At 40.6% G+C, this 288358-nt stretch overlaps 5 protein-coding genes across 17 annotated transcripts in view; 4 read left to right on the top strand and 1 right to left on the bottom strand.

Moving 5' to 3' along the window:
- The window catches only part of LOC137164225 (transport and Golgi organization protein 1 homolog), a 19551-nt gene extending 8793 nt beyond the window's left edge, over positions 1–10758 (top strand). The window contains exons 9-23 of the mRNA XM_067564912.1: positions 987–1109; positions 1222–1339; positions 2707–2762; positions 2851–2941; positions 3050–3188; positions 5420–5521; positions 5602–5662; positions 5792–5827; positions 6027–6094; positions 6390–6487; positions 6622–6753; positions 7911–7979; positions 8114–8190; positions 9101–9254; positions 9841–10758. Of these exons, the coding sequence (XP_067421013.1) occupies positions 987–1109; positions 1222–1339; positions 2707–2762; positions 2851–2941; positions 3050–3188; positions 5420–5521; positions 5602–5662; positions 5792–5827; positions 6027–6094; positions 6390–6487; positions 6622–6753; positions 7911–7979; positions 8114–8190; positions 9101–9254; positions 9841–10175 (1659 nt within the window). The 3' untranslated portion in view covers positions 10176–10758. The remainder of the gene's footprint in view (positions 1–986; positions 1110–1221; positions 1340–2706; positions 2763–2850; positions 2942–3049; positions 3189–5419; positions 5522–5601; positions 5663–5791; positions 5828–6026; positions 6095–6389; positions 6488–6621; positions 6754–7910; positions 7980–8113; positions 8191–9100; positions 9255–9840) is intronic.
- A 1183-nt stretch (positions 10759–11941) lies between these two features.
- On the bottom strand, positions 11942–68178 carry AIDA (axin interactor, dorsalization associated). 2 transcript variants are annotated; one of them, XM_067564913.1, is made up of 11 exons: positions 67734–68178; positions 54093–54162; positions 44215–44268; positions 39653–39707; positions 24244–24307; positions 23620–23726; positions 21050–21061; positions 19618–19740; positions 17081–17203; positions 16075–16192; positions 11942–14853 (listed from the first exon to the last, which is right to left on the bottom strand). In XM_067564913.1, the coding sequence occupies exons 1-11, from the start codon at positions 67841–67843 to the stop codon at positions 14757–14759; spliced, it is 933 nt and encodes a 310-aa protein (XP_067421014.1). In that variant the 5' UTR covers positions 67844–68178; the 3' UTR covers positions 11942–14756. The 2 variants fall into 2 exon arrangements, with proteins under 2 accessions (XP_067421014.1, XP_067421015.1); XM_067564914.1 differs by lacking the exon at positions 21050–21061 and having other exon boundaries at positions 67734–68175.
- A 1526-nt stretch (positions 68179–69704) lies between these two features.
- On the top strand, positions 69705–97671 carry BROX (BRO1 domain and CAAX motif containing). 2 transcript variants are annotated; one of them, XM_067564909.1, is made up of 13 exons: positions 69705–69869; positions 72849–72988; positions 76071–76177; positions 78240–78336; positions 82612–82707; positions 83784–83856; positions 84285–84390; positions 84892–84981; positions 85915–86000; positions 87222–87303; positions 91371–91521; positions 91762–91921; positions 93455–97671. In XM_067564909.1, the coding sequence occupies exons 2-13, from the start codon at positions 72888–72890 to the stop codon at positions 93539–93541; spliced, it is 1236 nt and encodes a 411-aa protein (XP_067421010.1). In that variant the 5' UTR covers positions 69705–69869; positions 72849–72887; the 3' UTR covers positions 93542–97671. The 2 variants fall into 2 exon arrangements, with proteins under 2 accessions (XP_067421010.1, XP_067421011.1); XM_067564910.1 differs by lacking the exons at positions 69705–69869; positions 72849–72988; positions 76071–76177; positions 78240–78336 and adding an exon at positions 81203–81403.
- A 2224-nt stretch (positions 97672–99895) lies between these two features.
- On the top strand, positions 99896–110467 carry FAM177B (family with sequence similarity 177 member B). The gene is made up of 6 exons (XM_067565396.1): positions 99896–99922; positions 101159–101314; positions 102815–102881; positions 103081–103110; positions 106097–106194; positions 109275–110467. Exons 1-6 carry the CDS (start codon positions 99896–99898, stop codon positions 109491–109493), a joined length of 597 nt encoding a protein of 198 aa, XP_067421497.1. The 3' UTR covers positions 109494–110467.
- A 12215-nt stretch (positions 110468–122682) lies between these two features.
- On the top strand, positions 122683–272248 carry DISP1 (dispatched RND transporter family member 1). Of its 11 annotated transcripts, none has more exons than XM_067564900.1 (10): positions 122683–122855; positions 123967–124199; positions 144042–144165; positions 223721–224260; positions 250152–250181; positions 255638–255761; positions 258529–258656; positions 259116–259213; positions 263341–263438; positions 268585–272248. In XM_067564900.1, the coding sequence occupies exons 4-10, from the start codon at positions 223752–223754 to the stop codon at positions 272227–272229; spliced, it is 4632 nt and encodes a 1543-aa protein (XP_067421001.1). In that variant the 5' UTR covers positions 122683–122855; positions 123967–124199; positions 144042–144165; positions 223721–223751; the 3' UTR covers positions 272230–272248. The 11 variants fall into 11 exon arrangements, with proteins under 11 accessions (XP_067421001.1, XP_067421000.1, XP_067420998.1 ...); XM_067564899.1 differs by having other exon boundaries at positions 122683–122919; XM_067564897.1 differs by having other exon boundaries at positions 122683–122923.
- Positions 272249–288358: the final 16110 nt, after the last annotated feature.

Raw genomic sequence — 288358 nt, 5'->3', positions numbered from 1 at the left:
GAGTATTTTGTTTAAAAAAAAACCTCAGCTATTTTTCCTGGAATTGCAGGACTTCTTGTTGTAAATATTAGAATAAATAAACCTATGGGATTTTAAAATAGATTTCCCCAGCACATGCAGCTCTTAAACTGTTGCTTTTCAGGTATTATTTATACACTGATGCATCAAACCTTTCCACACTTTGTGGTCTTCTAGCATATTCCTTGATATCATCCTAATACTAGTATCTTATGTTAATTAGATCATCCTGGTATGATCCAGAGATATGATTAAAAACTCAAACCACTAGTTCAGAATTAGCCCTGATTGATAGATGTCTTATAAAGCTTTGCAGGCAGGTTGATTCCCATTTGTATTTTGTAAAAACTTCACCAGTTCCAGTGAGCTAGCTGCGAACCCTTCTGTGAAGTTGTTGCTATGTTGATGTGATGATCAGTAGGGACATTTCAGACACTAATGTTACCACTTAGGGGCAGGGCTGGGTGAAGCCATTGTGAAGAATAGCTACTTTTGCTAGATATTAGAACACGAAGCCATTCTGAAGCTATATTTTTTTTTGGCCCTGAAACATGACCTGTCTTCTGCAGACTGATGGCAAAAGCTACCTTTTGTGTTGTGTGTCTTTCTTCTGCCCCTGCTTGGATTGATTACTATGTTGTTTGCAGTGTGGCTGGGATGCTGATAACCTTCAATTAATTTCTAATATTTAGAAGCAAATTGGCATCTTGACCCTAGTGTTGAATATTAGATGGGTGAAGAGAACTAAAATTCATAGAACTATGTAACAATATAAGTTGCAAAAAATTTTCTAGTATACAGATTTTCAAGTAGACCGGGGATGACCTATCACATGTTAAATGTCAAGTTAAACGTACACTCTTCATAATCACTGGTGACCTGTTACCATTTCAAAGTTGGAAATACACTCTGCATACATTGTACTAAAAAATAAAGCCAAAAATCATGTTGACTTGTTGCCTTTTCAGCTGCTACAAGAAGCGGAAGGCTGGAGTGAGAGACATACTGAGCTCAGTGAACAGATCAAACTGTATCAGAAATCTCAGAAGGACATAGAAGAAGCACTCGCCTACAAGGAAAATGAAATCGAAGTATGTTCTTGCTAAAGAGCACCCATCTTAAATATTCCGTATGTTAAATGGCTGAACTACTCCGCAAAACTGCAGTAGCTTCTATTTATTGTTCCTTTGATTTCTTCATTAGGTTTTGACTAACTGTATTATGCAGCTGAAGCAGTTTGATGCAGATTCTGAGGGCAAGAAGGATGGAGAAGGAAATGGATGGGACACAGGAGATGATCTGGCCAATGGAGAACTGCCAGGTAGAGAGATCTTAAATGACTGCTGGCCTCTGCATACAGTAATTAAACATATATAGATTATGAGGTAGTGCTTTCAAATAATTTCACGGGAGATGCACAGAATACATGTAGGTAATAGACAATGAGTTATGAGCACGTTTTATGTTCTGTTCTGAGGAGTAAATCTGTCTTCTAATTTCAGGAATAAAATGGTCATTCATCAAAGTATAGAACTTGTTATAATCACTTCTAGACAAGTTGCTTGAGTGAGGGGCCTGTTTAAAGTCTAGTTATCAGGTTTAGCAATTAATAATAATCAGAAAGCTAATATTCTCAATTTTGCAGCAGTATACTGCATAATGTAGGTGCTTCAAGATAGCAGACCTTTTAAAAAAAATCAAGATGTTAATCCAAATTCACTTCCAACAGTTTAGCAGCTAAGATCTTGCAGCTTCAAGTCAAAGATTTAGACTGAGATTGTTCAAAGCTGCATTGGATTTGGATGTCCCACTGGTTTCCAAATCCTCAGTAGGCCATTGAAATCTTAAACTTGGCATCCTGTGTCAGTTGGAGCCTGGAATTCCAGGCTTTCAGGTACTAGAAAAAAGATAGTCCACAACAGCAGCTACCAAATTCATGTTAGAACTAAAGGGTGTTTGGGGTGGGGAGAGAGAAACAAAACAGTAATCAGAACTTAGACATTCTTGTGATCAGTAAAATGCCTTTAAGGACTAATAAACTTGGCCCAAGTGATGGTCCTGGAACAGTGAAACGAGAGATTTAAAGTCTTGACTCTGTTCTTGTTTCAGCATTAAAATATTTGTCAGATAATTTTAAAAAAATTAATTTAAAATTTAAATTTAATTATAATTAAAAAAAAGTTTTTACCTGTATTTTCTGAAACCAGTGGCTCTCAACCTTTCTAGACTACTGTGCCCCTTTCAGAAGTCTGATTTGTCTTGTGTACCCCCAAGTTTCACCTCACTTAAGAATTACTTGCTTACAAAATCTTACATAAAAATACGAAAGTGTCATATAGCACACTATTACTGAAAAATTGCTTACTTTCTCATTTTTACCAAATAATTATAAAATAGATTGGAATATAAATATTGTACTTACATATCAGAGCATAGTATATAGAGCAGTATAAACAAGTAATTGTATGAAATCTTCGTTTTTATTGACTTTGCTATTATTTGTACTGACTTCGCTGCTTTTTATGTAGCCTGTTGTAAAACTAGGCAAATATCGAGATGAGTTGATGTACCCCCTGGAAGACCTCTGCATACCCCCAGGGGTATGTGTACCCTGGTTGAGAACCACTGTTCTAAACTATATTAGATAGAAGAGAATACAAACAAAAACAACTACTTTTTCCCTTCTAGATAACCGGAGTGAGAAGATGAAGAATCAGATTAAGCAGATGATGGATGTCTCAAGGGTATATCCAACTATGTTGTTCAATAAATACTTCCCACATAACTTTTAATTCTATCTAGGTTTATAAATACTCGTTTTCCTCTTCACAGGTAAAAACAACATTATCTATAGTCGAAGAAGATAGAGATCTTTTGCAATCCAAGCTGAGTGATGAAATAGCAGCAAGGCATGAGCTAGAAGGTGGGCTTTGGAAAAAGAGCCACTTAATGTGAAATGCTGTTTGTGATTTATAAATCTGCCTGGTAGCAATTCCGGTCACTTCCTCATGTGTTTTTTTTTCTCCTACAGAGCAAATCAAAAAGCTGGAACATGATTCCTGTTCACTACAGACAACCAAAGATAGATTTGAAAACGAATCTAAAACTCTGCGTCAGAAAGTGGAGATTCTCAATGAGCTCTATCAGCAGAAGGAGATGGCACTTCAGAAGTAAGCTTTAAGTTTCTTTTCCTAAAAGTGGAGGAGTTACTCTTACCCATTCTGCCTATATTAGATGCAACATCTAACTGTTTCTTCTCTGTTCTTCCTTCACTTTAGGTTGCTTGGTTAATTTTTTTTATACAAAATTCTTAGAGTGGTGATACCTGCTTAGATACAACCAGAAGCTAGCTTCTAAGTTTAAGCCCAGTATATGACCACTACCCCAGAGCTTTCTCAGAAACTTGACTTTCCTGAAATTTTCACATCTGCTCCTAGAGTAGACACTTTTGGGGGGAAGTTTGTTAAATGCTTTTGGTTTATCTTATCTAAACAGCTTAGCCTACAAACTTCTTATTTGTGATGCTGAGAGAAGTGCCTTTTAGTATCTTGTAGAGAGAATAGTAAATACATTCCTTCAAGGGATCAGTTTCCAATAATCTTCCAGCATTGTATTTTGCCTCTTGCATCTATTTTTGTATTTCTAGGAGGAAAGTTAAGATGGATACGCAATTTTAGGTGGAGTGAAAAGTGTGAATGGTGAAGGATAGGTCAAGTCTACACTATGAACTTAAATCAATATAACTACATCGTTCAGGAGTGTAAAAAAAATCCACATCCCTGAGCAAGGCAGTTATAGTTCTGTCTGCACCGAGGATTAGTTGGTATGTCGATGGGAGCGCTCCTCCTGTTGACATATCCACCTCTGTAAAAGGCAGTAGATTAACTACACCGACAGGAGAAGCTCTCGTTAGTGAAGTAACATCTTCACTGAAATGCTACAGCACAGCAGCTGCAGCTTTTTAAGTCTAGACCTGCCCTTAAGCACTACTGGGGAACTAGTTAGATCCCTTAACTGTTCACTTCCTATTCGTTAATGTTTGGATTTTTGTGAAGTTGCAGAAGTGTTGTTAAAGTACTAACCTGCTGCTTTGGTAGGGGGACATGAGCTGGACTCTGAGCCACACTTCCAGCTAAAGGGAAAATGTAACTAAGAATAATAAAGTTCTGGAAGACACACATCTTTAAAACTCTGTTTAGGTGTAAGAAAACCAGTAAGAGATGGAAACTTAAGATACTAGGCGGCCATCACAAATAGTACATAGTAACAAAGAAATTGTCTTACCTGATTAGACCACAGTCCACTCTAATGTCCTGTTACTAGCAGTGGCCAACTCCATTTCTTTCAGAGGAGGGCATAGGTAACTTTGCAGGAGGCAGTTATGGGATAACTTGTCCTCAGGGAAAGTTTCCTTCTAACCTCCAGTTGTTAAAGGTTGGCTTATACCCTGAAGCATAAGGATTCATAACCTTTCCAAAACTTTTTTTTTTTTTTTTTAACTTTACTGTTAACGCTGAATAATCCTCTCATCCATCTAATAATCTCTGTTTATAAAACAGTTCTGAATGAAATACTTCTAGTGGACAGCCCTCATCCTCTGGAAAGTCTTTCCAAATATAGCTAATAAGGAAATCATCCACTTGAAAGCAGCTGCTAGTAGTAATTAGGTTTAGAATTACTACCAGTTTAAATGCTAATATATCAGTTTTGGGAGATAGATACTTTGAGTTGCCTGTAATTTGGATACTTCAGACTGATTGCAGAGGAGTGAGAAAGAATGAGAGTGGGAACAGAACACAAGGTGAATGAGGGTGCTGGTAACTGGTCACATAATATTAGTACTTGGCATAGAGACTGTTTATTAGAGCCTTCACTTCCCTTAAATAACTGTTGCAGAGAAGGACTGTTGTCTTTTCTCTACTCTGTCCCCAAATCCCTCTTTACTTGTACTTACACACACTTTTGCACTTCTTGAGCTATTTGGATGTCAAATATAGAATCTGTCCATCTCCTTAACAGTTTCTATCTATGGAGCTGAATTAACATCTGTAGTCTGTACAGCTCTAAATAGGGAAAACTCTCCCAGAAACTGAGAAATTGGGAGTTGTAGAGCTGAGCTGCGTACTAGTGGCAGACCTCTGAGTCCCCCACCACTCCTGGTCAGCTTTGCATCCTGAGGTTTTGGCTTCACAGGATATAGATTTGGTTTGCTTGTCTGGCTCAGAAGGCTGGGAATATTCCTAAATATTTTTCTCATCTTTTGTACTCATGTTTCTCTAGCGTCTCCTTCCTTCTTGTAGCTAGAGGGCATGTGATCCAGCCAGCTGCGTTTCTAGTTTTCATCTGTAAGCTCTTAGATATGTAGTATAGTGAAGTAACTTTCTATCTCTCTTCTGTCCAGGAAGCTGACCCAGGAGGAGTACGAGCGTCAAGAGAGAGAACAGAAATTGTCTGCTGCAGATGAAAAAGCAGTGTTGGCTGTAGAGGAAGTGAAAGTTTACAAGTAATTTCAGTTACTGGAGGTTCATAGTGTCCTTAACTTTAGATATTGGGAGAATTATTTTAACCTTTCATATTTTACAGGCAAAGAATTCTGGAAATGGAGGAAGAACTGAAAAAAACAGAGAGATCTTATAAAAACCAGGTAGGAGACATTTCCTGTTTATTAGCTTGTTTTATATTATATAATTATATTAATTATATAGTGATGAGTGTGGGATAGAGTAGATATTGGACAAACCAAGCTAAAAACACTTTTTTCCTTACATCTAAGATTGCTGGTCATGAGAAGAAGGCCCATGACAACTGGGTAAGCATGTGTTCCTTTTTCTGACCCTAGTTCCTAAATTGTCTACAATGTTAGATTTATTTAATTTGTATTTTGCTTTCTGAGTGGAGCAGTTCATGCATTTAGTTGGCAAAACAGATTTAACTTTGGTTGATATTTATTTTTTGATCCCGAGTGCATTCAGTTTCCACTGTACGTGTTTTGCTCTTTCCCTGAACAGCTCATTGCCCGCTCTGCAGAGAGAGCTTTGGCTGAAGAAAAGAGAGAAGCTGCTAACCTGAGGCAAAAGTAAGCACATGACAAGCTATTTGTGGCACTCAGTGTGCTCAGCACTGTTTGGGAACAAAGGAAAGGCAGTCGCAGTCCTGCCCCAAGGAGCTGATGCTTTCTAGACTAAACAAACAGATCAGCAATACAATACATCTGAGAGTCAGTGATGCACCTTTTTAAACCTCACTTGATATTAAATATATCTTCATGCTAAAAGACATTAGTAAGCTCTTACAATACAGGTGGCCTTAATAGCATATTGTAACAAAGTGTACTCAAGTAATTATTTTGTAACTTGCGCTTTATTTTTTAGATTAATAGAAGTGAACCAAAAAATTGCAATGCTTGAAAGACCATTAATTGTAAAACCGACTGCAGGCAGACCTGACCATCAAGTCCCAGCACGGAGAGGTAAATACTGGTCTTCCATCCCTCACCCCCACTCTTCTTTTAAAGGTTGTAAAGTCCTGGGTGTATTTGCTCTAAATATTTAGAGAGAAATAACTGTGCTGGACTAACAAAATATTGTTCCACCCTCGATATAGGTCCATTGAGCCGAGATGGCTCTTTTGGGCCATCACCTGTGAGTGGAGGAGGTCCTTCCCCACCACTAATGATGGAAGCGCCTGGTCAGCCTATCTCTGCCATGCGAAGGGAAGGTCCAAGAGGTGAATTTGGTAAGAGTGAAACTTCTTCTACATCCATAGTCATTTATGAGAGGAAGCCATGAACACAGAATGCTGAGGTCTAATCTCAGCTCCCCCTGTGGCCTTGGTATCTGTGCCTGTCTATCCCTAACTGTAAAATAGGGGAAGAATACCTATTTCAGAGAGGGATTGAAAATGGATTGTTTGTGAAGCTCTTTGGAGAAATACTCAACTGCTAAATACTACCTTTTACTAGTGCTTATTGATCAGTGTTACCAGTGAACTGCAAGAGAGAACTTGAGTTAAACTGGTGTATAAATTGAATGTCCCCGGTAAACAGGTATATAAATTGAACTATGTTGAGGGGGTCATTTAGCACAAGAAGGCATTGTGTGACTCACATTCTTGAAATTATTTTTTTTCATCTTGTGAAATTCTCTGGATAGAGTTAATGTATCTGTGGTGTTGCAGAATAGTGCATTCCGGGATGTCCCTGGCAACCGGAAAGTGCCAGTAAAACTCATTAAGCACAAGTTTATGGGCTCATGTCAATTTTCATTTAAGTTGCAAACCTATCTTTTGCATTAGAATTAACCCATACATTAAATTTGTTGGGGGAAAAAAATCCCTGCAGTCTGAAAGCCTCAGAACTACTGAGATCAAGGGGGGTCCTGGTAGCAGCATTTGACTTTTTTTAATCAGCTAGGATTCCATCAGTTAGGCTTATACAGAGATGCATCTACACCTGTGAGATTTTCACATGAAACAAAATGTTTGGAGTGACTGCATCTCTCCACATTAGATTAGGTGATCTTCAGTCTTTAAAAAGTAAACCAGTTCTTAATCAAGTAATCCAAAATGCTGCACATAGTGAAAATTCTTAGAAATCTACTGCTGTTTCATTTCTGGCGGCTCTGCAGTTAACCTAATTAGGGGTTTCCTGCACTTCTGCTGGTTCATAGGGGGATAGTGTTGGGAAATCCTGTCTCTTATCAAAGGGTTCAAAAGGAAACTGTCCCATGCTGTTTAGTTTTCTCTCTCTACCCCTAGTGGTGACATGGGATGCAACTGAACTTGTATGCAATTAGTGTTGTGTAGGTGCCAGCGTACAGAAGACGTGGATTTGTTACGGAAGTAGCTAGCCAAATTAATAAGTATGGGCCTGAGCTCTCTGTGTTGCTTTTAAGGTACTGTGGTGGATGGCCCCCCACCTCCAAGGAGGCCACCTGAGCTCTCTGGAAGAACATCTGTCCCAGGTTAGTAACGGGCTGCAGTCTCTAAGTCCTTCAGTTAGCTAGCTATTTATTGACTGGAGAAGTGTAATTCGAAGGCCCATGTTCCTCTTCCAAGAGCAGAGGAAAGTCATCTGGAATTTCTGCTTTTCTTGCAGATCTTGGGCCTGCTGTAGCAGCCCTGGTCAATAGTGGACCAAGAACTTCCTCACCTTCCACAGCTATGGATGGAGTGGTAAGTTGAAAACTTTTCCTCGGGCCAGAGAACACTTTAGACAGCATTTCTTGTGACTCACTGTACCTACCACTTCTCAGCTGTGTATCATGTTGTTCTGTCTTGTCTGTATTCCCTCTCTCTGTTTACTGCAAACACCCCCTCCTCCCCCAAACAGCAAAACCCTCCCACAGAGTTTGAAGCCCCCCACGTATCTACTGTTCTGCCTTCATCTACTGAAGCAGCAGCAGTGAGTATTTGGAGGCTGGATGTGGTGCTGGTTTCACTCCCTGCTTTGAAGAGGAATAAAGGGCATGGTGTTTAAACTGCTGAATAGCTAAATGCTCTGCAAAACTAACCCTGGACTGTACCTCTGTTTTTAAACGTTTCTTTACTCATGTGGTTACTCAGAATGACTTTGATTTTTCTTGCAATATGTCAAAAGCCCTATTGCTTTTGTCAAGGACTGCATGCAAACATTTATCTTGAAAGAGGATCTGCAAGAATAATTCAATTAAATGTAGTATGTGTGATGTCTAAATACTTGTAGTGCAAAAAGATCTACATTATCGCTAACTCTGTACTACTGGCAGGAAGGAGTGTCTTTTTAGCATTTAACATCCAGCAATATTGTATTGGCCTACTGGCATTTTAAAGGGGAAGCACGTGGAAGTTGGAGTTAGTCTTGACTGTGCTGTACCGTAGGAGCTGTTGTCCTAATTTGAGTGGCCTAAACCACATCCTTCAAAAGAAGGCAAACTCCATGTTGTGCAAAGGGAGAGGGGAGATTTGACAACTTACTGGTCCTGGGCTGTTTGTGTTTTCCTACCTGGTGGTGGCACTAGGGTTAGTTCTGGTGTTTTAGCATCAGCATATTTATCTACTGTCTCACATCATATTCTTTTAAATTTCAAACCAACATCTTGAACAGGTTAACCCAGGTCCTAAAGGTCCTCCATCTTTTCCTGGGACACCCATAATGACCTCTCCAGTGCTCGGACCTCCGCCACCTCCAGTTCGATTTGGAACACTGCCACCTCCACTACGTGGGCACTATGGGCCACGACCCCTTCCTCTACCCTTAAGTATGATTACCTTATTATTGTTTCATTTTTTCCACCCATGCCTCTCTAGTTCCAGTAGCTTTTCCCAGCAATGAGTCTCTCCTTTAACCACCTTTTGGGTATGTCTATAGAGCAATTAAACAGAAGGGGGGGTCCCACAACCCAGGCCTGAATGTCTACCCTGCAATTTCACAGCCCAAACCTGCTGCGAGTGGTTACCATACCATTTGAGTTGCTCTCACTTTCCAGGCACCTAGCTGAGCAGGATTGAACCGTGGCTCCTTTGGGAGCCTGTTGATAGTCTCAAAGCATCCATTTCTATTTTAGTCTAATGTACAATAGTAATGTTGTGAGAAAGGAAACTAGTTGCCCAAAATCCCATCAGCCTAGCATTTGTGGCCTCAAATGTTTCAGTATGTTTATGGTTGCAGTTTCTATTACTGCCTCTCTGGCAGGTGCATATCTCTATCTTTAGCTGAAATGCTTTGGGCCAAGATGTAAACAGGCTCCAACTGGGAAATATCCATCTCATTTATCTTAAATGGGTGTATTAACTGTTTTAATGTAGGGAGTTTCCATCACTCACTCTTCCCCTTTTTCCTTTCAGTGCGTGGTCCTCCCCCACCACCTCCAGCTGCAAGAGACTATTTACCTGGCCCACCATTAGGAATGAGAGACCTGCCTCCTGGTCCATTGGCACCTCCTGATCCAAGAGGATACGTACGTGCCCCCCCTCCTTTTCGACCTGGAGGCCCTCTTGGCCCAAGAGATCATCCTCCTGGCCCACGGCTACCCCCACAAGGTTTAAGGGACTATCCCCCTCCTCCTCCAACTAGAGACTTACCTCCACCAGGACCTAAAGACTATCCACCAGCCCCTCCTTGTCCACCATCACCAGCAGGCCCAAGGGACTACATACATCCTCCGGAACAAAAACCGTAACTTATATGGACGGCAGCTCTGTGGAATGGATTCTAGCACATTTCATGCAATTAGGACTTTAAATGGCTTCAAAAGACAACCATCTTTTAATTTTATTCTTAGATTTGGTTTCAGTAAAATATTATAACTTTTGCAGGATTAATTTTCCCTCAAACCCTCCTAGCGATGTGCATTTATGAGATCAAACAATACTGACCCTCTTGGGATGCAAAAATCATTTGCTCTGATGAACTTGAAGCCTGCTTCTTACAGCTGTGGGCCACCTGCAGCTCTTTAAATGTGCAATACAAAAGTACCTGTGTGGTTAGTTTTAATTAATGTAGCCTATGTAACCAGTTGTTGAATGACTTAAAATTTCATGAAAAATGTAATCAGAACATTTCCTGTGGAAATAATTTTTAAGTAAAATGCTACCCAACCTGTCTTCTCCCTCACATTAACCTGCAGTTATTGTAGACCAATGGTTTACAGAAAGACTGTAAAAATATTTACCTTTTTAAGATGTCTGGTCAAAAAAGATCAGAAACAAACTACACTGTATTTGAAGGAAAATTGTAATAAAAGCAAAATGCATTTTTGCTAGGTTGAGTATGAAGTTGAATCTGTCATGAAAGCCACTTAAGCCATATACAGATACTTAGCTCCAATCACAATGAATAAATTGTTACTAATACAAGCCACTTATGAGAAGTTAATGGTAACCTTAAATGCACTAGACTTCTCTCATATAAGACTTGAGCCACTGCTGAAAGTTAAATTACACAACCATTTTAAATCCAAGGTCACTCTGGCAAACCCCTGATTTAGTTATTTTAAGACATTTAAGTCACTTTGTTTTTATGGAACTGTAATCATATCTTACATCACCTTGTCCCATATAGGCAGCCTTGAACTGACACATATTGCAGTGAAAGTCAGGTGACCCCTTGACCCATTTGCTTAACTGCAGCACAGAAAAGTTTGGGATCCAGTGGCAGTTTAAAAAGCATTTAAAAAAATTCTATTCCTCTCCCAGAAGCACAACTTTGTACTTCAAAAGTTTTGTGCATAGTTTGAGCTCTTCAAGGTTGCATTATGTGTCTACCTTGTAGTTTCAAAAATATAATGGATACCACTAGTGGGCTAAGATCATGTTATAAATAGTAAGTACTGCATGATTTACAAAGCACTTACATTTACACTGAAGTTGTGTGTAATCATGTAGCAAATTGTTTAAACAAATGTAACTATACAGAACAAACTAACTTCAAGGTAAATTAAGATTTCCCATGGCAAATGGAGGGCGTGAGAAGGAAGAAGAATTTCTGTAGGGCTGAAATGCTGATGTACAAGCAAGGGGGGCTTCAGATCAGTGGAGGTAGAAAAATGAGTGAGATTGTTAAACAGCTACAAGAGAAAAAGGGATTTCATTTAAGCTATTTCTTCATACTTGTAAAATATAGATGAGTAGAATTAGAATCCTAGATCCCTTCAGGGAAGCAAAGCTTTGAGTCGTTTCTCTTTTGTGGAGAAGGCTAGCAAAAATCTAGTACAGGGCTCTGAGAAATTAAAGCTTTATCTGTGGAGTACAAGCAGCAATTAATTTGATTTGTAGGTATGTTATTCAAATACTATAACAAATGACCTTTTAGCCAAACTCAAATTCTGACTGATATAGGAGCGTAAATCAGCACTGTGCATAGCTATACAAGCAGCATCCTGTTTCACGTGTGGGAAAATCTTCAGGGATAGCTATATCATGAAGAATAAAATCAAATGCACAGAAGTGACTTTAAAAAACATTCATTTACAATTAGTTAAATACAAAGCTCTACTTGTGTATTTAACAAACAAGGTTTCAAACTTTACTGCACTTGACATTCCATACAATTGCAGTTTATAGGGACTTCAAGAGCTGGAGAGAGATGCAAAGTTGATAGTTTAAAAGAACTGGCTCTCACATGAAAATGTGTTTAATTTGTAGGCACTAGTGTACACATTGGCTCATTAACCATTCAACATGTAATTGGTTAATTATATACATCTGTTACACATGTAGTTTATGAACACCTAATCTTTGAGAATTAGATCCTTCAAGTTGACCTATTATGTTCTTCCCTAAGCAACTTTATTCCATTTCATTTAACCCCTAAATTGACATCTTAAATGGTTCTTAACTTTGACTGCTGAGGATAATCCTTTCCCTATAACAGACGATGAGTACATTTTGTTAGGCAGAGACCAGGCTTAAACACAATTTCATTACTTTCTATCTTTCCCCAATTACTGAGTGATTGTAGTTTAACAGGACATTTTATATGGAGATGTATTTGAGTGCTCAAAGTGTAGGCAAGTACATAGCCACAATATTTACTTGTTTAGTATGACAAATGTACACATCAGAAAAATGAAAGCCTCTTAGAATGGACTTTAGAAAGGCTACATTGGGTATAGAGTAGACCCTTATTCAGCAAAGCACTGGTGCAGGTAGTGAGATCCCTTGACTTAACTTTATAAGCATGCAAATCTAAATTAAGCAAGTGCTTTGGCTGATCAGGGCCATGTGCTACACCTCTTGCATTGGTGAAAGTTTGCATTTTTGCTCCTATAAAATAGTCAGTTTATTTAATGAATATTTCATTCATTTGTACAACAGCAACTGACACAATGGAGAACACTATGTCAGATTATATTTACATTTATTTTAACAAAACTAATCAATAGTGTTTCAGGTGAAGTCTATTGGAAAAGGTTAAGATGTAATTTGGTCCCTTTAAGAACTGTTAAAATACACAGTTCTTCAGCCATTAGCCAAATAATTGCTCACTGAGGTGAACTCATCCACAATTAAGCCAGCATGGAGGAAAGAAGGGGAGAAGACCAGATTAAATTCAGCTTCAGCCTCCTAAAAGGCCTCATTTTATCCCTCAGTTGTTACAGTTCCCTTCAAAATCACTGTTCTAGAGGCAGAAAGGATCACCTCGACACACTCCACAAACAGATTGCCATGAAAAGTGCAAAAATCCTTTTCACTCACTTTTAAAAAAAAAAAAAAAAAAAAAAGTGTTCTGGAGTTAGTATTACACATGGTGCAGAAAGAAAGGCGTTAATGGTACATTCACATCCAAGCTATTAGAACAGCTAACATTTGACACTTCATTTTCCTGGTGCTGGTCCTTTGTTAGCATAACAGAGTGTATGAGTGTATGTAGGCACTATTAAAGATACACAGGAAGCACATCAGACCTTGAAGAACTGTATTAAATATTCCACTCATTGAATATATGAAAAGTTTGAATGGGTTCTACTTCGGTCCCTTTATTAAGTCAAAAGGTGGATGCAATTATTCATGTTATAATAAGCCAATGCCCTGCAGCTTATTACACATTCTGCATCTCAATAATACAGAAAATAAATGATAATCCTATCTACCTACATAAAAACCAGGTTACTTTAGACTAAGTTTCCAGACTTGCATACAAATAGAGGTATGCAAAGATCCACAATCAGGTTTTATGAAAACAGCTTCTCCTGGAGTGTGTGTCTGTCTTTAGCTGACAGCCTGAGATAGCCAGACCACTTTTAAGCTGTTAATCTTTTTGGTGAGGCTTTCTGCTGAGCATTAAGGGCCCAATCCTACTGCCTGGGAAACCAGTGGTAAAAGTCCCACTGACAGTTGAGGGAAGAGGATGGGCCCCCAGAGTTCTACCGCGCATGCCCCTTTGTACACCACTGTCTGGGAAAGGGGGTGGGAAGTAAAAGTATAGGAGAAAAGGCATAAGCAGATTATTCCCTTAAGTAAGTATTCATGATTAAGAGATTCCAACACTTAGAACTTGTCTATTATATCTGAAATCACATGATACACTGGATGCTGTAAGTCTGGGAACTATCTGAATGGGATGGAGATAACAGTGGACAGGTTGGTTGTCTCATCAGCACCTTCCCTTTCACCGTCAAAACATTCCTCCCTTCTCCATTTAGCCATATAAGACAAAACAGCAGGCTGACAAGATGTTGTAGCAGCATTTCAACTTTGGGTTGAGTCTCTCCCTCTAACCAGCATCCTATTGCTTCTTAAACCACTCAGACTCTTTCTTTCTGTAAAATCCCTTTTCTATAACCTTTCCCTTACCCTCCCAACAAGACAGAGTGAAGGATTCTCAGATGTGAAGGACTGCAAGAGCAAGCACAGCAAGAGCAAACAAGCTAGCAAACCTGCTACATCATTTTGCCATATCAGATGTGGTGAATGGGGCACTTCCCACCCTCTAGTAAGGGTTTTGAAGTGAGGGTAAAACCAGGGGTAAGTTACAAAACTGAAATTTTACAAACAGCTCAATTATGAAGAGAAACTGTCACAAAATACTTCAGTACGCTGGTGATAAAACTAGTATCCAAAAGGTACTGGAAGAAACTTGCACCTGAATGATAGGCTTAACCTCTGACCCTGTGGTATTGCTGTGCAGTGTGTGATGGTCTCATCTGACCTACTGGCATGAGTACAGCCATTTTCCTGCCTGTTGACGGATGGGGGTGCTACACACGCAGCTACCATGATTTGTGACAAGTGGTTTAGTTCACAGAAGTTTCACAAAAGGGTCATTCCTTGTGCAATGCTTGATGGAGGTGAAGATAAAGTGGTTTCTTGGTCAACAATTGCAGTTTCTTCCTTTTAAAGTCAGTGGGTTTTTTGTATCTGTAACCGCAAGAAATAAAATTGAAGGCAAATGCTAATGATGACTAAATATATCAGAGTAAACCCATGCTCCGACAGTACCCAGACCCCATTGTCACTATCTGTTAAGTGCCTCAGGTTTGTATGAATCCTAAATACATAACAATAATGAAAAATAGGTTACATATGAAAAACTGAACTGAGTTTCTTCCTTTTGTTTTCTTCTTTGGATTATTATTTTAGAACAAGGCATAGCAAGTTAAACTTTCAAATGAATGCAAGACCGAGTAGAAGAGAATTCAGCTGCAAGGTATTCTGGTTATCTTGCTTTGCTTCACACACACTTCCAACATGTTACTGCAGGTTTAATTCTATTAGAAAAAGTATCTGATAATTCAGACTTAACATTTTGGTTTGTAAAGAAAATGGATCTTACAAAATTGCTATTATCAGGAGTATTTTTCATTAGATGTTTCCCACTAGAGTTACTTTGGATTAAAACAATTCCCCATGTGACACACTAGTGGGGAACCATCAAAGCAGGCCCTTCTCCAATGACTTCTTGGTTTCCACCCGCTCCATCCCTAACTGCATGACTGCTCTTAACTGAATTACTTTGACCAGCATGCCTTTCTGGACTGGCCCTTTAAATTTGGGAGAGCCAAATAGCTGCAGCCCTAAAATGGCTCCTCTGCAACTGACTGCTTGGGACTCTGCCCCTCTCTTCCAGCTGGTAAATAACTTTATTTTCTCTCTTTCTTATTACTAAGGAGATGAGGCAAATTCTCATACCCCTCAATGTTTGCCACTTATATTACAGCACTACAGTAGTAGCACCAAGAGAGTCAGAAATCAAAATAGAGTAAGAAAAAGACAAACCTGCCAGTCTACTTTCATTTTCCAATCAGAGGACAGTACAAGGTGGGGGGGTGTGAGAGAGAGAGAGAGGGGGGGGGGGGATTTCATTCAAAAGAAGGCCTGTGCTCTAGTCAGGAAGATGTTTGTTTTCTTAGTTACAGATCTTATTACTTTAGCTAAGGATCAAAATGTAGAATACATATATAACCTGACATCTCCATGCTGGTTTGTTCAAAGTTCCTTCCAAACCAAATGCTGGTGTTTGTAACTGTATTTTCAAGAAGATAGGAATAAAGTGGCAAGAAACCCAGAAGGAGACAAAGTGATAACAGTGTATGTGTATATATATATATATATTCTCAGATTGTATGCTAGGTCACTTACAGTTCTATAACAATTGTCCCAGGTTTAATTTCATCCATCTCCATGAAAGCAAAGCACTTGGTGCTGGTAAACCTTTTCTTGGGCTTATAGTGTTTGAATTCAAAGAAAATAGCTGCACCTAAAGGGAGAAAAAAGTCAGAGAAAAAAAACTAGTCGAAAGTTGCCTATAATAGATTGCTTGGCATGAAAACATGGCTGCCTTCATAACCAGTTCTACATATATCAAACAATAGCTTCTTTTATTTCTTCAGATCAAATCATGTTTCTTGAAATGTTAGAATTACTCTCCTAAGCTTGTACCTCCATTCTATTACTCATGAATGACAGAACCACAGCATGGCTGGTCCAAGCAAGTGTAATAGAGTGTACTACTTGAAAACAAAATATACTAAGCCACTACTCTAGGACAGTGGTTCTGAACCAGGGGTACACGTACCCCTGGGGGTATGCAGAGGTCTTCCAGGGGTGCATCAACTCATCTAGATATTTGCCTAGTTTTACAACAGGCTACATAAAAAGCACTAGTGAAGTCAATACAAACTAAAATTTCATACAGACAATGACTCTATATACTATACACTGAAATGTAAGTGCAATATTTATACTCCAATTGATTTATTTTATATGGTAAAAATGAGTAAATAAGCCATTTTTCAGTAGTAGTGTGCTGTGACATTTTTGTATTATTATGTTTGATTTTGTAAGCAAGTAGTTTTTAAGTGAGGTAAACTTGGGGGGTACACAAGACAAATCAGACTCCTGAAAATGGTACAGTGGTCTGGAAGGTTGAGAGCCACTGCTCTAGGACTTTTACTGAGCTGTAGTAGTGCCCACATAAGTTGCTAGTGTGCTGTAGATTCACACCCTGGCTTGTCATGCAGACAAGCCCTGGGTCTTAGGCCCTAGTATAGCAGCTTGGTCCTGGCTCCTCCTCAAAGTAGGAGCAGCATCAAGACTATGTCTTGAAGACTCATGGACCCCGATTCAGAAGTCTAAAATTACCCACCTTTTGTTAGTTTTTCAACATGTTTCTGGATCTCAATGTCCACATTAAAATGAACATATGTGTCCTCTTTCCTTGAAGCCACAGGAGTATCCTGAACAGGGGTTAGGTCTATGCCATTCACATCTGGAAGAAATAAATTAGCGCCTTTTAAGGCCAAAGTATCCAAAACATCTTTTAAAAAGTCATTTTGTCATTAACATCCATGCACTTTCCATCCAAGTATTAACAAATCTTATTCATAACCCGTATTTGTTAGCTCCTATTATCAGTTCATTGGTTCAAATTCCAAAATCAGCACTGTATCTAAAATCTGAAACCTCTGTCTTGTGCTCCAAATATAATCCCCTAAATGTCAGTCACTGTTCTGTTACCTTCCCATTACTGAGTTCAGAACTATTCAATTTTAGTTTTAAAAAGGGCAATTTTTATGCTTGCCACTGAAGTATCAAATTCCCTTTTAAAAACAATTTTCACATAGAACTTAAAGGAGTAATCTGAAAAAAGTCCATGGAAAAATAGAGTCATAATCCATTACCTCTGAATATCCAGAGGCAGATCTGCTTGCTTTCCTGGCTAGAAACAGTGCTCACTACTTTTCACTCCTATTGGCACTCCAGAGCCAACACAGGCCTGGGGAAGGAGCTGGATTCCGTTATGTGAGCACAGATTAACAATTGTGTTGCTCAGAAATAAGCCAGAACAAGTGAGACTGCTACTTATTCTGCTTCTGATTGTTTCACTGTTACTTTGTCCTCCCACACTTCAGCCCTCCCCTCACCGGTTTGCTCTAGCTATCTGTTGTGCCTCAGCATATGGTAAAATCATGAGCTCTTTGTCTTTTTTATTGTGTGGGCACGTGAGAGACGATGGCTAGCACACAGGCCCTGATGAAGGCATCCAGGTGCTGCTGAAATACAGTTAAAATAGTCAATGGCAGAACTATTATTGTTGAAGAGTTAGCCACCGACTTTCAGATTCCAGACTGAGATTTTAAAGATGGTAATTTATTTTTTTTTTTGGTTCCTTTTAAAAAAAAAAATCACACGCTGGTTTGGTATGGAGTCACTGAGACAATGAATAGGGCCTCAATGCTTTTTTAAATTAAATAAGCAATCACTTTTCTGAGTATACTCACTTTAAAAACTTGGGAGGGATTGAAAGTACACCTCCTTCTCACTTCAAATCAGGAGTGCAGTGTCTCACTGGGGAGGTGTGTGTTTGATAGGTAAGTGGAAAGCGGAGTCAGACTATGATACCATTGAATAACAGCACTGCTTGGTAATTTCTGCTCGTGCAAAGAACACAGTAGGTCAGGACCGAGGGTCGGGGTTGTATGGGGAAAGCTTGCATAGCACTTGCAGTTGCTACCCTACCTCCTGCCTGCAGCGATTAGCATTTGTATTTTTACATTATATAACTAGCTATGGGGAAATGTAACACATTTCAAGAAACAGAAAAGAGGCGGTTTATGGGATATTTGCTTTTGAACACTGAAATTTCAATACCCAATATTAGGATGGTGTTAAAAATTGGTACTTTATTATTAGTCAAAAAATCAAATGCATTCTTTCATGCTTAATTTGACCCAGATTGGATGCTGGCCTCCAACAGTAACTGTAACCACTGGTCCCACCAATCTAGGTCTCTAAACAAGCTTGGGGGGCCAAAAGAACATAACAAAAACAAATTATTGACAAGGAATAATTGGGAGGGCTGAGGCTGAGAGGAATGAAGTGTAAGTAGAGTCTAAAAATAATGCTGAAGAACCATAGCAACATTATTAAAAATAAACATTTTGCAACTTCAGGGTCTCATTGAGAGACATGCAGGGTGAATGTGTATGCAGGGAGAGCAGGATTCAGGCTCCACAGCTTTTCATCGGAAGGAAGAGGCTTCAGACTGAGGGCTTGTCTACACCAACAATTAGTTTGCTGCACACCGGGCTGTGAATCTACCCCACGCGAGACTGATGTGGAGCTACTGTTCGCTTTGAAACAAGACTAGATCAAAGCACTCTTAACGAACTGTTAGTACAGGTCAGTCACTGGATGTAGTCGTTCGAGCTCAGGCTAGGGCCCAAGCTCTGGGACCCTCCTGACTCACAGGGTCCTAGAGCCTGGATCCGAGCCCAAGCTTGAATGTCTACATCACAATTAAACTGCCCCTTAGCCTAAGTCAGCTGACAAGGGCCAGCCATAGGTGTCTAATTGTACCCACAGAAACAAGGGATCTGAATGTTGAATCACAGGAATCGAAAGGGCAGAGAAAGCTTTATGTCCACTTGTTCTGGCTGATGGATGTTTGAGGAGATGCAGGACACCAACCAAAAGCACACTCACAATCGTCTCACCATTGACTAAAGCAGCAGCCACGTAAAGCCACAAATTTATTGTGCAGAGAGAGAGAGAGAGAGAGAGAGAGAGAGGCTTTTCTGAGTGCAGACAAGAGTGCTTCAAATGTATGGGGAAGAGGGATCCTATTTCCATAAAACACACAGAGAACAGAATTATGAACACGGCAGAAACAGCAATACTTACCCTTTACACTAACTGTGATATAAGGATCAATGCACTGCCCAGCATCTTTCAGACCAATTTTCTCTATTTTGATAGTGAGTAACGTCATCCCGGGTTCAGATGGCAACCTGGGTAATAAAGTACCTAGCAACAGAGAGCAAACCAAAACATTAACCCTTTAGCCCCCAGCATTTAATGTTGGCAGAACAAAGACTGCTAACTGTAGAGTTGGGAACAGATTAATAAAAACTAAAGACTGAATTGGATAGTCCACAATACCAAGGAAAACAGAGGTGCTTTTCATGTTGGGGAAAATTTCTGACATCCTGCTTCAACACACAGCCATTTCCCCAGCACTGTAGTGTGCCATGGGTTTTCCTGCTTTGTTTATTGGACATGTGCTTAAAGTGAGGGGTTATACCTCAACCAGCTCTTTCCTGTGCTCTCTACAGGCTTGCAGATGTGCCCCACCTATCCTGCATCAACACAAAGATGAAAATGGCATTCCAACGCCATCTCCAAAGAGCAGGGAATCCAGCCAGGGGCATAATATAAAACCAGTGATTTCAATTTTTTCCCCATGTTAACTAACTGCTCCTGGAGGGTGCTGTATTGACTGTGTGAAGTCCCGTTTACCCATTGTGTAGATGGGTAGCGATTCAAGCTTCTACTGAATAGCCCTGTCATTCTCTCCCCTTCCTGGATCTCTAGGGCAGCCCAATCTCCTTGCTATTTTAATCCCTAGCACATCTGAGACCACTTAAGAATGTGGCTGTTACATATGTCTGTGTCATACAAACTACCATGTCTGTCAGTCAGGATTTGGATTGAGACTATTGGATCCATCTCACACAGGCACCATCATTTGGTAGCAACCTTTGAGAAGAATTAGAACTGGTGGTCTAGTGGAGAAACGTAGGCATCAGAATGCCAGTCCTTCCCTCCATCCCCCCTTGGGCCTGTCAGTTTTAACAGTCTTGAGTGAAACTACCCACGTGACAAACTTCAGTCACATTAGCCCATATGACAGGGAGCCTTAATTTAGTTCCATGCAGGCCAAAGAACACACAGGGATAACATGCAAGAATGAAATCGTGTATTTGCTAGGTCATTCTGTCACCCAGCTTCTGGCACAAAGCATTTCCAGTTAGCAATGCAAAGCCAATCAGGCATGCACCCCATTGAAGGAAACCCAGCTATACATGCAACTGGCAATGCTGCAAGACAGTGAGCAAGAGAAATCAAGCCAAGCAAGTTTCTAGAAAACCATCTAAGGTGCTTCACTAAAACATGATCCTTCTTTTCTTCATAGCTGCAAGTCAGCTCACCGGTTACTTATATGCAGAGAAGCCCCCGGTTCTTTCATTACAAAAACAATTATACTTTGACATTTGGAATTAAGATATAAATGAAAGATGCCACAGTAATGACGTTACACAAAATGTTATCATACCTTCAATGGCTCCTGAGTTAGATATATGGTGTAGCATGTGATAACATGGGGAAGCCATGCATGTAGAAGACAAGACCATGGACAATTAGACAATACAGTAATGCAATATGAATTAAAAGCACACAGAAGCAGTCTTTAAGTAAGGAAAGTACAATGTAGCCTAAGTCAACTGGGACAGTCGGTTGGCTGAAATTTATATACCTCAGGTCAGAAGGTTCTGTGAATAGTTTGTTTTAGTTTGAGCCTTGCTGTCCATAGAAAAATGAGCAGCCAACATCTAAAGTTAAGCAGTTAGGTCACCGAAGCATCAAACCTCACACCACACACATATTTCTGCTTGAAGGGGAAAAGAAACCCAAGTAGCACAAAGTGGAAAGACAATTCAAGGCAGATTGTTTGCATTGTGGCTGACTTCCTTTTGGAAGGCAACATCAAATCCAGTGAAAGGCAGGGTGTGCAAGTCGGGCAACAAACTGAAGTGTGGTCCTATCCTGAAAAGTGAGTCTGTAAGAATGGCACTGTGGAGCCCAACATGTATTATCTTGCTCTGATTTTTATATCCCGTGTGCTAGGTTCACTAGTCAACATGTGTTTTTTCTAACAGCCAACCCTGCAAACCCAGCTTGGCTTCAGTGTCAATCTGGGTTCTTTCCTTCTTGCACATCACCTGTACTAAAGGTTCTAGATGTTCCAAATTAGTGACACCTGCACAGCTCCATTGCAGTCAGTGGGGTTGCAAAGGTGTATCTGATTGCAGCTTAGTAACAATGCTGTTTATAATGCACAAGGAGAAACAGAATCCTGCTCATTCTCATCCCTGCAGAGCCAAGACACCTAAAAAAGGGACTAAAAGCAGTAAACACATTTTTGTTGCAACAATTAGCAGCTCTGTGAATACACCCAGGAAGCACATCTGCTAAGTAAGAAGGTGCCATTTGTACTTCATTACTTTCCAGAGCAAAGCTGTGCTCTGTTCCTGTGAACTGAATGCTTCTTTATGAGATGATGGCTTCAGAGCTCTGGAGCCTCAGAACAGATGCATCAGTGGGAGGCCAGTGCAAGCTTCTCCACACTGCTCTGCCAATGTACCTTGATCAACTCTGAAATGAAGACACTGCCTCTTGGGATGACATGTTAGTTCATTCTCTGTGGTTCCCTCTTGGTGTCTCTAACATTGGTGTTGGTGCATTTTCAAGTGTGGCAGTTTTCATAGTTAACACTTTTGAATTGAACTGGAGGCTCCAGCCCAATTCTTAGTGAGCATCACCCATTAAATGCTGGTATCTTTCAATTGCTGTCAATACGGGCTAGGTTCAAGACTAGTGACCTAAATGCAATATATTTGCACATTTCATTATGAATCACACTGAGTTGCCCAGGGTCCCTCCAGCTCTTTACCCACTTTCAAAGTTATAAGTAGCCCATGTGTTGAATGTTAGACACCCTGTTTTCTTTAAGCATCTCTCTCCGCCCCAAACTTTTGTGGCCATTTTGCTTCTTAGTAAGGTCAGAACATTTGGCTACAAAAATGTTGGCCTACTATATGTAGGATTTAATCTTAGATTCACTCAGGATATCTTCAACTACAATTTTCATGTTACTTCTCAATATAACTTCAGAGGGGACTTAAACAACGAACACAGACATACAGCTACATAGAGTGGAAGACAAAAGCAATACGCTGGGAAATGCTTATTTGAAACTAAAACAGAACTCAAATTTACACACAGTTTCTCATGATAACAGATGCCCAGCAAGACAACAGCATTCAGATATTGCAGTCATATATTGTGCCACAAAGCTAGTCAGTGTAGTCTGCACATTGGCATTAAGCTTTCATACTTATGCTTAAATCAGCAGTTGCATGTAGCAATCATTTATATTATGGTGGCACCCAGAGGCAAAAAAAACAACAACCCCAAAACAACCCCAAGATCAGGGCCCCATCATGCTTCGCACTGTATATGCACAGATGGAGAGTCCCCAATTATGCTGCTTACAATTCTAGTACCAAAACATTTTCCCCTTCCCAGAACATAAATTTGGTAATTTGCTCTAAAGAAAGGAAGAGAAACAATTAAGCGATCAAAATCCCTCTGATTCTCCTTTTCCACTCTTATCCCTATGAATCTTCAGCAGACAAAAATGTAATTAATGAGCTGTGTTTTCACTAGGACCTATAGGTGTATCAACAGCTACACATGCGTTCATATGGAGAGTGTTTTATCAGATTAGCAAAACCAAAGCAGCACTCCCAAAATGGTTTAATCCAAACTATTGTGTCTCACACAAATGATGCACCGTGAAAGCAAGACAGAAACTAATAAATTATTTTCATCTCCTCACTGAAGGGACAAATATTGCTTTCACTGATTAACTCCACCTGGTTCAGCCGCTAGTCTAAGATTCCTGAGATATTTATTGCTTTGGTGTCTAACCATTTGAGATGTTCTGTTGAAGGTGATTCAGGACTGACTGGAAATGGCTTACCCTTATAGCAGCTTTTAAACAAGTCTCATGTCCCTTCCTGGGTCTATGAAATATCTCAGATGATGAAGATGGTTACCTACCTGGAACCCTAGCAGGAAAAGAATCTGGAGACCCTGCTCCAGCTCCACCTTCCTCATCATCTTCTTCAAATTCCAAGTTCTCCTCTTCTCCAGGTGCTAAAATCTTCCTGTAAGATAAAGAGAAAACCTAGTGACTTGTCTTAAAATAAAAATTTACCGTTAGAAAAAGAGCCACTGTCCCCAGGTTTAGAGCAGAAGCAACGCATTGTCACAAAATACACACAGCACTTTTGGGCTAGTGCTAGATGTACTAACAAATTAAGCCTGTGTAACTAGCACATATATATTACAGTCAGATGCAGACAAAGATTATGAGCCAAATTTCAGTGATATCTAATTCTGGATACCTAGGGCTTGATTTTTTCCATTAATTTCAAGTGAAGTTGTGAGTGTTTAGCAAATCTGGGAGGGGAGAGAGGGAGGGAGGGAGGGAGGAAGGCTATGGTATTTAAAGTTTAGGTATCCCAAAATGAGAGACTCCTTTTAAAAAAAAAAAAAAAAGAGTCTTACCCAAAGCAACATGGCAAGTATGTGATCCAAGGAACCCGCTCTCTCTAACCACTAGACATACTGCCTTTAATATCAATTCAGTTTTTACATGTACAAATCCACAATTTTCCTTACCTGAGCGGGACAGGCTGAACATCAAAGGGGAATTCTTTATTATAGGTGTGGATATTCTTCAAGACTATAAAGAAAAAGTAGACTTAATTTGCTTAAAAAAAACCAAACCCCAACCCAAAACACCCTGCACAACTTAATGGCGCTATGTCCATTCTCATGGTGCCCTCATGACAGATACATCAAAATGCATTAACAAGCCAGTGACAGTACAACTAGGATTATATCACCACAATAATGGTCACTTCCACATAATAACTTAGTTCAAGCTGATACAGCTACCCAGAAAGGCAAGAGTTTAGCCACATTACATTGTCAGTAAAGCCATGTTCCTAACAAAAGGGGTATGAAAAGAAACAGTGGGCGTTAGTGTAGTGAGAGTAATCCAGGGACAGCAACTTTGGTATCCGAATACTTGGCAGGAATTCTCAAAAGGAATGTTGGCATTACAGGCATCAGCTCCAATCAGATTGACAATTCTCCAGAACTGACCTTCAATACATACCTAGGGTACATTTATAGCAAATACTAATTACGTACATCTAGAACAGGTACTACAGAAGTCTGACTGTGCTGCTGTTGAAGTGTAATTTAGGTTGAGATTTGCTAACCCACGTAAGCATATGAGGAAGTTTAACATGAAGAGCCAGGAGAATTCAGAGCACAGCAAATATGAGAACCTAATGAGACCAGTGGATATTGAAGGCTGTAGCTGCTCCCAGGAAAATAGCAGCAAATCTTCAGTTCTGCGCTTAGTACAGGAAACATACCCATTTCCATATTGGGGTCTCACACACTCTCACCTGCATTTTTATTTTTAAACCAGTAGATTCCAATACTCAAGGTGGGATTTTCAGAAGCCCTTCAGTACGGGACCTAACTCCTTTCAGCACTTTTAAAAACCACATCCCCCAGATATTAACAACAGAAACTCCACAGATGAAACTCCACATTTAAATCTGTCTGTTTATATAGCAGGATGCAGTTCAAAAGAGTCAGCCACATCAGTTTCAAAAGACACAAATGGCAGCTAGGTGCCATGATTCCATGGGTCTTGGGTGCAAAATTGTCCTTTGTGCTTCTGAAATTCTCCCTCTAAATCTACATTCCATTCAAAAAAGCTATGTTAAGGTTGTAAAATCAAGCACTCAAAAATTAGGAAGTGCCAGAGTTCTAGTTGCATATGCAACTTTAATTTGATCCCCTTGACTGTATGTATTACAGGTAGAGCCTTGCAAATTCACAGACATCCGTGCACCATTTTTGGGATTGGATGCAGATACAAATTTTGTATCTGTGCAGAGCTCTAGTCACAGAGTAACTGGCCCCTGTAACTCAAGTAGGTTCACCTCCCATGTGTCAGAGCAGTTGCTTTCATTTGGTCAATTAAGAGGGCAGGGCAAAAACCTGGGGCTAAAAGGATTAGAAGGAGGGAGGAAGAGGCAGTGAGAACAGAACTGGCTGAGTTAGGAAGCAGGAGCAGCAGGACTGCCAGAGTCCCCTGGAAGAGAAGACAGTGAAAGCCAGAGATGTGAAGGCTGAACTGAGGTACTGTTTTTTGTCTGGTTGTTAAACTTGGGACAGAAAAACCCGCTTAAAAGGGACTGTGGGAGTGGCAGCAGATCCTTGAGAAGCTGGGGAGAAACCCTGCCTTGTGACATATGGTAGAGAACACAGACACTGCAACCAGCCTCTGATAAAAGGGGAGAGAGGAGGATTGATTGGGGGGGGGAGGAGAAGGGAAATTGAAGCCCAAAACATTGAGCCTCTGTCTACATGGCAATTAAAACCTGCAGCTGGCCCAGGCCAGCTGACTTGGGCTCAGGCTAAAGGGCTGTTTAATTGCAGTGTAGATATTTGGGCTTAGGCTGGAGCCCAGGTTCCAGGGCCCTCTGAGGTGGGAGGGTCCCAGAGCCTGGGCTGCAGCCCGAGCATCTACATTGTAATTAAATAACCCTGTAGCTGGAGCCCACAAACCCAGGCCAGCCACAGGTTTTTAATTGCAATGTAGATATACCCCCAACTAGCTGGGTAAGGCAGTTTCAGCCTGCCTCAGTGGGGGAGGCAGTTGAACAGGCAGAACCTTCTTTGAGGCCAAAGGAGATGAGTGCCCTGAACGGTGTGGCAAACAGAGTGGCCCAACAGGGAAGTTCTTAATTGAGGAAGACCCCAAACAGTCCCAACAGAGGAGGATAACACAGGATCTATCAGGGCCCAATCAGTCCTACAATCCAGTGGAGGCACTTCTGGTGACGGGCTTTGGCTACAGTAATCCAGGGCATATTGTAACTGGAGATTTTTGTTTCAAACTAGTTGAATCTGCTAGGCAGAATAGTCAGGTAATAGGGGTTGCAGAAAAGCCTCAGGGGGGGGTTTAAAATTTAACAAAAACAGTAATCAATTGGATAGATAAAGTGTGGTGTCAGTGTCTGGACATTGTGTGGTATTTAAAATATTAAGTTTTAGGAAAAGGATCTTTAGGATAAAAATTAGGAAGTGAATCTGGCGTTGGCAATTAGAAAATAGCTCTCCTCTCTGTTTGTGCCTAACTCCTAGCCCCTCCCCTATCCATTTTGACATATTCTCACTCCCCCTGGCACCTTAACTCCCTGCCCCATCCTTCTCATTAGCATGGAAGGCAAGGCTACTTATAGGAGGTGAGGCTAATTATCATATTAAGTATTGATTGGCTTAGAGCCTTTTTACATTAGAACCTGATTAACATAGCCACTACAGCTTAATTAGCATATTAGGTAGCCTTCAAGCTGACTGGCTGAGCTTGGGTGACCTTTGGATGAACTCCCTCCCAACATCACCCCTCCCCTACCCATTCTGACAGCTATATATAGCCAACTGTGAGCAGGCTAAGCTTTGTAGAGAGCTGAGATCCTGTAGAACGCTGAGATCACCCGAAGAGAAGAGGAGGTAGAGCGCTGAAATCACCTGGGGGGAGAGACCACCTGAGAAGAGGAAAAGAGCAGAAGGAAGACTAATCAAGAGAACCGAAGAAAGGAAAGAGCTTCACATCAGGACCAACCTAAACAGCGGTGCGCATCATTGAAGCAGAGGTGTGCCTTAGGCTTTGGACAACCGGGCTAACTGAGTCCCCGCTTTATGTCCAAGCCAAGGTAATCCTGTTATTAAGAAACCATACAGGTGATCCTGGTCTTAAAGGCAACTGGGCTAATTGAGTCCCTGCTCTGTGTCTAAGGTGATCCTTGTGTCGGAGAGCTGGGCAGGTGCTTCTGGGCTTAAAGGCAAATGGGCTAACTAAATCCCCACTCTGTATGTAGGCCTAAGGTAATCCTGCACAGATGCCTCTAGGGTTACAGACAACAGAGCTAACTGAGTCCACCCAGCTGTGTGTCTGAGCCTCAGGTAGCTCTGTCATTTTTGTACAGAACAGAAGGACTTTCCCTGACAAACTGAGGGATGCTTTAAAGGTTGTGTAAGTAAAGACCACCTGAGTTTTGAATGTCAATAAAGTTGGATGCTTTTGGTCTGGAGTGAAATTCTCCCCCTCGACCCATCATCTACCCTCCTGATCCACGCTTGCTGGATGATAGATGTTCAAGTATAGATGTTTAATGATAAGTATGTTGTATTATAGCATTAAATTAGTCTTTAGTGTACTGTATGTTCTGTAGTCTAAGTACTATTTTGTGTACTGTATATCTTCTAATAGTTGTATTCTGATTTTATATATATAGTGTTATGGTTACATGTCATGCTTAATTTCTAATCTTTCTCCTTCACGTAACAATTCACTTCAAATAAAACTTGGTATCTGTTTTCAAAGTATCACAGTTTGTGTTTTATCTTGATCAGAGGGCTGTATCTGTGTCCTTTCAAGGGAGGATTGTCTCCCTGGAAATTCCAATAGAACGAATTACGTACCAGTAGTTTTTAGGAGTAATCCTGTACTCTAAAGTTCTCTCAGTAATATCAAATTGGCTTCCCTAAATTCTTGCTGACAACAATATTAGGCAAGAATACCCAGTAATGGAATGTGACTACCTGGGCTGATCCAAGGCCAGAGAACTCAGCTCTGCATGGGGGTAGATAAGTGTATGCCATGACCAATAATCCTGGGGGAAAGACTGGCTGGGTTTTCCATTGCTGCTGCAGGGGCAAATGGAATGACAGCCTAAGCAGGGAGGACCAAGAATCAACTGGGAAAGGAGTGCTGTGAGCTAGAAGCTGGAGTACAAATGGTGGAGTGGGACTGAGAGGAAGCCTTCAACTATCTCCAGAGCTTGCAGGGTCAGCTAAAAACATCAATAAGGGCTAAAGGATGTAAGCACCTCCTGGCAGAAAATCATCCGTCAAGAGAACTGGAACAGGGATTAGCCCCAATGAGGGTGGAGGCAGGGAGTGTGGAAACAGCAGTGCTTACTGACAGAGCAGGAGTTGGCCAAGCTCTAGATAAAGAAGGCAGCCAGGGAATGGAGGTTGAAGGCAGAGCCTCAAGCTCAGCAGGTACAGGGAGGACCTAGACAGCCTCATCAGCAGGCCAGGACCCAGCTAAGACACCAAGGGCAGAAACAGCGGTCTTTTACAGAAAGGGGAAGAGGGGACACCTGTTTTACAGTTCCCATTCTGAGGATGGAAGGTCTTCTAGAATGACTAGAGGCTGCAGTATGTGAGCCACAGATGGTCCAGGAGAGAGAAAGCAGCTGGCTGCAGGACACCAGGCCACCTATGAAGAGAGAGGTTGCCTGATCGTTATGGTCATTGAGCTTAAAGGAGAATTAAAGACCCTACGTGCAGATAACCTCATCTTCTTCTCCAGGCCTTGAAGGTATGTGGATGGTGCACGGGTGGCAAGAGTTTGGATTGTAAGGCTGGCTTTAAGGACTGTGGGGAACTTATGGAATATGGATATATACAAATATATAGGGAGTCTTGTTTTGGGTTATAGAGGTGACAGCAGTCCAGAAGGGTTCCCACTGCTCAGGGGACAAGACAGCCTAAGAAAGAGACAGGCTATTCTAAAAAGGCAGGGAGATATGTTATAGGGTGGCTGGCTCCTGGTAAGTCCAGCTGCCTTGTGTCAGAGCTGGTGCTCCCAGTGGGCCAATTAAGGGAGTGGAGTTGTACCTGGGGCTATAAGGGTATGGCTACACTGGGAGTAAGCCCCCCCCAGTCCAGGTAAACAAAGCAGTACATTAAAACACCAGTGTGGACATTGTGGCACCGGCAGAAGCACAGGCTAGCTACCTGGGCTCAGTCTCACCCAACCCCATGGATCTGAGCTCAGATGGCTAGCTCAAACCTCTGCCAGCGCTGCTGCAAAGTGCTAAAAACAATGGTGTGGACATTAGGTTGAACCCTATTAATGCAAGTCGGTCTACTCAGGGCAGGAGACTCACTCCCCGCTGCAGTGCAGACATACCCTAAAGGGAGTTCCAATGAGAGAGGATTGGCTGGGAGAACAGAACTGGCTGAGAGCGAACTAGGAAGCAGGAGCAGCAGGGAGAGGCCCTCCCCACCCAGCACGGAAGGCAGTGAAACCAGAGATGTGAAGGATGAGCTGAGCCAGGAATTCCTGGTCAGCTGCTCAAAGACTGTGGGAATAGCAGTGAACCTTTCAGAAACTGGGGAAAAGCCCTACTTTGTGACTGTATATATTAAGATACAGTCTTATATGGCTACATATCATTCTACAGAATGGATGGTGGTGCTCACGGAATTTTTAGCCTCTTCAGGAAATTATCTCCAATTTATATCAATTTTACACTTAGGCAACTGAGGCACAGAACTTTAAGCCAATATGAGAAGCCTGCCTCATTCTGCGCACAGAATGGATGGTGGTGCTCATGGAATTTTTTAGCCTCCTCCATCAGTGTGTGAGCCAAGGTATTTACTGCACACCATCCAAACCCTACAGTAAATAAAGAATAATTAAATTACTAATATTGATTAACAGGAAATTATCTCCATAACACCCGTGAGGTGGTATTTATATCAATTTTACACTTAGGCAACTGAGGCACAGAACTTTAAGCCAATATGAGAAGCCTAGGGCTTGATTTTTAACAGTATTTAGCATTTTATAGCACTTTTTATATCCAGAGCACAGCTCCACTGACTTTACTTGCAGCTGTGAATGCTCAGCTCCTGCTACGTCAATGTCCCAACTTTGAGCTGTGAACCCCAATGACTGACAGCTGTCTGAGCTTTCATGGACAATTCAGATCACAAAGCCCAGAATGAAGCTCATGAAAGCTCAGATAAGCACACTGTGTCAAGGGGACCCAGCTACGGGACAAACCTCCCAAGAAGACCAGGTGAATCCAGAGTTTGACCCTCTTTAGAAAATGGTGCAAAGCCTCTCTCTTTGAGAAAGCCTTTCCAGACATGCTACTCAATTTGAATACTCCTTTTTATTCCCAAACCCCTACAAACTCCCCTCTAAGTTCTATCCAATGACTCCATGAAGACCACTAGAGAGTTTGTTCTTGCTATTGATTCTATGTGGGAAGGTCTCAGATACTATGGTAATGAGTGGCAGTAAAAAACCCTATGGCAGAACAAGTTTGATGTGGTCCGAGTAGCCCATGTTGCTAATATTCTTATTCCCAGAAACAGCTTAACTGTTTTAGCTGAAATTGCTTTAAAAAGTTCAACCAGTGACAGAAACCTAGCCTGGAAAATTTCAGCTCTAATGGTTTAAATTTGACAAAGTTATAAAGCAACAGAAAACAAAGCCTAATAATGGAAAACATTAGGCTTCTTTATAGACATCACCGCCTAAGCTGCTTATTATCCATTAACTTTTGTTGATTAGGATCATCATTAAAGCACTGTGTGGAAACTTTCTCTATCACCCAGAATGCATCTAAATTAGCAGTGAATGGGTTATCCTTCCTTTTCAAACACAAAAGCCTGATCCTGGCTTACCATAGAATCAGGCTCCGAGTCCATTGCAAGTACATCTTTTAGTCATTATCAGTGCCATATGACATTCAAAAGCATCTAACGGTACATACTCAAATACATGTATGTTACAAACCACAGCATATAAAAATCTTTCCTTACAATTTCTGCAACACAAAAGAACCTCGCTAATCTATATGATTTATAATATAGAAAGACACTAAGATGTACATAATAGAGGATTGTAGGAAGGGCTTGTATTACAAAGACTTCATTATTTTTACTGAATGGACTACAGAACACTTTATTATTAAGTATACTATAAAATATCCAATGAAAACTAGACACTCTTATTGTTAAGTGACCAAAAGTACTTTCTAGGATGGATTAGCCTTTCTTTTTGGAGTCTGCTGACTTATTCATCAATTTGAAAATTTAACCAACGATTTACAACCAACTTCCGCTGATGTAAATTAGTGAGGTTCTACTATAATGTCATAGTTGCTAATTCTGAATGTGTTTGAAAAGCTCACGGTTGGGTTTTAATGAGGGTTTCCCTTTAAATATAAATATGGTTGATCAGAATTGGCTCCCGAGTCCAAGTCCAGTAAAACCCTTATTCAAAGTTCCCTTAATGGTAAAGCCAGCCATCTGCAGAAGGAGCATGAGCCTCTATGGCTTCTGTTTTCTGTGCAGAAATAGTGTTCACCTGCTTAGACACCTTGAGGTACCATGGGCTAGATTCTCAGCTAATGTAAACCAGTATAGCTCAAGTCAATGGAGCAACTCCAGGTAAAAATGTCACCTGAAATGTATAACAGAAATCATTCACACCCAGATCCATAAAGGTATATGGAAGTTAGGAATATTTTAGGATCTGGGCTTTAGTAATTTAAGTGAAAAGTTACTCTGTTCTTGAGTTCTTCTCTCCTGGAGGAACTTTTCTTTGTGGTAATAACATACAGGCATCATGTGGGTAAGCCCCAGTGTTACTACATTGGAATTCCAAGTTGTGATTTAAGAACAGATCCTGGAGAACGTGTCTTAGGACATTTCTCCTGGATTTGATTTTCTGTGAAAGAGGGACAGCACAGATAATTAATACACTGAACAGGTTTATGTGCAGAAACTGCCTCTCCAACAGTAATAGATATTTCATTTTTTGAGATGCTTTATTATTCTATCAACAGTAATGTATTTTAGCTACAGCCTACTGTATATGATGTGTATTAAATGCAAGAAGTTACAGTTTGAAGTCACAGAAATCAAATGCAGACTTAATAGTTCCCATTGCAGCTTTCACTCAAGCCTCACCCAACACACTAGTCACTTTTGACATTTTAGGCAAACTCACCTATTAAAATGGGACACTTAAGCCTTAAGGTGATGCCTACATTACAGCTGCTACAGAGGCAACACTATGGTGCAGCAGCTGTACCACTTCCTACATCAACATAAGGGTTTTTCCTATCAATGTAGTTACTGCATCTTGGAGAGATGGGTTTACTAGGTCAATGGAAGAGCTCTCGCTGCTTCTACACTGGGAGTTAGGTAAGCCTAACTAATGCACTCAGAACAGGCAGTTGTTCCACAGTCCTAAGGGACGCAGCTAGGTCAATCTAATTTTTAAGTGTAGATCAGGCTGGAGTCTAGGTAGTTACACCCAAAGTTTAGGTATGTATAAGAAAAAGGGTTTGCAAGATTTATTACCCGAAAGGATTTCATGAAATCCTAACTCAAAATGGTTTGTGTGGATCTTCTTGAGGCATTTGCAACATTATTCTAATGCATGAGACTCAAGAGTGTGAAAAGGACTACTAACTGAACAGGCTAATTCCATTGGTCACATAGAATGAAATGTAAACTCCAAAGTTACCAGAATAAATAGTGAAGGGTTTTAAAAAACCCTTTTAAAAATGTAGTTTTACTGTTGTGTTATAAAAGTTGAAGACATTGGTATTCTATAGATACTATTAACCTGAATTTCCTTTCAACAGCCGCCTTTAGTTTAGAGTCAGCATAGTAAGGCAAGCCCACTTTCAAGACAGTTTTAATATTTCAGAGACATGAAGGCTCAAAGTTCTTGCACAGCAAGTGTTAGAGTGCACCATGACCCTACATATCCTGCAGCTTTGGAGTCAACTTTTCCAAGAGATCTAGGTGAAAGTACAGCGTTCCAATGCCAATATACTTCCATTACACTTTGAGGGGAGTTCAGAAATTCTGTAGAAAATAATTGACTGCGCTGATTGCCCTTTGTATGTTCTGATCAGGAGCTGGTTGTAACACTTGCTTTCTCAAAAAGAGAAATTTTCCTTCAGACGTTTTTAAGTTTTAGGAGGAAAATCTTCCAGACACAAAAGCAATTGAGACTAGAACATGTGAATAGGTCTTTTCATTCCATGCTAATTGAGGATGACCTATCCCATCAATACAACCCATGTACACAAAAAATTACCATTACACTACAAATATTAGTTATTTCTGGTACCAGCAAGTTGAAATTTTTTTGGCTCATTCAAGTGGGATGCAGGAGGCATTGACAAAATATACTCAAAACTCATTCTAGTATATTTTATAAATGGCTGAAACTGGCCTGATTGAAATATAAGCCATTTAACAAGAGATGTTTTAGAAAAGCCACAAAACTAAAGGCTACAATTCAAAATGAAATCAACCATTTTGGTGTCAGAACTACACTCTAGAAATCAGATGGATCAAGGAGTTTAAACAAAGATTTTGGTCAACTATATAAAGGATTTTTTTTTTTTTTTTTTTTTTTAAAGCCAGAGAGACTATTTTTGACCCTCACTATAGGAGAGTATTTTCCTGAAGAAAGTAACAACTCCTTGGAAGATACTACAGCTCTACTTCAATAGGATTTGGTGCACGAGAAGGCCATGCATGGCTCGGGCTGTGTAACAGTTTCTTAACAGAAAAGATTAACTCTAAAAGAATGTGAAGATCAATGATTGGATAATTTGGTTGATAGCATTTGGAACTTTAGTAAGTACTACCATATGAAAAAAAAAGACACCGTCAGGGATGCAATATGTTTGGTAAGCCAGAGTCCAATCTTTAACAACTGTTTCCTTTGGTTTATAGAATATGCTGAGCAGAAAGCTAAACAAGATATTGATACACTAACTTTGCAAATTATCACATTGCCAACAAAAGACTAAGGGGGAATACTTGCCCTTTAAGGCCAGAGAGAGGCCAGGCTACCCTGTTCCAGGAATTCTGGAGCAGAGGAGGGCTTAAGAAATGGCAGAGAGAAGATGTCATCACCCCAGGACCACATCTGGGAAAAACACCAGGCTATTGTTTCTTTATGGGCTAGGGATAAGAAGCCTTGTAGTGTAGGGTGGGATGAAGCTCCCCTCTCTCAGCCACCCAGGATAAATTCGGGGGGAAGGCAGCATATAACCTGCCTCTTTCCTTACAATGAGATGCTCACAGGGAAGGACTGCCTGCCCACCGACCCTCCCACCCAGAGAAGTAAGGACTCAGATGGTGTGATCTGGCCTCCAAGTGGTAGAGGAAGGCTGGAAGACTGCACCCAGCAAAGATGCCTGGAAGGAAAAAACTTTTGTTATGAAGGTTTGTGTGTGTTCAGTTTGGTTTTTTGAAAGACTTTGTGGCCAACCCGGGTGGAACCAGCTGAAGGCAGCTAAAGGGGCCAGCTCAGAGAAGCTGCTTGAAGAGCTGCAGCCTCAAACACTGAAAGCATAATGGAGGTTAAAATCTGTAGTCAAATATTTAATATTTTTGCAAATAGCTCGGAGAAATATATATTTCAGGTCACAGTCTAATCCCAAACCTACTGTTATGGATGCCAGATGTGAGGTGGATCAAAAAAATGGCTTTCCATTTTTAAGAATGGCATTTTGGCCCCAGTTCAGGAAACCTCTTTAAAGTACAACTTTAAGAACATGCTTAAGTACTTCCCTCAACAGGGATGCTTTCCTCAATTAAGGTCTTAATAGCCTATCTCCACTGAGGCACGGGGTTGTCAAATGCATTGTAACTGCTGCAAGGTGGGCCCATACAGATGGAGGCAGAATGGCCCAGTGGTTAGAGCTTTCATCCAGTACTTGAGACCTGGGTTCAGTTCCCTGGTCTGCAACAGACTCTATATGTAGCCTTGGGCAAGTCACAGACTTAGGCACCTATGTCACTTTTAAAAGTGAGATTTTGGTACTACAACATTGAGAACAGTACCTAAATACATTTCGCTACTTCATAAGAGGCATTGCAAGGACAGATACATTAAAGATCGTGAGGTGCTCACGTACCACAGGAATGGGGGCATATAAAGAAAAACTGCTGTTTCTCCTCAGCAAGAAAACATTGTGCTCTTCTACTCTTCTTGATCCAAAGGAAAAACCTTGAAATATCCAGACTCCCTATTTTCATCAGTTAAATATTAAAAAGTTCTCTGGCTGCCCAAAGCAGCAATTCAAGTGATGCACAGTGATATCTGTGCAGAACACCAGGCAGCTGCATGACAATGTACCACTGCTTAGCCTCACACCAATGACATCACATGACAATGATGAAATCTCAGATTAGGGCAGTAAGAGATGTGGTGTAAGGCATGTTAGAGTACGTCATCTGGTCTTGCTTGTTTGGACTTTTTTGGGGGAAAGGAAAAATGTATTTGCTTATAGAGGAAGTGTTAGAAGCTGACAGTATTGTAGCCATTCACGGTACTTTGCATGGAGGCAGATCCTGTGACTTCAAAGACATATACAGTGTGAAGTCAATAGACGATATTACCAGAGAGAGATTGGAGCAGACAAATTTGGTCTATTTCTGAAATGGGAAGATGACTTCTGAACTGAGACATCAACATTTAGTCTAATTCAATAATGACCTAGGTCAAGGACATGGGTTTGAGATTTATCAGACATCATAAGAACATAAGCATGGCCATACCGGATCAGACCAATGGTCTATCTAGCCAAGTATCCAGTCTTCTGACTTTGGCCTATGCCAGATGCTTCAGAGGGAAAGAACAGAGAAGGGTAATTTATTGAGTGATATATCCCATCATCCAGCGCCAGCTTCTGGCAGTCAAGAGATTTAGGGACACCGGAGCATGTGGTTGTGTCCCATTTTGGCTAATGGCCACCAATAGACCTATCCTCCATGAACTTATCTAATTCTTTTTTGTACTCATTTATACTTTTAGCCTTCACAATATCACTTGATAATGAGTTCCAAGGGTTGACTATGCATTGTGTGAAGTAGTATTTCCATGTTTGTTTTAAACCTACTGATTATTCACTGTTAATTTCACTGGGTGACCTATGGTTTTGGTGTTATCTGAAGGGACAAATAAAACTTCCTTATTCAACTTCTCCACACCATTCATGATTTTAACAGATCTTTACCATATCTCCCCCCGCCACCCAGTCATCTAAGCTGAACAGTCTCCATCTTTTTAATCTCTTCATATGGAAGCTTTTCCATACCCTTATCATTTTTGCTGTCTCTCTCTGCACTTTTTCCAATTTTAAATATATCTTTTTTTCAGATGGGGCTACCAGAACTGCATGCAGTATTCAAGGTGTGGTTGCACTATGGATTTATATAGTGACATTTTGATATTTTGTCTTACTATCTACCCCTTTCCTAATAAAAACAACGAGAGTTCTGTAGCACTTTAAAGACTAACAATTTCTGCAGGCATAAGTTTTCGTGGGCTGTAACCCACTTCATCAGATCCCTTTCCTAATGGTTCCTAACACGGCTAGCTTTTATGACTGCCACTGTACATTGAGCAGATGTTTTCAGAGAACTATCCACAATAAGTCCAAGATCTCTTTCTTGAATGGTAACAGCTAATTTAGACCCTATCATTCTTTAAGTATAGTTGGGATTATGTTTTCCAGCATTCATTAAATGTTGATAAATACAAAGTAATTTGCCATTTTGTTGACCTATCATCCAGTTTGAGATCCCTTAGTAAATCTTCACCTAAAGCTTCAGTTTTTACTATGGAGTCATTTTGTATCATCTGACAACTTAGTTTCCTCACTGTCTCTCTTTTTTTCAGAACATTTATGAAGACGTTGAACAGCACTGGCCCCAGTACAGATCTTTCGGGGGAACCCCGCTATTTATCTCTCCATTGTGAAAACTGACCATTTATTCCTACTCTGTTTCCTATCTTTTAACCAGTTACTGATCCATGAGGAGATCTTCCCTCTTATTTCATGACTGACTACTTTGCTCAAGTCCCTTTGGTGAGGGACCTTCGCAAAGGTTAACAGGTTCACCCTTGTTCACATGTTTGATGACCCCCCTCAAATAATTTAATAGATTAGTGAGGCACGATTTCCCTTTACAAAAGCCGTGTTGACTCTTCCCTAACAATGTTCATCTATGTGTCTGATAATTCTTTTCTGTAGTATAGCTACAATCTGCCTGGTACTGAAGTTAAGCTTCCTGGCCTGTATTTGCCAGAATCACTGTTGGAGGCCCAGTACAATTTGAGTTGCTTGACCACTGTACTACAGGTCTAGCACAGCTTCAGTCACTTGCTTAGCTATTCTAATCCCTGTAGCATGACATCTTCCAGTTGGCAGAGATGAATAGGACTACTGCGTAAAAAGTTCCAGAGGGGTAGCCATGCTAGTCTGTATACAGCAAAAACAATGAGAGTCCTGTAGCACTTTAAAGACTAACAAATTTCATTTCTGCTGGCATAAGCTTTCGTGGCCTGTAACCCACTTTGTCAGACATCTGACGAAGTGGGTTACAGACATCTGACGAAAGGGTTATGCCTGCAGAAATGAAATTTGTTAGTCTTTAAAGTGCTACAGGACTCTCGTTACTACTGGTAACTTGCAGATGTCTTAGTTTCTGCATACCACAGCACATAATAAGACAAAATACACAACATGTATACTTGCAGCTGCGCATAGATAATTGTGATAGGCACAACAACAACTTATCCTTGAACATCTGGGGGTACACTTGCATTGCCAAGGGGCATATTTTTTACACTACCCCTCCTATCACCATATGTTGTTTAGACGACCCCAATTATCATAGTGAGAATAGAATGTAGTTAAGGGTGAAAACCCAATGTAGGTAATTAGTATATATGATAATGAGTAGAGAGGTAATTAGGTGAAAGTTGTTAATGGAAGGGTATAAGAAGTCACTATTTAGACAAAGGGGCGCGCTCCATCAACACCTGACTCCGTGGGATGTGCTGTCGGTTGGACCAGAGGCCACTGACTCGCTGGAGGGGCCCCTGAAGAAAGCTGTTCCTGTATGCAGCTTCTGAGTAACTGCTTAGCTCTCCAGGCTTAGTGAGTATGATATATTGTAGTTAATTTTAGGTTTTGTATTCAACTAGTATATCTATAAAAAACCTTGCACGTTAAACCTTATTGATCTCAAATCAGGCGTACCATGTCTCACTGATCACTAAGTGTCCAGTATCAATGGCTCCAGTATCTGGAGCCTTTTTATAAAAAAATATAAAAATAAATAATCAGCTTTACATTAGCTAACCACCATTCAGCTGGTACAGAGGCTGATTTAAGCAAAAGGTTACATACTAATTCTGCAATTTCTTATCTGAGGTCCTTCAGAACTCTTGGGTGAATATCATCAAATTAAACAGTAATAAGACACCAGGACTTCTCAATTTGTTCCAAAACCTCAACGGAGGCTTCAATCTGGGACAGTTCCTCATATCTGCCACCTAAAAAGAATGGCTCAGGTGTGGGAATGTCCCTCTCATCCTCTGCAGTAAAAGCTAATGAAAAGAATTAATTTAGTTTCTGTGCACCAGCCTTATCTTCTTTGAATGCTCCATTAATACCTTGATCATCCAGTGGCCCCACTGATTGTTTGGCGTGCTTCCTGCTTCTGAAGTACTTAAAAAATTTTGCTATTAGGTTTTTTGGGTTCCCCCCTCATCTTTTTCTAGTTGCTCTTCAAATTCTTTTTTGGTCTGTGTAATTATACTTTTATGCTTCACTTGCCAGCATTTATCTTCCTTCTATTTTTCTCAGTAGGTATTGTAGTAATTCACTCAAATCAATCAGCATGTTGGGTGACAGCTGATTTGGTTTCAGGGTACATTCTGAATATTTACTGAAGTCAGGTGTACATGGTACTGCACAGAGAAAGACGTTTCCTACCCCAATGAGCTTACAGTTCAAATATGATACTGTTCAAAAAGATATATGCAGACTGAAGATTCAGCTAAGCAACGTAGAGTTTTTAAAATACTTTTATTCTATACTGGATGGACCCCAAAGAGCACTGTCCATTCACGGGAGGACAAAAGTACTAGATTATGAAGTGTAAGGACATCTATATTTTAATTCTTCCAGCAATACACTGAACCTTGGTTATTAAAGAATGTGTGCAGTAGCAAACGTTTGAGGGAATAACCCTAACAGCATTGCTGTCTACCCACATTGAGGCTAGTCAGCATTACTGCGGCTATTAGATTTTCTACTGCAATTATAAAAATCACCCACGTAAAACGTAAGATACTACTTACTTGGTTCTAGCTTCTTCAGATCCTCCAGTTTAAATTCCTCCTGCGACTGCGTGGACTAGAAGGTTACAAAGGAAGACAGTATTAGGTTTCATTACACACCCTCTGTTGCTATTGCTATCTCAGAATGGGCATATGAGGCTGTTCCTGCCTTTGTCCATCTGTACTGAGCTGTTTTCTCTACGGGATCCCTATGTGAGGGTATGTCTACACTGATGGCGGCAAAGTTGCAGTCATCAGATCAACCTATCTGGATCGATCGGGTCTTCACTGACTGCTCACTCAATCGATCCACAAGTCAACGCTGGTAAACGATCCCCTCAAATGGTGTAGCGCTGCGTCGACGGGAACCCGGTTCCCATCGGCGCAGTGCAGTGAAGATGCCACGCAGAAGGAAAGCGTAGCTTGCATAACTCCCATCAATTGCCACCGAATCACCAGGTAAGCGTACACTAGAGTGGAGACAGTTTTTAGGACCAACTATTAGTTAATTTGCTTCCCATTAATTTCAATGGTTCTAAAGAAAAGAGTTTATTCCATATTGTGAGCCTGGAAATGAGGAAATTTCAAAACAACCTAGTTACACTTGTTTATAGAATCATAGAATTGTAGGACTGGAAGAAACCTCTAGAGGTCATCAAGTCCAGTGGTTCCCAACCTTTTTGGCTCAAGGGCCACTGGTCTCCGCCAGCAGGCGACCCCACACCCCACTGCAGCCAGACGGAAGGAGTTCCCTGGCTGCAGGAGGGAAACCGCATGTGTCCTCTAGTCCTGTGCGCTCCACCTGGGTCCCTAGGCAGTAGCTCCCTTCTGCAGCCAGAGGGACAGGAGATCAGTGCTCCCCTCCCTCTGGCTCCAGCAGGGACACCAGCACCTATGGACCTAGGCGGAGCACTTTCCCATGCTCCCTGCTACAGCCAGGGGGAGGAGTCCTTTAGTCCTGTGGAAACATGCTCCGCCTGGATCCTTAGGCAGTGGCTCCCTTCTGCAGACAGCAGGAGGGGAGCCGCAGGCCACTTTGAAAGCCCCCACGGGACACTTTTGTTCCCAACTGATGGCCAGCGGGCCAACTGATCTAGTCTAGTTCCCTGCACTTACGGCAGGACTAAGCATTATCTATACCACCCCTAACAGGAGATTGGAGATTTTTAAGAGCAGGTTAGACAGTGATGGAGATTCTACAACCTCCCTAAGCAATTTATTCCAGTGCTTAACTACTGATAGTTAGGAAGTTTTTCCTAATGTCCAACCTAAACCGTCCTTGCTATAACTTAAGCCCATGATCATTTATACTCTCACGCGCAAGTGCTAAGACAGCAATGGAGGTCTGTCTTAAATTCTTCAAACTCGTTGTTCTGAAGAAGAAAAAAAACAAAACAAAAAAACCCCAGCTCTAGCGTTAGGAATTCCAGCTCAGATGGGGTTTGGTCCTGTACAGTATGGAGTACTCCTGTGTGGAGGTGAGCTCCTGGAGATCCACTTAAAGTCAGGGGAATGGAACATACTGAGTATCTTGCAGGAGAGAACCCACAGAATGCCACCTCACGCACTTTGCTTAGACCTTCCATAAAGCCAAATGGGACCCAAATATGAGGATCCACTTGTTGCTGCACAAGTGTCAACAGCAACTGGGACCATCACAGGACAGACTCCCAGTGTAGTGGAGTTATATACCATGCCAGTAGAAGGGAGGGGGTTGACCATGCTCAGCTATTTTGGCCCCTGAGAGGATGTCACAATGTAACTGCAGTGTGTGTATGGCTTCCCAAAACAGGGAGGTGGATGAGAAATCCCATGACTCTACCCTAAAACAGTATAAAATCCCTGAGTTACTGCCTAAAGAAGTGTGACTCGCTTGGCATAAGCCATAGCTAGGGAAAGGATGAGTCAGGAAAGATCAGTGTTAAGAGGCTGGAGGATAGCGTCACAAAACAACTAAGATGATTTTTATTTTCTTAAAGGGGCTTCAAATTTCATGTTGGTGCAGATTGTAGTAACCGGGATATAACCCTCTAAAATAAGGCTATAGATTTAAAACCAGCAGGGAGGATCAATTCTTGCATTAGACTAGTTCTGTTCCGAGTCTAGCCACAGAGTGGGCTCACACACTTTCCTTTCAGATCTACATTTAACCTGGCAGTCACAAACAAGTGGGTTGGCTGGCCTCTGCTTACCTCCACAGTATAACAAGTCTGCCTACACCACAAAACCACTACGTGATTTGGAACAAGTGGCAGTTGCTGTTAAAAGGCCTGTGACTAAGTTAAAAAAAAGTAAAGAGCAGCTAACCAAGACCCAAGTGCCTGAACACTGCAAACCACCCCAAACATCTCAGCCTCTGCCCGTGCTGTATCCGGCTCTGACTAGTGTTTGAAGTTCTCACTTTACCCTCCCATATAAGCAGTTACTGCAGCTCCCCTTTCTTCCTTGTAAGTTGCAGAGTAACATGAAGCAGCTAATGTTGCAGGTTACAAACAGCCAGCCTGATTACAAACCCTGTTCCAAGCTGAAAGCACACAACAGATCACACAGCTTTGCGATGGTCCTTGCCATTTTCCTTCCCCTGTAAGGGCATTGCACTCAGGGAGAATAGGCTGGCTGCAGTCTGTGCTGTGCTCCTCATTCAACTCTTTGGCCAGCAGCAGTTCAGGGCGAGAAGTGCAGCTTCTGAATCCAACCCATGTCCTGCTGCAATGGCTGCTGGGAGAAAGGACCTGCACTTGTGGAGCAGGAGCCTCCGCTCCTAATCAGTTTATCCACTAGAAGGTCAGAGGGAGGGGCTTCTGATTCCACTTCACCCTCAGCTCCCTGTAGGATGACCAGATATCAGGACTGTCCCTATGAAATCGGGATATTGGGGGGGGGGGGGGGTAAATAGATGCCAATATAAGAAAAAGCCCCACCTGCCTGTCCCAATTTTTCACACTTGCTATATGGTAGCTCCCTGCAGCTACAAGGAGTAAAACTCTCAGCTCCGCTGCCCCTTGGTTCTTCAGACAATGGAGGAGGAGGAGAACACTTAGCACTTTTCATCAACAGATCTCAAAGCACTTGAGTGGTGAGTATATATTACCCTAAATTTACAGACTGGTAAACGGAGGACAAGAGATTAAGGTCACACAACAAGTCAGTGGAGAGCTGGGAACAAAACATAGGGTTCCTGATTCCCAGGCTGGTGCCCTGCTATTATACCATGCTGCCTCCAGTTAACCAACTGTGTGGAGCCTGCCTCCTCCTCAATGGGTGGGGATGTTCTCTCTTTTGGATATCAATACAACTAGCCTTCATTGTTGATTAAGTAGCTAAGACACTTCCCAGAGCTTCAGCCATGTTAAAATGTACGTGGCATTAACACAGGCAGAAATTAAATCAAAACCTTGCAGTCTTAATACATATTGTACACTAGATTATGTTTAAAGTTACAAAAAGCAAACAGCTTATATTTTAACTTTTAAAAGCAAGATTTTTCTGCTGTAATTTTGACAAAGGCCAGAGCTACTTTCCTGGCAAGACTCAGTTTGTGGAATTTCTTATAAACCAAATCATATTACACACACTGCTTCTAAATCATGATCAAGTGCAGCCCCTACTTGTATTTTCTATGACTAACTATTACTTATTGTTTCACAAGCAGCCAAAGATAATAGAAGGAGATTTTAAATAATCTGCTCATCAGCTACTGAAAGGGGGGAAAACGATATAGAGGATATAAGCCAAGGTCAAACTGCAGGAAGAAACATCTTAAATTGTTTCTATAAGACCTTGGCCATTGTGTGGGGATGGATTGCTCTTAATAACCATCACCCTTATTTAGAGGAATAATTGAAGAAATAAAATCTACATCACAGCTCAGCACCTAAATTCATTCTTTGTCACCCCATTTCCCATTTTTTTTTGAAGACCCTCTTACCCCTGTGCCTCCTCTTTTTTAAACACACATTAACTCTTCCCCTCACCCTCCAAGATTGTATCTGCACAGCTTCCCCTGGAGGAGAGTAATGAGGACATGATTCTATGCAGAGTGAAAATGGCTGAAGACAAGTGCTTCCTCGCCGTCTAGCAGGGACAATGTGAAAACAGCTAGGCTTGTGTACGGTTCATTCCAGTGCTATTTCTGCTCCTGTCTATATAGCCTTTGTACAAACCACCAGCACTGTCGTCTTCTGTAGAAAGAATCTGAAGTGACAAGGAATAGGAAACAGGAAGCCTGCAGTTGTGTGTCCAATTAAGCTCCATTGCACGTAAATGTCCTTAAGCTTTCAGGCAACTACCTGGTGGTGGAAGTCCCAGCATTCAAAGAGATCGCTAACTTTGTCAGCCAGACATCATGTCTACATATGGGAAGTCTTACACCTCACCACCTACTTCCCCGCTTCATTCCATTGAAACTTAACTGACCGAGGAATAGAAACATTTAACATTAGAAGCAGAGTCAATTCCCTGATTACACAAATCAGCTCTCCATGCAGAATTGTCTTCCCATGTTCTTGGTTTACACTCATGAAAACCCATTACAAAAAAAAAAAGAATAGGAAATGGCAGGGAAATAAATTAAGTAACTATACCTGTAAAGCTGCACTCCGCAATTCCAGGCATGTTGCAATTTTAGCTATGGTTTTCTGTAGAGAAGAGAAGGAAATTACTTCATTTGTTTGCCAATGAAGTCTGAATACAATTACACTGAAGAAAACAACTCTCTTCTTTAAAATAAGCTTATAAACACCTTTAACCTCAAAAATTTGGATTGCACAGCCATATTAATAGATTAATATCAAACAAACAGTCTTTAATATTTGAATCTAGAAACAAAACATACAAGCCAGAGACTGAAGGTGCAATGGAGAATATTAAAGAACCATTGCCAATTGAATGTCTTCCACATACCTTATTGGTACAAATGGGTCAACAGTGAATAAACTGCAGACTGGGGCACTGCTTCCTACATCATAAATTGCTAATAAACTTGACGATTTCTCTGGGAAAATGGGGAAAATGTCTGAGACTAAGATCAATTACCTTTTGAGGACATGAAATTACTTGTTCCAATTTGCCCTTCCAGGAAGGATTCATAGATTCCCCACTCTTTATTACAAAACTAAAGAAGGACCTGATCCAGAGACGTATATTGATCACCCTTTAATGGGAGTTGTGATGCTCAGAAGCAGGCCTTATTGTACCTTAAGCATACGTTTGTTTTTGGGTCTGTGGGTTGTGAGGAGGGATAGAAGAGGATTCCCTTGAACAAAAAACAAAATAGAATACCCATTCTCCCCTTACTTACTAGTCCATATAATTACAACAGCTGACATTCTCAAATAGCAGCTGTCCATATAAATTTGAAGCAAGTCTGGTAAAACCGACTTCAGTAACTTTTTAGGGTACTTAAACTCTGTGCAAGGGGTTAACAATTTCACCCAAATAGGAGAGACTTCTTCAGTTAAAGACTGTTAGCCATGTAAGACTGCCATTGATCAAGAGTGGATTGTAATTTCTCCCTTCAAATACAGAAGTTGTGTGTGAGATGCTGCAGTGAGATTACTGCAGCATGAATTCCCTAAGAGACCTCAGTTCACCTAGTTTTATAGGAGAGAGCAGGAGCCCTGGCCTAGACATGACCACCCACCTAGAAGGGAATGTTTTTAAGTGATGATGGGGACAAACTAACTAGCAATAGGTTAACTAAAGACAAACAGGCCTTACAGAAAAGCACAATATGGCCAATAGGACAAAAATGGTGACAGTGATAAAGCTGTGGAGAAAAGCAGGTTAAGTACAAGAGTGATAAAGCTTCTCAGGTGAAAGTCCAACAAATGCATCTGTTATTGCCTAGTTTAAAAAAAAAAGTCTGGGTTCCTGATGTAACAGTTCTAGCACCTGAAAAGAGACAATGGGGTGATTTAGTAGTGAGTCAAGAGTATTTTGGTCAATTCCCAAGCCATGCGTGTCAGCCAGAAGCTAATATCTACCATACCGTGATTCTGCCTGATGTAAGCAAGGTCTCGGTGGCACTCTCCCTGCTCAGCAGTGAAAGGAGGACATGTTATTTGCATGGGATTTGTATTTGTATGAGTGCAATTAAGTACTCAGCATATTGCTTAAGCACACTAGCTGCTGAGCATGATGGGAAATGGTCAATATGTCTGGTATTGTGTTACAAGTCACTTTTGTGTTAACTGCAGGGGTAATGAAATGTCCTTTGATTGTACGAACAAATGGTATCAGACCTGCGTTTAAGCCCGTTCTGATGAAAATTCACACTCATCTGAGAGTCCAACAAGGGTCCAGCAGAGCCCAACAAGGCTGGTGGATGGATGTGTCAGCATTGTAAGGGGAGAGGAAGGAGGTGAGAAGTCTCCTGTTGAGATTGCATTAGCCCTGGCAAAGAGCTACCCTCAGGCATGGATTGAGATCTCCTCCCACTGTTAAAAGGTAGAATCAATGATTCCTCTTGGAGTCACATTACTCCTGTGTCAGCAGGTTTTCCCATGAGCTGAAAGCTGAAATTCACTAAGAGCTGAATTACTAGAGGAACTGGGAAACCTTGACTGACAAGAAGCAGAGAGGAGCCAGCAGTGGGCAGCAACTGCAGCCGGCAGGATCGGTCAGCGCCTGCAGATGGTGGGAGCCAGGCGCGGGGACCTGGAGGCTCAGAGGTGGTAGAAGACAGCAGTGGAGGAGGCCTGGTCAAGCCCGTGTCCAGCAGGAGCCTGCAGAAGAGGACTGGCTGAGTCCCAACCGAGACGTGGACATTGAAACTAGGATGGTCAGTACAGGGGAAAGCAAGAAGGGAGAAGCGAAGGACATGCCTCGTATTCTGGGATGGGTTTGGCTCATTGAGTTCATGAATTCTGTTTGTCAAACCAGTGCTGTGTTACTTCCTTCCTGTTGTTAAAAGGTTTACTTTCTACACTCAGACTCCGTGCTTGCGAGAGATGTATTGCCCTTTGGGGCGCCCAGGGGATAGTGTGTGATTTCCCAGCTGTCTGGGTGGGGGCTCGAGCTAGTTTGGGGTGGTATCATTGACAGGGACCCCTAGATATAGAACCCAGCCCCTGCTGCTGCCGACTGGCAGAAGGGTTACACTTCTTAAAGCCAACTTTCTTCAGCTGGTATCTCTGTTTTAAACACTGCCTCAGGAGATGGTGCTGATCTAGGCATAGTTTTCTTGCAGGTTATGCTATATTTTATTCTATACAGGTTCTTATACCACACTTAGCACTGTAGCATCTGAGTACCTTCAGCAGTGTACTACTAAACAATGTGCCTAAAATCTGACATGTCTTTGTTCTGGTCTCTCCTTGGCGGAGAAGCATGTGCAGTGGAGTGTTATATTTTGGAATTTTTTTTGTTTATTATATATATATATAAACACATTGCTATATGTTTATGTTAGAGAAGGCAAAAAAGGAAAAATAAAATCAAAGCATGCCTTGCAGTTTGACTGGAAGTTGGTGAAGTTTGTGATGGTCCTTCATTCTTGTGGGAGTTCATTCCACAGTCTTGGGCTGTCCCCTGAGAAAGCTGTCATTCTAGCACAAAGGAGACATCTGCCTCATGTTAGAGAGCTTTTGGGAGAGTACAACTGGAAAACTTTGCTTCTCTGCCCTCAACCAATACACCTTAGAAATCATGTACATCCTTCTTTGGAGTGCACTCGAGTACTTTAGAGTTAGAAAGATTCTGTACTCCTGTTCCGCACATTTAGTTTGATGCCTGGCCTCATCTCACTCTGGGCTGGGAATGGGGGTGGGGATCAAAGGTAGTAGTGCTATCGCTGCAGAATGCTCAATCCCCTGAAGGAAATAACTTGTGTTCCCTCTAAGCAGCAGCACTGGAAGTTCCTTATTGTTGAAAGCAACTGGAAAGATGACGGCTACAAACGTAGGTCCTCCAGGGATGGGGAAGTATGACGTGATGGAGAAAGACAGAGGACTCCTCAGAGCTCCCCTAGGGAAGGGAAATCTCTACAGTTAAAATGCAAGTCTAATATTAGTACAAACATAGCCCTAAGGTTTGGGGTACTAATAGGGAGCAGAAGCATGCCAACTGAGTGTTAAAACAATGCAAGAGATGGGATAGATATCCCAATTATGATTCTAAAGACTGAGGGCAAATAGCTAGCAAGAGGACTGGCATATTAAAAATCTCCAGCGCTGTACAATGTAGGACATGGACATGTAAGCAAGGAAGAGCAAAAGTGAAATTCTGCTATCTCACATACAGTATTGAGCTTGAAATATAAATGAGGTCTTCTGAAAGGTACTTAATGGCTCCACTAAGCATATCAGTGAAAGGGGGAAGAAGTTATTTGCCATCCTGAAGTTGGATTCTTACAGCTGCCTGAACAGCTAACTCCTTGCAAGTGGGGCAGACGAAACTTTGCAAAATGTGTCATTAGGCTCTTGGGAGTTGAATGATAGATAACATAGCACTAGGAACAGATTAATTTGGGAGAGATTTAACATTTAAAATAGTAAGGAACAGGTCTTACATGGAATCTATTGAATTATGGCAAGATACCAGCAGCCATTATTCATAACTATTTTTAAGGGACCACACCCAACCCGAAAGTAAAAAAATGCAGCTAAACACTATCGTTTTCAGCTGCAACTATCCCACGTAGGGCTCCTTTTACAGCCAAGAAAATACTTAGTATCTTAGCAGTAATGAAGCTGTAAATGAACAGAACTAGCTGTAATGCTAGTTAGAGCTGTTAAGATCGAGTTTCAATGTAAACTAGTGTTTAGAAGGGGAAAGAAGTCAGTTGATCTAATAGTCAAGGCTTCTTCTGTACTGTAGAAAGAGTAATGACTGTGCTAACTGTAATGCAGTTTGAGATGTTTGCATAAATACAGAAAGCCTAAGTAGTTTTGTTTTAAAGAACAGTGCAAGTTGTTAGCAGACCAGTAGTTTAATGAAGCACAAAGATTATACAGCTGTAATCTGTATTCAGCAAGTTATCAGCACACACAAAAAGATTTTTCAACACTGCATAAAGCCAAACAATTTAAAAAAAAAAAAAAAAAAAAAAAAAAAAAAAAAAAGAGGCTCATGCAAGCACTTTTTAGTCAGAGATTTGAAAGGTCAACATTGTTTGGAGATCTGAGTGAAAACAACTAACACCCTGTGCAGGAGGACAGGCTGACAGACATGGCCAAAACTAAGGAAATCAATTAATGTAATAAAAAAGCTACGCTCGTCAACTATAGTTATGTCTATACAGCAAAGAAAGGTGTGATCTTAACATGGCTTGTTAGCTAACCCACATTAAAATAGCACTGAAGACACAGCAACTCTGCTCTTAACTCAGGTTAGCAGCTCAAATTCAATCCCATATAGGCTTTAACTCAAGCTGCTAACCCGAGTTCAGCAGAGTTGCTGTGTCTTCACTACTATTTTAATTTGAGTTACCACCCCTTGCCCCCCCCTTTTTTTTGGGGGGGGGAAGGTAGGGGGAGGAGTTTAATGTAGACATATCCTAACAAAGTAGAGATCTTAGAAAAACAAATGAGATCAAAGAGGGATAGGGCATGGATATTATGGCTGCATTAGTATCCCAACAGCTGCACACACTGCCATCATCCCATGCAAGGCAAGGAAGTGTTAATTGATTAAAGCACTGCATAAAATCGGTAACAAAGGAGTTACTAAATGACCAGATTTAGATATGAACAATGACTTGGTATGCATGTAATATTCCCCTAGGATTCAGGAACCCAGAGCAGTTACTGCTGGATCTTCATTAACACTGTCAGTTATCCAAGCCAAGAAAGGGGGAGGGGGGGAAGGGAGAGGAGAAGAGAAGAAGAAGAAGAAGAAGAAAAAAAAAAAAAGTCTTCCGTACATTAAGGACTAAAAGTTCTTGTTCTGATCAGATTTAGGTCCAGCAACAGACATTAGAAGGGAAACATGGCTATGCAGGGGACCCAGGAACAGACCATTCTGATGACCATTCCTTTTTCCCATTCTATTTCAAGTAGTGTACAATCATGTTGTTTCAAGAGAAGGACTTCACCAAATGAATCATAAGGCAACAAGACTGGATAACAGAACTACTGTTTTGCATTCACACCATAACAAAATACATTTATCATAAGGTGGATGGTAACAGCAGTTTCTTTCACAAAGGCTTTAAACAGAGCAAACTAGTTAACGGTCAATTAATGCATTAATGCTGTACACTCATATTACTGTAATGCCTAGTTAGCAAATTACATTTTAATAATTATAGTTAGATGTATTTGCACGTCAGTGACTGTACATGAAAGAGCCATGGCACGTTAGAAGTGATGCTTAGAGGGCCAAATTCTCAGCCCCAATCTTGTCGCCCTGTGCAGATATCAAGTTAAGAATTTCCCCTAGTAGAGGGAATAGATTCTACCGATTTTATACCACTCTCTGCTTAGCACAGGGGGTACATCAGGGAAGGGGAGAGGGCACAATGGAGGCAGAGAAGACCTCCCCTATACCAACTCTCATTGTGTTATGATCCTTGATGGATCATAGCTAGCTGTTAGTATAGTTTTAAGGCTGCTCTAACCTATACTGAGACTGGAGCCATGGCAAATCAAGAAACTGGGAGCTGTAACTGGCTCCATGACAATTCTTCCTTGCTACCAAGTGCATCTTGGTGCAGGAGGGAATCGGGGTCAAAGAATTAATTTATCTGAATCCAGTCTCCCTGAAGTGAGGAGATGTGTAATGTATCTTCAGAAAAAGTGGGAAGTAGCTGTTTTTAATAGTACATAATACATGGCAATACAAATAGAATTACTGACAGGCTAGTTAAAAAAAGGGCTTTCCACTTGCAAAGTGGGAAAATGGGTGTGCCTTTTGGCTTCTTTGTATAGGCAATCCACAAGACCTTCCCACCCCAAACAAACAATTTTTTCCTATGTATTTTTACCCATGAAATTCAGGTCACGTCTTCCCATTTTTCCCCCCTAGAAAATTACTTGGGGTCTGGAGCACAAGCAAATCAGTCACAGATACCAAAGAAATTAGCTGAATCAGGATGAGACTTGGACAGACTGTTTAAATCACTGCTTTCTGTATACATGTATTCAACTGAATTGCTTAACCAACAACCAGAAGAAGAGTTCTTGGTTAAAATTTAACCCCACCCTTTTAAATTAAGGTCAGCAAAAGCTCCGAGTCCACATTTGGGTTACCTTCAGCAACAACCAAGAACACCCAATTTAACATCCCAGATATTTTAAGGCCAAACAAAAAGCATTTAGGCATTTATGTAAAGTAAAGAAGTGAAAAGAAAAGAAAAAGAAAAAGACAAACACACACACACCAACCTAATACTCTTATTGTGACTAATGTTGGTCTCCCTCAGTGGAGAGAAGAGAATGCTGTTATTTAAATATTTCCCAAAATGAGGCCCACTTTTGTTATGCACAATGGGACTGAGGAGATCAGCATCACTGTTTGAAAGACAGAAATCAGAGCTGCAAAGCTGCTGTCAGTAAATCAGCCTAACTTTGGGGGAGAGTGGGGAGGAGGAGGGAGGGAGGAGAAATTTGCATATTTACATGTTAGGACTTACAACTCTGGGAGGTTTTCAACTTTGGAAACAGACTATTTCAGTTCCACTCTTCATCAGAGAGTGGAAACAGCAGCTGCCCAGTTGCTTTTTATTTAGGTAACCCTGCTCTTCATGACACAGGTTACAGTCCTGCTCTCATCTCTAAGTTTGGGGGAGATAAATCCGCTTTCTGAACATGCAGCCCTCAGCCTCTTAAATCCTCCCTATGGACTTAGCCAGGCCCTCCAAGAGAGCTGCTCCACAGCGAGGGGCTTCCCCTCCCTGCCACAAATACACACACTTACCCTGATTTGGGGCAAGGCATTGTTCACGAAGTTCAAAGAACCCAGTTTGGGGATCATCTTGAAACAGTGAAATTCATATTGATACACAGTATAAAGCACATGCTGTTAATCACAGCCTGCCATAAACACCTTAACACCTCCTCCTAAACCAACCACATCTCTCAATTCAACTTCCAACATGGGGTGGAAGAAGGGGGAGAATATACAATCAAAATGGGGAAGAAAAAAGTGAAACTATAATGAAAAACTAAAAACTATCTGGAATGAAAATAGAAGCCATTAGAGTTAATTTGCAGATTGAGCAAAAAGAGATCTCCTTAGTCTGTGGGTTCTCATTCTTAGTCTGTGGGTTCTCATTCTGTGGGTGGGGTGGGGAGAGGAGTGGGCAGGTAGGTCACAATCCCCATGGAGGCCCCAGACAAGTTGTGGGAGGGGGGTAGAGGGTAATGAACACTTTTTATGACTAGATACAGGGGAGAGAAGCTGTGACATTCCCCCAATGCAATCTGGAGTGGTGAATGGCTGAGTCACTCCAATCCCCCACTCCTGGAACCGGCTTTGCCCTGCTCTGCTGTGAGAATCCCTAGTCCTGGGCTGCTCACGCACAGCTTCCAGTAAGCAAGCAGCTCCTAGCTAAGTGAGTGAGTGCTTCCAGCCAGCCACTCTTTGGATTATACAACAGAATAACCCCAGGCACTACCCCCAGTCCCAAATGCAACCCTAGGAACTTCTATCTTACAATGTTCAGTGGGCAGCACTGAACAATTTAAGCTAGTCAATTTAACAAAGAAATTGATATGCACCAGCCTGGTTATTCCCAGTGACCACACACTTCAAATCAAATGCACTGCTTTAGGTAAAGCAAACAAATTTATTAGCTACAGAAGGATTTTAAGTGATTATAAGTCAAAGGATAGCAAGTCAGATCTGGTCAAGAAAAAACAAGAGCAAAATGCATTCTAAACTAAGCTTAACACTTTCAGCAATCTTACAAACTTTGGAGATTCTTATCACAGGCTGGCTGGCTTCCCTTCAGCCAGGCTCTTTCCTTTAGTTAGGACTTCAGTTGCTTGGTGGTGTTTGCAGATGGAGGTGGGGGAGAGAGAAAGCATGGCAAATGTCTCCCTTTTTAAAAATGTTCCTTCTCCCCTCTGGGGCTTTGCTACCCCTCCCACACGGTCAGGTGACAAAAAGTTGCTCTTGTATGGTTTCATCCATGTTGTGAGTCAGTGAGTATTATCTCCTCAGGGTTCCAAGCTGGCCAAGGGAAAGGGGGTGGCTCACTTGAAAGTCAAACTGAATCTTTGTTGATGCCTAGGCCAGTCCCTGGTTCCTGGAAAGCTGAGCTGGGTTTGTCCTATACAAACTCTGACAAGGTGTGAACTGCTTTTCTGCTCCTGGAGAGTTTTGCCTTGGTATGTTTCAAGCCATGTGGATACATCTTTGGGAATATTACATAACGAAGCCTCATAACCATACACGACACCGCAACAAACAGTGCTCAGTACGTCACAAGTATTCCGAAGACATCTTATATGACATACTTTGCATTAAACAATACACAATTATGCTATAACGGTGAACATGGGGGTGCAGGGCATCTCAGGAGTCCTGAAGCTTTTTTGTATTAATAGATACATAGTATTAAAGAAGTTGAGAACTTTTGTCCTAGCATGTAAAGGGGTCTCTCCATTTAGTAACTGAAAGCAAATGCTGACATTTTAAAATGGCAGCTATTGCAGCCAATTCATTTCAGATTTTTCTAGACACATTGAAGTTCTCAATTCACAGCAGATAAGGCATCTATCTCTTACTAGGTTCTTTTTCGCTAATCCACACACAATTCTGTAATTTTTATATAAAACAGAGTTGCGTACTAGAAAATTCCATTCCCACAGAAGTATTGCTCCCATGAACAATACCTATAATCACAAGTCTTTTCCATATGATCATCACTACTAGAAAAACCCTGCCTCACCACAAAATATCAGAAGAGTAGCAAAGTCACTTGTATGTCCCAGTAGCAGTGTAGTGGGGGTTTATTATACTGAAGACCTCAATAAAATTTGTTTTCAGTGCCAAGAAAATCTGTTGGAGTCTTCCCTTTTCAAACAAACCCCTTTCCAGAACTACACATGATGTGACAAAATATTCTCTCCCCCTTCCCCCCAAAAAACCTTGTTCAGTTGAAAAAGTGAAGACTCTAGAAGACTTTGGCAGTCCCTCTCCCCACACACTAGACATCTGCAGTTTGACATTTTACATTTGCACTTTACAAAATTAAATTAATTCCTTGCCAAAGTTCTATTAGCAAGTTATCTAAAGGTCACACAAAAAGAAAACTCCAGTTATGAAGGATGCTGGCCAGACTGCAAGACACTGAATACTGCACATCAGAATATCTATCACATGTAACGATAAACATTTCAGCCATGCTGTTCTCTGTTTTCACAGTACTTCATACTTCAAGGGAGAAGAAAAAACAAAAAAGAAAACACCCCACAGGGCTCAGTCCTCTGAGGCAGTGAAAGCCTTCAATCGGACTGAGGTGACCAGGCTCCTGCAGGATAGAGCCCCCATGGACTGAACAAACAGTAACATGTACCTTTTGATCTTCTGTGAACTCTGAGTTGTTGTGTTGAGACTGGGCCTCTTTCTGTAGATGTCTTGCTAATCTGGATAGGGTAAAGAGGAAAAAAAAGTGTTTTCAGTATTTTTTGTGGATTGGGAACATACTGAATCCCGGGTGCAGTTTTCAGAAAAACATTCTACCTAGAAGTTTTGTAGACTGCTGTGCTTGCATATTCCTAATATAAAAATCCTTAGACTGTGGACAAACATGATCACACCAGAGAGTGGAATCAGATTTACAGGTGACCTACACAAAGGAAGAGTGGGATTGGATATTTTTATGATGTATAACCACCACCAAAAACTTTCTAATGTGAAAAAAAACAAACATGCATTTCTAAATACAGGTCTTGTTTACCCTCGAGAATTCTGTAATGACTGGAAAACCTCTTGAAATTAAAGCATCACAAGGGTCAAACTAACAAATTTTTAATCAAACTTTATTAACACTTATTTAACTCTAATGACATTCTGGAGAAGAGATGTTTGTTGAAGATTCAATAAGCAGACTTCCTCAGTTAAGATGATTTTCGTATGACTGATGTAAGTGTAGAGCAAAAACGATAATTAAGTCAGATAATTGCATCTGAAGTAGCAGAGTATTGCTGTGATGCTTCTTTTGTATTTGTGAATCGGGCATTGAGTGGTTATATGTTCCATGGTCTGTCCTAGATAACCAGTCTCACCCTGGATAGTCTTTAGGTTTCCATTTGTGCAGCAAGTATCTGCATCTGTCATAGTTTTGTGCATGTCACAGTCCAAATAATTTGCTTAACATGAAGCAGGAGCAAAATTGAACTTCATTTGGGGATACTCTGGAGGGATCTCAAAGCAGTACCTTATCTAATGAAGGTGGTCTCTTGGACAGGTTTCATTGTACTTTAAGTATCAGGAATTAAAACTAGTTTATCATAAAAATAAAAAAAGACTGTCAGACTTCAGTGCAGATACAATTGTATATCCTCTCAGAATACACTATCAGGAATTAGGAGACCAGAGTTCTACTTTTGACTTGACCACTGACTGACACACTGGGTAAGTCATTTAACCTCTCTGGACCTCAGTTTCCCCATTTATCAAGCAGGGGTAGTAAAGCACTTTAACCCTTGGTTGAAAAGCACCAAGTGATAGATATGCATTTGATTTAATCATATTTTAACATACAATTTGGATATTGTTTAAAATACTAATTTTCTTGATAAAACTGGTAGAGGAAGGCTCATAAAAGCCAATGCCACCTGCTAATGGGCAAGAAAGCATAAACATGGCTATCCACTATCATAAAGCATGAAAGTAATGGAATTTAATTAAGCCAAGGAAGAAAAATAGCAAAAAGCACTGTTACTTGTATAGATGAGAATTTCCAGGAATCTGGGGTGTTGGTAGTCCATCACTGATGATAACAGTGTCACAATTCTCATCTATGGCTACACGACTCAAGTCCAAATCCTGATGCAAACATACCTATTATGTTTAATGATGTAGCTCTGTGGCACCTTTCATGTGCAGCCTGGAGATGATTTCATCGATCCCACTCAAAACAGTTACATGCTGATCTTGTCAGAGACCGCCAGTGAGTATCTTCTGAGCCATTTGCTAGAGTTCTTTGAGAATGATACAAGCCCACCGGAGACTGCTCTTCAGGTTCTCGCTGAAGTGTTTATACAGACAACAACTTTTTTTTTTTTTTTTTTTGCCCCGCCTTAGCTCCCCATACAAGATCTGTTTTGGGAGACAGTGGTCTTCCATTCTGATGTGTCCAGTCCACCTAAGTTGTGCTCTAAATAGCATTTTCTCAATGTTGGTTGTGTTTTGCGCTCTCAAGGACCTTCATATTGGTCACCCTGTCCTGCCAGCAAATGCTCATTATTGAGTAGAGGGAATGCATATAAAACTGCTCAAGCTGTTTAATGTGCTGTCTATAAGGAGAGATGTTAGAATCACTGCCCTGTAGATCTTCAATTGGGTGGAGAGAAATATGTTGGTTAAGGACTTTTGTTCAGAGTTAGCCAAGGATCTGGCTGGCTTTACTGATTCTGGAGGCAATTTCCTTATCAAGGTAACCATCACTCAATATGTGCTGCCCAGATACTTGACCTGATCATCCAAGGCATACAGCTGAAAAAGGTGGAAGATGGCTGGTGCATCCGAATGAGATGCTGGATGAAACAAGACCTCTGTCTTACTGAGGCTGATGGGGAGGCCAAAGAGCTGGGATGCTTCAGAAAACCGATCGATGACCTGAAGGCAGTCATGTCTATGGGCCATCAAGGTGCAGTCATCTGCAAAAAGTGCCTGACAAGAAGTCTCTCCAGCATCTTAGTCTTAGGATTGAGTCTTTGAAGATCAAAGAGGGAGCTATCGAGTCAGTAGCAGATGTATATCTGCTGATCCAAGTCTCTTGTGGCATGGCTGAGGACATAGGCAAAGAAATTGAACAGCACTGGAGCAAGTATGTAGCCTTGCTTCACTCCATTCGAGATTTCAAATGCATCAGAAGAGTCACTACTACAGAGCACTTGCATTGTCATGTGGTCATGGAACAGATGAATGATTTGTATGACTCTTCTTGCGCAACCTTGTTTATGTAGAACAGCCCAAAGACCCACTCTGCTGACCATCTCAAAAGCTTCGGTCAAGTTGATGAAGACTGCATACAGGTCCATGTTCTGTTCTAAACATCTATCCTGAACCTGCCTTATGACAAAAATCATGTCCATAGCATTATGACCTGGTCTGAAACCACACTGCACTTCTGGTATATTCTGCTCAGATATGCTTGCAATGAGTCTGTTCAGTAGAATGTGAGCTAGTATTTTCCCTGCTATACTGAGGAAAAAATGCCTCTGTAGTTTCTGCGGTCAGCTTTGCTACCTTTGTTTTTTTAAACAGTGATACAATAACATCTTTGAAGTCTTGTGGCATTTCTTCTTCCTCCCAAATGCTACTCAAGATGTTGTAAAACACCTCAATAGACTTTGGGCCTGCTACTTTGTACAGTTCTGCTGGAATACCATCTTTTCCAGAAACTTTGCCAGAGTTCAATTGTTTGATTGCTTTCATGACCTCTTCAACTGATGGATAGGGATAGAGATCCTCATCCATGGGTTTCTTGGGTAATTGATCACACACTGATTGACTGTGGATGGTCTATTGAGTACACTATTGAAATGTTCAGCTCATCTCTAAGATTCCTCCTGGTCTCCAATGAGGGTTATGCTACCTGCCCACTTCAGGGGAACTGTGCCCGATTTAGATGGTCCGTAGACTGCTTTGAGAGAGTCATAGAACATCTTTGCGTTGTTCGTATCAGCTGCATAAGTTCAGCATTGTGTGTTCCTGCATTCTCCTTGGGTCAAACTGAGTCTTGTTCTACAGGTATCTTTAAGAAAGATGGAAGTGAGATCATTCTGCCATTCAAACAAAAAACTTTCTGCTTGTCATTTAGGAGTTTGGAAATCTCGTTGTCGTCATTAAGTCAGTCCTAGTGTGACCTTTACTTTGTCCCCAGCACAGATTTAGCTGGGTCAATAATCACATCTTTGAACTGGTTTCATTTTTCTGTTGGGTTGCCAATGATTGGTGGTCATGAAAAAAGCTTGTCAAGTGACTGCTGAAACTGCACCTGATAGTTGATGTGCTTGAGCTTTGCTATGTTGAAGGCTATTCCGTTGAGCTTGAGGCACTTGTTCTGTGAAGGGGCCATATGCAGGTTGAGCACCGTTCTTACCAACCTGTCCAGCATTCTGCACCCCGCATGGCTTTGGTAATTCTGACATCACAGATGTTTCATTAGTCGGTGATAATATAGTTGATCAGATGTCATTCTTTGGACCATGGGTGCATCACATCCATGCCGTTTTTATTTATCATTTTGCCTAAAGATGGTGTTGGTGATCAACAGACTATGTTCTGCACATTTACCCAACAGCAGGATTATTGGTGTTCATTTTCCCCACTCCATGTAATCCTACCGCACCTCTTCAGATACTGCTGTCTCTATCAACTCTAGCACTGAAGTCTCCTAGCAGGATGAGCTTGTCATATACTGGCGTTGATCAAATGATGGAGTCCAAGTCAGAGAAGAACTACTCCCTGCTTTCCTCTGTGCTGGTCAGTGTAGGTGCATAGGCACTGATGGCAGTGACATGTCATAAAGGATTCAGGAGGAATCAAAGTTTCATGAGCCATTCATTCTGGCCAACAGGGAGGTCAGGAAGTTGTTTCAGGAAAGGTGTTAGTTATAAATTCAACTCCATGAAAAGCAGAGGATGAAGACAGGATCCCTTTCCAAAAGAAAGTGTAGTCACCTCCTGGTTCACTGATGGAACCTTCTCCAGCCAGTCTAGTCTCACTCAGTGCTGCAATATCAATATTGTAGCAAACAAGTTCTCTGAAGACAAGAGGTGTTCTTGTCTCAGGACTTTGTGCACCACTTCCATCCATAAAAGAGTGTGGATATTCTATGCTCCTAGAATGAGTCTTTTCTTCATTGTTTTTCAACTTCTGTAGGATGATCTGCCAGATGCAATAGTCTGGCCAGATGTAATGGGCAGAATCTTTGGGCACCTTTTCTAGACCCCTCCCTGAAAAAGGGTGAGCAGTGCTATTCTAAAAAGGGCTGCTCAATCACCTAAGATACTGCTGAACTTCTCCACTGCCCCGGGGACAGAGTTGAACGACCACTAGTCCTAAGACCGCCTACGTACAGGATTGTGACTACAACTTCCAGGGGTCATCTCCACCCGTCACTATGCCACTATCGCCACAGGGCTTAGACTAATGATATGTTAATGATGATGAGATTTGATAAGACGATAATAGGATGAGTTTTGAGAACCTGGATGGGAAATTTTGAGAGAGAAAGCCATTGCACAGGAGCAGTCCCACTCTCTCAGACGCAGAAGCCGGATTCCAGTGGCACAAAAGATCATTAAGGCTGGGGACTTCCTTAGCTGCAGTGGGCGAGCAGGGCATCTTCAGTGTCTTGTCATGCTCTCTGTGCTCCATAGCACACTGCTGCACCACCTTCATGGTGCTTGATTTCCTTCAAATTTATTTCCTATGCCCAGTCCACCGGAAAAGTCTTTGCATGCTAGAGAAAGGCAACTTCCCTAACTCGCCAAGGGTAAAAGCTGTATTGGGGATATTAGGACATATTAGGACTTGACTCTTTGAGCGAGGGAGCACATTTTGAACTTATTCCCCCTCCAGTTTTGTGAGTGGCATTTCTAAATTTCCTTTGTTTTTAGTTTACCCCTCCTCCCTCAAAAAGTGAGAACATTTTGTTTGACCCCAAACAAGATGGTTTGGGAGGCAAGAGACATTTGTTTTCCTGGAAGGTGGGGAGGGAGTGGGAGGAGAAGAGACGACCCACAAAATATTTGTTTTGGATCAATACGAAAATTATTTTCCAGTTCAGCCAGCAAAATGAAAAAAAATCTATTATTCACATAGTTCTATTCATTAACCTTTGGAGAGAGGGAGTCATTATCTTAATGGTGTTTTTGTTTAACTTAATGCTTTTCTAATGTGGCTGTTTTTACATAATGTCACATATTAACAAGACACTTACTCCCTCTGTGGCTCAGTAAAATGGGACCAATGATACCTACCTTCCTTTATAAAGCACTGAGATCTAGGGATGAAAAATTCTGTAAGAGCTAAGTATTATGGCTGAACTGTTATTTTAAATCTTTTCTTAATTTAAAATAAGAGGTTAAATTCTTAATCCTGTTGGTCTAACATAGCAACTGATATCCCTCCATACGGATGGGGCAAGAGATATTAGAGCCTAGTTTTACGATTCTAACTTGGAAACAAGATGTATAAAAAAAGCTTTCAGAGGTAGTTTCGCCAAAGATCTATGGGAGAACAAGTAAACTCATTAAAAATTGACAAATTACTGACAAGGAGTTATTGGGATTGCATTCCAAGTGAACCTGAAACAGAATCACAAGCTCTCTTTTAAAAAAATCCAATATATCAGCACTTCTGAACTTTCTGTAGCAATATGATTACAGAACTGGGTATTTGAAACAGAAAGGAATCTCTCCCCACAACTGCTTGACTTTTCAGAATGATATTTAGGAAATCTTGGAAGAGAAAAATCTAGAGAAATTCAAAAGCTCATTCTTGATTCATCTGTCACATGCGTACTGTACTTGCAAGTAAAAAAGAATTTATTGGTACCAGATTCCAAAACCCTTATTTTTGTAAGTGTATTTTCCTCAGTGAGAAACCGAATATTGGAAAAGCAAAATCCAAGTTTTATGGTAAACAGCCATCCCTAAATGGGTTACAATTTAAAAATCGTATTTGGGAGGAAGACGGAAAATGGATGACTCAGGAAATTAGAACTGGGATGTAGTGACTTTCATTGTCCGTCCAAGCCTGGCTTAGGTCATTTGTGACCAAAAAAATTGCTAGCATTTGATAGCTGTTCAGCAGAGATAGTCTGATAATCTCAGTCAGATTTCCAGTGAATGTGTCTAACACAAAACCCCCTCCAGTTTATACCAAGACACTCTTATTGGTAATCTCAGAAAAAAATCCAAGGACTGAATGGGTCCTGGATCCTGAAATAGCTTCTCACTCCTAGACATGGTCCTTTCAGAACAGGGTTGAGATATACTGGCAGGACGGTGTGTGGAAGAAGCTTGTATTTCTGCTTATTGTATTGCTCCTGTTCTATCAATAAAGAGACTTGGGCTGTCAGTCTCCCATCCTTCACGAGCATTAACACACACGGAGCATAGCTGTACATTGAAAATTTGGTTTGTTATTCTTGGATTACCTTTAAAATTTTAACTGCCAAAAAGAAAGGAATATATCTCTAAGCCACATTTTCCTTCTTTGTCCCTATTTAGCATGTACTTTTCTGAATCAGGACCATAAGATTGGAGAGAAATTTGATGGAAGGTATTTAGAGTGCAAGTTTTTTGGGGTGGGGACTGACCTCCTCTGTGCAGCATTCAGTGCCCCAGTGGAGCTCTATAAATGAATAATGCAATGGTCAGATGCCAGACTTCAGCATTTGATGACAGCAAGAGCATTCCACTAGAAAAAACTAGGCACTTCCTCCACACACCAATGTTTGTTTTTAGAAGTTAATGTCATGCTCACGTAAGGGGTCAGACTGACAACATGTACAGTCGCAACACAGATTTTCCCAAGGCCTTGTCACCCAGAGGGGGCCACTTTCCAGCAGTCAGAAGATGGTTCCATATACATGGCCCACTGGTAAAATAAAAACAAAGGGAGGCAAATCAAGATTCCACAAACACGTGAATGTAAATGCTACAGAGGCAGAGTATTTATTTAAGGATAGCACCAGGGGTATAAACTAAAAGTGGTGGGACGAAATTTTTAAAAGGAACACACGTTTTCCCTTGTCGCATAACGGGGGAAGATTCCTGGCAGTTAGATTTATTTCACCAGGGAAATTTGAAAAAGCATTTGAAAATGTGCTCTAGGGAATGATTCTGCACTGAGAGATGGACTGATAGAAGCTAAAGATGGAAAAGACCTATTTGTTTAGTGATTCTACATCATATTTCAGCTCATGAGGAAGTTTTTGAATTAAGGTACAGCTCCTTTGTTACAAAGCACCTTCAGATCTTGCCATGGGGCGCTGCCCTCTAGCACACACCCTTCAGGTGCACTGCACTCCGTGCCCCTCAGGTTGTTTCCATCACTCAGACTAGATTGGTTCAAAACACATACCCCTTTCGTGGGGTCTGATTTATTAGGCCTTTTTACAAAGTGCAACTCTGTTAGTCACCCCAGTTCACACCCATTCCAAGTCCATAAAACAGACCTGGTCAGCTTTCTTGCCCCTGTTCGGAGGCCCCTTTAAAGAGTTGGGGTTGTACTCTAAATGATCATTCTCTTAAGCCAGGAATCCCCGGCTTTCCTTCCTGGAGCGACATGTAATTTAGGTCAGCTGTAGGGTCTTAGCAAACTTCTTTAGTTGCTTCCTTTTCCCCCAATTAGTCCTCAGGCTCAGAGAGTTTAGCACCAGCTCTCTCCTGCTGGTATGTCCCATGCTATAAGAGAGAAGGCAGCATACGTATTAGTTCCTCTTCTCTCAGCTTAACCATAATTGGTCAGGTGAGAGTGAAGCCTTGTGCCATCCCTTGTGCAACCATCAAAACCTTCCAAAATCTTAATGGACCATGCCAGGTGACTCGGGGTGGGCTGACCCCAGGCACCACCATCCATAGAAGATATCCCAGATCCTTAATCATTACACAAACATGTCACTGGAATAGGTGTTCATGGAGACGCTCCCTCAGGTTGGATTTGAGGGTGACGAGGGAGAATATACTCACAGCAGCACCAAACACATTAACCTCTTTTTTAAAAATGAAGCAAGCAAGGTGACTAGGGGCTTTAGTTGTTTGTTTTTTTTAAAAGCAAACTGGGAAATTAATGCCCTTCACAATCTGCAGCCACTTTCACAAACAGGTACTAAAGTTTTTTTTTAAATTTGTTTTAAAAACTAGCTCTAAACTATGCTGCAGGTAGAGGAAACCTAGTTTAATGCAATTAAAATGTGTGCTTTGTAGCAGCAGTCAGACACTCTCCGGCCCCGTCAAAGTTTCCCCAGGGGATGGGTCTAGGAGGAGACTAGCAACTGGTGCTGTAGGTAGTAACCACATGTTCTCTGCTGTTGGAGATTAAATGCAAGCAGGGATGGATTTGTACTGTATTGCAGTGGTTCTCAACCCATGGAACCCACCGCTGCCGAAAGTCCCTCCCCGCCGCCACTGCGAAACCCCATCACTGCAAGTCCCCTGCAAGTACTTGGGGGAAAAAAGGTTGAGAACCGCTGCTGTATTGGATACTGCTTAGTTGACATTTGCCTGTCTCGTCACGTCCTGAATGGAGACTCTACCTACAATCACCAAAGAGAGGAGCATCTGGGGGTTGGATTGGAAAGTAACAGTAAGCAAAGAGCCTAAGAAAGTGAAAGGAAACTAAACAACATTTTAAAGAGAATCCATGGGAAGAGCTACAATTTCTTTCCAGGGAGGAAGGAGAAAATTAAACAAATGCAGCTTCAGTGGCAACTGTTTTGATTCCCTATAAATAAAGCACCAAAACAACAGTCCAACATTTTTTCAGCTCCTTTAATCTGGCATCTCCCCATAATTTACACTATTGAATGAATCCAGCTTTACGGTGCTTGTAGAATGGGATAATGTATCTCTCACAAGATGCAGAAACAAAGGCACAGAGATTTGGTAACTTGCCACTGGAAACCTCATCTCCTAGTTCTGTGTCTTAAGCTCACAATCCTACAAATCAAAAACCCAGCAAGAGGCCATGTGACGTTGGAGCAGTTATTAAATTCTTATGGCACCTTTCAACTGGGGGAGGGAAAAAAATAGCATAGCCACTCGGCATAGGAGTATTATTCCCCCTTTTATAGATGAGGCAATGGAGGCAAAGTTAAGTTACAGGGCTTACTCAAGGTCACAAATGGCAGGACTAGAGCCCAGATCTACTGTCCCCATGCTGTGCTTTAACCAGTGTGGAAAAGCATTGTGCGCGCAGTAGTACTAACTGTAATGATTAAGGATAAGATTATGTTACCAATGTCACTGATTCCATGGCTTCCAGACACCTCAGTGACATTTTCTGCTTCAGCCCATGGGGCAACCTCAGAGTTCAGAGTGCAGCAGGGCTCAGGCTCTCATTCTCTCCCCGCACCCGTTATTTTTCATCAAAAACAAAAAACAAAACCAGGAACAGGTCACGGGCTTCCATGACTTTTTGTTTATTGCCCATGACCTGTCCCTTACTTTTAATAAAAACATTGACAAAAATCTTAACCTTACATTCTTTATAAATCATTAGTATCACCATAGCAGCTAGGCAGTACGCCACCCACAACAGGCAGCATTGGAGAACCACTGCTGTTGATTACAGAAGCATCAGCACAATCCCTTTTTCTATTTGTCAGAAATTTAAAGAAAGCAAGAAAGTAAATGTGTCTTGCCTCATACTCAAGTTCTCTTTATTTGAACTGCCCAGGGAAGAGTATTCCAAGGATAAGAGGTCTTTAACGGAGAAGGCCCTGATGAGAGTCCACAGGTCTTCCAGCCAATCTGAACTGCTGTGACGGTTCCAGAGGTGCTCACTCAGACCCATCCTTGTCCATTCAGGGCTCTACCAACACTTTGCATTGCTTTTGGAAGTGCAAGAAGTCAGTATGAAGACCTGAGCACATAGTCAGAGACTTGCAGGAGGCAAGCAGTTGTTTTGCACCATAAGAATGCCCATACTGGGTCAGACCAATGGACCATCTAACCCAGTATCCTGTCTTCTGACAGTGGCCAGTGCCAGATACTTCAGAGGGAATGAATAGAACAGGGCAATTTTAAGTGATCCATCTCTAGTTGTCCAGTCTCAGCTTCTGGCAGTTGAAGGCTTATGGACACCCAGAGCATGGGGCTGTGTCTAATCTAGAATTTATTTAATTCTTTTTTGAACCCACCAACAGCCCTAAAACCATGCTATGAGCTAGCTAGCACTCAGGAAGCCATTATGCAACACCAAACTTGCCAATGACCATCCCACCTCCAACCTCCACTTCCTGGGTAAATTCACGGATACCAATGGAGCTAGTTAATTTCAGCAACACCTAGCCAACTGCGACAATTTAGATAGACCCCTTTTAATCTGTCTTCAGACTAGGGTGTGACATGGCAACAGCATTAAACCATACTAAATTATCTCCCTAGGGCTAAAAACAGTGCTGCATAGCTATTTGGCACTGTTATTTATTAGCAGCCTCCATGGGAATGATCAAGAGATGCTACTAACCTGCCTGTGGTACCTAGAAGAAGTGAAGAGGGTCATGTTAAACTGGCTTTGCTCCTCTCTATGAAAGATCAGAGAATTGCAAAGGGACCCTCTTCCTCCTCATGAAAGGTCTCCTCTTGTGGGGTTCTGCAGGGTTCATCCCCATCAATTCTCTTATTCAAACACATAATTATATACTTTACAAACCAAGCAGTAGGAAGATAGGCACTCTCAGACCCTGCCCCCTCATGAAGTGACAGAGTGAAAAGCCTGGAGAAACCTTCACATAGGGAAACTGACAGGAAGTGAGATACCAACATCTACTGAGATGATCTGTTCTCCGATTGCCAAGATGATTCCAAAAACTTTCAGGTTATAGTTGACTCTTTTTCCCTTAAAGATGCCCATATAATTAGAAACACTCCCTCCCCCCTCCCCCCCCGTGAAGGAACTCTGCCCCTTTTCAAGTACTGCGCTAGCAACAGAGCTCTTTGCTTTCCTTCCCATCCCAAGATTTGATTATTGCAATGCACTGTCCTTATTCAGAAGGCCAACTGCAAACAAAACAGTTCAACTTTGTATCACCCCTCTTGCTAAGTGAAGAAAGTGGATGACAGCATAAAACATCAATGTTTTATGAGCTTCACTGACAACAAGCCCAATTTCAGATGAAATTCAAAGTCTTGGACTTTATCTTCCTAACTCATTTAGGGTTTTGATCAGGCTACCTTAGAAAACACCTCTTTTGCCATCCTTCTCTGAGAATACTATAAATGATGGAGCACAAGATTGAACCTGAAAGATTTTCTGAGCAAAAGGCCTCTTGGGAAATTCACCACCACATGATCAAGCTGAGCCCAAGATCTGCAACCTTCAGATCACAGTGCAAGAGTCTTCTCTTTTGGTAGGCATTTTCCTAACAACCAAGCTATGGTGCAGCCCAGCTAGTGGGCTCCTAGAATAAACTGTCCAGATACAGTTACTGTATGGAGTGTTTTAAAGTATAGGGCAAAAGAGAGGGGGAGCTTTTAGGGGCAGGATGAACTTGCCCAGCAAAGACCTCTCCAAGTATAAGGAATTAACTCACTGAAGAGTCCTTGTTCTCCACCCCTGCAGTCACCACTATCTAAGTCAGTGGTTCTCAACCTTTCCAGACTACTGTACCCCTTTCAGGAGTCTGATTTGTCTTGCGTACCCCAAGTTTCATCTCACTTAAAAATTGCTTGCTTACAAAAATCAGACAAAAATACAGAAGTGTCACAGCACACTATTGCTGAAAAATTGCTTACTTTCTTATTTCTACCATATAAATTATGAAATAAATCAATTGGAATATAAACATTGTACTTACATTTCAGCGTGATACTTGATTCGGTTTTCACTTGTGAGCCTTGCCTGTCGCTTGCCACCCCCTAATGCCGCCCCTGCACTTGCAATCCCCGGAAACCCATCCCATGAGTCCCCTGGGGGCTACAACCCCCAGGTTGAGAATCACGGACCTCAATGAGTTGGAGTACCCCCTGGAAGACTTCCAAATGCCCCTGGTTGAGAACCACTGACTTAGATCAATGGTGCATCAAAAGGTTGCTGATGGAACCAATGTTAACAGCCAGTTGAGTTTTTTGCATCAATAGGAGATCAACCATTGATGTCACTGCAGTCTGTTCTATACCCAGACAAAGGGATCAAAAAAGTCTACAGATTCAGAGTGTAGCTGGAATTGTTTCATAACTGCCTTGGTAACCTTCCTATCCACCTCCAAAAGGAAGTTAGAGATTGGGCAGTATTTGGCAAAGGCTACTGGTTTTTTGTTTGTGTTTTACACTCCCACTCCCCCCCCAATGATGATCAAAGGTCTAAACACTGCTGCTGTGCGTGTGCTTGGCAGCTTGCCCCCTTAAGAGATGCATTAACAACTACAGTCAGTGTTTGCCCCCATCCCCGGGTAGTTTCCTCTTCCTTTGTGAGGGAGCCTCCATCATACAAGTGGGGCAATGACTGGACTCTCTCTCCTGCCAAGTTAACAGTGGCTCATACCTGACAAGAGAAAGGGCTGTCCCACCCTGCTCCTTAAATAGGGGCTAGCCCCAGTGATGCCCCATCTGCTTCTCCCCCCCACCCTGGCATCCACATCTCACACTCAGCTATTGCTTCCAACAGCTGCACCGGGCCATCCTCAAATCCCAAACTCAGGTGTCCCCTTCAGTTGCCCACAGGCTGACATTCAAAGCAAATCAATAGCCTCCTTAACTGCCCCAGGTCCCCCTTGAGTCCCAACTCCACAGGCTAGACCCTTAACCCACCTCCCACCCCCCAAATCCCCCACATCACTCAGACTCTGTCCCCAGCAGCCATTCAACCTGACCACAGCCCCTCCTCCGGGCCCACCTCTGCCACAACGCCTGGGACAGACCAGCCACAAGTGCCAGCCCAAGAGGCAGCAGGTGAGGTGGGGACCCTGTTATTGCAAGAGCAGGGAGGGGCGCTGCTCAGGTGGGATCGGCCCCTCCGTCCCCGTCTCTCACAGGGCACCTGATTTCTTGGACTATGAGAGCCGAGCCGAGCCAAGCGCCCGCTTGGTTGGGGTGTACAGCACCTAGCACACCGGGGCCGGGCCCTACTGAGCCAGTCCCTTCTCCCTCCCCAATGGCCGCTCCCCACCCCTAGCCCATGCCGGCCCTTCCCCTCCCCCAAACGATGTCCCGCCGCCGCCGCCCCCCGCCCGGCTCCCAGCCTACATCCCAGCCCCCGCTGCCCCTCGAGTCCTGGCGCCCCTCCCTTCCCGCCGCCGCCCCGCACTCACATCTGATACTCGTCTATCGCCTCCACCAGCTGCCCCCACGAGTCGAAGTCCGTTCCCTTCCTGAAGCTGGCGCCCCAGCGCTGCAGGAGGCTCCGGGCCGCCTCCGACATGGCCCCCGCCCTAGGGCAGCCGGCTCAGCCCGGGGCCGGCCATCACACGGGCGGGCCGCTCCCTCCAGCCCAGCACCAGCCAGCCGCCGCCGCCGCCCAAGCCCATTTGCGGCTACAACCGAACCTGGCTGGCGGCAGCCTCCGAGCAGCCCCGCCCCTCTCCCCGCGAGCTAGCCTGCTAGCCTCCGCCTGCGTCACAGGGCCCGAGGTCACGTGGTCAACAGCCACTTTTGCGGCGGCTGGTGGGGCGGGCCCAAGTTGGATGTGATTGGCGGCTGCTGGTAGCAGGGTTCTTCTGCTCCGGGCTGCAGTGGAAGCTCCGTCCCCGTGCTCCTCTGACCAGTGCGGATCGAAGTGCCTAGTGCCAGGTGAGCGGCGGGTGCTCCCCCACGTCACCTGCAGCCTGAGTGGGGTTGGCCTACGCCTTTTAAGTAGTGCGAGCTTCCCCAGCTGCTCAGACCAAGGGTCGGGGTGTCCTGTGTATGTGATTAGGTGGCTGTTAATTGCTATTAGAGGGTGAGTCTTCTGGTAGCAAGAAAATCAATCCCCTCGCTTTCAACTTCTCTCTCTCCTCCTTCCCCTTTGTTTCCAGCCCTATAGTGAATGCATTTAATATCCCTCGCGTCACTCCCCCCGACTTCCCTCACTGGGGGTCTTTTTTCAAGCAGTGGTATATAGTCTCCTTCCCTGAGGCAGCTGTGCGTTCCTGCCGGTGTTTCGGTGACACACTAGTCTTTCACAGATCTTTGTACATTTTAGCTGTTAAAGGTCTCAGTCAATCAGACTGTCCCCATAGGCCGATACGATGGCTCCCCCAGGATGCCATGGGGAGCCAATACAACGTGCGGAGGATTCTTCACCTAAGTGATCGCTGAAGGGTGGGACTGACTGGGAGACCGAACTGAGCTGATCCTATGCGCTTCCTATCTGTAGTGGTAGAGAGGGAACGGTCCGGACTAGCCGGTGTGGATGAAGGTGTTGTCGAGTCTTGCTTGGAGCCATTGCAATTGTAAGGATAATAGGAGCCCTTCTGTGAGGAGGAGGGGTCCAGGCGTACATACCTGGTTGGTGCACTACTCGGGTATAAATAAGATGAACACAGGGACTAAGACTCGAACAGGGTGCCTGGGTAGATGTTTAGTGTGTGAATGGGTGCGTGCGGGGATTTCTGATTTTAATGGGGGTTACATTAGTAACGCGTAACCTGTTTGACGGGAGCAGCAGCTTAGAAAACAATGAGATCTGCCCTCATTTCCTTTGGACTGGCTGTGCGTTAGCTGTAACGGGAGGCTCAGGTCAGGACTTCAGCCTGTCATCAACTCTGTCTGCTAACAATGTGATTCCTCTGGGGCTGGTGTGGAGGGACCAGTCTGTAGCCGCTGCATCTCCTGTAGCCTAGAGCTGGCTCCACACGTCCTCGCTGCGGGTGAGGTAGCCGAGGAAGGACCCTTGTCCTGTCAGACCTATTGGGAGCTGCTGGGATGGTCCGGGGAAAGGCTGGTGACAGGACTTGTTCTCAGGGCAGCGTAAAGGGGATGTGTCAGCCAGCCACTCCGCCCATTCAGAGATCTCCCTACATACAGGTCTAGAGCCCATGGGGGCGGGGGGTGTTAGGAGGGAACAGCGGCCTCCACTCCACCACCTTCCTTGGGCTGGGGGAGAAGCCAGTCTCCACGCGCACCCCTTAGTTGCCGGAGATTGGGGGGAACAAGTTCTCTAGCCCAGCTGGCGGGGATCGATCCACCGGTCGTCCACAGGCGCTCAATGAGATCGGCTATCCGCTAGCTCTGCCTGCGTGGCACGGCCATTTTGCGCACGGACCGGCCTGGTGGGCGCCACACCGCGCAGGCGCAAACGATGAGGGCGGAAGTAGGGCAGCTTGGGTGGAGGGGAACCTGCGTCTGGTGGGAGCAGTAACGCCGGGCGCCTGTGAGCTGGGGCTGCTCGCCGGTGGGAGCAGGGTGGGAGTGCGAGTGCGAGTGAGGGGGGCGGCGCCTGGAGCGGTGCGGGCCTGACGCCCTCCGAGGTATGTGCCTGTGAGCGAGGGGCTCCGTTGCCGCGAGCCTGGCCTGGCCTGGCCGTTGGGGGAGGGGTCTCCTGTGGGGCCCTGGTCCAGCCAGAGCTGCTGGGTCTGGCCGGCGCGGGCGTTCGGCCCCCCGCGTTCCCGGGGCAGCGGGGGGCGGGGTGGTGCACGCCTCGCGGGAGCTCTAAGTCTGCCAGCAGCTCTCCATATTCGTGTGCGTGTTAGATGTGATACTCCATCAAACGTGATAGCGATGCCGCTGAGTTGAAGGACAGACTCACCCAGCTCTTGCCTGGGCAGGCTTACAAGATCTTCAAGCTCGTCCAGGTGCCTACCCCCAATTCTTTCAATCTTCTGTGCCGCTAATTATCAGAAATAATCTAATGCAAGGATTATTGCACAGGGATCATAGATACTTGCAAAATGAAATAGTTATTTGGAATGTCACTTTCTTTGGCCATTCCTTGTAATGCCAAAGGAAGATATTGCTTTATCTAAACTTGTTAAAATGACAATTTGCTCAGACATTTAACCATGGTTGTCAGTGTGCTGCCACAGTGAGGACAGGGTTCAGAAGAGGAAAGCAAGCTCTCTAAATGTAGTCTGATGCTTTCCTTTAGTTCATCTCATTTTGAGGCCTCTAAAATCTTCCCTATTGCAAATGTTATTAGGTACATTACGCCATGGGGAAAAATACAATGAGACACTTGCTATCCACAAAAAGATTCTCCTCTCTTCCCCACCCCGGAAAAGAGTAGGCTATTATCTTGGCCAACAATCTGTTCTTTTGCCTCTATCAACCTCTGCTCCAGATAGATCTGGAAAAATAGAATGACCACATGCCCTGGCTCTAAACAGTAATTGACTTGAAAACTGTCTGGAAGAAACAAATCCTGAAGCCAAGGGACCTCTGCTGCATATTCTCTTACCAGTAGACTCCAGATAGTTAGAGCTAAAGACTGTTATGATTATTATTATTATTTATTTGTATTACTGAATTGCTTGGGAGCCTTAGTCATGGACCAGGAACCATTGTGCAAGGCACTGTACAAGCACAGAATGAAAGGAAGGTCTCTTATGTAGCCAGGAGAAAGCTCTTTCCATAAAAGAGCCTTTCTAAATCACTGATGCACCCGACCCAGAAGTCAGGGCAGTCTTCAGAAGAATCCCTTCTGCTGACATAGGAAGGTAGCCTTCCAATCTCTAAATGAAGGTGCAGCTAGAAGGCACTGCAATAATCAAGCATGGATAACTGTGTCACAGGCCACATCAGGCAAACTATTGCCTTACCAGGCATAGGTGAAGAAAAAGGCACTTCTAACTATTCATGTCCCCTAAAAGTATGTTGCTGAGATATATAAACATCCATCAGATTGCAAACTTCCTTGATTGTGGTTGAGCATTCTTTTGAGTGTCCAGCCCTCTGTTAAAGGGAAAGTTATTGTGAAGAGTAAAAGACTTCTTGGAGTGGAGTTATCGAGCATGGGAGGAAAGGTCAGTAAAACTTTATGACCTACCACCTTATACAGCGTCTCTTGTACCATAGTAAGGGCTTGCTGCTGCAGGCCTTTCTGTGCAATCTCTCATTTCTTCAATGTGTGCTAAGCCTGTAAAAGGGCTGTAGTATGGTGGTGCCCTACAGTGAGTTTCAAAAAATGTGTAATACACACCTTGTTAGACTACTGCTGCTAATGTAGGGGTGAAATTTAAGCAAACAGTAAATGATAATCTATCCTTGCAGTACTGTGAAATCTCTAGAAGTGCTATGAGGGTAGGCCATGCTTACAACACTGCGTAGTATGTAATGATAACTTAGTCTACAATGGCATCATGAATGTGGAGGAAAAGTTAATAATAGCTCCTTTGATTAAAAAAGATAAAATAAAGTCAATAGGTGGAGACCATGCCTGTGAGTCTCACACTTGTTACCTATCAGAAGAAGTATTGATACACAACAGAATGAGCCCCTCAAAGCTGGTAGCCTTTCACACTGTCTCAGACAGTTGCTTCAGGCAAGCTGCATACTTAACTTCAATAAAATGAAATACTAAAACTAAGCATGTGGAGGATGAACACACAATCTAACATCATAACCTATCGAATCAGTGACTCAAATGTGTAGTGACTTATGTCCTGCAAATTAAGGGGCTGAATCTACATTCCATGGGCTCCCAAAGCTCTCGCCAGCTTCTATGGACATCTTTGATGTACAAAGAGGGCAGGCTCATGCTCTAAAACAGTGCAGGGAAAGGTGATTAAAGTAGCTGATTCCAACTGTTACAAGGAAGATAGTCCTAAACTCCAGTCTTGGAAGGTAAATTAATATTTTATATAGCGAATGTTTGTCGTTTCTTTTTAAATTAAATATTGTGACTATCTCCAGCACTCTAAATGTGCTAGTTTGCCAGCATTGGAGACTAAAGTCTTCATATGGCAAGCAGAGACCACATTAGGCAGTGGCAATCTAGCTGCCTCCATCCCTCATTGTAGCTACCACCTCTAGAAAAGAGAGAGGGGCTTGCTCCTCATGGGCCATTCAGTCTTTGGCTATTCTGCTGATACTACTAACATGAGTGCCAGCTGTGGTAGCATTGGCTTTTGATTAGGCCACCTGTCCACAGGCAACTGGACTAAAGCTTCCATACACAGTGGAAGTGGTAGTCACAACTATCAGTTACTGGGCTACAGTTGACCTGCTGACCAATGCTATAAGCAACCTATTACCAATCCACTGAACCATTCACTCTACCTGTAGCTGTAACCTGTATATTTGTAACAATCCCCCCCCCCCAAATTACTGATAGAACTTTGCAAATTTATTTCTTAAAAAAAAAAAAACCAAAAAAAAAACACCCCCCCCCCCCCCAAATATCTTGCATCTCACATGCACTTTATAGACCTAAGTGATGCATCAAATGCAGTAGAGAAAGAGGGGAGCACCCCAATTACTCTCATGTAACTTTTTTTTTCTTCAATCTTTAGGTTTCCCATAAATAGCTTTGCAGGCAGTACGTGAGAGAAATGACCCACTGGTTTCATCGGAACCCTTTAAAGGCTACAGCTCCTGTCCCATTCAATTTATATGGAGTAGCCACTAGTCCTGCTGCAACAAAGATTTGCAAGTAAGTGTGTTCCAGACTAACAGTAAGCGTCTTTTCTAGTGTTCAGGGTGTGTCATGGACATATTTTTAGTATTGTTTGAAGAGAGTAGAGATTTGTTGGCTGGGAGACAATAAAGCACTGATAGCAGTCTCAGCATCCAGTTCTAAAGAATGGTTCATCTAATCTTACAAATCTGATGCTGCATAGCAACAACTATTGTAATAAAACAGAGGCTAAAAGGACTAGACATTACATCCCTTTTTTGCTGTGTGTATCCTATTGCAGAAGGATTACTGTAAATAATGTACATACATGAATAAACCAAAAGTTTTGTTGAAGTAAGAGTGACTCTGAAAAAGCATTTAAATCAAGTTTATAAATACAGAGATATGATTACAATTCCTTCTATTCATGTAGTGTAAAATCCCAATGCTTTTAAATGTCCCTGCCATGTTAATATCTCTGGCAAGGATGAACAGCAGTTCCTATATATTCTAGTATACAACACATGGCTTTATCTTCAACACATTGTGCCCATCGTCAAGAAAGGGAGGAAAGAGGATCCAGGGAACTACAGACCGGTCAGCCTCACCTCAGTCCATGGAAAAATCATGGAGCAGGTCCTCAAGGAATCCATTTTAAGGCACTTGGAAGAGAGGAAGGTGATCAGGAACAGTCAACATGCATTCGCCAAGGGAAAGTCATGCCTGACCAACCTGATAGCTTTCTATGAAGAAGTGATTGGCTTTGTGGATGTGGGGAAAGCGGTGGATGTAATATACCTTGACTTTAGCAAAGCTTCTCTCACAGTATTCTTATCAGCAAGTTAAAGAAATATGGGTTGGATGAATGGACTATAAAATGGATTGAGAACTGGCTAGAGCATAGGGCTCAACGAGTAGTGATCAATGGCTCCATGTCTAGCTGGCAGCCAGTCACAAGCGGAGTGCCCCAGGTGTCGGTCCTGGGTCCTGTCGGTTTTGTTCAACATCTTCATTAATGATCTGGAGGATGGGGTAGATTGCGCCCTCAGCAAGTTTGCAGATGACACTAAGCTCTGGGGGAGTGGCAGATACCCTGGAAGGTAGGGATAGGATACAGAAGGACCTAAACAAACTGGAGGATTGGGCCAAAAGAAATCTGATGAGGTTCAACAAGGACAAGTGTAGAGTCCTACACTTAGGACGGAAGAATCCCATGCACAGTTACAGACTGGGGACCGATGAGCTAGGCAGCAGTTCTGCAGAAAAGGACCTGGGGGTAACAGTGGATAAAAAGCTAGATATGAGTCAGCAGTGTGCCCTGGTTGCCAAGAAAGCTAATAGCATATTGGGCTGCATTAGGAGGAGCATTGCCAGCAGGTCACGGGAAGTGATTGTTCCCCTCTATTCAGCTTTGGTAAGGCCGCATTTAGAGTATTGTGTCCAGTTTTGGGGCCCCCACTACAAAAAGGATGTAGACAAGTTGGAGAGAGTCCAGCGGAGGGCAACAAAAATGATTAGGGGGCTGGAGCACAAGACTTATGAGGAGAGGCTGATGGAACTAGGCTTGAACCCACCCCTACCCGTTTGCCTAACTGCGTCCTCTGCATTAGTGATCTTAGTGTATATCAGTGCCTTATTTCAATCAAGTTCATTCCTAGCATTTTGATTGAAATAAGCTGCTGCCTTAGTGATGCGTATGCCACCAGGGTTCATTCAGCATACATCGCACATGGTGGTGCTCATAACATCACACATGCTTTTAGTCATAGTTAGACTTTTACTAGCACATGGATCTTCCCATTTATTTTTCTCATTCAGAATTTTGGCCCTTTCCAGGTTAATGAAATGGTAGCTCTTTAGGGCCAGGAGGATTTTGTTGTCCAATATAGTAGAAATAGGCCAAAAGTTTGGATTTGGAGCCAAACCTATTCGTATATACAGGGGTATATATACACACACAAGTGATTTGGATCCAGAAGTTGGGAGGACAAATGAATCAGTGGCTGAATTTAGTGGAGAGTTCTGTACTGCAGAACGAGCAACATATGCAAGTTTCAAAATTGCTAACTACTGCTGCAGAAGAGAAGAATGAGGGGGGATTTGATAGCAGCCTTTAACTACCTGAAAGGGGGTTCCAGGGAGGATGGAGCTAGGCTGTTCTCAGTGGTGGCAGATGACAGAACAAGGAGCAATGGTCTCAAGTTGCAGTGGGGGAGGTCTAGGTTGGACATTAGGAAAAAGTTTTTCACTAGGAGGGTGGTGAAGCACTGGAATGGGTTACCTAGGGAGGTGGTGGAATCTCCATCTTTGGAGGTTTTAAAGCTGCGGCTTGACAAAGCCCTGGCTGGGATTATTTATCTGAGGTTAGTCCTGCTTTGAGCAGGGGGTTGGACTAGATGACCCCCTGAGGTCCCTTCCAACTCTATGATTCTATGTACAAAAGCATGAGAATCAATCACACTGTGTGCGCATATATCGTTGATTAAGAGACTTTGAGTCAGGGCTCCTGGGTTTTATCCTAGACTTCTGTCACACTCTCGCTGTGTGGCTTTGGGCAAGTGACTTACCTTCTCTGCCTCGGCTTATGGATCTGAAAGGAGTACAACACTGATCTATTTCATGTGTGTTGTGAGAGTTAATTCATGTTTGTGACATGATTTGAGATCCTTGAAAAAACACAATTATAAAAAGGTGCTATTGGAAAGAGCTATTATAGATTTACTTCTAATTATAATGTACTCTAGCAGAGCACCACAAAGCATTGATCTACCTCTGAAGTTTTGGGTGGATAACAGATATTTCTGTTACTTGGGTATGTTGAACAAAAAGTTAAAATTCTTCATTTACTGAAATTGATTATTGCTACTTCATATTGTGTGTCTAAAATTAGTCATGCTTTAAACTGAAAATACCAGTGTTGAAGTGAACGTTGGATCCTACAAGAGATTAAAAGATTTGTTGAATCTGATCCCTCCATGAAAAATGTTTGATATGTCCTTTTTCAAGTGGCTATCTCAGATATTAAATCGATGGTGTACTTAGCTAAAAGGATAAGAAATTGTGTGGAGGGGTGTATTAAAAAGATCACCCTTTGTATAACTTTCTTTTTTTTACACAGTGACTTAAGATCATCTAGGGCACAACTCTTGGAGCTGTTTACTGATTTGAGTTGTAATCCAGAAATGATGAAGAATGCAACCGATTTGTACTTTTCACTTTTGCAAGGTAAGAACGTCAAAAGCTCCAAATAAAAGTTTTGCGTAATAATCTTAGGTTTAGCGAAACTCATATTAATTTGTTATACCAGCTTATGTGGGAGCACTTTCTGGTCACCAGGAAATAGTGTCTCCTGTTTCTATTGTCCACTGTGGTTACCAGGATTCTTCCATGTGCCTTAGAAGCCTCAGTTAGCATCCTGGCAGTAGTAGGGGCTTGGGCAGTCCTTTGATCTCTGTCTTTTAACCAAATGTTCTACATTAGGTATCACAACTACCTTCTGCTTTCTGGGGGAGGGGGAGAACATTTTTCTTGTCTCCAAGAATAGATTGTTTTGAATTCCTCCTAAAAACAAGTCTGACTCCTCTCAGAATAGAGAGAAGATACCAAATTAAAAGTGTAAAATAGTATGGATCTAACATTAGGTAATATTTTAGTAAATAAAGCACAGTCTTACAACTACAGTTAGCCAAGTGCTGATACAGCTTTCATTACTGTAGTATCTGAGTTTTCAGTAGATAGTAACTTACATTTTAAGGCCTAGATGTCTGTAATATTTACTCAGGACCGTTTTCTCCCCATCAGCATGCCAAGATCTCAGTATCCCACTCTGAGTCGGCATTTTCCCTCTATGTCCACTTTGCCCTACAGGCCAGTCAAATAACATCCTTGAACTCTGTGCAATGGATGGAGCTGAGCTTAAATGAAACACACTAGATATGGATTTCTAGGCTATATCAGCCTAAGGACAATTATCCTTTTTTTTGCAATTGTCTTCACTTGAAAATTGCCCCTCAAGCCCCACTGTACTTTATAAGTTTATTCAATATTATATGAACCTCTGCTTCCTTGTTCACCTCCATCCTGTTCTTTCCTATATTGATTTGAAACATTGTTTTGAAATTACATAAATAACGTGTCTTTTCCATAAACAGTGGTTTTCTGTCTGTTGTGCTGGTTCATTAGTATGCTTAGAGCCTTCTGTGTCCCATCCTGATGTGTGAATCTTCCAAACCAAGTTACTTTGACTTAATTGGTTATTCTCTCTATCAGCCTTAAAATCACCCATATGTTTAATCATTCATTTAAAAAAGAATAATCATGTATAGAAAATATTACTCTGTGTCACACAATGGTATGGAGATTACAGACGAATCAGGTTCCCAAGAGAGAGGTAAAGGTACTGCCCAAGATGCTGCAGAGAAGACAGGTGGAGGAGAACAATGCCTTCAATAAAAAGGAATCCATACTCATTCACTGGGGCTTGTCTTCACTGTAACAGATAACTTGAGTTAGTTCACTTTGTTTATTCCACTCAAATTAGCCTACCCTGAGTGAGTGACCATACCACGAAACAACACTCGAGCTATACAGAGTGATTGGATTAGCATCTGAGTTGTTGCTTCCTCACTGCATTACTAGCTTGAATAAGTATTGGCAGTACTGGAGCTTCAACCATTCCCTTGACAGGCCATCCAACTCAAGTTTAAAGCACCACTTAAGCTAGTGATTTTTGTGTGTGGACTGGAATCAGGCTGGGGCAAAATTCAAATTATAAATTGAGCTAACACTGCAGTGAAGATGAGGCCAAAATATTTTCTGCACCAAGGAAATATTTGCAAATATTTTCCTATCCTATTAGCAATGTTGGGACCCCTACTGTAGATGATCACTGTTTCAAGCACCATGTTGATTGGACTCCCCTGGGTATAGTTAGATGACAAGGTGTTTACCAACAGTACATTTACACCAGGAGCTGGGACTGAATCACAATTAGCAACAGTGAGGATTCAGCAGAGTTTCCCTAGTGTAGACAGGTCTGACGCAATAGTCCAAACTAAGGACTGTCTGAGCAGGGAGTTTCTGATAAGACCAGTTGGTCTTGTCTGTTGTAAATCTTGTTCTCTGAAAATTCTGAAGAATAAAAGCCTTAAGGAGTAAGTAACATGAATGACCTGAGAGAGACTTTTTGCTATTCCACCTGGCTACATCTCTCCTTACACCTTTATATCTTATTGCTGCCTTCTAATTTTTAAATTGCCTGTTGGCGTTTGTTTTTTGTTTTTTACAGGCTTTATAGTCTCACTGGATGGCTCTTCCCAAGACTGCAAGTTGCGATACATTCAGAATTTTAAGTGGACAGACTCATTACAAGGACAAGTTCCAAGGTATATGTTCTACAGAGACTGCAATGTCTGTGGCCAGTTTTTTTTAGATTTTAGTATAGATCTGCTAATATAGAAAATACATAGTCATTTTAGTAAATGTTGCACTTTGTTGATCATTAAGTAGTTTCCAAGAGGCTGATTACATTAGTGTTTTAATAACTGTCTTGCTCTTCTGCTTTATATGTACTGCAAGGTTGTTCTGGAGATGCCAAAGTGCCTCTCTTTCACTTATTTGAGGTTAAGACACTACATTGAAATGGTGGATCCAATCTGTTGGGGCTTTCTACAGTCTCTATTTACAACTGAAGACAGATTAACTATTATAGTGCAAAATAGGAAATAACCATACAAAATTAAAACTATGAAATAAGAATTAGAATATAAATGATTGTACTGGTTTCCGGTGCTAGAAATCTGAAACTTAAGTCTTACCTTGATGCTTTCTGGTGATATCCTCAGACGCCTATTGTTTTCTCATCTGAAATCTAGATGAAACTATTCCGTTCAGGCTCTTTCTCTCTCTTTGTCTTCTGAAGCATATAATACATTTTCAGGTACTGTAAATAGAGACTTTAATAGAAAGTTGTTTTTTTTTTCTATGTGTTCTCATATTGCCACATCCTTAAACCAAGCTGAAGAATTTACATTTTAAGTGGGATGAACTTATCATAAGAGGATTTTAATTTCTATGCAACTTTCTATACTTACATGTCACTTAGTAGAATCATAGAAGATTAGAGTTGGAAGGGACTTCAGGAGGTCATCTAGTTCACCCTCTGCTCAAAGCAGGACTAACCTCCATTAAATCATCCCAACCAGGGCTTTGTCAAGCCGCAGCTTAAAAACCCCTAAAGATGGAGATTCCACCACTTCCCTAGGTAACCCATTCCAGTGCTTCATCACCCTCCTAGTGAAAAACTTTTTCCTAATGTCCAACCTAGATCTCCTCCACTGCAATTTGAGACCGTTGCTCCTTGTTCTGTCGTCTGCCCCCACTGAGAACAGCCTAGCTCCATCCTCCCTGGAACCCCCCTTCAGATAGTTAAAGGCTGCTATCAAAAATCCCTCCTTTCTTCTCTTTTGCAGACTAAACAAGACTAGTTCCCTCAGCCTCTCCTCATAAGTCTTGTGCTCCAGCCCCTAATCATTTTTGTTGTTTGTAGTTACGTAACTGCATGCAGTAGAAAGCACTTCAAAATGATGTAGCTGCCAAGTTAACAGGTCCAAGACTGTCTTTTTGTTTATTAAAACTAGTTATCCCAGACCTAAGCTTTCCACAAAACAAGCATTTTAAAAATGGATGAAGGAGGAATGTTAACCATGCTAAAAGCTCAAAGTATGTTACCCTGTTAACAAAAATTCTGCTAAGCTCTCTTTCCCCAGAAAAAAATCTATGTGAAGGACAAATATTCAAACACCGGGTGAGATTTGTATCTTGGGGGGCTAAGCAAAAGATTAAATCATTTTTAGGAAGTCCAAGTAATAAAAAAGCTATAACCTGGAAGTTTCTGACATTAAGTGAAAAACCAAACTAAGGATGTAAATATTGTTTTAAAAAGTACCTGTTTATACTATTAAAATCATATCGTTTAACCAGTTAATTAACAAGTTAACAATCTACTCCACACCCACGCATAATCCTTGTCAAGCGTCTTTACTAACAACAAAAACAGTCTTACTGTAAATCCACTTTTTCAATGCAATTTCATTAAGTTGAAAATACTGATACATTCCTTTCAGCTTTATAAATAGTTTAAATTATACTCACCAAAGATGAAAAAAAATGGGTAAATCTGCAGGAACAACTATCTGTAGCAACTTCTTACATAATATCCTCAAATATTACTAATGCCTTTAAAAAAAATGATTGCAATGCAAAAAGTCACTTTCAGAGGCCGTTTTAACTTTTTACTTCATATCCTAAGCCATCCAAAAACACACACAGTCTGTTCAGGGAGGGAAAAGGTTTGAGTCCAGTTCACATGAATCAAGTTTAAAAAGTGCTGCATTTCAACTCTACTGCTGATTTTTTTAAAGAAAAATTAACATGTTTTCATGCTCTCATGTCAGTCTTGTGTGCAGACGATAAACAGTAAGGCCAGGGTCGGAAAACATACCTTCTGCAGGCACAGATGATCCTGGAATGCACAGGTAACTCTTTGCCAGTTTTCCAAGCCTTGGAAAACGCTGTGCATTGACTTCCCACCACTACAATGGACTGTTTCCAGTGAAGGACAAGGCTTTTTGAAGTCATTTTCCAGTTCATTTTCTACTGCATTCTTCTCATTCTCCTTTTGGGTATAATCATCACTCTTCTCAGTTTCACACTTTTTTCCCAATGCTTGCCCTATTGGCTTCAGCTCACCCAGTTCAGCACTTTTCAGTTCAGCCACAGAATGCTGATCTTCTATTTCTAATCTTGATGCAAGTTGCAGAACCTTTGATTTACTGGAGACCTGGATCACAGGAGAAAGAAACCACATGTGTTTATGGAGTGGATCTAACAAGGAGGCAATAAGTGCAGGTTTGGCAGTTAGGGCAGGATCAGTGAGTTCCATGCAATGCTCCAGAGAGTGATGAACAGCAGTCTTGAAATCAGTGGCTTTTCCATTTTTGACAGGAGCTTCACTTCTGAGGTGAGTTTGGAATAGACTGTTGCAAATTGGATAAATGAAATTGAAACTGACTGTTCAACAGACATGATAGTTGTAGCGCATTTTAAAGTGGAAAGTAGTGGTAAGATATCCTCTATTAATTGCCAGTGGTCATCTTGGAGCTGAAGTGTTAGGGCATCAGATTGTTTTGTTACAGAGCTATCTGAAAGCACAGCTGTTATAGCCCACCTTTGCTCACTGAGTCTTTTGAGTATGTCATATATACTGAATTCCAGCAAGTTTTACACGACTGGATCAGATGGTGTTGCTTAACCTGAAGCTATGTTTGTTTTCTTTCAAGTGCTTTTGCAGCCATGGTGCTGTGGTGAAAGTGTGCAACTGGTCTACTTGCAGCTGCAACAACATGATCCACACTACTTGAAGAAAACCCATCATTTATGGCTAGCTGCAAAGTATGCGCAAAACAACTGACAGATTCCCATGTAACATACCTCGGTGTTTTAGCAACACAATGTTGCTTGCATTATCGTGTATGCATGCCAAGACACAGTCTGCCAGACCTCATCTTTCCACTGTAGTGTTTAATTTTTCAGCAAGGTTTTCCCTGTATGTCGTTCTGCCATACTCTTGGTTTGTAGAACTATGGATTGAAGCTCCCAATTTTCAATATAATGGCAAGTGACAGTCATATAGCTTTCATATAGCTAGACAGTTAATGCTGTCTAGCTGTCAGTGGTGAAAGCTTTAATGGCATTTATCAATTTTTACCAGAGAGACTTCACACCATGTTTATAGCACTTCTCTAGTCGTGAGGTTACAGTCTCTCTCACAGGCGCACGGTATTCAGGTTCTAAAAAACTCATCAGTGCATGAAAACCTGCACCCTCAACGACGCTTACAGGCAGCATATCTGTAGTGATCATGTTGCATAACAACTCTGTTAGTTTTTCAGCATGTTGTGTTTTGCATTTTCTTGAATTGCTAGAAACAACCACTGTCGGTGTTTGATTTTTTGCCTTCTTTTTCACATTAAATGGAGGGATGTGTCAGCTTCAAATGGTTCAGCATTGCTCTGGTATTATTTGCATACCTCAGCTCTGTATTACACAGTTTCCGTTTAACGGTGTCTTCTGCTGTTTTTGTGAAATGATTCCAGGCATTACTGCTTTTTGATCGCTCCATCTTCATTCAAACTATGGGTGCATGTGCTTACTGCTCTGGAAAAGTAGTTACCAAAAATCATGATAACCTAGGTGACGTGTGAAGGTTTAATGCTACCAAAGTGTGACATCAATTCCATAGCAATGGTCCTAACAATGCAGAACCTAGTTCCACATACACTATAAAATGTAGAAAAATACACAGGCAAGGAAATAAGCCACACATAAAATAATGATACTTAAAACCCAATTCTCACAACACAATTGCTACATATTTGCTGATATTGCTGTTTTTATTGTGCACATAAATGTTTACTGCAATATATTATTAGTATGACTGACACTTATTGGTTAACTGTTTAATATTTTACATACCTAAACCAAAGCTACTTTATGCAGGTAACTGCAGTTAGTTATGTTGCAGAACTGCAAAATAGAGAACTTGTCTAAACAAATTGGAAAGCATGAAATTGGTTGTGTTGCTTCTTTTTGTTTTTTAGTGCACAGCAGGATGCTGTGTTTGAGCTGGTTTCCATGGGATTTAATGTGGCTCTCTGGTACACAAAATACGCATCAAGACTGGCTGGAAAAGAAGAGTAAGTGTTTTCCTCCTTTAGCAATTCTACTGCAATAATAGCCCTACAAGAAGGAAATCCTCAGTTAAAGGAGTCTTCACTGATGTGTTTTAACATTCAAATGCACTCTGGCTCCTTGCCGCCCAACAAACTTCCTTGCACTTGCAACATGTAACCAATCACAATGCACACACCAAATTTCTCTACATCATGCTCAGATGCACAATTTAAACTTCAGCCACTGCTAGATCTCACATTTTTATAAACCTCTTCTCCACTGAAATCTGGAATATTTTATTTCTGTATGGAAAAGTTTTACGTTGCAGTTTTTCTGTGCTCACATAAGTCTTCCAACACCTCTTGCTGCCAAACCTACCTCCATGGCTCCCCAGGGTCTGTTGTCTGGGCAGAGCTGGACATTAAGGGAATTGGATTAGCAGCATCAATGAATAGAAGTAACTGGAAGAATTTGGCAATTCATTGGCTTTTTCTTTCAGAGATCAAATAAGTTACAGCAAACAAAGGAAATAACGTCTTGTGACTCAAATTAAAAAGTAGCCTATCCGAGGCATTTTCTAAATGAATGTGTGTTGGAAGTTTCTAGTCACTGTGGCTCTTCATTTGGAGAAGCCTAAAAAATGTTAATGTGAAAGGAAATCTTAATGTTTTCTATGCAAACTATTAAATATTGGACTGAAAATAAATATAGAAAATTCAGTTCACCCACAATGGGTGTGTTTAATGACTGGATTTAGTTCTGAAATTTAAGTGTGAAATAAGTGTAATCCTGCTTTAAGTGCAGATATGAACACCGCCACTATGGTGCCCACATTAGTAGTGTTTTGCTGAGAAAAAAGTAGAGCCAAGCAATGCTGATAAAGGTCAGGCAATAAAACTAAGAATGGTGAACAAATAGAACTACTGTACCAGAGTAATGTAAGGGTGAAATCCCAGCTCTTTGGGCTTTTAGATATAAAGCAATTAATCAATGTATGACTACCAGCTCATGATCTTACAAAACGTTGACTAAATAACTCAGCTATGTAATATTAACTTGAATGAATGCAGATTTACATATTTCATTAACAATCTTTCAGTATAACAGAAGATGAAGCAAAAGATGTTCACAGAAGCCTGAAAACAGCAGCTGGGATTTTTAAACATTTGAAGGTAGAAAACATACCTTTATTCCTTTTTCTTAAGTTGTTAGTTTCTCTGTACACAGACCTTGTCTACTCCTTGTCCTATACAACACTCAGTGAATTGTCAGTGCATTACAAATAACTTTTAAGAGACTCTTTTGTCCGTATGTAGAGGAGTTATGCAGTGATAGTAGAGCTTAGGAATGCTGCAGAAAATAATGTACCATTAATTTGAGGCACGCTACTAGTCAGTTGCTGTAACAGGCTATTAATCAAGGTAGAAAAGCACTGATAGTAATGTATTATAGTGACATGGCCAGCCATCAGCTTGACCCCTTCACTTGTATGTTGTATCCATTTAGTAATAGAAAATATATCTGAAAAAACAGCTTAAATTTAGTAGTGATGTCTTTGATTCGAACTAACCTTGAAACTGACTATCTCTGTACTACTTAGGACAGCCATATCCCCAAATTGATTACTCCTGTAGAAAAGGGAAGAGATTTAGAAGTGCGACTTATAGACTCCTACATCATCCAGTGCCAAGCTGAAGCTCAAGAAGGTAACACAGTCATTCACTAGCTTCTTGGGGGTATTTATCTGTGGATTTCTTTGGCCAGTGTTCTCCCGAAGTTCTGAGATTTGGGGTTGATCGTGTAGTTAGAATGGAACTCTTCATTTTTGTTAAACAAATACCAATAAAACATTACAAATATTTGTTGATCAGTTTCAGAGAAATTGTAGGAGATTCTTATTCCCCACCCTTGTCAGGCAATCTTGCTTAACGCAGTATGAAAACATCTAGTAAACTAAAGGTCCAAATATTTTAAAATGAAGAAATTGAAAAATAATCTCCCTGCAGCCTACCATTGCCCATTTTGTCAAGTTTTCTTTTCTACTCATTTAGAGCTACTCTATTCAGACAACAATTATGCCTTAAATTTGTCATTAATGCTTGCATCAATTGTCAGAGCATACCATTATTTCTATGCTAATAGAACTCAAGTATTCAGACTGTTAAATCCTTATTAGATTTGATGTGACATTTTATTAATGGTTTTAGTGACAATTGCCCGAGCTATTGAGCTGAAACACAATCCTGGTCTGATAGCTGCTCTAGCTTACGAAACAGCCAATTTCTACCAAAAAGCTGGTAAGTTAAATTACATTGTTGTTTTGAGTCCTTAATGATTTAGTTTGCATGTCTTGCAGCAAAAAAAAAAAAAAAAAAAAAAAAAAGTGCCACTGATATTGCAATCAAGACAGGTAACCCTGCTGCATTTTCTTTGTGGACAGCGTTAACAGCATATCTGTGCTTCCAGTCAGTAATTTGAAATTGTGTTCTAACTGACAGTCATCAAGTGTCCAATTCTCAGTATAACAGATTTATAGTGGGTGGGTCCAGAGGCAGTATCCTACTAACTCTGTGGGTGATTTTGTTCTGTTCTTCAGCTACTATTGTAAATTAGTAGACAAGAAGGGGTGGATGGAGGTTAAATGAGTGTTTTGAGTTGTTCAGCAGCAATTCCTCAGGGCAGGATTGGCAATTTCTGGGGGAAAAACTAGTTTAGGACAGGGCGCTGGTAAACATCGATTTAAATTGGGAAAAATAGAATTATTAGAATATACTAATGAAAATTACTGAAAAATGAATGAAAAATATTTAGCAGTTCAATGATAGTTTTGCAGTAATATAGTCTGTTTAAATTTTAATTAAAGGAAATAAAATAAAACAAAAGCTTCAACCTAAAGCTGTATTCTTTTGCCTTGGCTACCTCAAACAGAAACTGAGACTTTTGATCTGGGAATTCCTGGTCTTTTGCTTAGCAATGAAAATTACATGTTTGTTTAGCAAACAAAGGAGAATTCCCAGATTTTTTTAAATTGTTTTTTTTTTTAAATTGTTTTTGAATTTGCTGCTTTCATACAGCTTAAGTCTCTTTGTAACTGCAGGCGTAATTAGTGCAATTTATTGAGGTTACAATTCATACTTATGATCTATCAATACGTTTAACTAGATCAGAGTGCTGCACTGAGTAGGTTTTTGTTAATGACTTAGAGAAAATTATTGTTTATGTAATTCTAGATCAAATGTTATCCAGTTTGGATCCAGCATACACTATTAAATGGAGGAAGTATTTACAATTGAAGACATGTTTCTATATGGCCTATGTGAGTACTCAGTGACCAGGTTTCTAAGGGTTATCTAGGAGATAGATGGGAGTCAATTATCATTTGTCCTTGTCACCACACTATGAAATGATATATGCAATCCCTATAGTTTTTAAAAATATGCTGTGCTAGAGTAAGACGCAATTCGTGCCCTGTAGTGTAGAATTTAGTGTAGTTACTCATCTCCACTAGTGGGGCAGTCATTTCGAGCATTTAATACTTGTGCTCTATTCTCTGCACTGATTCCCAATCTGCTTCCAGGTGTAATTCAGAGTTAATCACATCTCTAAATTTATGGATAATATGGGAACTGATAATAACATTTGCCACCTCCAGCTTCCTTGCCTTCTTGTAGCAGGCATGCAGAGCATGGTTGACCTCTTGGCATGACATTCTCCGTCAAGGACCAGTGGCTCTGTAATTAGTTGCTGCTTGTGGTCTGCCCATATTTTTGGTTTTAAAAAGAAAAATACTTTGACTTTCTCTTAGTCTGTGTCTGTAGCCATAGGCTGTTTATCTTTTGAATGGATGAGAAAGGTAAGGTTGGGTTGGGTTTGATTTGTACTATTTTGAAGACCATCTATGTGTAATTCCTATAATATGGACAATTTTGGAATAAGGTAACTCTGTCATGTTTAGTTTCACAATACAGCAGAGAATAAATACATTGCATCTTGAGAATATTTCTATTGGTTTTGGGCTTAATCTAAATGAATTGTGCTTTTACAAATTAAAGGGAGCATTTTATATTGCACTCCAATAAGAACCCTATTTGAGCATAAGAACCCCAGGTAGTTTTATGAAAAGGAGAAAATGTGAGTGTGGTGAAAAGTTGCACTTAGACCTTGCCGGAGCAATTCAGAAAATCTGGAATATTTCTGTTGCCTTTCTGAAACAAGTGAAGTTTTTTCATAGATTTAAAAAACCTAAAATTCATGGTACCTGACTTTCACCATAAAAACAACTGGTTTCTTCCCTTGCTCCGTGCTGACGGGACCTGTGTTTAGGTACCAGTGAGTGTTGCTTCATGTTACTTCCCTGCACCCCCTGCTGGTTGACTGTGCAATTGATGGCAGCCTCAGAGAGGCAGATCTTGCCATTTTGGCTTGTGTTCAGCTGAACACAATGATCCCCATCCAATGAGGAGGAAAAATAGAAAACTGGTTTGGTGACAGGAAATTAGCCATTGATGCCAGTACCTATATCATTCTCTCTCATCAGTCATACTGCTACCATGGTCAAACTCTTCTGGCCAGTGATAAATGTGGAGAAGCAATCAGATCTCTGCAGGAATCAGAAAAATGTAAGTATGGTGTTCTCAAATCCCTCCTGGAACATCTACTGTTGTACTTTTTAGAGAATATTAAAAAAGCTTTAGTTTTCATACTTCAGAGTAGTTCACAAAATAACCAAATATTTATATGTTAAGCCAAATACATTATCGAGTTTACATTAGAGTAGGCAATCAATGCATACTAGCTCTCTGTAATCATTGAAGACCTTTAGAGTCCTTACAGTGTGTCCAGAGTCTACAAATATGTGATACAAAGAAAATATGTAACAAGGAGACCGGTGTAGACTTAATCTGATACAGCCTCTATCTTGGGAGGAGGAGATAAACCCTGTGGTACATGCATGCCCTGGTGGATTGGCTGCGTATCATACTACAGCAAGATTAGGCATGTAACCCCTATAGGTTCAGTGAGGCCAAGACTTCAGCACTGCTAGATGTTGCTTATTTAGGATGAAGATAATTTGTTTTCCACATTCTAAGACTCTTCCATTTCCAAGTGCTATGGTCCTATGATAGAATGAATGGGTCTATTTAATATTAAATGAATTACTTGCATGGATAGAGAATTAAGTAGAGATATGAATACCCATATCCTAAAGTTACAGTATTTGGATACTAGGGAGTTCAAGAGCAGTTCAAATACATTTATTTGCACTTATTTTATCGCACTTCTAATGCTGTCTTCTGTAAACTTTCTTCCTGTTGGTATTGTAGACTTGTATTAGAATTTCAGATTAAAAAAAACCTCCTAGGTGCAGAAAATGTACTTCCTTTAGTTCTGATTTTGTCCCTACATGGTTGCGTATGTAGGTTCTGCACCTTCATTTTGATATGGGCAGATTGAGTGGTGTAGGGTGTCATTGAACATCTTAATAAGATGGTAAGATGTAGTTAGAGATGAAGTTCTTGTCAGAGGGAGTCTGTTTTGTCAGTTTGGAGAAGGAGAGAGATCTGCAGGGAGGCTCTGTCAGGAGATCCAGACAGGAAAGAACTGTTCAGAGGACCAAGATCAAGAGAACTGGAAGGAACTGTTCATGCTAGCCAGGTGAAAAGGCCTGGCTGGAGCAACCTGCATTGAGGGGCAGAAGCCTTAAGAGGAAAGAGTTTTGAGGAAATGCCAGGCAGTGGGACCTGGGTTTGAAACAAACTATGAGCCCATTTAAAGGTCTGAAGAACTTTGGTGTTGGGAAAAGGCTTGTTTTAAGTTGACATTTGTACTGTGTTGTTTTAGTAAAGCAGACGAACCCCCCCCCCACCCCCCCCCGAAGGGATGTTGCTTGACTTGCATGACAGTCTGGGTGCAATTATTGGAATGTCCAAGAAAGGGAAACAGAGGCAGGGTCCAACACCAGACAAGATATGACCTTGTTACACCTGACAATGCAATATTACACTTTATAATAATGTACTTTACCCATTTGCCTAAAAACACCAGATAAATTCCAAGTTTTTGGCAGGCTTCGAAAAAGTTTTTTAAAGGTGGTGCCATCAGGAGCTCTTTAATGACCTGAAAATATTAAAGGAATCCACAAAAAGTGGCAGTATGGATAAACTGCTAAGGAGTTAAAAAAAAAAAAAAAAAAATAGTGCAAGCATGTAGGGGCAACATCCGTAAAGCTAAGGCACAAAATAAATCACACCTAGCAAAGGACATAAAAGGCATTAAGAGGAGATTTTTTAAAATATATTAGGAGCAAGAGAAAGATGAAAGAGAGTATTGGTCCTATACTTGGTGGGGAAGGAGAGCTAACAGCTGATGACATCAAGAAGGCTGAGGTGTTTAAAGCATATTTTGCTTTAGTCTTCACTAAAAAGGTTAGTGAAGATACTCAAGACAATTGATATTAAGAAGAAGGGGGAAGGAACACAAACCAAAATAGGGAAAAAACAAGGTAAAGAATATTTAGATAAGTTAGATGTATTCAGGTTGGATGGGCTATAAAATTAATCTTAGGATCCTTAAGGAACTAGTTGAAGCAATCTCAGAACTGTTAGCAATTATCTAGGTGAATTCATGGAGGATGGTTGAGGTCCCAGAGGAGTGGAGAAGGGTAAACATAGTTCCTGTCTTTAAAAGGGAACAAAGAGGATCCAGGGAATTATAGACCAGTCAGCCTAACTTGGATACCTGGCAAGATACGGGAACAAATTATTGAACAATCAGTTTGTAAGCATCTGGAGGATAATAGGGTTATAAGAAATAGCCAGCATGGATTTGTCAAGAACAAATCATGTCAAACCAGCCTAATTTTCTTCTGTGATAGGGTTACTGGCCTAGTGAATGTGGGAAAGCAATAGATGTGATATCTTCATTATTAGTAAGGCTTCTGACACAGTCCCACATGTCAATCTCATAAGTAAACTAGGGAAATGTACTCTAGATGACATTACTATGAGGTAGGTGCACAACTGGCTGAAAAACCATACAAAGTGTAGTTATCAATGGTTTGTTGTCAAGCTGGGAGGGCATATCTAGAGGGGTCCTGCAGGGGTCAGGCCTGGATTCAGAATTATTCAATATTTTCATTAATGACTAGGATAATGGAGTGGAAAATCCGCTTATAAAATTTGCAGATGACACGCAACTGGGAGGAGTTTTTAGTATTTTGGAGGACAGGATTAGAATTTGAAATGACCTTGACAAATTAGAGAATTGGTCTGAAATCTACAAAATGAAATTCAACAAAGACAGTTGCAAAGTACTTCACTTAAGAAGGAAAAATCAAATGCACAATTAATTATACAATGGAAGTAACTGGCTAGGTGATAGTACTGATGAAAAGGAAGTGGGGGGTATACTGGATCACAAATTGAATACGAGTCGTAATAGTGTGGTGCAGCTGTGAAAAAGGCTAATATTCTGGGGTGTATTAACAGAAGTGTCTTATGTAAAACACAGGAGGTAATTGTCCTACTCTACTCGACACTGGTGAGGCCTCAGCTGGAGTGCTGTGTCCAGTTCTGGATGCCACACTTAAGGAAGGATGGGGATAAATTAGAAAGACTCTAGAGGAGAGGAACAAAAATGATAAAAGGTTTAGGAAGGGTTAAAAAACTGGGCATGTTTAGTCTTGAGAATGGAAGACTGAGGGGGGACCTGATAACTGTCTTCAAATATGTTAAGCACTATTACAGTCTACACAGCGATTTTTTTTCAGCCCTGGAGCCTGAGCCCCACAAGCCTGAGTCAACTGACACAGGCCAGCCACAGGTTTTTATCCCTGAGTAGACATACCCTTAGTCCTCTATTCCTCATGGTTTGCTGGCTTTCTTCAGGACCATTCCTGACTGCAACATGTATCTGGGGGGCACTTGTTGTGAATCTGTCTCTTCTAGGAGATCCAGGATAGGTACTCTTTCCTTCCCAAAGACCATACCACAGTAATTTTACTACAGCACAATCAAAGATTCAAATGGTCTAACTTTAAAACAAGATAGATGTATATCTAATATAAAAATTTAAAAGAACAAATAGAGGAGAATAGGTTGAAAACAGTCTGCATAACATATCTTGTCTTAACTAGGCAAGAGTTAAACTAGGTAGGTTCACCTTGAATTTGCTTTATTAAAGTTGTCTTTCATTGCACTTTCTCCCCCTGTCAGGCTAAGCAGGCAAAAGGGTCATAGAAAAGCATCCTTCTTGGATTTTTCCCTTTTGGTCTCTCTCGGCACTACTATACACGTCAGGATTCCTTACTATGCATGGCTTATTATCATACCAGACACCCACAGTGGTGTTCCCATTAGTCTGTCCCTGAATTCTTTTAGAACTATGTTCAGTTGTGTGGCTGCGTAGCTCCAGTTCTTGTTTTACAATTCCACTTCTACTTCTTCTCTCTACAAATAAGAATAGTTCTCTGTCCTCCCCACCCAAAACGTTGTCTACCTCTTTTATTGACTGTAACAATGTTTTGGCCATGGTTGGAGGAGTCACCCTGAAACCAGCTTCTTCTGCTTTATCAAATCAGAATCCTGGATAGATTACTGGATCTGTTACAATTTAAAGCAAGAGATCAGAAGTGCAGTATTATGGCCAATTGTAACTGGTAACTCTTTCACATTGCTTTCTTGTGAAGTTTTTGTCAAGGCTGAAGCATTATGTAAAGAATATGGTGAAACCAAAGGGCCTGGGACTACTGCCAAACCTTCTGGTCACCTCTTCTTCAGGAAACTAGGAAGTCTGGTTAAGAATACCCTAGAAAAATGCCAGAGAGAAAATGGATTCATGTGAGTATATCTTCCCTACTTGGTACACTACTTTATACAGATTTTTTTAATCCCTCATTTATTATTACTTTAGGGCTACATTGTAAATTGTAAAATGGGACTACTTCAGCAGTAATAGTGTGATGCCTTTGTGAGTGGCCAGATTACTCCCAAAAGTGAAGAAAAATAAACTAACTGAAATTTATATATGCTGTCTGCAAATCTTTTACTGTGTCTTTAAAATAATAAATTATGTCTTAGTTATTTTCAGAAAGTGCCACCAGAGGCTCCTCAGCTGGAGCTGAAGGCGAACTATGGCCTGGTAGAGCCCATCACTTTTGAATTTCCTGCCTTGCATGCATACTGGACCCCGGAAACACTCGCTGCATTTGATCTCACGAAGAAGCCAAAGGATGACAGTGTAAGAATATTTTCTTATTGTTGTTCCTCCTCTCCTTCCCATCAGCTTTATCCCATGCTTTGGATAGAGTTGGCACTCTGCTTTTCCACCTGTGCCCTCTGCCCTTCCCTGCTCAATAGAGCAACACAGACCCTGTGGGAGAGGAAAGATAGTCTTAGGGTATAGGCTCTAGCAGGGCAATTGGGAGACCTGGTTCTATTTCCAGTTCTACTGTGTGAGTAGGCAAGTCACTGAACCTCTCTGTGCCACAGTGGCCCCCATCTGTAAATCTGAAGTAATGCTGTCACACTTCAGAGGTGTTGAGGTTAAATACAGTGAAGTTTGTGAGGTACTGAAGTACTACAGGAACTAATGCTATGGGACACTAATTTAAATAAATAAAAATGTCATACTGGGTACAGAATGTTAATGCATCTGCTTTTAGTAGCTTGAGATGTTGCTAAAGAACATTCTAGGACAGTATGGTACCAACTTACTAACGGACCCTTCGGCTGGTCCTTATTACTTTGCCTTTTATAGCACTCTTCATCTGAGGCTTTATTTAAGCCTCACCACACACCTATGAGGAAGATAGTAGAATTCCCACTTCACAAAAGGCACGCAGTGAGTCAACCATAGGTCAACAATCCAAGCTCCCAGCCACCTTCTCTCCTCGTTGAACAACTTGTTTAGTCCAGAGCCTAGAAGCTACATTTTTTTCTAGTTGTCTTTGGCTCATATACTGAGATTGACCTTCTTTGTAAAGCACTTTGATATCTATGGATGAAAAGTGCTATACAGGAGCTAGGTGGTAGTATTATTATTCTGCCTGTCTGCATTTCTTAAGATAGAATTTAAAGATGACTGTAGCAGTGTGCCACTACGGGCTCTTCTGCCTCGCCTCCTGCAGTGCAGCAGTCACTGGTGCAGTTTATTTACAGCATGCAGTCCCACCACCTTCTGGTTGTACACAGCTTGAGTTAGCTGCCTGAGGGACTCAGCTTCTGCAGGCAGCACTTCTGCTTACCTTCCACTCCTTGGTTTCCCCCCTTACTTCCATCACCTGGGCCTGTATATAGTCCCTAATGGCTAATTAAATTGATAGCTGCTTCCCATTCACAAATCAGGTACAAGTGTCTCTGCCAGCTCCAATTTACCTTGCTTAATTGGGGGGTAGCATGACAAAGGGCTGGCTAAGCCCCTGCCCAGTACTCTGTCATAATGACATAGTTAAGAAGGCCATGGCCTTCAAACTCACTGCAGTTGTACTTCTAAAGTAGGTGCAGTAAGTTGGATAAACTTAGTTTAGTCCATTCCTCCGCTGTCCATTTCAAGCCATTATGAAATACAGCAAACTTCTCATTTTTGTGTTAGAGAAGCCAGAAAACCCTGAGCTGGGAAAATAAAGACGACTAGTGGACAAGTATATCTAAACTCTGCATGGCCTCACTGCTGTAACGTATAATATGTCATCACATTGTGTGAAATCCAGTAGTTTGCACTCATGATTTTTTTTTTTAATTAATCTTTTCCAAACTCTTTTCTTGTCTGCAGACTAAGCCAAAAACAGAAGAAGAAGTGAAACCTCTGAAAGAACCCGATATAAAGCCTCAAAAAGACAGTGGATGCCAGATCTCTTAAACACCATATGTGCTTTGAATTCCTCCTAGAAGTTGTATTTAATTAACTCTGGGGCTTTCATTTCAGATCCCGTTTTCTAATTCTTCTTAATCCTAAAGATTAATTTACTGATTGATGTTTAGTAGAAGTCTGGATTTCTAAATGAAATTATTTATAGCCATGCTTTATTTTGTTTTAGTTGGGACCTCATGGAATGAGCTCAAATGTCCTTATGCTTATAGAATGAGTTTTAAGTGTAGGTGGTGGTTCTCAGGTTTAACTTTTATACAGAGACTAACATAATAAAGTTAACATTTCCTAGCATAGGAAAGGATGGGAAAGTTAAGGATGTGACTTCTTTCTATGACATTTAATTCTTTACATACAAATTATAGTGTCAAGTGCCAGCAATCTTTATTTAGTCACGTTTGTCACAAAGGCTTAAAACCCTGTCTCATTCCCATTCTGTTGTTTCTGATGAATGAGAAAAGTAATTCTCGGTTGGGCTTTATCCTTGTGGAAACCTCAGAAGCAGAATGTCTCCATAATCAGAATGCAGTTTCAACTTAGTTGAAACAACTGGACGTTCCATTCTACTTCACTTTAAATCAAGTTTCCCTATATCCAAATTCATAGTAACCTATGTCCTCTCTCGCTTGTTTATCCTATCCCACTACTTAACTTTAAGCCTTTTAATCTCAAACTGGGAGTTTGCTGGTGGCACGGGACAATTGAGGCAGCAAGTAAGTGAAAAAGATCTCAAAATGAATATATCATGGTATCAGACTTCCTGACTTTTTCAGAGTTTAATATTGTGTATGGTCCAGAATGATTGAATTATCGGTATTTAAAATTCAATGGCTTCACAGAAGCTCAGATGAATGCATTTAGTTTATAAGCATAATGAAATGCTTTGGCTATAATTAATATATTGTGTTTTCAGTTGGGTAATACCTGCTCTGTCAATGGCTTCATAGAGCTAAGACGACACATGCTGCTAAGTGTTTCAGCCCAAAGGACCTCCAACTCTAAATCTCCTTTACATCAAACATAAATGGCGTCTTCTCCTAGCTTCCTTTATGGCTAGCTGAAAACAGCATCTTGATGGACAGCAGCTGTGGAAAAAATGACCTCAGGCAAGACTGAGGTGATGCTGGTTGGAAGAGGGAAGTGTTCTGTTGTTTCTATAACTTTCCGCACTATTGAGAACTTATATTCTCAGACAAGTTTGTTTGTAGCCTTGGGGTCCTATGGGCATTGAGTCCAACATAACCATGACAACAAAACATCTATTTTCATTTATAACTGGTCAGAAGATTGTCTGGCACACAGAACTAGTCACAGTGATCCATGTGTGTGTATTAATGTCTTCCAGGCTTGATCTTTGCACATTACATATAGGAATGAAGCTACGCATCTTGGAAAAGCTTCAGCTGATGATAAACACAGCAATCCATATAGTTAGCATCACAGATTATAAGGAAGGTATGCTCCAATGCTTTGCTGTCGCCATTCAGTACAGAGTCCAGTTCAATGGCTCTGTCTTGATATACAAAATCTTCGATGGGACTGGACCCAGCTATCTGGCAGATCGTGATCTTCCACAACAGCTAGAACAAAGAAGCTATTGGCCAATAAGAGGCAATTTATGAGGTTGGGAAACAGAACTTTCACAGAAACTGGACTGAACTAGGCAACTCATTGCTACAGGAGATAGGAATGATTGTGGCGCTAACCACTATGGACAGATTAAATGCGAAATTCATTTCTTCAATTTACCTTTCTCCTAATCAGTTCTATACACGTCCCTATAACCTAATCAAACTATTTCTCCTACAGTTTGTGAAGGAGGAGATCATTTCTATTTTTAAATACTTATGAGGTGTTTAGATGTTGGGGTGGAGCGCTGTAAGTACGTGGATAGATATTTCTCTCTCAAAACCTCTCCACTTTTTTCTTGTTGCAGCCCAAGTTTTGAAGGAGGGAAGCTAGGTATGTTTTGGCTAAGGTTTCACCAAGTGTTGATTTAGTGATGGGAAACTTCCAGTTTCCTGCATAATTACAGGGGCCAATTTTGGCTCTACCACATTGGTGGTGATGATGATGGAGTTGAAGGTGGAGGATGGAAGTAGGACAAATATGTATTGTTGTCACAAAAGGTTTTTTTAAAAAGTATATTATATCCGGACAATTACCTGGATTTCATTTTTCTAAAGGATAAATTGTGATTAGCTCCACGCTCCCAGTCCTAAATTTGCAGTATGTACTCTGTGACTCTTATTCTTAATCTATCTGTATTGAGGCATTTTTCTACTGACTGACAATTTTATTTTTTCTAATTAAAGTTAAGATTAATAAAACACAATTTTCTCATATGCCTGCTGCTGACTAATGCAGACTCATCTAACTGTTTTTATTTTCTTGTGCACGTGTTAATGACTTGTACTTGCACTGGTGCATTGGACCATGTGTGTACTGTAGCATATACATTTCTTCCTAAGATCCAAATCTATATATATTTTTTGTGTGCAATCATTGACCAGATCTTCCCCCAAAAAAATCTTTTAAAAGGTTTATTTTATGGAACTGCATATTTATTTGCATTTGGACAGTGGCATTGTATTATCACCTGCTTTCTGGAATCAAATGGCTTGTTTGATTGAAATTCACTGTAAATGTTTGCTGGCTATATGCAACTCAGGTGTTAGATAATGGCATTGCATAAGCATGGCTGTAACCTTGTGGTGGTCCCAGGCCATAGCTGTTTTCCGTAACCACAAGACAGTAGCCTAAAAACAGATTAAAGGAATGAGTTTGTTCTGTCAAACTTTGTTACTTCTCAAGGCTTGCTTTGTTTACTTGTATTTTAAAGCCTATGGTAGGTGGTAAGTAGTCTTGCTTGTAGGCACGGAATATATGCAGTGGTGTTATAGCCATGTCAGTCCCAGGATATTAGAGAGAGAAGGTGGGTGAGGGTAATATCTTTTATTGCCAGTTTTTGTTGGTGAGAGAGGCCAGTTTCCGAGCTTACACTGAGCTCTTCATCAGGTCTTGGCAAGAAATATAGAAATTGTAGTCTGAAAATTGTAAGTATAGGAGGATGCTATTCTGTAATGGGTGATTTCCTTTTGATTTCTCATGAAGGGGGCATTTTGTTAAGATATTTAAATACAGACACTCCATTCTTTGAGTTAACTACCCATTAGCTCAAGCATTTAGAAAGCCTGACTGGGATCTTCAATCAGCCTGCACAGATACATGTGTATATAACAAATTTCCTTCTACTGAGGTTTCCTTTAGTACTTTTTTAAAAAGACAATGTATTTCATAAGGTGACTTTTTAATATTTATTAACATCAACATTAGTGGGCCTCTGCTTTCTTACGAGGATTTGTTTTTTTAGTGATGGCCCCTGTTTATGGGTGCAGTTTCACACTCAAACAGTTACACCTGGAAAAAAAAAAAAAGATGTAAACATCTGATTTGATACTTGTGCTTGCATTTGACAGTGGAGGCAAAATTTGCAGCCACAAAAAAGGCAGACAGCTAGAGTACTAGCTGAACATCAGGCTCTTGGTGTTTTGTCCTTTTTAAATAAATATTTAACACAAGGGCTCTTAATAGCTTAATAATTAAAGCGAAAATAAGTCCTTTATAGGAAAATATTTTAAAGGCATTTAATATACTTATTATGTGTGTCTTACTCCATGGTCCCACAGTACTGGGTTTACATGAAATGTAATCATTTAGCACATAACACTCGGTAGATCCAAAGGACTAAATCTGGTCCTTGAATGTGCATGCCCATCTCTCCTTGGCTTCTCTAGGAGTCTTGTATATCCAAGGGTAGGATTTAGTCCATTTATGTATTTAGCATGACTAATTGGCTGATATATCATGACAATATAAGATCTGCATAGTCTAAGAAAGAAAGCAGACACTTGTGTCTATGTACAGCACTGTATAGCCAACTCTGCACCTTAGAAACCCTAACCTTGCATTTTCAGTACTTTACAATGTGCTTATAAATATTCCTTTATTTTTGTTTATTGTACTGATTGTAGAAGTGTGATACTAGTGAGATTTGATGGGAAAATATTAAAACTAAAATGTATTGTCCACTCTATGTATAAAATAAACTGTTAATGCCATTTGTGATATGCTTTGTCATTTCTTAACAGGCATAAATGTACATGGTAAAATGGAGGTTACATGCTTTCCAAATTCCACATTGGATTTTTTTCCCCCCCACTTCTTGTGCCAGTGGTAGTGAAAGCAGAAAGGTTGGAAGTATCTAACTCTACATTTGGACTAGGATGTTAAAGATCCTGCTTAGGTTCTTACATAGCACTGATACTTAAGAACCTAAGTGTCTCACAAAAGCGAACAAGGTTCCAGGTTGCCTTTTATTAATCGTGACACTGTCCTACATGACACGGACTGTCCAGATTCCTTAATGGTGGGTTACTGGGAACCATTCTAGCTAGGTGCTTTGTAGACATCATCTCACCCAGGTCCTGGTCTGCTTCCAAATGGAGTCTCTGCTTACTATTGTGGTGATCACATGATCATAAAGACCCAGTTCCATTACTAACCAAATTTTCTTGTCCTCCGTTTTTCTTTTCAATTCTGAAGTATGTGGGGGGAGGGGAGAGCAGGGATTCATATACTTTTTAACATTACTACCTGCTGATCTATATTAATGCAGCTCAGGGGAGTTCTGGAGGAAGACTTATTCTGCCCCTTTAGACTGTAGGATATCCGTGATGATATCAAACACGGAGATAGAAGGAATCTAAAGTCGCTGAAGCTGAAGAGTTAACATAGATCATGCTAACACTTATTTCTTACATTTCAACTCTGTTCCTCATGACTTGCATTGTGGAAGGGAACTGCCAACATAAGGCATTTTGGCATTGAGAGAATAGGATGAGAAACAAGGAACATAAATTCAAGATGTTGTTGGCCTACAGGTGCTGTGCAAAGCCCCTATCTTTCAGAACTCATCTTCAGATTCTTCATTCCATTTTCCGTTTTTGGTGTAAGTAGCTCATGATAGCCTCCAGAGCAGATTCTAACTTCACATACCCTCTCCATGCCAGTCATGCTCTTGAGAATGTCTGCAGACTCCACTTCGCATCTGAGGGACCCAGAATTATGGCCTTCCATGTACACAATCTCTTCCCTACTTGATATTAGTACCATCAGGGGTGATGGCCTAATATCTGAGGTGAGACTTACTGGTTAACCTCTAAATAGAGTAAGTTGACGTAAGAGTAGGGTACTTTACTTTTTTCTAAGAAAAATACCAACTACATATTTTGATTTGAAAATTATGTAAGATTGCACATTCTAGAACATAAAGTAGGATATAGTCTAACTTTTGTCCATTTGACTTGTCCCTTTTTGGCTTTGCTTTTCAAATTTCAGTTATAGTAGCAGGGAATACATTTAATTCTTTGAGTAAATTAAAATAGCAATACTTATTGCACTTGCACTAAATTGAAAACACACAGAATGTTCTTAACATACTGAGAAGATTAAGAATGTCGTGCATCTAATAGGTAAGGTAACTAGGTACTTCACTATTGGGCAGGTTACATAACTAGGTACTTGATGTAAGAGGAGACACGGAAGAAATTGACTTCTAACTAGTAGTAGGGCTGGTTTCACCAACATCTGCAGTCTGTCTTGTTCCAATACCAAAGATTCCAAAAAGGTTGCACTGATCTGTTTTATTAAATTTCCTCTGAGGAGTGACTAGTTCAGCTAAGAAGTTATTTAGCAGTTGCTAATGTATGGGCCTATTTCTCTAAACTGCCAGTAGATGTCATCAGTTTGCAGGAAATGCATGTTCACAGGTGCGTTTGGTTCCTTTACTTTGCTGGAAAAATAAATATTACACATGTGATTTAACTTTAGTAAAGTCTAAATTGACTTCATAAATGAAACAAAAACCAATGGAAGCACAATACTGAAAAATGTCCTCAAGAAATGTGATATACTTTAAAAACAACCCACTTGCAGGTTTTCAACACTGCTGCCAAGGAGTATCTACTTGCAAATGTCCATGTCCTTGCCCACATTCCTTTTGCCACCCCAACCCACTCATCTGAACTCTGCTAAACATGCAAATAAAAAGGTCCTGCCCACAATTCAAACACAGCCAGTCCTTTCAGATACCTGCATCCTGGAGCACCGAGTTTACCTTTCTTGATTTGCCTTCAGCCCCAAACTGCTGCAAATGCTACAGAGCAGTGTTTTTTTCCCATGCACAAATTACATACAAGATCACTAAGTATCATGGTTCTAGGTTTTTTTTTCTTACTTGTCTTGGAAACAACTTAATCAGCTTTTGCACTACAACTTCAAGTGATGGAAGATACCAGAGAGATTCTACAGGTGAATTTGCTTTTGATTTGTTGGCTAGAGATTTCACACATTTATATATTTCAGCAATGTATTTATTTGATCCCGCCACGCTGCTTAAAGTGCTTTAGTGTTCTTCAAAGATAAGGAAAACACTGTAAACTAATGTTTTGTCTGTCTTTAGAATGTTAAAGTAATTTTGTTGCTTATTACTGATTCTAAATTGATTAGTGGAATGTAATGGGGGAAAGCATAGTAGCAGATAGCATATATAACTAATTTTCCCAATCTGACAAAGTAAGTTTTGTATAAGAATCCTACATATTTTAAGGAAAAAATAGTAAAGAAATTAAAATAAAATTCTGGTCCACCATTTGGCTAAGAGCATAAGTAGTTTAAGAAATTATCTAAAGGGTTTCTTCATAGATACTTGATATTTGTCGTCTTAACATTAGATAATATTTTATATAGCTGTTTTTAAAGATTAGAAATTATGAAAGGGCAAACAAAAAAAGATGTATACATTATCAGTTTTTGTAGCCCTTACTCTCACAAAAGTCAAATAAGTCCACTTTAAAAGGCGAATGCTAATAAATATTGGGCAGAAGAGGAAAAGAAGGGGGAAAAAAACCCAAACAGGAATTGTGGAAAGAGGAAATCATGATTTTCTCCATTGGATCTGTGTCCAGTTAAACGGAAGCTTTTCAAGGTGGGGACCTGTCATCCATATTTGTGAAGCCCTCCGTGCACTTTTTGGTGCTATATAAATAGTATTGCCTTGCTATTCAATTGCAACGTAGTATACTGCAAATTGTTCATTTAGGCGGTGATCTTGCAAGGTGTTGAGTGCCATTCATGTCCAAGTGTCAAGATTTGGCCCTTTTGTTTTGCTGTTTATAAGTCTCATTAGATTGTAGTATTACACTCTTTGTCAACGACACAAAACATGTACAGACATTTCAAGATCAATGGAATAGCTCTTTGACATCAACAATTGTATCTGTTCTTGTAACAGGTGGAAGCATAGTCATGCCCCAGGCCAACGTTTTGTAGCTCCTGCTAGGTCAGTGTTGGGCTCCTCCTCTCTCTTATTCCCCAAACTGAAATATGCAGGACTCTTTGTACCTTTTGAGGGCTTAAATAAGATTTTTAAACACAGTACTGACATTCCTTAGCCTAAGCATTTAAGGTGAAGCTGAACACTGTGCAGCCCCTTGTCCATTCAGTGTACTAAGATGGCATGCCTGGTGGGTGTTTTCTGATGAGCAGGAGGAGGATGTTTTCCAGAACAATGAGATGGAGGATAAAGATACGGGAAAAACAAAATCTCCAAGGAGGATCATTTACTTTGTAAATGGTGAAACCATGGAAGAGTACAGTACGGAGGAAGAGGAGGAGGAGGAGGAGCAGCAACCACTTGACACAGTGAGCCCTGTTATTGGCTTTTAGGAAGCTTTGTAAGGGGGAAGGAGTGTTGCTGCTCTATGCACATTGGAGAAAACTGCACCCTTCACAGCCATAATAGCTAGCTCTGTAGATGGTCACTTACCTCATTTTTTTCTGAAAATATTGTGACTTCTCTAATCATTCACAGACCAGGTTTAGTACAATTTGGATAGCAACAGTACAAGTCTCTTCACATTCTCCTGCTAATGTTCTTTAATCCTGATACCAAGGGACTGATCTCTCAGGTGAGTAGTGGTTAAGCAGATCAAAATAGGAGGAAGAATTCCTGGCTCTTATACTACACCCCTTCTTAATGATAGCTGCATCTTGTCGTGACAAGATGCAGCAAGGAGACCAGAAGAAACCTACCCAAAAGGAATTCATGTCCCCATGCAGGAGCACAAACCTGGTGTTCCCTAATTCATTCCTAAATGCCATGGATCTGTTTCCTCATCTCTCAAATGAGAACAAGACTGAAGGCTAGTCTACACTGGGACACTTGGGGAAAGATAAGAATAATGAAATAAAGGTGTGACGTTAAAGCACATTAAACCCTTGTGTGGACACTACTCCAGAAGTAAAGTGGCCTTACTTTGCTGTAGCTTAATTCTCCTCCATTAACTTCACACCTTTTGGACTTGTCTACACTTAAAATGCTGCAATGGCGCAGCTGCAATGCTTCAGTGAAGACTATGTATGCTGACAGAGTTGTCCCATCAGCATAGATACTCCACCTTCACAAGAAGCAGTAGTTCGGTCAACAGGAGAATTCTGCTGGTGACTTAGCACCGTCTCCACCAGGGTTTAGGTCAGTTTAACTGTTTAGTGGTGTGGATTTTTCATGCCCCTGAGCAACATAGTTATACCGACCTAATTTCTGAATGTAGACCAGGCCTTAGTTAATTTGTCTTAATTCATTCCCATGTAAGAAGCCCTGAGTTACTGAGACCTTGCAGGAATGCAGTGACTATGAGCTAATGTTTGTAAATATCTCTGAAAACCTAAAGCAGTATAACATGCTAAGTATTGACATTTACACAAATGTCTCTTTCTGTGGAAAAAGTCTAATTTGTTAGTATTTTGGCCTGATCCTCCAAATACTTAAACTTGTGAACAACTTTATACTTATGAGGAAGTCCCATTGAGTTCAAAGTTCCTCAGATGTTTATGTATTTGCAGGATTGGACTCTCTGTATTCTATTGTGTTTGTTACTTATGTTCATTGTACTGATGATTCTTGTTGGCTTGGCAAATAAGGCTGGTATCACTACTATAAATCAGCTGAGACTAGCTAGCTTGAGCAGCACCCTCTGTGAAGGCTGAAGTAAAGAAAACAATTGGCTTTTCTCCCCTGCACAATGGCAGATCCCGTGCATACTGCAAACATTATGAACCAAATTAATCTTTGGTACAATCCCATGGATGAGTTCAGCTCTCTGTGTCTAACATTAAAGTTTTCCTTTTGTTTTTGCTTTGTAGTCCAAGCTCTCCTGGGGGCTGTATCTGCGGCTTTGGGCAGTTCGAATTGCAACAACTTCACTTTTTAGTAGGTATATTTTTGGCATCAGTGGAAGGGTTATTTTAGATGAGTTAGTATGATTATTACTATTAATTATTAAGATATAAAATCACCACCAAAATGTTTTCCTTCATCTGAAAATTTGTTTCATGTGTTCTTTCAAAACTGGGTGGTGATACTCTATAAACTATTTCTCTGTCTATTTATCTAATATAATTAAAAATGGGTATTTTCTTCCAAGGAGATAGACATCTAGGTATCACTATTAAATATGAAATACTTTAGGTTGGATCATTTGAGATCAGGCCATTGTCATTTTAAAAGACCAGTTTCTTACATCAACCAGAAAGGAGCTCCCACCAATGTGGGGGTTGCCTCAGACTGCTTAATGGAGCACCTGCAATCAGAGGCAAGAGCCTGACTGCTAGACCAGTATGTTGCAACCTGGCTATGTGACTTTTGTACTACCTACATGTCTAGCACAAAGTAGCATTCTGCAGCTGCTGAAGAAGAGCAGGTTTCCTTGCAAATAACCTCTATGGCAGATTATTTCCTGTGGGTTTGCTGCCATGAAGCTGTTCTCGCTTTCATTCAGCCCTCTAATACTAAATCTGCTTTTCATTGGCACAGTAATGGCTTTAATCAACACCATTCTCTGCATACATCATTAGAGCTGGCAGATGGTAGGGATCCTTTTGATTTCTTGTGATAATATATCAAATACTGCATCCAAAATAACTACTTTAAAAGACTATTAAGGTTCCAAAGATGCTCAAAAGCTGGGAAATGCCAGAATTAAGGGTGCCTGGGCAACTTTAATTTATCCCCCTTGTGCAAATGCATTATGACAATTATCTTAATTACATAATCACATACTTCTTGTTCCCACACAACCCTTGCCTCATTCAGTGCACAAGAGGGATGGTGCTCACTGATGGGTTTGCTATTCAGTATTTGATTTTATCCTGCACATCCAATATGTGGCTTCATGTCTTATTTACTGCATGCCATCAAAACCCTAGAATTAATTTCCTCTTGACCTTCTCTGTAATGCTGTCATAGTAGGAGTGTGTCACAAACACAATGGATTTATTTTTCACAACACCCTCTATGATATAGGGATATTATCCCCATTTTACATATTGGACACTGAGTCACAGAAATTAGAGACAAAATTGTCAAGTGTCAACTAGTTTTGAGTGCTCTATTTGAGAGGCCTAGGGATTTTTTATGAGTACCTGGCATATTAAAGTGCTTAATGCTTAAAGCAAAACTCCCATGTACTTCTGTTGCAGATGTGAGCTCAGCATTTCTATAGCTCAGCTCCCGTGTGTGTCAACCTGGGACTCAGAAAATGAGGTGCATGCATCCAGAGGCCATCTTTGTAAATTTTTGTTATTGCCTGACACCACAGGAACTGTGCAGCAGAGGCAGAGATAGAATTGTGTTCTCCAGGGCAGCATTCAACTACCTTAATCATGACACCATCCTTTCTGTTCCTGCAGTCCCGTTTCATTCACTGCACACTTTCCAAATTCTGCAACAAATGAGGAAAAGCTCCTGCAGACAACCATCTCCTTCACTGTGGGATGGAGCATGCTCAGTGCAGATGGAATCTTCTGAGCATTTGGCTTCCAGCTTTTAACATCTCTACTGAGCACATGCTGAGATTTTTTTCAGGGATGTTGTGAAGGCCAAAGCTATAACTGGATTCAAAAAAGAATTAGCTAAGTCCAGGAAGGATAGGTCCATCAATGGCTATTAGAAAAGATGGTCAGGAGTGCAACCCCATGCGCTGGGTGTCTGACTCCCAGATACTAGGACTGAACGACAGAGGATGGATCACTTGATGATTGCCCTGCTCTGTTCATTCCCTCTGAAATACCTGGCATTGGCTACTGTAAGAAGGCAGGTTACTGGACTAGATGGACCATTGGTCTGACTCAGCATGGCCATTCTTATGTTCCTACATTATGGCTTAGAACTTGGCAGATTTTAATAGTGATGGCAAAAGATACATCCCTTATATCAGGGCAAAGCCCTGCCAAATTTCAAGTCCCTGCTCTAAATCATGGAGGTGCTACAGCTTCTCAATGAATATTTGTAACTTTTTAAAAAATGTTGGCTATGTATATTTTTCCCTTATCTCATTCCTGGAAATGACAATCATTTCAGTTGAAACGTTTGCAAAAAATTCATCTTGAGGCAGACACCGGGCATGGAAAATTTCAGCCCCAACGGCTTAAGTTTGGCAAAGTTATAAGCAACTGAAAGCAGGATCTTTATAATGGAAAGCGTCGGGCAACCTTAACTATAGTCGTCACTACCTGCACTGCATATAATAAATGGCATTAATTGGTAGGCAGGGGTAAAACTATGGGTGGACAAAATCTACCTGGACTTTAGAAAAATATTTAGACTTATTCTAAATCTATTATATCAGATTAGACTGATATAACCAACTGACAAGCAGGACACAAATAAGGGTAGGAACTACTAAAGCAGATTAGGAATTGGCAGAGGAACAAGAAACTGAGGCCATGAGAAAAGAAAATGGATCAGAGTGGAGACAGGCTAACAAGCATAATACTGCAGAAAGATAGATTAGGACAATCTTGCTCTGCCAATTGATACTGTATACAATTTTGATCATTCTACACCAGGCAGGCAAGTGAAAATGTGGCACTGACAGCACTCAATGACTTTTTTTTCTTCAAAAATCAACAACTTCCTAAACACAAGAGATACAAAGTCTATCTCTTCACCCTGGGACAGAGGAAGGGAAGCTTTCATAAAATCAAAAGAAGATACTGAAAGGAAAGACTTGTCTCAAATAGTAACAAGGTCAGAGTGAACTGTATGTAAAACAACCCAGGCTGAATTTATTTACACAAAGTGTAATTGAAACACAGTATGGAACAAACTGCCTAAGACTGCAACTAGTGTAAGTGACATACATCATTTCCAAGAATGCTGGCCAGCTCTTTGGAAAAGGATTGAAATGGGTAGCCATTAAGTAGATTTTTGGAGTGAGGACTAGACTTACAGAAAGTGGACTTGTATTTCCTGTGCTGATGAAGACAGCCCTTGTATCATCTCTCCTCTGGGTCCTTTGTGTTCATATATACATCAGTGTGTAAAAACTGTTTATTTTTTCCCCACCACATAATGTGCTTCTCCATATAAACTCCTTATTTAAGGAATAGAATTGCTGTTATTCTTTCTCCTCCCTGTCTTTTCAGCTTGTGAATTCCTAGGTGGAAAGCTTGCCACACTCTTTGGACTCAATGAACCTAAATATCAATATGCAATAGATGAATACTACAGGACACAGAATAAGGTAAATAAAATGCATATACTGGTTTTTAAACAAGTGAAGAACAAAAATATGGCACTTAAATCATCATGTTTTATTATTAAGAAGCATCAATGTCATTTTTCCAAACAAGACACAAAGAATCCCACCCACAAAGAATTTACAATCTAAGCAAACCTGCATGTGAGTGTGTGTTCTCTCTTGCTTTCTCACTCTCTGTATATGCAATTAATCTTCACAGTGAATCACTTGTGAGTATTCTGGAAGCTTTACTAATGTCAGTGGCTCTGTACAGGTCCTATGAAAAGCTTTGAGATGTGCTGGCATCACACTGAAGTGGTTGTGATGAATCTTTCAGTCTGCTGGGTTTCGATTTTTAAATGTTTGTATTGTGGATTAGTTCACTTCCAGCATGACTTTGAGCTGACAAGGTTGAGCTGCACTGCGAAGACAATCTGAATACACTTCCTGGTGGCAGGAAAGTTTGCTCACTCACTCTAACATCACTCTGTTAGCAGATAGAGACCAGTGATGGAGACCATGTTTGCCTCCACCTATCTGGACTACAGTTAAGGTGCTTTACTGGCAACACCTAAACAGAAGATATTTGAATGGTAGTCCCAAAATAGAGAAATAAATGAAAATTCCAGGAGGACTCACCATAACTATGGAGAAGCCTTGTGGTGTGGACAATACAAAAACTTCTTCAAAAACTTAATATTTTTAGTATTTTTTTTTTTGTCTTCAGCCATTTGCAAGCCCCTAGACCTCTACTCTACTGAAATGTTTGTCTTAGCACTGCTGGCTTGTGGTCCAGAAGACTGTTCCAACTGAATAATGTAGTGTAATTCCAATTGTCCTTTTACTAATTCCTCCCAAAACTTGGAACAAAATGACCTGTCCTGTCCTGCTATGCTGAAAAACCGGTTACTGATCACCGTGATATATGGCTGTTTTGTTGTAGGTTATGTTGATCAAAGGCATGTCTGTTTCTTGAGGAAAATGCTATGCACAAATGAGCATGCAGGTGCAGTTTTATATTCAGCTACGGACATGGGAATTGGATGAGTTCAGGGTCTTCTGGTGACAAAGTTTTACAGGAAACAACCTTTTGAATTATGGTGGAAATGAATGTATAAGGACACCACAGCATTTTCAATCAGTTTTGCATTGTTGAAGGCTGTTTGTAAACAATAATGAGCCCAAGCTGTAAAATTTTGACCTGGGTACCTGGTTCTGGATTTTGAATCCACCCCAAATTTCAGAGATTTCTTTATACAGAATTTGAGTTTGGTCCTTTTAGAGAGAAGGACTAGACAAAATGCTTTATTCTAAACTTAGCACAGTCCCCAAAAAATCTGGATTACTTGTTTGGGGTCAGCTTTACTCTTTAAAGGATGGTTCTGTTGCTTGATCTATGCATTGTGTATTAATTTGATTACTTAATTCCCAGTTAACACTCGGAGGTTTGATAGGACCTTGTCCCAAGATCAGAGCCACTATTATTAGAATTATCGTTGGGAACCTCAACATATACGGTTGCAACACTCACACTTAGGAAGAAACTTCTGTATTTGTAATAGTTTTATTAATACAGTTAGCAAAGTCACAAACATTCCAACACAGCAAGATAGATAGAGATGATACAGAATGTACATCGGAGCATTCATATATTCACACCATCCCTTGCAGAACAGCCTGAAATGTTAGTCATTATCTTCCTCACCATCATCTCCTTCCTCATTACCATCACCAATGGTCATCATCCTGGCATCGCCCAAGAGCTACATCTTTCACCCTTCTAAGCACACAGACTGGGATACAACTTTTATAATGTGTTACACTGACACCATTATGCCTAATGCATATTCAGTAGGGATTTCTTCCCTTTTCCTTATTAGTATTTCCCCATCCTAATAATGTTGGGGATGGGTGCCTTGTCCCACAGGTTATTAGGCCTTTCACCTCAAGCTTATTAGAATATACATCAATTGGTTACCAATGCACTCTTGTGATCAGACATATGTGAATGTTCCTAACTTAAAATATCCCAAGCCAGTACAAACTAGACCTTGTTAGCAATTTAGTCATTACAGCATTCTTTTATGATCTGGGATTACTCCTGGTTAACTGCATATGCTAAGGCTGTTGGGCCTTATTCCTTGTTTAAACTATTATCTTACAGGCCTGTAGGCTCATTGCTTCACTGCCTTAACTTATGCCTATGCCTTACCTAGCGAATAACTAACCTTATAGGCTACAGTCCTACTTTGTATGAAAATGACATTGTGGGTTTTCAGTCTGTAGACCAATAATTTCCATATTAAATATGCTTTTTACAGGGGTTAAAAATATAAAAATCTCATCTCTAGCTCTGCAAATTCTGCCTGAGATCTTCCACTCAATTTCGGTTCTTTCTGACTTTTCATTAGTCAAATGCAGTGTTTACATCTGTGCAACCCCATTTGTCCTCACATTTAAGCCCTCAGGTACATTTCTGCAGACCTATTTAATTCTGTTACTGGGCTTGATAAGAGAAACAGAGCATAATTTGAGGACAATAGGGATGTATATGAGGCTTTGCAACTGGAACACAATAATTTTGATTCATGAGGATGCCTCCCCGACCACCCAAAAAAAAAAAAAAAAAAAAATCCAGCTCACCTTTCCAGAGCTGTATGTTCTACAGGACAGCTTAAAAAAAAATTAAAAATTGTTTTCACTAAAGCAAATAGATGTCTTTCTGAATAAACTGGTGGAGCAGAGTGCTGCATAAGAGGGTGGTGATTTTTACAGTTACTTTTCAGGGTAGACTTTAAGTATGTTTCATGGCTTGTAGCCTTTATAATTCCAGAACAGATCACTACTTCAGAAACTTAAAACAAGTTTCAAGCTATAGCGCTGGCCTTTCTCAGAGCTCGTGTTACTTCTGTGTATAACGGTTACAGCCAGTTAGACAGTAACCCAACCTTATGTAATGGAGCTACTCTGCCCAAGGTAACAGGAAACTCACATTGCTATCACTGTCAGTATCTCCTTTTAAAAGATCCCAAAATAGGTTTGGTTTTGTCCAGTCATTTTTGTTATTGTCGTCTTCATTCCAGGAAAGTGAAGATGATGAAGATGGTGAAAAGATCTCTGAGACAAATGAGGCAGACTCTCTGAATGAAAAACAATACCTTGAGGTACAGAGTGTAGAATACGGATCTATTAGACTCAAGGATGCTACAGAGTTTTCTGAAAGAAGCACTTTTGCAAACATTAATGAGGTTTCAAAACATGACCTACAAAGTCCAAACTGTATCTCGCCTGTTAAGAAATGATGGCAACATTATCAGTGTGGTCTCTTCTGATACTGAAATAACTATGTAATAGGACATTAATATATCATGAGCATACTTTTGGGGCTAACATCCCATTCCTTTGTCAAGAAGTGTCATTCAAATGTCCAATAGCCAGCTAGATAGAGCCAAAGCAGCTTTGTGAAGGAGAAAGGTAGAAAGGAGATAATGAAGATTTAATGCTGCCTTCTGTAACGTGATGCTTAACTATTTGAGCTAAGGAGGTTGATGGAGCATCTGCCACCTGGTTCCCTGTTTATGAACATTGAACTGGAGCCCTTACATTCTGATATGTGACTCATGGACTTGGCATTAGATGGTTATTTTTGAAGGTGGAAAACATCTGATTGGGACTATGAAATGGAATTTGATATGCTAGGATACCTAAAGCAGCCTGCTGAATCGTAGTCTATTCTGGTTGGCTACAGATGCTGCCTTATCAACTTGAATAGCAGAACTAATCAAATGTTTACTTTTTTATAAGAATGATGTAAAACTTACCCTTTGGTTTTAAGTAGTCAATGAACTCTGGGTGAACACTAGGAAGACTAAGTAACTTTATGAAGTCCTGTTATCTATTATTGTACAACATTCAGAGCAAGGTAGATCTGCTCTAGAGAGTGCTTAGCCTTGTTATAGGAAATCATGCATTCGTATTTGGCAGACTTCTACTGTAATCTATGATGAAATATTGACCTTTGTCCTAAACTATTGTTCTCTGTACTTGTGGATCACATCCACACATCAAGCGGTGACAAGAACATTTGCGATGTGAGGAAGTATTCTGCAAAGTCAGAGAGAGCTTATTTGAAGGCACCCAACACCAACTGACTTAAAATGTTCTGTCCCTGACAGTGATGAAAGACCTATTGCACTCTAAGTGTTTTTTAATAATCAATTGATGCTCAACAGTTCTGATTTACTTTAAGGGGCTGGCTCGGCAGAATAAACAATTATCTGAGCAACTGCTCTGGGTCAATTGAAACTTCAAATCAACACTGGTGTGTTGTAGATATTTCCTATAAAAGTGTGTGTATTGGGGAGGGAGTTAATCAATATTCCTTTCCTGCTTCTTAGTTCCTGTGCACAAGTTAAAACTGTAACTAAAAACTTGTAGAAGTGTGGGGGAAGCAAAGCTAACTCCAGTAACTGAAAGAAGAACCTGAAGAACTGGTCACAAATTGCTACTGCAAGCAATGGCTGAGTCATAAAAGGAAGAATGAAAGTGATATGCCCGTTTTATGATTTTTGGCATACCTTACCCTTCCCAAACAAACACTTCAGAGGATTGTGAGGGGATAGTTTAAAATTTCCACCCCTTTGCCCCAGCTTGCTGAGCATGCTGTTTCTTCAATATTCCCATAGCTCCTCCGCACCCCAGCATCTGAGACTCAAACTCTTTATCCCCTCATCTCCTGCCATTTAAACCAGTGGCCTAACTCAGTAAAACATTAAGATCACATACCAATAACCCCCAATGGATTTATAATACAAGGCCCTGCTTGGAGCACCTTGTTCACACTGATTGTAGAAACTGTCCTAGCACCAATCATGTTCTTGCATTTTTAGTTTTCACAGTTCTGCTCCTAGATCTTAGGTTGCTAAAGTAATGAGTCCTCTTGTGGTAAAAGCAAAAGCTACTTCAGCCCAGGCCTAGTTGATTAATGTGTGTGGTATCTTGCCATGATCTTAATACTTTGGTGAATATTCTAGTAACTACAGAGTTAATGTTCTGCCCTAGGACCCAGAATTGTTGTCTGCAGGCTTGCTGTAGCCCTTCTGTCTGGAGCTACAGACACACACTCTGTTGTTCTCCCTCTCTCTGTGCTTCCCTCTCCAAAACAGCACTTTCCCCCTTCACGACAAAGATTTAAAGGGGTCATGCTCTCTAAACCCCAAAAGGGTTACAAAACTATGGATGAAGTTAGAATTCCCTCTGCATAATAGTTATTAGAACATGTTTAAGACAAAGACAGGCTAGCCTAAGTAAAGGTGATAAAAGGTGTGTCAGATGAATGTGGGTATATCTCAGTTTTTATGTATTAGCTATCAAGCTAAAGCAGTGTGGGTTATCTTGACCTGAACATGAGAGAGAGAGAATCAACATGGCTCCTGCACCCCAGAGAGATACAGGTAACTGAGTCCCCAGGAGGCCTTCCTGACTTATAAAACAAAGAAATCCCTTTGGGAACAGAAGGAACAGAGAGACTCTCCATCTTGATCCTGCACCTAAAGGAGACAAAGAAACCAAGTGATTTGATCTCTGTGATGGGTTCTGGCCAGTGTGATATGGTGAAGGCAGTAGAAGAGTGCTCCTATTTGTAAACTAGGACGGGTGGGCGAGCGGGAGCCCCAGAATGCTCCGGGATTTGTTCCCTGCTGACTAACTCAGAGCCACTGGGGGCAATTAGGAGCAGCTGAGGCTGATTAGTGAGCAGCCAGGTGCTCCATAAAAGGGCTCCGCCCCAAACACACAGGGCACAAGTTGGAGGAAGCAGAGGTGTTGTGCTGGGTGGAGCGGAGCGAAGTAGCAGCAGATTGGAGAAGCGAAGTGGGGGAAAGCAGAAGAACCCCAAAGGAGGTACTGAGCCCAGGAAGGGGCGGCAAGGACATAGGGCCGGAGAGGCCGGAAAGACTGAGGGGGGAAAAGTAGCCCAGGGGAAGAGGCTGCAGCTCAAACAATACAGAGCCAGCAGTATACCGCTGTGGTTCATAGGGCCCCTGGGCTGGGACCCAGAGGAGCGGGTGGGCCCGGGTCCCTACCCCTCTCCCCCAGGGAAGACGGGGTGACGGGCAACTTCCTGGCCCACTACAAGCAAGAAGGTGCGAGACCCACTGAGGGAAGCCGGCCATTAGCCACACCAGTAAAAAGCTGGAAAGGCGACTGGGGTGAGAGAACCCATCTTGAGAAAAAACTGTACCCTTGCTATGTGTGTGTTTACTTTTATTTGCTTGAAACCATTTCTACCTTTATCTTTTACTTGGTATCACTTAATCCATGCTCTTCTGTTAATAAACTTGTTTTACTGTTACTATAAACCGCTGTGTTTGAAGGGAAGGGGGTATTTACCTCAATTACATTAATAAACTCTGATGTACTGACTCTAGCAGAGCAGCAAACTTCATACCTTCTGTGAATGCACAGTGGTAGGGGGTATGCACTGCCAGAAACCTCTCTTAGGAGCTTGGGGGCTGGAGTTCACTGATTGTTACCTGCTTGGCAGGGTCTGGGCTGGGAGAACCTTAAGGAGTTTGCTGGTGAGGAAGATAGGCTAGTGTGGCAGGGAGCTGACACGCACAGTCTAACCGCCAGCAAAACTCTCTGTTGCTGAGGCAGACAGGCAACACAGTGGCTCACAGTTCTGTGTATCCCCAGCAGCGTGTTAGAGAGAGTAAGAGCTGATCCAGGGTTGCAAGTTAAACAAGGAGGAGAGGAGGGGTGGTGAGACAGGAGGTTAGTGGGTCAAGATGCAGACTTTATCTGTAAAAAATTCTGAATTCTTCTCCTTCCCCCATCCTCTTTATAAGCCCCTTGATAACACAGAACATTTTCCTTTCCCCCTCTCTCCACTGGAAAGTTTGTATGTCAACAGGGGCCAACTATGTGGAGAGGAGCAGGCTACAAACACACACAAGGTCCTGATGCTTGTTTGTCTCTACAAAAAAACAAATATAAATCTATACAAAAATCTGGAATGCACAATATTTGTAATTTATTTTGTTTCCCTCTGGAGGATTTCTCTGAGTATTAATGCAGTAATTAACATGTCAACAAATTTTATAATGTGGAAGGTGTGATTCCCTCCTGACCCCTATAGATACATATTTGGATTGGGTTACTGGACACCCCTCACTCCTCCAGTAGCTCCACTCCTGGCCAGAACAGTTATTTTCAGATGTAGACCCAAACTGGGACTTCCCCAATCCAAGGAGAATTGGATTCTGTGTTCCTATCTAGGCCTGGCGCATCTCTTGTGTAAAGAAGAAACAGGGCTCCCCTGTAATGAAGCTATGGGGGAGTTCTTTATTGCCTCAGTAAAGATTACTGTATACAGCAGACAGAATGCTGTATTTTTCCCTAATCCTCCTAGCCTAGTCCAGTTTATGCTGCCTGTCACAGTTCCCAGCAAACTGCACCCGACTCCTAGTCTTGTAAAATGCATCCCCTTCATGTTCTTAGGTCTCCAGCGGTCACCTGGCTTTGGGTAGGGTCATTCTATTCTCCCACTCCCAGACTGGGCCTTGGCTGCAGTCCCTAGGTTCTAACCAGACCTCAGCAGGTCTGACTTAGGCCATGTCTACACCAGAGAACTTACAGCGTCATAGCTGTACCGATACAGCTGTGCTGCTGTAAGGTCTTTCCTGTAGTTGCTTTATGCCAACTGGAGAGAGCTCTCCCCTCAGCATAATAAAACCACTTCCACAAGCGTGGTAGCTATGTCAGAGGGAGAAGCTCTCCCACTGACATAGCACTGTCCACACTGGCGCTTCTGTCAGTGTCACTTTTGTCACTCAGGGGGCGTGTTTTTTTCCCATAACCCTGAGCCACGTAAGTTATACCGACAAACATGGTAGTGTAGACAACACACTCATCTACACCATGCGCAGACTCTGCAATTCTGTTCTCTCCAAGGGCAATGACAGCAGTGACTAGACAACCTCCTTAAAGCAAAGCATTATTAAATTAGAACAAAAGCATTTAAGAGAAAATGGGTCTTAAAACAACAAATATACTGAATGCATTTCTGGCTTTTCCCTAAATCTTACCATTCCCTGGATCTGGTAAGGAACACATCTTTAGGCTCCCTCTGCAGTGTGTGTCTCTCTCTACCGGTCTCTCTAAACAGCTGCTGACAAATCCTTTCTCCTCTTGAAAAATGCTTTTTAACTCTTTAGTGTTCATTTGATTTTCAGGCTTCTAGCTTTGGCAAAACAAGACTTGTAACTTGATGGAGACAGCAACCTTGAAGCTGACAGTTTGTCACAAAGTCTTTAAAATGTGTGCGGAGATATCCTTACCTAGATATATGGTGTTCCTTTCTCGTTTGTTTTTCCTACTGCCTCCTATTAAGTTAGATCCATACAGTCATACAGGTAATAACCCGCCATAGTTATATAATTTCTCTCACTGACTAAGTCATTTACAATATTCAAACCATTATTCCATATCAATATTCATAAATTAATGTATCAAATTTCTTGTCTGTCACATTGCCTTATTTCAGCAGATAGTTCCTCTGTAAGTGCTGACATAGACCAAGCAGCTATGGAAGGGACTGCTGAGTCCACTACTGAGCACATCTCCCTCCTAAACCTGTAAGAAGTTAAAAAGACCAACAACCTGATAAATATACAGTTTCATAAAGTTTTCAGTAACTTTAGGAGTAAAAGGTCAACTAGAGCTTTTATTCTTAATGAAAGAGCAGATTTTTTGGGGGGGGGAAGGGATGAGAGAGAGAGAGAGAGCGCGAACATTGTTATCAAGATCTGGCCAGAGCATATTCTTGTTGCCAATCTACCACCATATTAAAATACCACCACCTACTAAAGTGAACAGAATTTCTCTGATCAAATTTCCAGTGAAGGCTCTAATCTGATGCTAACAAGTCCACACTAAATACTGCGATAAACCCAGTATATATTCTGAAATCTTATTTACTGTACCTTTAATAAAGTGCTAAATAAACACAGAAGCCCAGGCTGCTACAGGCTGGCAGGATGTAGACATATGAATAAATGAGCTTTGATGGTAACTTCAATGCATGCTAATTTCTGGCTTCAAAGAATGTGCAATAAACACAGCTGCCAGAAGTGTGATCTGAAATTAGACTAATTAAATTAAATCCCCACTGGAATGAAAGTAGCTGAGCACTTTGTCTTCTATTCTTTTTAACTAGGGTAATTCAAATAATGACTTTTTCCTCCATGGCTAGGCAGGGGGCCAGCAGCCATTAGTGAGCTCTATTTTGTTTTTTGTTTTTTTTCCTTATAAAGTAAAAACATTTTTGAGTTGAGATGATCTAATTGTGCACACACACTAATGCAGGATTTCTCAAACTGGGAGGTTATGACCCCTCAGGGGGTCACAGAATTATGATATGTGGGTTGCAAGCCACCCAGCAGTGCTGCTGCCAGCAGCAGCAGCACAGAAATAAGGGTGACAATGGGGACTAAGTCTGCAGTGAGAAGTTATATTGACAAAGCTTCTTTGCACCACCTAGTATTAAACAGTAACTATTTAAAAAAAATAACTTTTCTGTTTATAACAACTCAAAAATATGTTTTAGTCTTAATTTAAAAATGGTGAGAAAAGGCAAATTCATTTTAAGTAATAGGGTTATAAATTTAGCATTTAAAATAGTGTTAAATATAAAAAACTGTATTTTTTAATTTGCAGGGGAGGGTCATACTCAGGGACTTGCTGTGTAAAAGGGATCACCCATACAAAAAGTTTGAGAACCACTGCTTTAATGTAAGCATGAACTATTTCATTGCTGATCATTTAGTGAATGGAATGGGAATGAGAATAGGAGTTGCTGCAGGGAAGGAAATGGAGAGAAAAGAACTAAGGCCTAGTCTACACTAAACAATTAAGTATACCCAGTTATGTCGTTCCGTGGTCTGACAAAACCATATCCTGATTGACCTAGTTAAGCCAGCCTAACCCCCAGTGTAGACAGTGCTAGGTTGATGGGAGAATTCTTCTGCTAGCTACTGCCTTGCGCGGAAGTGGATTAACTACAGTGATGGGAGAATCTCTCGCATCTCTGCAGTGAGGGGCTACACTGAAGCACTACAGCAGCACAATTGCTGCACTGCAGCTGTGCCACTGTTGCGATTTAAGTGTAGACATAACCTCAGATCAGGTGCAGAGAGAAACAAAGGAACATGGAGAGGAAAGAAGGGGGAAAAGGGCAGAAACAGCTTTGGGATTAAAGGGGAGCATATTTTCCCATTGAGTAATGCTGAATGCAACCATAAAGTACTGGATAATGTCCTTTTAAATACATATTATTATTATTTGTTAAATTCTCATTGCATGTGTGCTGCCATAAAAGCCACAGAGGACAACCCAGTCCCTACCTATACAGCATCTAAATGGATAAGCAGAACAATATAGATACAAATTCCCTTAGATGACCATTGGAAATTTTATCTGAGTGTTTAATTAGAAAATAAAAAGTATTGTGTGTGTTGCAGCATGTACAAGTGCTAACACTGGGTGAGAATGGAGAAAGAATTGTATTTTATGGAAGGATTTTAATAGAGAGAGAGTGGTAACCTTTTGTATCAGGGTAGAAAGGGAGTTCCAGGTACAAAAGGGCAGCCTTGGGTGTGGCACAATGATGAAGGTAGTGCAGAAGGAGGGATTGGCAAAGCATGGCCTGATTAAATTAGATCCTTATGAAGACATTAACTTTTATAATCAACTTCTTCTAGACTAGTTTAGAGTCTAGATGTGCAATAAAGCCTTGGACTGGGCCTTTGATCTTGATGACACCCCCGTAACCCCCCTTTTTAAAGGGAATTCAAGGAGAAGTTCGGTGATAGGCTAGATGTGGTGAGTTTCTTTTGTGATTGTTGCCACTGCTATGGAAAAAGTTGCTTACCTGCTGATAATGGTGAAGCCAGAAGCAAATTATTGAGGTACACATTTGATATATGAGTATAATTGATTTAAAATAAAGTGCTTAATGGCAATGTCATAAAAATATAAATAATTAAATGTTACTAACCATTGATGACCTCCTTATAAGTTGTGACGCCTTGCACCCCTATGTTCACCCTTACAGTATAATTGTGTATTGTTTAATGCAAAGTAGATCATATAAGATGTCTTTGGTATGCTCAAGAAGTACTGATCATTATTGTTATAGTAATATGTTTGTTGCAATTTCGTGTGTATGGTTATGACACTTCACTATGTAACATTCCCAAAGATGTGTCCTCATAGTTGGAAATGTGTCCAGCCAAAACTCTCCAGGAGCAGAAGGGCAGTTCACACCTCAAGGCATGTATAGGACAAACCCAACTCAGCCTTCCAGGAAAAGAGGATTGGCCTGGGAATCAAGGAAGGATCAGTTGAACTCTCGAGTGAGTCACCTCCCTTCCCTTGGTCAGCTTGGAATCCTAAGGAGGTAATGCTCACTGACTCAGGACATGGATATGTCCATATAAAGACATTATTTGTCACCTGATCTGGGGGAACCGGGGGCAAAGCCCCAGAGGGAGAAGGAACATTATAAAAAGGGGAGACATTTGCAATGCTCTCTCTTCCATGCCACCTCCTTCTACAAACACCACCAAGCAACTGAAGAGCTGACCAAAGGGGAGAGCCTGGCTGAAGGGAAACCTGCCAGCCTGTGGTGAGAATCACCTCAGTTTGTAAGGTTGCTGAAAGTGTTAAGCTTAGCTTAGAATGCCTTTTACTTTTATTTCTCTTGACCAAATCTGACTTGTTCTGCTTTGACTTATAATCACTTAAAATCCTTCTGTAGTTAATAAATTTGTTTGTTTCCTCTACCTAAAGCAGTGCACTTGGTTTGAAGTGTGTTGGAGGCTGGTGCATATCAATTTCTTTGTTAAATTGCCCAACTTATATGATCTTACGTTGTTCAGTGGGCATAACTTGAACATTGTAAGACTGAGGTTCCTAGGGTTGTATCCAGGACTGGGGGTATTGCTGGTGTCTTTCTCTTGTATAATCCAAAGAATGGCTGGCTAAGCATTCACTCACTTAGTTGAGAGCTGCTTACATGCTGGAGGATGTGCATGAACAGCCCAGGAGTGGGGGTTCTCACAGCAGAGCAGAGTAAGACGGGCTCCAGGAGTGGGGGATTGAGGTGACACAACAATCCAGTCCAGTTTGCACCAGGGGAACGTCACACAAGTAATATATGCACAAGCATAATATTTTTACATCTGCCAAAATGCTATTAATTTACAATGACTTAATTAGTAAAACTCAATTTCCAAAATGCTACTTATTTATCCTGAAATTATTTATTTAACTCACAAGATACTCCATTAGTTACAATATACTTATCTCCATTTCTACATCTAATCACTAGATGGCACTGTATGACAGGAGATAGATATTTCTTAACAGACCAATTTAGATTTCCAAAAATGTGATGTTATGCCACAATGGGTTAACAAAAGAAAGACATTGAAGCCCAAGTTATAGACCCTAGATACACTTCAGTGAATTTAGTGAAAGGGCAATGAGAATTACATAATCTATTAAAATGACTGGAATAAGGAGGGGAAAACAGAGAGACTCCAATCTGTAAGAAAAGCTGGAGACATCTAGGAAAATCTAATATGAGAGTAAGAGCAGCCCACCCTCTGGCTATAATTAACCAGAAACTTTGTTCTCATGATGTAACTAGTTATCCTACTGAGGCACTTTGGTGGGCAAAATTTCTCTAGAACCAGATAGAACTGGAATTCTCCTTATCCATCTGGCTCTTGCTGTTTCACATCAAATTAATTGAATTAATAGCTTTTTCTAATTTACCTGCACACTCTTCAAGTGTATTTCTACTCCAAAACATGACTGTACTAAAATGTCACCATCTTCTGCAGCAATTCTACCTCCAGGATGTATTCAAAGTCCTATTTAACTTAACTTATATGTCAAACATAATTTACTGGGCTCAACAACATGTACAACTGAGACTTGGCCCTGTAGTTCAGGGGTTAGCACATTAGTTTCTTACACCAACGGTTTCAAGTTCAAATCTCACTGGGGTCGGAGTAGCAGTTTCCACCTCAGACTGTCATGTTGTTTCTTGTTTGTGGACCAGAACCAACCTCCACCCTGTGCTGTGAGGGTACCTGCAACTAGGCTCCTTTGCTATAGGAGGGGGAAAAACAGATGCAACTGAGTGAAATTGAATAGCCTGTTATATTCAGGAGGTTAGTCTAGATTAGTGTCTCCAATCCAGTATGCCATAGTACACTGGGGTGACGTCAGGCCTAGGCAGATGTGCTACGGAATTTTTTGAAAAACTACTTGAAGAGTTCTGGATTGGCTCATGAATATTCATGAGTTCATTTGGAAACTATATGGTGGTGTGCTCAAAATAATTAAAGGTATCAAGGTGTGCCACGTCAGAGAAAAGGTTGGGAACCACTCGTCTAGATGATCTGATGATCCCTTCTGGCCTTAAATGCTATGAATATAAGAGACAAGGCAGGTGAGTTAATATCTTTATTGGACCAACTTCTTTTGGTGAAAGAGACAAGCTTTCGAGCTACACAGAGTTCTTCTTCAGGTCTGGGAAAGATACTGAGGCTATGTCTACACTACAGTTTATGTCAGCATAATTTATATCACTGAGAGGTATGAATAACTCCAAGTGACATAAATTACACTGACATAAGCGCCAGGGTGGACGGCGCTATGTTGGCGGTAGAGCTTCTCCCGCCGACATAGCTACTGCTGCTTGTAGGGGCTGGAGTAGTTAAGCCAATGGGACAGCTTTCTCTTATCAGTTTCAAGTGGCTACAGAGAGCGCTTACAGCATCAGTGCAGCTATGCTGCTGTAAATAACTCTCTAGTGTAGGAGACGGTGCCAAGAGTGTCACAGCTAAATACAAAATGGAACAGATTGTTCAGCATGAGTAGTTAGCACATATTCTAAGGGACCATTCAAGGTGAAGTGACCCTTTAACAGATGACTACAGGGGTGTTAATGGGCCACTTCACCTGGAATGTCCCTTAGAACATATGCTAACTACTAATGCTAAACTATCTGTTCTTTCTTGTATTTAGCTTAGTTCCAGAGGGGTAGCCGTGTTAGTCTGTATACAGCAAAAACAACGAGAGTTCTGTGGCACTTTAAAGACTAACAAATTTAATATTTGTAGGCATAAGCTTTCGAGAGACTTTAGCTCTCTTCTTCAGATGCAGTAATACAGAAGTCTCTCGAAAGCTTATGCCTACAAATATTAAATTTGTTAGTCTTTAAAGTGTCACAGAACTCTTGTATTTAGCTGTGACACTCAGTACCTTTTCCAGACCCCTGAAGAAGAGCCCTGTGTATCTCAAAAGCTTGTCTCTCTCACCAACAGAAGTTGGTCCAACAAAAGACCTCCCCCACCTTGTCTAATATCTTAGGACTGACTTGGCTACAACAATACCGCATACAGTCTATGAATAGATAACAGATAAAAATTGTCAAAATAACTTTATTTCAATTATAAAGTCAAGCACTTACTTTGGAAAAGCCAGATTTATGGATATTAGAGAGAGAAGGTGGGTGAGGTAATATCTTTTATTGGACCAATTTCTACTGGCGAGAGAGAAGCTTTTGAGCTTACTCAGAGCTCTTCTACAGCTCTGGGAAACGTACTCAAATTTACAGATGTCAGTGCAACCTTAGTTCTGCTCTCGTGTGGCCATTGCGTGTACTGACTGAAGGAGGCTCCTGTGCAAAAACAATATGTGACCATTTAATTAAAGACTGTGTCATAAGGCATATGTACAAGGAGTCTGAACGGTTGCACAGACAACCGCAAATCTAGCATTGCTTAACGTTTTTAGTGTAACTTTGCAATTTAAATAATTTTTTTAGTGAAGTTTGTGTGTGATTTTTTATTTTTTGAATTTAAAAAAGGAAAATATTTTAAAACAACTTATTCTGTGCAAAGAAACAACCTCCACATCATGCACACTGAATCTCCAGCACTGCAGAACAAGTTGACCTACAGAACTAACAACATTAGCAGGCAGCAAAAGAAGGCTATTAGCCCAGAGATGGAATCCCCTAGAGCTGTGTACTGGGTCCATGGTGGATAGTCCATATCTCTTTCTTTCCCCTTCCAACTGGGTGGATGGGCTGCTGGGGCCATGTACCGGGCTCAAGAGAGGTGACTGGGGGGAGCTCACTATGGCTCTCTCTCTCCCTGCCATTTCCCCAGCCTCCCAGGATGGAGTAGCTCCTGCCCCATGTGTTAGACAATTGAGGCCACGAACCATTCCAGCATAGTTGTTGGTGGAGTGGTAATGGGGAGGCCAGCATATTTCTCTCTCCCTACCCACCATCCTTGCAACTACTATTCTAACTGTACAGCTCCCTGCTGTTCCCAGTGCAGAGCCCACCTCCACCGAGATATTTTCTTTTCAAAACATAGCTGCACTCTTAAAATACTTTTAAACTGAAAACAGCAATTTTAATACCAGATGTGGTATAACTTGTTTGTGACTGTAGATCCTCCCCCTTTAATTCCACACACAGCTATAAATGTTTATCGCTAACATGTATCTCAGAAATACTTTTCTTTAGAGTTAAAGAAAACAATATCTCTCTCTGTCCAGCATCTCAAAATACAAATTGACAATATTTTTGGATTTACACTGGCCTCTTGGCCCAGGAAAATTCAACTCGTTTCAAACTTTCAGTCAAGAATCTGCAAACCTTTTTCCAGATCTTTCTATAGCTGTCAGATAATTATATAAATACAACCAATAACTAACTGAATTGTGGTATCTGGTTACAGCAATTGCTCCTAAGATTAAATGATTGAAAACATCAATTACGTGCTCAACATACAACTCATGTCCTGCATTCCTTACTTTTCGCAAGATATAGTTTGGACTGCATTGCACTTATGTTTCTATTAGAAAATTATAGCAATTGTTACTTCTGGTTTGTTCAACCATTTAAGCACACAAATCGCCAGTTTAGATCCATGAAACATGTAAAAAGAAAAGTCTAAAACTGTGCTGCTAGGTATCCTACTTACTACTACTTCTGTAAATGTTGCTGTCATTCCCAGTGTTGCTGGGATGCCGTCCAGCTGAAAGAACAACCTGATTACTAGTCTCAGAAAGCTGTTACAGAACAGAGCCCCGCCCCATACTCCTCTTCCCATTTCACTGTTTACATTTAAAATGCCCCTCAAAGTCAACTGCTGTTTGTAATTTAACATGGCAACATCCAGGGCTACTTGCTGTCTTCACAATAAGTGAGAGAGCTATATGGAAAACTTGTTACCCAGACTGATTTATCTCAGGTATGGGCAGTCTTGAAATAACTGACCAGTGTAATATCAGTGAGTGCTAAGAAGAGAAAAAACATCAGTAAAGCCAACAATACCACTGAACAACACTAATAGGGTCACTTGACTCTTAAAGGCCGGAGGTACTGGGGCTAGCCAACCCTGATTACTTAACAGGCACACCTGGGTTGGACAAGTGGTTCCCTATATAGATCAGCAGGAAATTACAGTGACAGAAAAAGACACCTGCAGCAAAGATCCCCACGTGTAGGAGGTACCACTAGGAAATCCTGAGTGGGTTTAGGTCAGACAGTAAGAAGGCTGAACTCTAGCCAGGTATGGCCTGGAAGTGACCTACTCAAGCAGAAAAGGCCTGGGGTACAGTGATCAGAAACTGCTAGTAGGTATGAGCAGGTTCCAGCAGAGAGTCCTGGGATGTGGCCTGCGGTTATGGGTGGGAAAGGCTGGGGAGTGGGGAAGAAGGTAAAATGAATGGATTGTGTTTCAGCACTTTGAGTTTATTTTATTTGAATAAACCCAAACCCGAAGAAGGGATGTTATGACTGAATAAAAAGAGTATGTGGAATTTAAGAAGTCCCTGGGGGAGAGATAAGAGAGCTGAGGCAGGCTGCCTATAAGGTGATCCCCAAGTCAGGAGATAGTGGCTGGGAAACGGGGCCTGATCACTAACACTGCTACTCTGTATTTATATGTAGCACCCTTCATTGAAGGATCTCAAAATGACTTGCAAACCTGCTTGTTGAATGTATTAATCCTCACATGATTTGAAGCCCTATTTGACAAGGGGAAATTGAAGCATAAACTTCAATTGAATTCCCTATGATCAAAGTAAATTAACTCAAGAAACTGGATTCCTCATCTCTTCTAACCAATGGATTATCCTGCTGTCCTTGGCTCAGGTAGCCTCCTTGTTACACCCTAAGCCATGCTCTAACATTAACCAGCTTTGGTTACACCTGGTAAGAGGACTACATGTCCCAGTCTCTCATCTTCCCAAAACTGGGTGGTCTGCCATTTCCAGCCCTTTGCTGGACCGTTCAGGGGAATAAGATGATTTGCTTGCTCTTCAAGAGACAAAATGCACAGCTTATCATTTAAAATGAAATTAATTACTACAATTCAAACATAGCACAGGGTTGGTTTAGATAAAAAGTAACAAGCTCAATAACAAAAGGAGACAGGATTTTAAGTGATACCAAGTATAAGGCCTAAAGTTAAAAAGAGTTCCAAACATTTTCTGATGCTAAAACTTTAACAAGCTGTTTTCTAGGTATTGGATAAGAGTCTTACCATAAACTTCTTCCAGCAAGATAGCTGACTGCCCCCCTGGTCAGGATCTCTGTCCAAAGCAAAGATTAAGCACTCACTTTTGTTGTCAGGTTAGCTGAAAAGATAACATGGGGTTCTTTTCCTTTTTCTTTTCTAGTCAAATTAAACTTTTAAATGGATTCTGGTGAAGGTTGCCTCCAAAGAACATTCATTCAAACTATGAAGAAGATGACCTAGTGCCTGGGGATAGAAAAAATTCTGTGGCAGTGGTGGCTTCTCCCCTGCTTAGCATTTGTTAAATTGCAAAGTGATTTGTTCCTGCCTGCTCTGATTTAAATGAATTACTGCTTGATGTGAGTGCTAATTGAGTTCAATAGACACCTGACTGCTGTAAGTACTTGCTTATCCTTTCTCTGGGAGAAACCTGTTTACCCACTCCCCAGACTTGTCTGGGGAACACATTTTAGTACCACATTTCCTTCATATGTGTAGGGTCCCTTGGGTACTTACTGTACATAGACCACACAAAATATTAATTCAGTGTGTTATCAGTTTCCCAAGAGGGCCTTAGGTGGGCCAGTAGTTTGACATTAATCATGTGGAGTACACGGACCTGTTAGGCCCATGGAAACTCACTACCAGCTACTAGTGAGCCACTTGCAGTGGGATGCTGTTAGGACCACAGGTATTAGATCAGCTATTCTCACAGATGGGGAGGGTGACTCGAGGGGTGAGCAGAGCCGGTCTGTAAGGGCTCTGGCTCAAGCAGTTTAACAGCACTGCTCTCTCTCTCTGGCTTGTGCCCTCCCCTGTGCTATTACTAGCACTGGCCAGCTACAGTCTCCATCGTCACCTTTGCTCCCCGCGAGGGGCCTGCCGGCAGGAGCGCCTAGAGGCGAGGGTCTGAGATCCCCCCTACCCGAGAGTCAGTGCAGGCGTTGCTGGGGCCCCTGGGGCTGCTCGGGGGGTCTCTTCCCCCAGCGCAGTAGCAGGAGGACGGTGCCGGCTGGGCTGCGCCCTTAAATCCCTTCACGCTCTAGGCGAGGCCCTTTCAGAGCCCAGGGGCAGCCACAGGCGCGCCACACTCAAGATGGCGGCTCGGCCCGCACCGCGGCCCCTTCCCGGCAGTGACTTCCGGAGAGCCAGGGCGCCCGTCCCGGCTCCCGTCCTATCCATGGTAACTGCGGCGCTGGGGACGCTAGCGGGGCCGCTCACGCGCTTCCTGCCGGCTGCCCGGAGACAACAACGGAGCGGGGCGGGGGCGAGAGCGAGCGAGAGCGGAGAAGGAGGACCCCGCCCCGGAGGGCCCCGCACCGGGCAGAGGCCAGGTACGCCCCGCACCCGGCACCCGCCGCGTAATCCCCTCCCCCCACCGGGCCCGCTCCGCCCCCTGCAGGGCTGGGAGCTAGACACCCCCCCCCGTCTGCATTGCCTGGCTGGGGGGGGGGTCACCCCCGTGCTACTATCCTGGGGGCGCCCCCGGTGTGGTAGGGCCGGGACTGCCCGCGCCGAGCTGCCCCGTTGCGGGGCCCTTCGGGCAGGCGCAGGCGGTGGCGGGTCTGGGGCGGGCTGGCCCTGAGCCGAGCCCTGCCCTGCCCTGCCCTGCCTGGCGCAGGCCGCGCCGAGCTGCCCCCACGGTCGCCACACGCCGGCGGGGGCCGGTTCCTGCCTCGGGGGCACGGAGGGTTTTATTCCGCCGCGTGCGTGTGACTCGCTGCCCGGCTCAGGTACCGGCGCTGCTCTGTGTCAGGACGGGAGGGGGCTGCGTGCAGGGTGACCCGATGTCCTGATTTTATAGGGACAGTCCCGATATTTGGGGCTTTGTTTTATATAAGCACCTATTGCCCCCACCCCATGTCCCGATTTGTCACACTCGCTAGTTGGTCACCTTAGCTGCATGCCCAGCTGAGGGCGACTGTGCCGTGACTGGTCACCCCGCGCCGTGACCGCGAGTTCGGCCCAGATGGCTTTGAAAGCGTCTTCCCTGGCGCTGTGCCTGGGTTAGTAACTAGGGTGGGGTGGGGGTAACAACCCAGGTGTTTCTTGTAAGCAAGGAGTGTGGATATGGTTTGAAACCGGCATATGTTGTGCTTTGTTGACTTCCTGGCTCCTTCACTGTGTGTGCTGGAGTCTGTGTCTTGGTTGTTTCAAGTGTGGATGCAAGGGCCTCTTCAGGTAGGAACCCGGGGTGGTTTTGGGCTTATCAGTGCTCCTCCTTTGGTTTTTAGGCACAGTTCTCTCTCCTCCCTTTCTCCCCTGTTTCAACACCAGTAATAATAGTAGGGTATTTGGGTTTATCATGGATTTAGGAGTACTTCTGAGACAGATTTTCTGTGATATAATCCCATTGATCAGATTTTCCATCCATTTGCTTTTTAGTCTTCTCTTCCTTTTGTAACCCCTCTTCCCAAATAGCTTTAAATTCTAGCTAAGGAAGACAGCAGAGAGGTCTCTGACATTTTAATATGTGCTGTCACTGCTGTAGGAAAACTCACTGTAGGCAAAGTAATATTTCCATCTTTGCAATGATTCTAGCATCAAATTAGTCACTGATGGGAGAGATGGAAACCTTTAGTAAGTGCAAAGTGCTGAATCCTTAGGGCTGGTCTACTAGACCAGAGAGTTTTATCCATAAAACTCCACTGTTTTGTCAACAAAAGCTGACATCTACACACTGAAAGGCTCCTCCCACAGATGTAACTGCCCTGCTATGCCGACATAAAACCACCTCAACAAGAAGTGTAGGGCTTATGTCAGCATAGATAGGGCAACGCAGTGTCAATGTGGACATTGTGTCCCCTGCCCCGAGGCAGCTGGACCATGTCTTCCTTCTGGGAGCAGGGTGAAAAGCCTTGGGGAGGCTGGACCCCAGCTCCTGGCTCACAGCTGCAATGGGTGAAAAGCTCGGGTCAGCTGAAGTCTGGCTTGCAGGCGGGATATGCGAAAAGCGCCAGGGCATCTGGACCCCGTCTCCCAGCTCGCAGCCAGGACAGGTGAAACCATGGGCCCAGGAAGGAAGGGAGAAGCCTTGGACTGAGCCATGAAATTGACAAGGCTGCCTGGCCTGCTCCCAGTGAGGAGCCAGGCAGGTGGCAGGGCAAGAAGCCAGGGCAGCTGGACCCCAATCCCTAGGGGTGGAAAGCCCTGGGCTGCTTCCTGGTGGGGAAAGAGGATGAGAGAAGCCCAGGGCTGGCTCCTAGCAGGAAAGGGGGAGGGAGCCAGCCTGTGGGGCTCAGTCTCGCAGCTCCCCACACTACCCCTCTTAGGGTCCTGGTGAGGACACACTCCACTGACCTAAGGAGGATAGTGTGGATGTCAGCCACTGCAGTAATATTGTGATTGTTATAAGTCGACCTATGTTATGTCGACTTATTTTTTGAGTGTAGACAAGGTCTTAGAATTATAACTTACTTTTCAGTATCTGGAAACTGACTGTCCTGTTCTGTTCAGTGCTGTCAACACTCCTGCTGTCTAATTGCACATCTCTGCCCATCTGCTAGATCTCTTCCTATCATCTTAACTGTAACAGGTCCCAAACTAATGACATCATCACAACCCTTCACCCTCTATCTTCTTATTTAACTTTGTATAGGAAAAATAATTTTTGGATTATTTTCAGGTTACACAAATATTTTATGGAAGTTTTGAAGGCATTTGGCCAAACCATTTAAAAGTTATGAATGCTAAAATATGACACAATGCCAAAGAGGTTGAGGAACGTGAACCCTTTGAATCCTGTAAGCACTTCACTTACCTGATGATGATGTATTTTTTGTATTACGGCACCAGTTAAGGCCCCCTACTGAGATCAGTGTCCCATTGTGCTATGTACCATACAGCTATAAAGTAAGACAGTCTCTGTCTTGAAGAGCATACAATCTAACTAGATCAGACCAAAAAGGTTTGTGGTGAGAAAGGGTTTAGTACACAAGCAGAGTGTACACTGGTGATTTGCAAACATCATGCTGATGTTTTATTTTCCTTTTTTGATAGTGGTTTTCTGTTGAGAGGGAATGAGTTAAATAGTGGGCTTGTCTGCACAAGGGATTTAATCTAACTTTTTTTCTTCGTGTCAGATAACACATAGTACACAAGCTGCAGTGATAACATGCACATGGGAAGGTGTGCCCTCTGTCAATGTGTACGCGTGGTGGCGATTTGGTGCAAACTGAGGGCATGACGTTCTTGGAAGGTATCCCATTCTCCTTTGCTTTGCTGCTGAGCAGTGTGCATTCTGGGATTTTTTTTGCTGTGCATTGTGGAACACATAGTAGAAGCCAGGCGAGTTCAAATTTTTTAAAAATCCCATGATTCATTTGTCTCCATCTTGAACTTCCTTCCTGGGCAGGCTAGCTCCATTTTTTAATTACTCTTGGCCAGAATGGACCAAACAATTCTCAGCACCGCTATGCTGACAACTTCGAATATGCAGAGGCTGCTTTGGCTTTATTTCAGTACTCAAAGTCAGATGCAGTGGACCTTGGACTTCACCAACCACACCACCAAGCAGATGGTGTGGTAGCAGCAGCAGGAGGGTCTTCAACAGCAATGGAACTGGGATGTGAATAAGGAAGAAGAGGAAGGCACTGAGCAACTGATGATAGAAGACTGGTTCCTGGAGCAGCTTCACAGCATACAATGCTGTTTCTGGGTGTGGGAATTCAGCATGGATTGGAGGGAAGGATAGTTTTGCAGACCTGGGACACCAGCAGGGACAGGAGAATTTCAGGATGAAGAAGTCAACCTTTCTAGAAATATGTTCTGAACTAAGCCTGGAGCTACAGCAGTAGTGTACCAACAGGCTGTGACTATCCCCATGGCCAAGCAGGTTGCAAAAACCATCTGGAAGTTGGTCACCCCCAAATGCAGCCTGTCTATATCAAACCAATTTGGCATGGGGAGATTGACTGTTGGGGTCATTGTAATGCAGGTGTGTGATGCCATGGAAAAGGTACTGTTGCACCAAGTTACAAAGCTTGGTAATGCTCAGGAGGTTATTGGTGGTTTTGCATGCATGGAATTATTCCTGTACTGTATTGGGACAGTTGATGGGACCCTTGTGTCTATTATTTCTTCCCTCCATCCTCATCAGGACTCAGAATTCATAAACAAAAGGGTTATTTCTCCAAGGGTTTGCAGATCACTGTGGCAGTTTTACAGACATAAATGCTAGGTCTATGATGCTTGGGTCTTTCGGAACTCTGCTCTGTTTAAATTAATGGAGAAAGAATTGTTTGGCCCTGGGAACACTATGGACCTTAATGGTGTGGACATTCATCTGGTTATCTTGGGTGACCGACTTACCCTCTGCTTCCCTGGTTAATGAAGCCATTCACAGGCTGCTTTGGACAGCAGAAAGGAACTGTTTAACTACTGCCTCAGTGCAGAATGACTGGCGTGCATTTGACCATTTGAAAGGCGTTATTTATTGAATAAGTTGGAAGCAGCAGAAAAAATCATCAGTAGTTATAGCACCATGTTGTATTTCGCACAATATTTGTGAGAGTGAAGGAGAAAGCTTTAGTGATGGGTGGGAGGCTGAGGTGCAGAGACTTACTCTGTGGTTTGAGCAGCCATGTTTTATTTTCCTGCCATTTTGTTGCTCAGTTACCCAGTTTTGTGAGATCCCTTTGTAACTCTTCTCAGGCAGCTTTGGTCTTAACTGAGGAATTTTGTATCATCTGCAGATTTTGTCACTTTGCTGTTCACTTTCTTCCAATCCAGATCATTATGGGTAAAGTAAATGGCACTGGTTCCAGGACAGATCTTTGGGATATGCCTGCTATTTACGTCTTTCCATTGTGAAAATTATTTATTCCTACCCTTTGTTTCCTATCTTTCAACCAGTTACTGATCCATGAGAAGATCTTCCCTCTTATCCCATGACTGCTTACTTTGCTTAAGAGCCTTTGGTTTGGGACCTTGTCAAATGCTTTTCGTAAGTCCAAGTACGCTATATCCACTGGATCATCCTTGTCCACATGCTTCTTGATCCCCTCAAAGAATTCTAATAGATTGGTGAGGCATGATTTTCCTTTACAAAAGCCTTGTTTACTCTTTCCCAATGTAGGTGAACACAATGTGTTTATGATAATTCTGTACTCTACTAGCATTTCAGTCAACTTGCCTGGTACTGAAGTTAGGCTTACTGGCCTATAATTGCCAGGATCACTTCTGGAGCCTTTTTTAAAAGTCAGGATTGCATTAGACCACCCTCTAGTCCTTTTGTACTGAGGTTGGTTTAAGGGATAGATTACATACCACCGTTAGTAATTTTGCAATTTCATATTTGAATTCCTTCAGAACTCTTGGGAGAATACTATCTGGTGACTTATTACTGTTTAATTTATGAATTTGTTGCAAAACCTCCTCTACTGACACCTCAGTCTGGGACAGTTCCTCAGATTGGTCATCTAAAAAGAATGGATTGGGCGTGAGGATATTCAGACCAATGCAAAGAATTCATTTAGCTTCTTTGGAATGGCCTTGTGTAACTTGAGTGCTTCTTTGGCACCTTGATTGTCCAGTGGCCCCACTGATTGTTTGGCAGGCTTCCTGCTTCTGATGTACTTAAAATATTTTTTGCTGTTCGTTTTTGTGTCTTTAGCTAGTTGCTCTTCAAATTCTTTCTTGGCCTGCCTCATTCTGCTTAACTTGCCAGAGTTTTTGCTCCTTTCTATTTTCCTTCTTAGGATTTGACTTCCAAATTTTAAAGTATACTTTTTGCCTCTAACTGCCTCTTTTACTCTGCTGTTTAGTCGTAGTGGCATTTATTTTTTATTTTTTTATTTTTTTTAAATTTGGGGTATACATTTAGTTTGAGCCACTATAATTTCTATGCAGTTTTCAGGCACTTCACCCTTGTGAAAGAGAGGATTCCTGGCTTTCTGGGGAGATCTCTTCACTGGCCTCCTTGTGCTAATCCCCTGATAAGTCCTACTGGTCATCCACGGGGACAAGGTAGCTCCCCACCCTCCACAAGTTCTTGGGTTGGGTAGTTGCATAGTTATGTAAAATCCTGTCCAGCTGTTCAGAAAATGGACAGGTTGTATGTCTGCTGCCAAATTTATTTTCCTGTTGCTCCTCATTTTTAATATACATCCTCCTGAGTTGTCTCTTCTTTATCTACTCTGTTTGGTGTCCCTGTTGTGGCCGCTTCTGGACATCTGCCTAGGAATGCTCATTAAAAGGTCTTGATTCTGGTGGCTAGCCACAAGAGCTTCCTGCACCTATGCTTTTCCCCAAATGGCATCTCCAAGCAGCTGCTTGAGGCATGTTGAAAGCTCCTGCAGTATTATTGCAGGTATTGTGATAAACTGGAATCCAGGAGCGAATGGATAGAATCTGGCTCTGTGCCAGATTATAAATGGGGGAGGAAATATCTGGTTAACTTGATCCCAAATCTGGAGAAGGCGCACAGGTAAACAGATAAGTCAGTTACAATCTCCCACAAAGCAATGTGAGGTAGCATTGGAAGACTGCATGCTTTTTTGGCAGCACCATTGCATGCAAGTGAACAGTAGACTGGACTAACTTGTTTTGCAGTGATTGTGAAGGTAATTCCCTTTGAAACGTGACTACAGACTCTACAATAAACTGGGAGTTAGTGGGCTACAATGAATTCTGTTGTGCATACGCAAGCTTCTCCAAAACAGATTAACTCAAAAAAATGTGGATTAACAACCCCTTATAGACAAGCCTGAAGAAGGGGGATTAAAGGAGGCAGGTGGAATAAGGATGAAATGGAGAGACACTGAAGTTGGACAATGAAGCAAACAGCCAAATGCCCTCTCATCAGCTGAGGGAAGTGTGTGTCTAGGGCAGTGGTTCTCAATCTATTTATCATTGTGAGCCTTATATGCAGCTGTCTACATGTTCCATGGGCCACATCCACACAATATATACACTGCCTGTATGGCCCTGAGGATGTCACATGGGCTGCAGATGTGTGCTGATTTGGCTGCAAGCGTCCTGGGGGTCGCTGATTGAGATCACTCATCTAGGGTAAGAACTGTAGAAAGCTGTCAGATGCTGATGATATCAGCATCCATATGTCCCTACTGCTGTTGCTTGTCTCTGCTCTTGCCGGCTGAGTTTGTAATAAAAATTTGAACTTAAATTATTACTACATGTGTTTACAGTACAAGGAATGTTCAGTTAAATAGCTAAGAATTTAGAAGTAGGGAAATGAAATTGAACAGTTAAAGATTATAGATAGATTAAATTACTTGTATTACTGTAGCTCCTAGAGGCTCCAAGCAAGATCGGGGCCTTATTGTGCAAGGTGTAGTACATAAATAGTAAGAGACAGTTTCTACCTCAAAGAATTTACAATCTGAATAGACAAGTATTTAAATAAATAAAAATCTTGCTGTTTACACTTAAATAAACTGCATGCTTAAAAATAACCTTAGCTGCTCATCTAACAGGAATATTCCTATATCCTGTCACACTTGTGTCATAGTGCTAGAAACTTTTAAAGTCATTGGCTGAAAAGAAAAGCCTAATATTCTACAGAAATGTTGATTTTTCTTCTCTGCTCTGTAGCAGAATAATGGCCTAGTTGGAGAAAAGGAGTCTTCTGAGAGCAGCAGCTGGAATGTGTAGAGTGGATTGGTTGAAGGTGGATGGACAGCTGGAAAGCGAGTCCTATACAATAAGTATGTAATATATGGAAGATATAATGAGATTTTGACAGTATATGAAGAGAATGATATGAAGTCTTTCTACTTTCTGATGAATGGTGTTTCTTTTTTGTAGTTTTGAGACTGGAAGTGGCTATGGGAGCAGAGTTAATTTTGGTTTTGGTTTTTGCAATGTGATAATTAAAAGACTGTATGAGCTGTGATTGTATTTGAATACATACCTTTCCTCCACAAACAGTTAGTTTTTACCTTAAATGCTCAGTATTTTATTGTACGCATAGCAGCAACCATTATTAAAAGGGGTGAGTGGTCTCTTCTTTTAGTCTCTTAATACTAGAACTGATAAGAAATTTTCCAACAAAACATTTAATCAGAAAATGTTGATTCATTGTAGAGAAATGTTTTGATGAATCTATTACAGATATAGAGGTAGGGACTGGCAAGAGCTGGGATTCCAGGAGCTGGCAGACTTCCCTTGCTCTAGCAGCAGCTCTGGGAGCCCAGTTTGGAGCCTGGACTGTTGAGGCTGTGAGGCTCCCTGCTCTGCATCAGGGAGCCTGCTAGCAGTGAAACCTGACATCCTTTTCACTTTCCTTTCACTGAATAGCAACTGTGACATTGACAAGATATAAATTTCACATGTTGTTTCTGGAACACTGTATTTTGGTATTTCTAAAACAAAATTTGGGAGGGGGGGAATCTTTGGTTTTGTCAGGAAATTTTGGTAAATTTGCCTTCGTTCTAAATCAGAAGGAAAGCAAATAGATAAGTACCACAGTCTCCTGCAAATAAAAATCCCAAAGTTCAGCCAGTTCTACTTAATATAAGAGATGTGAGTTCAAGATCAAGATTGTGCTTCTGCTCCCTGGATACTTGGACAGGAGTTCGGAGCTTGTTGGTGAGGGGGAGGAAATGGGGGAGAAATTGAACTATGAGTTATTTTCTTTGCCCCCTCTCTTTCTCTTCTTTCACTCTGTCCTTTCCAAATCCCTGCCGTGGCCAGCTCTTGTTAGCTATCAGTGTCCCCAGAGAATGCCATGTTTAGTTCTCCTAGACTGGTTGGAGGGTACTGTAGCGGAGGGGGGGAAGGAAGGGTGAAATGAGGGGGGAGATCTCAGAGCGCCCCCGGGAGAAAGAGAAGGCAGTCAAATTAGTAGCTCCCAAAAGTCTTAATATGTAAGAGGTGAGAAATAAGACGATAAAAGAACAAAGGTAAAAAAACATATGCAAACACTTACAGTTCTCATAATGTTACCCTTTCCCATGAGGAGGCTGTTGAATGACTCACAGTAATGTTTCTCATATGTTAACTATAGATCTGAGTAGTATGCATTCCTTTTCCACCAAACCCTTAAAACGGTGATAAGGCTGTAGAATTAATCAGACATCTGAGTTAATAACACTGTTGAGCATTCAATTTAGTGGTCATATCAACAAAATACAAAATTAACAAAGTACAGAGATCTCTCTTCAAATTGATCAATAGCATTCATTTGGTATAGCAACTGCTATTATTCTCTAGTTCAGTGACCATATGGTATTTCTAACATTGAGTGTGACTTATTTGCCTGTCAGCAGTTTTTATAATGTCAGCTGTTCTTTGGTACTAGTGTTTAACTTTTGCTAGACCCATAAGAGGGAGTAAAAGCACTTTTTTGGCTAATTCCTATATAAATAGGTAATTTTAAGTTTGCAGCACAAGAGTAGATTAAGTTTGTATAACTTGAAGCTATTTCCAGCAAGATTATAATAATTTTTAGACATTTCAGAACTAACCATTAATTACTGCATGTGTAACACTTTGAAGATGTTAAGTGCTTATTATCAAAAAGCTGCATGACAGAATCCGTCTTCAGCAGTAAGTAAAATACTTCAGATTTATTTTTAAACTGTGGAGCCCTCTCAGTTTCAGTAGTTTGCTATCTTAAATGATCTTTTTCATGAAATCTGTAAATTAATACACTCCTAATTCCTTTTTCACTTACATTTTAACATTCTCTTAAGTAGAATTGGAATGGAATTTTATGGCTGCACAGTCTGATTTTGATTTTGTGGTTATAGTAACCTGAAAAGGGTGTGAACTGTAGATGCCAATCAGGAAGAGAGTTAATGCTATTTTTATTTTAGCATGCTATCTCTTAAGCAACTTTGAAATTACATGTAGTTATGCAAAATTAACAGCTCAATATTTGAGAAGTGAGGAAACTTTATTATAAAAGCTAAATTTCACTTTAATCAGTTTGACTCAAATATATTTGACATTTTGTAGAAATAATAATGATCTGAAATGTCGGAGCTACACTTCAGTCATGGATGTCACACAGAAAATTTCACTCTTAGGGAAAGAGGCTTCTTAGATCAGATGCCCGTGGGATAAATCCTGATACCTGGCTCTTATGGTATTAAGTGCTGCTTCACACCCAACTGTTTAACCCCTCCCGTCTGTCCTGTAGAAGCCAGGACAATATGAACATGCAATATGAAGTTAACGGGAGGTCCTCAGTCTTTCTTGAGATTAGATAAAGTATTAATTCTATAACCTTATGCTAAAAAACAAGATTGACAGCCTCTATTTAAGTTTAGAGAGGGAGTCTGTGGCATTTTGGGGTTCAGCTTAGACCAGTAAGGGATTGTCACCACCTCCCAGCAGTTCTGGATGCCTTAAATGCTAAATCAGCCTAACAAGCACGCTGGTCACATCCTGGCTTCTACCACTTTTTGCAGGGCGACCCCAATGCCTCCATCAACCTAGTCCTGAGTTTCCCCAAAACAATCTGCGCTGTAGTTTTCAGCCCCCTCCTGGAACACTAATAGCAGTTAAGTTCACTACTCCTTTAAAGAGACCGTAAACAACAGCTTATTAATTTAACTCGGGTTTGACAAACACTCTTATTTCAATCAAAGTACTGAATTGGTTTACAGTAAAAGTAAAGCAAGTTTATTAAACGTTGTAGGTTTAAGTGATGCCAAGTATAAGGAATATGGATAGAAAAGGTTACAAACAAAAAAACCCAAAAATTTGCTTTTAAGACTAAAACTGAATTTCATCAAGTTACAATCTTTGCCTAACCAGTTTTCTCACCTATATTCAGTCCCCTTATTGAAGGATTGATCATTCTGTGATTTGAAGAGTTCTGGCTCCTTTAGTCCCTGAAGTAATGGATATTGAAATGGCTTTTTCCCTTTCCTTATATCTTTCCAAAGTTCAATGACCCTACTTTAAGATGCAAGAAGGCTACTGGGAGATGCAGTCTCCATCCCCCATCAAGATTGTTAATCAGTCATCTTTCCCCACTTGCTCGGTTGATGACTTTATTTATCTTGCATGTAAATGTGCTTTTCTTTGTCTTTGGTCAGACTTTGCTTAATTTACACCAGAGACACATTCATGCAAGCAGAAACACATTCCTTTGTCTGAAACAGGTATGGCTTAAGGATGGCATGCTAAATACATTTTAACAACATATTTGCAGCACATATGTATAAAGCCCTTTGTGAGATTTACCATTCATACATCATGCAGGATTATTAATGATCAACGAGTTATTAGTTTTCCAGTGATTTATTATATGCCTCCTTTTGGGTATATATAATGACAACAGTGTTACAACTGGCACTAGGGTGTTCTTAGAGTCACAGAATTGCACGCTTCATAGGTTGGATAGGCTGAGCTTATTACACATATGATGGACTCTTTGGGGGTAGAAGGGAGAAATGCAAACTCCCAGGTGCCAATCTCTCATCCTCCTCTTTCTCAGGGATTCCCTGCAACTCCCCTCAATCTTCACCCTGCCCATGGTTCTGTGTCCCCTTGTTACCCTCTTTTCCCATACAGAGGTCCACAACTCTTCTCCATACTAACAGTCCTATGTGCTGCCTTCTTCGCCCCATGGCAGAGGATGTGCCCCCATCCCCTGCCACCAGGTTCCCCCAATGTCTCCTCCACCAAGGGTTCTGAGTGTCCCCCATTCCCCTCCCACCCATTCCAGGGTTCCCTATTCTCCTCCTCCATGGTAGGGGCTCTGTGTGCAACCCAATTCTCCCGTTCCCCCTTGTCCTCCATGCTTCTCTCCACCCATGGTTTGTGTGCTCCCCATTATTCTCTCACCCCATAGCTGGGTCCTCTGTTCTCACACCATACCAGAGCTGTGTACACTCCTCTGCCCCATTATTATATTTTCTATCTGGAGGAGAAATCATTCAGAATGTCAATTTTGAGAGAATAGGCAGATATGATATAGGAATATTGTCATGCTGGAAGCCAGGGGTGTCATCACCCAGTTGTTTGAACTGTAGACAACTTCAGAGGTGTTTGAGGCTGTGGCTGTGCTATTCAGATGGAAAGGGCTCCATGTGTCTGCCATTTTCCCCAAAATCAATGGGTTCTGCTCATTGATGCTTGTAACATTCCCTGAAATTGGGGAACTGATTGGCTGCGGCATACAAAAGCTATCACGTTACGGACAGACAGACAAACGCTGAAATTCTGTTGAGTTAACATTAGGCCTTTGCAAACTTGGCCTGTGAGATATCTGTTATGATCTTACATGTAGGTAAAATAAATTACTAAGTATCAGAAACTATGGTGATTGTCATCAGAAATGTAATATAATGATGACAAACATTCCATATGGGTAGAGGAAGCTTTTATTAGTAGAGCCCTGAAGGGATATAGATATGTGGATCTGCATCCGATCTACATCAGCGAGAACAAACTTCTATCCCAGGGTTGTCAAACTCAATCAAAGAGAGGGGCCGAAATCACAGAACCTCTACTTTGAAGGGGCCATACAATGCTCTCCGCCGAATATTTCAGCCATGCTGCCCGTTTTCGGCGGCGCACCATCAGTAGATTTCAGCGCTGCCCTTTCGCTGTGGGGGCACTGACATTGCCACTTTAAAAGATTTCTAGGAGTGATACCCGCCGCTGAAGAACTGAGGACTAGTTCCCCTTTTCGGCGGCAGGGTGCTGGAGCGAAAGGCTTTAAGACGCTGGCCCCACAAATCTCTTAAAGTGGCAATGCTGGCATTCAGCGGCTCCACTGCTAACTTTCGACGGACAGGATCAAAGAGGTTCGTGGGCCAAATGCGGCCCGCGGGCCGTATGTTTGACACCCCTGATTCTATCCCATTCTCAATCCGCTCTCCCTTGTTTAGATGTATCTGCTTCGCACTGCCAATCAGTTGTTTACAGCTAGCTGCCCCATCAGCTGCTCAGCCCCCGCTGCTGCCTAACAGCTGTTCATCTGTTCCAGCAGTGCCCAAGAAGTCACAGAGGTCCTGGAAAGTCAATCCAACACCTCTGTGACTATCTGATCCACGAGCCGGAAAAATGGTCCATGGATATCCGCATGCAGGGATGCGGATATCGCAGGCCTCTATTAGCCATGAAGTGGGATCAAGCTAGGAAAAATCCTCTTCTCCACATAGCCCCAGACCACAGACATCTGATCTGGGCAAGTGACGTTTAATTACTAGCCATGTGAAGCGCAGTCTAACACTTAACTCACTGGCTCCTGGTTTGCCTGTCATGCTGCATCCGACCAATTCAGAAATATCAGGGAATTTTCTAAGGATAAGTAGACACAGACTTAATGATTTTTGTGCAAATCAGAACACACAGAAGCCGGATTCACAGGAAAATTGGGGGCCCCAGGCTGCCTACATATACCAGAGGCAGCAGCTTAACTTGCTATGTGGGGACATTGTCTGTAGCCTAGACTCTAACAGAAATGTAAGAGCCCTACTGGGAGGGAGAGCAATATCAAGAGGGATCTGAAGGAGGCAAGTGTTGGTGGAAGCAGGGTCCCAAAGGGGGCAGAACTGGAACCTGCAAAAGAATGGGAGGGTGGGGAGTGGTGGTGATGAAGGAAAGAGGTACCCTGGGGGTAGACGGGTGGGCAGGCAGACATGGCAGTGGGGAGCTGGAGTTGGGGGAGATGTAGATGAAGGGGGTGGAAAGAGGAAAGCAGGGTCCCAGGAATGGCAGGGAACCAGAGGTGGGGGAAATGAGATGGAAATGGGGGTGAACTGAGACCCTGATACAGGGAGAAGGAGAGAGCGGGGGGGGAAGGAAAAATGGAAGGGCCACACAGATTGTCTCCTGGGAGAGGCAGAATGGGAAGCCGTGGATGGGGGATGGAGACTGGGGGAGACACAGTCCCTGGCATGGGGGATGGAGTGGGATGAGTTGCAAGAAGTCTCTAAAATAGAGAGGCACAAGAGGTGGCACATAGGGAGCTTGTGCGGGGGATGGAAGGAGCCTTTCATGGGCACAATGTGCTCCGCCTACCAGAGCTATTGAGTGTGTGATCCCCTAGTTTACTGTCTGCTGGAAAAGTGACTAATCTGTTTAAAAATGCTGAATGCAATGGCAGACTGGCATGTCCAACCTGAGGCTGAAAATGGAAGTAAATCAGCCCTTCTCTCTACTAAGCTTACTCTCTGGGCACAGGTCTTGCCGCACATCGTATCCTATAACCTTGTGTGGTTAGAAAACAGGCACATATAGAAAGTGAAATGTTTCTGATACACACAAACATATCCGAGCATGATTGTGTGTCTTTCTCTGTCTTGCATGCCCAAATAAGAGCTGTTTACTCCTGGTCTGCTGCACTAAAGAACGTTGATGGAAATTAAACAGAATAACTCAACACAATAGTGAAAACATGTTTGTTCATACTTATGTCTTACATAGAATTAACGTATGCAATATATAAGTCTGACTTGGGTATTGTAGAGCACCATTTAATCAGAACACTCAATAAATTTTGCTGTAATTGTTAGTATCTGGATGAATCCTGCCTCTGTTCTTACATAACTTTTCTCAATGGTTACCATATGTGGGTGAAATGGTAGAGAAGGAAGCTTTAGCTCTAATGGAAAGAGACTTGAGTTCTTGCTTGCTTGCCTCAGAAAATAATTACATTCCTAGCTAAGCGTGCATTCAAGGCAAAGAGGGCTTTCTTCTCTTTAGCCATAACATTTATGAAATAAAAGTAATTGCTGCTTCTGAGTTGTCAAGAATCAAATAGACCTTTAGTGCTTATATTCTTGATCTAAGATTGACAAGGAGGCTGCAAACACTCTTCTAATGTGGACTTGCTAATTGTCGTCTGTCATTGGCACCTTCAGAGTAGATGGATGCACTCTTATTGGCTGTGATACGGAATATATTTCTGAAGTACCTGGTGCCACAGGTAGTGCTATGCTTATCACTCCCATTCCCAAAGTAGTAAGCTCACCACTCAGGCCTGGTCTACACTGCTGGCAACATTCGGTGGCAGTAGCTTGCGTAACTCCCATCGACTTCATAAATTTTGTTTAGCATGCCATCTCCGCTGTGCTGATGGGAAATGTGTACCCGTCGACGCAGCACTACGCTTTTTGGGGAGGTGATTTTAGTAGATCGACTTCCGGATTGATTGAGCATGTCTTCACTGCCGCTTAATCAAACTGGATAAATTGATCTGACGCCGGTGAATTTGCCACCGTCAGTGCAGACATAGCTTCAGATGAGTTTGAATAGAATATTGGTAAGTGTTTTCTCTAAGATCAAGGCCATCTAACTGCAACCACAGTACCATCATCTTCCTGTTACTTATACCTGTCTCAACAATACATGGGGCTTTAAAAAATACTTTCAGAAAGAATTATATGTCCTCAAGTTATAAATCCAGTGTACATAAAATCTCATAACAACAACATAATTAAAAGAATATCCTTTCCATCCTTACATTCTCTCTAGGGCTTCCATGGTAATGTTGTGTTTAACTTTGTATTTCTTTACTGTATCATAAACTTTAATTTATTTTTGCTATAAAATATTTTTTCTTGACTGGAAAATGTAGAAAGTCGGCATTTATCTGTATCTTTAAACTGTTTGATACTTAAGTGTTTGTACCTGATTAAATTTCGAGTTAGGGGATGGAATATCAACTAGACAAAGCAGATTAAGCATGGGAACTATTCACATAAAACTTCAATTCACCTGGAATGTGAGAGGTATAATATATCTCAAATTACAACTGTGCTGCAGGGTAGGGCTGAAATTGAAGACGTGATCTTAAAAGACTTGAAGGGGGATTTTTATTACTTTCACAGCTACAAATTACTGTCCGCTATAATAGGGATGATGGGTTCTCTGACACTTCCAGTTTCAGAGAGTGAAGAAGTTTCTAGACTTGCAATAAACTTTTAGATAGATTTTTACATCTCAATTAAAAAAATTATCTAATATACTTTTTTCAGTCTATCTAAGCTACTTATATGATCTTCGTTACAATAATATTTGAGCACCTCATAGTCTTCAAAGTATTTATCTTTAAAAGACTCCTGTGAGGTAGGAAAGTATTATCCCTGTTTTATAGATGGGGATCCACAACACAGAGACTAAGGCCGGTCTACTTTACCACTTACTTTGATATAAGTTATGTCACTCAGGAGTGTGGGCAGCACTATGTTGACAGGAGAGCTTCTCCTGCCAACATAGCTACTGTCTCTTGCAGAGGTGGATTTATTATGCTGATGAGAGAGCTCTTCACCAGACATGCTACAGCAGCGCAGCTGCATCACAGTGACCCTTTTACACAAGCAACATAGTAAAACAAAATCATAAATATATGACGTTAGTACAGCTCAATGTGTTTCTGTGATAGTCTGATAGATACAAGTATTAAAATATCTATTTTAGAAATGTTCCTTTTATAAAAAGTCTGAGGTCATGATCCTGCAAGGAGCTCCATGTGGGCCTAAGTCAACAAAGATATAATGGCCAATTATGACAATGAAATTAATGTAAGCATACAAGAATGAAGAAAAAATTACAAGATGCTTAGACTGTATCTGAATCTAGAAAAAATACATATTGTACTTGAGGAATAGTATGTTATCTAGTTAAAATATCATAATGCATGTGCGCAAGGAAATTGTATTAAGACTGCACATGCAACTTTAGCTTGACATTTTCTGATGTAGATGCTTAACTATTGCATTCACATAGCTTTTTGCATTTAATTTACTTTTAGTAGTGGACATTGCCAGTTCAAGGGTAAATTTGGTACCTTGGTAATTTTGTTTTCTGCTAAAAGAGACGGAGATTGTGTATTTGGGGAAACAATTACTTGCTTTGTGAGTGGTGGTGTTGAATAATGATTAAGTATGTTCATTTGCCCAGCCAACATAAATCCAAACACAGACTTTTCCATGGTGATGTGACTGTGTTTATCCTTGCCTTGAATACCTTCAAGTCCTACAAACCAAATAGCTTGACCATGAAATTAAGCAGCTGTTTTAAAGGGCTCTTTTGCTTATACTGGTGTGTGTGTGTGTTTGTCAGTAAAATGAAAAGAAAGTTGTTATTTTCTCAGCAGTCTCATTTTAGCTTTTAAAAAGCAGTTATCTTGCAGAAATTTCTATGCTTTTTATATTGACTTTTCTCAGTGGCGAACTTATCTTTGTTGCATTTACTATTGTTAACAGGTTGAGTTTCAGAAAAATTCAACAGTGGGTCTGGTATCTGGCTGTTTAAGTATATACAAGTAACTGAGCATCAGTGAGCTTGTGATCTCCGTGTTTTTTTTTTTTCCTGGAATTATTTTTATCTTCTTCCTCTCTAGTACCAAAGAGATTATCTGGGTATATTGTTTGTTTAGAGCTTCTTGATGTAACTTTTGGCTTCTTATGCTGTAAAATGCCCAGCCTAAAGCTATGATGATGAGATGACAAGACTAAGGCCTGATCTACACTAGACAATTATATCAGTTTAACTATGTTGGTCAGGGATGTGAAAAATCCACAGCCCTGAGCAGCATTGTTAAGCTGACCTAAGTCCCTGTATAGACAGAGTTGGGTCAACAGAAGAATTCTTTCTTCCATTGGCCTAGCTACTGCCTCATGGGGAGGTGGGTTACCTGCAGCGGTGGGAGAACCCCTCCTGTCAGTGTAAGCCGTGTGTACACTGAAGCATTGCAACTGCAATGGCGCACAGGTGCTGCTGTAGCATTTTAAGTGTTGACAAGCCCTAATCTCTGTGCTCTGGGAGTCCGGGAATGTTTAACAGTATGTACTTGGCCAACAAAGTTCCTGCCTGTCCACTCTGTCTTGCAGAGTTGTCCTTTTTTTTTTATAAGCAGGGTTATATGAACAGCTGCATCAGTATCAGATGTCCAGAGTCCACTATATTTTAATGGGTAATGTTGACCAGTTCTTCTAAGGCTGAGCTATGTCACCAAGAAGGTTATGCGGCTTTGCTAAGGTCCCCAGCTAGAATGAATATCAAGGCTGTCTGCCAAGTTAAAACATAGTTTACTGTGTCTAGGGCAGCCTTTATTTCAAACTTTTATTCACACTTCTGTGTCAAGTTTTCTTCCTTTTATTATTATGGGCTCATATGACTTGGGTGGTGTACTGATAATAAAATTATGCAAAAGAAAATGGTGTTCTGTTGTTACAATGTAATTTCAATTGTGAAACTAAAGATAACTGTTTCTTACTCGGCACTAATTATTCTGAAGTTGCCCAGTTGGGGATGGGAAGAAAAAGCTTTGGTTTCATGTTTAATTAACTCAATGGCAAAGACAAACATCAGTACTGCTTGTATTGTTTCACTGAATAAGAAAATGATGTTGCAATTTTTTCGTTTTTGTAGTTTTAACTTTTCCACTTCTCATCCTCTTGCCCTTCTTTAGTGTATTTGAATCTGTATTATTTCTGTAATTCATAAATTTTCAGTCAGTCCAGTAATTTTAGCTATTAAAAATAATAAAAATGTTGCCATGTTATAGTTCGACTGCACATTCCTCCTCTTGCACAGTATACTAGTACTAGTTTAGAAACTATACCAATGTTGTTCAGTTTAGTGACTTAACCTAAACTCAATCCTTTAGTTAGTATGAATCTGTAGAACAGAAATGGACTATTACAGTATTCAGCAAGACTCACACTTTTATTCAAATATTTTTAGCAGCTTTGTTTAGTAAGTTCCTATGTACCAAAGTTGACTGTTCACATATGAAGACTGCTTGCTATAATTGTGTTGTTGAGCATTTGGTTTACTTTGATGCAGATGACCAGATCAAGAGTTGTCCTAAGTAGAGCTGGCTGGAATTTTTCAAGTCAAAAAGTTTTTGAAAAAAGTCTTCAAATTTGTTAGTATGTCCTGTTTTGGCACTTTCAAAGCAACAGTTCTGTCTTTTGGTTTGAAATACCTTTGTTTTGAAATTTAAGATAATTTATAGTAAAATTTAAAAAATAATAAAAGTGAAACAAAACATTTTAAAAGTATTTAAATTAAATTATGATTGAACAAACTTTTTTTTTTTAGTTTGTTTGAAATTTTTCAAGATTTTGACATTTCCCTTTCCAAATTGGGACAAACTTTTTGAAATATTGAAAATTTTCTCAGGATGGGAAAACCATTTCCCACACAACTTGAGTCACTGTATACCTGTGGATCCTGACTGGTTTTATGCATACTTAACAAAACCAAACCTTCTCAAATGTTGTCATTTTTTAGTACTGTAGTAACAATCAAGGGCCTTGTTGTATGTACAATTGTATGACTGAATGCATACTGTCTTCCCTTTAGGTATCTAAAAGCAATTGGCGCAGGAGCTTGGCTGTGTACTCTTAAATGTTTCAGAGCGTGAGTTTTATGACGTTGAAAAACAATACGTTTCAGCTGATATCGGAGCTGTGACATTCATCTAAAGGTAGGTTGTGCAGCATTCTGAAAGTTCCATTCCTTAGAAAATTCAGGGTTTATTGTTGGTCTAGTTTAAATAGCATGGAATTCATTATACAATAAAAGATTTAATAAACATCTTAAGTTTTATTTGACTCACTCTTTTGTCTTGAAATCACTTTTCTTTTTTCACTGGCCAACCTCTCTCTAAATCAAGGTTCACTGTATCTGAATTGCAAAACACAAAACGGGGTGACTGGGCCACAAAATGGCAAATAAAAAATAAATTTTGATAAATGCAAAGTAATGCATACTGGAACACATAATCCCAGCTATACATACAAAATGATGGGTTCTAAATTAGCTGTTATCACTCAAGAAAGAGATTTTGGAATCATCGGGGAAGTTCTTTGAAAACATCTGCTCAAAATGCAGCAGCAGTCAAAGCTAACAAAATGTTAGGAACCATTAGGAAAAGGATAAGTAAGAAGACATAAAATATCATGCCATTGTATAAATCCATGGCATGCCCACACCTTAAATACTGCTTGCATTTCTGGTGGCCCCAACTTAAAAAAAGATAAATTAGAATTGGAAATAGTACTGAGAAGGGCAACAAAAATGACTAGGGGAATGGAACAGCTTCCATAGGAGGAGAGAAAAAGACACTGACTGTTCATCTTAGAAAAGAGACCACTAAGTATGATAGAGGTCTATAAAGTCATGAGTGGTGTGAAGAAAGTGAATAAGGTAGGGGTGTAGTCAGACATGATCTTCTGGCAGGGCCTCTGGCTCATGGGTGGGCCAGCTGAAAAACCCAAACTTCCTGCTTCTGGTCATGACCGGAAGCAGGAATTTCAGGAAGCCTGACATTTGGGAGCTTCAGGCAGCTTAGTGATTCTTGACTGGTGGCTTCCCAAACTTCCTGCTTCTGGCCATATGATCGGAAGCAGAAAGTTCAGGAAGCCACTGGCCAAGAAAGCTCCGGTTGGGCAGGTAGTTTAAGCAGTGCTTGGGTGGACCTGCTTTCAAAGTGAGTGGGCCCAGGCCCACCCGTAGCTACGGCCCTGGAATAAGGAAGTGTTGTTTACCCCTTCATACAACACAAGAACCAGGGGTCACCCAATGACCTTAATAGGGAGCATGTTTAAAACAAACATGAGGAAGTATTTCTTCACACAATGCACAGCCAACCTGTGGAACTCCTTGCCAGGGCTATTGTGAGTGCCAAAGTGTAACTGGGTTTGTTTTTAAAAAATAATTATTTCATAGAGTATAAGTTAATAAGTGGCTTAGCCAGGATGGTCATGGATGCAACCCCATGTCCTGAGTTCCGTAAGCCTCTGCCTGCCTCCAGATGGAACTGGACAATGGGATAGATCACTTGATAGTTGCCCTTTTCCGTTCATTTTTTCTTAAGCATTTGGCACTGGCAGCTGTTGGAAGAGAGGATACTGGGCTAGATGGACCATTGGTCTGAACCAGTATGATCATTCTTGTGTTATTAATTCTGTTGTGCTTTTTTTCTTTTCCTGTGTCAGTGCAGTGACCTATTCACCTAGCCTGATTTTTGGGAAGACTACTCATTTAATCCAAACTGCTTTGTATTGGCATCCTACAGGGAGTGCACAAAATAAGTAGTTTCCCAGTCCCATTCTAAATGTCAAGTGTTGGCATAGAAGCACAGTAAAACTTCCTGAGTGGGAAATGAAGACACTCATGCAGTGGAGTGGGATTGTTAATGAAGGACCTTTTGTCTAGTTAAAACTATGAGTATTTTGTAAGTAGGTCTTCAGGTTTTCAGAGAACTGAAACTTAGAAGTGACTTTCTTTATAAAGTTTTTGGGTGCATAAAATTATTTTTTCTGGATAGCTGTAGAATTCATATTACACTGAGTCTCTGTGGCTTTTATTGTCTTGTACAGTTATTGTTAAAACTTATCACACAGTTAAAAATGTATTGGCTCTTCCTTTCTTAGAATGATGGACAGCAAGTGTGTTGTTAGAGGTGACATGTTTGGGGTGGATGAGTATTGGTCTTGTCGCTCTTCACTCCCACACAACCAAATGAACTTCTTAATAACATTGGCTGCTTCTATTAGTAGCAATTTAGCGGTAAGTTTGAAGTAGACACTTCCTTTAGCTGGTGTCTGTAGTGAGGATAGAGATGGTTGGCATCTAGTTAAAAGGTTGCAATAACTCAAGCTCAAATTCTTAGTGTGTGACACTAAAAAAACTTTTCAATGTTCTTGCAACACTAATTCTTCTTTGTAAGGTGTGACAAGGTGTTCACATGTATCAACACTAGAGTGTTTCACCTGTTTGCTGTCTTTCTCCGTTTGTTGCTCCCATTGGGAGATAAAACAGCTGCTAAATGTTTTTACGTTAAGTTCAGTATTGGAATTCTATCTTCTGGCTTTCATGGAGGAGAACAGCTAAATTATACAAACAAATTAAAATGATTGGATTGTTGTAAGCACAGTGACACAACTGTTAGCAGTAAGTGCAAAAATAACTTCTAGATTTTTAGTAAACTTGACCTGGAGCATTCTGAAAAGACAAAAATGGCCTTTTGTTATGACTATTTCAGCTTCCCACTCTGTTTAGAATGCCAGAGGGCTTCAAAAGAGAGAAAAAGCAACTGCGAGTATGTCTACACTTTTAACTTGGTGCAGGTTTTGTTTCTTCATGTTAAGTGATCCACAACAACTGTTGCAAAATTAATTTCTATATCCTGCCTTGTTATCCTCCAATCAAGTTAATGTTGCTTCCTATCTTTGTAGCCACACATTACAGCTCTGTTTTGCAATGAGCATTCAGCATTCTGGTCAGACATCTCATGATGTGATGCCACTCTGCTGCATGCCTTCTGGGATTTTTTTTTGTCCTCTGCATTGTGAGCTTTTTACTAGCAAGCAATGGAATTCTGAGGTTTGTGATCAAATAGAACAACTACAATGAGACATCTTGTTTCACCCCATCAACTTTCTTGTTTCTGCAATCCAGTGCCATTTTTAATGCACTGTCAGGAAGCATGGAGGAAGTGTTGATGAGCACTGCAATCCGATGGTCATGCATATAAAGACTGCTGGTATAATATCTCAAGTTGTGCAATGGCTATACAACCAGGACAATAAGGTCACTGGAGGAGGAGGCTGAAAACAATCACACTTCTTTGTCTTTTACTGGAGCAGATTCACTCAGAGCACTGCTTTTGGGCTTTGCCATGTATTACTGTCTTGTAGAGCAGTATTGTGTTGAAGACCTGTGATGACCAGCAGTGTTAGCAGAACTTCAGGATGTCAAAGCCATTTTCCTAGACCTTTGTGCATAGTTTGCCCTGGAGCTGAAGTGATGAACCATGTACATGAGAACTTCCCTCAGCATGGGGAAGCATGTGGCTATTGCCATCTGGAAGGTTGCCACCCCGGACTGCTACTGGTCAGTTGGTAGTCAGTTTGGTGTTGGAAGATCAATTATCAGGGCTGTTGCAATGGTGGTGTGTACCACAATCAAGAAGGTGCTGTCCTCCTGGGTCATAAGTCTAGGCAATGTGCAGGTGGCTATTAATGGCTTCGTATGATTGGGGTTCTCTAATTATATTGGGGCCATTGATGGTACCCATGTGCCCATTCTTTGCCTCCCACACCAGGCTTCCGAGTTCATCAATAGAAAATATTATTTCTCCGTAGTGCTGCATGGTCTGGTTGATCATTGTGGAAGATTCACTAATATTTACGTGGGGCAATCTGGAAAAGTCTATGACACCATTACTTTTACAAGGTTTGGACATTTTCATTCAATGACAAATGGAATTTCTGCGCCAATGATCTATGTGGACGTTAATGGCATTGCCATTTCTCGAGTCATTCTAGGATATAGTTTACCCTCTGCTCTCCTGACCTATGAAGCCTGTCACTGGAGAGGCAAAAGGAACTGGATAACTATACCCTGAGTAGTTGCAGAAAAATTGTGGAATGTGCATTTGGAAGACTGAAAGGTTGGAGGATCCTGATGTCAAGTCTGCTGGATACTGAAGAGGGGCCTCCTCCTATTATATCTCCTTGCTGTCTTTTGTACAAGCTCTGTGAGAGCAAGGGAGAGAGCATTGCAAATGGATGGGAGAAGGAGATGGGCACACATGTTGAGCATTTTGAACAGTCAGAAAGGAGGCCTAAGTGGAATAATTATGATGGAGATGTTTTGCTCCTGCTCGTGAGAAATGTGTAAGGCATGTAATAATATTACTACACACATTTCTTCTTAATGCATTGTATATGCAGTATGTAATTGTTTTAATGACATTATTGTGCCAGAGTGGTGGTTTTAACTGGGATGCTTTGTAGTACAATGTCTTAAGACTCAAATATGAATGAAAACACATTTTCAAATTATTTTTGTAAACAATACTAATAATAAACAAATATGAACTTTATTAGCATTTTAAAATTGTATTGAGCTTTACACTGCTGTGCAAAATTAGCAGGCCATCTGCTCCAGGAACGTGGTCTGATTCTCCATAGTCCAGTGTGCTTCTATCTGTCTGTCTTCTCTTCCTGATGCTGATTACATGGTGAAAACAAGAAAGGAGCCTCTTAAGTAAAGACACTTACTGAAACTTATCTTTTTTTATTCTTTATTTAAGTCATGCAGTTTGATTATTTTTGTGGAGGAAAGGGAGGTGACTGCATGGAGGGGGAAAGACTAATAAGCACTGTAGTGGGGATATAGCACAGGTCTAGGAAGCTTATGCCGTGTTTCTGGTTTGATTTGGTTTTTTATTACTATAAAAATGAACAGAATTTGTGCAGTCTCTGGTGCCACCTTTGCATTAAGTTCTGGGGTTGGGGTTTAAAAGCCCATGAATCAGAAAAGTTATGGCAACATAGAGGTGTCCTTATAGTACCCAGCATGTGTAACCTGCCCTCTCGTTGTATTTTGATAGATCATTGTAATAATACTTCCAGGAATTGATGCTATCCAAAGTATGGGTCTCTGCTTATGGTTCAGATTCATCCTTCTGCTCTGAATGGAGGTGATTTGGGACCCTCAAGACTGGCTCAGGGTTTATCAAGCTCATTGTGGATCAGTCAGGCAGTCCACAACAAACACAGGTAGAGGAAGTGAAACCAGATATTATAGGGATAACAGAAACATGGTGGAATAGTAGTCACGACTGGTGTACAAGTATTGAAGGGTAAGTGCTGTTTATGAAAGACATATAAAGGCAAAGGTGGCGGAGTAGCATTGTATATCGATGAGGTAGACTAAAGAAATTAGAAGTGATGGAATTGATAAGACAGAGTCTGTCTGGGCGAAAATCACATTGGGGAAGAAAGCTACTAGCACTTTCCCTGGGGTAGTGCTTGAGGTGTGCTGCAGACCACCAGAATCTGATTTGGACATGGATAGAGACCTCTTTAAGGCTTTTAATGAAGTAAATACTACTGGGAACTGTGTGATTATGGGAGACTTAAACTTCCCAGGTATAGACTGGAGGACAAGTGCTAATAGTAATAGTAGAGCCCAGATTTTCCTGTATGTGATAGCTGACCGATTCCGTCACCAAATAGTTTCTGAACCAACAAGAGGGGATGCCATTTTAGATTTGGTATTGGTGAGTAGTGAGGACCTCATAGAACAACTGGTTGTAGGGGACAACCTTGGTTCGAGCGACCATGAGCTGATTCAGTTCAAACTAAATGGAAGGATAAACTCAAATAGATCTTTGATTAGGGTCTTTGACTTCAAAAGGGCTACCTTTAAAAAATTAAGGGAATTAGTTGGGGAAGGGGACTGGACTGAAGAACTCATGGATCTAAAGGTGGAGGAGGCTTGGAATTACTTCAAGTCAAAGTTGCAGGGTCTATCTGAAGCCTGCATCCCAAAGAAGGGGAAAAAATTCATAGGCAAGAGTTGTAGACAAGCTGGATGAATAAGCATCTCAAATAGGTGATTCAGAGAAAGCAGAAAGTCTAGAAGGAGTGGAAGATGTGGGGATCAGCAAGGCAAGCTATCTCTTGGAAGTCAGAACATGTAGGGATAAAGTGAGAAAGCCAAAAGCCAAGTACAGTTGGACCTTGCAAAGGGAATTAAAACCAATAGTAAAAGGTTCTATAGCCATATAAACAGGAAGAAAACAAAGAAAGAAGAAGTGGGACCGCTAAGCACTGAGGATGGGGATGGAGGGTAAGGATAATATAGGCATGGTGGAATATGTAAACAAATACTTTACTTCTGTTTTAATGAGGCTAATGATGATCTTGGGATAGTGGTAGAGTAGCTAATGGGAATGAGGATATGGAGGTAGAAATTACCACATCTGAGGTAGAAGCCAAACGCAAACAGCTTAATGGGACTAAATTTGGGGGGGGAGGAGGAGAAGATATAATCTCCATCCAAGAATATTAAAGGAACTGGCACATGAAATTGCAAGCCCATTAGCAAGCGTTTTTTAATGACTCTATAAACTCAGGGGCTCTACTGTATGATTGGAGCATTGCTAACATAGTTCCTATTTTTAAGAAAAGGTAAAAAAGTGATCCGGGTAACTACAGGCCTGTTAGTTTGACCTCAGTAGTATGCATGGTCTTGGAAAATTATTTGAAAGAGAAAGTAGTTAAGGACATTGAGGTTAACGGTAATTGGGATAAAATACAGCATGGCTTTACAAAAGGTAGATCATGCCAGAACAACCTGATCTCCTTTTTTGAGAAGATAACAGACATTTTAGACAAAGGGAATGCAGTGGATCTAATTTACTGAGATTTCCGTAAGGCATTTAATACGGTTACACATGGGGAATTATTAGTTAAATTGGAAAAGATGGGGATTAAAATATGAAAATTGAATGGTGGGTAAGGAACTGGTTAAAGGGGAGACTACAACAGATCATACTGAAAAGTGAACTGTCTGGCTGGAGGGAGGTTACTAGTGGAGTTCCTCAGGGATTGGTCTTGGGACCAGTCTTATTTAACCTTTTTAGTATTGACCTTGGCACAGAAAGTGGGAATGTGCTAATAAAGTTTGCGGATGACATAAAGTTGGGAGATATTGCCAATACAGAGAAGGATCAGGATATCATACAGGAAGATCTGGATGACTTTGTAAACTGGAATAATAGAAATAGGATGAAATTTTAATAGTGGAAAGTGCAAGGTCAGGCATTTAGGGACTAATAATAAGAATTTCTGCTACAAGCTGGGGATGCATCAGTTGGAACTGACAGAGGAGGAGAAAGACCTGGGTATATTGGTTGATCACAGGATGACTATGAGCCTCCAATGTGATGTGGCTATGAAAAAAGCTAATGCGGCCCTTGGATGTATCAGACGAGATTTCCAATAGAGATAGGGAGGTGTTAGTATCTTTATACAAGGTGCTGGTGAGACCTCCTCTGGGATACTGTGTGCAGTTCTGTTCCCCCATGTTTAAGAAAGATGAATTCAAACTGGAACAAGTGTAGAGAAGGGCTACTAGGATGATCCAAGGAATGGAAAACCCACCTTCTGAGAGGAGACTCGAGGAGCTTGGCTTGTTTAGCCTGACCAAAAGAAGGTTGAAGGGAGATATGATTGCTTTCTATAAATAATCAGAGGGATAAATACCAGGGAGGGAGAGGAGTTATTTAAGTTCAGCAACAATGTGGACACAAGAACTAATGGATATAAACTGACGATCAGGAAGTTTAGACTTGAAATTTAGATGCAGGTTTCTAATCATCAGAGGAGTGAAGTTCTGGAATAGCCTTCCGGGGGTGCAGTGGGAGCAAAAAACCTAACTGGCTTCAGAACTGACTTTGATAAATTTATGGAGGGGATGGTGTGATGGGATAGCCTAATTTGGCAATTGACTGATCTTTGACTACTGGTGGTAGATATGCCAATGGCCTGTGAAGGGATGTAGGATGGGTTCTGAGTTATTACAGAGAATTCTTTCTTGGGTGTCTGACTGGTGAGTCTTGCCCACATGCTTAGGGTTTAACTGATAGCCATATTTGGGATCGGAAAGGAATTTTCTCCCAGGGCAGATTGGCAAAGGCTCTGGGGATTTTTCACCTTCCTCCGTAGCATGGGGCATGGCTCACTTGCTGGTGGATTCTCTGTATTGTGAAGTCTTTAAACCGTGATTTGAGGACTTTAATAATTCAGTCATAGGTCATGGGTCTATTACAGGAGTGGATGGGTGAGGTTCTCTGGCCTGCATTGTGCAGGAGGTCAGACTAGATGATCATATTGATCCCTTCTGACCTTTGAGTATATGACAGTGGTAACATATCTAGCAAAGAAAAGTCAAACTCCTTGTAGTGAGGAGGACTGTGCTACTTCTCTATTCAGACAAATTGTACATTGCATATCTGTAGTCCCAGCTGGAGCTCCTCTGTTTTCCTGCAGCACTTGCCATGATACTTGCTTATATAGTGGTTTACTGCCAGCTGGTTGCGCTGGATAAAGCTCTTCTCCCTAGAGGTCTAAAAAGCCAGAATCTCAGTATGAGATCACAACACAGCGACATGAGGCATAACTAGAGACTTTTCGTTAGTATGACACAGCTATGTGTGAACTCCCCATGAGCTAGAATCACAAAGGACTGCACCTGGTTGCGGATGACTATTTAAACAGTGAGGTGACATCTGGTCAGGATGATCCCAGAGCAGAATGAGACGTACAGGCAAGTGAGCAAGGTAGACAGCAAAGTAGTGTGGGATACTGGTGAGAAGACTTGATAGATGTGCAACAGTTGCAACGGGATGCAGATGTGTCCATACCTATTTTGCTGTGGGTAAACTCCTGCATCTAAGTAAACCTGTCTCCAAAGTGGATTTTATAACATGCATTAAAAAGCAAGATGATTTGCAAAAAAAACCCAAAACTTTCTGTGTATGGGTGTAAGATGTTTTAACAAGAAATGTTTCAAGTTGATCCACAGCAAATTTGACCTGGAGACAAACCCTTATGGTGCATCACACTTCTTGAAAATCTGATGGGAATATATCAATTTATAAATATGCTTTGCTTTGTGTTTTAAGCAAACATTATTTAGGACTTAAACTTTACTTTTAAAGTATTAACCACTTGATAAATGACATCAAAAGTCTTGCTTTAATTCTTGCCAGATGCTACTTTCCAGATTTTACTTGATTAAATTGTCAACTTTCACTTGACTGCATCTTTGGTTTCCTTCTTGGCTTGGAATGTGCATGCTTTGCATCTCTGCTTGGGCGAGACAGTTCCTGTTGTCTTTGCAGACATTTTAATCTTTCCACAAAAATGTTCTAACAGTAAGATATTGTACAGCCTCTTGGATGAATAACAAATGTGAATTTACAGACATGAAAATTTGAAAATCCCTGTTAAGAATTTCTTAAACATGCAGTGCTCTGGAAACTTACATGCAGGGTTCTGCACAGCTCACCTTCTCTGTTGTCCCTAGCAGAATCAGTATGGCAAAACTATTTGCTATTCTTGCAGGTAAAACAATCCTAAAGTTTGAATTACAGTAAATGGTTTTAAGAATAAAATGAAGAAAGCAGTGTGAAATGTATAGATATATTTACTGAAAGTATTGTATATATTTCAGAAATGTATCATCTTTAGCAGAAAGCTTTTGACCTGCCTTAGTATAATATAGCCATTAATAATTGTGTGTTCCTAATCCTTGATATTTTAGACCCTTCAGCAGCTGTTGTTGATTTTACAATTGAAACACTTTGAGTGGTACTCGGAAACAGGTGGTGTATGTTCTAAACTTCTGAAATATGGACCATAGTTAACAAAGTTGTGACAGCATGTCATGAAAAATTAGATATTGGTATAAGTCCTTGGATAGCTTGTGATCATTTTTTTTTTTTTTTGGTTCTTTCACTGAAGTATAAAACTATTTGCTATGGAAAGGTACCTACAGGGCTTTCTACAATGTATTTCTTCAGGGAAAAAAATTGCTTTACAATTTATATCCAATTATGATTATAGCTTGCATTGAAATGGGTTAACATTTCTCATCTAACTGTAAAAGAAATAAATTAACAGGTTGTCATGACTCTTGGCTAAAAAGCTTTTTTCTAACTTGCATTTCATAGCTTGCTCTAAATCTCCTACACAAAGTATTCATTGCTGTTCATGGAATGCAGTTTTTAGGTTGACTTTCAGAGATGCATTAATACAATGGTGAGAAGTACTCTTTACTATTAATTTAAAAAAAAAAGTTAATGGAAATATTTCTCTTTTAACTTTACCATTTCTTAGTTGACATTTAAAATGTCTGGGTTTTTTAACTGGTTTCAAGGACACAGTGGTTCATTTTGCTATAGAAGGAGAGGACATTTTTATGCATGTGACCTACTGTAGTATTACTCAGGCCTGAATTTTTTCGTCTTTATTCCTAGAGCTTATGTTTAATTTAATTTTATTGTTCTTTAAAATGTTTCTTAAATCCTGGTAATTCCTGAAACTTTGATAAAACTCAATGATAAATATGTTGAGCATGCTAGAAGTTAATTATGTATTCTCAGTTTAACACTCTCTTTAACTAGCAACCAGACTGCAATAACAACAGTCACTGGACAAATAAACAGTTCTCTTTTTTTGGGGGGGGGGGGGGAGAGGAATGAACTTGAAAAAACAAATGTAGCAAATTTATTAATTTAAAGCAAAAATTCAAAGGTAGAATTAGATGGTTAGAAGCAGTTTGGACAAAGTTGAGAAATTTTGCTGTAGCTTAAGGAATGATATTCAGAAATATGGGACTGGCCTTGAATAAATTGGATAATCTGTTTATGAAGCCCTATTACCATGATATCTGAGAGTCTCAAACATTAATCCTCCTAAAATCCTTGTGAAGTAGGGAAGAATTAACTTTATTTTATACACATAGAACTGAGTTTTGGATATAAAGTGTCATGCTGAGCTCTTCAGGAAGTCGCTGGCAAAGCCAGGAAATGAATCTCCTAAATCCAGTCCTATGCCTTAACCATAAGACTACCCTGTACTCTTCAAACAATTATTTGGAAAAGCTCCTATTATTTGAAGAAGTTTTGGTATAAACTCACAAGTCCAGAATTCTAAAGTTAAAATTGTTTTTTTTTCCCTTTTACTGGTTCATAATCCAGTACCTAAAATCACTCTTTTAGGTGCTCAACCTATTTTCTGGTTGTCCTTACTGTCTGACTTCCTAAAATTCAGTATTTGAAATCATTCCCTAAAAAATCAGCCTAGACAAACAATTTTTTTTCTGGTAGAATCTGTAGATTCCTTCAAAGCTATTAGGTCTTTGTTGTGCAAAGAATTATTTCAGGTATGCTTAAACTTCCAGAGCAAGATCAGTTGATGTACCTTACCTGTTTAGGTGAAAGCATGTGTTCTGCAATGGCTTAGTGTTTAGCAAAGTACAGGTTTTGGGTCCTGAATCCACCTGCAAATGGGATTTTGTAAGCTTGCAGCTCAGTATGAAGGCTTTAGTGGACTGTAACTAGAAGACTTTGGAGAGGAATCAAATTCAGCCAATTACTCAGACTTTTTTCATTTAATAAGTGGTTGAAACTTTCTTTATAATTATTTAATCTTACTCCAAGTGTTAGCCATATATCTGTATAGTGTAGTACTGACTAATCTGCATTCATTTGGGTAAATGGAAGTTGATTCAGACTTTCCTCTTTTAAGTGAAATCCCTAGTGCATTAGACCAGCTTAAAATAAATTCAAACATTTGGTTTTCATTAGTGTTGTAACTGAAACAAAAACATTTTACTGGCTGATCCCAGAGTATTTTGAAGTTAATGTACAACTTTGCTGGGAAGGTATTTAAACTGTAGTATCAATTGCAAGTCGGTCATACGCCAACTTTTCAAAGCTGTTTCCAAGCAAGACGTTGGATTTTTAAAGTGCAAAAAATTACGTTGTGTAGTGTTATGATGTGAGGTAATTGGGGAAGGGAAGAACAGAGGAAAACAATAACACTTGCATTTATAAAACAAAATGCTAAATTATCCATAAAAACAGACAGTGATGTAGCCATGCTGTAATACAAATTATCACTTTTTTAAAGAGACATTACCCTTTGATGAGAGGTTTGTTTTGAATAGTTGTATAAAGGCTCCCAAAACTTTAAGCTACCCCAAACTTGAAAAGCGTTTTAAGACTTAACAAATTAAACTGGTAAAAAATAAGATTTGCTGAACTTGCTTATAAAAAAGAAAAGCTACTTTATTTTAATATTTATTATCTATATTATAAAAACATGTATATGGATTTGGTAAAAAAAAGAATAAAATTAAAATGGTCAATGAACCTGAGAATTACAGATTTGCTCTATAACTAAGAAAATATTCAGCTGCTGAATATGCACTAGAGAAACTAGAGATTTTTCAAGGCTTTCTAGGATAAATTCTGTTTTACTAGGGCATAATCTGAACAGTATCTATTTTCTCTGCAAATCTTTCTAGAACTTAACTTAAAGGAGATGAAGCTTTAGCTCTTTCATATTCATTCTCAAATGCTGAGAAACCCTTCATCCAAAACTATTAGCAGTCTACTCTGCTGCTGGGAAATAGTAGTAAGATGGTAGTGGAGTGAGAGACTTAGTCTACACTAGAAAATTAGGTCAGTTTAACTATGTCGGTCAGGGGTGTGAAAAATCCACACCCCCTGAATGGTATTATTAAGCTGACCTAAGTCCCCATATAGACAGTGCTAGGATGACCTGCCTCTCGGGGAAGTAGATTACCTATGCCAACAGAACTCCTTCAGCCAATGTTGGTAATGTCTACGCTGAGGTGTAACAGTGGTGCAGGTGTGCCACTGTAGCATTTTAAGTGTAGATAAGCCCTGAGACAGGACGAGCATTCACTGTTACGGAGATATGAAACTGTAACATGTATTTGTATAAATCATTTTGAAAATCACAATTGTAAGATTTCAGACAGATTGATAGCCGTAGCTTTTCTGCAGGTCCAGCTGTAGAAGCATGGAAGCTTAAGAACATAAGAACGGTCATACTGGATCAGACTAATGGTCCATCTGGCTCAGTATCCTGTCTTCCAACAGTGGCTAATGTTAAATGCTTCAGAGGTAATGAATAGACCAGGTAATTGTCAAGTGATCCATCCCCTGTCGCCCATTCCTAACTTCTGGCAAACAGAGGCTAGAGATGCTTCAGAGCATGGTTTTGCATCCCTGCCCATCCTGACTAATAGTCATTGATAGACCACTCCTCCATGAACTTACTAGGGTTTTTTTTTTTTTTTTTTTTTTGAACCATTATAGTCTTGGCCTTCATAACATCCTGGGGCAAAGAGTTCCACAGGTTGACTGTGTGTTGAGTGAAGAAATACTTCCTTTTGTTTGTTTTAAACTTGCTGCCTATTAATTTCATTTGGTGACCCTAGCCCCTTGTGTTATGAGAACACTTCCTTATTTACTTTCTTCACACCAGTCATGATTTTATAGACCTCTATCGTATTTTTCCGGAGTCGTCTCTTTTCCAAGCAGAAAAGTCCCAGTCTTATATCTCAGATGGAAGCTGTTCCATACCCTTAATAATTTTTGTTGTCCTTTTCTGTACCTTTTCCAATTCCTATATATCTTTTTTGTGATGGGGCAACCAGATCTTCATGCAATATTCAAGATATGGGTGTACCATGGATTTATAAAGAGCCAATATGATATTTTCTGTCTTATTATCTATCCCTCTCCTAATGATTCCCAACATTGTTAGCTTTTTTGATTGCCACTGCATATTGAGTGGATGTTTTCCGAGAACTATAAACAATGATTTCAAGATCTCTCTCTTGAGTGGTAACAGCTAATTTAGACCCCATCTAGCTTCCTAGACCCCATCTAGCTTCCTAGATCCCATCTAGCTTCCTCAGTGGTGGCAGATGACAGAACAAGGAGCAACGGTCTCAAGTTGCAGTGGGGAAGGTCTAGGTTGGACATTAGGAAAAAGTTTTTCACTAGGAGGGTGGTGAAGCACTGGAATGGGTTACCTAGGGAGGTGGTGGAATCTCCGTCTTTGAAGGTTTTTAAGCTGCGGCTTGACAAAGCCCTGGCTGGGATTATTTAGCCGAGGTTAGTCCTGGTTAGTCCTGCTTTGAGCAGGGGGTTGGACTAGATGACCTCCTGAGGTCCCTTCCAACTCTGATTCTGTGATTCCTCACAACTGGTCAGCCCTGACCTATAGGGCCAGCTCCAAAAGTTAGTTCAATTTTATGCTTACTCAGTTTGTGGTCTCTATGCTGAGATTGTTACTAAGGGTGCTTATTAGGGTAAGGGTGTGTGTGTGTGTGTGTGTGTGTGTGTGTGTGTGTGTGTGTGTGTTTTAATATGGATATGGGTCCACTAAAAACTGAAATGAACTAGCTTCTTAAGAGCCATCAAGGAAATAGTAAATGTGAGTCACTACAGATTAGGACTGGATACAGAGTGTTCTGGAGTCAAAAAGTTCGACAACCCATTAATGTGAACCATCCAGACCTCCTCCTTAATGATCTAAGGGCCAAATTCCTTCTCTAATGCATGCTGTGCTGTTCCTGGTATCTGTTAAACTCTTCCTGTGTTAGTAAAACTTCTGATGAACTCACTAAGGGATTTTCACACATGTAGGGAGAGCAGAATAGCCTTAAAGAGACTAGCAATATGCACTGTAAAGGAGAATGTAACCTTAAGGTATTAAAATAAAACAGCAATTTTCCTTTATCTACATGAAATTGCTAAATACAATATTGACCTTTATTTGGACTATAACTGGAATTGTGCATATATCGAGCTGTAAAATGATCAGACTGGTAAAGTGATGTAACCCTGCTTCTGACTAAAAACAAAAAAGCTCTCGCAGAAACCCATATAGCATGAATAAGTAGTAGTAACATTAGTATAGTTGAAGGTCTTTATAGCTCTTGAAATCGTCATGGTGGGTTCACAATTTATATGGTTATACTTGATTTTTTAAATGTTCATCTAGTGAGTGTGGAGCCTTGTTATATAAGGATGGCCACTGCCAAACTGATCTACCGTCAGGCCTTGTCTACACTACAACTTTACATTGGTATGGCTACGTCTCTCAAGAGCATGAAAAGTCCACACAGTGCACACTGGTATAGCTACATGCTGGTGTAGATAGCACTAGGTTTACAAAGAAATTCTTCTGTTGACCTAGCTACCGCCTCTGGAGAGGTGGATTACCTACGCACTGACAGGAAAATCCCTCCCATCAGTGTAGGTAGTTTCTACATTGAAATGTTACAGCAGTTTAGTTGTGCAACTGCAGTGTTTTAAGTTTGACAAGCCATAAGTTATACTGCATGACTTTTTTTGGTAATTTTTCTGCATGGTTGAATCATTCTTTCTCTCTCTGGTGTCTTTGAACTGTTTTATACTCTTTGTTTCTCATCTACCAGGTTTATAAAGGCTGTGTAACTTTCTCTCTTTTAAGGGGAAATATGTAGTTATGTACAGAAAAATATAGAGATGTGGTATTCATTCACATAGCGCAAAATGGTTATCTGCACATTTAGAAAAATGTTTTTCTTTAAATGGTTGAATTAAGGGTTCTTAAGAATGTGAAATAACCAAAAACTTCTCCTCTAGTCCAAAGAGTTTGTGAATTAGGAAGGGAAATATCCAGACTTGCTCTCCCTTAGCAAAATGGTTGTATCTGTGTTATCCCTGGTTCTTGTGAACTGATTTTTATAGCTGTTTTTAAAGCCTGTGGAGAGTGCATCAAAATTCTTCAATCAACATGGATTAGCTCAAGAAGTTTGTTTTATTTAATTTAACAAAGAGAAGGCTAAGGGGTGACTTACGTACCGTCTATAAGAATCTACATGGGGAGTAAATGTTTAATAATGGGCTCTTCAATCTAGCAGAGAAAGGTATAACATAATCTAGTGACTGGAAGTTGAAACTAGACAAATTCTTACTGGAAATAAGATGTAAAATGTTAATGGTGAGAGTAATTAACCACTGGAATAATTTACCAAGGATTGTGATGGATTCTCCATCACTGACAATATTTAAATCAAGATTGGCTGTTCTTCTAAAAGACATGATCTATGAATTATTTTAGGGAAGTTCTGATCTCCTGTATAACACAGGCCATAGAGCAGATGATCATAATGGTCTCGTATAGCCTTAGATCTATTAATCTGTGGAAAGGTCAATGGTCAGTTTCTAGTGAATGTGTGACACTGAGGCCTTGTGTACACTACGCAGTTTTGTCGACAAAAGTCAGCTTTCATCAACAAAATAGTGGAGGTATACACACTACAATGCTCCTTCCACTGATTTAACTCTCCTGCTATGCCAACAAAATAAAACCACCTCCATGAGAGGCATAGAGTGTTTTGCGGCAAAGTTTAGAGTGATGCAGTGTCAGTGCAGACACTGTGCTTGCTTATGATGCTGCAAATGACATCCAGGAGATGTCCCACAGTGCTCATCCTGATTGCTCTGGTCAGCATTTTGGACTCTGGTGCCCTGCAGCCAAGTTAACAGGCATGTCCAGCTCTCCCCAAGTCCCGGGAATTTTTAAAAATTCTTCTTCATGTTTGCCCAGCATGGAGACCTCACATCGCATCTTCCGAATTGACCATGTCGACTCCCCGCAATGCAAACACTCCCACCTGGAATGCATCAGAGTTATAGAATCTGCTGGGTCTATGGGGAGAGGAAGATGTGCAATCCTAGCTCTGCTCGTGACTTGTTGGAGAAGGGTCATGAACGAGACACACATCAGTGCCATGCGAAGATCAAGGAGCTGAGGGAGGCATACCAGAAAGCAAGGGAAACAAACTGTCATTCTGGTGTGGTGCTGAAGACCTGCTGCTTCTACAAGGAGCTGGACAATATTCTTGGTGATGACCCCACCTGCCCCCTGCTATCCTCTTGATGACCCCCAAGATCCCTGTGGATACTTTGGGGGGACTGTAGCCAGCAGAGTCAACCTCAAGGACGAAGTGATGGATGGGGAAGTGGAGGATGATGTGGGACAGGCAACAGGGTCATCTGGTAGCATGGCGAGCCAGGACCTCTTTTCGACACCAAAGGGTTCAAGCCAGTCTGAATACTCTGGCTTTTGGGCACCTGATGCAAGAGAGGGGAGCTCCAGAAAGTACTCATTTTGATTTGATACTGCACCATTACATGAGGTAGAGCTGTCTTTTGTTTCATTATATGTTGGAAGTGGATTAAGGGATAGAAATTTACAAAGACTAGCACTGTTTGCGTCTGCTTATCATTTTCCTATTCAGCTACGCAGTGGGGGCTCTGCGTAAAAGTTTGTTAATGCACACTGAGATTTCATGGGAATCCTCCAGAGAGATTTCTAGGAAACTTTCCTGGAGATACTTGTGAATCCTTTGCCGAAGGTTCCTTGGCAGAGCTGCTTTGTTTATTTCCCCACTGTAGGAAACTTTGCCATGCTAATCGGCAATTACTTCTGCAGGAACCAAAGCAGCACACAGGTGAGCAGCATATGGACCCAGTCTGAAGCTGCATGCATGTTGGAGATGTACCCTTGCATCTTTGGTTACTCTCAGGAGTGAGATATCTGTTTTGATTACTCCCACCTGTGGAAAATGGTGCTAGAATTTACAATAGTGTCCCTAGGCGCTTGTAGTCATCCCCTTTGGAAACCACCCAGACCCTTTGCCCCATCTTCGCTCAGCCCTCCCGCCCCTTCGGCAAAACTCACCATGTTTAGGGCACTTGCCGAGCTGTGTACTTGCCAAGGGAGAGTGAGAAAGAGGTTCTGACTTATGATTCAAGGCTGTGAGTACACTCATTACTGCCTCTGTTTGTTGTTTCTTGTGCTTCTGCAGCTGTGCCCTTGAGGGGAACCCCCTACACACCAGCAGAGCAACTCTGTCAGATAAGGAGATGAACCAAGAGGAGTAAGGAGGACATATTTAGGGAGATGCTGCAATCATCTGATACTGCTGACAACGATCACAGGGCGTGGAGAGAGACAATAAATTAAAAATGGGTAGCCAGGAGAGGAAACAGGGCCAGGAGCATATATTAGAGGGCCAGGAGTGGATGATAAAACTAATGGAAGACCAAACAGAGATGCTGAGTTCCCTGATTGCGCTGCAGTCAAAACACATGCATGCTCGCCTCCCCCTGCAGTCCATACAAAACTGCATTCCATGCCCTCCCCAAACTCCCCCCCACACATTCCTTGCATGTTCCTGGCCCTGTCACAGCACTCCTTGTATTCCACCCCTACGGACAGTTCCATAATGACAGCTGGACTTACACAAGCTATGAGAGCCTGGCAAGAAATTGAAATCTGTGTATTGCTGTTTAATAAAAATTTACTCTTGGAAAGAAAATGAATCTTTATTTTTGATCTACACACAGTGGACACTAGTGAAATTCATACACAGTTGCAATTGGCACATTTGTAGAGTACAATTTACATTCAGGCAGCAAGTAAACAAAGCCTGGTTGAATGCATTACAGAAATACACTTTATTGGGGCTGATTGTCAAAATGCTGTTTCATAGCCTTCCTGATTCGAATAGCCCCCCGTTGAGCCCCTCGAATAGCATCTGTAGCTAGTTGCTCAAAATTAGCCACCAGGAGATCTGCCTCATTGCTCCACCTCATGGAAACTTTTTTGCCCTTAGCTTCACAAATGTTATGCAGACCACAACAGGCTGCTATGACCATAGGAATATTTTCCTCATTGAAGTTTAACGTTCCATAAAGGCAGTGCCAGTACCCCTTTTGAGGCACATTCAGTGGCCATTCTGCACCTACTGAGCTTGTTGCTGAAGTGCTCCTTGCTGCTGTCAAAGTTTCCAGTGTAAAGCTTCATGAGCTGCAGGAGTAAGGGGCAGGCTGGGTCTCACAGGATCACTAAGGGTATTTCAACATCCCCCATTGGAATCTTCTGGTCTGGAAAGAAAGTCCCTGCTTGCAGCTTTCAATACAGACCAGTGTTCCTGAAGATGTGTGTCATACACCTTCCTGACCAACCTGTGTTGATATCAGTGAAACGACTACGGTGATTCACCAGTACCATAGAGAAGTACCCTTTTCTATTGATGTACTCTGTCACAAGGTGTTTTAGGGCCAAAATTGGGATATGCGTGCCATCTAGTGACCTGCCTCAGTTAGGGAATTCCATTGCTGCTAAGCCATCCACAATTTGCCGCGCATTGCCCAGAGTCACAGTCCTTTGTAGCAGGATGTGATTAATGGCCCTGTACACGTGCATGACCACAACCACCCCAGTAGATTTCCTGACTCCAAACTGAGACAGACCGGTTGCAGTCTGAAGTTGCAGCTTCCACACAGCAATTGCCATGTGCTTCTTGACTGAGCAGGTAGCTCTCATTTTGTTGTCCTTGTGCTGCAGGGCAGAGTTGAGCTCAGCACACAGATCCAGGAAGGTGGCTTTGTGCATCCAAAAGTTCTAAAGCCACTACTCATCATCCCATACCTGCATAATGATGCAATCCCACCACTCAGTGCTTGTTTTCCGAGTCCGATATTGACGGTCTCCCATGTGCAGCTATGCTGTGAATGCCAAAAACAATCTGGAATTGTTTCTGTCCATGGCGCACGGATTCATTTTCAGATTTGCAGTTCATGAAATACTGCATGATCAGTCGCATTGTGTTCATAATGCTTATTACAAGACTGGAGAGCAGTGCAGGATCCATGCTTTCAGACAGATGGCGGGTGCACAGTTTACAGGGGCTGCTGAAAAACAGCGTGAAATGTAATTGGAAGGCCATGTAATGATAGGATGGAGAAAATTGCTTCATGGGATGGTGAGCTGGCACCCATGATGCATTGCGATCCATTCCCAGAACTCCTAGCGGCAGAAGGTGGTGAATTGCACAGTGGGATAGCTACCCAATGTGTGCTGCTTCCTGTTGATGCTAGAGCACCAACTGTGGATGCACTTCACTGACACAAGGAACGTTGTGTGAACATGCACAAACTATGTAATTATTAGCGGTTTATAATCTTTGGCATAACTTTGAGTTGACCTTGTCGTGTAGACATTGCCTAACAAATGGTACATACTTACGCCTCCACATCCTTAATTTGGAAGACTTAGACTCTCATACAAAGTTATTTTAATATTTACTTTCTAGTTGAAAATATGGTAACCACTTCATTTACGTTGTAAGGTTAAATAGAGTTGGAAAGCTTTATTTTAATTTTTTTATCCTCCGTTTCTTATCAGTCAAATAACTGACTACTTTGTGTCCTATTAAAGGTACTCTTCCTTTACTGGAGGTTTTATATTAATACCACGTATGTGTTGTTCCAGTGATCAGTAGAACATTAGAGCACTGGGTCAAACCAAAGTAGTTCAGTGTAAAAATTCACTTCTGGATCCTGGGGCATGATCTTTACAATTTTCTGGTATATTAGAATGTGTTCTTCGAATATGCTGTTTGAAACAAGTTTAGCTGGATTTCATTGATCGGTTCTGTTTCACTTCAGATGAACATTCAACAGTTTTTGCTAGATAGCAATCTCTTCTTTGTAAAAGAAAATAAAAGTTTGTATGGCTGTTGAATTTAATTTCTTCAGCCAGAGCAGTAGCTATTAAGTATTAAATATTTGTAGTACCATCATTTTGCTTGGCACTTAACACAGATATTTTAAAAAGACATGGTTGCTGTCCCGTGGAGCTTACAATCTAAATTAGATCCCCATAGACTCTGAAGATAAAGGGATTTAGTAAAGGAAAAAAAAATTCTAAAACAAAATTGTCATTTACCATAGGAAAGTAATATTAAACACTGTGATAATTTAGGTAGAGATTGAGGTATGGAAAGAGTGGAGGAGTTGACAGCACAGGAATGGAAGTTAATACTAGTGGAAGGTAGGATGAAAGAATTAGGTTCTGAGGAGGGAAGTGAGGATGCCTGGTGCATAGGAAGAGGGAAGCCCTTACAAGCATAAGGGGATAGTGTGGGGAGGAAAGGTACAAAGCTAAAAATGCAGAGAGGAAACAAAGCAAGTAACTAAGTCAATGTAATGGCAAGCAATCTGGTTAATCAGCAAGGCAATCAGTTAAGTAAGAGCTAATCAAAGGGGAATTAAAACCTTCAAACAACTAAGAGCAGAAAAATGGGGTAAGGTTAAATATGATGATTAAATAACCAGTTTACAGAAAGAATCAATTGATTGCTACTAACTGAACCTGCTTTTTATCAGTCAGGCAACTGATAGGGCATGAGTGTGAGGTGAGGTAATGATGACTGACAACCATCTAACTGAGTACAGAGCAGACAGTTGAAAGGTATGGCATAGTGGTAAAAGTTTAACAGGTGCAGCTGTCCTGCTGCTGCTGCTGCCTAGTCCGGTGTTTGTCCTCCTTAAATAGCGAAGATGTGTGGAGCTGGAAGATAGTGGCTCTGGGTCTGCCTACACTGCCATTAGACTCCCAGTGGCCCAGGCTGTTTAATAGCAGGGTAGACGTTCAGGCTCAGACTGCAGCTTGAGCTCTGGGCTTGAGCCTGAATGTCTACACTGCAGTTAAATGGACCCTTAGCCCAAGCCCTGTGAGCTCAAGTCAGTTTTTAATTTAAGTTTTTAATTGCAATGTAGACATACACTTAGCGGCAATATTTATACTTAGATAGACACAGATAGCATTTTTGGAAACATACATAGGCCATACATTTTCTATGGATTATTTCTGTTTATTATTGTAATGTTTGGTTTCTTCCTTAAATTGATTTGCTCTTTGATTTTAAACTTCAACAGTGAGTATTGCCTGGAGGTTGAACTTACATCTGGAGGAAAAAAGGAAACCCCTTGGAACAAATAACAAAAACTGTGTCTTAACTAAAATGTGAGCTAGTATACGATGCCATTGAAACAGGTCTGTTTCTTTGACTAACAGAACACATAATTATGTTAACCTTCAAATCTTCCATGGTGTTGCTGAATCTCTCTTTTTGTATACACGAAGCCACATGTTTTATCGAAAGTGCTTCTTTAGTCTAAGAAATCTATGAATTGAGGAAATGCCTTCAGTGATCACAGTTCAAGGAGCTGTAGACAATTTCCTAACAAGCAGTTCTAACCAATGCTTAATTTGTATGAAAGATGCGCTGGGGCTCAAGCCATTTTTTTTTTTTTTTAAACTTTCTTAACTGATGCAGCAAACCCAGAGGTACTGGGGCTATGAGCTGCCAAGCCTAGAGGTGCCAGGGTTCAGTCCTGACCAGCCCTGGCACAAATTAAGCATGGATTCTAACCTTATAGATTACATACCTCATTGCCATAATAGATCTGTGGCTTTCCCTTCCTCCAGCCATATGAGATATATGAATCACAGTCTGATGTTCTCTGCAAACCCAGATGTTGTTAGTAATTAAAATGTACAGTTTATTTCTAGGTGCCCTTCTCTACGCATGTGTAAGGGTGCTTTGAGTTATCAAAATATTTTTATGCTTGTGTCTTGGGTTTCTTCCCCACGACAAGCTTTCATCACTCTAGAATAGTATTTACAACTTACTTTTTGTAAATGTAGAACTTGTCTTGTCCTCCGTGTCTAATTGGAGTAAATTGTTTTCCAATATAAGTCTCAATCTGATTTTAGATGCTCTAGTTTTGCCAAAGCTAAACCAGTCAGACTTAAATGTCATACTTGTGTTTTTTTTTTTTTTTTTTAAACCAAGGTAGAATTTTTCTGGAGAAGTTGAGGAAACTCTAACAATGTTTGGGAGAGAATTTTAATTGTCTGGTGTGGTTTTTGATTTATTGTAGCTTCCCAAGCAGCTTGCCCTTGAAAGTCTTTATTTGTTCTGAAGAAGATGGGTATCTTTGACTATTTTTGAGTGTTTTCTTGTTGGAATTTGGATATGAAAACCAGTTTTTGTATGTTGTGATCTCTGTGAAATTCTTAGTGTCACATGTTGTCTTAAGAAATCAGCACTAGCTGGATGTGAGAGTCCAGAAATGTATGATGGTATTGAGCACACCTTAAGGTTTCCACATGAAACAACTGCTTTGCAGGCCTTAGAAAGCTCTCAGAACTGATCTGGTGCACAAAGTGCCCAACTTGTACGTGGCACAGAGATATGCTGGGGTTCACTCAGTTCTCGCGTGGCTGCAGACTGACTAAAATATATAAAGTGGAGAAGGAAGATAGTGCTAGGCTAGAGGTCATGTGATCTAGAGAGGCAGGCACACAGGACTGGGAGCCAGGGTTCCACTTATTCCATACATTGGCCTTAATATGGGCCAATTGGCGCACAGTATGTAGTGGAGGTTAAGAACAGCTTTTTGTTTAAAGGTAGCCTCAAAGTGCTCTAAGATCCCATGTGGTTACTGGGATTGATTTGAAATTTGCTGTGCCTCATGGAGGTGCGGCGTAGGGTTAGCAATCCAAATTTGGAGTCACTTGACCAAAACTGAAAATGGTATTCAAAAAAGAATTTAGCTTCCTACATAACCTAATGCTTAGAAGCCAAACCAATTGCACACTGAGCGTGAGAGTAGAGAGCCCCCAGAGTGTTGAAAGGCATTTATGAGTCACAGGACCTGTGTAGTTCTGAGGGAATGCTATAGTCATCAAATCTATGTACCACCCAGGCACTGAGAATTCAAATCCAACCCATGGCAGAAATTTGAAGTAAAAAAATGAGGCATCTTGTCCTTCATTGGGGGAGGTCAGCGCTCGTCTCCCTCCCTTTATCCCCCTCTTGTGAGCTAGCATTTTGAGAAGCTCTGCCCCTCTGGGGGGGAAGGGGAGCTGAGAACAGACAGACATGCTGGGAGCATACTCCAAGAAAACACTAATGAGACTGGGGTGAAGAGTTGAGAACTGGCATGCTTGAGGCATATTACAAGCTCTCAGGCACTGGGGAGTTCCATGAATCGAGCAGCTAACACATCTCAGAGCTATTGTTTTAGGTTGTATTCATCTCCATAAAGTGTTCTCATTCAGCTAAGAATCTTGAGATGAATGGGCCACTTCACATCTCTCTGAGCTGTTATACTACTGTTTGATTTATAGAGCCTCTTCCCGCCAACGTCCATCTGTCCTTCCTAGAGAGAGTCGTCCTCTTTTTAGGATTATCCTGCATTGGGAAAATTTAGGTTTGGAAACAGTCTGCATGACAGTGTTCCCTGATGCTGGTCCTAGGAGTTCCATGCTCCCCACTTCATGGCAGGGAACTTGGAAACTCAGAGATCCCCAACATGAAAGGGGAGCCCCAAGATCCTTGGTTCCAACTGAAGTTCCAGGGGCTGGCAGATTCCCTGCCTCAGAGCCGGGGACTCTGGAACACCGGAATGTTTCCAGCATGCCTATGTTCTGGTGACAGTTCAGTCAAAACTTCAATAGATTCAATGAGATGTTTTGCCTCAATGAATTGGCAGCTTGAATTCCAACCAGCTTTGTTAAGAACTCCTTTCTGCTCAGGGAATGAATCAGGATTGTGTAGAGGAGTTAGTCTGTTGTCCGTTGAATCCTTGCCTCCATTTGTTACAAAAGTTTGAAGATGTGTAGTCAATGAGACAGAAAACTACAAGAAGAGAAAGGATGGTCTCATTCTTAAAGCAGTTGAATGCTACCCTATAGAATCTAATTCTATCCCTGCCTCTGCCACAGAATTCCTACATGATGTTAGGAAAGTCTCTGAAACCAAACTTTTTTTGTACAGGTGGCTACTAATTGTGTGTTTCCCTTTTTCTGGAAAACACAAAACCCTTGAGATGCTTGGGGCCAGTTTACAGAAGTGCTGAACACTCATAAAGGCAACTGAAGTCAATGGAATCTTTGCTCTGACCCTAAAAAAGAGTTCAGTGTTAAATATTATGAAGAATCAGGCCCTACGTCTGATGGGTAGATGCATTCCAGCTACTGGACACGCAAATCAGGCACCCAAAATTAAAGGACAATTTTGACCTGAGTGTCTCTGTGCCTCAGTTATCCATAATTAAAATGGGGATATTAATACCACAATATTTCACAGGGATATTGTGAAGCTAAATTAATTAATGTTTGTGGAACACTCAGATCCTGTGGTGATGAGCACCATAAATAAGCCCATGAGTAGTTCAGTCTTTAGAGCTGTGTCTGAAGAGTGTGCAGCAAATATGACAAGGGGGCACACATTGAATGATGAAGATAAAAGAAATATTGGATAGCAACCCATTCGTTGAGCCCTGTCCATCCTATGTAATGAATGAAGTAAGGGTCCTGTGGAAAACATACTAGTGATCATTTCACTAAAGACTGTATCATAATGCATGTGCACAAGAGGCTCATACTAAGGTTGCATGGGCAACCACAGTTCTGTATTTCCTAGCTTTGAGTGCTTGACTTTGAAACCTTAAGGTGTTATCATTTTTTTTTTAAAATGCAATTTGTAATTAACATTGATTGAGAGACTTTGTTACACAGAGCTAGTCTGTTGTATCTCATGGTTTTGACTGAGGAAGCTTGGTGAGGTTTTTTTTGCGTCCAAGTTCACAAGTAACTTCAGCCTTCTCAAATGTCCAGAAACTGGCATTTTTCACATGATGCTAAAGCAGGGAAGTGTAGAAAAATATTTATTGCTTCAAACTGTGTGCCCCTGTCATGGTGGTGCTTCATGATTAAATGGTTGAAATTATCATGTCATAGGTGCAGACTCTATAGGAATCAGATGTCTGGCTGCATTTCAGAGCCACTAATCCTGTGCGGTTTTTTAAAATCAGAAATAATTGCTTGTCTTTAGTCTTGGCAAATACGATGTGTAGAATTGCAACAAAATGGTGAGTCTGCAGAAATGTCAGTGTTATCAAGAAGACACCCGATTAAATTAAAAGAAAACACATTTCAAGGGACATCATCTTAATCACAGTTCTAGTTAAAATGTTTGCCTACTAAGTTTTTCAATTAATATTCAAGATTATAATATCTAAAACGAGAGAGAGTTCTTTTTTCTCTCAAGTTTTTTTTTTTACTTTGTGCACTTAACTAACTATATACAAACATGTTTTCATTGCTGTCCCCCGTATAATCATTTAGCACCTAAATATCTTTTAAAAACCTGGCCCTTAGACTCCAGTCCTGCATTGTGTTCTACCAGGATACACCCTGCAGCTCTGAATTTGCAGAGAGTTTCCACAGTAGTGGGTCTCCATTTATAACTGAAAAATACTTTAAAATTAATTTTCTAAAAAAAAAAAAATTGATTTCAAACTGATAACATATCTTTAAAAACTCTCATAATTTTTAAATAGTACACAACTAAGCTGCAGAACTGACTGCCACAAGGTATTATGACGGCATAAAGGTTAAGATTCAAATGAGGATTAGACAGTAATATAAATAATACCATTAACATTTACACTAGATGATGCTCTTCAACTCCACCAGCCACAGGTATTGCTGCAGGTAAGCAATAGGCATAATCCAACCCCTGAGCACTCTGAGTGTTCCCTTGGAGCGTCCAGCCCCTACTCTGCACTAGGAGCCAGGGTTCCTGGCATCTATTCCTAGCTCTACCTCTGACTTGCATGTGGCCTTGGGTAAACTGAGGTGCAGAGAAGTTAGGTGAATTGCTAGGCTGCAAAATGTTGTACTCTTGCCCATTTGATGGGAGCACTGAGAGTTAATGTTTATAAAATTCCATATTCGTCTAATAGTTGCAATAAATGTAGAATACTAGGGATACTATTTGTAGAGTTAAGCCTTATAATACAGATTTCCACCTCCCTCTTCCCATCCCTTTTGTAAAAAAAATTAATAATTAAAGTTAATGCCAACAGACCCCCTGTTACTAAAATAAGTGGCTAGCTGCCATCTTATCGGAACTGCTTGCTGATTGTTCTATCATTAGCCAATTTGTTATTCAGCAGCCAAAATTTACCCGAGCATTATTTATAACCCCTTTTCTAGCAAAGGTCCATGTGGATCCACCACCAAAACTATTGGCTCCTTTCAGTCACCAGTGGCAGAGACAGGCCTCTAGAGCAGCTGTTCCCAACCTGTGATCCGCAGACCCCTGGTGGTCCGTGAGGCTACTACAGGGGGTCTGCAGAAAAGAAAAATCACATCCTCACCAAGGAAATTATTACTTCTACGTATTATTTCTCTGTTATTATGTTAGATTTCCACAAAAAACGGAGTATAAAAAATAACTAGTAGCATGTGGTGGTCCACAAAATGTTTAGAGGTTGAAAAGGGGTCCCCACACTCGAAAAGGTTGGGAACCGCTGCTCTAGAGCATCACATAACTTATCCAGTGCACCGCCTTGTAAATATGTGTGTAGAAAATCTAGGCTTTTAAAGTACATCTGAACTGAGTTGTATTTCTGGGGCAGATAGAGACCTTTATAGACAAAGGGGCCTGTTGTCCCAGCAATGTGTGTGGGTTTTAACTGCATATAATGCTGACAAGAGTTATGTCTATAAATGCTTAGCTTGTTAATGGGGGAACAGACTACAGGGTAAACTAGTTGTCCAACCTGTTTAGACATCTGAATATGAATACAACATTACACTTGAATGGTCTCACAAACTCCAAACAAAACATTATGAATCAGAAGTAATGTTTTATAAGTTTTATGAGCTATGATCATTGCACTGCTAGTAAACATATTTCTTTCAAAGTTTGCAAATAATTTTATATCAGATTTGCTAGTGCTCTGACTTGCATTTGTATTGTTCCTTGCCATTAACTGCCGTGCTTTGACATTTTAAGTGCAAGGTCTGAAGAGAAGTAGTTCGTCATTTCTGTAAAGTGAAACGATAGATTCTTTCACAGTAGCATATTTTACTTACTTATTCAGAAATACAATAGGGAAAATATTTGACTGCAAATACTCTGTTGTGCAGTTATCTTACAATGGCAGAGAGATATCAGAGGTACAGTAAAAAGGGCTTTGCTACTCACCTAGCCAAATCAGAATTTCTTTCCATACCCCCATCCTGTCCTAAGCTATGTCTACACTGCTGTTCATTTTAACTGGAAAAATTGAATTGCCGCCGTCAGATCGAGTTTTCCGGTTCAAATGAGCAGCAGTGAAGACACGCTCAATTGATCCAGAAGTCGATTTAATAAAACCACCTCCCCAAAAAGCATAGCACTACGTCAACGGGTACGCATTTCCTGTTGGTGCAGCACAGTGGAGATGGCGCGCTAAACAGAATTTACAAAGTCAACGGGAGTTATGCAATCTGTTCTGCATAGCTTGCGTAACTCCCGTCAACTGCTGCTGAATTTCACAGACTAGGGCCTGGTCTACACTGCCGATCAGTTGCTAGTTTAAGAAAAGAGCTGCCTAGGTTATGAGATCTATATTTTAAAAACGTAAAATAATGGAAAATATTTCCATATAGTAATAAAGTTGTTTTGTAAAGAGATGTTTTCAGAGATTTAAGATTGCAGCTTGAAATTAAGTTTCGTGAATTCAAATCAGGACACTCCAAATATTTTAGCTCAGTCTTTGATACTAGAGTTTTTTGTACCATGCAGGTTTTTTAAAAAATCCATATTTTATTCAAATGCTCTGTCTGAAGCACTGATGCCACTGTTTTCCCTTTAGAATACTATGTTGCAATGATCTGCACAGAGGTGTTACACTTTATAGTGGGCCAATGTCGTGTTAAAATTCCCCGCAAGCAGAGGTCCAGCTAGAAATTTCTACACTGAGATTCCTTCCTGCCCAGACGAAACTAATAGTTGCAGGCTCTGTTTGTCTGTCATTACTAATCCAGATACAGCTACTGCGTTTAATGTTCTTCTAAATTTCAAGAAACAGTTTGTGTCTTGAGATCCAAAGAGTAATGCTACAAAATTTCAGACAGCTTGAGACAGGATTTTCTGGCACTTCTAATGAAAATCTTTGATTTTAAACCTTTTGTCTGGAATGAGCTTGGTAAAATGTTCTATGTAAAAATGTAACAAGCAAAAATGTGCTTACAGATAAATTATTCACCACCTCAAGTAAAAAATGTGTAGATTTGAGATGATATTCCTGACATAAATTATTTTGTAAGAATATTAGAGATTTGCCACTAAACACATTAATATACTTGCATCTCCTTTTATTGTCTTAGATAATAAAGTTAGTTACATTTTTGAGGATGGCTAGGAAAATTTTCTGTTCATGTGATACATGCGGGTGACATGCCTTGATGAGGAGATCATACAGGTTGTGTGAAAACGTGATGGAATGGAGACAGCTGATTCAGATTGTAATAACTATGGAATCCCTCCTTTGCTGATTGGTTGGTCTGGAGCAGGGCCCAAGCACAGAGTGGTGGGACTACATCATCCTGCAAAACTGGGATGACTAGCACTGGCTCCAGAACTTCTGCTTGAGAAAGGAGACCTTCATGGTCCTATGTGAGGGGCTTGCCTTGACCCTCCAGCACCAGGACACATTGATGAGGGAGGCCATGCCACTCCACAAATGAGTTGCTAATGCTATCTGGAAGCTGGCTACCCCAGACTGCTCTGTCAGTGGCTAACCAGTTGGTGCTGTCAGGTCAGCTGTGGGTGCTGTGGTGGTGGTGGAGGTTTGGGAGGCCATTACTTTTGTGGTTTACTCATGTGTCATGACGATTGCTAATGTCCCCAAAATAATAGCTGGCTTTGGGAGATGGGGTTCCTTAACTGTACTGGGGCCATTAATGATGCACATGTGCCCATTGTCTGCCCTGCACACAAGTTCACATAAATATGTTATCCAGAAAAGATTCTACTCACTTATTATGGTCAACCATAAAGGGAGGTTTATGAACCCCAAAAGGGGATGCACTTAGAGTGTATGATGCTAAGGTGCTCAGGAGGTCTGGTATTCACCTGTTTGGACAAGAAGGGATTTTATTTCCCCCAAATATTGGTATCAATAGGCTGTCTGTAGCCACTGTTGTTATAGGGACTCAGCCTATCCTCTCTTGCCCTGGCTCATGAAGCTGTACTCTGATTTAAGAGCACCTTGCAGAAAGTTAATTCAACACTGAGCAGCTGTAGGATGGTGATAGAATGTGCATTTGGCTGACTGAAGACAAGATGGCACTGCCTCCAGATCCGTTTGGATGTCAGTGTGCCCAATGGCATTCATGTTATAGAGGTGTGCTGTGAACTGCACAACATATGTGTAAATAAGAGGGAGAACTTTTACCAGGACTTGGTGGAAGACAGTCCTCGTTTACCAGCATGGTACAGGCAACCAGAAAGTGCATCTCTGAATCGGCCTGTGTGACTATATACTTGCTTTTCATGGGGTGATGTGGAGTTATGTGATTTGCTGTACCTATCAACAGTTTGAGACTTTACTGAAAGATTTGGATGAAACTTTCTGCCTCTTTTGTTACCCAAGCACTTGCACGCTGATTAATTGGGCAAACAAATAATTAAAAACACAAGCATCTCAGCTGCCACTGCATAATGTAAATGTTAATAAAAATGAAGAATGCAACATGCAAACTAAACCAACAGTAATGGCAGTTGGTGCAGTGTTACTGGTAATGGAATTGCTTATCACCAGTATAGCTGTTCTCGTTCCTCTGCGGTTGCATGTCGGATAGAGTGAACGGTACATCTGCCCAGGCACACTTCCATTCTATGAATGCATCAGTTGGCTCATTCTACACATCTCCCCCAGAACTGTCCAGTGACTGTGCTGGCTGCAGAACACGGTAGCGCAGGGAAGCGTCCACAGGTGCAGGTGCTGGCTGACAGGGAGGGCCACTCAGTTCCCTCTGCTGCTGTCAGTTCTCGTTCCTCAACACCCTGTTGTGCTCACAGTACTCTACAACCATTGTCACCTCCCTCTTCCTATGTTCCATCATTTGCCTCTGGATATCTAGGTGCTCGTCTGACCTCCAACCAGTGTCCTTCTGCGCATCCTGCAGTTGATTGTCCCTCACCCTTTTTCTTTTCCGCTGCTGGTTGATAGTCCTTTCCCAAGAGGCCTAGGTGGGGGTCTTAGTCCAAATGAGGTAGAATGCAATGAAAGAGCTGTTTTTGTTTGTTTGTCCAGAGAAGAAAAGAAGACAGGAATTGCAATTTTTATCTGCTTGGTAGTATGCCTTTATTGTGTTTCTCCACAGTCATCTCTTCGGAAACTTCACATTTCAGGTCACCAGCTTACTAAGGCAATGGTAAATATTTCATATGTTTTACTAAAAAAATAAATTCAAGAAATGTTTTGGCCTGCGTGGGGGTGTAATACAAAGCAGGGATCTTTTACCAATAATGGTTGTAACATTGTTTCCAGCAGTGGAGGTTTTGGAAGATGTTAATCTTTGGAAGATAACCTGCTGCATGGTATATATGTCAAGGAGATGTTTTGTTGACTGGTGACTGACCAGCAAATTGATGTCTGGAGAGGGCTAGTAAGATTGGCCCATGGAAAGTTTGTATTGCCCAGGAATCTCATGGAGTATCTTGTATTTCTTGTGTTCTAAGAGCTCTTAAGCCTAATCAGTCAGTGGACAAAAATTTGGGCAAACATAAATTGCTAAATGAGGATGCAGAAGCTTGTTTACAATAGATGTGTCTTTTCAACACCTCCTCCCATTCCCCTGGACAGCAGACTTGTCAGTACTAAGAGATTTGGAAGTGCTCTGCACTTAATGCAGCCACAGGTCCTATAGTGGGATTTATAATCTAAGCTGGCAGTGTTTTAGTGCTAATTACAACGTGGGAAAAAGAGTGGTGTGTGCATGTGCATAGATAGATCTAGAGACACGTGTGCTTGATGCTCACATATCCCTGCATCTTCAGGTATTATTCACTTTGTAATCCCAGTTTTGAATAAATTGTTAGCAGTAGTCAGTTAAATCCCAAAATATAATAAATCACTAGTTGCATATTTAAAATGTTTCCCTTCTGCTTAGAATCCATCTTGGATTGCATATGGTCCTGTGGGAAGTTGTGTGGTTTCACTGCTCAGTTGAAGCAAAAGTTGTCCCGCAGCACATAATATCCTCCATAACAATAATTGCATTGGTCATAAATAAGTTTAAGATTCTGTCAGAGGTATTTTTAGTAACAGTCAGGGACAGGTCGCGGCCAATACACAAAAATTCATGGAAGCCTCGACCTGTTCCTGACTGTTACTAAAAATACCCTGGAGGAGGGAGGAAAACAATGCTGCTGGGGCTTGCAGCTGCTCCAGCCCTGATGCTCCAGTGGGCTGACCTGTCGATCAGCCAGGGGCTGGCTGGCCAATCAGCTGTTGAGTGGCAGCCTTGGAAGTCCTGGAGGTCCTGGAAAGTCATGGACTCCATGACCAAATTGTATCCTTAGTCATAGAATGGGAAAATCTCCCCATGCTGTATTTTCCCCTGAACAATAACAAAGATGGTAGTGGCCTCTTACCTAGCTGTGACTCTGATGCTGCTTTCTCTCTGGTCTGTTCCCTGGCCCCTACCCCAAATCAGGCCTGTGGATACCAGACAGGATGTCCTCTAGTGTAGTTTGTTTCCATGTGTAGTCTGTTCCAGCTGTTCTGGCCCATCCACTGCCAGGGTCTCTGGGCCCCAGTCCAAAAATAAGCCCATTCGATCTCCAAAGCCAGTCGAGCACAACAGTGAGTTATGTGCTTGAGGTGGTGCTGATCACCTGGTAATTCTCCTAGTAGTGGGAGCAGGTTGACAGTGAGTTTCCAGACTTGCTGTTGATGTCTTTTGCCTTGTGGTATCTGGATTTCAAGTTTTTCTCTCCCTGCACTGAATCACCATCAGTTTAATCTCTTTCTTTGGCAGGCTGTTGGTGATGTTATCATACAGATGGTGATTTTGGGTGCTGTGAGCAGGGCCCCCACATGGGGGGTGAAGGGTATACTTTACGAGGGCCCGGGGGCCCAGCTCAGGCCGCAACCTCCATTACCATGAGGGAAAAATTTTCATGGCTCATGAGATTGTATGTAAGGGATGAGGGATTGTGGTATGTGTAGGGGAGGGAGCCTGTGTTACAAGTTTGTACTGGGCCTGAAAAAATTATGCTTGGGGCCTGACTGTGAGGTTTGGGGGATCACCCAGATCAGTAAGGTACTTCTCTCCAAATTGTGGACCCTACTGACCTCACACCAGTAGTCCAGCAGAATATTTGTGTGAGCCTCTGGCCAGCTAGCCTCCCCTTGGGATGATGATCTCCCGGATGTCATCTCTGTTCAAGCAGTGTCTGAGCGCTGAGCACGTAAGGAGCAGGATGCATGGAATGAGATGTTCAAATGTCAACCAAGTATATGTAAACTGGCAAATGACATCTGATTTAGAGGAAGCGAGTACGTAGGGTAGCAGAGTATAGTCCTTGGAATTGTGGGAATAAGGTTGTCTCCTGCCCCTCCTTTCTGAGGACTTCTGCAGCACTTCCAAAGCAGCAACTACTAATGTAATTTAACGTTACATTCAGTTTGAATTATCTCTGTCTATGTGACACTTTATTCTCTGCAAATAATCAAAAAGATGTCTTCTTGTAGCCATGTTGATCCCACCCAGTATATAAGGTGAGGTAATATCTTTTGTGAAAGAGGCAAGCTTTTGAGCTTACACAGAGCTCTTCTTCGAGTCTGGGAAACTTACCTTGTCTTTCTAAAAAGATATGTCATTTTAAGACGTGTGTGTGTGTGTGTGTGTGTGTGTGTGTGTGTGTATTTGCTTACTCATAATATTAGAACGCAGATATAATGCATAGAAATTATTTTAACAAAATTTTACAATGATCCTAAAATGTTTTTATAAAACTTGAATTCACTGAACAAGTTTCTAAAGACTCATCCACTTCATTTCTCTGACTTTGTCCTTGGATTGAATACATTTAATCCAAATTACCTTCCAACACCTCCTATTAGGTAAAAAAATTTCTGCTTCACTGCTGCTGATCATTAAGATGCTGTAAACAGAAATGCTGCATAGTATATAATGGGCATGTAACTAGAAATTTCTGATAACCTTAAGGCTGGTTCCCAAGTCATCTTAATTGATCTTCTTGATGTTCTTAATGCTATGAGTAATCAGGAAAAAATCAGTAAGGTTGCTTTGCCCTATGCCCTCAGAGGTTGCAATTTTTACAACTTGGAGCAGCCATTAGTGACTATAGCTCTTGAAGTGTAATTTAAAAACCCCCAGGAAATTTGTTCCTGTTTTTCTTTTTATGCAGTTAAAGCTGAGGACAACTTTCTTTAGATCCTAATTCAATGTGTCCCTGTGCCTGGAAACATGTTTGGTATGCTGTAATGAAGTCAGTTGTTTCTCATGAGTAATACTATCAGCTAAGTAATAAAGGAAAGAAGGATTTAAAATTTTTTTTTTTTTCTCAGATAAAATTGCTTGGCAAATCTGTTTGACAAGTGAGCAACCATGGTTTACTTGTGTTGTCAGTTTGTCTCCTGCTTGGTTGTTTCTTTAGTTATTTGGTTAGGTAGTAGTACTAATGTCAGCTTTTCTAGGCATTAGTAACAAGTAAACCATCCTTAATCTTCAAAAAATGTCTCAAATTCAAATCCCTCATAGTCTGTTCTGTGTTGATTAATGTGACAGAGAAGCTGCAAAAAGATAAGCTATGTTGTCTTTAGAGATTTTAAACTTTTCTTGAGAGCTGTGGTGAATGTAAGTTGGCTTGCAATTACTCTATTTTCTGTGCCTCTCTTTGAAATGTTTCTCTTTAAAAATGTTTTCCTCATAACAATTAAAAAAAAGAATATTTGTTGGAGAGGAAAAAATTAAAGAACAGTTCCAAGTGTGGATCCAACTTGTCTGTGTCTTTATATAGCAGCCTTCAGTGTGGTGGTGTCCTTTTTGGAACCATGGTGTTTCTTTCCATTACACCCATTAGGCCCTGCGTTTATCTCTTTCTCCCACTCCCTTCTCTCTCAATCCTGTCTTGCAATTAACATCATGCCACCTGGGGAGGACTGGACGAAATTTCCTAAAGTTCCATGAACCACCATATCATGACCTTATGGAGAGTATCATAGAAGTACACATATATGTTCTCATGTGGCCAGGTTCCATTACTTGATTTTTTTTAATAGTATATACAAGGCTAATAATTTTTTAAACTTAAACCCATTTGTAATGCAATTTGGCCAGTCAGTGTGGGTGGGCTGTCTGTGGTTTTTGAAACTACTGTTTTTAACTTAAGTAAGGACACTGACTTGCTATTCTGTATTGCAAACTTGCTTAACTATGTTTCTTTAACTCATCTCATAGCCTAATGTAAATATGGCATTAGTCTTCCAAATAAATCTGTTAGCTGCTAAAGAATAAGGATGTTCCTTGTACAGTTTTAGGGTTTTAGTCAGACTTTTAGTCTGTCTAGGACAAAGCCCATCTTTCAGCAGTGTGAATGTAGCTCTTCAATAAGATGAATGGGAAAGCTTGTAACTTATTTGGTGAAACAAAGGTTTCTAAGAAGACTGATTCAGACTTCAATTGTACTTGAGTCTTTGGTTCCTGCATTTAAGATATAATCAAAAGTTAACTTTGATATATTTTCTTTAGCTTCTTTGTTTTGTTTTACTTACTAGTTTTGAAGTTCCATTCCAAGTCAACAGCTGTGTTAGCTAATACATCAAATGAGCAGATAATAGTATTGTGGTAACATTTTAGTTTTGGAAATCTTTCCCTTTGATCAGCATCCATTGTGAAATCTCACCAGCATCTGAGGCACTGCACTACCTTGGAAAGATATAATAGAATTAATACCCAATGACCTGAAGGTTTTTTAAAATTATTTGTTACTTTAAAGAAGTCACAAATTTTAAACATCTTAATTAAAAAAAACATAATTGTTATCTACAAGTATTTTTGACAAGAGAGTGTGGCACAGATTTGGTTCTTAAACTGGATAAAGTTAATGATCAAACTTTGTCTACTAATTTGTCTTCAGCTAATTTTTACTGTTTCATGATCTGAAAGATAACCTTAACATTGTCCTTTCAAATTTCAGGGATTTTTTTTTCCTGCAAGGCAAACAGTATTTCATAGTGGCTAGATCATGGGAGTGGAGACAGGAGGCCTATTGCTTATTCAGCTACACTCATTGTGGCCTTTGGCAGCATTTAACTTTTTGTTCCTTAGTTTCGCTATCTGTAAAATACGGGTACTTACCCATATTTGTAAGGTGCTTTCAGATCCTTGAATAAAAGATGTTTTCTAAGGCTTTGTACACATGCCTACCAAATTTCCTACCAAAGTACTTGTAGGTGGGGCAGCTCTAGAGAAGAACTCTGGAGTTATTCTAGGCCTGCTCTGAGCAGGATTGACAACATAGTGATTAAATTTTTTGCTGGCAACAAGTCTGCTCTAGTTTTACCGAAGGTGAGAAATCTGAAGAAAAATGCTAGTATAGATACAGCTCAAGTTTCTATCCTGGACTCACCACCCAGGTTCATAGAACAGATTATTTTCTCATACATGCTGTGTGTTTGCCAATGTTACCCTTTCTAAAGGATATTTATAAATACCTTGCATATGGTATATTCTGTTTTCTGTTTCTAACTATCATGGAGTTTGGTGTAAACTAATGTTGACCATACTTGGGGCAATTTCTGTGGAGCGTGGATTCTCTAACTTTTCTAGTTTCCAAACCACTATTGGAGACCATGATTACACTCCGAAGTGAAGTATTTTCAGATCATATGGAAGCCGATGGAAGTTAAATGGCAGATAACACATTTTGGTTATTTCCTAGATAATTGCAGTGTTTTGGCACTTGCTGTTTCTTATCTAAGGTATTTTAGGCTGTCAATCACTGTACATTCAGTAGTATTTCCAGTCTATAAATATTAGGTTTTTAATTTGTCTATGTGGGTATGCACAGAGGCTGGGTGTACTGCAGAATCAGTGGGCTCAACTCTGGGGCTTTAAGTCAATTGAAGAACCCCTAAAACAGTATATATACAGTGCAGTTAAAAACCTGTGGCTGACCTATGCCAGCAGACTCAGGCTCGCAGCACTTGGGCTGTGGGGCTGTTTAACTGCAGGGTAGAAATCTGTTCTCTACAGCCAGGCACTCCGATACCATAGACTATGCTCCAAGGAGAAAGTCTAGGATATACACCTCACTACACTTAAAATCACCTTACCAAACAAGGACACTCCACCAGGGGAGTAGATCGCATCATAGAACAAGCCACCCAAATACCCCAAGAGAACCTGCTTCAATATGGGAGAAAAAACCCTCTGACTACACACCCTTCATTGTCACCTATCACCTCACATTTTGAAAGATTTGACTAACATATTTTAATGATGGACACCTATTTAATGCCTCCTTTAAAAGTTAGTTTGTCACTGTTGTAGCCATTTAAAGCAGAGATTCTCAAACTGGCAGGCAGGCTCCCCTGGGGAGGAGGGGGGCATGGAATGTATTCTGGGGCGATATGAGAAGCTTTGGGGGAGGAGGGGAATCCAACTTACTGTGCACATTTTACTCACAGCAATGAATAATGAGCAAAGCTGATTCTTACAGACATATCAGGTCCTCAGATGGCGCTGTGCATTTGACTCTAGTTGGTACTGAGCATTTTGACAGATTTCTGTTAACCTTGCATAGCACAAAGTTGTTGCCATCTGTATGTTAATCTGTTTGCTATGACATGGTGTGCACATTTAATCATAAGCATCGACCACAACTGCATATTTGCTTTTGCTCTTATTACAATGGATTGTTGGCTCATTAGTGCAATTCGTGGAATTGTTCTGCTTCAAAAATCAGGAGCACCACCACAATAGTAACAACAGTGAGATGCAAGTAAGCAGTATCGTACTTAAAATCTCACTTAAAATTACTATATACTTAAATGGCTCTGTTTGAATCAATACCTTACTGTTTTTAATAGTTAGAGTTGCATTTTTTTATCGGTATATGTACTTGTGTGTGGGGTGGTAAACTACTACAGACATAAATAAGGGGGGCATGATCAAATAAGTTTGAGAACCACTGATTTAAAGCACAGCAAACATTTCTAATTTCTGTGTCTTTCCCCTTTTCCTTTCCAATTTAGATTGCTTTGAGACTATTTTAGCGTAAACATGAAGAACTTGATGTAGACCTCATAAATGAGCTGTATGATGGCTGACATTTCAGTGCTGTGAGGATATAAGTGCACTGTAATGATTAAAAGGTGAAGCTGGTTAATAGGATGACGTTATGGTGTATTAGTCTGTGGAGTCAGCATGCATACGGAAATATTTTAGTGATTTGTTAGAACTGTCTCCTGATTCTAAACATTATGAAATGATAAATAGTGTTTATCCTGCCAGATTTACTCTACACTGAGCCTGCCTATGAGGACCAACACAAGGATTCTTCCTCCTCCCCATTTTGAAAGAAACTGCTGCTTCTAGAAAACCTGCCCAGGGCATGAAGTGAACCTTTTGAGCTCCCAGTCTGACTCAGAAAGTGGTATGATGGAAAGGCACTAGGGAAAGTAATCAGGAATAGGGAAAGAAAAGCAGAAATAGGAAAGAGTGAGGGAGATGATGCCATGTTTTTGAGGGTGGGGAGAGACAGCTGTTGGTAGAGAAGCAGCACTGTGTGAAATGGTTTTGGTACAAAGAGCCACACCTATAAAACTTCTCTTCTGGTTTTGTGGAAATTATGGCTTGTGACACTTGTTTCATTGGGCTGAAAAAGAGAATTTAGCAACCGCCTTCTTCCTTTCCCCATCTCTAGTTTTTTCCGAGTAAAAATTAAAGGCCGCGCAATGCACATGGGAATGAGATCATGAATCAGTAACACACCCTCCTGTGTGTTACTGCTGGATTGTAGCTTGTCTTGTGAAGAGGGTTTTATATTCACTTAATTTTTTTATATTTCTTTATCAATTACTGTACTCCCCTTAATAGGTTTCTATAAAATTACAGGATATTTTGGGGCAGTGGACTGACTTAATTTCCCCCCCACAGTTTAGAGCAACCATGGAAAAGAATTTTAGCTGTATAGTGACTGTGGCATGAGAGTGAAGGAATACAATGCAATAGAAATTGTCACCTCTGTGAGAGGGGAAATTCACTAATATATTTGCTAGCAAGAGTCTCTTAGTAGTACAGAATAATCTGATGACAACATGAGCCTTTAAAAAAATTATGGATATTTACAGTTTTAATGAGTTTGATATGATCTTTGGTTTTAGTCTGTTCCTTTAATTGTTGTTGTTCCTTATGTGTTTCCTCTTATACACATTGTGATTATATGGAGACATGGTTCTTTACCACCACCAGAAACCAGTGCTGGTCTGAGTAGGAGGGACAAATTTTTCAGTATCAGTTTTGTATTAAGAAAGGAAAATGAATTCAGCTTAACTTTACCAGGAGGGGATATAGAAAACTGACTTTGTTTCTATTGGCTTTCTGGTAACTTTTGTGTTTACGTCTTATTTAGGCTTATTGTAGCTTAACATGTGATTTGTCAGGATTTGATTTAAAAATAAATGAATAAAGGAGATATGGGACTCTTTCTTTTGGGTCACCAGTTTGAATTCAGCCTATATCTGTAATGACAAGGTTTGCTACTGCAGTTGGCACTAATGGTACTCAGTCTTGCTGGCAATCTCTGATTGATTCCTATGGAAATGGAACTTGAATTGCTTGAGTTGCTTCCTATGCTATTCCTGTCCAGTGGATAGACAGAAGCCTTAAATCTCAAAGGCTATCACTCTAGCATCTATTTTTTATCTAAGTGCCAACAGTCTGATTGGTGTTGTATGAAGCATGAATAAAAACACAAGTGAGGAAACTTAAGCACCCCTTCCCCCGCAACAAAAAGGTGTGAAAATAATCTTAAGGCTGGTGGAGCCCGATTTTTCATATGTCCTTTCCTCAGTCTTGTCTGAGAAACTACAGTATTTATTTCTTTTTATTGAATCCCTTTCTAAAATTCCTGATAACTTGAAACTTTGGTACATTCAATATAACTTGAATATTTTCAAAATAGAAAACGTATTCTAGTTGCGATTCAACTTGATTGTATCTGCATTTAAAAATGATATAAAATCCAGAAAACTACAGTTCTCTCTAGACTCTTCATCACTGTCTTTAAATTCATGAGACCACTGTATCCAAGGAAGCAGTGCTCAATAGCTTATATCAGAAAGATCAGTTTATCTTTCATTTTAATTTATTAAAGATTACAGTATCATGAGCAAAGTATCTCCTAAATCCAGTTCTTCTCCATGGAAGTGTGAAAATTTCTCAACTACTTGACATCTGTGCAAATCATCTGCACTGCAAAGGAACCATGTCTCATTCCATTTTAATAATCTGGGAAGGGTACATATTTAGACCTGATCTACACTACAGAGTTAGGTCAAGCTTGCCTTATATCAACCTTATTCTGTAAGCATCTACAATAAAATGTAGCTCCCACTAATGTAACTCTCCCACTATACCGACTTAATAACTCCACCTTTGCAAACGACATAGCACTTAGGCCTTGTCTACACTAGAGAGTGTTGTCAATGCCAGTTACAGTGATGATCAAAAAGCGCTATAATTACAATGCTTGTGCCTGTCCCCACAGCACTTGTTGTGTTGCTGAAGCACGTCCACAATTGATGCTCTAGCACTGATAGTGAGAGTAGTGCACTGTGGGCAGCTATCCTGCTGTGCAACTCGCCACCTTGTGTCGCTAGGGCTCAATGACCCATGAGGCAGTGATTTCCATCCCATCATTCTATGGGTTTCCGGCTGCATTTCATGGCATTTTTCAACGGCCCCAGTTTCCTTTGTGCCCGCTCTCTCCATCTGGAAGGATGGATCCTGCACAGCTCTCCTCTGTTGTCGGTTTTCTGTGCACATAGCCACTTCTCATGCAGTATGTCATGACTCCCAATCAGAACAGGAATCTGAGGTGCCTGATCTGCTGTGTGCCATGAAAACAAACAATGCTGGATTACTGTTTGCATTCACAGAGCATCTGCACATGGTGCACTACTGCTTTTGGGCGCGTGAAACAAGCACTGAATGGGGGGATCGCATCATTATGCAGGTCTGGGATGATGAGCAATGGCTGCAGAACTTTTGAATGCACAAAGCCACCTTCATGGAACTCTGTGCAGAGCTTGCCCCTGCCCTGTGGCACAAGGAAACCAGCATGAGAGCTGCCCTCTTGGTGGAGAAGTGCATGGCAATTGCCATGTGGAAGCTGGTAACTCCAGACTGCTACCGGTCGGTCGCTCATCAGTTTGGAATCAGGGCAATAGATGGCATGCATATCCCAATTTTGACCCTGGGCCATCTTGCAATAGAGTACATCAATGGAAAGTGGTACTGCTCTATGGTACTGCAGCAGCTTGTGGATCACCGTGGGTGTTTCACTGACATCAATGTGAGTCGGTCAGGGAAGGTGCATGATGCACGCATCTTCATTTGTCTAATGCAACAAAGCAAAGGACAGCTGTACTTCATGTAACCGAGCAGCATCAGTTAAAAAAAAATCACTTACTCGAGATCCAGTCTCCTGCAATCTGGATGCCAGAGCTGAGGACTGGGATTGGCTCAGACCATGTGGGATCAAGAAGAGGTCCTGGCGTCCTACCTCACCAAACAATCCAGTCTCCTGCTCTGCATCGTCATCCAACTCGACCTCCTTGTCCATGACTTCTTTGTTGGGGTTAAGTCTGGTGTCCACTGTCCTTGGGCCCATGGAGGTATCCACGGGTCTCTGGGCGGTGGAGGTAGGGTAGCCGCAGAGGATGACTTCCATCTCCTTTATAGAAGTGGTAGGTCTTTGGCTCTGCATCAGAGTGACGGTTTGACTCCCTAGCCTTTTGGTATCCATGCGGCAGCTCCTTGATTTTCGCACGGAACTGCAACATATCCCATTCAGTAACCCTTCTCTGCCATGCCACGAGAAATCTGACTGCAGGTATCAAAGTTTCTTTGGCTGGAGTGCAGCTGGGACTGCAAAGCCTCCTCTTCCCAAATGCTGATCAGATCCAGAGGCTCCGGTGTGCTCCAAGCAGGAGAGCGTTTGGTGCATGGAGCTGCCATGGTCAGCTGAGAAGATGTGATGTGAACTCTCCACGCCAACCAAACAGGAAGTGGAATTTCAAAAATTCCTGGGACTTTAAAGAGGGAGGGGTGGATGGCTACAGGCATCAGAGTTCAAACTAATGACCAGAGCAGTCAGCATGGGCATTGTGGGACACCTCCTGGAGGCCATTTACTGTGATATAACCAAGTGCGGTGTCTACACTGATGCTTTGGCACTTAAACTTACAGCACAAAAAGCTTCTATGCCTCTTGTCAAGATGGTTTTATTTTGTCACAAAATCAAGGGAATTGAGTCAGCGGGGGTGATTGTAGTGTGCACACCATCACTCTTTTGGCACAAAAAGCTGACTTTGATCGACAAAAGTCTGTAGTATAGTCCAGCCCTAAGGTTCATGTAGTTTGGTTGCTTACATTGACTGTTGCTGCCTCTCAGAAGCTGTCCCACCATGCCCCACACTGACAGATAAATTGGTGTAAGCGCTTCTGGTGAGGACAAGAAGCGTAGTGTGGACATGCGAAAGTGATTTAATTACTGTGGTGGCTGTACGTCCATGTAATTTAGGTCAACTTAATTTTGTAGCATAGGCTTACCTTTAAAAGCACTGTATCACAATAGCAGAAGAAGGTGGAAATTAAAGTTCTGGATCTTGTGCTGAGATGCATTTTACTTAAATTGTGGGTGGAAAAACTACAGCTTTTTAGTAGGTTGATTAAAAATTATGGTTTAAATTTGGGATTAAATAATAAAGTGAACTTAAATATCTTATATCTCAAAACAAAATTTCTTCAGTTTGCAATTTTATTTTTGAAGGGGTGGCCTGTTTGTTTAATTGGATTTCTTGCTTTTCTGTCAGAACACTTTATGCTGTTTGGTTGCTTTATAGAGCCATGAGCTCACAAAAAAGACCAAATATTTTACCAAATTTAGATAGACTGATTTGTGAACAAATTACTCTCTTTATGGAAGACTGACTACTGCTGCTGATATGAAAACCTGTGGAATACAAGGTTAGCAGCAATAGAATGAATGAATGAATATACCAAGTAAAATTAATTTCGGATTTGATAAAGAAATTTATAGAGGAGATTGTAGTGACCCCTGTAGTTAGGTTGCTGATGTTTTATCATTTTGAAAGAGTTTTGGAAACCTCTAGCACCTCCATTGTTTTTAGGTGGCATTAGAAATTCAGCAGAGAGAGTGAGCCCTTTTCTTTGGCCCATGAAATTCTGTACAGATTTAGCTGGGTTTAAAACTGATAAAAATCATCATTTCTGTGTTGTAGTTTGCATTCCTCAGGAAATGTTGGCATCATGCCCAAATAAATGAACCTGAGCATTCTAGAGCTAAATCCATGCTGCTGCCAAAATTTGCTATATTGTACAATGATCAGTACATGTGGTATGCAGTGTTGTAGCCACATTGATTACACCTTGTATTCAGCTGTGACACTCTGAGTACGCTTCCCACAGCTGAGGAAGAGCTCAGTGGTAAGCTTGAAAGCTTGTTTCTCTCACCTGCAGAAGTAGGTCCAATAAAAGATACTATATCACCCACATTGCTACTTTTGGATCCATTTAAAGATGACTTTTTCCTTGCAATGATTTTTTTTTCCTTATCCCCAGGTATGTTTGCAATTAAAAAAAAAAATTTCATTCCATATTCATAGGGTTTAAGGCCAGTGGGAACTATTATGATTAACTAGTCTGATTTTTTTGTGTAAACACAAGCCATAGAACCTCACCTAGTAATTCCTGGATCAAGCCCATAACATCTGTGTGGAGTATAGCTTATCTTTTAGAAGGACATCAAGTAGAGCTGGGTGATGAAAATTAATTCAGTTTCACAGAGGATTTTGCTATTTTGAAATTTGGTTTCATTCCAGTTGGTCTTGCAGGCTGCCATAGATCATGAGAGGCAGGAACGAGGGCTGCTGAACCATGAGCCTGGGACCTGGGGCTCTCAACTCCCAGTCATCCTGCCAAGCAGTCCGTCCATGAACAAGGAGGCAAGATGGCAGGAAATCAGACAGGTACCTGGTCTGCAAGGGCTCTATTTTGGAATTTCATCAAAATCCAACCATTTCAACAAAATACTTCCATTTTGACAAATCTGCAAATTCTGATGGGCAAATTCTAACAAAAATTGTTTTCAGTCGGCTCTAATATGAAATCTTGATTTTCAAGATGTCAGATAACAGAGATCCACCATACCCCTATGGATAGAGCCCTCTGCGGATACAAAATTTGTATCCACATCCGAGCCACAAAAATGCTCTGTGGATAACTGCAGATTTGCAGGGCTCTACCTATGGAACCTCTTTCAATAGCTAGCTCTTGAGAGCTCCTGGCTCAGGAGCATAAGCTGCCTTTCTTCCTGTTTGTTGACTTTCAAAATATCACCTACTGTGTTGAGGGCTAACTGAAGTTTCTAATAACACTATGATGTCAATTGCAGCATGAAGAACAAGTCCCCTCAAAATCCTGAACAATAATAGTGTTTTTTAAGATGGAGTAGTGTAGACCACTGTGTAGTGAGTAGTGTAGTAGTGTAGACTGTAAATGCCAGAATTTCTTAGGAGGAGTTTTTATATTTGAGGTAGTTGAGTATTACTGTGGATTCATACTGGTTTTGCAGCTCCTTTTTGGTTTTAGTAACCACACCTCAATGTTTCCTTACAGGAAGCAGTAAAGTGCCCTGTCATCTCTGTTAGCTGATGCTTATTTATTTTGAAAATCTGATGAAGTGGAATAATTCACAAGAAATTTATTTTTACAAGAACAGGGCCATTTGTGCAACCTAGAGATTGTGACCCGTCCGTGCCTAGGGTAGCCATCTGAAAATGTAAAGGTCTGGGCAGGCTGCAAAAGGAGAGCAGATTCTCCTTACACTGATGGGTGACACTGAAGTCAGACTTCCCAACCAGCCACAAACAGTGCTTCTGATTCCCCACACTGGTTATCAAGAAGCTAAAAAAGATATACACAGCCCCCTTTACTGCATTTCAATCTTTGGCTCCCAATCAGCCATTAGATCCAGTAAAGAGATAAGTTATTTAAAACTCTATGCTCTTTACCAAAAAGGTTCTCCTGACCCCAAAGGGTCAGCCACATTACCAGATCAATATAAGTTTGGATCTTACCCAAAATACCACGCTGCCAGCCAATCCTTTAATAACTAAAACTAAAGGTTTATTATAAAAGGAAAGAAACAAACTATAAGGGAAATGTTAAATGATTAAAGCAATCAGACACAATTGATTTGAAAATCCATATATATCAGGTTTCTAGACGAATTGTGGAGTTTGCAGGCTTGTATAGTCCCTCTGGTGTACATCCAGTACCTGGATGAGTCTCAATCCTTCGTTTCACAGCTTCAGTTCAGTTGTAGATGAGTTGATCCAGAGGTAGCTGAAGACTAAAGACAAAATGGATGTGCTACAGCTGCTTTTTATGTCCTTTGGCCTTTGCCATGCTGCTTAGGGAAACCTACAGAAATAAGATGGAATCCCAGGTCACATGAGTAAGTCCTGGTGACTCATCAAGTACATCCCTGGCTTCTCCTCCTGGGCCCATTGTACCTGTGAGTTTCCTTAATCGGCCACTAGTGCTGCAGTCATCCTGTCTGGGGTGTCGCCCAGAAACACAGCACAAGCTGAAATACAGATACAAACATATCCATAACTTCCATTGCACATATAAGACATGAACATAAACATTATCATCTTACTTAGCACATTATAGCCTTTCTTATGGTACCTGACACGGCATATCTCATATGAATTATTATTTTGACATATTAATTTTAAATAATATAATAAATGGATCCCTTAATCCAGCCAGCATCACACCCCCAACACGAGATTGGTGTAGGAAGGAGTAATCAGAGCTCCTGAATACACTTCAAGCCCCCCTCACCCTCCCAATCCAGCCAGCGTCACTGAGGTCTTCAGAATAAGCCCAGTGCCAGTGATAGTTTAAGACCACTTAAAATATTCCCCTGTGCCACAGTGATATGAAACTGATAAAAAAACTTGTAAAATACTCAGCACAACTTAATGGGAATAAATTTGTGTTTATTTGAATGCATGAAATAATAGATTTTTTCCTAAGAAGTAGTAATGTACAACATGTGTCTGGGGTTAGAATGTGGCCCTGTGAAATACTGATGAAAAAGGTTAAACACCTAGACTATTTCTCTAACATCTGTGCTGGAAGGTAAAGATATAAGTACAGAGTTCTATAGAGTGATCTGGACCATATGGCAAAACACAAGATAATACCTCTAGGAACAAAGAATGTTGGTCACACGGGACAAAGGGACTGCCTTTTGGAAAGCAGTGACTCTGAAGGGGATTCCTAGGAATCATGGTGGATAATCAGTGTGAAATCCCAGTGAGATGCAGTGACGAAAAACTAACAAGATCCTTGGGATATGTGTAAGCAAGGGAAATAGAGTAAAAATAAGGAGACTGTTACTACTGCAACATGATTTTAACAGCCAGTACATCATGAGCCACTAGAGTTAAGGATTAATTATTTTATACCATTTGAAAGCTCCAGCAGGTATAAAACATTTTTGTATTTTTAATAGTTCTTGAGATAGTGTCTGCTAAAATAGGTCAAAAAAGCTGGAAATCATTTTGTTGTCTTAACTTTGTTCTAAAAGTGTGTATGTACCTAGAGATGTATAAATATCTGTTTTTTCCTAAACCTGATGCTTGTGAGATAACAAACCTCAAAATCATCACTGGACTCTTACAGCTGTAGTATTTTTGGATGCTGTCCACGTGCAGTACGTGGGAAAACCTCAAGCAGAAGCCGGACCAGAGCAAGGCCTTTGAGGTGATGAGCAAGTGGGATGCCAGCAATCGTTTCCTCCCTGGGGGCAGCGTCACCCAATTCGCTGACTGGAGGTTCGTTTTATCAGGCCTGGCTCAACTGCATCCTGCTGAACAGAGCCATCCATCATGGGAATCGGGACAAGCGATGCAGAAGGTGCAGCTACTCCAATGAGACCCTGCCCCATGTTCTGTGTAGCTGCAAGCCCCACTCCAGAGCCTGGCAGCTGCGCCGCAACACCAGGCAAGATCGCCTGGTCAGAGCCATCCTGCCACCCATGGGGAAGGTGGCGAACTCCATCCTTCGCGAAACGGACAGTCAGCTGCAACTGGACATCATCGTCACGGACAAGGAATGGAAGATCATCATGGTAGACATCACAATTCCCTTCGAAAACAGGACCCTGGCCTTCCATGACATCTGACTCGAAAGGAAGAGAAATACACCCACCCCTCGCCGACGCCTTGAGAACGAAGGGCTATGAGGTACAAACACATGCATTGATCATTGGAGCTCTGGGTGCATGGGATCCCAGAAACGAGCAAGTGCTGTGGGCATTGAGAATCGGTCAGCATTACGCTCAGCTAACGCAGCATCTCATGGTGTTGGACACCATCAGATGATCCAGGGACATCTACACAGAATACATCACTTGACATAGGCAGTACCAAGAGGAATGAGTCAGACCACAATGGAAAAGTGATGCAGAAAGACCTGTTTGTGGATTGTATTTGCTGAAGGACTAACTATCCTGAATTTATCATTCAATGAGGTACAATCAACACTCATCTTTATACTTGCTTTCCACTAACCGACCTCAGCATTTCTTTTGTATGAGTGATGAACCCGAATGTTTGTATGCCTATATCTCAACTGTATCACTACATTGATAACCCTTAATTTGGGATATTGCAGAATATGTGCTTTGTGTTGTATGACTTTCGAACCAAACCTTGTACCTTTTGGCTCATCTATGCATTATTCTCAGATGTACAGAAACTCTTTCCTTCAAAATCTCTGTATTTGATAATTTTAATAAAAATTTTTGGCACTAATTCAGGATAAAATATATTTTGTGTTGTCTAGGCACCAACAGTATATGATAGCGAACTTTTATAAATCAAAAGAATAATTTCTGGGCCTTAGACCAGCATAATGCTCAGTCCTTACATAATTTGAGGCACTCTTTCAGCCTCAGAATCTTCTATTCTTAGTCCTTCGTTCACATGAAACATAAAATACTCCTCTTGCAAGTATCATATGGCCAAACACTTCCTGCAATGCAGACATTTACCTAAATCATAATTAACTGACTAAATTATAGCCTACCACAGAAAGAAACGGTGAGATTTTTAGGTCAGGGCCTTTTTGTACTACTTATGGTAGAATGCCCTTGTAGCCGCAGTCTTAATTTGGTGATTAAGACTAAGCATAAAACTCATCCACTGTACAAAAGGATTAACAGAAGGGGGCTGCCATTACCAGGTATCTACATCAAAGGCATCATTATCAGTTGTGCTTCTTGTTAGTATGAAGTGAAGAGGCGAAGTCTGAAATATCTTTATTTTCTGTTGCTGTTCAAGAGCTAGGCACATTGGCAGGTCACTGAAGTGGGGAGGAAAGCTGGTCCTACTGCTACCCATCCTGTACCTGTTTATGTTGACAAAAGGAAAATGCATGTTTCCAGGCAGGACTGTCAATCTGCATCTGTCATGATTAAAAAACTAAAAATATTTATAACAGTATTTAAGCACTTGCTTACAGATGAAGGGAGTCAGAGGGAGAAAAGAAATTGTAGACTTGGCAATGAAATGGGTGAAAAATATTGTAGTTCAAATTTTGTTTTATATAACTTGACAGTGTTCATTTTTTTTTAAGTTCCATTTCCACTGTGACAAATAATTCGGAGTGCCTTTTAAAATCCTCTCCTTTAGTTAGATTTTTTTTTCTTTTGTGGATTGATAGAGGAAAATGAGTCTGTTTTTAATAATATGCATGTAATTAAACACAGAGGAACACAGTTTTTCTCTTGTGTGCTGTGACTGTCATGGACAGTAAAAGTCTACAATTAATTTATCTAGAAAATGCACAGCACTTCATTGATGCTTGCTGGGTCTTATATATCTTTTCATTTCATGATGCTCTATTTGGGGTTGTGCTAACTTTTGCATTTAAAATCTGGATGGTGCTTTCATCACTGGGCAGTCTCAGATTAAAGTGATTTTGAGTGAGAACTAGAATGCTGAAAATGTGGTCCATTAAAATAACTGAAGTTTATTGGAGTTCATTTTGCTTGCACATCTTAACTAAACAGCTGGACCATATTCAGTGAGTTTACTTTACACCTTTGCTAAGTATTTTACTGTAGTGATATCAAATGGATTTCTCTTACTATTTTTTTCTTATCTGTATTTCTGCTATGCCTATCACCATAGTATTTAAGTACTATGCTGTAAAGGAGCAGCACAGACTTCATTTCTGTCCTCAGTTTACATATATTTTCCATTGATTTTTAGCACAGAAGATTAGTTGGATTATGTGAGTTTAGGCCCAATGATACTTCAATAATAAGGATGCCTTTGGAGCATATCTGTAAAAGGAAAACATTGTTAGACTTATTACAATTTCTCTTAGAGAAAAGAACAAACTCTTAACTAAAGCTAGGTATTTTAAGTAATTTCTGTGTGATGAAGGTTGTACATGTATGAAACAATTTAGTGATTAACAATAGTTTTATTACTGAAACTTTTAAATGTCAAGGCCTAGAATAAACCACGTGTAAAGTCTGCATGTAAATTATACTTTTGAGTTTGATTGCATTTCCCCTACGAATATATTATTAACTAATGGTAAGGGAACTTTCCCTGCTGGAAAATGCCTTCTGTTGGGGGATTCTTTTAAATGTGACTAGGAAGTAATTTGTGTACTTCTTGGAAAAATTATTTTTAATCTCACATTCTAAACTGAGATTTGTCTCATATCTTTAGGAAGGAAATTTACACATCTCAAATAATTGGAAATACTAATATGAAGTATTCACAACTGTGGATATAAAACTTAATTTAGAATGATTTACTGCATGCCTAAATATTACATTGTATTTCTCAATTTATAATTTTGAAGTGAAGAAAACAAAAACATAACTTGTACTATAATGAAAGTGCAGTAATTAAATCACTGTGATAAAACAATTATGATGTTTACCTCTAATTTTGACAGTTTAAAAATCATTTGTCATTAGTCAAATTGACAATGGCAGTTTTAGATTTAGAGGAAACTCTAGTGACTGCCTGTAAGAGGTAATTCAATGAACCTGTCACTAATAATTTCATTCTTCAGCTAATAGAATGGGTTTAATCCAGAAATTGAGAAATTCCCACAGGGAAGAATTTTTCCTTGTTGAAATGTATGGGAGTATGTGTAGTAAATTTAACTGGAATTAGCTGTTCTTGTATTTTGAGAAAATATAAGAGCTTTCTCTAAGCTCTGTACAAACCTCAACAATATACGTTGTAAGTCAGTTTTTCTTGAAATATTCTTCCATCAGAATTCTAACAAGATGACAGGTTCAAAAAACATGTTGTAAATAGTCAGTAATTCAGCTTTTTTTGGCTGTCATTTGTGCTTTTTATTCTGATGTCTTGAGTTGCAAACTAACTCATGACACTTGATATTCTTGAGACATGCTCTATAATCAGAAGCCCAGCCACTGTAGTTATGATCTATATATTCTTCTGAAAGTATGGACATCTTACCAGTGTTGTGAAGGGATACATGATAAAGATAATTCTGCTCTCTGGTTGAACAATTACAAATTTCTGTGCTGAAAGAGGAGTACAGTAATTTGGGTAAAAATGAAAAATAGAAATTTAGATTCAGTTCTGGAAATAGAAGTCCTTTAGTTATTCACAGCAGGTCTGGCCTCAACAGAAGCAGTGCAAACGTCTCACCAAATGTCTTAACTCTCACCTGCAGACCCCAATTCTAGTGGCAGAAAGGTTGCTCAGTTCAGCAGAATGCAACTTGTGGTGGATCCTGTGAGGAGTACATGCAAACACTAGGAACTAGATGAACTAATTTATGGTAATCTGCCAATTTGGGTCAGCTTCGAATTAGTGGCCTCAAGGTGAAAAACTTTAAATGTAATCACTAATATTCTGAGTCATTCATCCCCATACCAGTTTAAAACTTTGAAGAAATCTGTCAATCTTTCTAAATAATCATAAACTAAATAAAACTAATCATCACAGTATGTTTCTTATAATTGGCAACAATTTGGGGTTTTTATAAAGAAGAGCTGTGACCAGAAACACACAACCCTTTTGTTTACTGTAAGAAAAATACAAATGGGTAAAGGACTCAGGACTAAGCAAAATGTCTATGCAAGAAAATTGATCATGAATCTTTCCTTATGACTGGAATGTTTTGAACTTAATCTGAAGAACGTGGTGTAATAAATACATTTGTGGGGGGCTTTTTGTGGGGGGAATAACACACAGAGACCCAACTCTTGTAATTTGAATAGAAATTTACTGTGGGTACAATAGTTAATAGAACTGAGGAGTATGTAGTATTCCAGCATGCAAAAATTCCAGATAAATCTATGAATGGGCTGCTTAAGAAAGGGTATAAAATCCAAAGTTGTGGCTCCTTTTTACCAATCAAGAGACTTTTGCATCAAGTAAATATTTGGGAATTGTATTGTTGCTAGGAAGGGTCAGTATTACTGTGGTGACAGGTACAATGTAGTAATAGCTGGCTGAAGCAAGCTGGAGACTAAACATGGCTGTTCCGTTAAATAAAATTTAATGTTGTAAAAAAGTCTTCAAGTTTTAACATTAGAACTCTGCTTTTTATTCAACAGCTTGGTAGTAAACATACTTCTTAGCTTTATTAAGAGTATGTCTACATTACAAATGCTATAGTGCTGTAGTGCAGATACTTGCTACAGCAACAGAAGGCTTTTCCCCTTGCTGTAGTAAATACATCCTCTCGAGAAGAAGTAAAGTCAACTGAAGAATTCTTTTGTTGATCTAGCACTATCTACACCAGGGCTTATGCCAGCTAAACTACAGCTATGTCTACACTAGAAACACTACAGCAGCCCAGCTGCACAACTGTTGTGCTGTAGTGTAGTCACTTACTTCAGTGGTGGAAGAGGTTCGTCCATTGCTGAAGTAAATTTAGATTTCTCAGAGGCAAGAATTCTTTTGTCAACCCCTAGCACTATCTACACTGGGGTTAGATCAGCTTAATTGCATCTCTCCTGGGGAGAAGTTTCACACCCCTGAGTGACACAGCTAGGTCAACCTAAATTTTAGGTGTAGACCAGGCCTATGATTACTCATGCCCAAATCCTAAATGCAGTACACAATCCAATTAAGTGGGCTGAAGGGAGAGTTGGAAAGAGATGTTTTTCCTTCAGGCTGTGGAATTGCTTTGCAATTGCTGCTGACTCAGGGCTATAATAGTCGCTGAAGCTGCTGTGTACTTTCCTCCTTGTGTTATGTCCAGGGTCACTTATTCTGTACAGGTGTGGGTCCACTGGCCCATGCCCAAACTCCCTTCTGGGGTACAAGGATCCCCTGCAGGGCTGTACCCTCTGGTGTGCAGGGGACTATGAAACTCCTGTTGAGCCTTCCTAAGTCCTCTCTTCTTCCACACAGTGGAACTACAACAATTTTGGTGCTTTCAGAGTTCTCAAGGCCTGCAGGGGATGTGTTGAAAGAAAGTTTTAACCTAAATACAGTTCTTTTTCTATAGATAAACTGGTTGAGGTTTAGATCCCTTTCAAATGGTTTAATTCCTATTTGGGACGTATTAAAAGAATTGAGTTGATCTTATTGATTTCCCTCTCTCCTCTCCACTGATACATGGAAATGTAATATAGAATTAACTGTCACCTAAAAATAGATGTAGCTCATATAGATAAATATAACTCAGAGCAGGTAGCCTTGTTTGTCCACCTATTCATTGTACAAGCAGAGATCTGTTTTTAACTGAAAAATTATAGTGTAGACATTCCAGCAGAAATAATCAGAATTCAGCCCTGATTCTGAACTTTTTCTTAGCCAGCTGTCCCATTGAACATACTGAGCCCAAATCTCAGATGCACTCAGATTTGGTAAATCTTAAAATGTACCACTTTTGACAACTGTGCCTGTACTGGAAACACCTAACTCTCAGGATAATACGTGGAGTGTGTTGAACTGGAGCGTTTTTTTCCTAGGAGTTTTGAGACTTCTCTCAAAGTAGTGACTAGTCATGCATAGATCAGGCAATCTGATAAGGATATAACCCAAAGTGATTTGGCTTTAGGTAACTGGTGTGTGCTGCTGCTCCATTGAAAACATTGGACCAGGTTTTTTAAGGCGTGACTGTCAAATATGTGTAGAAGCATGATACGTTTTATGAACCAGATATGATGCATATATTTCATAATTTAGGTTTGTCTGTTACAAAGTTTAAGACCTACAGTAGTAAATGTAAAAGCATGTTTTGTCTCAAATTTGTTTTAGAGAACTGCCCATTTTATATTTATGTAAAATAATTGTATTTATGTGAACTATTGTATAAAATAATTATGTTTTGGTTTAGAAAGGTGGTGGCTTTGGTTTAATCTAAACTATGTGATGTCAGAGAGTCCCAGAGAAATCTGACATCTCCTTCTAAAGGTACTAAATGTTAGTGCTCTGAAAGGTCTGGTTCTTGATTTATCTGAATACATGAGAAATTCCCAGGCTCCCATATGTTTGCTAAGAGACAGCTAGAAAAGATTGACTCTGCATTGCAAGTGCTATGTTTGTGCAACCCTCTCAAAGGCAAGCAGTCTAGTGAATAAACATTAAATTTGTGCTCAAATAACATTTTCTTTGCCTTGTCTGCTTGGGCCTTCATTAGTGTGTCAGCAAAGCTAAGATCAAATAAAGGCTTCTGTATGTGCTGTAGCAGTGTCCGTTTACTCAAACCACTCGGAGCTCTTTTGTGAAGAAGAAAAGTAGTCTGGTGCTTATTTCATTTCCCTAATCAAGAAAGGTGGGGATAACTGTAGGTGCTGAACAAAAGCACAAAAAAAAAAAAGAGGCTCGTGCATTATTTGAAGATTTGGACATTGTTTTTTGGAAATCTCTTGAAAAAACAAGTGATTAGAGTGCTTGGGATAGCAGGTTTTTTCAAATAAGCAGGAACCCCCCAGGTTGAAGTCTGAACTCTTCATTCGGTAGAAGAAATGTATGAGAACGACAAATGTTGCCTAATTTGCTCTTAATTGAACATTTGGAACTTTCCTCCTTCCTCTATGAAGGAGAATAACAAAAAAGATTAATTCTGAGATCCACAGGGCATGTATAATATGTATTATCAATACTTTTTGTGGTCATAGTAAATTCTGATTTTAAGTTTTTAGTGCTCTTGATGCTTAAAGACAACAAATGTTCTGTAGCTTTTAAAAATCAGTATGCCTGATACCTGAATTAAAACAAACAAGGGTAGGCATTTTATCATCTGAAATAAGAACGTGAAACTGGAGGAAAAAAAAAAAATCTTGTGGTAACATTAACTTGGTGTAGTGGCAGTTCTGTTTTTTTGGACTACTGTTGTTGCCTAAATTTTTCCAAATGCTAGAAGAAAGCACGCTTTCATGTTGTCTGCATGATTAATAGCACTAGTCATAAACATATGTGAAGTTTGCTGTAGAATCCTAAGTGCAAACACAGTTTTCCTGTAACATCAAGATGGTGCTATTAAGTGGTTAGAATATTAATGTTGTACAAAGGATGTGTAATACATATTGCTATTTGCATCATTTGGTTTTTACATACACAGATAAAGCACTCTTTTAGAGCTTTCCCTCCATGGTTATTTATAAAACAGCCTAGTTTGATATTTTGTGTGTGCACGTTTAAATAAGATTCATATTAGTTGTAGTTCATAGTGGAAAACTTACACCTTTGGTAAAGGAATGTGCATAAGCGTATGTAAGTGTGTGTAAATATGTTTTTACAGCTGCACTTTAATGTAACTTGTTCTCTGTTTACAGAATCATGCAATGCATATCAGTTAATAACAAAACTATTAAACTTTGCTTTGAAAAATTAGTTACCGTTACTAGCAGGTAGCTAATGAAACTAATAAACTTTCCAAATCGACTTTGTTTGGAATAAGATGCACTCATATCATTTGAAAATTACGTAAGATATTAACACCTTGTGTGTCTACTGATATGCTTTGCCTTATTTATGAAGGTATTTTTGCGTCGTCTACATTATTTGCACAGGAGTACTTTAAATCTGAATTATTTGCTGCTTGTGATGCTTTCTGCTTAACGAATTATTTACACTTTTAAAATAAAAAAGTCTACTTATTGGCTCCCAAGCTCATGTATGTAGGAGTGACAGAGAAAATGTTAGGTTGTTAGTTGTGCATAATTTAGTTAGAGCTGGGACTTTGTGGTTTTTGTGGAGCCACGTAGGGCTACTTCAAATTAATATCAATATAAATACAAGGACATTGTTAGTAAAAGATTTATCTCCATTAGATCTTCATTGAAGAATCACTTAACTGATACTATAGTTTTCCGACTCATCTATACAGGGCCCAAGCATAATTTTTTTGGGCCCAGTACAAACTTGTAACACGGGCCCCCTCCCACACACATACTAAAATCCCTCAATCCCATACATACAATCTCATGAGCCATGAAAAGTTTTTTCCTCGTGGTAATGGGGGTTGCAGCCTGGGCTGGGCCCCCCAAGGCCTCCGGGCCCTGGTAAAGTGTACCCCCCCCCCCCATGTGGGGGCACTTCTCAAATACCCAAGTCTGAGAATTACTGCTGGAGGGAGTGGCTTGTTGCCATTTTATAAGAAGACTACGAAAACATGACTGTCATACTTTGGCTTAAAATATTTAATAAATAAGTAACCACTACCATAAATATTTTCTACTGTATTTGTTTGCAGAACCATAGTGATTTGAGTGTCTGGTCTAATCCGCATTGGAACCCCTTATATAGATGGTGTACCGCTGTACATGCCATAAGAAATTCAACTCTTATTTTGTTACAGCACTTTCTGAACTAGACGCCTTCAGTCTTCACTGCTTTGGCTTTCAGTATCACTTAAGGTGATGCAATTTCAAATATTTCCTTTTCATTTTGTTTAAACAAACCATCAAAGGTGTCTAGTTCTGTTTAATAGAGTCCTAGAACTTAATGTTTGCTGGATTTCCTGCTTCCAAAATGTTCTGGATTGAGAGCCTGAAAGCGGAAGTCGTCTGTTTATCCATTGACCAAGTTACAGCATGGGCAATATCAGGCCCTAACATCTTCCCTTCCCACTCCCCTCTCCATGATACATTTCCACCTGGACCTAGAAGAACCACTTCTTGGGACTTAAGTGTAGGCCAGTGTTTCTCAATTGGGGTTCCACGGGAACACTGTTAGGGTTCCGTGAGAAAGTGACATCGCACTGCCGAGAGCAGCTGTTCTCCGCGCTGCCGAAAAAGGGAAGATGTCCCGGATTTTTTGGCAGAGGGTATCGAATATGAGTGTAATTTCCCTGCGGAGCCTAAAGGGTTCCGCGGGGAAATGTAATTGAGAAACACTGGTGTAGGCCAATCTCTATGTTCCTTTTATTTTCCAAGCTCAATTTCATTAGAGTGCCTGTTGTGGAAAATTTTGTGATAAGGGCCTACTGAGTAGGAACTGGACTGAGACAACCAAATTACATCACATGATCTACTGACGATCTATCAAATAGCAGTAATCTTTGGCCATCACTAAACTGGGGAGATTTCAGACTGGCAGCCTAAAGTTGAAAGGCTCAGTACTTAATTCCTAGGAATATGATGATTCCCTATGTTGAAAGAGATTTGCATATGTATCTCGCAGTCTTATTAGACCTGTGTTTGTATAAACTTTGCTGAAAACAAAGTTGGATATTTAGATGAATGCCAGTATAAAGCAGCAACCATTTTAAATACCTTGAATCCTTTCTATCCATTCCCTTCTCTCCCACCATACCTCTTAACTCCTTCCCCTAATCCACAAAAATGACAAAAACACACATTTATTTACACAGAAGTACTTGTGTAAATTCTTTATCTTTGTAATTTTGTTTTCCTTCTCCCACTCCAATCTCTTAGGATAAGGTAGCTGGAGTTACTCGGTTTGTGCTTTTATTTTTATTTATAAAAAATAAGGATGGGTGGGGGAAATAAGTGGCTACTACTCCATCGGTGTTTCCTCCAATATACAAGGAAATAATTTACTTAATTACTGTAATGAGTGGGTGTGGCCTCCTTCTGAAACTGACAGGGAGAAACAGGCCTGTGGAGGTGGAGCCGGAGACTGCTTGTCCACCTGTCCAGAAGCGAGGGGGCAGGACAGGAAGTATAAAAGAGCTGCTCAGCCGGCAGCCAGCTTCCAGAGGGGAAGGAGGTCCCTCCCCGTCCTCCAGAGCTACCTGCGGCTACCTGGGCGAACAGACCGGGACCTGGTACCCGGGAAGCGGACCAGGGCCTGTGTCTAGGCGCCGGTGAATGAGCAGCGTGAGGCCTGGGGACCAGAGGTACCCCTGGATCCGACCACTCCGCCGGACCCGGTGATCCAGAGGGGCCAAGACCTGGAGGAGCTGGCCATACTGGGGCCAGACTTGGAGGAGTTGCCCTTGGAGTTGCCAGAGGACGACGACAACGAGGCGTGGGCCCTGACAGGGCCTGACCTGGAGGAACTGCCCCCCCCCGCCGACCTCCCTGGTGAGCTGCCTGATCTACCATCCCCCTCCCCCCCGATGATATTGAGGGGTTCTGCAACCTGCCCCTGGGCACCTACCCTGATGAGGTTGACTGGACAGTGGCACATCAGGTACCCAAGGGAAAGGGGGCAGGAAGTAGCCCTGGGGAGGGGCCACCTGGTCCGAGGATTGGGGAACCGGACAGTGAGTCAGCATGTTGCGGTTGGAACCCCGCTGACTCTGTGGCATACCCCTCTGCCACGGCTAGGGACCTGGGCTGGGACGCAGTGAAGTCAGGTGAGCCTGCACCAGGGTGGTCAGGAAAGGGGGACGGCCTCTGAATGATGTGCTGCCCTGCCTGGGCCTCTGAATGATGTGCTGCCCCAGCTGGGGTGCTAGCCTGTTTGCTGCCCTGCCTGGGGCCTCTGAACTATTTTGCTGCCTGGTGGGGCACTGGACTTTTTTTGCTGCCCGTTGGGACTTGGGCTAGTACCTTTGGGCTGCCTGGCCCAAGCCCGGAGACTGTTTCCCTGCCCCGGGCTGGGCCAACCCCTGCCGGAGCAGGGTAGGGAGTGGGTGTGGCCTCCCTCTGAAACTGACAAGGAGGGGCGGCCACCCATCCTACAATTACAAATTGTAAAAACTTTTTTTCCAGCTTCTAAAAGCTTAGATAGTACAAGGGTACATGCTTTACGTGTCATCATTCTTATGTAATTATTCTGACCCTCTTGCCATTGGGTGATACAGTCTTCTGTCAGACTTTGATTTGAATACTCCCTTTGTGCAGCTGCCACATAGGTGGTAGCTTAAATGATGAGACTGGTTGGATGGCACATCTTGCTTAGTGGGACATGGACTAAGTGGATCCTTGCCCTCAGGATCCTTGCAGTCTGAGATTAGGAAAATTTAAATTCACACAGAACACAGTAAATACTAAACAGTTGTAGCAAGTTAAAACTTTTATATAGAGTTTGTTTAACTTCTAAAGCCTACATCCTGGAAACATGGTAACTTTATTCACTTAAGTAAAATTACATGTGTGTAAGTGTTTGCAGGATCAGTGGCTAAGTGCTTTGCCATTCCTTCCACTGCAGTCTTTTCTTTCAGTCCTGCCCACATATTGTGGCCTTGTCTAACTTCACCATGAACAGCTCTGCATAAAGCACCAAACCACTCCACTTCATGTTTTAGTATGTTGTTTGCTTATTTATACAGTTGAACCCCATGCTGTGCTAAAAGCTTCAGCCTGCTACGTAGCATATGAAATGGATAAAGCCTAAATGGGGCCTGAATCCAACAAAACCTTGGATTTTTCTGCCTAAGACCAGGAGTGAAATCCTGTCCCCAGTGAAGTTCATGGCAAAACCCTCCAATTAATTTCAATGGGGCCAGGATTTCATCTCAGGTGATTGTAAAAGATCAGTGTACTTGGCAGCAGCCTTTATGGCTTGTTTGAAATCAGATTTGTGACTGCAGCGCCCTTTTTGAAATAAAGGGTGTTGATCTGCTTAATCTACCTATTTTATATCATGAACAATTGAAATGAAAGGATGCAGAAAAAGATCGTTGGCTTGCATTTTGTCTGACCTGACTTCCCTAGTACCATTACCCCCTCCTGTTTTATTTTTCTCAGGGAGCTTCAGTTTTTACTCTGTTACTGACCCAAAGGAATTGGATAAGCAGCAGAGTACTTTATGACATATAACATGTCTGTGAAAATGAACAATCAATCGTTCCTACCCAATAGAAATTGAATGCCTGTGCTTTTTTTGAATCTGGCACCTTTTCCATTTAACACATAACTAATATGCCTGAATCCCGATTGAGTTGACAGACAAATTTTGCTTTTCCCTTTTTTTTTTTTTTTCTTGTAAATAAGAGTAGCTTCATTGCTTACTCTGTGTGTTATATTGGCATCTAAGTTGCAATAAGCACATCCTACCCAAGACAAATACCAAGAGTAAACTCTAGTAGCGTGATTGGAATTATTTAAAAAAACAACAACAACAATGTAATGATATTTAAAATACTTGCACAGTATGTCTATCTCATATGGAACAATAGTCTGTCTTGACCATTTTAATCTTTGATTAACTTTTTTACTCTTCTCTTTCAAAAAAACCCAAAAACAAACAAACTCTTATTTCTGCCCAGCCCTTAGCCTTTTTTAACATCCAGCATTCCCAGCATTCCTACTGTCCTCTAAAGCCCATTAATCTGCCCTCTCCAGAAGAACTCTGGGTAAATTCAAGTTTGTGTCTCTCACCAACAGAAGTTCATCCAATAAAAGATATTACCTCACCACCTTGCCTCCTTCCCACAGCATTCATGCCTTAGCTCACCTCTTAGTATCCAGTACCAGCAAAGTCCTTCAGCCCCTTCTTGAATATATCTTTCTTCCTTTAGAAGACACTGCCTTGACAAGGGGTGTCTGTGATGCTTCCTCCCATAGGTGTACTAGGCATAGAGAAGGACAAGGAGACAGTCAGCTGATGAGAGGTGGAGCGAGGAGTTGCTGCAGTGTTGGAAAGGTGTCAGAGTCACATGGTCTGGTCTGTGCCCCAGCCTGCAAACAGTATCCTGGAAGTGATCCTGTCATGGGGTTTACTATTCATTGCCTCCTTGTGGCTGCATCTAGGGATTAGCTCTCAACCAGTCTGTTGCCCCTTTTGGTTGCTCACACCCTCTCTCTCCTTCTCTCTCTTTGGACTCTTCGTAGCTCAGGGTGCTCCCTCTTTGTGGCTTGGCCTGGTCACTATAGTTTTTCCATTCTGAGATATCAAAGTCCCTCGACAATCTGTCTCAGGAAGTGTATTGGCCAGACTGTTTCCTTCCCCAGTGGCTGGTAGGGAAACCCAGGCCTGCCTTGTACTCCAGGTTCCAGCCCAGGGGGGACCCTATGTATACAACACGGTCTGCTCCAGCTTCCAGACCCTGTTGCTGTCTCCCAGACTACATTCACAACCTTCTGGCCTACCCCTGTGTTACCACTGAAATGATGGTAACCACTTCAAATACAAAATAGTTAAGTATAGCTATCAACTAAAAGTATATACCATTCACACTACTTCCAATGGTCTGAAAGCTTAGACATCCATTTCTAATTACTGTACATGCTCTCAGTTTGGTGTTGTAGATGGAGAGAGGAAGTCTGTGTGGTGTAGGTGGTAGATGTGGAAATAATACGGAGAAGGTGAAATTAGGGTCATAGATTGATTGGTAAGCGGCTAAGAGACATTAATAAATTATAGCAGTTATTCAGGTCGCCCAGTGGTTGGGACTTTAAAAAGCTTTCAGCTTTTGACCTTACTTTGCTTTCATTAAAGTCCGTGGGAGCACAGTTAGGCCAACATAAAGAGCTTTGAAAATCCCACTGTAAATAAATCATTATAGAATATTAGAGTTGGAAGGGACCTCAGGAGGTCATCTAGTACAACCTCCTGCTCAAAGCAGAACTAACCTCAGCTAAATCATCTCAGCCAGGGTTTTGTCAAGCCGCAGGTTAAAAACCTCTAAAGATGGAGATTCCACCACCTCCCTAGGTAACCCATTCCAGTGCTTCACTACCCTCCTAGTGAAAAACATTTTCCTAATATCCAACCTAGACCGCTCCTACTGGAACTTGAGACCATTGCTCCTTGTTCTGTCATCTACTACCATTGAGAACAACCTAGCTCCATCCTCCCTGGACCCCCCCTTCAGATAGTTTAAAGACTGCTATCAAATCCCCCCTCATTCTCTTCTGCAGGCTAAACAAGCCTAGTTCCCTCAGCCTCTCCTCATACGTCTTGTGCTCCAGCCCCCTAATCATTTTTGTTGCCCTCTGCTGGACTCTCTCCAACTTCTCCACATCCTTTTTGTGATGGGGGGCCCAAAACTGGACACAGTACTCCAAATGCGGCCTCACCAATGCCGAATAGAGGGGAATAATCACTTTCCTTGATCTGCTGGCAATGCTCCTACTAATGCAGCCCAATATGCTATTAGCCTTCTTGGCAACCAGGGCACACTGCTGACTCGCATCCAGCTTCTTATCCACTGTAACCCCCAGGTCCTTTTCTGCAGATCTGCTGCCTAGCTTGTTGGTCCCCAGTCTGTAGCTGTGCATGGGATTCTTCCGTCCTAAATGCAGGACTCTAAAAATCATGTTAGTGTTCTTCTGAGGGTTTTTCAAGATGTTAGTGAAGCAAAGGGACCTTGGACAGCATCTGTTTATCAACCTCTCCTTCCTGTAAATACTTCATTTGTGCTTTTGTATGTGTTACACACAGATGAGTTCTCCTAGGAAAGTAATTAAAAACATTTGAAATGATATTTGTTTGAAAAACTTTTGTATTGAAGATTTTTAGGTCAAATTTCTGTTTACAAGTTAATGCTACATTTAGGAGCATTAAATTGCTGTCAAACAGAATCCACACTGAAGAAATAGAAACAAACGTTTTAAACAGCAAATATTACAATTTTAAGTTTGCTTATGATGCAATGTTTTCCATAGTTTTTTTTCTTAAGACTCAAATTCACATTTCTAGCTCTCTTGCTCCTTCCTCAGAGTTTAAAAACCCAATTATATCCTTATTCTTTGCCTTTCAAGAACATCACAGAGAGATGGGGGTTTTACTTAAATATTTGAAACAAGTTTCTGGAACCAAACTTTAGTGCCATAATTTTTGGAGTATTTGAACTACAGCTTCCATGAATATCTAATTATGTTCTTTATCTCAGTTTAAGACCACTCCACCATACTTAGCAGATATTAATTTTAATCCCCAGTTTCATGGTTGGTTGATGTATATCTCATATCTTGCCATAGATTGAATTGCTCTACAAAGCAACTAGACTAACAAAACTGTAATTGAATAGTTTTCATTCTAATCCTTTTAATCTCACTTAATTTATAAGAAAATATTAAGTTATTTTGGGACAGCCTTTATTTGTGTTTTGTACAGCACTGAGTACACTGGCACTTCACTGATCATAATGACTAATGAGATATTTAGCAATGGAGCTATTCAGCTGCAGTGTGTTTATCTTACATGTGTTGAAACACTGCCAAAATAAGACTCATCAGTTAAAATTTTGTGGATTTGTTGTAACTTCCAGGAGATTTTTCAGTTTAAAGTGACCAAAAACAGTAATTAATAGGTTGGTATAGTGCATTAGTAATTTTATTACTTTTAGTGCTGAAAGGCCCCGGACAGCTTGGGACCTTACAAACACAGGTACACATGATTTCTGTCCTATAGATTTTTCAGTCAAATTAGTACAAGATGGAACCAGACTAACAAATAGGACAGAAAGATGAGGTTACCAAAATTACACAGTGTGGTTTATGTACGCTAACAATGTGCTGAACTTGACCATTTACAATATTTTCAGTTTTCAATTTTTTCATTTGAAAAATTCCTGTCAAACCATGAGTCCCCGTTTCTATTGTCTCTTTTTCTGGTATAATGGAAGCTGGAGTAAAAGTGCTATCAGGCTTTCTGCCTGTTATGTTTCCCTTGCCTCCCATCTATTTAAGCTAGTCACAACTTTCCTTTGACCTAGCATTTTATTTCCTTGGGGAAAAAAATAGACATTCCTACAATTCTCTCCCCCACAATTCCTGATGTACTTAGGAATTAGTCTGCTAGGCCATTGTGGCTCACAGATCCCCTATGCCCCCCACTCTGCCCACCAGACTGGGGTGGGGAACTTGGAGCCTCTGCCCTGCAGCAGGGTAGTGGGGCTAGAGGATTCTGCCCAGTTGGGAAGGGGATCTTGGGAGTTCAGTAAGTTTGGCCACCCTTCTGATTTTCCAGTAGTCCAGAGTTGTGAAGATTCTAAGGAGGTCCTCTTGGGGCCCCTCCGTGCCTAGGGCAGCCACCTGAAAATGCTAAGGTCAGGGCAGACTGTAAAAGGAGAGCAGATTCTCCCAGCACTGATGGATGACACTGAAGTCAGACTTCCCAACCAGCCACAAACAGTGCTTCTAATTCCTCACACTGGTTATCAAGAAGCCAGTATACAGATATGCACAGCCCTCTTTACTGCATTTCAGTCTCTGGCTCCCAGTCAGCCACCAGGTCTGGTAAAGAGACCAGTTATTTAAACTCTATGCTCTTTACTAAAAAGGTTCCTCCTGACCCCAAAGGGTCAGCCACATTACCAAATCATTATAAGTTTGGATCTTACCCAAAATACCACACTGCCAGGCAATCCTTTAGTAACTAAAACTAAAGGTTTATTATGAAAAGAAAGGAACAAACAATAAGAGAAATGTTAAAGGATTAAAGCAATCAGATACATACAAATGATTTGAAAGTCCACATACATCAGGTTTCTAGACGAATTGTGGAGTTTGCAGGCCTGTATAGTCTCTCTCGTATCCATCCAGTACTTTGATGGGTCTCAGTCCTTTGTTTCACAGCTTCAGTTCAGTTGTAGATGAGCTGATCCAGAGGTAGGTTGGTAGCTGAAGCTGAATCCCGACTGAAGACAAAATGGATTCCTAGGCCTTTGCCTTATATATCCTCTGGCCCCTGCCATGCTGTTTGTGGAATTTTACAGGAACCAAAATGGAGTTCAGCGTCACATGAGCAAGTCCTGGTGACTCATCAGGTATACCTCTGGCTTTTCCCCCTGGGCGCCTTGCATCTGTGAATGTCTCAATGGGCCAATAGGCAGGCTATTGTTCTGTTGCCACCCTCTCTAGGGTGTGTGTCAGACAGCACAATTTGAAATACAGATATATATCCATAACTTCCATTACACATATAACACATGAACATAAACATTATCATCTTACTTAGCACATTATAGCCTTTCTAATAGTACCCTTCATGGCATATCTTACATGAATTACTATGATTTTGACATACTGATGTCAAACAATATACTAAATGCTCCCTGAATGTGTATTATACTTTCATTTTAATATCCTAAACAAATAACTTGAGTGACTGTCATTTGCAGATGAGCCAGAACGTAGTAGCATTATTTTGAACAGTGCATGTAGTATTGGATCATTTTAATAGATTGTCATACTCTGTATTTTATAATGCTTTTCATCCAAGATATCAAAGTGCTTTACAAATATTAAGCCCCTCTCCACTCCGGAAGATGGTTAACTATATATGGAAAGGAATCACTTGACCCACCACAGTGGTGAAACATGCCATCTGTCTGGCAGTGTACAGCAACATTTACAACAGTTTAAGACAGGAAGTGTAGACTAATATTGTATCCAGATGAAATTGTAAAACATCTGAAGAACTGGTTTTATGCACTTGGCATTATGTTGTTAACCAGAACATTGTGGCTAACACCTTGACTTTATAAAAGTGGTATGTGATCTTTAATAACCACAAGCAGAGATAGCATTTTATACGTATGTAGGTAGCTTTTGCAAAAATAAAAGGTGAATGAACTTTCTATGATTGAATTTTCTTAAATTTTGCTTGTGACGATTTGGGGAACATTTCTGTGTCAAATTGTGCATTCCATTGTGTTTTGTGAAAGTTACATTGTGTTTGACTCTATTTTGAATGTAATCATCAATGTGAGGCCAGGTCTACACTTAACTGAAAATTCAGCGTCAGTCGACGGGAGTTACGCAAGCTACACAGAGTTAGCTTGCGTAACTCCCGTTGACTTCTTAACTTCTGTTGTGCGCGGTGTCTTCGCTGTGCTGCACCGACAGGAAATGTGTTCCTGTCGACGCAGCACTAAGCCACTTGAGAGGGTGATTTTAGTGCGTCGACTTCTGGATCGATTGAGCATGTCTTAACTGTCCACTCAATCGATCTAGAAAGATTGATCTGATGGCTACGAATTTCCTGCTGCCAGTGTGTACATAGCCTGAGTTAGAGCATCCATTCTGTAGCGGGAATGTGACATCTAGCCTATGGCTCCACTAGAGAGCTCTCTAAATCAACAGGACAGAGCTCTCCGATAAGCTTAATTATTCCAGCCCCCGCTGACATAGTATTGTCCACACCGGTGCTAAAGTTGGTATAAGTTATGTTGCTCACGATGGTGGCTAATTCACACCTCTGAGTGACATAATTTATGTAACTTAAGATGTAGTGTAGCCATAACCCTAGTGGAGAGACTATGTCTGGGAAGCAGTTAAAGGCCATGAACACTGCATGGCTCCAGTCTGGTGGAACAATGGGTTTTCTACCCACAGGGCTATTAACTTTGAACAACTCTACCTGGAAGCTGTGAGAGATAACAGTGGATGGGGTCTGGAAATTCCCCAGCGTAAGTGCCTGGCCAAGAAAGGTGTGAAACTTTTTAAAAAGATGCTGCTTCTCTGTGAAGGGAGGCCATTCCATTCCCACTTGCAGAATTGCTGCCTGGCCTCAAGACTCAAACTAAACCAAGGATTTACAGGGTTGGTGATGTCATAATAAGGGGGAAGTCTTTGTTGTTTTCCTAAGATCTGTAATCCTTTAGTGATGTGTGTGGTATTTTGTTTGTGTTTTTGTTATTTTAAGAGTTAGTATTGTGGATAAGAAATTCCTTTGTCACTACTTTACTGCCACAACCTGGCCCTGAAGGGTGTATGTAACAAGAAAACCAGTGCTCTCCTAGCCATGTGGATGCTGAAGGGAATGTGTCTAAGCAACTCTGCTCTTTTCTTTTTAAGAAAGTTAAGTAAATGAACTTAAATTTTTATTAGTTCTTAGTTTAGTTACTAATGTGAGTTTTGGGATTTTGGATGGCAGTGTACTTTTTCTACCAGGGTGAATGTTTAGTAGAAAATGGATTTTGCCCCCCAAATAGTTAATTTTGGGGCAACATACCCAGTGTCTCAAGTGCTTGGGTGAAGGATGCTCTCACTGAAAGGGTATGTTATCAGCACAGATCCTTAATCCCTGTGGGATAGGAGCCCAACACTCCATGCCTTTCTTATGAAGGTTTGGAGACTCCAGAACTCAAGCAGAGATTGTCTCTTGATAGTGCCCCATAACCGATCTAGACTGATTCAGTGGAAAAAGACCCTTCCAAGTCACAGTAAGAGTTCTCAGATCCACCTTGGCTTAAATATTTCAAGGATGTACATTTTGAAATGTTATACTCCATGAATGTGTGTATGGGTTTTTTGTAATCTTTTAAAAAGATAATTTTGTGTTGAGCTATCAAGTATGCTGTAGCTTCTAACAAGTATTTAAATCTATGTGTGCCGTGTTCATACTCTGGCAATATTTTAAGTGTTTTGTGGGGCTTTCCCCAAAAGAAACACTACTGAATAAAATAATTTTCTGTTCTGTGTTCCTAAAATGAAAAATTGGCACTGCTTTACCTGGTAGTGCTGAGACAACAGTTCCTTCATCTGTTATGAATGAATGAATATATCAATTTCTTTACTATTTTACATTAGGAAGTAATATTTTGCAGTTTGATGCCTTCTCCTATATTTTCAATTTTGGTTAAAATGTCTAGAACTGTTGGGAAAAGTACTTTGAAGAAATAAACAAAACAGTAAAAATAAGGTTATTGTCACTGTCAGCATTCACAGCAGGTCCAAATTACAGAAGACACAGCTCAAGCCCCAAAAGAAATTTGTCTGCATTGGACAGATCATTCAGACACAGTACGCTAGGTGACAAAGAAGGTCAGAAGTTCTGATCTCGCAGTGGTCTGATAACCTATCATTAGAATGTGCCTATTTATTTGTTGTTGTAAGACTTTGTGAAAGAAATGTGTTAAGGAATTTTAAGAGCTGATGGCAGTTCAGCATGCTGGAAGAGGAAGTCTTTTCCTAAGCATCAAAGATGCAATGGCAGTAGGCACAGTGATGGTATGTGCTATGGTGCTGCTGTGCCACTGTAGCGCAGACACTTCCTACATCAACATAAAGGTTTTTTCCGTTGATGTAAGTAACCCACCTTTCAGAGGTGATTGCTAGACTGATGAAAGAATTCTTACATCAACCTAGCTGCTTCTGTATTTGGAGTTAGGTCTACCAAACTACATCACGCAGTGTGTGAAATTTTTAACAGTCTTGTGCAGTGTAGCTAGGTTGACCTAAATTTTAGATGTAGACCAGGCCTGATGACAGTCTAATGATGATGAAGACATGTTAGCTGGCTATGTTGTAGTCTCATGGGGAGCCAAGGCTACATCACAGGGGTTTCAAAAGCTCTTGTATCTGCTGTCTTGCTAAAATAGCTCTGAATAAGACCTAAGAAGTTCTGAAAACTGTAATAGTGCCAAGTTTGATACCTTAGCTTGTTGATCAGCCTCAGTTTTCATAGTGATGTAACGAATCACCATTTCACAAATTTAAAAAGCAGAGCAAGGCAAAGCACTGATATGGCTTATATGCACCAGAATATCTATCTGCCCCACCCACCATTGCTTTCACTTTGGTAAACATTGGAAAGTTCCTCATACATTTTAGAGAGACCATTTTTCAATTATTAGTCAACTACAGCTTTTCTGGAAGAATTTTACTTTTTGCTTTTTAAGACTTTGGAGTTTTTAGACTTTACTTGTTTAGGAAAGGTGAAGTACTGTAGTTTCCTGTGTCATCTGTAAACATGACACTTGTTCTGCATGATTTGTCAAATTTGTTTGGCTTTTTCTTTTTGATAGTTGTGGTACGGAAGATAGGAAAGGACCAGAGCACATTATAACCAGAGCACATTATAACCAGTTCTATTTTTAATATCCTGTTTTCCACAAATTATTCTCCTTTTAAAAGTAAATAAATAAAAAGTAACTTGTTTTTGGAGCAAGTTGCATGCACTTATACTTCCTCTTAGAATGTAAAGGTGAGAGAGAGTTTGGTCTGCAGAATACATAGAAATATACACAGATCTAATAACTGATCATATACACTTAAGTGATAAAACTGATGTGCTAGAAAACTGACTCTCTAAAACTTAGAATAAGTCTAAGCAATCAAATAACGCCATCCAACAGGCTTTAATCTACTAAATTAAATAAAAAAGATCAAAGAAAGTTATAACTAACAGCAGCATTTGGTGGAATACTCCTATAGAAGCAGGAAAAAGCTAGAAATTACATGTCACCTTCATATCCTGGCTTCCTGACCTTGTGTTGAGATCAAGCCCTCACCATACCAGCTGTAACCATTAAGACCTTGCCCCCAAGGGTTAAGTAGGAGAGAAACTCAACTGTCGTATAGGAGAGCAAACACGGAAAGTTCCAGCCCCTAACATGCCCAATTCAAAGCAATCTGCGTGTGCTTGTCATTCAGGCTTGTCTCTGCAGTATTGTAGGGCAGCTCCAACCAGCTTCTTCATTTCTGTTGTGTTGCTGCTGTTTGAGCAGTTCACAAATCACACTCTGCTTCAAGACGATTTCAGAAGACGATACTCGGAGATACTGTTAGTCAATTTCAAGGTAGCGTTTCTTTCTGTAGCTGTTAAGCTGTTTTATTTATGTTTAGGAAGCATGGAAGGTATTTCACATGGAAATGTATTTAAAATCCAACCATTCTTTCTTTAGTAAATTTTAGGCTATAGATTAAACTATTTGATATTTCAGAAATTATTACAAATGTAGATTTAAGACTTTCATGTATGTTCAGTTTATTTGCACTAAAATGTTACTCTGTCTGTGACAAGTAGACTCCTTTCTTGTAAAAGGTTACTGCTGTACAGAAACATTTGAGAGCCTGGAACAAAACAGTGCTAATACAAATATCCATTGTTACTGTAGTAGGTAGTTTGATCTTATGTTATAACATTATTATATGTGGTTTCTTACTTGTTTTTCAGATTAAGTGATGCGAGATTAAATAGCTGTTTTTTAAATTAATGGAGGGATGAAGTACATTGAAAAGTATATTGCAAAACATTAGTATTAGAATGTCTAGCTGAATAAGAAAAATATTGTCTCAGTACAATGAGTGGTGTTTTTTAAAAATCTGTTTTGCACATATAGTGACTTTGGTAAAGTAACTGCAACTACTTATGGATAATGCACTTTATTTTTATTAGCAAGTAAACTGATATGTATATAGTGGCTAAAATACCTCTGATGTGCATTGACATGCATATTTATCACTTTCGTTGGATGTTTAATGTACAGTAATTTTCTCTCAAAATGAGAAAAATGTAGTTAGTAATGGATTTTTAAGGCTTTCCTTTTGAAATTTGGATGTATACAAAATTCAGTAGAACATTTACCAGTTTATATCATACTTACAATTCAGTGGGCATGTTATAACCAAGAGACAAACAGAATTTTTTTAGATAGTCTTTGTTAGTGCAACACTCTGCTGTGTAATGAATCTGTAAAATATATAGGTTTCTAACCTATTATATAACATACCTTTCAATTTGGCATCATGGTATTTGTTATAGCAGTAGCTGTATCCCAGGAAGGTGTTTCTTTTTGGTGTCATTCTGCAGGTATTTTTATATGGCAACCCCATTATACAATGTACTAAATCCCTGTGAATTTTTCAGTACAAGTAACTCCGTTTACAGACACAAAAGAGACATATTCTGATTTTTGTGTGTCCATGGAGTAGGGTTATTTTGGATCAGAATATTTGTGATTATGAAAATTTAAATACCCTTTATATGGTAATACAAAGTCAGTAACCTGTATAAATAAGATTTAGTGTAAGGACAGTACTTCAGTTGCAGGCAATGAGTTTTTATTGCTTTCCATGCTCTTAAACTTTGCTGCACTATTTCTAATATCCTAAGATAGATAAATATAAATAAAACATTTTGTAATGATCACTCTTGTCTCTAGCTATATGCCTATTTTCAAAATAGTAATTCTTGCAGTGACTCATTATAATTCCTTTTTTCTTCCCTGTGAGTTTAGTTTTTTATTAAACCACAAATGTGATGATATTAAAAACAAACTGCAATAAACTGGTCAATCTTCTTCAGATAGTTTTTCTGTGAACATACAAAATTATTAAATTATCTTATATATATATGCTGCCGAAAAAAGGGCTAATCAAAGCACCACTGACTGTTTGCAATAATGATCTGTTTTATATAGCTTGTACTAAACAAGTTAACTTCTGATTAATAACAATTATTTATGAAGTTCTTAAAAATATTGTCTTCCCCACCCTGGTATCTTTTCCCCAATTCCCACTCCTTCACCTCATAGCTGATGATGTGTTACTTTGTGTGCCAGCTGAATGAAATCAATTCATTAGGTGCCCATCTGCAGCATGATCTACAATCCTGGCTTGGTGACATCTGGAAACTCCCTGGCACAGGAATCGCAATTCCTGACCCAGTCTGTGATGCAGGAAATTAAATCATGGTGTCCCAGGTTTAGGACAGGCCAGCTTGTTAGCATATCAAGCCATTGGAGGGGATGGAGGAAAAACAGCTGAACAGAGATACTGAATGTGGCAAGAGAGAGAGTATAATTGTTCATTCTGTAAATTTGAGCTTTATTATGATTCTACCCTAACCATTATTGCATGTCACAAATATTTAGATTATTGAAACTCTATTTATCAGCAAAGAAAGGCATGAATGTAATCAAGTGAGAATACTATGATTATGGTCAGTCTAGTTCCTATACAGTGAGTAAATGCACAAATTCCAGACCATTAAGAAATATATAGGTTCAGTACAATCAGATACCCATAATATAGCAGTAGCATTCATAAGTATTAAATATTTAACACTGGTGTACTCAACATGTAAATTTTAAAAATACCGTAACATGTTTTAAAGTTAGTGTCTTAAAAGTTGCTGAGCATTTCATATAAACATTTACTACTGAATAAAAACTAAAAAGATGTCTTTTTACAGAGATGGTAAATTTTAAAGTAGACATAAACTAAGTAAATGAAAAGTGTTCTCTACATGTAGAAGAAAACAGACCTTTGCTTTTTGTTATCTTCTAGTAGGTTTCCTTAACTAAATAATGAAAGCTTTTCAAGGACCAACTAGTAGTTTACAACCAAAATAAAAATCAAAACTCAGGAAATTGAGAGAAACCAACTCCCACATATTGTGAACACACAAAAATGAGATGCTAGAGAATTTAAAAAATGTCCATCTCAGAGCCAAAAACTGAGATCAACAACCATAAAGCATTTAAAAATTGTTTGACTTCTGAATGAATACTCCCTAGATAGAGAGCTAGGCGTCTCCCAGGAAAGCCAGTATCAAACACCAGGCACCACCTGTTACTTTTGTGAACTTGGGGGTGGGGGAGAAGCAAAAACAAAAATAATTTTGGTGAAGTGAAGGGGGAGAAACCCTCGTCAGAATGGTTGTGCACTGAATGAATGGCACAGCAAATGGAGTCCTGGAAGGGTTTATCTGAGTTTATAGAACTGAGAACAAGGTACACATTTGCATCCTAAAAAAATCTGTAGTGTTAGGGGACTTAAATCCATTATACAGTTTCTTCTGAAGGGAGACTAATGGATAGCTCTGGGTTTGTTAAATATTGCTCAATTTCAGAATATGTCCTTCTTGCAACATTTAAGATTAAATTGTTTCAGACAAACTTTTGGCATGGAAAGATGTTTTCATCACATCGTGTCATGCTTATTATCAGGACCATGATGTGCTCTTAAAAAAACAAAACAAAAAAACCAAATAGTTTTAATAGGATGTTTGTCTAGAAGCTGTGTGCAGCTCCTGATCTTGAACGTTTTAGATACTTTAAAATGCAATCTGAGCTGTAGCCAGCCCTAAATTTAAAAGGAGTGAACTAATAAAGTAATTAGCTGTTTGCTATCACTTAAATCAGTCTCTGTACCAGATGACTGGAGGATAGCTAATGTAATACCAATTTTTTAAAAAGGCTCCAGTGACAATCCTGCTAATTACAGACCAGTAAACTTAATTTCAGTACCAGGCAAATTCAGAATTATCAAACAGATGAACATGATACGTTAGGGAAGAATCAACACGGCTTTTGTAAAGAGAAATCATGACTCACGGATATGTTAGAATTCTTTGAGGGTATCAACAAACATGTGGACAAGGGTGATCCAGTGGATGTAGAGGACTTGAACTTTCAGAAAGCCTTTGAGAAGGTCCTTCGCAAAAGGCTGTTAAGCAAACTAAGCAATCATGGGATAAGAGGGATCGTCATCTCCTGGATCACTCACTGGTTAGATAGAATATACGAAACAAAGGTTAGAAATAAATTGTCAGTTTTCACAATGGAGAGGGGTAAGTGGCAGGGCCGCTCTAGAATCTGTTCTGGGACAGTGCTGTTCAACATATTCAAAAATGATTTGGGAAAAGGGGTAAACAGTGAGGTGGCAAAGTTTGCAGACGATACAAAATCACTCAAGATAGTTAAGTCCAAAGGTGCATGAGAAGAGTTGTAAAGGGATCTCTCAAAACTGGGTAACTGGGCAACAAAATGGTAGATGAAATTCAATGTTGATAAGTGCAAAGTAATGAACACCAGAAAATGTAATTCCAACTATACATACAAAATGACAGGATCTAAATTAGCTGTTACCACTCAAGAATGAGATCTTGGAGTCATTGTGGATAATTGTCTAAAAGATCTACTCAATATGCAATGGCAGTCAAAAAAGCTAACAATGTTAAGAACCATTAGGAACGGGATAGAAAATTAGACAGAAAATATAATGCCAATATATAAATCCATGGTACATCTACTCCTTGAATACTGCTTGCAGTTCTGGTAGTCACATCTCAAAAAAGATGCATTATAATTAGAACAGGTACAGAAAAGGGCAGCAAAAATTATTAGGGAGTATGGAACAGCTTCCATATGAAGAGAGATTAAAAAGATTGGGAGGATTGTTCATTTTGGAAAAGAGGAGACGAAGGGAGAATGTGCTAGAGATCTATAAAATTATGAGTGGTGTGGAGAATGTGACTAAGGCAGTTGCCCCTTCACATAACAGAAGAACCATGGGTCACCCAATGAAATTAATAGGCAGTAGATTTAAAACAAACATAAGGATGGTCCTTCTTTACACAGCACACAGTCAGCCCTTGAAACTTGTTGCCAAGGTGTGTTATGAAGGCCAAAAGTATAAATGAATTTGTTTAAAAAAACCAAATTCAATACATTCATGAAGAATAGGTCCATCAATGGCTCTTAGGTAAGATTAGTCAAGGATGCAACCCCATGTCCTGGGTGTCCCTAAGACTCTGACTGCTAGAAGCTGGGACTGGATTACAGTGGATGGGTCACTTGATACTTGCCCTGTTCTGTTCATTCCCTCTGAAGAATCTGGCCCCAGCCACTATCAGAAGAAAGGGTACTGGACTAGCCGGACCATTGGGCTTGCCCAGTATGGCCGTTCTTATGATCTTAACTACTTTTAAAGATTCATAAATAATCTGTGCTCTATAGCTGCTTCTACCAAATTTCCACTACATCATTCACATTTGAATTTGCACTTCTGTCATTCTCAGCTGCAAGCATTATTAGTCCAGATGGTATTTCTTGAACTAATATTTTTTTAAGCCTGTCGGTTTTTTAACAAACTTTAAAGCAATGAAAATTCTTTCAGTTGCAGCCAGAATAACAGGTGAACTTAATCCAAATCTAAAAAGAACATGGAAGTTAAGGAACATCATTTCCTACGTGTTTTTAACATGGTTAGGTATTAGGTACTTCCTGAAGGCCTTGCAACCCAGATGGCTGAGGTCTGCTGGGTAAGCAATGTTAAGTGTTAACTCTACAAATAATAGAGGGATCACTCATTAAACTGTCGTTATATAACATTGTCTTTATATGGTACCCGGAAACTACTACACGATAATGCTCCAAACTATTGGCCTTGACTGCATCACTGAAGTGCCTTCTCTCAGCAGTTGTCATTGTCAAGACTACAATAGTTAAAGGTAATTCTAGCTTCCCGTTGGTGGTAATCCAGCTAGTGTAGTTTCTAGATGGACATTAACCTAACCTTCAAAATGCTGGCAGCTCAGTCAGCCAGACCAGGGACTGTGTTTATGTGTGCGCTATATTAAATATTCAGATAAAGATAGCTTATAACTTTAGTCTTAAGAGTAATTAGAGCTGGGTATACATGATCTGCAGTAGCCATAGCCTCAGTATCTGTCTGGAGTTTCCATACATGGCTTCATTTGTAAATCTGAATAAAACTAAATTCTGATGACATACAGAAGTGAAACAAGTCTTTAAGTATTGAATATTCTGAAAGATTTGACTTAACCTTATTTTTAGTCTTATTCAAAATTCTCAACTTTTTAGTTTTTTTAAATCCTTATAATACCGAAATCTTGGTAAGAATTTGACTCATTGCCTTTTAATATCAATCTGTGTGCGCGCTAGGGGTCTGACAGAAAGGATACTGTAATACATTATTCTTACCTTCTCCTTGCTATGTAACTTCCTGTAATTTTTTAAACCTAATGAAGTTTGAATAGAGAGTACAGTAGTGCGGTGAATTTTTCAATCGACTCTGTATAATGACCTAATTGAGACAAAATTCAGATTTCTTGGTAGTACTCTGTTGACAAGTGCTTTTTAGTTTATATAAAAGCACAAGACAAATAATCAAAACAAATGACTAAAAACAAACCAAACTCTTATTTTGCTTTATCACCTTTATCCTCTCTCTCTACTTATGATCCAGCAAAGCACTTAGGCATGTGAGGTAGTCCCATTTACTTGAATGAGGATGACGTGCTTCAAGATAAACCGGTGCTTAAATGCATTGCTCGAAGTTTCCAGGAAAACTGACAAAACTCAAGTTTCTGGTGCCTTAAAAAAGGAAGAATGCATCAGCTTCATCTGTCAGAATCTTAATTTCTTGAAATAGTTCACAAGTAGTCGGGCACCGAGAGAGGTGCTTGAACAAATACTGAGCTGTATCAAATCTTATCTACCACCTTGAGGAAAATGGCAGTCTGTAATGTGATGTGACCTGGCCCTGAATCCAACAGCTTCTAAACAACTCTTTCTGAATATTTTCTCTGAATTGTAACATGAAGAAATTTCTAACAAGAATGGCATTCTGGTAGATACACCATCTGTTTAGAATAACATTTCATCTGGTCTTCACTGAAGATGTTAAACTGATGCCCTTTTGCTTGTTTTGAGTGGGGGCTGTAGATTCCCAGGGCGCTGCCCAGTAGTAGCAGTAGTGGATAAATGGGATGTCCAAATCCAGAGTTCCCCTAACTCTAATAAGAGGGCCTAATTTCCAAGATCATGTGTGAATTATTGTATACATAATAGCCATTCCATTTACCAGTAAGCATTGTGTATATACATTTAACAGTTTCTTCCGAAAGCATTTTAAAATATGATTTGTTAAAATAGCATAATTTTTAGTAAATAGTGTGTAAACTCTTGCAGGGTGCTTTTTATCTGCATATTTCAAATTGCTTTACAACCAAGTAAACATCATCCCAGTTTTTCTACAAATAGGGAAACTGAGCCACAGAGCTTAATGGCTTTCCTAAGAGTGCACAGTGAATCCGAGATCCAGAAATTAGCTTAGATCTCTTGAACTCCAGTTCTGTACTGAATACATGGGATCTACGTGATTTTAAACAATATGATACTCCGTTAATAATATAGAGCTGCCATTATGTAATTGTAAGTTAAAATAGAAATTATTATAATTATATAATTTATAATATAAAATAAAGTATAGATACCAACTTACAGCCTACTTTGAATGTACTTCACAGCCATTCATCTGGAATAGTTATTAGTGACATCACATAAAGACATTTCTTTATCTTTACAGACTTAATTTAAAATGATCATGATGCTGACAAAGATTCTACATGAACTGGTTATCCACTATGATTATAGATGTTGTGGTGCTTAAGTTAACCACTACAAAAAATACTACATAAAATCACAGTTACATTCATTGGCATATGCTACAAATATGTTGCTCTTTAAGACCGAAAACTAACAGCTTTCATCCAGCTGAAGGGCATGGGTATTTGGTATTCTTCACACCTTGTTGTATTATTGATAACACTGATAAATACTATAGAACTCCAGTAATCCAACCAAAGCTACTGTTTCCTCAAGCAATGATACTGATGCACTGTAATTTTCTATTCAGAACTAATTAACAATGTCATCCTACTGCATATCAATAATATCCACGAATGAACAAATATAACCAGGCAAAAATTCCTCAAATACTGCCAGACAACTCAATAAGAACTTTCTTTTTCTGGATGTTGAGCTATGTCGCCTTTAGCAGCCTCTTTGAAACTACTATGCAGCTCAGAGAAAACCAGGCTGTTTAAACACAGCAGTATTTCATATAACTAATGTCTTTTCAGACTGACACAAGCTTTAGCAGCCACTTGAATTTACTCTTCTATGCTGGTGAAAAGTTTTTTAAAAGACTTTGACGACTTGTTTGGAGCAGGGAGAGGGAATATTCAGAAAGAATTCGAGGAATTGGACTTTTGAGAAAATACTCCTGTTTAGCAAATGTGTTGGTTGTCATGTTCTGACTAGTTACTATTTAGAATTAACTTAACAAAGAATCTGGCTCTGCATATGATCAAATAGCATGGGGTGCATTATCAGAGATTACATTTTCTTTTAGTTTTAGAAGTTGAGGATTCGGAAGGATAACTTCTGAGACACAGCATCAGGGGTTGCCATGGGCAGCATTCCACTGTGTAAAGCACTTTCTGCTGGATATTAGTGTCCAAACAATTGAATAGCTCAGCTGGCTGAACATTCTTAGCACTCTAAATGCTCAGTGGCAGTATAGGAGAAGAAAACTAGTTAAACTTCCTTGCTTATCTTTCTGTATCTGTGTGTCATGTCTTCCTGCAAAGTCAAAGACCAGTAAATTACTACTCATGCTTACCACCTGTCAGACTGTTAATCCTAAATTTTAATGATGTATTTAATCAATTAAGATAGCTAAAGTGGTTTTAATTACCTGATTTCTCTTATTTTTAAAAGTATGAGGGAATTATTTTTAACAGTATATTATTCTCACCCTTCTTCCACACACACACACCAAAAAAAAAAAAATCTACAAAGGTCACTTGTGAAACAAATTCCTATCCTGGCTAAGTGTGGTATTTGAAGACCTTTGTTTTTGTTCTGTTTTGTTTTTTTAAATTATCCAGATAATCTTCTCCCGCAGTCTTCAGGCAAATTAGCTGTTGCTGGCACCTTTGACTGTCTTTGGCTTTCAGCCACCCCCTCTCAATCACCACTCCAATGTACGTAGCTATGACTTATTTGCAGTGTGCATACAGAACAAAGTCATCTGTAAGAGAAGCTTTTTCTTTAATACCGTTTTTCACTGTTTAAGCTAATGCTTCCAGCACACTGCACATCCTAACTGTCTTCAGGATTGCTAGGATTGCTGCTACACAGAAGGGTGAGTTCCTTAATCGGCTCAGTGGAAAATAACAAGCCTGAGATTTTGTCATATTTTAATTTTTTAAAATTCAAGTTTTGGAAAACATGTTGGTTGTGCTAGGTATACATTATCTCAAACATCTATAGAGACTTCTAGGTGGCAAACTAAAGTGTTTTGATTTCTTTAAATAGCCTTTAAAAAGAATCTCTTCAAAATATTTATAAATTTGTTTTTCAGTGGCTAGTGGTTGATGTGAGGGGAGGGCAGAAACTGTAACCACGTTGATTACTGCTAAATGCTGTCCGCCGTACAGCCCTGTCTCTCTCGCTAACTGTTCAGAGGTTTCAGCAAACTGCAGTGCACTGTTTTGATGATTACTTTTAGTTTACATTGAAGTCTATTTTTATGAATAGTATTTTTTCAGTTAGTCTTTATACTGAGCAAAGTGAACTTTTTCCAGCCAACCAGCTCAAGGGTGCACCTCTGCTTCTCAACCACATGCTGGCTATCAACCAGACATAGCCAACAGTGTGTATTTATTTGAATGATACATTTTGGTCTGGTCACTCAATGTGTAACTTTTTAACTTAGGGTTTTGGTTGAACAAGTAAAAGTCCTTTGAAATATCCACACAGCTGCCTATAGCTCACTTCCATTCCCTCCCTGCTGATGCTCATTTTTAGGGAGAGCTCATCCTGCTCTCTGCCTCTTTTCTGGATGCAGTATAGCTTCCTAAATGGGAGGCAGGATTTGGGGAGCCCAGAGTCTAACTCTTGAAGGGCTATATGTGCACTCGTGTTCAGGGATTTTTGGAGGGCATGTTGGGGCTGGCGGTAAGAAGATTGCACAGAACCACAGGCTGTGGTCCTCTATGAAGCAGGCCATAGAGCATGGGCCAAATCCAGGCCACGAGATGCTTTTGAACAGACCACAAAATCTTTTTATTTACTTATTATTATCATTATTGTTGCTTTTCTATTATTTTCTCTGGAGTCTGGATCTTGCCAAAAAATAATCAATTACCCATGCCGTAGAGGCTACTCCATCCCTTAGCGCCCACTTGCAAAAAGCATCAAATCTTCACCTTTTTAGCTTTAGAAAACTTTAACCTGGGGGCTCCCAGCTAAAATGCTGATGGCTTGAGGTATTTCCTGCTGAATCGCCTGACGCTTTGTGCCTATGGTTGCGACATACTGCTTTGAAGACCGTTATTTTCTTATTTAATGAAAAGTGGAAGTTTGACAAAATCAACTTTAGACCCCAACCACCCTGTTGACTAAGCGTGGAGATTTTTATGTCACAATTTAGCTTTTTTTATTCTGATACATTTTTAATCATTACCATAAAAAACCCAGCTCACATGGTATTTATTATAATTTTATAGGCTTTAACTTTTTGTATAATTTATTCTGTTGCCCCACTTAATCTTTTCAGCTGATGTAATAGTCAGTTTTTTAAAACATAGGATCTCCTTTTCAGAGTGGTTGTTCTTGATTCTTGGAGAGAAGTTTATTTTTCCATTGAAGAAATATACAATGATGATGTACTCTGCATGGAGAAAACTAAAACATGTACTGAAGTACTTTGCTAAATTGGGGCCTTAGGTAGGCCTCAACAATACAATTAGATCCACTGGCAGACCTTTATGCCTACACAAAGCTCATGCTGTTTAATGTAGGCAAGAGTCTGCCTACTCTTGGATCTAGTTGCAGGATTGGGGCCTTCCCGTTTTCAGTGTAAACTGTTTTGAATTTTTGAACACTGGAAAAAATCATGCTGCCTGCTAACTTTGGTTTAATTTTTTCTAGAAACACTGCAGATCCATCTCGCAGTTGGAGTATGGCGATGAACAATGTCAATAATGATTGTGTGGTCCTGAGTAATGGCAGCATCCTCTCCAGTGCTACCAACCCTAGTATCCTTTCAGCTACTGATGGAGGCATTGTAGCCCAACACCTCCCCTCCAAGGAAGCACCAAGAACAAAAGTGAGTCCAAATGGATGCCTGCAACTTAATGGGACAATCAAACCATCCTTTCTGCCTTTAGACAACCAAAGAACGCAACAGATGTTGACACAGTGCTGCCACCCATGCCCATACCATCATCCTTTAAGTAGCCATAATAATCAGCAAGAATGTCATTCATTGGCTGGGAGCACAGCACCATCTCCTATGACTTCCTGCTGCCTACAGCCACATACTGAATATTCAACATCTGTCTGCCAAAAACATACACCTATGTATCAGACCACCTGCTGTCTTCAGCCCTCCCCATCATTCTGCCTTCACCATCAATGGCCTGACCATTTTCAACATCAGTCTGTGCAACAACATGTAGCCATTGTAAGGTGAGTGGAATTACATTTCAATAATGTTCAATATACAAGTTAATTCTACATATATTTAATTCTCTTTTTACAAAAATAAGAGAAGGTCTAAAAGGAGAGTGAGCTAAATCTTTTATGTGCTGTTTTGCAGACAATAATAAAATCTGATGCATACAGCACTTAAAATGTATGCAAACTGTGTGGATTACATACTTAAATAATTTCATTCTTACTTTGAACCTGAGGGTTTGCTGTTCAGGAAGAACCAATTAATGTCAAGACCATTATGTAGGAAACCTTCCATTTTTTTCTTCCCACAAAGACATATCCTTCTTGGAGTTGTTTGGATCATCTGGAAGTTGTGGAGTTCTTCCTGTTTATAAAATTGCTTGTCACTTACAGCTATCAAAACTCTGTGGGGATGAAAGCTACTTCTCATTTCTAGCCAGCTCCTGGGCTTCCAAGAGAGTGAATACTGATAGTTTTATCTGAATTTGGGAATTATGTAATCAGTTGAGGAGGGAAAAAAAGAGATCACAGATCAGCAAATGGACAGTAATCTTTCATTTAGTATTTCTATTATTATCTGCTCTTTTGGGCCCCAAAATGAGATTCATTACTTCATCTACCAGACACTAAGCTCAATGAAATCAATTCAAGGTTTGTTAGACTTTATCTAGATAGTAGATGTCAAAATTACAGCAGTCTCTTCTGGACTCTTTTTGTTCAAAGCACAGCTTCTACTGATTTCAATTGCAGCTCTGAGTGCTCAGCATTTGGCGAATCAGACTTCAGCTGTCTCAAGATAGGCACCCTGAAAATGAGGAAAACCAGTGAAAAAGTTTGATTTAAGTGACTTGCCTTATCACATAGGAACTTTGTAGAGTGAGGGATAGAAGTCAGTTCTCTTGGGTGTCATTTAACTGACTTAACCATGAGACCTGTACTCCACCAAGATGGAGGCTTCATGGTTTGAGATCTCGGTGGCGAAAAAGAGCAGTCAGATGAGGAAATGCCCACACAGTTAGTTTATTGTTGCAACACTCAAACTAGCAGAGGTACAAGTTATAACACTCAAGCTATTAGAGGTACAAGTCAGGCGCTTACCACAATCAGGGAGGGAAAGCTCATTACCTCCCGCTAAGCGAGTTGTCCAGGAGCGAACCTATGTCACGTAGCACTGTCCGTGCACACAACAGGTCTACGGAGGGCTTCGTGGTAGGGCGGCACCTGAGGGTCCCAATATACCCCTTTCCCTAATTCTAGCAATAAGCTCATTAGTTACATCTCAATCCACTTGGGGATTGGTTCTTTACACTTGTTATTTTCTTTCCTATTGGCAATTAGCTAGGGACCAATCCACTATAAACTGTGGTTACTTGTTTATTGCTTTAGCTATTCTTTAGCTGGTTCAAACTGGTTCTGCAATTAGCTCACTTCTGCTTTTATCTCGGGTTCATAGCTAGGCCACTTTTGGGCCTACTGTTTAAGTAACCTACTGTTACTTATGCTAACTCAGGCCTAGCCATTATTACTTATACTAACTCAGGTCTAGCCATTGCCACTTATGCTATTCTCGCGTCACAATATCTTCCACTCCTTACAAGACCATCTTTTCTCTTCCTGAAGTTCCCTCCCTTGTTGTCCTCCAGACAACTGCCTCCTTCGCTACACAAACCTGATTCATTCCCTGAACAGCATCTATCCTGTGCACTGAATGAGGTAGAGATCTTGTGGGGTAAAAAATAGTATGTGATTCCCTAGTTAAAGACTATATTATACAAACACATAAAAAAGGGACAAATCAGGGTTGCACAGGCCACCTTAATTTTGGCATTTCAATTTGTATTTTGTTTTTGAAAACCATTTTTTTTTAAAGTTTATTTTCAGAAAACCAAAAACATTTTCACTAATAAATGAATGTTTACTGACAACATTTCGGTTTTTTATTTTTTCATTTTGTTTTGGTTTTGTTTTGGTTTAAAATTTTTGTTTTGGTTTAAAAACTAATGACATTTATTTTGACAAATATTTTGAACAGCTTTGCTAGTTGGGAGTTTCAGTGGGCTGTTATTCTTTTATATGGATCAGCTTTGGAAAGGGGATGACCCATATGTTCTGCCAGTAACTGTTTGCTAGACAGTGGAGTACTACTGGGAAATCCTGGGTTCTGTTCTAGTTTTGAGGAGGGAGTGTTCTGCCCCTGTCTCCACACCTCTTCCACTCCCCCAGAAGCTTCCTCCTTGCCTTCCTATCTCTGGGCTTAACAAGGGCTAGCATTGAGAACACAAGAAAGATGATCTCTTTGCTGTCAGTTCTGATGCCAAGTAACAGTGGCCCCCAGCACCTGGGAGGAGCAATTGTAAAGAAAGTCCTTTTTAACCCTGCATAAAATCATTCATAATCCAGTGGAATCCTCTAAGAAACTAGCTGCCAAACTCCAACAAGCTTCTACTGAGTGTGCAAACATGGTAATATTCCCCACCCCCACTCCCCCAGAGTATTAGAACTGAGCCAAATTGAATAGCTTTTCAGAGGGACAATAAAAACCACCTCTCTGACACTAGGGAGAACTCATCTGGTAAATTTTGTGTGTCTGCTCTAACGATCTTGTCAAATAGTTGTAAGAATTTAATGTCGGTGAAACATGCTCTTCCCAAACCTCATTTGCAGAAGTGGCCGAACCATTTTGAAAATAACTTTTTTGTTGAAACTTCTCAAAAACAAAAAACTCAGCCTGAGGCAGACACCAAATATGGAGAATTTCAACCTGAACAGTCTGACGAAGTTATAAATAACTGAAAATAGGCTCTTATAATGTAACTTTTAGGCAACTTTAATTATAGGAGTCTTTGCCAGGTCTGCCTATAATAAATGTAATAAGCCTCATTGCTGGAGTTATTTATATTTGCAAAGTTTTCTTCACATCCAGGAAGCCTGGATAGTTTTTCACCATTCTAAGAAAACAGCTTTTGACCAAGGTTGAGAGCCACTGATCTACAGTGGGATTCAGGAAATTAAAGTGCTAAACTGGGTTCCCTAAATCCTGTAGTCTTCACCCTATGCAGCAAGTCAGCAATCTTTCATCTGTGTTGCTCTGTAGCTATGAAGAAAAGAACAAGATTTGCTCTATAATGTGTGCTTCTACTCTAAAAACTTACCAACTGAAATGGGCATCATGAGGCATCATCATGAAATGGGCATCCATATATATTGGGATGCATTGATTTTCAAGTCAAATTTGCTCAGTGTACAAATAAAAATGTTTTTCTAAGGGCTACATCAGGGATCTTGAGTCAAGCTGGACTTTTTCCTCCCTGCACCAGTAATAAAAGTTCTTTGGAGTAAATTTCAGAGTAAATTGCTACACCTGTGTAATCCCTGTGCCAACAGTGGGGTTGCATCACTGCAAATAAGGACAGAATTTGACCCTACAGTTAGAACTTTATGTAGCATCTGTTACTATTAACTATCAGTGCTGGGGTTCTCTAGCTATCATTATATGAAAATGTTCATGACATTTTTTTCCCCCACATTTAGTGAGAAAGTTTTCTCAGAGGAGATTTTGCAGCATTGCTTATAGGTTGTCAGACTCTGAATTTGTCTGGCTTCTTCTGGGAGCTCATTCCCCCAGCTAAATGTCTTAGATAATCTTCACCTGGTCATTTAGGTTTAATGAGGTGACCGGGACTCTGAGGTTGTGTGCCATGCTGAGAATTGAGGGGAGATACCTTATGTGTAAGGAGGGTATGCTTTCATTATTATTTGAAGTGCTACATTCCTCCTCCTCCTGATCAGGGTCATTTTGGGTTTGCTTGGGTTTAGCGAGCTGCTCTACATCTAGGTGCTGATCTCCTGTGACGTGATGGGATGGTTGTATTCTTGGAAAAGGTGTACAACAGAGTGTCCTCAGTTATGTTGGTGGCAACAGAGCCAGTGTTTCACTACCTCCCCAAATTGTCACATAGCTATTGAAGAGTGGGGAATAGGATTGATCCCTGTGACCTTGCTTGTTAAGGCACTTGAAGGGAAGGACAGTTGTCCAATTCACTGTTTGTTGGCTTTGCAGTGCTAAAAAGAGTAAAAAGCAGTAAATGCATATTTTTGTCGCTCAAGAAATCAGATAATATTGAATACACAAAAGGAACCGATCTGTTGAGTTAGTGCTGTTTTTACATAGTCACTTAACCGTACTTTAATCACTCATATTTTTGAGGATTAGTTTCCTTTTCCAGAGATGTTTCTTCATACCCTAATTTGGAAATCATCCAGTTTTACAGTATTTGTAAATTTTGACAAAAGTATTTTTAAATGCAAGTTTTCTTAAGTTTAATTAAATTTAGTGTATAATCAAGTTAACTTTCATTTCTATTCTTCAATTCTTTAAATATATATTCAGGGATTGTTATAAATTGAGTTGCAGAAGAAGATGCATTATATGGAACAAAACTTCGCACAAATTTTTTTCACTAAAATTTAAAGCTACAGGCAAGTAACTAATTATTTCAGCCTGGCAGGCTGTGTCAAGATTTTCAAGCCTAAGGCGTAACATTTGTCAGTGACCTAATCTTAAAAGAATTAGGGGCTAGTATATCATTGTGGATTAAAGAGTATAAAGAAGAGAGATTGAAGTAATGCACATTTGTGCTCGTCTTTTAAACTCAGCTGGATTGCAGGGTTTATAATATGTTAAACTTGAAATTTTGTAGTTTGACTACATTTGTAATAAAATATCTACACCCAACAAGAACGGTTCAAATGAATACAATCAAATTAATGTATTTTGAATAACTTTTAAAATCCCGTTTTACTCAGTTTTTAGAACCCTTTTACAGCTTTAAGACTTAAACCTCTTTCATTTGCTAAATATTTGTGTTTACAAATGAGAAGAACTAGTTACCTGTGTATGATAGGTTGCTCATGGGGGGCTTGGACTGTTGCTATTTTATTTGAGAATGTTGGAAAACATTGTAACATGTTAGTGGTGGGCTGAGTTTTGTGGTGATGGGTATAATACATAGAAGAATAGTTTGTAAAGTCCATCCATATAAAAGTAGATAAAATAAATCAAATGTTGGGCCTCATAACTCTCACCATGGCCTTTTAACAGATCAAGCTTCTGAGATTAGAAAATCTTGGGTAAGAAATGGCAAATGTGTTAAGTTAATTCAGTACATAGATAATTCAAATGTATTCTTGACCCTCTTGCCATGAGCAGAATATCTCAGTGTAAAATGGCTTAGCATCTGTGAAATCCTAGCTGTCTGCCCAAACTATAGAATTAAATTATCCAGACATTAAATTTTGCTTTCAAACAGATGTTTTCTAAACTCTCTTTTTCAGAGAGAGGGTTGTGGTTTCTTTTTTTATGTAACTTTTGGAGGGCCTTCTACCCCATACCCCCACATCTCAGTGACCAGCTCTTAAACTGTAGTGCTTAGAACACTGACAGGTCACATTGGTCTTGTTCTTGCTGCACCTTTGTTTTCAGTTACTTCTATAGCTAGCCAAGATCTTCACCACAAAGAAGTAACTGGAGACAACTGGGAGGAACCAGCAAAAGTCATTAGAAGTCTACTGTCCTCCAAAAGGAGGAGGAGAAGCAGTATGACACACCCTCCCTACTAGAAGCACTGGTGCGACTGGAAGTGCCAGGGAAGAAGGCAACTATGCAGCCCAACAGCATGTATAGGGGTGGAGAGGGACATATGAAAAATGAAGAACAAAAGACAATGTGATTACATTTCCAAATGGAAGAAAACAGTGCATTAAAGAAAATTGAAAATACTTTTAATTATTTCATGATACTTTCCCATTTCAGTTATTCACATCGGGCTGATAAGCAGTATAAATGGAAGGGGGTGGTATATGCAGAGATTACCTTTCTTAAAATGTAGTCTGAACTACGGAAAGCATGGTAACTCTGCTGTGTGTGGTTGCCTCTGGAGCAAAGTTACATTTTTTTTCTCAGGTTCATGTGCTTCTTTTAAATAGACATCTATACTCAAAATATTGAACAAGACCCATTATCACCTTGATGTTGAGTCTTTTAGAATGATCTCTTTTGTGATATACAGCTTAGAGCAGTGTTTCTCAACAACCGACCCATAGACCGGTGCCGGTTCCTGAGATCTTCCTGACACTGCTTAGGAAGTCAGCAAGCTGGTCCCTGGTATCAAAAAGGTTGAGAAACACTGGCCTAGAAAACTTAAACCTATATATTCAAATATAAACTGAACAGAGGTGAAGGAGCAGAGGTGGTACTGCAGGCAAGAGAACCATTCCACCTGTTAATACGAGTGGGTCCACAAATGACACACCAATGTTTTTACCACATCTCCAAAGAAGAGGGGGGCTCCATATCTCCCAAAATCACTTATATTTTGAGGTGAAGTTGACTTGCAGTTATAAACTTGACTGCAGTTATAAACAGGTAATTCAGTCACCTCACACAGAGCGTTTTATCAGAATGTTAAGGAGACATATTCATGATTCTTGAAAAAGTACAAAACACATATACAAAACACCATACAAACAGTTGATCCCTACAGTTCTGTGCAAAGAAGGAAGGTGGTATCCCCATTCTCCAGATTGGGAAAATGACACAAGAAGGTAGTGATTTCTCCAAGGTCACGCACAGTGTTGTCATCCTGAAGTATGCAAATATGAGTCAAATGACAAAGAAATCTTTACATTGGCTTAAAAACTGAGACTTTTAAAAATAATACGTTTGACTTTATTATCCCTTTTTTTAGCTGTTAGCTTTAAATTTTTTCTTAGCAACTATGAGTGCTAAAAACTTACTTTTTTAATGAAAGCTGAGCTTCTCATCTTATCACATGATTCCAGTAGCTGGAGCTTTAACAAGAGCATCAAATTTTCTGAGATGAGATAAAACTGCAGAAGTCAGCAACAGAGCAGATGCAGCACATTGGTGGCAAAGATGTCACATTTTAAGTAAGGCTAAAATATACTTCTTTACATAGAGACATAAAGTGCTAACAAAGCATTAATGTTTTTAGACTTATCATTCATCTTCTGTTGCAAAGCTAACGTTCAGTCGATTTAAGTCCACTTTTAAAAAACTGCTGTGGGGTCACTGATTAATGTCTGAGTTCTGGGATTCTAGGGTCTGCTGTACCTCAGAGTTTTGTGCCACACACTTGTCTAAACTGCATTTTCCAAATACTTTAATACAGTTGTCCTTTTAATGAGTGCCTTTAAAAAAAAAAAAAAAAAAAGTGTTTTATAAAAAATGAGTGGCTGAAAAGTTGTGAACTGAAGATGGAATTTTTTTTAGCTGTCTGCTATCCATTTTACAGTTTGCTGCTAGTTACTTGGCAGACAACTGAGAACCAGAAAGAAATAAAAAGCTCTTGTTTTTAAAAAGAGTGAAAAGGTTTGCCAAATACCAAGTCTTAATAACATGACTTTGTTATGAAACAGCTCCCTCCTCAATTCCAGGAAAAGGGCATTTGTTATCTAGTTCATTCCTCAAGTGCTTGCAGAGCTGCTATATATTATATTTAAGAAGAAATTACTGACTTTAACATTTTAGGAGGTTATTTCTCACTTCAGCAATATTTTAAGACTGTTCTAAAAAATACTTCGATACTGAATCTCATTTAAAAATAAAAAGATTTTTCACACTTCCAAACACTTTTCAATATAAACATCTTTAGTTTACAATGTATTTCACACATGTAAAAGTTCATTTGTTTTAATTTTTATATTAAGAGGTATAAACTTGTGCACCGTGTATGCATACACTGTAATAAAGATGTCTAAGACAGGGACTTATCCCAATAAACCTTGCTATAACACTAAAATAATACATGTTTCCAAAAGTAATCTCTTATTCAGTTCAGATTCCTGAGGGGTGGCTCTGATTTGTATTATTAACATTCAGACAGCTAAATGGCTGCTGTTCAGTTATGTTGCATCTAGTTCCTAGTGGTTTGATGTCCACCCACAAATGCACTAAAATTCCACAGTATGTGCCAATGATTGCTGCGTGGTAGCAATCTACATGGGGGCAATAAATCATCCCCAGTCTTGTCCATCTCTTTATTGTCGTGGGGGGAAAGGTTTACTCCATGCACTCCTGTGGAATTATTTTACTCTGTGAGTTCCCATGGGGTTGGAAGTACAATGCTAGGGAGAGCCAGGGGTCCCGATTTAGTCAGCTCCTTTCCCCACCCACGAAACATGTTGCTCCATGGGATCCTATGCTGGGGACTTGCATAGGGTCAGGGAAGGGAAGGGAGGTATGCTGAAGCAAGCTGATACATCCGTTTTGTGACACCAGCCAGGTTTGTCAAATCTGGCATACGTCCTCTTGTGCAAGTGAAGGGAAGGAGCTGTCCCTCTGACTGAAATTTCAGGTTGGCACTCTTTTCTTCCCCCAAAGTGACTGATCTTCGAGTGTCAGTCAATATGTCAGCCTAAGTTTTTAGTCTTCAGTTTGACTTGCTTTGCTTTTATAAATTAGTCATGCTTGGTGTTAATTTAATAGGGCTTGTTCTGGCTTTATTAATAGGTATTCTTAGATCCCATGATGGTGACTATTGTACATAAGTTGCTTACCAAAACAGTATTCTGTATTTTTCATTAGACACTTGCAGAGAGCTTCAGGCAATGAGCTAACATGCAGAGACCATAGTGCAAAAAAAAAAAAAAAGGCAGTTCATAATTAAATTGACAAAATTAAAATAGTCAGTCTAGGTCAAAATGAAACTGTCTTAATCAACTTATTCATTAAGCAATCTAATGACTTTTTCAAGCTTTTAAATCACACTAATTAAGCACTGCTATCTGTCTAGACTTCAGATTGTTTTGAACAGTTTTGCAGTGGCAAAAAGAATTTATAAGATTCCTGCTTTGGTCTCTGTGCTGCAGAGTGCCAGAGTTTTACGGTCTTTTGACCTTTAGAACCTGAGGCTTGTAAGTGGCAGAGACAAAATGTGTTTGAAAATGAATTTCCCATGCCCCGAATCCCTCACCTTTCAGTGAACAACAGAATAGTTAGTACTTAACTAGTGATCTTCTAGGCCTTTGAACTGTACTCTTCAGAAGAGATAATTAACAGATAATATAAGAGGAGTGGCATACAACATAACAAGTCTTTCCTTGTTTACTAAACTGGCTGGAAAAATAGCATCAAAGTTGCTCCCCTTTAATAAGACAGTCTGATGATTTTGTGCTTGGGATAACTTAAAATTTGCATAAATTACATAAAACTTGTATGTGAAAGCATTAAAAAGTGCATGCAGAGCAAGAGCTAAAAATATGGCAGTTTAAAAGGAAATGTGGTGGGATATTTTTTGCCAAATATATTGTCTGTTTTCATTCTCCAGACCCTTTATAGTAGGCTAGTAACAAGGTTCAGTTTTGAAACTAGACAGACAACACTAGACATTGTGGGGATGGAGGGAGAGACTAGGCTCAACAAGACTGTGTCTCTGCTTTTCAGTATTCTCATGGAGAAGCTGTGTGCAGGGGCTTGGTATATTCCTTGTATTGTGAGGCTTTATTGATGTGGGGTATGAGGAAGATGAATGTCAAAAAGCAGCTTGCAAATAATCACAATTGTCTATATCTAGCCCCTTTCCTACAATCTGTCCTTCTTCCCCTGTGACACTATTTCATAATGCTTCATTCATATAGTAGCAAGTTAATTTAATAGTTGACATACAAATTTTTCAGTTAAGCTAAAGTACTTGAACAGTGAAAGAGGAATAAAAGTACACAAAAATGTATGAGAGAGAAAACAGCATGACCATATCTATACTATGGATACTGTACCAGCATAGCTACAGCACTGTAGCTGTGCCAGCATAATCCCATAATGTAGATGAGCCTACGCTGATGAAAGGGTTTTTTCTGTCAGTATAGGAACACCATCTCCCCAGGCAATCTCCATTACCCTTGCTAAATAAGTAAATCTTTATTAATATTGCATTGATATTCATCCTACATGTTGTCCAGTTGCACTTAAAACAATATACATATTTTTACATATAGAAATCCTGGCTTTCCTGGAATTTTAGTAATCATTCATTGAGATTATAGAATGTGTTTAAACATACTCTACAGAAATAAAACTAGTTTTGAAAATAATACCGCTATTGCTTATGTATAAACAGGAGGAGGTGAATGTACTGTTATATAAAAGCATGTACCATACTGAGTGGTTGATACATTTTTTTGAGAGCACGCGTGACATGATTTACTTAGCTGAGTTTTTACAAGTATTATGAAATGTACTGGAAACTGAACTTTTTTATTTTGTTTCTAATTCGGAAGAGCAATGTGTTAAAGGGTAGTAACAAAAATAAATTATAAGCATTATATGGGAATTCTACTAAATTGCTCATTACAGCAATTAAGTGAGATGACTAAGGTTTGACATTAATTTGAGGCATAGCTGTCTGGTCACTGAAACTATGAATGCTCACTTTTTTCATCTTTATATCATTATATGATATAAACTGTTGATACTCAGAGAAGCAGTTTTTCAGTCTTTGTTTGTTTCCGTGTGCAAACTTTGGAAAATCTAAAAAATACAGAATCCTCTTAAAACTGCGGCATAATTTTTTCCACTGTGATGCCTGTTTTATTGCGCAGTTTGTCTGCTTTCCTCACGGCTATCATACAAGCAATTCTCTGTCTCAGGCACCTATGGTTAAAGAAAAATGAAAACTATGCAAACAACTTTAAGACCTATTTTTGCCCTAGGAAAATAGTATTTATTAGTAGAACTATAAGGAGAATTGCAAACTGGAAAGTTTGAGAAACAATAATAAAAATCTATAGAGTCTGTAAAGGGCTTTGAGGTCATCCAATAAAAAAGTTTACATTTTACAGCACACCTGGTTAGGTAACTTACCTACCTGTAATAATTAAGATAATTAAACTTGAGGTACTAAGACCCATATCCTCAAAGATGTTTAGGCTACTAACTTCCATTTATTTTAGTGGAAGTTAGGAGCCTAAACATCTTTGAGGATCTGAGACTAAGGGGTTATATTGTTGTTTATGTTCAGTACCTTCACAAGTATTCCTATTGTAAGAAATACCTTTTCAATTTGTCCACTTAGGACTAAAAAGGTCTGATAAAGAACATCGGATACAGGTAAAGAGTAAAAAAAAAACTAGTTTTATTTCTTTAACAGGTTTGCAAAGCTGGGCACAACTCCAGAACAGAAATCTATTCTGAAAGGAGCGCGCCCCTCCTTTATCATTCAGCAGTATATATTTCCTATCCCGGCCGAAAGAATCCCTCCCTTCGTTCCCCATTGGCTGGGTACTAAAAGGTTTACACCTTTCGCAACCGCCTACTACATACATTGTCAAACGTCATTCCATGTTCATGCTAATGAACCAATTTTCTATGCAGGGTGTGTGATAATATTCTAACACCTCATTACGCATGCGTCTTTTAAGGTCCTTTTTTGACCTTTAATTAACGGGATTGTTTAGTCAAGGGTTTTTCCTTTCAAGGAAGATAACTCCCGACTACTGGGCCCGTTAATTAACCTAGGTTGGCACATAGCCTTAGCAAAAGCAGGAAGGGGGTAGATGTTGATTTCTACATCTTATGGTTTGCCCTTTATATGTATCCAGGCGCTTGATGTCTGTTCGGCCTTCAACTTCTTCTTTATCTATTAGCCCCCCTTCTTTTCTTTCTCACGCATTCCTTAGGCTTGAAGCTGATTAAATAACTTTCTAAGTTAATATATGCATATAGCAAAAGTATTACTTTTCTATACCTACAACTATTTTATTTCTTTTAGATTTTTACCTTTTTCACTATTGACTACTCCTAGTATGTGTGAGTAAGGTGGGGTCTGTCCTGGAATTACTTCCCCAATTTTTCATAAGCAAATCAGTAGCAGAGCTGTGTACGGAACCTGGTTTTTCCTACTCCCAGTCCCATACACTAATTAGTAGACAACAAAATAGTGATTTAGTGAATGCTGACTCTTAGCAACATTATGGAGTTTTGTAGTCAGGAAAACAAAAATTTTGATGAGTGGACCATGGAATCTAATTTTTTTGTTATATGTGATTTGGTATGCAGGCTTCTGTTTGCCTTTTAATAAAACCATAAAGATTTCAGGAATGTTAAAAAAGGGATCATTATAAACCATGATCAAATGATCTTTTCTCACATTTCCAGTACTCACTGGCATATACCTTAAGAGAATACGTCTGCAGAATTCTTATTATATTTTAATTTAAAAGTTCATTGTGTATCTAGTCAATTCCATTGTTTTATGATGACTTTTTACTCATATTTTTATGCTGATAAGCCCTGATTATATTCATCCTGTTTTTCTTTTGTTTATATAGTAATCTAACACTGTGTTTATTTGTTTCCATAAATAAAATACTGAATCATGAAAATATTCACCAAGTCCTGAATTTTTTCTCACTTGCTTCTTAATGAGCAAACCAGATTCAAATAATCAATTTCTTCTCAGGAAATTAAGTAGCTGATCTCTGAACAAGATGAGTGAATTTAATAGGCCAAGTCAGCAATAGATTAGAGAGAAGCCAATTTTTTAAAACAAAATATTGGGCTTATTAAATAACTTTTAATGTTTTAGCACTGCTGTTGAATGTGCATTGTTTTATGCTGCTATTTAAAAAAAAATTTTTTTAAAGATGTTGATGTTGTAACAGTGGCTCTAAAAATTCAATAATCAGAATAGCTCTATGGGATGACTATGAAAATCCTAAATAGAAAGGCAGCTAAGTTAAACTGTCCAATGAATTATTGATTTCCTGTACAAATTGTCTGTATGCACATTTAAATATTAAAGGTTATGTGACTATATCTCAAACTTGCTTCATTATGTGGAGAATCCAAAATGGCTTTCAAAGATTTATTTTCATTAAATAAATGGGAACTTATATGTAAATGCTTGTGCAAATATTTATAACCACCATTTTGACTGATGGCGGCGATTGAACCAGAGACCTTCAGTGCTTAAAGTATGAGTTTCAACAGCTTGAGTTAGAGGTAGGCTCTGTAGTTGGGCTCTAATTGACTGTCATCCTCTGGATCCAGCACAAAGGGTGGGTTACATTTTCATTGTAGTTAATATTGCAGTATAAACTCATGTGAGTAATTTTGAATGCAAGACGGCTTCCTGGGCAGACTATTATGAGTTTACCTTCAGCGCAGTCTCACGTGAGTAAGCATATACATAGGGATAGTAAAGTCCATAAAGTAAATGTTACCCTCGAATGCTCACATGTAAATACCTTCAGTGGGAGCTATGCTTGTGTATATGGCAGAATGTGGCCTTAAAGGTCCTGATTTGGTGAAACATTAAAGCACATGCTTAAGTCGTTCTAATTCAGCAGAGCACTTTAAACACATGCTTAATCTCAGGCATACAAGTGCTTTGCTGAATTGAGAACAAAATTGTTGAAGTAAAGCCAGAGTATTTTTTAAAGAAGATTTAATGATAGAGAGAGGTAAATTATAATGTTTCCCATCCCTATAATGTGTCTAGACAATTTTGTGCTTTGGGAGTAGCTCTAATAGATTGTTGCCTATCTTCAAAAAGACTTGATCAAAGTTTACCACAACTGCAGGGCTGTGCAGAAAGTAGAAGTGGATCCTTTTGCAACTTAAATGCACAGGTGCTTGCATCTGCTCAGGAAGGAAGACTGAAGCATGTACCAGCTTAAGCGCTAATACATGGAAAATCTGTAGCCTGATTTCAGAGTCAAACTTGTACATGCTTCATTTGAGCTAGTTTAATTTGTAATACAACAGTGCAGAACCTTCTGTTTAGAAATACACATATTAAAATATGTGCTCACATATGTCCCTTTTGTCCTCTCTGGTATCATTTGATAGATTTTTTTTGCACATGTGTATATTGTGTTTTGTTGGGTCATGTTCATTTCCTGTCGTCAGATACTATTAGATGTGACCATGATCTTGCATTGCTATATTAAACTGGGAAGTATAACAGCTTAGTTGTATATACATTTTGTAAGGAAGTAACTGTGTGCCAGAAAAGCTGCTGAAAACTACTCTAGTCATTCAAATCCCAGAACAGATCTGTTAATTTCACTGTAATTATAAAGAAAAGAAATAAGACAAATGTCTTGTGAAGGATCTTGAAATTAATATTAGTCTGCTCCAAATTAGGTATTGGCCTGTTTTCAAATAGTGATTCATGGTGGTATTATAAAAAGCCTTTTTATTGTCTTCCTTGAATAGTTCAAACTTTTGTTTAACTTGTAAAGCATTGTGTAGCTTTGCTGTTAGTGTCCTAGAAATGAAAGGAGTATATAAACTTCAATTAGGTCTTAGGAAGAAGAAATTACTTTGAACTAAATTTATAAACTCTGTCATTGAGAGTATCACTACAGATATTGCTAACTGGGATGATCCATTTTAAGCGTGTTGTTGGCAGTGTTCTTATTTGTCGTGTACATAAGAATTGTTCTTAAAAATGGTTGCCCTCTTTGGAGAGAAGCTGTTTGGGGCACATTTAATGTGATAGCCATACCTTGGAATATATCATAAGAGCTAGGTTCTACAGTGAAAGGAGGGTGGAAGGAAAATAAAATCCTTGGTGTGTAGGGTTTTGTGTCTTAGCACCCATAATATGCTGGGTGGCCTTCAGACAGAAAAGGCATGGTTCCTGTCCCAACATGCTCACCACCTAAAGGCAGGCAGACAGACTAGAAACTAGGCGAAGGGGCACAAACTGAATGGATGAGGTAGTACATTGTCTATTCTTACGGGGTTGGGGGAGGAGTGTGGAACGGTTAATTATTTTAGGGATCTCAGAATAGTCAGATGTCAGCATTGCAAAAATGAGTCTCCTGGAAGAGCATAAATACAGAATTGAAGGCTTTACAAATAAACTCAGGAAAGATGTTCTATCCACATGAGGTAGCATGAAAGAAAGCTTGGAGCGTTTATGTGAGAATTAGATATAAAAATTCATCTATGGGGTATATATTTATGCACATTATATAAGCTTTAATTTTAAAAGTAGTATGTAATTGCAATCTGACATTAAATATCAACATAAAATAATCCAACTCAAATTAAGTATGTTTCAAACTTTCATTCAACTATTTACACATCTGTTTGTTCATAAGAAACCTATTTTCCTGCTGAACCAATCTGCAGGTGGTGCCATCAACTGAAAGCTTATGATCAGTAGATGTCTAAAATGGCTTTGCTGACACATTGAAAAACCAAACTGCTAAATGGATTTAATGTGGGACATTGGTGGAATTTTGTCATTGACTTCATTGAGGCCAGGATGTCTCCCAATATGTTTGCTACACTTACTCCTGAGGGAATTTTGCACCAAAAATATAAAAATTCTGCACACAATATTTAAAAATTCTGCAAATGTTATTTGTCAATAAATAAATGTGGAGGCTCCAGCATGGCAGAGGGGATCACAGGCCACTGAATGCAAGGAGGTGGGAGATCACTCTGCAGTGCTGCCCCCTCGGACACAGACTCGGCAATGAGGCTGTACCCAACCTTGACACAATGCAAGGGCTGGGCCTGCCCCAGAAACACCCCGGGGCCCTGCCCCTCCACACCAGGTATGGGCAGGCAGGCTCAACCCAGCAGGATCCAAGTGTGGAGGATGGGGGGATCCAGGTGTGGGGTGAGAGAGTTCTGTGTGGGGCAGTCTGGGAGTGGAGGGTCTGGGTGCAGGGGAATCTGGATGCACAGGGGTTTGTTGGGGGGTTCCAGGTGCATGGGCAATGGGACTCAGCAGGGGCATCCAGATGAAGGTAGTTGGGACTTAGTGGGGGAGGTATGTGTGTGGGGGGATGGTGCTGGGTGGGGAGTGCTAGGGGAATGGGGCTTGATGGGGTTGGGGTCTGGCTGCAGCTGGTTGGGTGAGGTGGGAGTCTGGGTACGGGTGGTCCAGGTGCAAGGGGGTTGGTGCTCATCAGGGTGGGGGTTTGAGTGTGGCAGCCCAATCAGGGCTGGTCTGGGTGCAGGGGTGAGGATCCAGATGTGGAGAGGTGGGGTGGGGGTTTGAGTGCGGTTCACTGCCTTTTGTGATATGATGAGCCTTTAGTTAGACCCATATCATCCTAATAACATGAGAAAGAGATAGATAAAAGCTTTCTGGATTGCTGCTTGAAAATTTACATTTGAGTTGACCAGAAGTTTCTCTGCACCTTTCTTACTGTTTTTCACTAAAGGGAAAACAAAAGCAGTTATAAAAAAATCAAGAATTCTGCATCTACAGAGCTTGTACAACATTGGTGCAATGTTCTTCTATTGTGCGTTGTCTTAGACTTCCAGTTTTTTAGGTCTAAATAAGCAAAGCTAAGCACAAATCAAGGATGCAAACACCACATGATTAAACTGTTTCAAGAGTCAGTCGCTTATTAGAATCAAAGAAAGGTGTCATACAACATAGAAGAAAATTAAATCCATTATGGTTTGTAAAATGTTTTGGGATAATTTGATCTAATCATCTGGACGTGTGAGTTGCGTTGCTGCTTAAAATGATAGCCTAAATGATCAAATGTTTCCAGTTTAATTTCAAAATACCAGGCTAGATATTTAAAAACAATTGAAGAGGTTCTGATGGTCAACAGTATGCTGCAAACATGGTTATTTTCCCAGTAGGGCTTTAGCTTTTGTTGTAAGTCCTGATGGAGGATGTACAACATGATGCAGATCTAGTTTTATCTTGCAGGATTTTAGCTTATCCCTGAGTGTAGTAGATGACAAAAACCTATGTTTTATCACTGCTTGTAACCAGATCTACCAACAAAGGGGAAAGCTTCCCTTGAGCAAACTAAAATGTCAGCGTTAACTACTTCATAATCCTTGAACAGAGAAGTCTTTCTGTTGATAAGTCTTTCAGTAAGTACAGCTATTTATTTAACTTAATATTTGACTCTCTTAAGAGTGAATTTCAGAGCAAAGTGAAATGCAGTGATGCAAGTTGTTGCATTAGGAAGATGGAGGTGAGGGACTTGTTCAGTAAAGTGTAAATGGTCTTTGACCTTAATCACAGAAATTGGAGCTGGAACAGTCCTATTAAATTGTCTAATTGCTGGGTTCTTAAACTGTCTCTGACAGTGGACCACATCTTATTAGAGTGATTCTCATAGACCACTTTCTCAGCTATTTATCATGAGGAGGTCCATCTTATTGGTTATATTTTAAGTGTCTCAAGTCATGGGGTGCAGGATCCCATTGTACACTACTAGGCCTGCATAAATAAAGATTTATTTGAAGTTCACATTAGGAAGGAAAGGGGATTCCATTCCTAACTCTTCCATAGTCGTCTTATATGAACTTGGGTGAATCACTTTACCTGTCTCTGCTTGAGTTCCCCACCAGTAAAACAGAAATAACACTTCCTGGCTTAACAAATATGTTAAGGAGAAAGTCATAAATGGTTGGGAGGTGCTTACGATATTTCAGTGATGGGATGGCCAATTGGGATCCCAGATAGACAGATATGTGCTCTGCACAGCTTGAGCAACAGTTTAAATAATTGTTTTATCTTAGTTATGTGTTTGTGGGAACAAAAACGCTCTTGATAATCTTAGTAGTGAAAATTACTTTGAGGCTGATTTTGTATACTAAGCCTCTTTGAGTGTGTAGATTCCTTTAATTGTTGTTTGTTTATTTGTTTTGCAGTAGTGTGTTGGAGTCCTAATCATGGAACAGGTCCATATTGTGTTAAGCACTATACAAAAATATAACAGAGCCCATATTCTTGTCCCATCATCTATAAGATCTGCCAGGAATAACTAGATGCCAGTTCCCAACTCTGTGTGACTTCTACTGTTAAAGTGTAAAGCAGTGTTGTTTTAGCATCTTTTTGAAATGTCATTGTAGAAAACTAAGAGTGAGAGGCAAAATAATGGATTGGACCATAAACTGGTTATGAGATCAAAAACAAGCATAAATACTTTTTACTCCTCGTGAAAGGATAGTTGTGGGGTGCCAGAAGATTCCATACTGAGGGTATATCTACACTGACGGCAGCAAAGTCGCTGCCGTCAGATCGACTTATCTGGATTGACTGAGCAATCAGTGTAGACCCGCTCAATCAATCAGGAAGTCAATGTACTAAAACTACCTCCTCAAGTGGTGTAGCGCTGCGTTGACGGGAACACAGTTCCCGTCAACGCAGTGCAGTGAAGACACAGCGCAGAACAGAAGCACAGCAGTCGACAGGAGTTACTCAAGCTACTCTGCGTAGCTTGCATAACTCCCGTCGACTGCTGCCGAATCGCCGGGTAAGTGTAGACCAAGCCCAAGACTGGTGTTTAAAATATTTAATGATCTGGGGAAAGGGTTGAGGAATGAAGTGTCAAAATTAGCAGATGACATATAGATATTTAGATTAGCTAAGACTGGAGGACCTTCAGAGAGCCTTAACCATGCTAGGTAAACGAGAAATATGACTGTAGTTAAAGTAAATGCTGACAAATGCAAAGCAATGTGCATAAAAAGAAATAATGTGAATTATTCATATACCTTACTGAGTTCCAAGGTAGCTGTAACAACTCAGGCAAAAGACCAGAAAAAGCACTGTGAACAGCTTAATGATCTTGGCTGGTTGTGGGGAAGCAGTTTAAAAAAAAAAAAAAAAAAAAGGGGGGGGGGGGGCAAACAAATACTAAAAATAAAATGTTATATAAATAAATATCTCCCATTTGGAATACTGTGTTCATTTCTTGTAATGAATGGTATGGTCACCCTTTCTAATAACATTAATGAGGGGACATTCAATTAAATTGAGTGGTACATTTAAGACTGATAAAGGGAATTACTTTTTTCACATAATGCACTATTAGCTTGTGAAATTAATTATCACAAGATAACAAGAACTTAGCAGGATTTGGAGAAGGTTTGGACACACAAGTTGGTAACAAGAACATCTACCGTTATAATAGTCAGAATTTTTTTTTAATGTTTTGGAAGGGACTGTTGCTCGCTATGCCTCTACTAGGTTGTGTTTTGAAAAGTGTTTAGCTAACAAGTTTTAACCAACAAGATTTTTAAATATTAGCATAGACAGAGGACAAGTCATGCTTAAAAACATGCCGACTGGTCATTTATCAACCCAGTGAAAATATTTTAAATGCAATTTGCACTGTCCCTATACTCGGTGGCGTGTCCTTTTTAAAGTGAAAATTTGTTGGCTAAACATCTTTCAAACCAAAGCCTATTTTGCTAGTCTACCCCTGGCCTTGTGGGTTGGTTAATCCATAGTGACCTTCTGCAGCATTTCTTGCACCTCCTGAAGCATGTAGTAATGATCCAGAATCACAGTTATGTTCCTGTATGTGGGGTAAAAAGTTATTTCCTTGTTGACAGTTTCTCCCAAGCTAGATGTGCAGAGGGAGGACGGAGAAAAAAGCTCTATGTAATTTTAAGGAGTGCCATTTGTCCTTAAACATGTTCAGATTTCTTGCAAATTGTTTTCCTCTAAAGCATTTTAGGTCATGAACCAAACACATTGCTAAAAGCACCAAACCATGCATAACTTTTATTTTTGAGCATTAAATTAAATTAGCACAGTTCCATATTGATCCATCTTGCTTTTAGTAAGACTTTTGACACAGTCCCACATGACTTCCTTATAAACAAATTAGGCAAATGTGGTCTAGGTGAAATTATATAAGGTGGATGCATAACTGGCTGAAAGACTGTATTCAGACTAGTCATCAATGATTCACAGTCCAACTGAGAGTACAGAGCTAATGGAATGCCTCAGGAGTCTGTCCTGGGTCCAGCTGGAGAATATCCATCATTGGAGGTTTTTAAGAACAGGTTAGACCAACATTTGTCAGGGATGGTCTGGATATACTTGGTACTGCCTCAGTACAAGGCATTGGACTAGATGACCTTTCGAAGTCCCTGCCCAGCCCTACGTTTGATCTTTCTGTAGTGACGTATGTGCTAATGCAACATTACTTTATGGAAGTTAAGGTCCAAGTGAAAGTAAGAGAACTGACTTTAATTAATAATAATTTTGTTATATTCCAAGGCTTAGAGTTTGGGGCCAAATTGTCCCCTCTGTTACATCCATGCAACTCCATTGATATCTATGGGAATGCATAGGTGTAATTAAGAACAGACTTTGGCTCCAGTGCAAAATATTTTGGAGACAAAATATGGCAGAACAATCTTTCTAACGTGAACTGATGCATTGTGCTTTTGCTGAGTCTGCACACAGCCTAAAACAATTCTGTGATTTCCGAATGGCCTCCATTCATCTCAGTGGGTATTCTCTACTTAATGATGAAAATGTAAATGTCCACACTAATTATTTGTCTGCTAATATGGAACATAAACAAAACAACCAGACCACTTATCCAGTCTGAATAGCTAGAAGTTAGAGATGTAATAGTCTTGTTAGGTAATATACTCTATCCTCTTGCTGCTACAGGGTTGATTCCCACAGTACGTTATCTGGTGCTGTATCTAGTCATGTTTATAATCACCAGTCACATTGCTTAGAAGCATATTACACAATCTAATAGATCTTACTGTTGAGAAACGTTGTGACTTCTTTGTAGCCTGCATTTCTCTTTACTTAACTTCATCCCATAACTCCTAATTATATGGCATCCTGTGCCTCCGGATGAGTCATTAGGGAAGGTTGGAATGGGGTCTGAGGGCTGCAGCCACCATGCTGGAGAGCCCCTCTTCAATCCTTGCCATAGTGCTTACTGAAATTTTACTAGTGCTGTGATTCAGCAATTCAATCCTGCATTGTCCTATCTTAAATCCATGTCATACCACTTTTCAGCGTTAACCCCATTGCGCTAAGCACAGAGGTATTTTAGCTTAGAGTTGAATTTGAATCCTCTCCAGCTAGGCTTTCTTGTATGGTAACTTATGTACACTGTTAGCGTGTTCAGTGATGTTATTACAAAACCTGCAGTTCCTTTCTCATGAAGATTGATCAGCAATCTTTTTCTTCACCAAAACTTTAAGAGTTTCATAGAGTTACATAAATGGACTAAGTAGACAGACAATGCTTTCAAAACTGCACACAGCAGGATTAATTAATTAAGAAGGAAAGATCCATTTTGCTATGCATTTTTGTATTTTAGGGCATAACGAAATAATTTTTTGGTGAAATTTGTGGAGATAACTTTTTCTACTCACCAGTGTAATAAAGTTATTATAACAGCTGCAAGGTATTGGTTACACTGCTGGAATTCATTCTGGTGTACACAGATTTTTTTTATGAATTCCTTTTGAAAGAAAACAATTTGATAGCAGGTGTGACCTTTAACCTTCCCAGGCTTGAAGGACTTAATCATTGTCATTTGTTCAGCACTGAATATACTTTGTGGAGAGAGGAAACAGAAGGGAAATGTGAGTTTGAGGGGATTTATTTTTAAAAAGATGTTAGTTATTTTTTGTTGTTGTTCCGTTAAAAAAGAAAATGAGATTTTTTGCCTAGGAAAAATGTTTTGTACAACGTCTCCACATTATAGACTTATAATGAAAATGTTCACTGAGTCCGAATTATGGAACAGATTCAAAGTGAACACATCTCCCTAGGCTGGCTTGTCTGACTGAGCAGGCAGCAGATGCTGTTGCTGCTTCGCTGGGAAGGTGTCCACAGCATACTTCAGCGACTGGTTCCAACCAAACCACCATCCAGGGGTATTTTGGGGACAGAGGTGGAAGTGTGGCCATGGAACCCAGATAAATCAGTTAAGGGTTGAGGGAAGGTGGTAGCTGCCACAGGAACTACGCAGCTCTGCAGCCTGAGGTTGGAGGAGTGGTGGAGGAGGGGAGCATTTTGTTTCCTGGAGCTCCCCAGTGGCAAGCCAGTTAATTAATTTTTCTGTTTTTATGGTTGAATTATCTGCTGCTGAAAGTGAAGGCTATTGGAATTGATATGAGTCAGGCATGTGCTTGGCAAATTTCTCATCATCTCCTTGCCAATACATCACAAATCTGCTGCAACAGCCCATCCTGTTCCAGTACCGGACCGATCTCTCTGGGTCATATGCTGCCAGTTGTGCCAAATAGTGTGGTGGCTTAGTTATTTGAGTAATGTCCAGATTAGAGAATGAAATTCATTTTTAGAGGTGATTGAATATGCATTGGAATGCAGACCTTTTGTTTCTAAAGGCAAGAAATTGGTTGGTCATTAAGTGTGTAGAGATCTGCCTGTCTCTCACACATCTACCTGAGCATACACTCAGATTTCAAACATCTTTTCTTCTTTTTCTTCCTTGAGTCCCCTACTCAAAGTACTGATCATGCCACCAGAGCTTTGACCTTTTTTATTATATGAATGACAGTAGAGGTTCACAATTTGTATAGTTCCATGGAACGATACCTTAAATTGAAAGGGCCTGTCATTCTGAAAAATTCTTTAGCATTTAATTCTTTCGAGCTAATTTGCCCTTTTAAAATTCTTGTTTATAAGTGTTTTGGCTTTGATGTAATCCAAGATAAGCTTTTCAGTTTGTGTGAACATTTCTTTTCCTACATGGTCTTATTGCTACTTAACTCCGATTCAGATATTTTTGAGTGGAATCCTCTCCATATATTGGTGATATATTGGGAGTGGTCTGCAGAACTTTGTCCTTACTACATTCAGAGCCTTTAGCTGGTTTTTAGGAGTCAGTGGGGCTATCTGCCAACTGGGCTAAAAGAGGAAGGATGGTCTTGTTGTTAAGATCCTGTACTGGGAGTGAGGAGATATGGGTTCTTTCCTAACTCTGCAACAGAATTCCAGTGTGATCTTGGGCAAGTCACTTTGGCATATAATGTTGAGAGAGTCCACTAATTTGGGTGCTAGAAATTTTGGCTTTCTAACTTAATGTTTTTTTCAGAGGTATTGCAGCTCCCATTGACCTCAGTTGAAGCTGAGACTTTTAAGCACCTCGGAAAATCAGGTTTTAAGTTTCTCACACTGGACACCCAAAGTTAGTGGATACATGATAATTTTGGCCTTAATCTCTCTCTGTTTGAGTTTCTGATCTGTAAATAGGGAATTATAACCCTTCCCTATCTCCCTATGGATGTTGTGAGGATAAGTGCAGGTTTATTGTTTGTGTAATGCTTTGATGCTTCAAGGATGAATATGACAAGAGAAGCCTATAAATAAAATTGATGATCTAGGTAGGTCTCTAATGTAGGTGGAAAAATGATACACTATCTTAACTTCTTCCATGGAGATGGGTTTTTTCTTTTAGAGATTTGTGTGTGTGTCATGCTATTCAGAGAAACTAAAGACCTGATGATTGCCTGAAGGAGTTTACCATATAGGCTGGGAGTTTTTAAATCTAGATCAAGATTGTTCCATCAGGGCTTAAAATATTTTTCAGGCATCTACTAACCAGAGAACTTAATCTACTTTCCAGAGTCCATTGTGAAAAATGGGAAGACCCCACTGTCCAGAGGTATTACCCTGGTGAGAAGTCCAGTAGAAATGAGGGAAGGTGATGAATTTACTACCAGATATTGCTTAGGGATTCCTAGATCGTGCTTAGAGAGTCTATCTTTTATGTCACCCTCCAGCTAAAAGGAACGTTTCAAATGTGCCAGTTACCCAGACCCCTCTGGCTGCTGGCGAGAAGGAGCATTTTCTTTCTTCTCCTTCCCATCCCAAAACCTCCTGTCTTCTGCCTGGGTAAGGAACTCTACAACTCCCCCCAGCTTCGTGGCTGTTACAGCTGGACACTGGGCATTCTGCCATTCTACCACTTCCCTCCAGCTTCCTGACTGCTAATACAGAGTAATGTCTGCTAATCTATTTTCTGCCATTTATGTCCCAGTTAATAGCTATGCTGCCTGTTTCCACTGCTACTCATAGCTTTCCCAAGCAACAGTACAATTGATGGGATGTCAGTTTCATGCCCACAGTTTTCAGAATAGCAGCAGTAAAAACTAACAACAATCAAGACTATTTTCACTCTGTTAAATCATAGGAAAACTGAGGAGGAGGAAGACCAGCCACAGCAGAGAGGGGTACTGCAGTCCTCTTTCTCTTCAGACTCAGCAAGAGAGTACTGCATTGTTAACCTTCCAAATGTGAAATGTTTTTAATCTTCGCAACAGCAAGGGATAGAAACTCTGTTTAATTAAGCTAAAGGAAAGCTACGATTCTGCAGAATTTGGCATAGGTTCTTCCAGGCGTCAGGAAAAGCTGCTTACTACCCAGTGGCAAATGGATTTTTCAAGTTCTCCATTACCTCAAGTCTCCCAATTTGTTCAGCACCAAATGCAATGAGACTTTCCGTTTTCTTTATAAGTGCTGGGAATTACAAGCACTTCTTCGTCAGTAGTGACGAGTTCCATGATTATTTACAAATGTGTGTTCAGCTTCTTGAAATCTTCAGTTTTGGGTTTAATCAAAATAACAGTTTCTGTAGCACAACACTAGGAAAATGCTATATTTAAAATTCTGAAAGCTGAAGACCACAAACAGTAAAAATATTTGTCTACAAGGTTTAGTTTTTGTTTTGTTTTTTAAGGATTTATGCCTTTTATCTCTTTCTTGGTTATAAAATGAAAAAGATTGTTTGCCAGTGATTCCTTTGTATTTTTAAAATACAGTTAAATTAAAATGTCATAGTATTTTGAATATATCTTTTGATACAGGAAATGTTCTTGTAAAAGTAGCTAAGAGTTGTAGTTATTCTGTGTATCATTTGACACAGACCACAAACACTTAGCCATGATGCTTAAAAATAGATTAGAAACCAGGTTTAGTTTGTCTAGCTTTATCTGTTCTTTCATCTTCACAGCTGATGAAAGAAAGGAATGTCATTGATGATGCCCAGTAATAGGTATGCTAACGTGTAGCTTATTTTATGCTTTTAATTAGGGTTTGAATTAGAGTATTGCTTGAAAAACGTATTTTTGATTATTCCTGTCTTGTCAAAGCAGTGCTGGTCAGCATATGTGTGAAGTGGGTATGTTAAGTTATTCTACATTAGACTGTACTTTCTGCTTGGTTTAAAAGAGCCCAAACATTTTAGGGACTGTTCTATACACAGGTGTTTTTTGTTTCTTTGTTTTTATCACCATAACTGTATTGGTTTAGAAACAGATGTAATTAAGCAGTACAATCCCCTAATATGGACACAGTTATACCCGTGCAAAGATGCTTATAATGATGCAGCTTATTTCCCAGAGCCAGGATTTCACTCAATATCTCTTCCAGGGACAATGAATCTTATTATCAATAGACAAATTTACTTTTTAGTTGCTTCTGTAACAATCTCTGCAGCCCTCAGAAATTTTGAACCATTAATACAGTGATGTGAGATTTAGCAAACCTATACTCTTTCAGAGAACTAAAAATTGAGTACTATAAAGTGACCTTTTTTGTGCAAAAGTGTCTCTTAGTGTCTTCTACCTACAGAATATAGAAAAAGTATTAAAGATGACCACATTGAAAGTAAAACAAAGTTCATGCTTTACCTGAAGCTGTGGTTTTAGTTACATCTTCATAACATCTGTTTGTCATGTCCATAGATATTGAAACTTTAAGTGAATTTATGGTTTCCGCAAAAGGCAACTTTTTGGTCATCTTAATTACAACTTTTTAAAATATGAAGTGTATACTGAAAATTATTACTCCATGAAATAAGTTCTATTTGAACAAGAGCAAGCATTAGCAACTAATACATTTGTGCCTGTTCACTCTTGCTACTCAGAATACATTCAGTAGAGCTAGATTTCTAGTGAAGAAACAACAACAAAATTAGAAATTGAAATGGGTTTTATTTGGGTACCTTTTTGGGTTCCATTTTTCGAGATAAGGCCAGGATAGAATATGCCAATTCAATATGTTTTCTTCCCTTTAACAGCACAGGAAAAAATATTATTGTACACAAGTATAAGTGTATTTTATCCGCCTTCAATAATTTTTTTTTTTTCCAGATCAGCCAGACCATTCAAGTTACCAAAAAGGTAAGATATTCTATAAGTGCTTCTAAATTTTGTGCATGTTCTTTCATGTGTCAAGAAAAGCAAAGTAAAGCAGGGCTCAAATCTTGCATCTGTAGTGCCCATTGTGTCTCATACACAGGTATTAGTGTTTTGTAAAATCAGCTGTCCTGCTTATGATTAGATTCCCTTCAAAAATAGATGGAAAGAATAATACTAATTAGACAAATATCCCATGTCATCTTCTGACTCTTTTTAAATTTTATTTTATTTACAAATACAGTTGATGCCTGTTCTCTGTGTGTGTGTGGACGTGTACACACTACCCACATCAGACATGCAGAATCCACAGCTGACCATCATCCTGCTCCTGAGTGTACCGCCAGAAAGTCCCTGGCTCCAACACCAATAATTATTATAAAACAACCTGATTTAAAAGCTCAGAAGAGGGCATTGCATGGGTACAGCCTCTGTTTAATATAGCAAAACAGCGAGAGTCCTGTGGCACCTTAAAGACTAACAAATTTATTTGCGCATAAGCTTTCGTGGGCAGAAACCCACTTCATCGGATGCAATAATATAATGTATAATATAAAGATTGGCAAAATCAATACCATTTAATGGAAGAAACTAGAATGGCCAACACAAAATGGTGCATACACCTGAAATATTAAAGACCATTTCAAGTGAACATATGTTAAAGGAATAATCCATGTGAAGGAATTGCCTTCGGAAAATGATAGATCTGTTCAGTGAATATACTACATATAAATCCAATCAAATACATTTCCATTGTATTTGAAACAGTGGAAACCTCTTAAATATACACAAACTAGACATTTTGAAAGGATGTGTGTATCTTTTTGTGTGCAACTGGATTGTGATTAACCAGATTTTTACTTGTTTATACACAGCGACACAGATTCACAAAGGAGAACTTTCTAAGCATTATTTTATTGCTTAGCATGCAAACATGATTTCCCAGATCATTAAAAGTGCAGGGGGGCAAGAAAAGAATCACAAATATATGTATTGGGTAGATTAGGAAAATGTAGCACCACACCACAAAACAGTGTAGGAAATATTTACGTTCTACAGACTAGACTGAATGCAGCAGATGGTTTGACATAAAATAGATTTCAGGCAGCTATGAATTTTGTGATTAGTGGGAACTTTCACTTGATTCGGGCTATTGACTGGTTGAAAAAATGGCTGGCTTACCAGACTGGCCCAGTCCTCTGACTCTTCTCAGCCAGTTGCACCAATGTATTGGTGGGTTTAATCATCTGGGATAAGGTTAGAATCTGAGGCCTTGATTCAGGAAAGCTCTTAAACACATATTTAACTTTAAGCATGTCGTTTTTAAATTTGAATTCTTTCTTGAATGGGGATGGATTTAAGCAGATGTTTAATTGCTTTTCTGAATTGGAGGCAGAGATCTGAGGCCAGTCACTTTCATCCTCGGGTCAATGCACCCACGATTTTAAGTTCAAGTCAAATCCACAGCTTGCCTTTTAGGGGAAGAATTACGATTTAATTTTAAAACTTCCGTCTCCTGCACCATGGCTACAAAATAAGTAGAAGTGAATAGACCAGCATATTTTACTTTTGGATAACAACTTAAGACATCGGTTGTTTGTGGACAAATTACTTGAAGCGATTTCTTGCTTTACACCGGTGTTGTTAGTGGTGTTAAATGAAGCTCAGAGAAACAAAATCTGAAAATTTGAAGTTGACAAAAGAGAAATAATTACTGTAACTCAAAAATGTATGCTGTCTGGAAAAGGAATGATCTTTCCCAATTTGTTAGAGGCTTCTTAAAATTATTGTGAATCTACTTGATACACATATTTGTGCTCTTTTTGCATATTCAATGAGCTGTGAAATAGTTGGCATGCTCAAGGCACTAAAAAACATACAGCAGGCTAATTAACAAAGACTGCATCAGAGAGTTGAAAACATAAAGCCAATAAGGACTGCAACATTATGTCAAGGTCAAATGGATACTTTTGCTATTCTTGCTGCAGTGATCATTGCTGAGGCAAATATCCAGTGTGTGACTGTGATGGCGCCTACAGCCCCACACTGAACCAGGGCGGGGAGTGGAGCAGTGATGGGCTAGGGAGGCCCTGCACCTTAACAGGCACAACTTGCACAGCATGTTCTCAGGCAAGGAACAATTTTACAAGGACACTAGCAGCCCAGGAGAAGGGGGAAATGCACTGCATGTGGCACCAGGAAGCCAGGTTGATGCTGAGAGCTGTGTCAATAGTGGCAACAGGCTCTGTGAAGGCTTCTCTGTCAGCATGGACTTGGATTTGCCTGCCCCCCCCCTCACCTCCCCCCTTTGGGATTTGAAAGCCCAAAGAGAGATTGACTAACTGAACAGGACACTAAGAGACTGAGGAGCGTCTGCTTAGCCTGTGACTGCGCTCCAAGCAAAGGAACTCCAACCTGTTAGGAAGTGACCTCGGGGAAAACATAATTTAGGTTAGCTCAGTAACTGAGCTGGACACTTTGATAATCCTTTAGGGCCCTGGTTCGGGACACAGTGAAGTAGGTGGGCCCAGTTCCCCTACCTTGCACCCTTTCTCCTGCTCCTCTGTATTGACTGGACTCTGGGGGGAGCAATCAGAGCACAAGGGGATGACTGAGGCCACAACCAAGGCCCCCTTTGGGACAACAGGACCAGCAGAAACCATAAGCCCAAGAGCTGACCACTAGGCCTGCTTGTCATCAGATCTTCCTGCTACAGTGACTGACAAAAAAATTGAGAGGAGAATTTGCAAGAGTAAAGACCTGGCTATGTTTCCTATATAAGGTTTATTGGTGTCTTTAAACAGGTCATGTAGACCACAACTTTCTTTAATGTTAGCTATTGATTGAAGAATTCTTCTCAACAAAGATGAGAGAGAGCTGCTCAGCAGAGAATGGAATCATACACACGACAGGGTAAAGGGATAATTCTTGCAATAGCAATACACTGGTGAAAAATCACTTTTAAGTCTTCAGACCTCTTGACAAACATTTAACTAGTCAATCTACAATCTGGTGTATATAGAAATATTGAATCCTGTAAATAGAAAAATTCTATTAAGTCATCTACTCCCTTTCCCTAAAACTTTGCACAGTTGGTCATTTGGGCAAGTTGTCCATTTATGATTCAGTTTAATAACAAATTGCACTTCAAACAGCTTTAGAAATTTTCATGAATTGAGCTTTAGAATCCCTGTGTGAGATTGGTAAAAATTATTCCACATGTATCTATGGAGAAACTGAGGTATGGACACAATAGCACTTGGATCTTCCTAAGCCTGTGTTCAGGCCAGAAGCCCAGACCCCTTTCTCATTGCTGAAGTGAAGATTTTCTGGTTGACATATTGCAGAGGACTCCCAGGCCAGTTGGTAACAATATTGTTGAATGCTGTTGGTTTTACAATTAAGATATGGTAAACTATTGCCAGGGTGGCTGTCCTGTTGCCTTTGGATAAAAAGGCACATTAGATCTTGTTTTAGCAACAGAACAGAAGATCTCTGGACACAGGGTAATTGGGTCTAGGTAAGAACGTGCAGATGTTCTGCAGATTTGATATTCAAAAGAACAAAATAGTCTCTCAGGGTAGTGAAAGTAGGTGCAGAGAGAGCTGTAATATAAACTAACCTTCATTTTAGTGTGCATGGAGATTGAGAAGGAAGTGGAATATAAATTATCCTAATCAATATTTACATGTGTTCAGCTACTATCAATACGTTGTGATTCATACTCAAATGTTTTTTCAAAATACATCACAAACCTCACCGGACTTTGTTCCTTCTATTCTGTTCCAAAGATAAGACAGTATAATCTTTCTTTGAAGTTGTCCTTGGAACTCAAGGAGCTTGATTTCAAGTGACTGATGTAAGACTAATTTAGTGAACTTCAGACTTCTGGGTTTCCCTGATACACCCACATCTTGAATATTGCGTGCAGATCTGGTTGCCCCATCTCAAAAAAGATATCTTGGAATTGGAAAAGGTACAGAAAAGGGCAACTAAAATGATTAGGGGTATGGAAAAGCTTCCATCTGAAGAGAGATTAATAAGATTGGGACTTTTCAGTTTGGAAAAGAGACTAAGGGGGGACATGATAGAGGTCTATAAAATCATGACTGGTTTGGAGAAAGTAAAAAGGGAAGTGTTTACTCCTTTCTCATAACACGAAAACTAAGGGTCACCAAATAAAATGAATAGGCAGCAGGTTTGAAATGAACAAAAGGAAGTATTTCTTCACATAATGCACAGTCAACCTGTGCAACTCCTTGCCAGAGGATTTTGTGAAGGCTAAGACTATAACGGGGTTAAAAAATAAAACCTAGAAAAGTTCATGGAGGATAGGTCCATCAATGGCTATTAGCCAGGATACGCAGGGATTTCTGTCTGCCAAAGGCTGGGAATGGCTGACGGGATGGATCACTTGACGATTATCTGTTCTATTTATTCCCTCTGAGGCACCTAGCATTAGCCACTGTCTGAAGACTGGATACTGGGTGAGATGGACCATTGGTCTGACCCAATATGGCCATTCTTATGTTCTTATTTTCTTCTTTATTTTTTCCCACTTTTTTCCAATTTGACAAGAACCTCTTATTGAAATGAAAATTTAACTATGCATGTAAAAGCTTCTTTGCTCCAAGAATTTATTTGCAAGATATTATATATACTGAAATCTGAATATATGTGTTGGTGTTGCAGTTTAGTTTCACCCTTGAACTTGCAACAAATTCTGTGGACTATCATAATAGCCTCTGAATAACTTTTTAAAATTGTAGATAAGTTACAAAGCAGAATGTTCTTCTGGCTTATGCAAAACTCTTATTTTCTTGTATTGTACAGGATCATGGAAAACATTCTGACCAAACCAGAACTATAAAGTTGAGGAAGTACTATAAAAATCAATAATGCATACGAAGCAATTTGACTTAAAATTATGTTAATTGTGTTTTAGTTGCCAGAATGGTTTAAGTAAATAAGTAGCAATTATCAGTAACTGACATCTGAGCCAAAGAAATCTATTTTTGAATAAGTCAGAAATAATCATTTTAGCAGCAGCAGCACACAAAAAATCCTAAACTGTGAAATCTACATTTTCATAACAATCTTGAAAGAAATATCCATGGACTGGTGAAAAAGACTTCCTAACCAGCACCCAAAGAAAGTTTCAAGAGGAGAGGGATTTGCTGGAGATGATTAAACATCTTTTTTGGTCTTTCTTCATCTCAGTTTTAAAAAATGAAAATGGGGGCTTCAGACCTTTGCAGTGTCTCTATGTGAGGTCCAATTTTATCTTATTTAAATGAAATAAAGAAAAATAGTACCATGCATTAGACAGATCTTATTCCATAGAGAGAAAGGTGTGAAATAATTCTGTTCTTGGTTTTTTTTGTTTTTGTTTTCAAATTCCTCTTTCCCTGCTAAGATATTTTTCTTTTCTTTTCTTGTAGTTATGCAGCCCTGATAGCTGACTGGCCTGTGGTGGTTCTAGGGATGTGTACTGTGTTAATAGTGGTGTGTGCTTTGGTTGGCATATTAGTTCCAGATCTTCCAGACTTTTCTGATCCTTTGCTGGTAAGTTAATATAATTTTCCTGTACTGTCAGATAATGTTCTCTGCTGTACTATTTTTCCAACAATAATGGTAAACAGGTAGTGTAAGTAGTGTTCAGTGAACTTCTTATAGATGTGCCCAAACCAAAATCCCAAATCTGAACATACCTGAACTTTTGGGACATTTGGGTATGAACTTTGCATTACCTAGCTATATTTTCACATGGGCTGAGCTGCAGCTGAAGTTTTCAGATTGTACTGGTATAAATGACAGTGTTTCCTGTCAACATAAATCTATTTGAGTTCCTCTGAGTATATTTTAGAGAGTTTCCAATAATAGCAAGGCTAACAAATGTGGTGAGCCTTCGCTAATGAATCCTACGGAAGAGAGTAGATCTTGAAGTTCCTGGTGTTTCTTCTAATGCAAATGTCCTTGTAGACTATGACACCAAAAAGAGTTAAGGGGGATATAAATAGGTGATTGCACATCAGAGTCTGTTATGCACTAGGTTTGAATTCCAGTGCCCAGCAGACAACTATCCAAAGCTTATCCATGTTCCACAACCAAATAACTGTACATTTAATATTGTTGTGAATTTGCCCCACATATTAGAACATAGTCACAGAAGACAGGTTCTCTGCCCTGGTGATTGTATATTCTAAATTAGGCTTCAGAGCGGGGTGCTGGGGTTTATTAAAGGAAGGGGGAATCTAAGAACCTTTGAGTGATGGAGTCCTAGCCATACTGAAGGTGTGAAAGGAATCGTTATCTAATTCTGATAAAGACAGGGGGTCAGTTCTTATTTGTTCTATACCAACTCAACTATGAATTCAGAACTTTAATGGAAAGGGTTCTACTTAATGACTACCATAAAGTACTACAATGTTACTGTTGTTATACTGATGATATAATACCATGCCTCTGTACAGAAAAAATGTGGTAAAGTACACTAATATTTCTTCAAACTGTCGTCAGACCTTCAAATTACATTAGTCAAGAAAAGTGTCTTTTAAAATGGTCCTAAGACTTTGGGTTATTCTTCTGGAGATGAAGAAGAATCATAGAGTTGGAAGGGACCTCAGGAGGTCATCTAGTCCAACCCCCTGCTCAAAGCAGGACTAACCTCAGCTAAATAATCCCAGCGAGGGTTTTATCAAGCTGCAGCTTAAAAACCTCTAAAGATGGAGATTCCACCACCTCCCTAGGTAACCCATTCCAGTGCTTCACCACCCCCCTAGTGAAAAACTTTTTTCTAATGTCCAACCTAGACCTCCTCCCCCCCGCAACTTGAGACTGTTGCTCCTTGTTCTGTCGTCTGCCCCCACTGAGAACAGCCTAGCTCCATCCTCCCTGGAACCCCCTTTCAGGTAGTTAAAGACTGCTATCAAATCCCCCCTCATTCTCTTCTGCAGGCTAAACAAGCCTAGTTCCCTCAGCCTCTCCTCATAAGTCCTGTGCTCCAGCCCCCTAATCATTTTTGTTGCCCTCCACTGGACTCTCTCCAACTTGTCCACATCCTTTTTGTAGTGGGGGGCCCAAAACTGGACACACTACTTCAAATGCGGCCTCACCAGTGCCGAATAGAGGGGAATAATCACTTCCCTCGATCTGCTGGCAATGCTCCTCCTAATGCAGCCCAATATGCTATTAGCCTTCTTGGCAACCAGGGCACACTGCTGGCTCATATCCAGCTTCTTATCCACTGTTATCCCCAGGTCCTTTTCTGCAGAACTGCTGCCTAGCTCATCGGTCTGTAGCTGTGCATGGAATTCTTCTGTCCTAAGTGCAGGACTCTGCACTTGTCCTTGTTGAACCTCATCAGATTTCTTTTGGCCCAATCCTCCAGTTTGTTTAGGTCCTTCTGTATCCTATCCCTACCTTCCAGGGTATCTACCACTCCCCACATCTTAGTGTCATCTGCAAACTTGCTGAGGGTGCAATCTACCCCATCCTCCAGATCATTAATGAAGACGTTGAACAAAACCGGCCCCAGGATCGACCCCTGGGGCACTCCACTTGTGACCGGCTGCCAGCTAGACATGGAGCCATTGATCACTACTCGTTGAGCCCTATGCTCTAGCCAGTTCTCGATCCATTTTATAGTCCATTCATCCAACCCATACTTTTTTAACTTGCTGATAAGAATACTGTGAGAGACCGTATCAAAAGCTTTGCTAAAGTCAAGGTATATCACGTCCACCGCTTTCCCCATATCCACAGAGCCAGTCACCTCTTCATAGAAAGCAATCAGGTTGGTCAGGCATGACTTTCCCTTTGTGAATCCATGTTGACTGTTCCTGATCACCTTCCTCTCTTCCAAGTGCCTTAAAATGGATTTCTTGAGGACCTGCTCCATGATTTTTCCAGGGATTGAGGTAAGGCTGACTGGTTTGTAGACATGCTTGAGTTTCTTTAGTGCATAAAGTAACCAATAGAGATGATTACTCAAGCTACAAAATATTCTGTAATTGAGATAAGTTAGCTCAAACCATTTATCTGCTGAAACTGCTAAGAACCAGTTTACTGATTGGCTAGGCAGTACAGACAATCACTGTTTCTGACTGGAGGTATGTAACATGCATCAGAATTTATAACCACTCTGTAAGCCCTATACAATTGATCATTATTGTGTCAAAGCATTCTGTTATAAAGCAATCACTTCTAAACTAGATGTCTAAAGTAACTGAACTTTCTAATTATAACTATCCGTCACTATGATCATGTTTTCCATTCTTTTAAAGCAACAGAATGAAATGTACTAATAGAATTCTGTAATGTTCTGCCTTAGGGTTTTGAGCCAAGAGGGACTGCAATAGGCCAGAGATTGGTCACATGGAATAATATGGTGAAAAACACAGGGTACAAAGCAACATTGGCAAATTATCCTTTTAAATATGCAGATGAACAGGCTAAAAGGTAAGACATTTTTAATCATGCTACTGTCTCAGCTTGCTGAAATATACCTTATTCCAATGCCTAGTGAAGTCAGTGAATACACTCCCATGGCCTTGAATGGATATTGGATCAGATCCCCCCTTATATTCCTTAGGCCTCATGTATGGAACTAGACTCAAGAGAGGAATTGATAAAACGTACCCTATCACATACAATACATCTAGCATAACAATTTAAAATGTCTTGTGATTTTCATTTTTCACTTTGAAGTACAAGAATTTTTCAGTGTTAAGATAATGTGCTTTAAGGTCTCTGGTAAGATAAAAAGTATCATGAGTTATTGAATGTTGAAGTCATATGAGCATTAATATTTATTTTTCTTTGGCCAAAGTTATTAAAAATGTGTAAGTAGTTAGGAAACTCTTTTTAGGAATCTTATATTCTGTATTCAAATAGATAAAAATGTTTCCTCCATTTTAGTCATCAGGATGACAGATGGTCAGATGATCACTATGACAGAGAGAAAAGGCAAGCAGATTGGAATTTCCACAAAGACAGTTTTTTCTGCGATATTCCAAGTGAGTGGAATGGTGCTAATAGTAAGTCTGAATATCGTGGGAATATTGAATATTCACAGGAAATGTCTCACTAAAAGAAAAAAGAGGTCTTGCTCCCTATATTTATAATATGCATCTTCATCATCTTTGCATAAGGCTCTCCGGAATTTAAGCTAAATCACGTTTTATACTCACATCAGCAGTTCCCACCAAGCAGTACACCTAACATTTTCTTATAGAGCATTTCTTTAAAATTTTTTGTTTTGATTTTAGTTGTTGACAATCTTAAATGTTAGTATCTTTAAATACATTAGTATAGTAGTAACACTTTATATCCATTAGGACATTAATACTGCATTATCTATACTTTAGCTTAAATCTAAAAATAGAAACTCACTTTTCCTTATATATTCTTCTTGCAGGGCTGTTTTTAAAAGATATCTGTGAAGTCATTGCCAGCCTTGTTATGTTGTTTGGGTTTTTCCTTCATGTATGTCCGAGTCATCTCTATTTTGGTTCTGTAATTTCCTGTCCTATAGGTTTCCATTTCATCCTTCTCCAGAGTTCATTTATGCTTTTTTTTGAGGAGGTGGGGGTGGGGGGTCTGATACTGAGGATATGTCTAAAGCAGCTGTTTATGAAAAACTTGGAGGATAGATATTAAGACCTTACTAAGTCTACAAGTTTCAGCACCATATAGTAAGACTGACTTTAAAAAGGTGTAAATATTCAAAATTTAGTTTGGAGGGTAAGATTTTTGTTTCTCCTGATCTGGTTTATAGTTATGAAGGCATGTCTGGCTATCACTATTTTTGGCCAAGGACAAAGAAAGACAGGAGCCTCAGACTTAAACATCTTCTTATGGGTGTAGCGCTCTGTCCTTAGCCAAGTTCCAACTCGGCACCCAGCACATCGGTGTGGAGTGCGCCAGCCTCGATAAGAGAAGCTATGGTGCCGAAAAGGGACTCAGCACCAGAGAATACTGGCTCTGACACTTCCCGGCACTGAAGACCTGATACCACTCTCACTTGCCAGTATCGTAGAAGCGGAGAAAGGCAGACAGGGCATTTGCCGACAGTGAGGTCTGCAGACAAGGGAGAGACCTAGGTGCATCCTCTGCTGGGACACCTGGTGCCCTCCCCACCAGGACTGGTGCTGTTGGGCTGCACTCTCCTTCCACCCCGGACACCTTTGCGGTGGTGCAGGACTTAATAGCTATGATGGCCCAGATGTCCTCCGCCCAGATGTCAAGCAGGAAGTAAGTCCTCCAGCACTGCAGGCCCACTGCAGTGCTGTCCCGAGGCAAACCTGCTATGGCTCGTTACCGATTGCCCTCACCTCAGCATCGTGCCATGGACCAACCTCACTCAGCCCAGCTGTGGTATCTGCATTCTGAGTCCCAGTCATTGGGCTCAGAAACGGAGTCTTATGTGTCCAGATGCAGCCGGCACCGGACGCAAAGATGCAACCATTGGCAGGGGCAACGACAAAACTCCTTTATGGGACCTTGGCAGCCTGAGTGGCAGGTGCCTCCCCAGTGGCCGTTTTGGACCCCTTGTACTTATCACCAGGCCCAGGGATCCACATCTAGGAGGTCGTATTCCATTGCCTCACACACAAAGAGCCTTGAGGCTGTCGGCATCGTGGCCATCTCTCCGCGGCGCTGAGAGGGAAACTGATCGCGTCGCTGAGGAAAGAGTAGATCCCAGTGTGGACTGCGGTATCGAGGAGACCCATGGCACCGCAAGAGATGTTGCAGGGGAATAGCAGGACTCTGTGGAGCAGAAAGACCCAGCCCTCTCTAGAGCATCCTCATTATAATCCCCAGATGAGGCAGTGATGGGGACCTCTGCTACTTCCACCACCTTTGGATAATAGGCTCACCACCAGCTACTGAATAGGGTGGCAAAGAACCTTGGCCTCTAAGCTGAGGAGGTGCGGGAGTCGGAGGACCTGATGGTCAACATCTTGACTCTGGAGGGCTCCTCTCGGACAGCACTCCCCTTCATCAAGACAATTCAAGCCACAACTAAGGTTCTGTGGCAGACTCCTGTGTCCATCCCTCCAACGGCTATGGGGATAGAATGTAAATATTTTGCCCCATTCATCAAAGAGGGAAAGGCTGTGGCAAAAACATCTTTGCAAGCGGCTTTAGACGCAGCAGACTCTTGCCACCCACACCATGTCTTCTGGGATTGCGATGTGGAGATGCTCCTGGCTGCAGGTGTCTGGCCTCCCCCCGGACGTACATCCAAGACCTGCCATTTGAAGGTGCAGGCTTGTTCTCAGAGCAGACTAATTTGAAGTTGCACAGCCTGAAGGACTCTAGGGAAACCCTGAAGTCCTTGAGTTTGCACACTACAAGCACACAGAGAAAACATTTTAAGCCCCTCCATTTTACCAGCCTCAGAGGCAGGACTACCCCAGGAAGAGGGGCAGAAGCAATAGGCGTAGAACACCTCAGCCTAGCCAGAGCCAGAGCTCAGCAAGACAGCTATTGAGCTCCAGACAGCCGTTTTGAAGGTGCACCTGAAGATGACAAACCAGTCAGCAACCTGGATCCCTCACTGTGTTTCATGAACCATCTGTCCCACTTCTGCAGATTAAATAAATCCAGTTCCTTTAGCCTCTCCTCATAAGTCATGTGCTCCAACCCCCTAATAATTTTCCGTTGCCTGTCCACTGGACTGTCTCCAATTTGTCCACATCTTTCCTGTAGTGAGGGGCCCAAAATTGTACACAGTACTCCAAATGTTGCCTCACCAGTGCCGAATAGAGGGGAATAATCACTTCCCTCGATCTGCTGGCAGTGCTCCTACTAATTCCGGCCAATATGCTGTTAGCCTTCTTGGCAATAAGGGCACGCTGTTGACTCATATCCAGCGTCTTGTCCGCTGTAACCCCTAGGTCCATTTATGCAGAACTGCTGCTTAGCCAGTCAGTCCCCAGTCTGTAGCAGTGCATGGAATTTTTCCGTCCTAAGTGCAGGACTCTGCACTTGTCCTTGAACCTCATCAGATTTCTTTTGGTCCAAACCTCTAATTTGTCTAGGTCACTCTGTATCCTGTCCCTACCTTCCAGCCTCTGTACCAAGTCACCTGGAGGTAGAGGGGCTGGCAGCGCTGAGTACTTCCTTTGGCGCCTCTCCTGCTCCTGTGGCCACTGTGCCCAGTGGTAACTCAGCTCCCCTACCCCGTGTGGTGACCTGCCTGGCGTGACTCACTGCCTTGCTGGGTCCTGGGAGCGTGGCGAGCGGAGGGGGCAGGCTCTTCCCCCTCTCCCCAGCTCTGTCCCCTCTTGCCGCATCTTTCCAGGTAAGGGGGGTTTGTTTCCTGGGACCCTCCAACTGCCTGGGAATTAAGCCCAGGCGAGCCCCAGTTGCTGGGATGATCAGAGCGGGGCTGGGGGACAGGCTGAAGCCTGGGGCAGATTGGTGGCAGAGCGTGGGTGGGGCAAGGAGTGGATCAGGAGCTTCTGCTCCGGAAGGCTTAACGTTCCCCAGCATATTATACTGGCCGCCTATGGTGGAGACTGTATCAAAAGTTTTGCTAAAGTCAAGATATATCACATCTACTTCTTTCCGCACATCCACAGAGTGAGGTATCTCATTACAGAAGACAATCATAAATGGTCCCAAGGACTTCCCAGAAATTTAAGTCACAGCCCCTAAAGCAGTCATTTTACAAATGTTCTTGTAATTATTATTGATGTACCCAAATGTATTGTTTCACTAAGGCAGCTTCTGTTTATATTATGTATCCACTACAAATATGCTGTGAATTAAGATAGGCCTATAATAGTTTGCTGCTGAGACCTTTCCTTCTTTCTTGTCAGATTTCAGAAGATAGACAATAAGCTTAGCTAGAAATTTTTAGGATTTCTGAATTGTATACAATTCAAAAAAGAATGAAGTTTAGAGAACTCTTTTAGCTTTCAGGTGTTGAGGGAAATTGAAGCTCTCATAAGGACTCAATACTTTCAAATAAACAGAACACCTTCTCTGTTGAAAAAGGTGGTTTCCCACCTTCAGACAAATAGATGTACAGTTAAAATAATTTGTATCTGATTTTTGAATGATGGGATCTGTTTCAGTCTGTGATATCAGACATACCTGAGTAATTCATAAAATCCTCTTACTGTATTTCCAGGTGATCGATATTCACGAGTGGTATTTACTTCCACAGAAGGAGAGAACTTGTGGAATTTGCATGCAATTAAATCAATGTGCAATGTAGATAATTTGAGGGTAAGTAAAAAACACATTTACTCTGCTTAATCCAGATTAAAATATTTATTTGAAACTCCTTGTGTTCCAATCCATTACATTTAACCAGTAGATGAAAGCATTTCAAGTTGTTTTCTTGCTGCAGAGTAAGCAATCCATAGGCAGGCACTAGTTCAAAAACAATTTTGCCTTTAAATGATCAGATTATGGATCAGAATTTGTTTGTGCCCCTCAAGTGATCTTCATTAAAAGTAAAGGCTGTTTCTGTGTGCCAACACTATTTCTGTTCTGAAGGGTATATTTTACTCTTTTGCAGCATGTTTCCTTTCATAATAATAGACCAATGTTTTTGTTTTCCAAAGAAGGCAAGGATTTCATTTCTTTGAGCCTTACTTTTATTTCCTTTAAGACAGTCCATCAGCATCTTCATTGTGTTCTGCATGCATTTCTTGCTGTCAGTGGGTCACTTAGGCCTGTGAACTCAAAAGAGAATAGCTTGGCATCAGAGACATCAAAGGGACATAAATGCAGTTTCTAGGCAAACAGCAAAAGTAATTCAGTCCAGATTGCATATTTCTGAGATAAACATTTGCTTCCATCTTAGAACATGAGAGAATGAAAGAAGACACTTTGTCCCTGTCAATCCTGACTAGCAGAAATTTTTTCCATGGCCAGTGTCGATGGGGCCTTGCTCTCATCCCTTAAAGAGTCAAAATGACAAGGGCAACAGCCAGCCTCAGGGACTTCAAAAGTTGCTCTTGCATGTGTTAGAAGTTAACTGTGCATATGGTTGAGATAGATGTCTGGTTTCTACTAATAATGGACTTTAACTGACACGGTTACAAAGTCCATGCTGAACTAAAAAGCATAATGTATTTAAATAATACATCTGAAAAGCATAAGCTTGTCACTAGCTGAGAACAATGCATTAAATTGCAATACAACCGTAAATTTTTGTAAACTCACAGACCTGACATTGAAAGCAACCTAGGCCATATTTTTTATTTTCTCTTAGTGATGATCAATTGATTTCCTGGGCAGAGATCCATTACTTTTCCTCCTCACCAAACAAAATTCCCATCACCAATTAACCTAACAAGTATGCCATAGTTATTTAACCAGAAATGTTTTTAGATTGTGATATTTGATCAATAATTGATTTGTTTATCAGTGTCTTCAGGCAATCACCTTAAACCAGCCAATTTCCTCCCCTTTTTTTTAGCACCTGATATTTGCTTGCCTAGGATTCTGGGTTTCTCAACATAAGCAGTGGAATATTTTACAGCCATTGGTACCAAGAAATGAATGTCACTGAAATTTAGATTAACAAAATCAAGAAGACAGTGGCTTCTTATAGTCACTCCACTTTTTGTAGGATAATTGGTGCCATGGCAGTGACTTTGAAGTTAAGGTTTGAAGTTATATTTTATTTGTATGCGACGCTTTTTAAAATATAAAGGACTAATTGTAAGCTGTACTATATAAGAAGTGCTAGTCTGTGGATGTCCTTGCTATCTGTTAGTGCACCTAGACAGCTGTTTCAAATAAATGCCACTCATCACTGACCAGTCAAGGGCACAGGATATTTGTGTCCTAAATAAAGAGAAAACATATTTCAGAATAATGAAATGAAGACAGAGCGCTACATCTGAAGGATAATTTGGAGGGACTTGTATTGGTACTGAAAAATTTACCCTTTTATCCAAAATGCATCCTTAAAATTTTACAATATAGATTTCAAATGCTACTTATTTAGAAGTCCTGATTGCCAAAGAATAGTGAAGCATTTCCAAAGGAAAATAAGAGGAAACTGCTTTGAAGAAAAAGCATCATATAATTCAAATGCATGAAAAACATCTCCCTTAAAAAACAAACAAACCACCACTTACATACTAGGATCATGGAAGCTTTAGCAGTGTCTGCAGATATTTTATAAAGGGTATTTGTAGCAGATCACACATTTTGGACAAGAGATCTTTTTCTTGTAACCTTGTTTTGTAGTTAAGCAATTAATCATCAAGCAGTGAATTGGAGAGCAGAATTATATGTAGCAAGGTGGTGGTGTAGCTAGATGGTGTTGCTAGATGGTTGGATTTATAACTTGATAAGAATAAATGTTGTAATTATTACCTGTCTATATAAGCAGTACTTTTAGTTAAAAATTAGTTAAACTAGATGCCAGTCACTTAGACAATCTGGACAAAAACTTGTTTTCATAACAAAATTGCTTCTAAGTGGTTTGTGCTATTGCTTAAGCCATATAGAAATGTGATTCCCTTTCAAGTACCTCCTAGATCTCATGAGGTGCTTAGATGTGCCTTTCATTCAATTGCTATGTTCTTTTGCTGATATTTGACCTCCTAGAGTGGGTGCTGACTTACACTGTAACTAGTCTCAAGAAATTGATGTTTTGTGACCTTTAGTCTTTGTTACGGTCTCTCTTCTGTTAGCTATAGTTCATTTATGAAATTCATGCCTGATTGAGGGCCCCAGTTCTGCTTTCATTGAGATCAGTGGCAAAACTTTCATTAAATTCAAAGATAGCAAAATTAGGCAGTACATTTTCTGGGATTTTGCAAGTTAAATTGAAGTGTAAACTTAAGGTTTCATGTATTTTACTATTGATATGTAGGATTTCTGTGCCAAACTATTGTTTATGTTAATATGAGCTATCAGTATAAATCCCCTGCACATCAATAGAAGAAGGGATCTTTAAAATCGTATTCCCAGCTGCTTAGCATTTAAAAGCAGAACCTATCTTGGGTGTATTATAACAACTTCAACCATCTGGTTTACTAATACTTAGGGCTCCGTCCTGCAACTGCTCAGCACATGGCATTCCCAAAATCTTCAATAGAAATTGCACATGCAGACTGGCTAGAGGATCACGCCCCTGATTTTGAAATGACCAGAATTTGAGAAGTCCTTTCCTTCCCACATCAGTTATGGGAAGTTTTCCTTGCTATCCATACACTTTTATTTTTCATAAACTTCAAAGATTCCAAATATAGGAGTACAAGCCTACATCACCAGAAAGATCCATTTGCCAAGTTGATGTGCCCTTGTAGGCAGCATATGTACAGAATTGCACAACTTCATTTCTTTAGATATCCCAGTAACAAATAGAGATGTTGCCAATGGCAAACTGGCCTGGCAAATACAAAATGACCTTGGCAATATATTTTCATCAGCCAACAAAATAGGGCCCTATCCTGCAGTGCTAATGTTTTGTAAAAAATGTTCTAATGTAATACTTTAAAAAGTTATTCCAGGGTATATATTGTTTTTTCTTTCCAACTTTTGGCTGCCAGCTTGTGTTACTTTATCTTTGGCACCAGCTACTTTACCAGTGAATGTTTATAGCCTTCAGCAAGTATTGAAGAATAACATGTAAATCTCATTGTCCCATCTTGAATTTGACTATTCAGAGAGGACAATACAATCCTTTCCTCCCAGTTTGCTTGGCTGACCCAGAGCTTTCATATTATATCCTCATAGGATAAATCTGGAGATGTGCCATGAAAAATACAAATATGCTATTCCAGTGCTTCCTTTTATTTATTAGGTTGCTCAGTTTTTCCTGAGTTTGCATGTGTAAGTGTTTTTATCTGGAAACAATCAAATGTGAATTATCCTGTTTTAGTGGAATGTCAGGTCATTCTTGTTCAGGAATTGTTTGACAAAATTAAGTCCATATTAAAGCTTTTATAACCATCAGGACAGTCCCCAAATTGTGGGTTTTGTCTGTACTACAAGTGATCACACAGTGTAATTTCAGTATAAACAAGAAGCATTATGTCTCATACTTAGCTGATCTGAAATCTGCATGGATAAAGGTTTCAGCGCCCACTCCTGTAAACACTTAGACACATGTGTAACTTTATTCACTGGGACTATTCAAGTGAGTGAAGTTATGCCCATGCTTAAGTGTTTGCAACATTGGTTTCAGTTCATTGTTCTTTCCAAACCAGTTTTGACTAGTGATGTGTGCATGGAATCTGGGAAACTTAAATACTTTGAGCCCTTATTAAGCTTTTAGGCCTTGTCTACTTGAGAAAATTTTACCGATTTAACTGTTAGCTAAGAAATGGATGTAGTTAAATCAGTATGAACCACCCTTTTGGACACTCTTGTTTTGGTTTAAGAGTGCTTTATATTGATTTAGTGTAAGTCATTTCCTTACCAGTTTAAAGTTAAATCAGTATAAGGCACTTCTAAACTGAAATAAGAGTTTCCACACTGATGAAGCTAATTTAACTGATTTAACTAAATCAGTTTCTTAATCTAGGTAGTTAAATTGGTATAACTTTCATATGTAGACAAGGCTCCAGAGTCATTCAGAGGAAAAGTCAGCCAGATGCAGAAAGGTAAAAATGGCTTATGTACAAAGTGGGCTGTAGAAGACAGCTTAGGTTACACAGCTCCTTGTCCCATCTGCTTGTGCTAGAGTTGCAGGGGAAGTCACTTCAGCTTCTAGGATCCTCTTTGTGGTCTGAGGAGGGATGAGGAACAAATCCTAACCAAACCTATGGGCAACTGATTAGTTAAAAACAAACAAACATTGTAGAGCATTAAAGGGAAACAGTGCACCTCAGTTGTGAGGAAAGAGTTGCTGCAACTTCAAGCAGTAGAAGAAGGTTTTTAGCCATCAGAAGAGTGACGTTCTGGAGCAGTCTTCCAGTAGGAATAATGGAGATAACCAAACCAGTTTTAAGATGGAGCTTGATGAATTTATGAACAGGATTATATGACAGGGTTGCCTGTGATAACAGGAGACTGGATTCAATAACCAGAAGGTTCCTTCCAGTCCTGTGTTTCTATGTAATAGACTGTGGTTGCCAATGTACAATATTCTTAAAATTGCTGAGCGCATGGGCCTGATTGTTGTATCGTTTCTACCAGTTTTTACACTGTTGTGACTCTGAACTTCTGTGGAGGTTCTCCTGATTTACCGTGGTGTATATGAGAGGAGGATCAGAACCTGTGTGTGTGTGTGTGTGTGCTTAAAAATTTACAAGTATTGGCACAGAATACCCTGGGTGTTACTTTCATCCCTCCTGGATGAACCTGTTTGTGAATTATTTTAAATTTAAAAATAAAATGTAAAGCACCCCTTTTAAATGGACTCTTGCCCTAATATTATAACTCTGTTTCTGTCTCTATACAGATAAGATCTCATTCCCAATTTGGTGATCTCTGTCAGAGGACCACTGCTGCTTCATGCTGTCCCAGCTGGACACTGGGCAACTATATTGCCATTCTAAACAACAGATCATCATGTCAAAAAATTGTAGAACGAGATGTTTCTCACACGCTAAAGCTGCTTCGTACATGTGCCAAATACTACTACAACGGAACCCTGGGACCAGACTGCTGGGATGTGGCAGCCAAAAGGAAGGACCAGCTCAAGTGTACAAATGTGCCTCGTAAATGTACAAAGTACAATGCTGTTTACCAGATTCTGCACTATCTAGTGGACAAAGATTTTCTAAGCCCAAAGACTGCTGACTACGTCTTACCAGCTTTAAAGTACAGCATGCTCTTCTCTCCAACAGAAAAAGGAGAAAGCATGATGAACATTTACCTGGATAATTTTGAGAACTGGAACTTTTCTGATGGTATAACTACCATCACAGGGATCGAGTTTGGAATAAAACATAGTTTGTTTCAAGATTACCTATTAATGGATACTGTGTATCCTGCCATAGCCATTGTGATTGTTCTCTTAGTCATGTGTGTATACACAAAGTCCATGTTTATCACGCTGATGACCATGTTTGCAATAATTAGTTCCTTGATTGTATCTTACTTTCTTTATCGGGTAGTATTTAATTTTGAGTTTTTCCCTTTTATGAACCTCACGGCATTAATTATTCTTGTTGGAATTGGAGCAGATGATGCTTTTGTCCTGTGTGATGTTTGGAACTACACAAAATTTGATAAATCGCACGCTGATACTTCTGAGACAGTGAGCATCACCTTGCAACATGCTGCTCTTTCCATGTTTGTTACCAGTTTTACCACCGCAGCTGCCTTCTATGCTAATTATGTCAGCAATATTACAGCAATCAGATGTTTTGGTGTTTATGCTGGCACTGCCATATTGGTGAATTATGTTTTAATGGTTACATGGTTACCAGCAGTAGTTGTGTTACATGAACGGTATCTTCTAAATATATTCACCTGCTTCAAAAAACCTCAGCAGAGAGTATATAGCAGCAAAGGCTGCTGCACAGTGTTGTGCCAGGTGTTCCACAAGATTATTTTTGCAGTCTCAGAAGCATCCAGGATATTTTTTGAGAAAGTCTTGCCATGCATTGTTATCAAGTTCCGATATATTTGGCTCTTCTGGTTCCTTGCCTTAACTATAGGTGGAGCATACATTGTATGTGTTAATCCAAAAATGAAATTACCGTCACTGGAGCTCTCTGAGTTTCAAGTGTTTAGGTCTTCTCACCCTTTTGAACGCTATGATGCAGAATACAAAAAGCTTTTTATGTTTGAACGTGTCCACCATGGAGAGGAACTCCACATGCCAATTACAGTAATCTGGGGCGTGTCTCCTGAAGATAATGGAGATCCTCTCAATCCTAAAAGTAAAGGAAAGCTGAAACTAGACAGCAGTTTTAATATTGCAAGCCCAGCTTCCCAGGTCTGGATTTTACATTTTTGCCAGAAGTTAAGAAATCAAACATTTTATTATCAAACTGAAGAACAGGACTTCGCAAGCTGCTTTATTGAGACATTTAAGCAGTGGATGGAAAATCAGGACTGTGATGAGCCAGCTCTTTATCCCTGCTGCAGCCATTGGAGATTTCCATACAAACAAGAAGTTTTTGAATTATGCATCAAGAGGGCCATCATGGAGTTAGAAAGAAGCACTGGGTATCATTTGAACGGCAAAACCCCAGGGCCTCGCTTTGACATAAATGATACCATCAGAGCTGTGGTATTGGAGTTCCAAAGCACCTACCTCTTCACACTGGCTTATGAGAAAATGCATCAGTTCTACAGAGAGGTGAATTCATGGATTTCAAATGAGCTTAGTTCTGCTCCTGAGGGTCTTGGCAATGGTTGGTTTGTGAGTAATTTAGAGTTCTATGACCTTCAAGACAGTCTTTCTGATGGTACTCTGATTGCCATGGGCCTTTCGGTAGCTGTTGCTTTTAGTGTAATGCTACTTACAACTTGGAATATAATTATAAGCCTTTATGCAATAGTTTCAATAGCTGGAACTATATTTGTCACTGTTGGTTCTCTGGTTCTTCTTGGATGGGAGCTAAATGTGTTAGAGTCTGTCACTATTTCTGTAGCTGTTGGCTTGTCTGTGGACTTTGCTGTCCACTATGGAGTTGCTTACCGCTTAGCTCCTGATCCTGACCGAGAAGGAAAAGTCATCTTCTCTCTAAGCCGCATGGGTTCTGCAATTGCAATGGCTGCGTTGACCACATTTGTGGCTGGAGCAATGATGATGCCTTCCACAGTCTTAGCATACACCCAGCTTGGCACTTTCATGATGCTTATAATGTGCATTAGTTGGGCTTTTGCAACCTTCTTTTTCCAGTGCATGTGCCGTTGCCTTGGGCCCCAAGGTACTTGTGGCCAGATTCCTCTGCCAAAAAAATTGCAATGCAATGCCTTCTCCCAAGCTTTGTCAGGAAGCCAAGGAGACAGGAGACAAAACAAAGCACATCCTGTCAACAAATATCAATTGGATTCCGGAGGGCAAAAACCAGAAATGGAGCATGAGCATTATGAGTTAGAGCCTCTGGCATCACATACCAGTAATTGTAATTCCTCAGAGAGAGTAACTTATGAAGAAACCCACATGTGCTCGGAACTTTTCAATGGCAGACCCCAAAATGCCTGCATGTCTGTACATTCAGCATATAACAACGAATTGAATAAAAGCATCAAAAATGAAGCTGGCTCAACCACGGCACAGACATGTGTTGACCAGCATACCACATGCCCACTATCCTCTCAGAACAGGCAGTGTGGCTGTCCAGATGCATATAGGCAAGTAGGTGTGAAATGGAGCCCACACTCGTGTCAGCAGTTAAGTGACACTTTGTGTTACCAGTGTGCCCCTTCATCTGGTAATGTTGTGCAGATCCAAAACTCTGTACCCCCTGTAAATGTTTTACAGCAAGCTGCTGAAAGCTATGTTCACCCAGTCCAACATGTTCTCCATTGCAGTTGTCTTCAGAGGAGACTGAGAAGACCCATAATGCAGAACTCTCTGCCTAGAAATTTTTTTCTCCACTCAGTACAACAATTTCAAATACATGAAAGAATAAACAGGAGAGATGCACCTTGTCTTCAGAACACAGAGGAAAGCATAAGAAGCCTTCCAAAGGTGACAAGCTCCTCACCATTTATCTGCAGAAGTGCTGGTTCTCTAATAAAACCTTGTCCTGAAACTGAGAATAATGTATCAAGTAACCAAAAGGGACTTTGTAAAAACAGAGGTAAGTGTGATTTAAGGGGTACAGAAGCAAATGGGAATGAAGACAAAAGAACTTCAGTATCAAAGCAGAAGAAGAAAACTGAAATCAAGACAGACCAGAATTCATCGCAATCTGACCAGCTTCTGAAGGCTGACCAAAATAATCAGAAACACATACTGAACACTACAGTGAGAGAGGCTGGGTATGAGTCTTGTCCTGAAAATTCACAATCTTGTAACAGAACTATAACAGTGAAGTGCAATTCTGTTGACAGTCAAATGCCAAACATGGAAGCCAATGTGCCTGCTCTGTTAATGCGTCCAGAACTTTCCAATGAAAGTTTGTTAATAAAAACGCTATAATAAATCTTACATTTCGCAATCCTATGTCTCTTTTAAAGTTATTTTAAAATATTGAAAAACACTCTGGATAAAACAATTTATTATTTATATTATAGCACCATTTTGAAATGGAAAATATATTTTACAGAACAATGAACACTTATAAATTTAAAAAATCCATTACAGTGTAATGAAACCTGATGTTGTTGAGAATGACTTTCTGTAAGTAGTAAGAGGCTTACACTTAATTTAGTTTTTGCCCCAGATACTTGAGTCTGAGTTCTCCTTTCTCCACCATGCTGAAATATAAAGCATTCCAAAGAAACTACCCCCTTTCTGATTCCATGACTCAGGAGATTTGGTAAAATTTTGAGGGGAGGGGATGCTGCCATATTGTCCAAGTATACTTCCTACCCTATTCTTATTCAGACCTCCTGTAAGCCAAATCTAATCAACCCCCTTCTTCTGAACACATTGCTCACACCTGAAAGAGCAGAAGTTGCCATGGTTGTTTTGAACCAAGATGTCCTGTAGCCCATGTTCTCAATGTGTTCAACTGGGAGTATGTTTAACTGTTAATGTGATATTATAACAAAATATGAAAAGCAGTCCCTTTGGAGGTCAACAAAAAGAAAGATGCACTGGACTGCCATTACTACATATATGTGCTGTACAGTAGAAAACATTTAAAACTGACCATTAGTGACAGTTACTATAGAGAGATCTCTTAAATACATAGGAAAACAGTGGTAACCTTACATACAGATGGTAATTGGAAAATGCCTACTTTTTAATCACAATAGCAGAGAAATCATATATGTAATTTAATATTAAAATCAGGAGTGAAAGGCCATTCAAGTCAGTATTTTTCACTGAGTGCTATACAAGTTGGAAGTGAAACCCTTACAGATGAAGCACAGCCGATAACACTGTTATAGTCTTGCTGGTGTTAGGCCAGAGGAGATCAAGTAAAAAAGGCTTGAACAGTTAGGTTTTAATATCACATTGAGGTTTGCTTACCCAAAGGAGTTCCAAACCCTGACATAATTACAAATATTGGTCCAAGCCACATAACCCAGAAATTGGATTACGAGCATTGTATTCTCATAACTGCAAAATTTTCTCAAATGTTATGTACAGGTTTGTTATATATCCAGCTGCAGGTATCAGCGGTTTGCCAAAGCAGATTTCAGAAGTGAAATACTATAGAGGATCTTAATTAAATGTGTGTTAGTGTTGTCCAATAGTAAGCACACTATGAATCAGTGAAAGAGGAGACTAAATTTTTCCTGTTCTTTTCATGTCCAAGGGATTTCTCTTTTAGCTGTGAACACCAGTATACATGCTTAGATACCACAATGATGAACCCAGCATAAGAACCTAAAGACTATAGAATAGCATAAGAGATTTGAGAAGAATAATTGACTTTCCCAGATCTACAAATAAAACTAACAGTGCTAGCTGCCCGTGACTGCTAGGAGCAAATGAGAGAATGTGGGATCCTTCCCTCCGCCACCCCCAGTCTCAGAGAACCTAGCAGACCCAGGATACCGCACCAACCCCACACATAAGCAGGGTGTAGATAGCAAAAGGAATTACCAGTGACTGCATAGAGTAAGTGAAGCACCTGCCAACAAGAAACCCAAGCAATCTTTGACTATGGGCACAGTCCCTTTGGCTGGCCCACATATCCCATCTCCTTATGAGCCTGAATCTATATGTAACACACCAATTAAGTGTGCTATGTTCCCTATGACCAAACTACAGAATGGATAAGATCTCTCTACTGCTAGCAGTTAACAATTATTCCTTGAGTTCAAGTGATCGATTCCTGTGTTTGGGTGTTGAAGGTCCTGAGCTCTGTCCTTGCAGACCCCTCACAATGGGATGTTATGTGTGGCAAGGGGGTTGATACGGTAGAAGGGAAGAGTACATTGGGGCAGCCATAACAGAGCAGGTTGGCTGCAGTACCTGTACAAGAGGGTAGGGTAATAGGAAAAGATGATCCAGAGGTAGGGAGGAAGGAAAAAAACTCCAACAACAAACCAAAATTTAACATATACGTGACGTTTTGCTTTCATGTGTTGTCTGTCATGTCTATTTAGATTGTGTGATCTTTGAGATAGAGACCATATCTTCCCATGTGCTTGTCCAGCACCTAGCCTGGATTGTACTAATAAAAATAATTTATCTAACAAAAACAATATACTAGGAAGGTTATACTACACCCTTTAAAATATCTGCCACACCCAATATGCAAGCATTCTAAATTTAGCACGACTCCTTCATGCCCCAGGTTGGGAGGAGCAGCAAGTAGTATAATAAAATACAAGAAAACGAGCCACATTTTAAAGGCTTTCTTAGCTTTTATTTCCCCAAATTAAAACAAACTCTTCAGTGATCATCTGGCATCAGCTGTAACTTGCTCTGTATTTTGGTAAAATGTGAGTACTCCCTTGAAAATGCCTTGAATTTGGAAGATCTCTAATTTTACCAGATGGAAGCTGGGCAGTCAGTCCAAGAGACATCGAAAAAGATAGGTTGACTTAGTTACAAGATTTTAAATCTGTAAGAAATAGCAAAAGTGGTGAAATGTGAATGCATTTTATTTTAATAGAGAATCTTACATTACTTAATGGAAGTAGCAGATGGTTTTTAAAAAAGTGAGGGACACTTCTGCTCAGTGCTTACTCAGGTAACATTCCCATTGATTTAATTGACAGGACCCTTATATTTTTGCCACAAACTGGCGATCTATATTAAATTTCATTTGTAGCAACCGTGTAAAGTATCAATAATAGAATTTGAATGACAGTGGCAAGAATGGGGCACCATTGTGCTAAGCACTGTGTATATACACGTCAAGAGACAATGACTGCATTAAGGCGTTCATAGTCTGTATAGGCAGGAGGAAGGAAAGCAGACTTACCCAAGAGCAGCCAGAAAGTCTGTGGAAGCAGTAGCATACCGACGGGGGGGAGGAGAGCAGGCCCACAGGTGCCAGCCTGGGGAGGAGGGGGGCACTGGCTGGGCCCTTCACAACGTGCAGGGGGTGAGGGGCGCAGGAGGCTATGAGGGGCAGCTGGACAAAGCCCAGAGGCAGGCAGGGAGCTGTGGGTGAGTAGGAGGAGGAACTACCCCCCACTGCTGCCCCTTGGCCAGGGGGTGAGGCCGCCCCGCCTGGTAAGGGGGGCCAGTGCTGGATCTAATTGGACTGTGGGGCTGGAGCGGAGGAGATGGGTACTGCACGGTGAGGAAGTGCAGGGGGTGGGGGTAGAGCCTGGCCATAGCTCGGGGAGCCGCTGCAATGAGCACCAGAAAATCCCTGGGGCGCAGGAGGAGGAAAGCAGTGTGTCCCCTCCCCACCTCACAAGTACAGACTCCCCACTCCTCAGGGCAGCTGGGAGGGCGGTGTTATCTGGAGGGAGCCAGGGATCTCTCCTGCCCTGTGCAGGGGGTGCGTGAGGCTGGGTAGGGGGCGCAAATGCAAGCATTGGCATCTGGGCACCGGAGACCCACAGTACGCCTCTGTGGAAGAACCAGAATGAAATCCAGATCTAAGTTCCAATCTAGTGCCTTAACCACAAGACCATCCTTCCTGTCTGTGCTTTATTATTTCATTACCCTTCATTTGCTGATTCCTAAGATACTGTATTTGTACATATATTTTTCAAATTATTTATGTATTTTTAACTTTACATTTCCAACAAGTTTAAGGCCTAGTCTACCTTTAAAGGAAGACAAATACCTTTGTCAGTATAGCTGTTGCCAAAACCCTACTAGAGTAGCTGCAGCTTATACCAGCAAAAAAGGGCTTTTGCTAGGATAGCTTCTGTACAGTTCAGCGAACAAAATAAACTATACCATCAAAAACGCTTTTATGTCAGAATAACTGCATCTACACGAGGGGCTTTTGCCAGCATACATAGGTTTCAAAAAGATCACATCCCTAACTAATATTGTTATCCTGGCAAAAGTATCTAGAACAGACATGGTGTAACATTCAAATACTCCTCAGCAGAGTAAGCTAAACATACAATTAACCATAATTTAATTTTAAAAGTTCCTGAAAAACAAGGACACACATGTGCTTCCCTACAATAGCAACCTGATTCTGCTCCCACAGAATTCTTACAAATTCCATTGATTTCAGTGGAGTTAGCCCTGATTTACACTGGTGTAAATGAGATCAGAAGCAGGCCCTTTATCTTTCAAGACTCTGCTTGGCTCTGAGAGTGGCAAGGAATTAGCATAAATCTTGTCTCACAGTTTAGTAAGGAAATACACTTGCGGTAAGAGACACAGGTCTGGGAAACAGGAACTCCTATATTCCAATCCCCGTTCAGACACAGACTCTATCTTTGACCCCAGTCAAGTTATTTACTTTACCCATGCCTCAGTTTTCCCATCTGTAAAATGGAGATAACACCTTTATTACCTCACATGAACATTATGAGAGCTAACGTTTGTAAAGTGCTTTCAAGATGAAAATGGCTATTCTTTTCAGGAACAGTAATATAAGAAGTGACAACTCTTTCTACGCAGACTTTCAGCAGACTATATATTTGGCTGCTGTACCATGGCGGTGTTTATTTGAGATCCTTGAAGATGGAAACAAAGACAACATGCACTGAGAGATCAGCACTCCCAGGAAGGACTCGGTCTAGTCTGGTCATGCACTGGAGACATTCATTTCAAGTTGCTTGCTGGGCCAGAGCTATGGCTCTTGCTTAAGGTATGGAAGGAGCTGGGTTCAAATCCCCCTAACAAGCCCTCATGTCAGATAGGAACGTTATGGGAGACAGTATGGTCTAGTCTAGTAAATAGGGCTGTGGACATGCACTCATGAGACCTAGTTGCTGTTCCCAGCACTGACACTGATCCGCTTTGTGATGCTGGGCCAATTCCTTCACCTTTGTACCTCTGTTTCCCCTCCCACGCTTTGTCTATGTTGTCTACTCTACATTGGTTACACCGTCGCTGAGGGTGTAATTTCCAGTTCAGATAGATGTGCGTGCGTGAGCTCTGATCAAGCTAGCATGCTAAAAGTAGCTGTGTAGCCATGGTGTTGCTGATGGCAGCTTGGGCTTGCCAATGATCCTATGACACATCTATGATCTCTGATCGGACTGGACTTGGACAGCTATCCCAAGCCGTTGCCCCTATTACTATGGTTACACTGCTATTTTTAGTTCACTAGCTCGATCCAAGCTAGGATGTGTATGTCTGCCCAAACTGGAAATTATACTTCCAGCTGCAGTGTAGCTGTGCCATTAGAATTGAAGAGCTTTGGAGCCAGGACCATCTCTTGGTATGGTTCTAAACAGTGTGTAGCACAACAGGGCCTCAATCTCCATGGCAGTCTCTAGCTGGTAGTGTAATACAGCTCATGATTAGTAAGTAACTTTAACCTGAATGCTCAGGCTTTGCTCATTTCCTCGGGCTGTGGGGGGAGGGGGGAGATTGTGTTTGCACAGGGTAGCTCCTGTGCCATCCTCTCCAGTTTACAAAGCTCTGCTGATCCAGGCCCTTTGTGAAAATAGCTTATTTGTTGTGGATTCCAGAGAGATTCTGACCATAATTTGAAATGTGTCCTGCACAATGTTTAGGTTATTTTATACTTTTTTGCCATTTTAAAAAGGGTAAATGTCATAAATGTCACTTTATCTGTGACTGGAAAACATATTCCAGGGAAGAAACAGTACAACAGCTGGTTCTTGCTTGTATTTAAATCCTGCTAGTTAAACAAGTTTGTCTGGTCTAGTTTCCAAACCATTAAAGTTAATTGAAACTGGTGCTGATTTGTCTTCTTACAAGCAGCAGGACTAACATTTGTTCTCTTGCTTCAGGCTAGCCACAGTGATTGTACTGTTAGATCTCCAATTCTCCTGCCAGGACTCTTTAGAGCAGATGGATGTGTTTTTCCTTTGAGATCTAAACCAACCTTCTTAAAGCCTAGAAAAGAGTGTTTACCAAAAGACATCCATGCTCTTCTCTTGGTGCCACTTCTGGCAAACTTCTCTAACATTTAAAAGTGATCAAATTTTTCGCTAACTCTTAATTACAATCACATTAGAGCCATGTTCTGATTAGGGATGTAAAAATTAGTTTCATTAAAAATCAGTTTAAACGTTCTAAAAATAGAAGGTTTAAATGGTTTAATCCTGGGGGCGGGAGGTGGCCGCAGCTGGGCAGTTCTTGCTGATGGGAGGCGTGGAGCCTGGTGGGGGATGGTGGTGATGGCAAGTCGCTGGGTGGCAAGTGGCTGGGCTGCCTCCTCCCGCACCTCCCACCCCAGCCAGCCCGGCTGCAGCTACACCCCGCCCTCCCCCCACTGGGCTCCAAGCTTCCACGCCAGGGAAAGCTGCCCAGCTACTCTTGCTGGTGGAGAGCTGAGCCCAGATGCCACTCCCCTCCCCCCCTCCAGTTTAAACTGTAATCAACTGTTCAAAACGTTTAAACAGCTGGTTACTGTTTTTAAATGGTTACACTTTTACATTCCTAGTTCTGATAGCCCAATCCTCAAGGTATATTTGGATTAAAACATAAAAATGACATTCAATCATCTGACATCTACCCTTAATATTTGGCCAGGGTCCTATCTTCTTTTTACAATAACTGTTTCAAATAGTTTTCAATGAAGTGACAAATTATGGATTAAGACTTTTAGATTAATGATGCATTAATTTAATTTTGGACAACTATAGAGATATAAGTGATTAAGTTAACTGTACACACATACAGACATATACTTTTCAATATTGGTTAATCACACATATATATCACAGATACAAACGTACACTTTACATACATCTAGACATGCATACTTTATTATAGATTAATCACACACAATATCAGTCCAGCAATATATGACAAACACCCCTACGCGCACACCCACACAGACACACACACAGAGTTATGAAACAATCTTATACTAGTTTCATTCCATAGATCTGATTCTCCTTTCCCAACTGTGTGAATGAGGACTAACTTTGTTAAAGTGAATGGATTTACCCTGGTGTAAGAGGAGAATCATAGCCCTTTTCTTTTTGGTTATCATAAAAATTCCTGATTCACTTTAATGCTTGGCCTTAAACCCATTGGGAAAGGGAGATTATATGTGTGAAACCACAACCTATCAAGGCCCAAGGAGTCCAAACTGCTAAAATGAGCAGAACAGGATGATCCTAATAAACCATGGCATGTGGTGTGAGTGCTTAAAGGATGCATATATTTTCAGAGTAGATTTAGGAAAGGCTTGGGATGCAAGTTTGTGACAGTGCCTTTCTGCAGATTGCATTATGCACAGACCTAGATACATTCCCACACTGTCAATCTGGCTATAATAAAATTCCTCATTTTTGAAAGAATTTGTAGAATTGCTGGACCCCTTTCCAAGTGATGGAGTCACTAGTGTTCTCAACTAGGAAAGAATCATGGTTCTGACTAGTGCCAATTCTCGTCGTCTTATACATATTTTTCTGTCCGCCCAGTTCCTCAGTCCTGATAGGAAACTCTTATTTAAGACCAGAAACTGCCAAGATCCATTCTCCCATGCTGCATTCCTCTCAATTTTAGGATGCATCTCATCTGGCCCTGCAGGTTTGTCAGTTTTCCGATGTCCTAACTGCTTGACTTGTCTGCTCTGGCAAGATCCTGAATCCTTTAAGTCTGTCTCCCTTGGCAATTATATCTCATTTTGACCTCTTCCCAGTACTCTTAATGAATGCTGAGACTAGCTACTTAATCTTCCATGTACTTCATTTATCAATAAATGACACTTGTCATTGCTTAAAGGCCGTTCTATTGCGTTCATTGCCCCCCTTCTTCCTTGGGTTCTTGAAAAATGTCGTCTGTAGCATAACCTTTCTAGAAATCATACTTCCATTCATCTCTAGCATTCGTCTTCTTGCCTTCATTTTGTAGAATCCTAGAGCTCCTCATTCTGATGCTTCAATTTGTCACTTTTTGTTGTTGTTTATTGTGTACTGCAGTAATCAGTAGGAGCCCTAGTCCTGGACCAGGGCCACATTGTGCTAGGTGCTGTACAAACAAAACACAAACATAGTCCCTGTCCCGAGTAGCTTACCTTGTACTCTGCACTTTAATATTAATCCACAGTAAATATTTTTACTCCTGCAATATTCCTTATCAAATGGCAGACCAAAACTCTTTATTCATTTACCTATGTCTATTGTTATACCATGCAGGTGACTTTATTGGATTGTTTAGTTAATAATTATGCGTCCTCTGGCTTTTCTTCAGTCCTTCTACCTGGCTGTAGCTGTCTAAATCTAACCTTTAGCTGGGAGAGAACATTATTTGGGGGCACTTTCCTTTTCAGATCAAACTGTTCACAATTTGGAGTTTCTTGATTTCTCAATTTGAAGTTTCTTGATTTCTCTTTGCTCGTCTCTTGGTAGAGTAACTTGCACTTTAGATAGCTGTTTTCTTTTTGACCAGAGCTCAGAGCATATAACAAATGGATATCAAAACTTAGCACAGGACTGATTTCAACCACATCTCGGGTGAAACTTATCAGCTGTTTAATAACTTACAGCAACATCGCATCACAGTATAGGGCAGAAAGTAAAGTTGACATTGCATTGAAGATTTATGCCAGCCTGTAGTTACATGAGTTGGAGTTATATTCTTTGGTACTATATAAAATAAGCTTCAGAGACAAGGACACAGGCAAAGTCCCTGTTCTAAAGAGTTTACAATCGAAATATTCCTCTTTTATCATATGTAAATGATAATGACTTGTTTCATGTTTGTGTAGCATTGTATATAGTGCATGTTAAATAGCTAGCAAAGAAAGAACAGGGTTTGTTTTTAAATAAGGAAATAGTAAAACAGAGAAAATGGAAAAATATTAGGATTAAGATGATTTGCCAGGAGGGGCACTTGGTACTTACTAGCTTTAAAAAGATTTTTGAACCATCTAGTAAAATGAATACATCCCAGGCAAAAAGTATGCAGTCCTCTTACTGAGAATTCAGTAAGTTGTCTGCAGGCATCTTTGGATGGTTTCACTCTCCAGAGAAGTTTTGAATAAATTACATAATTTGAACTACACTAAGGAAAGATGATACCTTATCAAAAGAAGGTGTCTTAATGAAGACAATCACTCAAGCGTTACTCTATACCGGCACTTCCATCATTTACAGCTGAAAATCAGTATGGGACTTGAACTGAAATATTTTAACTGCAAGATACTTAAACCCCTAAGCAAGAATTTGAGACAGCTCAGTGGGTGCTCTGGACAACTGAGATATAGCCTTCAATTAGTCCAGTAAAAAAAAAAGCTGTACCCCAAAGCTGTATTTATATTGAACACTTGTGCAGGATACAGATGGAGTTTAATGTTTAAAGTATGCTAACTTTTCCACTGGCTTGGACAGCATCTGTGAACCACAGTGTTTAAGATCCCTGATTTGGGAAAAGGACAAATATAACAAGAGCTGGCACCAGGTTTTGGAGTTGGTTGGTTTGTTTGAGACTCCTCAGGGCAGTAAGCACTCCATGCATGTTAGCAAGACCAAGGCCATGGAAAAGAGCACTATGGTTTATATAGAGGCTTTAACGTTCCAGGCGTTTAACATTTATCAGTGTTTAAAAATGAGACATTTAAAAGTAAAATATCAGTCCCTAGAGAGTATCAGTATTTGTCTGGAATGAGGAGGAAGCACCGGGGGCCCTGTGTGTAGTCACTTAGTGACTTCACAATGTGAAGCTTTACGTTTTGTAATCCTGACACTGTCCATGCAGTCCCTGTTGCACAGGATGGCAATAGCTGATGCCAGGCACAATCCAGCACATGTGGCTGTCACTGCATCAGACTTAAGATGGAGACTGAGCTGCCTCTCCTTCGAGAATGGGTGGCTCAGAATTGAGGTCAGCCTCGGGATAGGAAGTAAGACTGTAACCGGCTGGACAATGGCAGAGGGAGTCTCGTGTCGGTACTGCTCCCTGCCCCTTAAAGAAAAACTCATCTGGCTCTGCCCAGCCAAGCCATCTGAAAGTTCAAAAGGCAACTGGAACCTGTCTGTGGGAGTCTGATATGGACAATAGTGTGTGTGCACTGTGCTGTGAGTGTGTACAATACATACATACATATAGTGCGTGAGAGGTCTGGCTCTATTGCTTAAAATTATTTACCTATTCCAAATAAATATATGGGTTAGTTCACCCAAACAGTTACTTATTGCCATTTCAGCGGGTAGTTTAATTTTGCACCTCACTCAGCTTGAACAGGGACAGTGAACTGGTTTCTGGTTGTCTTGAAGAAATACAATTTTGTTGTGTTTTTAATTCATCCCTATTAGCTACATCCTACAATAACAGCCCAAAACACTGAAGTCCTATGATTGTAAACTCTTTTAAAATATTTTTAATCATTACTCTAGTATTTTTGCCCGGGGCCTACGCTACAGTGGCACATTAATTTACACACTTACTGTTTGCAGTATATCATGATTGGCTCTAGTCACAATGTTTTGTAAAATGCCTTTTTAAAAGCAAAATCTAAATGCTGGCCCTTAGCCACTTGCCTGACTCTGTATGTCCCTTCAAACCAGTTTTCAGCTGGCTGTAAAACTGGTTGGAAACAAGTAGAAATTTGTTTTGACCCATAATAGTTAAACAAAAGCCCAAATACACTCAGCTGCCAGTGCCCCCTTCTCCCACCGCTGTCTTGTCATCCACACAACCGTCCCTCCATGAGATGCCTCCATCTCTTCCTCTTCCAAGCCCTCCCTTCTCTGTCTCAGCCTCAACTCCTGTTTGCTGTGCTGCCTGAATGGCCTAAGGGAACAGGGCTGGAGATCCCAATGAATGGATGGAAATCAGTTTTGGGGGACCATAACATTGCAGTTATGAGCTTTGTGTGCCCTGCCTTTATAATACTACTCCCCCAGACATAAACCATGGAAAAGACCCATTAAATAATCTAGTCCTAGTATTAGTAAGGCTTATATCCCCTGTGGTTCCCCAGCCACTAGATGGTGATTGATCTCATGTACTTGAGCAAATGTGACATCCTGAACAGCAAATAATCTCTTGAAGGATTATTCTCTTGGAGGATTATTCTTCAGTCTAATGGAACTCTAAGCAATTTATCTGCCTAGGATTAAGTCTAAAGTTTTCCTTTTGCTCATTGTCACTCTGTTACTTTGCTAGTTGTTCTTCCCCTTTGCAAGACCTCTCCCTCCTGGGTCCTTGTTCTCTTCAAATACTGATAGGCTTCATCAATCATCACAGTGACTCATTACAAAAATGACCCCTTCTGCGCCAGTACCACCCCCAAGCCTCCAGTTCACCAGCAGTTGCTCCTGTCCATCAAGCCAGCTCCCTGGTTTGTGTTCCAAACTGCTCATGCATGGCATTGATATGGGCCATTTGTCAGCACACAGAAGAGCTGGTGGGTTTCATATTTGTAATGGTATTCCCCCGGAATATAGACCTTCTCTGTATTAATAATGTTAACATGCTCTGCCATGGATGGAATGGACACTAATGAGAATGGGCCATGTGCACTTCAGAGATGGCCTGTGTGCCTGCACAGTTGCTATTCTGATTATGCAGGGGGTTGGAAACAGCTCTGGCACCTAATGACCAAACTCACGCTTGCTTCCTTCCCCCCACCTCCTCCCGGTTCTTTAATAATCTTTAACATTAAAGAAAAGGAACTGATGTGAAAACCAGCTGGAGTCCTCAGCTCTCACACTTGCTCTAGTTTCACACTGTTGTGATTTAGGATTAAGAGAACAGAGATTTATATCAGATGTTGTTGATGTTAGTGCTTTCATCCCCAACGCCGCACCCCCTCCCTTTGTCCTTCTCTCTCTCTAGAGGGGTCCGCCTTTCCTTAGGAAACCCAGACAGCAAGGAAGCCACAACCTCTTCATGTTTGTTACTTTTGGGATGTGCCTTAGTGATTTCCTCAAAGCTACCACAGCCCTCAGATTGGCATGTTTTGCTTTAAAGGACCTTGAAGTGGAAACTAGTAGGTTAGTTTCCTATGCATCCAGCTGGACAGGACTCTTGGGTGTGCCCTTTTTTTTATGGAGGAAGGGACGTGAGAAAGATGGGCTTGGACTGGCTCGAGAGTCCTGTTCTCAATATCTTGTCCCTCAGTTCTGAAAAACAGCAGCTGATCTGGTGCATCCATAACTGGAACCTAGACAGGATAGAATCTCAGCAGAGGTCACTAAAGGAAACAGAGATAAATAACTCCTCCTGAAGTAATTTCTGTATATAAAGCATCTGCTTCAAGCTGAGCTCTTTTGCCAGAACAGTTGAACATCAGGGAAGGATGAAGTAAGTTCTGTGAGCTCCAGGCTTCAGTCTGCAGGCACAGACGCAACTGCGAGTCAGTGCGTAGCAGGTGCCGCGATATGCAGCTGAATGCTGCCAGTACCAGATCCAAGGAGGAGAAGGTGGTAATACATCCTAGGTCTGTGGTGTCCCCTGCAGCTCCTCAGTTCACAATGCAAAGAGTGACCCAAGAGACAGGTGGGACAAGAAGAAGCTGGGAATTGTGGATCTGACCCTCTGCATTTTTCCAGGGGTTGAAGTGTTTTGGTGGCTATCAACCCACTATAGTCCTAACCCATAACCCTCACGTAATAAGACGGGAAAGCTGGGCTAGCCCATGGACAGCTGAACTTGCCTTCCTTTCTCTCTGAACTAGCAAGCTTGGGAGTGCTACAGGAACAAGGTGTGCTTAGCTGCCAGCGCCCATCCTACTGACCACACAGAGAGAGAAGCTGATGGTCTTTGAGGATGGGACGCTCATTCTGCTCTCCTCAGCCACAGGTGGAGATGCCATCAGGGGGGCCCAAGGGCAGAAATAAGAAAGGGCCACATTCCATTCGTTCCCCTGCTAACAAGCATGAGGAAATCATCATGATAGGAATGAGTTTCTGCTGCTCTGAACACTCAGGTCAATATCTAGTTCATATTGCAATGAACTGCTCTCGGGCCCTGTGATTACTATCAGTTCATTCCCTAAAATAGACAACGATTTGTATTACTGTCATATTCAGAGCACTCAGCTGAGATTGGGGCCTCGTTGTGCTGGACTCTGACTCTGTTTGTATAGAAATAATCCTGTCCTGAGGAGCTTACAGTCTAAAGAGAGAAGGCAGAGAGGAAGTTGTATTTCAGTGGCTTACCCCAGGTCACACAGTAAGTCTGGAGCAGAGTCATGATTGAGCCCAGATCTCTGGAATTCCAGCTCAGTGCCTTAAGCACAAGACCCGCCTTCCTCTCTAAACAGTCAGTGTGCATGTGACGAGAAGGTGAACTCTAAGTCAGTTTTTCAATGGGATTCAATGTATCAGGTGAGCACAACTTATTTAAGATACAATCTCTATGCAGACTTTCAGAAACTCCCATTCTGTCATGTCAGGGCTTATTTTCATGGACAGTGCAGCTGTGCCGCTGTAGTGCTTTAGTGAAGATGCTACTACGCCAACGGGAGAGGTTCTCGTGTCAGCATAGTTCATCCACCTTCCCAAGATGCAGTAGCTATGTTGACAGGAGAGCTTCTGTCTGCACAGAGGGTTACAATCAGTATAAGTATGTTGCTTGGGGTGTGTGTGTGGATTTTGTACACCCCTACGTGACACAGTTATATCAATATAAGTGTGTAGTGTAGACCTGGTCTCAGACTCTACCGTTCTTCTTCTAGAAAGTTCTTTAATAACAATCCTAATTTCCCAGCACTCATTTCCCAGAACAAGCTGGTAGTCTGTTTCAGAATGCACCTTTGATCAGGCCCCTGGTTCTGAGCCCAACTCTTGGCTTCTGTCTTCCCTGCTGCTTGAAAGCCAGCTCATCTTCTGGACTCATAGGTCTTCCAGCTGCTACACGCAGGCCTGGAAAGCTTTAATTCAATTGACTAATCCATCAGCCTTTGTTTTGTTTTTGTTTGAGTGGATCTTAACAGGAAAAAGAGCTCAGGACTGACTAAGGACTGTGGCATCAACACAAACTCAACCAGTACAGTTGGCCTTATTTCCTCTGTGTCCTGCAATTGCATTAGTCAAAGAGCCTTCATTTTTGCATCTTTTCAGAAAGTTCAAAGCTGGATCTTCAATTCAGAGCTTGCCAGCACGAAAATCTACAGGCTAAGGCAGTGCAAATGCCTGCTCCTCGCCCCTCCGGAGCAGAGCTGTACAGAAAGGCTGCTGCGCTTACAGCTGGGCAGCTGAACATTATATACATCCTGTAAGCTATGGTTCAGGTTTTTAATTCCTCTGTATCCCCTGTATGTATTTCACAGCCCCTTCTTGTTACAAGAGAGAGGGTGGTTCTCAGGGGGATCAGTTTTTCAGTGAAACAGAGCTAGCTCCGGTAACATAGATGAGACAGCAACATCTGCTTTTAAAGGCTTGTTATTGTCAGAAAAATGACGCTGTTAAAACCATTCTGTTCTCATTCAGCGTCTCTGCTCCTTATGAATTTTTGAGTCACTCCGGCTCATCTTACTGACTAAAGCTCATGTTTGGATCAGTTTCCAAAAATGGTTTCTTTTACCTCCTACTTGCTAGGGAACTTCATCCCTTCCTCCTGGAGGAGGACGTGGCCACAGGGATCCCTGGCTGGGTCACTTCCAGCCTGGATTACTGTACCGCATCATCCCTGAAGCTGAACATGAAAATGATGTGCAGACTCCATCTGGGACGGAGAATGGCTGCCTGTATTCTCCATGCCTCAGGCTGCCCTGCGCGCCTCAGGCTTGTGCTACAGTCCTTTCGCTGGCTCCCAGTCAGCTTCCGTTGTCAGGTTAAAGGTTTTTCTTAATAGAAATGATGTTAAAAGCAGAAAGACGAGCTTGATTCTGAGATCCCGAGGTGAGTCTGCGGCATTGTCTGGTAAAGTGAGCCGGTGTACATCCTCCCAGCATCATTTGCGCTGTTGTATTTCAAAGCTCAGCCATTCAGAAGAGAGTCTAGCTGAAAGAAAATTGAATAAGTAATAGAAGGGACCCAAGTAAGTGGACCAAATTCTGCTCTCACCTACACATACTTCCCCCTGAAGTTGAGTGGCGTAGATGTATCTGAATGCAGAATTCAGCTCAGAGTGTCTTACTGTCACTGTGAATAGTGTTGTATGTGGCTTAATAAAGGAGAAACAGCCTGTGCAGAAAATGCTTGCAGCTATCATATTGGTCCTGGAGGAAAAAGGGAGGAAGGCAGGCAGTTAAAATGTTAGGCAGTGTTAGGACCACATGGGCAGAATGGTGCAGCTCTCATTTGTAAATGCAAATTGCAGAAAGCAGATCCATATGCCTTGCCTTGTCAAATCTGCCAGAAAAGGGACATTTGGGGGGGCCCAAATCTTTGTATATTACCTTTTTCTGGGCCAACATGACAAGTTGTGTCTAGTCTATCCTATCCAAGTCTGGTAGCATCATAGGAATTTTCCAGATAAATGAACTATCTGGTCAGGGATCCTGCTTCCCGATGCCTCTGGTTTCAAAGGAAGATTTAAAACCTCATCATGCACCTATTGTCATCACTTTATCCTGTTCCACGCTGGGGGTGGAGGGAGGTGTTTTTCCTGGGCCCCAGCTGGTGATCAGCTTATCCCCTTGAAGCATGACAGTTTATATGCCCTTTTAATTTTTACCTAGCTAACGTAATGTCAGACGCTATTCTTATTCAGACATATGTCTAATCCATCTTTGTGTCCTCTGAGCTGGCTCTGCAGAAAGGATATCTGAGCTGAAGAGAAATGGAGAACAAGTCAGACAGTGTCCTGATGCTGTCTGACTGATGTTACAGGGAATGCACAGTAGTAATTACAGGCTTTTCCTGCTGCCGTTTCCTGTTCCTTTTGCTGGTAAGTTAATGAGGATTTGGAGTAATCCCTTAATATTTTACGTGCACATAATAATAATTAGTGTTATGAGAAATGAGGGCTTTAAAACTATGAAATATTGACACTGCATGAGGAAATTATATGTGTTGCTGCCAAAAAATATAAATAAAAGTGATGTTCACCCAAAATATATATCAAACAATTCCAGTTCAAGTGAGATAGGAAGTCCAAACCTTCCCCAAACCATTGTGGTTTAGGAATTTGTTCTAAATACTGCCAAGGAAACATCTTGTCTAAAAAAGCAATTCCTGGAATAAAT

This window comes from Emydura macquarii, unplaced genomic scaffold (genome assembly GCF_026122565.2).
Source record: "Emydura macquarii macquarii isolate MOO-44397 ecotype Brisbane River unplaced genomic scaffold, CSIRO-AGI_Emac_v2 contig_2676, whole genome shotgun sequence".
In the NCBI taxonomy this organism is placed as follows: domain Eukaryota; kingdom Metazoa; phylum Chordata; order Testudines; family Chelidae; genus Emydura; species Emydura macquarii.
The sequence above is the reverse complement of the archived record's forward strand: the minus strand, read 5'-3'. Positions and strand labels throughout refer to the sequence as shown.

Coding starts and splice junctions, on each gene's coding strand:
- AIDA (XM_067564913.1), bottom strand. CDS start 67,843: ATGTCGGAGGCGGCCCGGAGCCTCCTGCAGCGCTGGGGCGCCAGCTTC. Junction 23,727..24,243: donor GTTCAGCCTGTCCCGCTCAG/GTAAGGAAAATT, acceptor TTTATCTTACAG/GAAGATTTTAGCACCTGGAG. Junction 14,854..16,074: donor GGGACAATTGTTATAGAACT/GTAAGTGACCTA, acceptor TTGCGGTTACAG/ATACAAAAAACCCACTGACT.
- BROX (XM_067564909.1), top strand. CDS start 72,888: ATGACCCACTGGTTTCATCGGAACCCTTTAAAGGCTACAGCTCCTGTC. Junction 72,989..76,070: donor GCTGCAACAAAGATTTGCAA/GTAAGTGTGTTC, acceptor TTTTTTACACAG/TGACTTAAGATCATCTAGGG. Junction 84,391..84,891: donor CCAAGCTGAAGCTCAAGAAG/GTAACACAGTCA, acceptor TAATGGTTTTAG/TGACAATTGCCCGAGCTATT.
- FAM177B (XM_067565396.1), top strand. CDS start 99,896: ATGGAAGATACCAGAGAGATTCTACAG. Junction 99,923..101,158: donor ATACCAGAGAGATTCTACAG/GTGAATTTGCTT, acceptor TCTGATGAGCAG/GAGGAGGATGTTTTCCAGAA. Junction 101,315..102,814: donor AGCAGCAACCACTTGACACA/GTGAGCCCTGTT, acceptor TTTGCTTTGTAG/TCCAAGCTCTCCTGGGGGCT.
- DISP1 (XM_067564900.1), top strand. CDS start 223,752: ATGGCGATGAACAATGTCAATAATGATTGTGTGGTCCTGAGTAATGGC. Junction 255,762..258,528: donor ACTTTTCTGATCCTTTGCTG/GTAAGTTAATAT, acceptor GTTCTGCCTTAG/GGTTTTGAGCCAAGAGGGAC. Junction 259,214..263,340: donor TTTTTTCTGCGATATTCCAA/GTGAGTGGAATG, acceptor CTGTATTTCCAG/GTGATCGATATTCACGAGTG.